The following is a 215880-nucleotide window of genomic DNA, read 5'->3' on the forward strand; positions in this document are numbered from 1 at the left end:
ATTGGGGAAGGAGAGAACACATATGGAGTTAAATAGTGTACAGTGTCTCTATGTATATTGAGTTAGTGTACAGTGTCTGTGTACATGGAGTTAGTGTACAGTATCTCTGTGTATACGAAGTTGAATCATGCACAGTATATGATTTTAAAAGTTTATTTACTATTATCACAAGTAAGCTTACATTAACAATGCAATGAAGTTACTAGGAAAATCCCCGAGCGTGTTTGGGTACACTGAAGAAGAACGTGGCATGGCTAATGCACCTAACCAGCACATTTTTTGGACTGTGAGAGGAAACTGGAATACCCAGAGGGAACCCATGCAGACATGGGCAGAACGTGCAGACTCCGCACAGACAGAGACCCAAGCCTGTAATTTAACCTAAGACCCTGGCACTGTAAGGCAGCAGTGCCAACCACTGTGCCACCGTGCCACCCAGTGAATAATGCACAGTGTATCTGTGTATATGGAGTTGAATAATGCACAGTGTTTCTGTGTATATGGAGTTGAATAGTTCACATTCTCGCGATGAACTATATATGCAGCTGAATAATGTGCAGTGTTTCTATGAATGTATTATGTAGTTGAATGGTGCACAGTTCTCTGTCTGCTTGTGGTCTGTCAGAGAGCTTGGCAAGGAATAAGGGCAGCAATAGTCTATTTGAAGTTAGGTCTGTTTAATTCTTTCATAAACCAACTGGTCCATTGTTTTTCTTCCTTTTTATTTAAGAAAAACAAATCCAGAAATGTTGAGGTCACCAGCTTGGAGATATTTCTGTGATCCGTCCTCATTGTTGGGTTGCAACCCTGGAAACCCCCTACCCAACAGCATTGTGTGATCACCCTCAGTATACAAGCGGCAGCCATTCACAGAGTAAAAGAACCGCCATTGTTTCCAGGGCAACGGGAGATCTGCGATAAGTGTTGGTCTTGCCAGTGATGGCCAAACTTGAAGAATAAAGTGACAAAATCATCAACCGAAATGCACTATTTTTAATGCAACAATCCTGACGTGGATAGACTGTATTGCTTAGCCATTGAAATGAGCCATCATCTGGGTGAGGGACTTTGGCAAGGAGTTTTTAAATTTGTTACTTATCACTCCAGCCGGTGTCAAATGTCAAATAACTCTGTGTCTTAAATCTCTTATTTGCTGTCAAGGCTTCATTTTTTTTAAGAAATTGGTATCAAAATCATTCTCCCAGTTATAGATTGTCTTCTGCTACAGTTAGCAATCCAACTCAGATTACACAGAATGACTTCCCAAGATTTCCATTAAACTCCAAGACAAAATGTCTTCCCTTTTTAACGTGAGGAGAATTCAGCATCCGTCCTCTCTCTAGGTTCCACACTACATGAAATTTACAAAGTCAGTCAAATCTTGGGTAACATCTCCCTGAAATCACCAAGAGAATTAGGCCCAGAGATTCTCTGGGGGTCTGGAGATCAGTACTGAGTGAGACCCGTGGTGCCCCCGACACTCAAACTCAGAACGAATGGAGCAAAGTTCGTGGAGGTTAGTTTAGAGAAGAGTAAAATTGTGCCCCTGCTCACATCGCAGAGGCCTTCAGGCACGGATTTCGGGGGGTGTGCACGAGAGAAAAGGAGAGGTTCAGGATTGGCAGGGAGGGGACAAGGGGCCTGAGAAAAGAGAATGGGGATCAGGGAGCCAGGAGTATGGAAGACTGAAAATTGGGAGAGAAGTGTGGGATTGTGGTGAAGCATTGCTGATTGAGAGGGCTGTTAAAGTATTGAGATGACGGGAGCATCACTGACTCCTCCTGGTTCATGATTTAAAGAATTTACTACCCTGCTTTGTTGCCGACTGATAGGTTTAGATTCTCTGAATGCAGCCACAATGATTAAACAGCTTTGGTGGATCGCAGGCAGGTGTTGGGCTTCTTATTTGCACTTTGTAAAGCGTCTGATGCCCGTTCAGGAAGACACCAAGAATGTTTATGGTTTGACCTTACCCGATGTGTGGGGCAGCAAGCTGGAAACGATGTGTTCTCCGTTTTGGGACCTTGGTTATCCATGCAGAGCTTGAAAGGCCCGCTCTGCATGATGGAATTTTTTTTTACCCGAGTAGGTGTATCTTAAATACGTACACCCCCTTGTCAGGCTTTCGTGCTCTGTATGTCCTTTCACGTGCTTACGTGCCTGGGAAGGAGCATTTGAGCTTTAAGGAGAGATTGGACGGGCTTGGATTGTTTTCTTTAGAGCAGAGCAGGCTGAGGGGGGCATGATTGAGGACTATAAGATGATGGGGGGTATGGACAGAGTGAGCAGGGAGCAACTGTTCCTCTTGGTTGAGGGGGCCAGTCATGAGGGGGCAGAGTTTTAGGGTAAGGGGCAGGAGATTCAGAGGAAATTTGAGAAGAGATTTTTCATTCAGAAGGAGGTGGGATTGTGGAATGCACTGCCTGGGAAGGTAGTGGAGGCTGGAAACTTTACAACGATTAAGAAATATTTGGTTGGATGACCATTTGAAACATCATAACATTCGAAGATATGGGACGAGTACAGGAAAATGGGATTAGCACATCTTTAGTGATAGCTATTGGCAGTGTAGACTCAATGAGCCAAACTACACTATATGACTCTATGCGCGGGATCTTCCAGCCACACTCACCCCAAGGCCAGGAAATCCTGCCCAAGATCAACAGTCCTTTGCATGGTCTGTACCCCACCTGCCACAATTCCGGTGGTGGGTGGGACAGGAAAATTCTGCCCTATAACTCTAAGACTCTATTACAACGAGATACATCAGAAGAGCGACATTGGCTGGTTATTGCAGTTGCCGAGTTAATGCAATTCTTTTTTCAAATCCTCATTTTCTTCCTTCTGTGTGAGTGCAGAAATGCTGTGTGACCACCTCCAACCCCAAACCCAGTGCTTTCAACACTGCTTTCACACAGTTTTACAATCCAGCTATTTTTGAGTTGTCAGCCTTCTGAAGACTATGTCAGCTGTTGACCAATTTCCTACTGATTTCCTGAGTTGGCATGTATGAATATTCAAGTACTGTGGGACATAAAATAGTAATTAAAAATTCGTACTACCTGCTCCTTAAATACACCAATCTCATTGACGCCAATTGTGAGGTGCAGACATTTTGCAAAAAGCTTCCCCTGTCACAGAACATCTGTTCCACCTGTTACCTGATGAAATGGATGACTAAAGTAAAAAGCACAGCAATTTTTAAATAACTCGCACAGTTTGCACAGTAGAGAATGGAACTTGTCATTTGAACGACTTACCTTCTCAGAGGCCCTTCCCTTTTAATTATACATGAAGTTAAAAGTAGTCATTGAAGGAATTAAGGTATTCTATTAAATAATGCAAATGCTTCATATAAATTTTGTCATACTTTTTAAATCTGCTGAGCTGAGGTAAATCTTACAGTGGTTTCTGTGGAAATGCAAGTCCCGATTTAATGTTGAGGATGATTAGAAGCTTTTGGCATTCACGGTGGTTGTGGAATAGCGCAGGCAGCATGCCTGTGCGCGATTAAACATGATAGTCCAGAGAATGCTGTTTGAGCTTCCCTGCTTCTCCACATGTTTCATTACATGGGTAGCTTGCCAAAAGACTTGGCATTGAAACACACCAAGGCTGAGAGGTTGTGGTACTTACCCAACTCATTATCTACTAATTATGCCAGGAAAAGTGAAGGCTCACCATGCAAGTGTAAGTGCATATTTAACTTAACTAATATTCTGTGGACCCAGGTTCGAATCCCACCACAGCAGATGGTGGAATTTGAATTCAGTAGAAAGTATCAGGAATTAAGTCTAATGATGATCCATAAAACCATTGACGGAAAAACCCATCTGGGTCACTAATGTCCTTTAGGGGAGGAAATCTGCCGTCCTTACCTGGTCTGGCCTATATGTGACTCCAGCAATGATTCTCAATTGTCCTCGGGCAACTAGGGATGGGCAATAAGTGCTGGCCTGCCAGCGACACCCATGTCCCACAAATGAATTAAAAAAAACTGCAAGATAAGTCTTAATTATTGATGAATGTCCTCTCCAGCCCTGAAACTTCAATTTTACAAATGTGGAGGCTCATTCCTTAATAATTTCATTGCGTTCATTTTTTCTCCCACTTAATCCTTTCTTTCCTTCCCTATTTTTATTTTGCTTTCTTCCTGGTTTAGACTCTGCATGTCTCAGTGAGGATCCCACAATTAGTTGAAGGGTCGTACTCCCTGTGTGAATGAAGATTTCAGCAGCAGGTGAGTTGAGCCGATGACAGGGTTTGATGATATGACAATAGTGGAGGTAGACAGCCTTAGTGATGACTGGTTTAAATATACATATCTCAGGGATGAAACATGACATCAAAGTTTTGTCAGTGTTTCACTAACATGGATCAACTCTGAATCAAATGGTTGTATGTTCAAACTCCAGACATCTGTCCACATAATCTAGGCTGGCATTCCTGTACCATGGATAAAAGCAAATTGCTGAAGATGCTGGAATCTGAAACCAAAAGAGAAAATGCTGGAAAATCTCAGCAGGTCTGGCGGCGTCTGTAAGGAGAGAAAAGAGCTGACGTTCCGAGGCCAGATGACCCTTTGTCAAAACTAAAAGGCGTAGAAAGTACGAGATATTTACACTGTAGGGGGAGGGGATGAAAGATGAGCCATAGCCACAGAAACTAGGGGAATGGCTGTTCTCTATCTTTTATTTCTTTACTGTCTTTCTTTATTTTTCTTCCCCCCCCCCACTCTTTGCCCCTATTTTATCCCCCTTTTATCTTTTCCCTTCCTTGGCTTCCCTTTTTCACCTTTTTCTCAATTTTACCACCCTCCCACACACCTCTCCCCCCACATCATCATCTGTCACACTCTCCGATTTCAGTTTCTCTGCCATTTGGCCAATCACACCCTTTATTCTCTCAATGGGCTACCATTAGCAGCTTTTAGTCTTTCCCCTTGTTTTTGTGCCTATGGCTCATCTTTCATTCCCTCACCTCACAGTATAACTATTTCCCACTTTCTATGCCTCTTAGCTTTGAAAATGGGTCACTTGAAAAATCAGCTCTTTTCTCTCCTTACAGATGCTTCCAAACCTGCTGAGATTTTCCAGCATTTTCTCTTTTGATGCTTGTACCATCGTTGCGATGAAAGATTAAACCAAGGCCTACCTGCCCTCGCAGGATGAATATAAAATATCTTATAGCACAATGTTGAAGGAGAGCAGGGAAGTTATTCCCATTGTCTTGGCTAATATTTGTCCCTCACTAAACGTCACTGAACAAAGAGGCAGTGGGGAGGTAGTGACAGAGTGGTACTGTCACAAGAATAGTAGTCCAGAGAGCCAGCGCAAGATTGGGGGACCCGGGTTTAAATCCTGCCAGGGCAGACGGTCCACTAACGTACTTTAGGGAAGGAAGGAAATCTGTTGACCTTACCCAGCCTGGCCAACATGTGACTCCAGATCCACAGCAATGTTGTTGACTCTCAGCTGCCCTCTGAAATGGAGGGCAGTTAAGAAAGGGCTGGTCCAACCAGTGGACACTCTCATCCCGTAAATGAATAAAAACAAAGATGATCTGGTGGATTTCTTGTTGCTGTTTGTAGAAGTTTGCTGTGTGGGTTTTGACTGCCATGTCTTAGAATCATTGAATCAAAAAATGCTACTATGCAGAAGGAGGCCATTCAGCCCACTGAGTTTACATCGCCCACATCCCACCCAGGCCCTATCCCCATAACCCCATGCATTTACCTTAATGAGTCCCCCAACACTAAAGGGCAATTTAGCATGGCCAATCCATAAGACTGTCAGACATAGGAGCAGAATTAAGCCACTCAGCCCATCGAGTCTGCTCTGTCATTCAATCATGGCTGATATTTTTCTCATCCCCATTCACCTGCCTTTTCCCCATAACCCCCGATCCCCTTATTAATCAAGAACCTATCTCTGTCTTAAAGACACTCAATGGCTTGGTCTCCACAGCCTTCTGTGGCAAAGAGTTCCACAGATTCACCACTCTCTGGCTGAAGAAATTCTTCCTCATCTCTGTTTCCACCTAACCAACACATCTTTGGACTTGCAACATTGCAACAGACAATCCTCCCAAGGGGCTTCACTGACTGTGAAGCTTTCCTACATTCTGAGCTCTGGAAAGTTTTTTTTTATGTAAGCGATTAAAAGAGAAACAAGTTAGTTAGGCAATTTTTTAATGTGATGTTTGGGTCCTTAATTACGGGGGTTCGTTTTTTTAAAACATTTTGCTAAAATCCATATTGCAATGAATCTCCTGGTTTAAGGGAGTGTCACTAAGGTGTAACATTGCACTTTTTTTTAGGGGTAAAGACAAGATTACAAATCTTGGTTGCAGCACAACTTGTTCAAAGCTGAATGTTGGTGTGCGCTAGTGAGTGAGGTACATTTCTTGAACTGTGAGCTGAAACAGGAAGCAGGGACACCGCACTGGCGAAGTTCAGTCATTCCTTCTGTTAATGCTAGTCAGGAGTTGTGGCTCACTCACACCACCTCCGTCACTCACTGTCACAGATGATCCATCCTCTATTTAACCTTGCTAGTTAATAAAGATTGCAGGAATGTGTATTATTTATCATGGACTTAGGCAACAAGCAGGTGGTGTTTATCTTTTTTTGGTGGCGTGAGATAGATCCGAGTTCTAAATTAACAGCAGTGAGCCAAATGCCTGATGAACAAATGCCTTTGAGTGAATTCTTGCTGTTATACAATGAGTTACCTGATGACTACTGTTCTAGATGGCAGTTCGGAGGCACCAGTGCAGAGTATGTCTAACCATACCTCTAAAATAGCTTCTCTACCCCAGAAAAGAGACTCTGTAAATGAGCAGCCACCCTCTTTTGAACTGAAAGATGACCTCCATTATAACAGCAGCTCTTATCCACCTTATACATGTGCAGGTGGCAAATTCGAAGCATCCTAATATAGGATTTGGAATTGTGTGCTCAAAATTCAGGCAAAGGCTGGTTTCTGGGGCATCATTCATCAGTAATTCTCCTGTCTATATACTTTAAAGTTGTAATTTGAGATCATGCAGCAAAGAATAAGTTAAAGCATTAATTTAAATGATCCACAATATAACTTGTTCTATCATTATTAGCAATTCATCTTAACTAAACAAATGGTGTACATATAATAGGTGAACATCTGTTCATTATCTGACGCATATCTGTGCATCTGTGCATTTAGGGCGTAGTGGTTAGCACTGCTACCTCACAGCGCCAGGGACCCGGGTTCAATTCCAGCCTTGGGTCACTGTCTGTATGAAGTTTGCACAGTAAGAAGTCTCACAACAGCGGATTAAAGTCCAACAGGTATATCTAGAATCATGAACTTTCGAAGTGTCGTCCCTTCATCAGGTGAGTGATGAAGTGGTGAAGGGTCAATGCTCCAAAAGTTCGTGCTACAAATAAACCTGTTAGATTTAACTCGGTGTTGTGAGTCTACTTACTGTGCCTACCCCAGTCCAACGCCAGCAACTCCACATCATGTATGGAGTTTGCACATTCTCCCCATGTCTACGTGGGTTTCCTTCGGGTGCTCCGGTTTCCTCCCACCGTCCGAAGGTTGATTGGCCATGCTAAATTAACCCTAGTGTCGGAGAATTAGCAGGATAAATATGAGGGGTTATGGAAATAAGGCCTCCTTCTGCACTGTAGAGATTCTATGATAACTTATAGCTGTCATCTACATGTCTGCCCTACATGTGACTCCAGAGTCCAACAATGCGGTTGACTCTCAACTGCCCTCTGAAATGGCTTAACAAGCCACCCAGTTTCAAGGGCAATTAGGGATGGGCAATAAATGCTGGGCAGCCAGCAACGCCCATGCCCCATGAATGAATAAACCAAAAAAAAGACCTAATATCATTTTCTATTATCCCAAGCTCTAACATCAATTAGTGATTGTAATATCCATTGCACTTTTTAAGTGAAACTCAGCTGAACAGTATCTTTGCCATGACAATGGAATAAGATCATAACAATATTAGGAGCAGGAGTAGCTATAGGGCCTTGTCCCCTGTGCCATACGCGACCATTCTTGATGTTCTGCTCAATTCCACTTCCCTCACTATCCCCTTATCCCTTAATTCCCTTTATAGCCAAAAATGCATCAATTTTTGTCATGAACATGTTCAAAATGAGCACCCACAGATCACTGGGAGGCCCAAAGATCCATAGTCCATTGAGTGGAGAAATTTCTCCGAATGTCAGCCCGAAATTGACGATCCTTTATTCTGAGACTGTGATCCACTGCTCTGGATTCTCCAACCACAGGAAACCTTCTTGCAGCATATACACTTGGGGTAGAATTTGGGGTAGAATACAGCTTGGTATGGCTCCTGGTCTGCCCAAGACTGCAAGAAACTGCAAAAGGTCGTGAACGTAGCCCAATCCATCATGCAAACCAGCCTCCCATCCATTGATTCTGTCTACACTTACTGCTGCCTTGGCAAAGCAACCAGCATAATTAAGGACCCCACTCACCCTGGACATTCTCTCTTTCACCTTCTTCCGTCAGGAAAAAGATACAAAAGCCTGAGGTCACATACCAACCGACTCAAGAACAGCTTCTTCCCTGCTGCTGTCAGACTTTTGAATGGACTGAAATAAGTTCAAAAATAGTTGTTGCTTTGTGACTAGCTTAAAATTGCACAGGTAGTATAATGTACCGATCAGTTGGGGAGATAATCCACTCAAGTACTTTGATGATTGTTGATGGGTGCATAGCTTATCCGTGGCTGGACCCACCGACCGAGATATCGCTCAAGTGCGCAATGGCATGATGTCATCATGCACTCTTTAACAGGGCACCTAAAATTCTGCTCTTAAAGAATTTTATATCTTTCAAGGAGGTCACCTCTCATTCTTCCAAACTCAATGAAATATAAACAAAGTCTACTCCTAACAAGACTTCATCCCAAAAATCAGTCTGGTGAATCTTCATTTGAGCGAAATGTGTGCAGCACATTACTGTGTGTCATTATTGTCTGTACATCAAAAAGCTTTTGCTGCAAAGCAGATTCTTGAAGACATTTGAGAGACAGTAAATATTTAAGCATGCTGTGAAAGTAAAAATGGCCCACTATCGCAGAAAGGTATCTGCAAAATGTTTCAAATTGTGGGTATTTGAATTAATGTATCATGGAACCAAAGATATAAAAGTTTCAAATCCTCCATCATCGTACCATCTTAGGTTAATTATGCATAACAATTACGCTTAGCTGGAGCCGGAGTGCTGTGTGGGAAGTGATGGATGATGTCCTGAACAATATTTTGTATGATTTACTTCTTAACATGGATACCTGTACACTACAGTTTCCCAACTCTCCGTTTATTACCCTGTGTAGATCAGATAAAGCGTCACGAAATTGTAACTACTGCCATTTGTTCTTGTAATCTTAAAAAGATAAGGTTGTTAACTTCACAGTGAGGCATCGTACAAGGGATTTGGTGCCCATGTACACAAACCACTAAAAGCTAATGCCTGGGGATAAAAAGTAATCAAACAGACAAATGGAATACTGGCCTTTATCCCGAGGGAACCGGAATACAAAAGCAAGGAGGTGATGTTTCGACACAAAGCCTTGGTCAGACCCCATGTGGAGCACTGAGTTCAGTTTGAGGAATCACACAGCAGGAAAAATAGATTGACCTTAGACGAGTAGAGTTATGAGGCAGGTTGCATAGGCTAGATGTGTATTCCCCTGAGCAAAGAAGATTTAGGGTTAAACTAATTGAAGTGTTGAAGACGATCAAAGGGGTTGATAGGGTAGATGGAGATAAACTATTTCCTCTGGTTGGAGAGTCCAGAGTATTGGGGTATAACCTTAAAATTAGAGCTAGGCTGATAGGAGGTGATGGCGTGAAGCACCTCCTGATATGAAAGGCCCTTTATATAGAGAAATACAGATTTCTCCATCCGAAAATCTTTTGAGACTAAGGCAACTGATCAAACATTTCAAAACTGACATTGATAGAGTGTTGTTGAGTAAGGACACAAGTTAATGGAGTCAAGATGAACATTAACCATGGTCTAACTGAATGACAGAACATTTTAAATCATAAAATCATAGAATCATGACAGAATCTCTGGCAGAAGGAGGCCATTGAGCCTGCAATCCCATCAACAACAATCCCATGCAAACCCTCTCCCCATAACCCCATGTATTTACCCTGCTAATCCCCCTGACATTGAGGGGCAATTTAGCATGGCTAGTGTACCAAACTCATACATCTTTGGACTGTGGGGAGAAACTGGAGCACTCAGAGAAAAGTCAGGGAGAATGTGCAAACTCCACACAGACAGTCATCCAAGTCCCCTGGCGCTGTGCCACCATGCTGCCCAGGTTAGGAGGGCTGAATGGCCTCCTACTATCCCTCTGAGGCGGTACAGTGCAGATTCACCTGAATAACATAAAGGCTACAAGAGTTAAATGATGAAAATAGGTTGAAGTAAACATAACTCGCAATCCCTGAGTTTAGGTGTTTGAAGAGTGATCTTATTAAGATCGTTAACAGTGATAAAGATAAAAAGAGAGAAATGATTTCTCCTGGGGAGAGAAATGCAGAAAAGCCCCACATAATCTTAACCTTTAACACTAGACCATTTAACATGAAATCAGGAATAACTTTTCCACGCAAAGGGTAGCAGAAATCTAACATTCTTTTTCCCAAAAGCTTATAAATATTAGGGAATCGATGGAAATTTTCAAGGCTGAGATTGATAAGTTTTTACGATGTGAAGAAATCAGGAATGAATGAAAGCATATGGGATTGAGGTATTACTCAGCCAGGTTCGAATTCTACAGTCAAACAGACCAAAGGGCTGAATGGCCTCTTCTCATTCCTATAAAACACTTCACCATGTTTGTTTATCATTGAATCCCTACCGTGCAGAAGGAGGCCATTCAGCCCATCAAGTCTACACTGACCACAATCCACCCAGGTCCTATTCCCAAACTCTAATTATGAAATAAACTTTCAACTTAAGAACATAAGAACATAAGAAGTAAGAGCAGGAGTAGGCCATCTAGCCCTTCGAGCCTGCCCCACCATTCAATAAGATCATGGCTGATCTGAAGTGGCTCAGTTCCACTTTCCCGCCTTCTCCCCATAACCCTTAATTCCCTTGTCTGTCAAAAACCTATCTACCCGTGTCTTAAATATATTTAGCGAGGTAGCCTCTGCCACTTCAACGGGCAGAGAATTCCAGAGATTCACCACCCTTTGAGTGAAGAAGTTCCACCTCAACTCTGTTCTAAACTGTCCCCCTCCCTTATCAAGTTAAGAGCAGAAGCCTTGATTTGCATGTCCTAGGGATACAATAAGGGCAGATTTTCCTCTGTGTCCGTACTCTCAGACACATCAAAGGACAGAAAGACATTCCATCAACTCTCAGCTCCCATAAGGCAGGCCCAAGGCTTACAGGGCTTCCCAATTTCAATGGAGCTGTCCCTGAACCTGGGGAAGATGCTGGCTTCAATGTTATGATTTTGGTGAATTGTTATCGAGCGTTCTCAGGCCCCTAACTCACCTTCCTCTCCCTCTGAAACCACGGAACACCCAAATGGAGAGGCGCTTCTGGTGATAAGGCGTTCCGACCCTTTGCAGACCAGCAGCAGGCAGAAGGCCTTCAATGTTGGTGAGGCCATGAGTGTGACACCAGGCCTCTGCTTTGGCCCCTGCTCCTACTGTCCAATCCAGGGTGAGCTCCTTGCACTAAGAATGGGCTTGTTCTGTGTAATTAGCCAGAAATGTTGAAAGTTCCCCTTTTGATCTGGACCTGTACCTTCAGCAAAAATGAATTATTTCTTCCATGCACCTTACCCTATTTGTTAACCATGCTTCATTGAAATCCACTATTACTTTTTGAAACATATTTGTTTACATACAAATGTATGCATTGCGAGCAGAAGTAGGCCATTTGGCCCCTCGAGCCTGCTTTGTCATTCAATAATATCATGGCTGGTCTGATTGTACTCCCCTGCCTACCCCGAGTTTCCTTTTACCCCCTTAATAAGAATCCATTTATCACTGCCTTAAAAACATTCAAAGACTCTGTTTCTGTCTTTTGAGGAAGGGACTTCGAAAGACTCACTACACTGAGAGAAATAAGATCTCCCCACATATTGCAGACTAACAGATAAATAAACAGTGGTTATTAGGATGTATTTTCCATATTTCAATCCCTTTTCACTCCCTCCTTTTCTGAGCAAAATGTGCATTTTGTCAATTCGAGCCCACGTTTTGTACTTATTCCTCTATTTGTTCTTGTTAGTGCTTTTCATTTAATAAAACAGCTGTTTGCTTGTGTGGTCAATCAGCCCCAATTCAATACCAACCATTCTAATTTATTTTTAAGCTGCATTGTTCAGTGTGGAGTTGTGCCATACAGAAGATCCTTGGTTTGATTCTCAATCCATGCCAATCTCAACTTTGGCAGCTGACTCTAAACCCATTGGTGCGGCACAGTGGCACAGTGGTTAGCAACAGCTGCCTCACAGCACCAGCGACCCAAGTTTCAATTCCCTGCTTGGGTCACTGTCTGTGTGAAATTTGCACATTCAACCCCCTGTCTGTGTGGGTTTCCTCAGGCTGCTCCAGTTTCCACCCACAGTCCAAAAGACGTGCTGGTTAGATGGATTGACCATGCTAACTTCTCCCTCAGTGTACCTCGAACAGGCGGCAGAGTGTGGCGATGAGAGGGTTTTCACGGTAACTTCATTGCAGTATTAATGTAAGCCTACTTGCCACACTAATAAATAAACTTGAACTACATTCCCCATCTACAACATGTATCCTTGTGAGCACTGGGTGAGAGACAGAGCCACATTACAACAGGAAACAGGGATCGCTGTGTAGCAAGCAGCAGTAAGAATCCTGATTGTTTTTAACCTCTCACACCCAGGGGTGTTAAGGTCGCAGCACAGGCTGAATCCTTGGAACTTTTCAACCAAGAAACACTTCTGCATGGATACAATAAACTTTCCAACAAAAAGTGATAGATCTTATCTGTAATTCCAATCAAGATATCATTGTGTAAAATCAATGATTTTTCTTCCATCATAAGGTTGGAGCGTGGATGTTCGCTGATGACTGCACGATATTAAATATCATTCGCGACTCCCGAGACACTGAAGTAGTCCATGTCCAAATACAATAAGACCTGGTCAATGTCCAGGCTTAGGCTGGCAAGTGGCAATTAACATTCACTCCACACAAGCATCAGACAATGGCCATCTTCAACAGCGAGGGTCCAACCTTGACACTCAATGGCATTACCATTGCTAAATCCCCCACTATTAAAATCCTGGACATTACCATTGACAACAACGTGAACTGGACTAGTCAAAGAAAGACTAATCAGAGTAGATCAAAGTTTATGAAGCCTGCAGTGAGTAACTCCTGACTCCCCAATGCCTGTCCACCATCTACAAGGCACGAGTCAAGAGTGTGATGGAATAGTCTCCATTTGACTGGATGAGTGCACCTCCAGCACTGAAGAAGCTCAACACCACCCAGGACAAAGCATTCCACTTGATTGCCACCCCATTCACAAACATTCACTCCCTGAAACACTGACGCACAGTAGCAGCAGTATGTACCATCTGCACGATGCAGTGCAGGAACTCACCAGGATTCCTTAGGCAGCACCTTCCAAAGCCACAACCACCTCCAACTAGAAGAACAACAGCAGCAGATACCTGGGAACACCACTACCTAGAGGTTCTGCTCCAAGTCACTCGCCATCTTGATTCGGAAATGTATTGTTGTTCCTTTACTGTTGTTGGGTCAAAATCCTGGAAATCGCTCCTTAACAGCGCTGTAGGTGTATCTACACCACATGGACTGCAGCAACTCAAGAAGGCAGCTCACCAACACCTTCTCAAAGACAAGTAGGGATGGGCAATGGATGTTGGTCTAACCAGTACTGCCCACATCCCACAAAATGAGTTTTAAAAGAAAATGTGCTTATTGTTAGAATGTCAATTTGAAAGTGATATTCTGATTTAGCAAGTGTCTCTAAGATGGGCACCATTTTGGAAACATGTTGGCCAAACCAATGCTCTCTCTGTCTACATGCGTCACTGACCTTACCCATTGCTCATTCATTTGAAAAGTATTGAACATACAGTGCATGTTCGCACAATGCTTAGCCAATTGAATCCTCCCTTGTAAATACAGTCGATTTCTGCCATTGAGTAACCGGTTATCCTGAATTTTCACTAATAATGATTATAAATCCTAGTTATCCGTTGTAGTTATTTATCTAAAAGAGTCACTCGTCCAGAACCCAGAGCAACAGAGAAAAGAATAAACTTTCACAAATTTGTTGTTCAGTGAATTTTTTTTCTAAAATGGAAATTACCTTAAGTTGTTATTTTCTTTTGGTGCATCTTGCTAAATAATAGAAGTTACCCATTAAAAGTGATGGAACTAAACATAGGAATGTTGGGATATTGAATGGCACAGTGGCACAGTGGTTTGCACTACTGCCTCACAATGCCAGGGACCCAGGTTCAATTCCAACCTTGGATCACTGTCTATGTGAAATTTGCACATTCTCCTCGTGTCTCTGTGGGTTTCCCCTGGGTGCTGTAGTTTCCTCCCAAAGCCCAAAGGTTAGGTTGATTGGCCATGCTAAATTGATCTTAGTATCAGGGGATTAGCAGGGTAAATATGTGGGGCTGTGGCAGTAGGGCCTGGGTGGAGTTGTGTTTGATGTAGACTCGATAGGCCTAATGACCTCCTTCTGCATTGTAGGGATTCTATAATTCTATTCTGTAAGAAATTGGAAATGACTGCTGGTCCATCAAGGCTACTCCATATAATAATGCAAGGGTAGACATATCTTTCTTCCAATAAGAGTGACTGCCTTTGATATCAATGCCAAATTTGACCAAATGTGGCATCAATCCGTAAGACCATAAGACCTAGGAGCAGAAATAAGCCATTCAGCCCATTGGGTCTATTCCACCATTCAATGAGATCATGACTGATCTGATGTGATATTCGTCAACTCCAATTTCTATTCTGATTAGATTTGATTTAATTTGATTGATTATTGTCACATGTATTAACATACAGTGAAAAGTATTGTTTCTTGCGCGCTATACAGACAAAACATACCATCCATAGAGAAGGAAATGAGAGAGTGCAGAACGTACTGTTACTGTCATAGCTAGGATGTCGAGAAAGATCAACTTAATGCAAGGTGAGTCCATTCAAAAATCTGACAGCAGCAGAGAAGAAGCTGTTCTTGAGTTGGTTGGTACTTGATCTCAGACTTTTGTTCCTTTTTCCCGACGGAAGATGGTGGAAGAGAGAATGTCCGGAATGCGTGGGGTCCTTAATTATGCTGGCTGCTTTGCTTCTTATCCCCATAAGGAGCTGTAGCAAAACTAGAACCAATGAGAATTGGGGAAAATACTTTGTTAGAGTCATACTTAGCCCAGAAGAAGGTGGTTGTGGCCATTGGAGCTCTGTCATCACAGCTTCAGGACATCACTGCAGGAGTTTCTCAGGGCAGTGTTCTAGGCCCAACAAGCTGCAACTGTTTCTTCAATTACTTTGCTTCATCAGAAGATCAGAATAGGGATGTTCTCTGATGATTACTCAATGTTCACTATCATTGGTGATGCCTCAGATACTGAAGCAGTTCATGTTCAAATGCAACAAGATCTGGACAATATCCAGGTTTGAGTTGGCAAGTGGCACGTAACACTCGTGCCCCACAAATGCCAGGTAATGACCATCTCCAATAAAAGAAAATCTAATCAACACCCCTTGACATTCAATGGCATCACCATCACTGAACATTCTGGTGGTTACTGAGCTGAAACTGAACTGGACCCAGCTATATAAATACTGTGACTGCAAGAGCAGGTCAATGGCTTAGAATCCTGCAGTGAGTAACTCATTTCTTGACTCCACAAAGCCTGCCCACAATCTACGAGGCATAAGACAGGAGTGTGATGGAATACTCTCCACTTGCCTGGATGAGTGCGGCTCCAACAACACTCAAGAAATTTGACATTGTCCAGAACAAAGCAGTCCTACTGATTACTATCCCTTTCACAAACATTCAATTCCTCCCCCACTGATGCACTGCAGCAACCATGTGTGCCATCTACAAGATGTCCTGCAGGAACTCACCAAGGTTCCATCGATAGCACCTTCCAAACCCACGATCTCCACCATCTAAGAGGACAAGGGCAGCAGACACATGGGAACACCACCACCTAACTTGGAGACACATCAGCCATTCTTTCACTATCACTGGGTCAAAATCCCAGAACTCCCTCCCTGATACTTATACCACATAAACTGCAGTGGTTTCAAGAAGGCAGTTCACCACCACCTTCTCAAAGGCAATTAGCGATGGGCAATAAATGCTAGCCAAGCCAGCAACACCCACATCCCATGAATGAATTTTTAAAAACTGCTGCCCACTGTCTCCCCCGCCCTGCGTTCCCCCCCTCCCCCACCCCCAATCTTCCTCGCCCCTCCTCAACCTCATAATCTTCTGTGAGAGGCAGAAAACATAGAAAATCTGCAGGAAAGAAGTTCCTCTCTGAACTGCTCAGGTAATTGAAACCCATTCCAGAAGTCGTACAGACCAAGAGTTACCTCTCGGGATTTTACAGCCTCACTTGAGTGAGACTGGAAATTCCTGCCTGTGGTCAATGGACATTCTTGGGCAGGCAAGGTGGTAGAATTCTGGCATTGAGGTCTATATGATGTGGTAATGTAAATGGTGGCCAGAACTTTGCAGGATATTCTTCAAGTATCACATAGCACTAAAACAGGTGGTTGTGATTCACACCCCTATTGCTACAAAGTGACTGTGCTGTGAAATGGAACGGAGTGGGCTGGCAACCCTGAAGAGGGAAACATTTCTCCAATAAAAATGCAGCATATAATGTAAAAGTATAATAACAGGAGTGATTCCAATTAAACACTGCAGAATGATTTTGGATTATCATCTGCTATTCAGCTAATAGGAATACTCTCTTAAGTGCTATGGACTGTGACAATGATCTAGCATCAATGTAATGCTACATGAGCTATTAAGAAGAGTGACCTTTCAATTAGTTTCATTTTTTTTGGTACTAATGTTAGTTTTTCCAGTGAGAGCATTAGTGAAAGGAATGCAACAACCTTCAGTGTCAAGTAACGGTCTGACTTTGCCTCGGACTGTTCTGTATTTCAAAAGTGAACTTTTCTTTTGACCCCATTTTGGTCCTTGTGCATCTCCCTATGCTCAGAAATTAAATTGGATTGTCACTCGCTGCTCAGGAAATGACCAACACTGGCTGTGGAGAAAAATTGGGTAGGTTATGGTTGATTTATTTTAAGCAGAGGAGAGAAGATTTAATTGTGGTGTATGCAATTATGAGGCTTCTGGATACAGTGTAATGGAAAAGTCTATTTCCTTAGCCAAAAGGTCAATGCCAGAACTAATAAATTTCAAGTGATCAATGTAAGGCTAAGAAGGGAATTGGAGAGAATCTTTTTTAACCCAGAAGGTGGTGCCAGCCTGGAACTTACTGCCTGACAGGGAGTAAAAGAGGCAGAAACCCTTATCACATGTGATAAAGCATTTGGATATACACTTGGAAGTGCTGTAACCTACAGGACCATAGCCAAGAGCTGGGCAGTGGAGTTGGACTGAAATCTGCAATAAAAAGCAAAAATACTGGGCCAGTATTTATTGCCCATCCCGAACTGCCCTCTATTTCAGAGGGAAGTTGAGAGTCAGCCATATTGCTGTGGATCTGGAGTTATATGTAGTCAGACCAGGTCTGGCAGCATCTGCAGAGAGAGGAACAGAGTTAACATTCCTAATGCAACGTGAGTCTTCCTTGGAACCTTCTATCCTGAAGGCTCATGGTGGACTCAAAAACATGTTAATTGTGTTTCTCTCCCTGCAGACATTATCAGTTCTGTTGAGATTTTCCAGCACTTTCTGTTTTTATTTCAGATTTAGGGGAGGTGGTGACACTGCAGTCATTGGACTAGTAACCCGGGGATCCAGGTTAATACTCTGGGGACTTGGGTTCAAATCCCACCACAGCGGATGGTGAAATTTGAATCTGATTGTTAAAATCTGGAATCTATGTCTATTGATGATGATGAAACCATTGCTGTTGTTGCAAAAAAACCCCATCTGGTTCACTAATATCCTTTAGGGAAAGAAACCTGCCATCTTTACCTACATGTTGACTCCAGGGCCACAGCAATGTGGTTGACTCTTAAATGCCATTTGAAATGACCTAGCTCAGTTTAGTTAGGAATGGGCAATGAATGCTGGCCCAACCAGTGATGCCCCCATCCCATGATCAAATAATTTAAAAAATTGCAGCCTCTTTAAAATTCATTTATGAGACATAAGCACCATTGGCTGGGCCAGTATTTATTGCCCATCCCTAACTGCCCTCTATTTCGGAGGGAAGTTAAGAGTCAGCCACATTGCTGTGGATCTGGAGTCAAATGTAGTCAGACCAGTAAGAACCGCAGATTTCCTCCCCTAAAGGACATTAGTGAAGCAGATGAGTTTTTACAATAATTGGCATCAGTAAATGTTGAATTCCAGATTTTATTTTACTGAATTCAAATATCACCATCTGCCATGGTGGGATTTGAACCCAGGTCCGCAAATCTTATGGCAGCGTCCATGAATTACCAACCCAGCGACGATGTCACTACGCTGCCACCTCCCCATTTCTCTCCCAACCTGAACACGATGGCCCAAAAGGTCCCCCTCTGTGCTGTGAATCTTTTACTGTAATCAATATTTCTTCAAAGATTGCGTGCAAAACTCGAGGAAGAATGCACACAGAAGACAAATGTTCCAGGAGACCAGGTTCCTCAGAGCACGAGTTCGACTCAGAATCTTTGGCTTGAACTGTCCTGGGAATAGGGACTGGAAATTCTGCCAACTCTGAGAAGGGGGTGGGGGATGGGGGGCACTCTCTTCCACACTCAAGGAGCCGTGTTAGTTCTGTGTATTAAGCAGCGCAAGAATGGATTACTCTCCAGCTAAATATTTATATGACAGGCAATTGAAGCAAGTCATTAAGTGCAAAAGTCATTAAGTACAAAAGTATTTTCTTGGTAGGATTCTATGAATACGTTAGTTATGTCGGCTCAGGTTTCTACACAGGGGGACATTGCTAAAATAATGGAACTTTATTTTTCCCCCGTCAGATTGACATTAATTTTGTTTTTATCCATTTTATTTTAGCCAAGGAACGGGGTGGGGGGGGGCGGGAAGGCGGGACACAAACATAAACTTTCATGGTGAGAGGGTTAGTGCTATTGAAACTGTCAGTGCTTTGAGCAATAATGGATCTGTTCAGGGCAATGTGGGAACAGCAAAGGCTACCTTATCTCAGTTTGGTAGCAGAGGTGCCTGGTGTGAAAACAGCTAACAATTTGTTGCCTTGTTTCATCTTTTTTATATATATATATGTGATCACAGATCATGAAAGAAACAGTTTATAAAGTGTGTGTGGGGGGAGAGAAGAGAGAGAGAAAGATGCAATTGCTTCAAACTTCAAATGTAGAGAGGTCAATCCATCACTGTGTGTGGGGGGGGGGAGGCGGGGGGAGGGGGGAGCTCTTTTTAAAATAAAGCTCTTCACTCTTAACACTCCCACTGAATTCACTTGCAAATCCCTCAGTCTGCAAGACACAAGGATTCCCAGTGCCCCTTCGCCTGTGCAGAGAGCAGAGAGGCACCAGCCGTGAAAGCACACAAGTCTCGTCACTCCCTCCCCTGCCTCGGGCGGATATTATTATTAATAAGCAGAGGACCCGAATGGTCACCAATCAGCGGACTGACAGTCAGAAAAATTCTCCCTCTCTGTCTGTCTGTCTCTCTCCCCCCCCCCAGTACTCCCCCCCCCACACCCCTCCCCCCACCCAACCCCCCCTCACCATCACCTCCCTCTCTCTCTCTCACTCTCTCTTGCTGCGGGTTCTTGCCTCCGAGAGCTTGAAGTAGATGGAAGAAGCAAGTCTTGGGATCTCAGTACCGGGAAAGGAGCGGCGGCGGTGAGTGACCCAGACACTCAGCTATTCCCCATCACCACACTGTTGCCGGAGCCCAGAGGCTTGAACATCTCCCCGGAAAGTCCCTGCCAGAGAAAAGGTAAGGAAGGACCGACCACCGTCCGTCCCGCCGGGGCTTGAGGTTTTCCAGCGGCGGGCACTTTGTTGGGAGAGAGGCAGTGAGTAATCATTTCATTCTCCTTCTCACTCTCTCCCCTTCTCTTCCCTCAACGCATGAAAAACAGCCTTTGTGATTGTCAGCGCTGTAATACAATGTGTAATTTATATAAGCAGAGTGCAGCGCTGAGATGTGGGGGGGCGGGGGGCGAGGAATGTTGTGGGAGAGAATTGAGTGGGGCAGTGTTCACTTTTTTGGTACCTGAACATTTGGAGATGTGTGCGTTCCAGCTAACTTTAATAGTTTGCTTTAATTGCATTGCACCTTTGTCGGGAGCTGAGGCAGATTGGAAGAATCCTAAACAGGCAAGACTGAGCGAGTTTCTGTGTAGGAGAGGGAGAGAGAGGGAGCTTGCCAGCGCCAGAGAGCGTCTGCCCCACTGCCTTCCCTCTGCAAAACTGCAGTGACAAATCATCCCGGCTCTCGGGCGAAGCTGATAGACTTGGGGCTAGTGAGGAGGAAGGTTCCTCTCCAGTCTAATACTGGGGTTGTGCATTGGTGTGTGTGTGTGTGTGTGTGTGTGTGCGGCCAAGGTCAAGCAGGCATCCTGAGAAGCAACATGCGGCAGAGACAGGCACTCACACACTCACACACATAACCTGAGCATCCCTGACAGCGGAGTTTAAAACAGGGGCGATATGAAAATACTGTCAGATAGAAAGGCCTCTCCAATCATTGCATTTAATTCTACTTCTGCGTTTAGCGTTGGGTGCCAGATTATTGATCTTGCTGCAAATGTTGGTCAGATATATACATATATTTTTATATGTGTGTGTGTGTATAATGGATTATAAACCGATTGTAGAGGGAGAGAGACACCGGTTGTGGACATTTCTGGCAGGCAACTACAACGAAGCACAAAGTCTATCTTCTGTCACTATTAATGTTGTCTCTTTAAATGGGGAGTGCTTGGCAATGACACCCAGCTTACCTCGCTGCTGTGGGCAAGCTCAGATCATATTCTGGCTCTCTCTCGCCCTTTGCGATTTAGCAGCAATTCAGGTACTCTGATGTCGCAGAAACACCAGCTCCAAAATCAAAATCAGTGTCAACACAACCATTCCACCCCCCCCCCCAACCCCTCAAACCTCCCCCCACCCCCAACCCCACCCCCACCCCCATTCCGGGAGGGATTGTCTCTGGAGAATGTTTTAAGTTAGCTGTGGATTTAACCCCTTCGAGTCCTGGCCGCTCTTGGATGGCTCCAGGGTGTGTGTGTGTGTGTGTGTGTAACTGGCATCTCCACTAAATCTGAACATGGTCCAGTGCAGAATCAGGCCGATCGGCCCTTCGCATCTATGCTGTCCCAGCAGAGAAAAAAAAATATCAGCTCACATTTGGATGGGAGGAAGAGTTTAAAGTGACTTTTATTTGTGAAACAAAAGCGTCTCTTTGACAAAAAGAAAGTTGCCTCTCAAGGCGGGTGTGTGTGTGCAATGCTGAGGTGTGTTCGCGTCTCTGTTAAAGAGGGTGAAAGCGTGAGTGCTTTCTCAGGAAGCGGGGGGGGGGGGAGTGTTCTGCTTGGTGTGAGATGTCACCTCCTCTTAAATAAAACACCGCGCCCAAAAAAAAACTCACAGAATTCACTGTCTCTGCAAACTCCAGCCTGAGCTATTTCCACTCAGTTAGTCCCATCCCCTGGTCGGCTGTGTTCGCAGTCTCTGGCCGGGGTGTTACAGAGCGACAACGCTGTCGTTTCACATCGTATTTTCGGGGCGGAATGAAATGGGGCAGTTGAGTGCTTGGGGCAGGCGAGAGGTGGGACCGTGCTGAATGTGTCCCCAACATTATCCCGGGCACTCTGAACACCAGCACGGGGAAATGAGAGCGCGGCTGTGTAGAAGAGAGCTTTTAACCCATTGGGCCGGAGGTGTTTATTCTGCAAACCAAGGTAAAAAAAAATCACTTACAGTATTAGCATTTCAGCTCACGTCCATGAGGTCTCAGCCACGTTTAACTTTGCTCCCCATGTGTTGCACTGAGTGTTGGACTGAACATATTTACAATTCCCCGAGTAAGATTAACAAAATTAGCCTCTCCTAGTTAGTGTCTGGATTTAAAGAGAGTGTGACTCGCCGTTACCTTAGCCACAGTTCACGGTGTCAAAAATGAACTATTTTAACCCGTGCCTGTCCTGTCGCATTTTTCTAAAATGCGCAGGCAGTAATTTCCGAGCTAAACAAAAGCTTTTGATATCACGAGCTTTGACAAAGGGTCATCTGGACTCGAAACGTCAGCTCTTTTCTCTCCTTACAGATGCTGCCAGACCTGCTGAGATTTTCCAGCGTTTTCTCTTTTAATTTCCGAACTATTAAAACGGGTCCCTCTTTGACTCTGTGCCAGTAAAAAGAAAGCAGAAGCTTAATTACTGCTCAGCGGAGATTGGTAGATTCAATAAATCAAGATTGATGGGGATAGCAATAATGGAATGCATATTATCTAAACAAGTCGCTCCTTCTCCCTTCCCCACAAGAGACTGGTTAGTGATTGAATGAGTTAGGTGAGAAAGTTGGAGGGGCTGAACCGCGGGTGCCTGGAGCTGGGCAGTCTTAGGAATCCAAAGCATAGTGATGCGTCTAAATGTAAAAACGTGATGCTACAAGCTTCTCATGGTGTGCTCGCTGCATAATCAATTTAAAGATCCCAGGATCAGATATTTTAAGTAAATGTATGTCAGCCGTTTGGAGCAGGGGACTTTGGGGGATTATTTTGGGACAGCCGGGGTTGTTGTGTTCGGTTCTCACTGTGTCTTTACCCTTTCTACTATTTGGGAATTTCTTGCAAAATATTCTCTCACCTGTTGCCTCAAGTATTCCCTTGAAGCCTCCTCTCGGATCTCAGTAACTCCAGGGCCTTAGCACTAATGCTAACACGCACAGATCTGTTTCCATATCTACCTTTTACCGTACCATATGCTGCAGTTATTTATATAACTCAGATGAAGGTCCCACATCAGCGGCTTTCAAATTAAACAGTTTATCAAAAGCGTGCAATTATTGATGCGCGTGTGGAATATGTGACTCAATGTGACATGGCGGCGGTGATAGATGTCTTCTTAAAACATTTGGTCGGATTTAACTCCTGTTAAAGGTTGTGTCTCAGCTAACATTGCATTCGGTGCATTGCCCACCCAACTTCCGTGTAACATCGTCAGTGGTCGGGACTTCAGAGAGCAACAACTGTACGACATCAGCTCCTGTAATCTCACTGCTTTCCAATGCAGCAGCCGACCGGTGTAAGATTCCCAGTTCACAGGCTCGCTATTGGAGCAACACTAAAGAGATTACTCAGTCTGTCACGGGTATAGCATTACCTGGTCAGAATTGCCCCGTGGGATTCACTGTGCGCTATTGAGACACAGCATTGAATTTGACACTGGCACCCATGAATTGAGAAGAGGCCAATGTATGTATTAAACTTATAACACTTGTTACATTTAATCCAAACATGTCCTCCTTGGAGGTAACCATGAGAAACATCATTGTAGCAATAATACATATAGTATACATATATATCGGGTTCAATAATGTACTGACAAAGAATGCATGCATATCACATGACTTGCTCGTATCAAGAAGGCATGGACCTATGTGGGATCACTTGATGTAGATTTGCTGCAGAAATTGTTCACCAATGACCATTGTCAATTTCTTTACAAACATTAGTTGAAAATATCTAACTCTGGGTCAAACCCCATTGGCCTTAAAAAGAAACCTTATGGTTACCAAAGTTTATGGAGACATATCTTTTAGCGTTCATCCCATGAACAGGATTTTGTCTCCTTGACGGTTCCAGTTCAAAAATACATTCTCAATGTTCAGACCAATAGCAGAACTCGATTCGGAATTGCAGCATCACAGTTCCCGAGCCGTATGATGCTTCACAATGCTCACCTTGTGGCGGACCGATTACAAGACCCGAAATTGGCATAAATCAAAGAATCCTGACTCATTCTTGTTGACCTTAACAAGAACGATTCAGTCAGAGGATTTTGGAACTGTTGCTTGTTGAGGGCAAACCAGTGCTGGGTTGCTGAGGATGTGTGGACAGGTGAGAGACCTTCCTTTGTCTTATCAGAATTTCCAGCTTGTAAGTTTAGGCAAACGTGGAAGTTAAGAGGACATCGATTTAAACATTTGTAATCAGAATCTAACCATGACTGCAGTGGCTAAAAGATCATCCTAACTACACCCGGGGTTAATTGGAAAGGGAAGGTTGCTAGGAGAGAAGGAATGTGTAAGGAGATGTAGAAAGACAAAAAAAAACAGACAATACTGGGAACACACAAATGGTTAGATAACATCAATGGAGAGAACTACTTATAATTTTAAGTTAACTCTTGTGAATTTATCTACCTGTTTTGTAACTGCTATCTGACCTCTTCAGTGTCTAGCTTTGTTTTTCTGTTTTAATGTCACATATCCAACGTCTGCGGTGTTTTGTGTTTTCCTGTTTTCTGGAAAATTACGTGATAATTGTTTCCAGAGGGCAGCTGAGAGGCTCGCAAAGCTAGGAACACACATGATGTATCGTCACACAGACTTAAACAGGCGGAACACGATTATTACTTGTTCTTTCAATGTACAAGCCGAACACACGGTTTCATTTGTCAAGAAGTTACTGAGCGTTATGAAGTGTAAAAGCCGCCGAGGAACTGAGATGTTATAATTCTGAATGGAGCTGTGCTATTAGTTTGAACACTGTGAAAGTGTTCCTGTAATCCGAAGACAGGTTGTTTCTCGTGATAATTAAGTTCAGAATTGTTGTAGTGTTCCCTGCAAGGAGGCAACGTCGTAAGCTAGCTGGAGAGGGCACGCTTGAGCGGATCAGGCAGCCTAGTTCAGATTTACGGTACCCCTAGTTATATTGTTTTCCTGGCCCGGAACTGTTCTTTGTCTTGTTCAGTTCCAGCCATCTCTAAAACAACGGGGATATAAATTTAACCAGCTCGGGTGACTGAAACTAATTTTGGGATAAAAACACAAAATGCTGGAAAGACTCAGCAGGTCTGGCAGCATCTGTGGAGAGAGAAACAGAGTTAACGTTTCATAAAATCCCTACAGTGCAGAAGGGGGCCATTTGGCCCATCGGGCCTGCACCAGTAGCAACCCCAGCCAGACCCTATCATAGCATCTACTGTGCAGAAGGAGGCCATTTGGCCCATCGAGCCTGCACTAACAACAGTCCCACCCAGGCCCTATCCCCGTCACCCCACATATTTACCCTGCTAATACTCTGACACTAAGGGGCAACTTAGCACGGCCAATCAACCTAACCCCCTCATTTTTGGTGGGAACCGGAGCACCCTGAGGAGAATTTCAAACTCCACACAGAGTGTGACCCAAGACCGGGCCATTGGCTGTGAGGCAACAGTGCTAACCACTGTGCCACCCCTAATCCCTGTATCCCATGTAATTACCCTGCTAGTGTCGAATCCCTTCAGTTTGGGGTGTATTGGGAGCCCACCCTGCTCGAATTCCGAAACACTCCCAATTCCTCAGGTGGTCAGTGTAGTGGCGGCTGTTTCTCATAAATTGCAGAGCTCCCCAAAGCCTCAGGTCTTCAGGTTTGGACAAGACTCTGGTTTGTCTCCCCTGTCTCTGTTGGCCAGCAGTGAAGGGAATAAACAGCTCGCACAAGAGCGCTGTGCTCCCCTTCCAGCAGCCAATCCACTAGTTCTGGCTAGTGTGTGGATTATTGCTACACAGCACGGTTATACCTTCCGCCAGCAAAACCAGCTCAATGCTGCAAACGGCTGGAAGCTTCTTGCAATGTTAATCCCAGAGAGAGGGCAACGGAGCCCAGATTTCAGAGTGAGCTGTCACAGAAGCTGATTGGAGATTCCTTAAGGGCTAAAAAAAAGCAAGTGAACAAACCCTTTGGATGTTGTGGCCTGGGGAAATAGAGCCAGATCACTCTAGCAGGATGGAGTGTCCCTGGATCCCCTGCCCCCAGGAAGGATATCTATGCATTATTTCTTGTCTGTCTTATTCTTTATTTCTTGTCTCTTTTGAATTTGAATTCCAGCTGCACCTTCTCCCAGTCAGTCAGGATTGGTAAACTATGGACATTTTTTAGAAAGTGCTATTAAAATTGTTAATAAGCCAACTGAAGATGCAATTTAAGTATCCGGAAAGATTAGCCATTGTTTTCTCAGCGGGAGCAACATATTTTATATAGTCTGTCCCTCTCCCCCTCCCCCCTCCCCCAGCTCCAGTCACCATGGGTGTGAACTCAGTTGAACTGGGATGCCTGCCCTTGAGTGCTAGGCAGTGGCGGTGGACCGGAGTCAGACTGGGTGGGGGCTCCAGTTACTCCTTTTCCCGAGGGTGTTAATGTGCGGACAATGTCTCTCTCCATCAGGGCCGGGGGTGGTGGAGCCAAACAGGATAGTCCGATGGCACAGAGTCTGATGGGCAGAACGGCGTCCTGGGCTGTAAGGCTCTGTCAGCAGGTGATCTCCCCCCAATAGAGATGGATAAAAAGGGCCCGCGGTCAAACTCTCCCGCCAGGGTAAGAACCCAAACCCCAGTTAACATCAATACGAAATGCCTCTCTAGGTAGCCAGTTCGTTACTGTTTCCTCTCGGGAATGCGATTGTCGGTGTCTCTGGAGCCTGAGCATCTTATAGACCGAGACATAGGAACAGAATTAGGCCATTCGGCCTGTCGAGTCTGCTCCACCATTCAATCGTGGCTGATATTTTTCTCATCCCCGTTCTCCTGCCTTATCCCCACAACCCCTCATCCCCGAACTAATCAGGAACCTATTGAAACTGTTTGAGAGCTTAGAGCAACACATTTATTTTCATTTTAACCTTCCGTCTCCTTTCTGTTCAGGGTTCTATTGGCCATCTCTGCTGCCTCCCTCATTGCTGCATTTTATTGTGTGTGTGTAAACTTGTGTCTCTTCCCCAACACCAATTGTTCCCCTGGCTATCTCCCATCACCCTGGAAAGTTTCACCCTGAACAGAACCCCCCCAGTTCAGCCCAGGAAAGTGCCTGGCGATTGCGGATCCGCTATAGCGCAGCGGACTCACCGCTCAGACACAGCATGCCAGACTGGCCTTACTCAGCCTGAAAGAAAGTTTCTCTCCAAGTCTGCACGATGCCACTTGGGAAGCATTCCTTTCGGGATTGTGATATTGGAGGACACATACAGACTTGTGCTGGATCCTGGCTTCGCTTTATTCCCACCTACATGAGGACGCATTCATTCTCAGACTTTGTCAAGGCGGGTGGTCACTGAGGTGTGGGGGGGGGTCGGTGGGGGGTAGCAGTTTATCCTGGTGTTTTATTTAAGCAGTTTATTTAGCGGATCAGAATTCTTCCCCAGCATTTCACACACATTCTCTTCTTCAATCCAGATAAAATCATTCATTTTTTGCAGCCAGAGTGTGTGCAGCATAGGGCTGTGTTAGACAAATAAACCTCAGATCAATCACTGGCCTATTTAAAGCTCTTGTGCAGTCTGGCTTGCTGCTTCCCGGGCCATTCAATGTGGAGAGTGGCAGGTTAGACGCTGCCTTTATTCTGGGTAACGTGACATGAATTCTTTCACCCTGGACAAAAGGGAAATATTTGCGGCAGTGTCATTACGTGTTTTTGGTGGCGGGGAGTCTCCGACTGAGGGAACACTGACTGGGATCTAATTCCCCAGAGGACATTTCTCTCTGACTCCTTTCTCCATCTCCTCGCCCCCTCTCCCTCTCTTTTCTTTCCACCCCCCCCTCTCTTTTTCTCTCCCCCTCTCTCCTTTTCTCTCTCCCCTTTCTCCCCCTCTCTCCTTTCCTCTCTCCCCCCGACCTCCCATATTCTCCCCCCCTTTTCCCTCTCTCCTTAGCTCTCCCCCCTCTCCTTACCGCTCCCCCTCTCTCCGTCTCTCATTCATAATCTCTCTCCTCTCTCCTTATGTGTCTCCCCTTCCTTCTCTGTCTCTCTCCCCCCTTTCCTATTTCCCCTTTTCCTTCTTCCCCTCGCCTTATCTACCTCCCCCTCCCCGTATCTATCTCCCTCTCTCCTTATCTCTCTTCCCCTCTCCTTATCTATCTCCCTTCCCTCTCCCTCCTCTCGCCTTCACTGTGTGAGAAGTTCAGAGTATTCTTCTTTACAATGAGGTTACTGAGACATCTGTTACCACAACACAAATCTCAACCTAGCAACGGAAACATATTTTGAGGAATAATCCATGACTTTATTTTTCTCCCCCTCCCCTGATATTGCAGGGTGAATGAAATTGGCAAGTCAGCGCAGGGGCAATATTGAGAAAAATCGTCTCACCAAAGGAGATCTTTCTGGCGTCGAGACTTAAAAGCAAAGCGAGTGGTGCAGGTTTTGAACCCAGTCTGTCTCCTGTAGACCCTTGGTTGTGTTGGGAGACAGGGGGTGCTGTTAACCCGGTGTAAACTTCTCACTCACACTTCCCTCGGAAAGCCCAAAGCTCGGGGGGAGAAAGGCACAAGTGCAGGAATATATTTGTCAGTTATTAGCAACTTGGCAGTCGGGCAATCGACATTTCACACAGATTTTCTCCCTGAGTTGGATCACGGTTTCTGCTTTCTCTGCACTTTTGACAGAACAGTTTGTATTTGGGGCAAATTGCGATTGGGCAGGAGGTGTGTGTGTGTGTAACACAGATTGCAGTGTTCAGCTCCCTTTTTATATAGATGTCTGGCTCCCTCATGTGGTTGGACTACTTTGTTCCTCTGTCTACTCCGATTGATGAGACTCCGGAGCATCCATACTCAGATAATTGTCAGAAACTTTTATGATTCTGCACCTGCACCCATCATCTATATGGCACATACCAAACCAGGAAAACAAGTTGTTTTAAATTGACTTTTTCTTGATCACTTGGTCGAAATATAGAAGCGAGCAGATAACCAGGTGACAACAACACATAGCTGATCAAAATTGAGAGATCAAATCAGGAGTACACTGTACACAGGAATGCGGGGTTGAGATTAAGCCATGATTTTATTGAATGGTAGAGCAGGCTCAAGGGGCCGAGTGGCCTACTCCTAATTGAATAGAATAATAGAATCCCTACCCTTGCAGAAGCAGGCCATTCGGCCCATCGAGTCGGCACCGACTCTCCAGAAGAGCTTCTTACCCAGACCCCACCCTTGTAAACCCATATATTTACCCCGCTAATCCCCACTAATCTACACAATTTGTAGGGGCAATTTAGCCAGGCCAATCCACCTCACCTGCACATCTGTGGACTGTGGGAGGAAACCACGGCATCTGGAGGAAATCCACGCAGACACAGGGAAAATGTGCAAACTCCACGCAGACACACAGTATGTTAGGTTATTTTTCCAAATGGAAGTGACCACTTGTGTTAAATGGCCAGCACCAATAACAAAGGCTTGTTTCTGATCTAAAACAGCCCTCAGGGATCAGGTGGTTACACCATTGCAAATGTACGTGATCTGAGAAGGTCACTTGCATGACGTGAAGAGTGTTCCATTTCCTGGAGATTGAAATAAAGGTAGGCAAATGACCAGCATAAGTTTGGATTAGTTACATGGGCAGGAACTGCCTTGATCTTTCCTGTATTTTGGCTGCAAATCTACACAAAGGTGCATTGTCATTTCACAGGATGTACATAAACCCTTCACTCCCCCTTAACTCACGGGAGGATGCTGATGGAGTTGTAACGCCATAGGATTAGTAATGCCCAGGAAATATGGATTCAATCCTTCCTTTAGGGGAGAAAACCTGCCCTCCTTATCCAGTCTGGGCAATACGTGACTCCAGACTCACAGCAATGCGATTGGCTCTGAAATGGCAGAAACAAGCCAATCAGCTCAAATGTAATTAGGGATGGGCAACAAACATTGGCCTTGCCAGCGACAGCCACATCCCGTGAAATAAAAACAAAACAAACTTGTGACCAATGATTGCAGGTCTGTTTGTGTGTTTGCCAACATTGATTTTTTCGTGACTGGCTGTGATACTCTTCCTATGATCACCACCCTCCCCACCCCACACATACACACACACACACACAGACATATACGCATAGCTTTGCTAACCACTCCACAAGGTGCAAAGAGAACCTTGAGCCAATTCGAAGATCCAGTTTCTGCTAATAGCAAGTCTGGCATGTTTCCATCTCTTTGCATTGTGGCAGTGTTTTTGTTGGCAATAGTGATCTTTCTCTTCAGATGCAGTCTGTTATGTGTCTATAGATGCAACCCAAACAAGGTTGTCAGTCAGACAGTTTCTTTCTGCAGTCAGCAATGTTGTCCATAGCAAACACTGTTGGTGTCAGGTTGATTTTTCTCCCTCAACATGAATTACATTAGAATTTGTGAGAAATCATGAAAGTAGGGTAATTCTTGAGATTGACTAATAATGAGTGACACTTGACTGTCTCCAATTGGTGTTACCTGGGCAATGGATTGAGGATTTTTATTAATTTACTGATTTCTGGCTGTCAGTAGTAAGTATTGCCTAAGGAACAATAAAATTGTTGAATTTGCAATCTATTATGCATGTTTCTGTTTTTAGCAATCTCCTTTTTACAGTTAATTCATTGCTGATTCCAGTAAGTTTGTCTCTTCTGGAGAAACTACGTGTCTGGGCACTGGAATGTGAAATGATACCCCTTCTTGTAATTTTTCTGTTTCTCCAAATGTTTTTTTTCACTGTTGCCATTTTTTTTTGTTTCCCATTAATTGAATAACCGCAGCTGTATCATTGATGCCTCACCTAATCAATAATGAACACCTAGAAACATTAGTGGGTTGACGGCTGCTATGTATCCGTGCTGTAGTGAGTGGACAAGTGTCATAGCTACAAGAATTTTGGGTGAGATACCAGGCATTTTAAGATACGGATAGCCTGAGTTAGAAATGGATCTACATTGAAATTTCTCCACATTTGATTTTCATATCTCCTTGAACAGTATATTCTACTCAACTGCAAGGGCTGGTACATCAAATTGCATTACAAACCCTCTTTACTCAGAGAGTAGTAAGGGCATGGAATGCCCTGCCTGCAACAGTAGTGGATTCGCCAATATTAAGGGCATTTAAATGGTCATTGGATAAACATATGGATAATATTGGAATAGTGTAGGTTGGATGTGCTTTAGATTGGTTTCACAGGTCGGTGCGACATCGAGGGCCAAAGGACCTGTACTGCGCTGTAATGTTCTATGATCTATGGATTGTCAGCTCCAGTTTGGAACTCAATCTTCCTGCATGGCACCGGTGGCACAGTGGTTAGCACTGCCACCCCACAGCGCCAGGGACCTGAGTTTGATTCCTGGCTTGGGCCACTGTGCAAAGTCTATATGTTCTCCCTGAGTCGGGCTGGCTTTCCTCCGGGTGCTCCGCTTTCCTCCCACAGTCCGAAAGATGTGCTGGTTGGGTGCATTGGCCGTGCTAAATTCCCCCTCAGTGTACTCGAACAGGTGCCAGAGAATGGCAACTAGGGAATTTTCACAATAATGTCATTGCAGTGTTATTGTAAGCCTACTTGTAACTAATAAATAATAAACTTTATATTATTTCCAATTATTTTGATTGTAAGTCCCCTTCACAGTTTTGAAAGTAGCAGAGCAGATAGGTTGGATAGTGAAAACAAGCATTTTCTTTTGTCCACGATCCTATCATATAGACTGAATGGTTCAGCACTAATGTTGATCTTAATGTTCTCAACAACAGCTTCTTACCTCCTGCTGTCAGAATTTTGAATGGACCTACTTTGCATTAAGTTGATCTTTCTCCACACCCTAGCTATGACTGTCACACCTCATTCTGCACTCTTTCATTTCCTTCCCTATGTACGGTATGCTTTGTCTGTATAGAACGCAAGAAACAATGCTTTTCACTGTATGGTAATACATGTGACAATAATAAATTAAATCAAATAATGTATATGATGTAATGCAACATCTACTCATTACCAGTTCAGTCCAGGCAACATTCGCAAAGTGAAAAGACTTGAAGGTGGAATGAATGAGGTTGGGATTACTTACTGGTAACCCTCAATATCAGGGGTGCAGTGTTTCCTGTTCCTACTGGAGCTCATGCCCTGCCTTTTCACATTCAACTATTCCAGAATCTGAACAAAACAGAATCAAACAAAATACACGATTGTTTTGTATGACCTTTTATTATCGATTTCATGAAAGCAACTTGCTATGAAAAATGCAAGTGCCTCTTTCTATCCCTTTGGCTCCACATCAGGGAATAAAACGACCTGATCAACTCACTGTTGCATACTGGTTGTCCAGTGCATTTTGCAGTGGAAAATATATAGATGATACATTGTGATTTGTAAAGCACATGAACCATGGCCTATGGAATCTAGTTCTCTTTCTTTAACCAAGTGGGTAAAATAACTCATTATTTTGTAAAGTACTTTGGGAAAGGATTGACAGGCTTTGCTCCATTTTCCTATGGATAAGAAGGATGAGGGGTTAACTGACAGAGATCTTTAAAATTATGGAAGTTGTTTAGCGGGTCACCACAGGAAAATATTTCCACTCAGATGGAAGAGGAAAACTAGAGGTTGTCAATATAAGAAAATTCTTTACCCAAGTGTACTTCAAAGGAAGCAAGATGAGGCGAATAGCATCAATTTATTTAAGAGGAGTCTGGATAAACACATAAGGGAGAAAGGAGTAGAGAGTTACACGGATAAAATTCAATGAAGAATGACAGGAGGAGGTTCAAATGGAACATAAATGCCTACCACGATGCACATTTTTGTGTAATTCTATTTAAATCTTCTTTGAAGCAACTCAATATAAGTTGCTACATTATTTACTGTTTAAAGGTGGTGGCGTCACGGGTTACAAACTCCAAGTAATACCAGCTTTTACCCCTAGACCTGTGACGGGATTGCTGCTGACATTTTCATAACATCTTTGTCAATCAGAAAGAGAACGCACCGTGTTCAGGGTCAAACGAGGCAAACAAATCACATGTTGCCCACCTGGGTAGAGGCTGTAAGAGATTAGAGCAGCTCAGCTGAAAGAGAAGTCATTTCGAGTAAGGTTTATTGGCAACTGAGCTGAACGAATAGGTGCCATGATGAAGAATGCAGCAGCAGCTGACCTTAGCTTACTGCATGTGGAGCTGGTCAGAGCAGACAGATGCAACACATGTCAAGCTCTATCTCCCACACCTGATATCACAGCTCATGTTGCAAATGTAGATACTCCTGCGCAAGTTATGTTTTAATTATTCTATCACTAGTCTGGAGCTGAAGAAGACAATGGCTTCCCCATGCTGGTGTACCAGGTATATGAAGCAGAGAATCAAAGAGAAAAGGAACCTCTCGACCCAACATTAAGTCCAGCCCACCTTCTTCTCGAATTTGGATCGAATCTCATACAAGTCACACATTACTGCAGACAAAAATACTTCAAAAGTTTGTGATACACTTCTGGACTCTTTCAACAAGTTCAGTTGATAGAACAGCTGGAAACAGCCAGTGGAGGTTAGTTCGAAAGAATGAGGACAGAAACAAGCATCTTGTATAAATAAACCAGGCTTTCTGCCCCAGCCGATTCCTTTTCAATTAAGATGGTAAGGCTTTTGTTTAAATAATTAATGTTACTAGGAGTCAGGTATATAATAGCCAATTAAAAGCCTATTATTGACACATTTGTAAAGGGGCAACTATCCAAACAATAATTCCCCAGACTTATCAGAATGTTGCTTTTATCTCCTACTATCATCCTCTTCCTTGGCTGCAGTTGAATTATTTACAGAGAGAAACATTTATAATAAACATGAAATACCAAGAAGCCTTAGTTAGTGGTAGGTGTTGGCAATTCACTGGACTCAGCAAAGTGAGCAGCGAGGACGAATATTGATCACGCGTCAAGTTGGTATGTTCAGTTGAAGCAGTCGTTTCTTGTGACTAGTTTGCTTTGATCTGGTGATGCTAATGAATTTTGACCTTGGTGCCACCAAGAGACTGGAGAAAAGAGAAAACAGGGAGTTCACCTGGTGAAAAGCTAACTCCAATAATAATGGGTAAAGCACAAACATATCCTCCAGAGTGCCAACAACTTTTTACAGGTGCCTCACTAATCTCGAGGGCAAGGTTTAACTCAAAGTATCTTTTTTCTTGGGGATGTTCTTTAACTTTCTTCTCAGGTACTGTGAATGTATCTAAGACATAATACCAGGAGAATAGCAGACTTCTTCCTTTAGATGTAGCCAGATTATAAACCTCAAACATGCTTTTCTGCTATTGCGGTTCAAACTTCATTTTGTTCTTTTCTGATAAAGGAAGTGCACGAGAATCCATAGAATCCTACAGTGCAGAAAGAGGCCATTCGGCCCATCAAGTCTGCACCGAACACAATCCCACCCAGGTTCTACCCCCATATCCCTGCATCTTTTATCCACTACTCCCTCTAACCTACTCATCTCTGGACACTAAGGGACAATTTCTTAGCATGACCAATCAACCTAACCCACACATCTTTGGACTGTGAGAGGAAACTGGAGCATCTGGAGGAAACCCACACAGACACAAGGAGAATGTGCAAACTCCACACAGACAGTGACTTGAGCTGGGAATTGAACCCAGGACCCTGGAGTTGTGAAGTAGCAGCGCTGACCACTGTGATACCATGCCTCACAAATCCAATTTGTGTCCTTTATCCAATTATTTAAATTTCAGTTCCATTTCAGTTTGGACACTGCTAGACTGTGAGGCTTCATGAACAGAAAGTGAACCAGTTAAAAGTGACATTTCCAAAGGTTTTCTGTAGCCTCCTTGGCTAAGTTTCACATTCTTGCCTATCTTTCCCTACAAGTCTAAGCTGCTTCCATCTTACTCTGCCTCAGATTCCCCGGGTCCCTGAGCTCAGGTGGTAGCCCTTGTGCCTCTGGGTGAATTAATTGTCGTTTAAAACCCACCCCAGAGACCTGAATATCTAGGCTTATATTCCAGCAATGAAGGAATGCTGCAGTGTTGGACGTGCTGTCTCTTTGATGTGTTGTTAAACTGATGCCCTGTCAATCCTCTCAGGGTGGGTGTAAACGATCCCTTGTCACTAGTTTGAAGAAGAACAGAAGAGTTATAGTCAATGTTCCGGTTAATATTTATTCCTCAACTAACATTCATTAAAAACAGATAATATTTGCATTATCACAGTACACGTTATGAGACAACTGCATTTCCTGCATTGTAACAGTGACTACACTTCAAAGACAATAGTTTGAACAATCTTTTCTTGCAAGTTAACCTTTGGAGTTCAGCTATCACTCTGGAAATTTTACGCCATCCAAGATGGCACCGGAGTGAGGCAACTTCTTGCCAGCTGTGCCCAGCATTCATTCTAATTCTATCTTTTACTCTTGTTCTACGCTTCTAAAACTTCATTCTAACTCTTTTAAACTCTCTAACAATGCTTTAATTCAATTTCTTCATTAAGTTGATCTTTGCCCTAGCTATGACTGCAACACTACATTCTGCACTCTCCTTTCCTTCTCTAGGAATGGTATGTTTTGTCTGTGTATCATGCAAGAAATAATACTTTTCACTGTATGTTAATACATGTGACAATAATAAATCAAGTCAAATCAAATCAAAAGGTTGGGCTCAAATCCAAAATGTGGTGGCTGGAACTGCTCCATATTACTCCTACAACCTACTGACCCAAAGGTAGTAGTGATATCAACTGAGCCCAGATGTGATCTTACCAAGGGTTTCAATAGGTCAAACATGGCTTCTGTCTCCATGTATCCTAGTCCTCTGGCCATAAACACCAGCATTTCATTACCTTTTTCAATTATCTTCTGTATCTGTCCATGTCTTTTTAATGATCAATCCACCAGGACCCACGAATCCCTTTGGAGCTCCACTTCTTCCAGCTTCTCACTGTTTAGAAAGTATGTTATCTTACCTGGGGTGGGGTGGGGGGGGGAATGGTCCTGTGGTGCAGTGGTAGCACCCCAAGCTCTTGTTCAGAAACTCCAAGTTCAAGTCCCGCTCCAGGAATGAGGGCCATGAAAGGTGTGTGCATATTGTGATCAAGCAAGTTGATTATCAGCCTGTAAATGCTTTCAATATTCCTGATAGCAGGTGGTAAGGGCAGTGGAGTTTCCTGATGGGCCATACAGCTGAAGGCACCAGCAAACCACTGCAGTTCTTTGCCAAGCATCATTATGGACCTGTTCAATGGAAGCCCTTGCTTGCCAATGCTGTCTAAAGGCAGCATACCAACAGAAGGATTACATTATCCCTTTAGATTCACATCTGCCCACATTAGAATCCATTTTTGCCCATTCATTTGGTCTATCAATATCTCTTTGTAATTCGACACTGCTCACAATGCCATCTATCTTAGTGTTGTGATCAAATTTAAATGTGTGTTTTTCCATCCCATCATCTCTGTATTATTTCATTGAAGGAACTTACCAATATTCATGTCCATTAATTTGAATATCTTCTTCTGCTGGTTTTGATATTGGCTCAGAATCTACAGATATTCACAATGTCTGTTTAGCACTCTCTCCAGGGAGACAAAAGGATATTGAGAATGTGTAAAGATAATTACCAGTTATTCCTATTAATATTCCCAATTCCAAGAAATGTTTTAGAAAGTATGTCGCATACTGTCCTTTTCCAGAGATTGACTAAAATGGCCATGTAATGAATTTCTTCCCAAGTTTTTACAGTGACTATAATTTCCACTTAATGAATTATAGTTTCAATATAGATAGGCAATACATGACAGAATGTAATGAAACATGTCTTTTATTTCCATTACTGAGTTATGGCCTGTCTCACTAGTGGAAATTAAAATCATATTTCATTGCCAGTCATACTTGTGTAATGCTATATGATGATGTTGTATTCATTTAAGGGTTTTTTTGTTTATTTTTAATGAATATAGCAAATGTTTTAGATATGTTTACACGATTTCCCTTTCAGTTTCCACCTCACTATCTTGTACAGAAAGATTGCTGCCTAGATATTTGATGGTGCCATGCACGTGACATTAGCACAAACTGGGTGCCGGAAATGGCGTGCAAGCGTAGATTCCACTTTCAGAGTGGGCTGCCAACTGCCATTAAATGTATTCCCAGGGGCTTCATCACACTCCAGCCATTGGTCGGCCCACACACTGCTATCCTACATCAATTGGAAAGCAAAAAGACTCATTACCCAATTGGATGAAGCCTGACTGTCAGTCAGTCAGTTTCCCCAACCCCTCCATTTCCTAATTTGACCCTTCCTCCTTGTCCTTCACTTTCCCCTCTCCCAAACGATCCTTCATCCACCACTTGTTTCCCCTTCGCCTGATCCCCTCTCCTGCTCTCTAATCACTTTCAACCCTCTTGATCTCCCCACCATCACTTTCACAACCCCAGCCCCACCTCCACCTTGTCATGTTTTTATAATGATATAAAGGCACCAATCACTCATACAAGATTGCACACATGCATTGTGGGTTTGTTTGTTGAAACTCGAGACATGAGAACATTTATAAATGGACAGTAAGCTTGAATATACCAGCAGCAGAGCCGTGTGAGGCTTCAAAGCAAAAGTGAAACTGAAACATGACCACATGACACATTTCCTTTCTGGTGATGTCATGCTGCAATCCCTCAAAAGCAAATTACAGCAAACCTATGAGCACACCATTGGCCCAAAATTAAAATCCTCTTTATCCGATAACCCCAAGAAATAGCCAGTGTCAGATGCACCTCACACTTATCCCTCTGGGAGCTGTGATCATTCCTGCATGCAGGCCACACAATCCAATTGGCGTGGGCTCATTTCTACGTATCAACTTCCTGAAATCATCTCCTGAAACTGTTAAACAGCAATCACAGTATCTTCCAGAGCACTACTCCAAATGGAATATCCCCCTTCCCTGCTTCTGGGAAAGACTGCTCTCACTGTCAGCTAAACTGCTATTACTGATGTGTCCAGAAATACATACGAACAGGAGGAGGCTAGTTAGACCCTTGTGTCTATTTCACCATTCACTGAGATAATGTCAGATTTGCCCCCCAACTCCTGAAATCTGCTTATCCCTTAATTGGGCTAATGGAAATCAAACCACCGCAGCTTTAAATACCAATCTCCCCTTGCAGAAGACAGTTCCAAACTTCTCCCGTCCTTTTCAAGAAAAAGTGTTTCCTAATTTTACCTGTTAAAAGGTCTGGCTCTAATTAATTGGCTATATTCCCTGAAGCCCTTGGCCTCCCAACCAGTGACATTGGCTCCTTGCAATCCAGCCCGTTGCAGCGTTCCGGAGGACTTGGGTGAAATCATTCCTTGATCTTCTGTGTTCCATCATTGATCAAACCTCATATCATTTGGCCCTTTTTGCTTTAAAATTGCGAACCAAATGAACTGCTTCCTCCAGTGGCATTATTTCAGAGTTGGTACTGGTTGACCCTAACCTGGGGATTAATCATTCCAGGACCTGGAGTTTTACCCTCACTGCTGCAGGATGCATTGAAGAGTGATTATAAATTTCAGCTCCACAATATGATCTTGGCCAGTGGAGCATGTTTCTGTATTTGTTTAAGTAGGAGCGGGGCTGCTGTGATCGACACGTTGGAGAGTCCCAGTCCAGTTGTGCAATGTTCTCAGTGAAATCAGATTAGCAACTCAAACTAAATATCATCAGCATGAGCTGCATTTTATATATCTAATGTTTAAATTAAAGAACGCAGTCCCATTTTGAAGCATTCTGTTTACTTTCTTTCTCTCTCTCTCTCTGTAGAAATCCCCAGAAACTAAAGAATAAACCGGCTTGAAGATTGGTAGAAGACCTTGTAGTTTACAAATGGAGCAAAAAGGTTAGTCAGAGAGACACTGACGGATAATTGGAGCACAGCCGACAAAATACCCAGTTCGACGCTGCAGTTCTCCTCCGAGTAAGAATGGCAATATGGAATGGGTGTGTGCTGCTGTTACTGTGGGTCTGCCTGCCGCAGCCCAGGCTGATGTCCCCACTGTCTGCCAGGACTGTTGAAGAGCAACAGGCCGGGGTGCCAATGAAGCCTGCGGGTGGCAAGCTGTCTGTGTTACACCGCTCCAAACGGGGCTGGATGTGGAATCAGTTCTTTCTGCTGGAGGAATACACAGGGGCAGAACCACAGTATGTGGGGAAGGTAAGAGCCAAGAGATATTCCTCTTATCACTAGTTGCAAACGAATGCTTCACTGTGTTCCTGTGGACGTGCATGGTCTGTTATTTTAATGTGGATATAAATACCTCTTACTTTGCACTGGTTGGATCCACTCTAAAATCCTAAAAAAAACCCCTTTTGCGAACGGCTGTGGTGTTGTCACTGGACTAGTAATCAAGAGACCCGAGGTAATGCTCTGGGGTCCTGGGTTTAGAAACCATCACGGGAGATTGGAATTCAATAAAAAATTGGAATTAAAAGTCTAGAGAGACCACGAAACCATTGTTGATTGTCATAAAAACCCATCTGGTTCACTAATGTCCTTTAGGGAAGGAAATTTGTCATTCTTATCTGGTCTAAATGTGACTCCAGAGCCACAACAATGTGGTTGACTCTGGGGATGGGCAATAAATGTTGGCCGAACAGCGATGCCCACACCCCATGAGCAGATAAAAAAAATCGCCACCAGTAATTCCTTCCATCTTCAAAGTAACAACTCCAATGCAGCAAAATGCAGTATAGATGTACAGTCCAGAACCTTATCCATCAAATTTGGTGACGATCCAATGACCCTTTAAATCTGCGACAGAAAATGACTTGATGAATAATGCGGTGCCAAGGAACACACATCTCCAACATAATCGAGGTCACCAGCCTTCCCTCCCCCCTTTTAACACCTTCAGCAGAATTTCGATTTATATTTTAATCAGTAGTTGCCGACTTTGATCATCTCCAGTCACTGCAGCAATTTGCAAACACAAATCTTGCATCACACTGTGAATTGTTTTAACCCAATGAAAATTACAGTCGGTTGGTTAGCACTGCCACTTATTCTGCAATCCAGCTGCTTTGCCCTGATTTCCCCGACATTGAATAGTCTCACGGATGTGCAAGTTCCTCCTGCACTGTTCCAAAGTGACTGTTCTGCAAGTTCTCTCCAAATAATAGGTGGAATTGCTGGAAGTTTCCCCCCAAAACATTTGTTTAAAAAGTCCTGGAATTCAACACGTAAGATAATTGTTCGGCTTGTTCCCACATTCTGCTTTCTGCAAATTTGAAACCATCCAAAACTTTGCTACTGGTCTCTTAACCTGCTTCAAATAGCAATCACCCCTCTGCTCAAATACCTCCATTGATTCCAAGGCAGCATAGGTGGCACAGTGATTAGCACTGCTGCTGCCCCCTGTTCCACTGTTTAAGAAGGGCAGAAGAGACAATCTGCGAAATTACAGGCCTGTGAGCCTTACATCAGGGGTGGTGAAATTATTGGAGAAGATTCTTAGGGACAGGACGTACTCACATCTGGAAGAGAATAGGCTTATTAGCGATAGGCAGCATGGCTTTGTGAAAGGGAGGTCACGTCTCACGAATTTGATTGAGTTCCTTGAGGAAGTGGCAAGAAAAATTGACCAGGGCAGGGCAGTGGATGTTGTATACATGGACTTTAGTAAAGCTTTTGATAAGATTCCTCATGGCAGGCTGATACAGAAGGTGAAGTCATATGAGATCCTAGGTGAGCTGGTAAAATGGATACAAAACTGGCTTGGGTATAGAAAGCAGAGAGTAGCAGTGGAAGGGTACTTCTTTAACTGGAGGTCTGTGACAAGCGGTGTTCCACAAGGATTAGTGCTCTGGCCTCTGTTGTTCATAAGATATATAAATGATTTAGAGGAAAATGTAGGTGGTCTGATCAGTAAATTTGCAGATGATACAAAAATTGTGAGAGTAGTGGATAGTGAGGGAGATTGTCAGAAGATACAATAGGATATAAATCAGCTGGAGACCTGGACTGAAAGATGGCAGATGGAATTTAACCCAGATGAAAGTGAGGTGATGCAATTTGGAAGGTCTACTGCAGCAGGAAAGTATACATTAAATGGTAGAGCGCTTAGAAATATTAGCACACAGGGGGAGCTAGGCATGCAGATCCATAGTTCCCAGAAGGTGGCAACTCAGGTGGACAAGGTGGTCAAGAAGGCGTACGGTATGCTGACCTTCATTGGTCAGGATGTTGAGTATAAGAATTGGAAAATCATGTTGCAGCTGTATAAAACTTTGATTATGCTGCATTTGGAGTATTGTGTACAATTCTGGTCGCCACACTACTAGACGGATGTTGATGCATTGGAAAGGGGTTTACCAGGATGTTGCCCTAGTTTGGGGGATAATGGACTATGAAGGAAGGTTGAACAAAATTGGGTTTATTTTCATTGGAGCATCAGAGGATGAGGGGGGAGCCTGATGGAGGTTTATAAGATTGTGACAGGCTGGGATAGAGTGGATGGTGTGTCCTTTCCCCAAGGTCCAAGGGTCAATTACCCAAGGGCATAGGTTGAAAATGAGATGGGGAAAGTTTAAAAGAGATGTAAGAGGCAAGTTTTTCACACAGAGGTTTGTGAATGCCTGGAACGTGCTGCTGGAGGAGGCGATGGAAACAGATTATATAACAACATTCAAGAGGTATCTGGATAGATATATGAATAGCAAGGAATAGAGGGGTATGGACTATGCAGAGGCAAGAAAATATTAGATTAGAGAGGCATCTGCTTCAGCACAGACTTGGTGGGCCAAAGAGCCTGTTCCTGTGATGTTTTTGGGTCTTAGTTCTCACGGCGCCAGGGCCTCGGGTTCAATTCCAGCCTTGGGTCACTGTCTGGGTGGAGTTTGCACGTTCTTCCAATGCCTGTGTGGGTTTCCTCCAGGTGCTCCGGTTTCCCCCCTCAGTCCAAAGATGTGCGGGTTAGGTGGATTGGCTGGGCTAAATTACCCCCGCCATTGCCATCATTCTCCCCTGCCCCCATCTGCCCAGCTCCTGCCATCATCAACCACCACCACCCACCCGCCCCCAGCCCGGCCCTCCCACTACTGCTTTTCACCTGTTTCAAGCAGACATTTGATCAGCGGTATTAATCCAGATGGATAACCAGTTTCCTAGTTGGGAAATCCAGCAATATTTTTGCAAAGCAAGAAACAGCATCAACAAACAAAATTTAGTTCATGTCATTAATCAAGTCTTTATTAATTTTGATTTAAGCCAGGTATTTAAATACCTTTTTCCTGTAGACAGATAATAAATCAGTAAGGGAATCAAGGCTTATGGGGATAAGACGGGGAAGTGGAGTTGAGGATTATCGTATCAGGTCAGTCACGATCTCATTGAATGGTGGAGCAGACTCGATGGGCTGAATGGCCTACTTCTGCTCCTACATGTTACGTTACTTGTTACACAATTAAGTCTCAGACATTAAGCTGTTCGTGACCTGAAACAGTCCAGACACATGGAGGAGAGGTGGGGTGGGGGGGTTGTGTGGGCGTGTGTTGGGTTGTGGCTGGGTGGAGGGGGGTGGTGGTGTTGGGGAGGGTTTAAATGGCGCTGGTCATCGTGACTGTGGCCAAAAGCCAACATCGCTCTCAACTTTCATTTCTATTTGAAGCTAAGTAGAAGTGTGTAATATTTCACAGTTTACAATATCAATCAGAACTCTTCCCATGAGATGGGAATGTGTAGAAAATATCAGAACCAGATTGCGTCTTAGTCTGAGTTCTCGGTGTCACTTTGGGAGTTCAAATCAAGTCCAGCGTTATTCCCGATTTAGAAGACCCACATTTCAAGGGCTGACTGAATTCATTGGTTTCGACTTGCGTCTCCTCGGCTTTGTTACTGAGCATTCTGCTTCCAGAACGCCCCCAAACTCCAGCACGGCGAGCAAAGACTGGTATCACAGAATTCAGGATGGGAAGGCGCAAGCCAAGTCTGAATAGATCTTACGAGGGAAATAAATAGAATGTTGTGCAGTTACCTTCTTGATCCAATATTTATGTCGCACATTTAATGATCAGACAAATGAATAGCGCCCTAAATAATTTAGAAATTCTATTTGATGCTCTGAATGTGAAGGATGGTTTAATAGCCCCCTGGCAGCCATGTGGAAAAAGCTTTTATGTTTCTGTAAAGGTATGTGGGTGCCACTCTGGGAATGGCTAAAATGTCAAAGTATTCAAAATTAGTAGGGTTGTTATGCATTTAGTGGTGATTCAAGGGTAACTTGGGATATTGATTAAAAGCAGTTTCTGCATTTCTCTATAAATGCAGATGCTATTAAGCGCAGCATTGAAATCAATGCAAGGAATTACAACATCCATATCTCACCATTACAGACGAAGCAACTTGAAATTGCAGCACAGGCTCTGGTGAAATTACACTGCTTTGTAAATGTGCTGTTGTTTGGAGCCCAGTATTTTTCAAATGTTTTATCTTTCCCAGTGAATTGCGAAAGCATTAGATTTTAAGTAGGATCATTGAATACAGCACGGAAACAGGCCCTTCAGCCCAACCAGTCCATGCTGACCATGGTGCTCTCCCAGCTAGTCCCAATTGCCCACGTTTTCCCCAGACCCCTCTAACCCTTTCCCACCATGTACTTATCCAAAAGATTTTTAAACCTTGCCGTTAAACCTGCCTCAGCCACTTTCTCTGGCAGCTCATTCCATATACGCCCCAGCCTCTACATGAAGAAGTTGCCCCTCAGGTCCCTTTTAGATCTTTCCCCTCTCACCTTAAACCTACGCCCTCTAGTTTTCAATTACCCTAGACTGGGAAAAAGACTTGGTACGTTCGTCCTATCTATACCTCTCACGATTCTACACATTTGAATAAGGTCATCCCTCAATCTTCTACATTCCAAGGAATAAAGTCCTAGCCTGGCCAACTGCTCCCAATAACTCAGACCCACTAGTCCTGGTAACATCCTGGTAAATCTTCTTTGTACTCTTTCCGGGGGATCTTATTGAAACTTACAGGATACTGCGAGGCCTGGATAGAGTGGCTGTGGGAAGGATGTTTCCACTAGTAGGAAAAACTAGAACCAGAGGGCACAAAATCAAGCTCAAGGGATGATCCTTTAAAACAGCGATGAGGAGGAACTGCTTCAGTCAGAGAGTAGTGAATCTGTGGAACTCTTTGCTGCAGAAGGCTGTGGAGGCCAGGTCATTGAGTGTCTTTAAGATAGAGATAGATAGGTTCTTGATTAATAAGAGGATCAGGAGTTATAGAGAAAAGGCAGGACAATGAGAATGAGAAAAATATCAGCCATAATTGAATGACAGAGCAGACTTGATGGGCCAAGTGGCCTAATTCTGCTCTTATGTCTCATGGTCTTAATGTATTTCTATAACAAGGTGACCAAAGCTGTACACAGTGTGGTGTAGTTCATGGTATCTGTGCTGAGTTTGAGATGAACACAAGCAGCAAGTGTGTAGACAAGGTGCACAATGCACTGGGGTTCAAATGTGGCACACTGCAGAGAGATGAGGGCTATAGGAGGATTACACACTCATCTGGTCTCACGGTGAAAATGCCACTGTCTCTACATTGGAGAGGAGAGAAAATAAGGGTCAAATAATGGAAATGGAAGCTATCCTGGAATTCCCTCAGAACGCATTTGGGGATCGAGGAGCAATTGCACAAAGCTAACTGTTGAAAAATTCAAAGTTAAGGTGAAATCTATAACAGAAGGGTAAACAAGAGGAATTTGCAACAATGGTACATATGGCAACATCCCGGTAGAAGTTGCAAGTTTGTGAACATGGAAGGCCAGCAGGAGTGGTGGGATGATTGAGTCTGGAGTGTTTCATTAGTGGAGCGACTGAAGGAGTGGAAATTCTAGATGATGTGGTGGTACAGTGGTTCGCACAGCTGCCTCACGGTGCCAGGGACCTGGGTTCAATTCTGCCCTCGGGTCACTGTCTGAGTAGAACTTGTGTTCGGTAAGAAGTCTCACAATGCCAGGCTAAGGTCCAACCGGTTCATTCGGTGTCACGAGCTTTTAGAATACTGCTCCTTCATTAGCTGAGAAGCAGAAGCACTCTGAAAGCTTGTGACACCAGATAAACATGTTGGACTTTAATCTAGTGTTGTGAGACTTCTTGCTGCACCCAACTCAGTCCAACACCAGCATCTCCACATCATGAGTGGAGTTTGCGCATTCTCCCCATCTCCAGGTGGGTTTCCTCTTTCTGCCTCCCACTTTGGGGCCTTAGGAAACTCCGTACCATTTAAAAAAATTCTCTTCCACTCACTCCAAACGTGACTTGCTGACATTAGACGACTTGCCAATTTCAAAAATCGGGATATGTTGTGAGGCACCACTGGATCTTGTTATAACTGTTTTTTATCCAAGACCACCAAAACAAACTTGACTCCAAAACGAACCACATTTTGCTTGTCTGCCTGTTGTCAAAGGAACGCATTTTGGCATTTCCACTCAGAAAGGTTCTGCATGACAAAAAAAATAGTGAAATTCTCATGGAAAGGCTTGGGTGGGATTTACCATTTACCCCTTCCCAACCTCCCCCCACCCCCTGTCATCAGCCCACCCCACCCTCCTACCATTTCCCACCATTCACTCCAGTTTCCCCACACCCCCCACCATTACCCCATCCTTCCCCAGTGGGTTTTCCAGCAACAGCGATGGTGGAGGTGTCTTGCCCATTGGTAACCATTGGGATCTTCCAGTCTTGCTGACGTCTATGGCGTTTTGTGTGGTTCCCCCACTCCTGTCGATGGGGAACCCACCGCTGACAGGTGTCGCCTTTAGCGGGACTGGAAAATCCCACCGGCGGGAAGGGCCAGAAAATCCCGTCTTTAGATTATCTGGTGTGAGGTTGTGGTCACAAAGGTTGTGACGGTCACGAATGTATTTGCCCACAACATAGAGCTTCAGATTTCAAAATGGCCACTAAGCATTTTAATTCAGGTCTTATCTTGCTTTTGGATTATGTTCAATCTGAAAATTAAAATTAACCCCAGATCAGAGCATTGGTTTTTGCCTATGGCGATGTTTTGACATTTCTTTATAACAGAGGAAAGCCAGTTATAGCGTTGTGCTGATATTTCACCAGTGAGGCCTTGGGATCTGCAACGTGCTGTCAGAGGATTTGACTGGATTCTGTTCTTAGAGCTACCTTTCTTCCCCAGCCCCCAAACATTATACAGAGCAGAAACCTACCACTAACATTTAAAGAGGTTTGTTATTTGTAACCACGCCAGCACCTGTTCAACCTCAGCAGCACTGCTGGGCTGAGAGCCAATTCTTTAGTGGTCAGTGAAAAGACAAGAGTCTGCATTTATATAGCACCTTTCGCAACCTCGGTATGTCCCAAAGCACTGCGTCAGCTTGAGAAACCAGATGGAGCTGAATTTTAATATCCCTTCTGAAAGGGATACACCCCTAACAGCACAGTTTATCCTCAGCACAGCAAGAAGTCTCACAATATCAGGCTAAAGTCCAACAGGTTTATTTGGAATCACGAGTTTTCAGAGCAGTGTTCCAAAGCTCATGATTCCAAATGAATCTGTTGGACTTTAAACTGGCGGTTCTTACTGTGCCCACCACAGTCCAACGCCAGCATCTCCACATCATATCCTCAGCGCCGCACTGGAATTAGCTGCCGAAATTTTTGCCGTTTGGTCTCTGGGGTGGGATTTGAATGCACAACCTTCTAACTTGAGAGATGAAAATGCTACCTGCTGAGCCACAACCAAGCAGGGACTGAGGATGCAATTTAGCAACTGTCACAAGCTTCACGCAGAGAACCTGATGTCGCGAGTGCTCCCTGTGCCTTGCATCACCTGCAGTCTTATTATATGGCAGACGGAATGAAGCTCACAGCCTAGTGACTCCATACTCTCACCGTGCTATTCTATATCTTTCCATAACTCCAAATACATTTACCAGTGCTTTCCATGGTCCCGCGCAGACCCCTGGCTTTTAATTTTGTGGAGATTCCTGCCTGGCGTTGAAATCTTGAAGTGTTGATCCCCTGTGGTGAATGTTAAGTAGGTCTGGATTCACAGTCAGCGGAGTCCTGTGGCATTTCTGCATCTGTGCAGAACGGCGGATATTGCGGGTGTTTGGGAGAGTTGCCCGTGATTGCTGCAGAGAACTGTGTTAACATTTAAAAAGAACACAACCTGCTCACAGTGTGGAGTGTCACCTTCCCTCCAGTCGTGAACTTTTCTTGATGATGCAGGGGCGAGGGAGACAAATGGAGAGGCTGCATTGGGGTTGAGCAGTGCTGATGTTTTTTACTTACTATTGTGTACCCTCATTAATGGAAACATTTGCAATAATGTGCTGCTGGTGAATATCATTGTTTTAAACAGTGTAACCTAACATGCATACTCTTCTGGATTATTGCTCATCACATTAGGAATGGGAACTGGAGTTGCCTATTTGGCCATTCAATTTTATTTGATCATTCACTTATATAATTGTTGATATTCTATCTCAGTCCCACTTTTCTGCACTCTCCCCATGCCTATTAAATTTTATTGGAGGTGTAAAATCTATCAATGCATGGAATAACTATGAAGATCTACAACCTTCGGGAGGAGAATTCCAAATACTCCCATCCCCTTGAGCACAGAAATTTCACCCAAATGGCTGACCCCTTGTTCTGACACTGTAACCACCATCCCCCCACGCCCTCCAATATTCCCAACTCCAGACTCCCCAGACACCTTCCCCGCATCCACCCTGTCACGCCACTGAATGTGGCTGTCAATTCTGAAAAAATGGACTGGAAAATGCGAATGCAATAATTGCTGAGACGCCTCAAAGTAAAAGCGGTCATCGTGTGAGTGATTTTACCCTTTATTCCCCAGTAATAAATCTCCCCAGTCAAACTCAGCTGCATCACAATGCATTAGCACAGCTCAAAAGAAAACTGCTGACACTGTTCTGTCGACACTGATTGAGCTCAGACATGATGAGACCTCAGTTTTCATTTGGAGTGAGTTGCAATGACCTGCTTAGAAAGAAACCCTTTTCCAGCAATACTTTTCCGACTGGAGGAAACTTTGAAAGATATTTTGTTTTAAAATTGTAAAACTCCAGTGGGGTAATTCTGACTTGGGTCAGTGGCGTGGAAATGGATGGTTGTGAATAGGCCGTCTGTTTCACCTATCCAATAAGTATCGAAATGAGCAGAGATACAGACTGAACCGCTGACTCACTAACACTTGTTCTAAACCACTGCACAAAATCAGAATTGCCTTCCTCAGTAAGAGAAAAATTAATAGCTCAATTTGCCCAAGGTTTGGGACAGTGAGTGCCATCCTGGAGGAGGCGATGGCCCAGTGGTATTATCGCTAAACTATTAATCCAGAAACTCAGCTAATGTTCTGGGGACCTGGGTTCAAACCCTGCCACAGCAGATGACGGAATTTCAATTCAATAAAAAAAATCTGGAATTAAAAATCCATTGATGGAAACATAGAAGATTGGAGGAGACCATTTGGCCCTTCAAGCCCCTCTGCTATTCATTACAATCACGGCTGATCATCCAACTCCATGTGTGAGTCCTGCTTTCCTCCCATAACCTTTGATCCCATTCACCCCAAGTGTTGAATCCAGCTGCCTCTTGAGTACATTCAATGTTTAGGCTTCAACGAGCTCCTGTGATATTGAATTCCACAGGATCACCGTTCTTTGGGTGAAGAAATGTCTCCTTACCTCCGTCCTAAATGGTCTACCCCAAATCCTCAAACTGTAACCCTTGGTTCTGGACTCCTCCACTATCAGGATATCCTCCCTGCACTTATCCCCATGTCCAGTCCTTTTATAATATTATACGTCTCTATGAGATTCTCCCTCATTCGTCTGAACTCCAGCAAAAACAATCCTAATCTAGTCAATCTCGCCTCAGATATCAGTCCCGCCATCCTGGATGAACCTGGATGGCCGTGAAACCTTTGTCGATTGTCGGAAAAACCCTTCAGGTTCACTAATGTCCTTTAGGGAAGGAAATCTGCCATCCTCACCCATTCTGGCCTACATGTGACTCCAGAGCCACAGCAATGCAGTTGGCTCTTAGCTGCCCTCAGGCAACTAGGGATGGGCAATAAATGCTGGCCAGCCAGCGACGCCCATATTGTACAAATGAATAAAAACAAAATTTAAAAATCCTCTCCTCTGTTCTCAACAATGTTTTGTGGAGAGGAAAGGCATCATTAGCAGCATTCCTGACACTTCTTCAGTCAGTGGTTTTTTTGGTGATCGCTGACTTCATACTTTCCCCAGTCCTGTGCAACTTGACACAATGATATAACTGCCATTGTGGTTACAAGTGACAAAACAGAAACACAAAGTAACATCCATCCCTGATGGTAGACAGAGCAAGATGTTTGGGATCATTGAAAAAAAAAGCAAAAACTAACTTGCATTGATATAGTGCTTTGCAGAATCACTGGAGTTCAAAGCACCTTATAGTCAATGAAGCATGTCTTGAAATGTAGTCACTGTTGTAATATAGTCACCGAGTAATAAAATGCAACAGCCAATTTGCACATAGCAAGTTCCCACAAACAGCAATGTGACAAAGACGAGATAATCTGTTTTTGAATGTTAACTGAGGGATTAAAATTGGCCTGGGAAGCAGGAAAATCTCCTCTGTTATTCAGAATAGTGTAGTGAGATTGCTTACATTCATCCAAGCAGGTAGATGGGGTTCAGTTTAACATGTCATAGCACCTCTAATAGCTCAACACTCCCACTGGACAGCAATGGAATGGCAACCTTAATTTCTGTGCTGAAGATTTACTTACTTGTGTCGCAAGTAGGCTTATATTAACACTGCAATGAAGTTACTGTGAAATTCCCTGAGTTGCCACACTCCGCTGCCTGTCCGGGTACACTGAGGAGGAGTTTAGCATGGCAAATGCACCCTAACCAGCACATATTTGCCCTGTGGGAGGAAGCCGGAGCACCCGGAGGAAACCCACACAGGTACAGAAAGAACATGCACACTTTGCATGAACAGTGACCCAAGTCAGGAATCGAGCCCAAGTCCCTGGTGCTGTGAGGCAGCAGTGTTAACCACACTGCCACCGTGCCAATTTGGAGTGAGGCTTGACCCCATAACCACTGAAAATGTTTCTGTTTGTTAATGCCTACCATGTAAACCAAGGCAGGTCCAAGATTTTATTTCTGAGCAATGCTGAGATAGCTGATCTTCACTGGGACAGTAGAGAACATGTTAATGTTAATGAGTACAAGTTAAAATTGCCTTTAGACTCACTGGGCTATGAAGAGGAGAGGTTAGTCAGCGTTGTTTCCTTTGCTTGCTATTTAGTGATTTCCCTTTGCAACAAGTTGGATGCTTGTAGACACTGGGTGAAAATGGAAATGGGCTTGGTGCCTACACAGTCTTATCAGATTCACCTTGTAATGCTTGACAAATGGCCCCATGGGAGGCAGCAAATGTCCCTTGAATTATTGTCATCATCATCCACTGTTTTAGGAAATAGGATGAGAAAATTTGATTGGAAAAATAGCGTCCATGAAAGTGATGGCTCCAGAAGGTATGGCAAACCATATTCTGACCTGAGCCAATGCCAGCGCATCCATTTCAAACCTAAAGATTTTCTGCCTAACTTTTGGCAGGAATGTCTAACCCTTCCTGCCAAAACAGTGCATGCTTCGGTCGGACTGGGAGATGTGAAACCAATGGCAACCACCATCTCTCACCGGAAACCCACTGCAGAGGGACTGCAAGATCCTGCCCAGGTTTCCAATATCTGTGCAAACATAAACAAAAATCCAATCTTATAAATGAAACAACGCAAAAGTGATGATTAAGTTAGCCCCCAGTGTCTTGATTTTGAAACTGAAGAGATGTTTCATATACGACGGTGACCTCTAAGTGTAGCTCAACATGTGGGTCAGTAACTTGCTGTAGGGACTGAGATGATCATCATAGACAATGGACCCTTCTGTACAGAGTAAAGGCTAGAAAAATGTGTACAAAGAAAGGAGATGCAATAATGGGACTAAAATCAAGGAAAAACAAATTTTCTCTGTTTAAAAGCAGTTAAGGGTTGAAAGTATCACAGGCCATACATTACTTCATATTTAACTGTCTGCAGCCATCAAATCATATCAAACGCAGGTTCTGACCATCTTTACGTAAGCAGTAACTCAAGTTACAATGGGACACTTAGCAAAAGCTATAACAAAGAACTGGGCAGAAATATAACAAACTGTAGCCAGAATATCTGCAGTCTCTTAATCAGTCTTAGAATCATTGAAGAATTATATAATTCCTACAGTGCAGAAGGAGGCCATTCAGCCCATCAAGGCTGCACTGACAACAATCCCACCCTTTGTTTAAAAGTCCTATCCCCTTAATCCTACATATTTACCCTGCAAGTCTCCCTGACACTAAGGGACAATTTAGCATGGCCAATCAACTTAACTATACACCAGAAAATACAAAAGGTTCCAGAGGGACAATTTTTTCAAACAGAGGGTGGTGAGTGTCTGGAACAAGCTGCCAGAGGTAGTAGTAGAGGCGGGTACAATTTTGTCTTAAAAAGCGTTTAGACAGTTATACCGGTACGATGGGTTTAAAGGGATATGGGCCAGATGTGGGCAATTGGAACTAGCTTAGGGATTTTTAAAAAAGGACAGCATGGACAAGTTAGGGCCAAAGGGCCTGTTTCCATGCTGTAAACATCTATGACTCGATGACTCTATCTTTTACAATGGGAAGAAACCCATGCAGAACACGCAAACTCCACACAGAGACCTGAATCTACCCGGGTCCCTGGCACTGTGGGGCAACAGTGCTAACCACTGTGCCACCCGTGCCGCTCCTAAATAAACTTGAATAAACTCATGTAGTGTTTACTTAATAGCAATTAGTCTGAAAATCCTTTGTGTGAACCTTCAGCTGGGGAACAACAGATTGTGCATTACATTGTATAGCATCCCTGCTCTTATATGAATCATGGGGAGTTAGTTAAAAATGAAGTATATCATGTATATTTCTCACCTGTCACATTTCAGGTGGTGCATTTGTTACTTCCGCCCTTTCAGAGAGCAGAATCGGAAGAATTCCCAAGAGAACACAAAATGCTGGAGACAGTGGGATGTGGTCTCACTGTCACTGCCTGTGTGATATTCCAGAGCTAAAACTACCTAATTCGCATGACGTTGATTTTCAGAAAGTCAAAAAAGTTGATAGGGTTTGATAGATGCAGGTGATCTATAACACCAGGAAATCAAGAGGCAGTGAAGAGGAAAATCTATCGCAAAGTATTGTCCACTTTTGAATTGGCTTCTTGTTCTGACTCACCTGGTGTTTAACAGCGGCGTATTAGCAGCTGGTCAGAAGCTTCCTCAGAGCTGCACCCACTCCCCCACCCTAATACTGATGGGCATATAGTAGGAATTTCGATTTGCCCCATACTTTCAGCAAAATTACAGTAGCAAAACGTGCGCCGTTCTGAGGAGGGGTTCCGGATGTTGTGTTTGACATGGTGTCCATTTTTGCCCTTGCTACAATATTGCCTCCTCTAACTTATTGCAAACAGAAATCTGCCAGTTTATTCAGTTTGGTAAATGGCATTGTGTAACATCGGTGGGGAATTGCAAACAAGAATGATAAAGTCAGGGGTGGGGGGTGGCGGGGGGGCTTTCAAGGATATTGACTGCTTGGACCTTCTTTGAGAGAAACTGAGGGCATTAACTGCCTCCACCACTGTGCTTTTCCTCTCTAACCACATTTATTATCAAATAATGTTAAGCTTATTCTATCTGCTGTCATATTTAGTCATATTAACTGTGATGCTGCATCAGCAGCCAAGGCCTAATGCACTTTGGTGACAAAGGATTTCATGCAGGAGAAGGTCGACAGAGCAATGCTTTTAGTCAAACTATCTTTTGATTTCTTTTGTTGATAAAGTGTTGCAAAGAACGAGAAAGGTCTAATTTTGTTTGCCTCTATTTCTAAGTGAATTTTAATGACATTAGATCTATAGGCTCAATGCTTGGAGCGAGTAAATTGCTGGTAATATCTTAAACCGTGTACATTTTACCATCCCAGTTCTGCTCCTTGCAGAATTAGCATACTTCAGTCACGGTACGAGCGAGTTATATGCAAGTCTTGGGCTGAACAATTGCTCCCTTTTTTTTTGCCTGGATGTCTTGCATGTAATGTTTGACTATAAATACTGTGACCTTTTCAGATGCTGAATATTAATAGACACATTAATATGTGTCAAATATTCTTGACAACATGAGCTCTGAGTTGAACCGTCACAAGTGATTGATTGTTACAAAATTTATGAAGACCTTTTTATAGTGGAAAATGGCGAGAAATTGGGAAATGCACAGATTCTCTTAAATCCGCCAGATTTTCCCTTGAAGACCCCAACAATGGAACTGAATGTGACCCCCCCCGCCCCACCGAGTCTGCACTTGCCAGCAGTCAGACTGATGGTGTACTCCTCCAGGAGGTACCTTTAAAGCTTGCTGTCCTAGTGAGGGTGGCTGGCGGGTTCCCAATGCGGCAAGCCCCGTCCGAGGCCCCGCAGCCCTGGCTTCCCAGCCCCATCAGGAGAGGTTGGTGCTGCTCAGGCAGACTGGAGGACTCAACATCGTGCCCCCACCCCACGCTGACCAATACAGAAAATAAAGGCTTCTACCTGAAGTCAGTAGGGAACACCAGAATGGAGACGCCAAACACAGGGTCAGACGTCATGGCAATTGTGGCCTTTGATTATACAGCCCTAACATTGGTGATGGAGTTTCAGGACATAATCATAGAACCCTACAGTGCAGAAAGAGGCCCTTTGGCCCATCGAGTCTGCACCAAACACAATCCCGCCCAGGCCCTATCCCTACATATTATACCCACTAATCCCTCTAACCTACGCATCCCTAGACACTAAGGGGCAATTTCTTAGCATGGCCAATCAACGTAACCCACACATCTTTGGACTGTGGGAGGAAACCGGAGCACCCGGAGGAAACCCACACAGACACGAGGAGAATGTGCAAACTCCACACAGACAGTGACCCGAGCCGGGAATCGAACCCAGGACCCTGGAGCTGTGAAGCAGCAGTGCTAACCACTGTGCTACCGTGCCACCCCGTACCGTAATGTGGGCAGTCTCCACACGCAGTGGCAGGGTGGTGCGTTGAAGTGGGACAGTTCCACTGGTGAGAACGTTCTGACAGCACGCCCCTAATTGGGGCCTCAGACACCCTATTTGGCTGCCAGTTCCATGGACGAGAGAAGCCATTCCTCTTCTTTACCCATTCCTGGAAAATCTCCCCGGCAGCGCAAATGTGTCAAGGAGCTGGGATAATCTAGTCCCATGTTTCAGGTTTTATGATATTCAAACACTCATTGGAACTGTGATATTCCCAAATCAGTGCTTTCTTTTGCCACCGTTGCCCTGATTATAAGATGCCTTAATAATTAAGATTCAAATTATAATGGCATAAACATTCCATACTTACTGCATCATAAGAATATAACAGTAAATTTTGATCAGACCAAAAAGCTCTTCAAATTTAGAGGAAAAGAAGTATGTTTGTCACCTGTTTCACATTACTTGCCATCTGTAGAATTACAGCACTTTACCATATAAAGACCACCCTAAACCTGAAAACTTCTGGGAGGCACTGTAGCGCAGTGGTCAGCACTGGGGACTGGCTTGGGTCACTGTCTGTGTGGAGTCTGCATGTCCTCCCCATGTTTGTGTGGGTTTCCTCCTGCAGTTCAAAGATGTGCAAGTTAAGTGGATTGGCCATGCTAAATTGCCCCTTAGTGTCCCAGGATGCATCGGTTAGAGGAATTAGTGGGGTGAATACATGGGGTTACAGGGGACAGGGCCTGGGTAGGATTGTTATTGGTACAGACTCAATGGGCCGAATGGCTTCCTTCTGCACTGTAGGGATTCTATCATTCTATGAAATATTGCAGCACTATGGTAAAATGTTAGGGGATTAATTGGATAGCTCTTTCAAAGAACTGACACAGACATATTGGGCTGAATGGCCTCCTTCAGCGCTGTCATGTCCTATGAAATTAATTCCTTTCACAATTTACTCCATTATCCACGCAAAGCTGTTTGCATTCCTGGGAGAAATCTTACCTTGTCACCTTGCTACAAGCTGCTGCTGAAGCTGGAATATTCCATGATAAGGATCAACTCCATTAGCCAATTCAACTCTTTAAATGTCAAACATGCTTACGCTTCATTGGCCACTGATGATAGTCAATCATAGAATGTCTTCTAATATCACGTCAACGTGAATGTAATCTATCGTACGATCCTTCTTAATGTCATCTACCCCTTCCAGTACAAATTAAATCAATCCAGGATTGAACCAAACCCGAAGTGTGTCTTGATGAAATCAATGACAATTAAGTTTTTCCTTTTCTGATTTTTTTCTGCCAAACATCCTCCTTGTTTTAACCTCCTAAGAGTTTTGAATGTTTGTTGAGAGATATTTTCACCGACACAAGGTGGCTGTCACAAGTGACGATGACTCATGTGTGAACCTTGCCAGGATGCATTGTCAGAGTGCTTGGTAATCATGGTTACCTGAGTTCAGTCTGATTCTACCTGGCTATCTGCCCTGTTGTCTGCAAACATTTCTGGGCATTTAGGATTGAAATGAGGAGAAATGTTTTCACTCACAGGGCTGTATCATTGAGTATATTAAAACAAATGTTGATAATTGTTTTGGGCACTAAGTTTAAAAAAAAAGTTTGTTTATTAAATTTGATTTATTATTGTCACATGTATTAGTGAAAAGTATTGTTTCTTGCGCAGCATACCATTCATAGAGAAAGAAACAAGACAGTGCAGAATGTAGTACTACAGTCATAGCTAGGGTGCAGAGGAAGTGTCACAAGTAGGCTTACATTAACACGGCAATGAAGTCACTGCGAAATTCCCCTAGTCGCCACACTGTGTTCACTGAGGGAGAATTTAGCATGGTCAATGCACCAAACCAGCGCATCTTTCAGACTGTGGAAGGAAACCAGAGCAAACACGGGGAGAACTTGCAAACACTGCACAGAGAGTGAACAAAGCCAGGAATCTCACCCAGATCTCTGGTGCTGTGAGGCAGCAGTGCAAACCATTGTGCCACCCTGCTGCCCGAGGGAATAGATGTTGGTAGTGCAGGAATGTGGAGTTGAAGATCAACCATGTCTATGTTGAGTTTCCTCCGGGTGCTCCGGTTTCCTCCCACACTCCAACGATGTGCAGATTGGATGGATTGGCCATGCTAAATTGCCCATCAGCATCCAAAGATACGTACGTTAGGGGAATTAGCAGAATAAATGTGTGGGGGTAAGGGAATGGGACAGGGAGTAGGCCTGATTAAGATGCTCTTTTGGAGAGAAAGTGCAGACTCAATGGGCCAAATGGCCTCCTTCTGTGCTGTAAGGATTTTATGATCTCATTGAATGGGGGAACAGGTTTGAAGGGCTAAGTGACCTACTTCTGCTCCGATTTTTTTAAATTCTTACGTGTTTCTGGACAGGTATCAAGAGCAAAAGCATCGAACATACCCAGCACCCCTCCCCTCATCCAAACACATTTCAAGCAAATAGCACACCCTAACTGTTAACACAGCTAACTTAACACCAACCTGATATCAAACAACAGCAACAGCTCGTATTTATATAGCACCTTTCACATAACAAAATATCCCAAGATGCTTCACAGGAACATTATAAAACAAAATACGACACTTAGAGCCATATATGGAAAGAGATACTTAGAGACCATTGAGAACAGATCTGTTGGCCGGGTCTACAGGGTCAGCAGTGGAATGGATGGAGTTGGACAGGGAGAGGATAGACAAGGTTAGCCCCCCACAGCCAGCACACTGGGTGGGAATCGATGGCAGAATGGGACAGGGCAATCGGCACACAGGAATCTTCACCAATGATTCACTTATCTGCTTGGAGGAGTTTGGCAAACCATCAACGGAGGACTTTATTCACACTCCTGACCTATCAGCATTGAAGATTAACTCAGATAGTGATGCCCATGAGTGAATTCATAGACTCTTATAGTGCAGAAGGAGGCCATTCGGCCCATCAGATCCGCACTTACCACAATCCCACCCAGGCCCAATCCCCATCACTCCATGCATTTATCCTAGCTAGTCCCCCTTACACTAAGGGGCAATTTAGCGTGACCAGTCCACCTAACCCACACATCTTGGACTGTGGGAGGAAACCGAAGCACTTGGAGGAAACCCACGCAGACACGGAGAGAATGCGCAAACTCCCCACACAGACAGTGACCCAAGCTGGGAAACAAATCTGGGTCCCTGGCACAGTGAGGCAGCAGTGCCAACCATTATTGCCATTGTGCCATCCCAGTTAGCGAATCACTGAAGGTGCGAATCAGATATCTACAATTAGGAAGTCAAACCAGGTTCCCCCTTGCTTTGGGTTTTGGAGTTTTGTTTTCATTTACAAATACCATGTACGTTGGTGTTCCAGGTACATTGGCATTCCATTGTACATGTTTACACCTGAAATAGGTGCCACGTAATACGCAAAATTTCCATCAGGCTCCCCACCATCAACACTTTGGGGATCAACACCAGTTTAGCTGGATTCCGCTATGTCAGTATCTGAGCCTCAGTGGCAGGGGAGAGACCCGGGTACCTGGCAATAACCGGCTCATCTCCATCTATGAGGCAGATGATGAGTGGGACTCTCATCACACACTCGGATGATTGTAGTTGCAATATTATTCAAAAGGGTTGACAGAAAAGTCTGCTTGAATGATACCTCTGACACATGAATCAATATCCACCTGCTCTGTCACCAGTAAACTACAACTGGCCAAGGTTACTTCGACAATCCCTCGCTGCCCAACAACATCGAGCACAGACAAGGACACAAACTGTAATGAAACCCACTGTCATCCCATTATTCTTCAGCTATTTGTTAACTTTGTTTAAAACAGTCTATTTGACCTGGGGTTAGTTTCCCTTGCTGATTGCCTGTTCTTCATTTCCACTAATCTTTAAGAAAATAAATCTTCAAATCCCTAAGTCTTTCTGGAGGTTTTTTTTAAACTTGGTGTTCATATCCTCCAGAGCTGTGAGAACAGTTTAAAAGAAACAATCTGCTTGCTTCTGAATTATCTATAAATGTCAACTACCTAGATCATACTCAGTTTTCTGCAGTTAAAAGCACATATTATCTCTTAATCCACTTAAGAAAACACGAAAGCCTTATCAACCCTTAAATCTCTTATTTAAAAAAAAGTGTTCAATTCTTAAAAAAACTCTCCTCCTTTTCTGAATTTTGTCCCCAAATCCTTTTCCTATTCTCTGAGCCCTGGTGACACAGCGGTTAGCACTGCTGCCTCACAGCACCAGAGACCTGGGTTCAATTCCATGCCTTGGGTGACCGTCGGTGTGGACTTTGCACATTCTCCCCGTGTCTGCATGGGTTTCCTCTGGGAGCTCTGGTTTCCTCCCACAGTCCAAAGACGTGCATTGACCAAGCTAAATTGCCCCTTAGTATCCCAAGATGTGTCAGTTAGATAGATTAGCCATGTTAAGTACATGGGATGGGGGGGAGAAGATGGCGCAGGCTTGATGGGCCAAATGGCCTCCTTCTGCACTTTTGGGATTCTAAGGCTCATCAGTTTTAATATCTCTTTTCGAGGTGAAAATGCACTCATTATTCTGAATGCGGCTTTCTGTACAAGTTCCAGCGGGTCTAAGTAATGCATCTGAAGCTAAGATAAAAGGCATCCTATTGCTCGATTAGACTGGCTACTTCTAACGAATGATCAATAATTGCATCTACAACCATCTCCTTTTCCACCTTTACTAATGGACATACAATTGTGTGCACATATTTTGTCTACCCTGTATCAATATGCATTAGCTCACATCGATTCACATTAGATTCCATCTGCCATTCCTTGGTCAATCCAATTAATTTCTCCAGATTCCTTTGAGTGCTATCAATCTCCATGTTGTCACAACGACAGGGTTTCCACTCAGAGATTGAAAATGAGGTGCGAGTAACAGATGTTGCTGCTTGTCTGGAGAGATTGTGTTTTTTTCCTTGTCTTTATATTTAAAGAGACACCGGGCCCGGTTTTACCATTTTCACTCTAAGCGCTGAATCTGGGCGTAATGCAGATCCAACTGAGAAATCTGCTTTCAGGCGCTTCAAATGCACTCAGCCTGAAAAACACATCACGGCTCCCGTTCGCACAGGGCCAAAACGATCGGAGCTCTGAACTGCGCAGTTAGAAAAGAATTTGGAAAAGTGCGCCCGTGTCAGATCGCTCGCAGGCTGCAGGAAGCGGAGAAAGCGGCCCAGGACAGAAAAGCAGGAGCGATGGCCCCCACAGATATCACTGCCCCCCTTATCCACCCCCCCCAACTACCCACACACATCACTGTCCCCCTTATCCACCCCCCCACTACCCACACACATCACTGTCCCCCTTATCCACCCCCTCACTACCCACACACACATCACTGTCCCCCTTATCCACCCCCCCCACTACCCACACACATCACTGTCCCCCTTATCCACCCCCCCCACTACCCACACACATCACTGTCCCCCTTATCCACCCCCCCCACTACCCACACACATCACTGTCCCCCTTATCCACCCCCCCCACTACCCACACACATCACTGTCCCCCTTATCCACCCCCCCACTACCCACACACATCACTGTCCCCCTTATCCACCCCCCCCAACTACCCACACACATCACTGTCCCCCTTATCCACCCCCCCCACTACCCACACACATCACTGTCCCCTTTATCCACCCCCCCACTGCCCACACACATCACTGTCCCCCTTATCCACCCCCCCCACTGCCCACACACATCACTGTCCCCCTTATCCACCCCCCCCAACTACCCACACACATCACTGTCCCCTTTATCCACCCCCCCACTGCCCACACACATCACTGTCCCCCTTATCCACCCCCCCACTGCCCACACACATCACTGTCCCCCTTATCCCCCCCCCACTACCCACACACATCACTGTCCCCCTTATCCACCCCCCCACTACCCACACACATCACTGTCCCCCTTATCCACCCCCCCCACTACCCACACACATCACTGTCCCCCTTATCCACCCCCCCCACTACCCACACACATCACTGTCCCCCTTATCCATCCCCCCCCCACTACCCACACACATCACTGTCCCCCTTATCCACCCCCCCCACTACCCACACACATCACTGTCCCCCTTATCCACCCCCCCCCACTACCCACACACATCACTGTCCCCCTTATCCACCCCCCCACTACCCACACACATCACTGTCCCCCTTATCCACCCCCCCCACTACCCACACACATCACTGTCCCCCTTACCCAACCCCCACTACCCACACACATCACTGTCCCCCTTATCCACCCCCCCCACTACCCACACACATCACTGTCCCCCTTATCCACCCCCCCCACTACCCACACACATCACTGTCCCCCTTATCCACCCCCCCCACTACCCACACACATCACTGTCCCCCTTATCCACCCCCCCCACTACCCACACACATCACTGTCCCCCTTACCCAACCCCCACTACCCACACACATCACTGTCCCCCTTATCCACCCCCCCAACTACCCACACACATCACTGTCCCCCTTATCCACCCCCCCCAACTACCCACACACATCACTGTCACCCTTATCCACCCCCCCCACTACCCACACACATCACTGTCCCCCTTATCCACCACCCCCACTACCCACACACATCACTGTCCCCCTTATCCACCCCCCCCACTACCCACACACATCACTGTCCCCCTTATCCACCCCCCCACTACCCACACAGATCACTGTCCCCCTTATCCACCCCCCCCACTACCCACACACATCACTGTCCCCCTTATCCACCCCCCCAACTACCCACACACATCACTGTCCCCCTTATCCACCCCCCCAATACCCACACACATCACTGTCCCCCTTATCCACCCCCCCACTACCCACACACATCACTGTCCCCCTTATCCACCCCCCCACTACCCACACACATCACTGTCCCCCTTATCCACCCCCCCACTACCCACACACATCACTGTCCCCCTTATCCACCCCCCCCCCCCCACTACCCACACACCCCCCCATTACTCACACACATCATTGTCCCCCTTATCCACCACCCCCTCACTACCCAGGCCAATTGCACTCCTGCACCCCTCCCCCCCAACTGATCACCCGCAGAGTGGCCACAGGTCCCCCTGCCCCCCACCCCATCCCCGCCAGAGATCCATCTGACCCCTCCCCAGAGATCCAAGTGCCCCCGTGCCCACCAGCGATCAATCTGCCCCCCCCCCCCACCCTGTGAGCGATCGGGCCTCCCCATACACCCCCCCCCCCTCAATCCCCACCAGAGATACATCTTACCCACCTCCCTCCTACACCCCCTCCTCACACAATGATCTGGCCTCACTCCCAGTCCACCCCCAGAGAATGGTCTGGCCTCAATCACCGCACCCCCCCCCCATCTCACCTCAGAGGAACATCTGACCCTCCTCCTCCTCCCTCCCCACCAGACAACAATTAGCCCTCCACCCCCCAACAAGACAAAGATCGGTCCTCCCCCCACCCCGCACCCCCCCCCCCACCACCAGACAACGATCAGCCGTCTCCCCTACTCCCCCGCCAGAGATACATGTGACCCACCTCCTCTTCCTCCTCCTCCCACCAACCCCCCCCCCTCCATGCTCCCCAACCAGACAACAATCTGGCTTCACGTCCCTCCCTCACCTCAACCAGAGAATGGTCTGAACCCCCTCCCAACCCCCCACTGATCTGAGTCAGAGAATCGTTGGAAGTGCTTAACTTGCTCTTCAGAAGCTGGAACGCCCAATTCAGATTTTTATTCAGCCGGTTCACTTTGGCGTGGTTCTGGATTGGCGATTGTGGTGGTAAAGGGGGAAATGCTGATGAAGTTGGGCGGGCAGTCCATTAATTCAATTTAAATGCGTGCGAATACATTTAATTCGCCACTGCGCCCTTTCTAGGCGCAGATCAAGTCACCTCCATTCCCAGGTTTCGGTGAAGTGGCAACCTGCGCGGACGCGGGCACAGATCTGTGTAGAGGTTGCACATTCTCCCCCATCTGTGTGGGTTTCCTCCAGACGCTTTGGTTTCCTCCCGCCGTCCAAAGATGTGTGGGTTAGGTGGATTGGCCATGCTAAATTGCCCCTAAGTGACAGGGAGATTAGCAGGGTAAATCCATGGGGGTTACAAGGATGGGGCCTGGGTGGGATTGTTGTTGGTGCAGACTCAATGGGCCAAATGGCCTCTTTCTCCATTGTAGAGATTCTATAATTCTATGATCAGCGATGAATAAAACTGAGAAGGAAACAATCTCAACACTGCTGTAATTATAGGCCAGGTGACTCCCTCCATCCCCCACCCCGCCTAATGAGATGCCAGTGTGTCACTGGTAATATCAGTATGAACAAGGAACAATCATTGGCCAACATGAGAATGATTAATATTTGTATTATTACAATCTTCTTGTAAAAGACTATAGCTAATGTCCCATCCTAATCAGCAAAAAACATTCAAATCTTGATAAATTAACTCTCGGGGGTTGTTATTCCTAAGGTTACTCGGAATTAATGATTCCTGAAACAAAGCCAGATTTCCGAACTAAAATACTTTGCACCAATGGTGGCGTAGTGGCATTGTTACTGGCTTAGTAATCCAGAGGACATCAGCCCAAGAAGCTGGGGACTCTGTGTTCAAATCCCACCATGGCAGATGTGAAATTTGAATTCAATTAAAAGATCTCAGATTGGAAGTCCATAAAACTCATCCGTCTTAGGGAAGGAAATCTGTAGGCTGTGTCTGATTTGGCCTACGCCCGACTGCAGAAATAGAGGGCAGGTAGGGAAAAGCCCAGGCAGTCATGTTTATGTCCTGTAAAATGACATATTTAAAACAAAAAACAGCTATTTATTTTGTAGAACCAAAAGAGAAAATACTGGAAAATCTCAGCAGGTCTGGCAACATCTGTAAGGAGAGAAAAGAGCTGATGTTTCGAGTCCAGATGACCCTTTGCCAAAGCTAAAAGACGTAGAAAGTGGGAGGTATTTATACTGCAGGGGGAGGGAATGGAAGATGAGTCATAGCCACAGAAATCAGGGAAAAAGGCTGCTAATGGCAGTCCACAGAGAGAATACAGATTGTGAACGGCCAAATGGCAGAGAAGCTGTAAGCTGTGACAGATGGAGATGTTGGGATTCGGGCAAAGCTATTTATTTTCATTCCCCGTTTCCTTGCACATGATTCCATTTGTTTCTACCTAGAAGAGCATTTCACAAGGACTTGATGGTGCTCTAATACTCTCACTACTAGAGAGTACTTTTGCAGAAGGAGGCCATTCGGCCCACTGAGCCTGCACTAACAATAATCCCACCCAGGCTCTATTCCCGTACCCCACGTATTTACCCTGCTAATTCCCCTGACACTAAGGCTGGGATTTTCCTGCCTTGGAGTGAGTGTGGCCAGAAAGGTCCTGACCGAGATCAGTGGACCTTTGCATGGACTGTGTCCCACCCACTACAATGCCTATGGCAGGTGGGGTAGGAAAATTTGGCCCTAAGACTCAATTCAGTACTGCCAATCAACCTAACCAGGACATCTTTTTGACTGTGGGAAGAAACCGGAGCACTCGGAGAAAACCCATGCAGACATGGGAAGAATGTACAAACTCCACCCTAAGCCGGAATTGAACTCAGGTCCCTGGCGCTGTGAGGCAGCAGTGCTAACTACTGCGCCACTGTGCCACCCTGTTCTTATGCTCCTCTGTGTTCTGCCTAGTTATCGCGCCAATTTCTCCACATGTGCATATCCACTTCTCTATCAAAAGGCTACCTTTTAACTGATCACCATTTATCTTGGGTGGGAGGAGGATGATCAGAACAAAAAACAAAGAACAAAGAAAATTACAGCACAGGAACAGGCCCTTTGGCCCTCCAAGCCTGCACCGACCATGCTGCCTGACTGAACTAAAACCTCCTACCCTTCCGGGGACCATATCCCTCTATTCCCATCCTATTCATGTACTTGTCAAGATGCCCTTTAAAAGTCACTACCCTATCCGCTTCCACTACCTCCCCTGGCAACAAGTTCCAGGCACCCATCACTCTCTGTGTAAAAAATCTGCCATCTCCTTTAAACCTTGCCCATCACACCTTAAACCTGTGCCCCCTAGTAATTGACTCTTCCACCCTGGAAAAAAGCTTCTGACTATCCACTCTGTCCATGCCTCTCATAATCTTGTAGACTTTTATCTGGTCTCCTCTCAACCTCTGTCGTTCCAGTGAGAACAAATCAAGTTTCTCTAACCTCTCCTCATAGCTAACGCCCTCCACATCAGGCAACGTCCTGGTAAATCTTTTCTGTACCCTCTCCTAAGCCTCCACATCCTTCTGGTAGTGTGGCGACCAGAATTGAACACTATATTCCAAGTGCGGCCAAACTAAGGTTCTATAGAAGAGCCAAGTATACTTCAGATTAAAAAGAAGGTGAAAAAGACCCTGCATTTTTATATCACAAACAGAAAATTCTGGATAAACAGGTCTGGCAGCATCTATGGAGAGAAACAGAGTTAACTTTTTGGATGTAAATGACCCCACGACAGAAGTTCAGATTTCCAGCGTCTGCAGTATTTTGCTTTTACTCACATTTTTACAACAGCTTTCACAATTATTTTTCCAAAGTCTCCAATTAAGTGCTGAATTCTGGGCAGCCATGAACATTCTTGTCTATGGTGCATGGTGCACTATATCCCTGGCATGAATCATTTGAGAGTATACTCATTTTCTTATTGTCAATTATCCCAGCCAACTGAAGCAATTACCCAACCCAAGCCCTGCCCAACTGAAAGTTGTCTGACAGTTGACCATGGACAGCGATAGACAGCAAACTGTGAGGCTGCTTCCACATGCCCAACCCGTCAATTTAATGTAACCAGTGAAAATAGGGAGCATTTCCAAATTGGCCGCGCTGGGCTTCTCCGGATATTTTGTCTTTTTGGTTGTTTGTGCGGAAAACAAAGTTTGTGCCTTGAAAGTTCTTGGGATGGAAACATTTATACACTCGACCAGGGACATTCAGAACAAGATCTGCATGAGCACAAAATGCACAATGCTTTTTTTTGATACACTACATTAAGTAACTGCAGGTGGCATGTACAAGAGTACACTGTCTAATAATGTGTTGACACCATGCGTGTTTTTGCATTATTACCCAGTGATTTCAGGTATGGAGAAAATGGAATTGGAAATATCTCACAGTTATTATTCAGCAGCCAAACTGTTGTCAAAATTGGTCAGAAATATGCAGCTGAGTTTGGTTTTGTCAGTTGATGACCGAAGTGCGGCAATTATAGTGCACTTTTAGAATTGGATTTTGTCGAGGTTTGCAGCTATTTGAGTTCTGAGAGTATAGTATTACCTGGAGATTCACGCCACTGTGACTTCTGTTGACTAGTTCCTTAAGAAAGACTCAGCCCAATTATGGAACACATTTGAAGGAGTAAGTTGTGACATTTTCCAGCACTGAAGTTGTAATTGGAAAAAAAAAATGTGTGAAATTAAATCAGACAAAGGTTTAATTTGAAAATCACGGTGGCTGAAGAGAATAATATTTGAAACCCTTATTTGGAGTCAGGTCCATCAATCGTGGTCGCTGTAAATGCGTTCATAAGAGGAGTTTCAATTCCTTTGATAATGCGCTATTTAATGCATCTGCAGAAAATATTGCCGTGTGCTGTTTTACAACAGGAAGGATTGACTGACACAGAATTACCAGTGTCCATCCAGCTCACCTTTTAACATTCTGACAGTCCCATGATGCTCCAATAACAGAGTTCTTGACTAATCATGGCGGATAACCTCCCTCAATAACTCTACAACAGGCCCAGTCCTGAGGTAAGGAACACTCCCAGTGGTGATGATCTCTGAAAACAGTAGGTCCAGGATCACCTACTCCTCAGCCCAAGCGTCACGGTGGCAGAGTGGTTAGTACCAACTCCAGGGACCCGGGTTCAATTTCAGATGACTGTCTAGGTAAGAACATAAGAAATAGGAGCAGGAGTAGGCCACCTAATGAACTCTCCCTGTGTCTGCATTGGTTTCTTCCGGCTGCTCCGGTTTCCTCCCACACTCCAATGATGTACAACTTGAGGCGGATTGGCCATGCCAAATTGCCCCTTAGTGTCCCAAGGTGTGTAGGTTAGAGGGATTAGCCATGATAAATGTTTGGGGTTGCGGGAATAGGGCGGGGGAAAGGGCCTGTGTAAGATGCTCTGTCAGAGAGTCAGTGCAGACTCAATGGGCCGAATGGCGTCTTTTGCACTGTAGGATCGCAAAGATTGTACCGCAAGTCATGCCTCACAAAATACCCACGTCGAAACAATCCGTAACGCAACTAGCCAATGACATAACTTACAAAGTCATGTGAAGTGAATGTGGTACGTTAACCGAGAGATGTGTTCCATTTCACTGAAAGGTGATTGAATTTCATTTGACAGAATGATGAAGAAAATAGCTGGTATCTCTCTTTCAGAGTTTCAGTTCGCCTCTGCAACAATAAAAAAAAATGCATCAACATTAAGCAGCTTTTGATGTTGGTTTGGAGGAACCCTGTGCGTGCCTGTCTTTTACCAGACCAATTTGTACTATTTCCTGACTTCACCAGTGATAGACCAGAGACCACAGTCGACACCCCTTGATAAATTGGCTCAGAGAAAACTCATTAAACAATCGGGCTCGCTCACACAGGAGCAGCAATTGCCGTAACTTTCCTTGGCAGTGACATTCAGACGACTAACTACCGAACTATACCATCTGCCTAATTAGCATTTTTCAAAGTCGCCTTTTTATTCTAGACATCTGGAATATGTATATATTTAATCATGCTGCACAACACTGCTTTGCCTCGACACCTTAGAACGATTAGTAGCATAATATTGTGGAATATCAATCCTTCCTGTTCAGCTCTTCCTATTATTGTAGTATTACAGAACTATTTGCCACCATTGATGACATACATTTCTTTTTTGAAAAAGCAGCATACATCTTGTAGTACTTCAGAAATTAAAGGCCCCCTTCCCCTAAATAACAATTGTCATTTCCAAAAGCACAAATTTAAGGGTCACCTAAACTCAGCTGTAAGATGAGTAGAAGATTGGTGCGGTAAGACGGAGAGAGGAGAGAGTGAAGCCAGCATCGAGTCACAGATGCAAAAAAGGCCCTTCGGCCCATCAAATCTGCACTGATAGTAACTACCATTAAAACACTATTCCCGTTTTTCCAGCACTTGTCCCATATCCTTGAATGTTTGGATATTTCAAATGTCCATTCAAGTATTTTTGGAAGGTTTTAAGGTTTCCGGCTTCCACTACCTTCCAAGGCAGTGCATTCCAGATTCCCATCACCCCCTGAGTGAAGAAGTCCATCCTGAATCTCCTGTTCTTTACCTTAAAAGTTATGCCCCCTCAAAATTGGCCCCTCAACCCAGGGGAACAGCTGCCCCCTGCTCACTCTGTCCATACCCCTCATAATCTTATACCCACCCCCAATCATGTCCTACCACCCTCTGAGTGAGAACGTTGTTTCCTTCTCCAATACCCTCTGAATCTCCTTCCCCTTACCCAAAAGCTACGCCCCGCCACCCACCCCTCCCCAATCCTTGTGATTGGTTCCAGGAAAAATTCTATCCATTTCTTTTGCGTTTGTGACTGTGAATAAAAGAGAGCAATGCAATCAAAGTCGAAACATCCATCAGCCCAAAATCCAGAACAAAGGCGCATTGTGGAATGAGAACCCGCGTTAAATGATCCATGCATCATCCACAGCTCTGCATTCACGCTAGTGAGTGAGATTCAGTGTAGGAATCCTACATTGTACAGAACTGTCATTAATTTGATTGTGTTTTTGGCAAACTTCTTAAGCGATCATCGCTGAGGATCTAATTGGAGAAAGTAGCTGTAAGGAGGGAATCAATCAGGCAGGATTGGAAAGAACTGAATCAGGATCAATGGAGAGACAGTCAGTATTTCAAAGCATTTCAGTCATTTATTTACTTCATTTGCAGTTGGTTGGAGTGACTACTTTTTTCTAAGGCAATAATGTAGCAAGTATCTGAGGGAGGTGATGCCTAGTGGTGTTATCGCTGGACTATTAATCCAGAAACTCAGCTAATGTTCTGGAGACCCGGGTTCAAATCCCACCACGGCAGATGGTGGAATTTGAATTCAATAAAGAAAATCTGGAATTACGGATCTACTGATGATCACGAAGCCATTGTAGATTGTCGTAAAAACCCATCTGGTTCACTAACGTCCGTTAAGGAAGGAAATCTGCCATCCTTACCTGGCCTACATGTGACTCCAGAGCCACAGCAATTCGGTTGATTCTCAACTGTCCTCGGGCAATTAGGGATGGGCAATAAATGCTGGCCTAGCCAGCGATGCTCATGTCTCACGAATGATTACAGAAAAAGTCTGTACAGCACCTGCAAATTCTGAATCTTGTGAATCCAGCTCAGAAATTTCAGTTCTGCTTACACTTCTGGGGCTGACATCCCACTCCCATCCACGGTGGTACAATGAGAACAGAAGACACTGATCTTTGACATGCACTTACACGAATCTTAAGGCTGAGCTTAAAGCATGGAGGACTTTCACTGCTTCATTTTATAAGCCTCATTGATGTATTCACTTGACGACTGGCTGGAATCTATGTCCTTGTCCTGAGAATCCCAGTGCTTTACCTTCTGGTGAGTAGCCTGTACTATGAGCCTTCAAAAGCTAGGACAAAGCACATTGCAACATGTGCACAAGCAAAGCAATCTAATACAGCCTGTCCAAAACTTGTAGAGAGGTTGGTCTTTGTTTCTGGACCAATTTCAATTTATTTGCATTGCTCTATATCTTGGAAATGCATAGAGGTTTTGATCATTGTCATAGAGTGACACATTTAGGGATGAAGTAATGGGGGTCGAGTTTTCAGGCGTCCAGATTATCAACAAACAGGCCCTGGTTCCTCCATGCAAATGCTATAGTTAAGAAAGCCCACCAATGCCGCTATCTTCTCAGAAGACTAAAAAAATTTGGCATGTCAGCTACAACTCTCACCAACTTCTACAGATACATAGCTTGGTAAGGCTTCTACCCTGTCCAAAACAGCAAGAAACTACAAAGGGTTGCGAATGAAGCCCAGCCCATCACTCAAACCAGCCTCCCATCCAATAATGCTGTAATATACTTCCCACTGCCATGGAAAAGCAGCCAGCATAAATAAGGACCCCACGCACCCTGGACACGGTCTCTTCCACCTTCTTCCGTCGGGAAAATGATACAAAAGTCTGAGGTCACGTACCAACTGACTCAAAAACAGCTTCTTCCCTCTTGCCATCAGCCTTTTGAATGGACCCACCTTGCATTAAGTTGATCTTTTGCTACACCCTAACTATGTAACAGTATATTCTGCATTCACTCCTTTCTTTCCCTATGAATGGGAGGCTTTGTCTGTACAGCGCACAAGAAAAATGTTTTTCATTGTCTACTATATGTGACAATAATAAATCAAATCAAACAGCCATAAAGTGTAGAAAGGGCCTTTTGGCCCATCTGGTAGAAGTTGGCATTCACCCTTCAAATAGTCTGAATCATATTTACCCTCCCTGTTCCTACATTTCATTATCCTCCTTTCAATATATCCACTCAGAGCTTGAACATTAACATGGTTTCTATCTAATCCGTTAACTCTGGAAGCGAATTCCACAACCTTATAATTCACCTGATTCAAGTTAGGAAGAGGTTTCTTCCTATCTTCTGCTCTCAATCACTTATGTTTAATCTTTTATACATGGGCCCTTATTTAAACCCCTTGAGTCTTACCTTATTCAGTTCTTTATTTAATCCCAAATAGTTCCATGGACCAAGAGCTAGAGAATGGGGTTAGGATAGATAGATGCTCAATGGTTGGCACAATTAAGGTGGGCCAAAAGGCCTCTTTTTATGCTATTAGACACTAACTCTATTGCCTCCACAACTGCATTGTTCGAATAATGAAAAGATCAACTTTTGAAACCTTTCTTTGAATTTGCATTTCATTATAGCAGGCAACATGTTAACATGTCTGCTTTGTACCCTGCTTAATGCATCAATATCCTTTCTATAACATGATGCACGAGACATTGTCTAACTGAGCTTTTATGAAGATTTTACACTGGCTATTCATTGCTTCTTTTATATTCGATCTCTGTGATAAACCTAGAGTCCATTCACTTTTCTTTTACATCATTATCAGCCTTTAATGTCTTGTGAATCTAAAGCTGTGAATCTATTTCTGCTCCTACAACAATAGACCTACTTCCATTCAGAATAAAATTAGTTAATTTTTTTCAACTTCCATCACCTCACTTCATTGAATTTCATTGGCATTTTTTTTCAAATTTCCCAACCTCATCAATATCACAGTGTTGTTTAAGTTGGTCACTGAAAGAATTTGGCCTGAAATTACTTTTTAAATCATTCATAGGTGTTACAGCACAGAGGTTAATCCCCATTAACCCGCTTTATAACCTGTTAAAGTGTTTAGGAAGGTGTTAACTGTTCTACCTTAATACTTAGAGGCTCATTAACATAGAGACCTGGCGACCGAGAGAATAATTAACAAGTTATTTTATTTTTAACCAAACAGGTTCAGTTGATTGGCCATGTTAAATTTCCCCTTGATGTTGGGGGAATTAGCAGGGTAAATGCACAGTGTTACAGGGATAGGGCCTGGGTGGGATTGTTGCTGGTGGAGACTCGATGGGCTGAAGGGGTGTTCCTTCTGCACTATGGGAATTCTATGATTGCTGTATGCAGTAAAAAGAAATGGCCCCAGAAATGAACTTTTTGGGACACCGCTTCCAAGCACCCTGACAAAGCACTCTTCCTCCACAAGTTGTCCTTTCGAACCAATTTAATCCCATTTTCTAATCCCCCTAACTCTATGTCCTTTCACCTCCCTCTTAATCTCCAATCTGGTGCCATGTCTAAGTATTTCTTAAACTTCACGTCCACACTTTCCCCTTACCTGTTATTTCCTCCAGGAACGTGGCAGGATTTATTTGAGCACAATTGTCCCTTTTGAAATTCATTTTGCCTCCCTAGAACTACAAGAACTTTAACTCAACCAGTAACATTTTAATTACAGGAAAGTTCGACTGAAATGCTGTTCAAGTAAATGCAAGGAGTATTTATTACCAAAACAGTAATAACAGAATTTTAGTCACTCTCAAAGAAAATGTACAACCAGGTCTGATAGCGCTCAGAAGTTTTAGAGTCCTTCGGTGGTTGTCCACTGTCTGTAAGCACTGTCTGATTTGATACTTTTCACTGGTTGGTGGGTGATTTTATCTTATGACCTCTCTGAAGCTGGCAGAGTTAAGAACCAAATGCTCCAGTTGATCTAACTGTCCTGCTTCTGATGGAACTCCAGGCTTAACCCCCAGTGGAACTGAACTGAAGACAGTTGAGTTCCTCTTTTATATTCCTGATGACCAGTGCATTCTCTGCGTCAGGATTGGTTTGTCGCTGACAACAGCAGCAAATTCAAATCTGATAAGGTCCTTTTAGCTGAGTGTCTCCTTTAAACTCATAGGCTAACAAAATGCAAAAACCTGCAGAGTCAGTTACCAAGGTGACCCTGAGGCTTGGTGCTCGAAACAAATGTTGCAGCTTAGAGCCTGTGTGTACTCTGCATTTTAAACATCTCACATTTATCAAAACCAACTTTTAAAGGCACTGACAAGTGCCTTTAAAGGCACAACCAGCTTTTAACGGTTTGTTTCCCCTCGGGTATTTTACATTCTTCACAGACATTCTGCACATGTTTATAAACTCAACTTCAAAATAGTGGGACATGGGCGTCACTGGCTGGCCAGCATTTGTTGCCCATCGCTAGTTACCTGAGGACAATTGAGAGTCAACCACATTGCTGTGGCTCTGGAGTCACATGTAGGCCAGAACAGAGTATGGACAGCAGATTTCCTCCTCTATAGGACACCAGTGAACCACTAATCAGGTGAGGTAGTCCCCCTATCCCACCGAAGGTGACCCCCACTGCAAATTCTGCAGCAGAGGGTGCAAACCCCATTGGGAGCGGTGGAACAGGAAGATCCCACCACCGGCAAATGGCGGCTGCCTCAGTTGGTGCAAGGCACAGTGCTGAGAGCTTGGCAGGGGCGGTGGTGGGAGGGAGGAGTTCCCGCTCATTAACCCTGTTTCTATCTCCACAGATACTGTCAGAAATTGCTGAATATTTCCAGCACTTTATGCTCTTATTAACCATACTTTACACTTCATTCTGAGTCGCATATTCGCCTGCTGCTCCCTCTTAGTCCTTTTCTAATCATTGGGCCAGCATGGTGACAGATTGGTTAGCACTGCTGCCTCACACCGCCAAGGACACAGGTTCATTCCTAGCCTCTGATTACTGTCTGTGTGGAACCATAGAAAACCATAGAAAATTACAGCTCAGAAACTGGCCTTTTGGCCCTTCTTGTCTGTGCTGAGCCATTTTTTGCCTAGTCCCACTGACCTGCACTTGAACCATATCCCTCCACACCCCTCTCACCCATGAACCCGTCCAAGTTTTTCTTAAATGTTAGAAGTGACCCCGCATTTACCATTTTATCCGGCAGCTCACTCCACACTCCCACCACTCTCTGCGTGAAGAAGTCCCCCCTAATATTCCCTTTAAACTTTTCTCCTTTCACCCTTAACCCGTACCCTCTGGTTTTTTTCTCCCCTAGCCTCAGTGGAAAAAGCCTGCTTGCGTTCACTGGAGTTTGTACCTTCTTCCCATGTCTGCGTGGGTTTTCTCCAGGTGCTCCGGTTTCCTCCCACACTCCAAAGATGTACAGGTTCAGTTGATTGGCCATGTTAAATTTCCCCTTGATGTTGGGGGAATTAGCAGGGTAAATGCGCAGTGTTACAGGGATAGGGCCTGGGTGGGATTGTTGCTGGTGGAGACTCGATGGGCTGAAGGGGTGTTCCTTCTGCACTATGGGAATTCTATGATTGCTGTATGCAGTAAAAAGAAATGGCCCCAGAAATGAACTTTTTGGGATACCGCTTCCAAGCACCCTGACAAAGCACTCTTCCTCCACAAGTTGTCCTTTCGAACCAATTTAATCCCATTTTCTAATCCCCCTAACTCTATGTCCTTTCACCTCCCTCTTAATCTCCAATCTGGTGCCATGTCTAAGTATTTCTTAAACTTCACGTCCACACTTTCCCCTTATCTGTTATCTCTTCCAGGAATGTGGCAGGATTTATTTGAGCACAATTGTCCCTTTTGAAATTCATTTTGCCTCCCTAGAACTATTTCCTTCTGCTTTTTGTATTTCCTTTGACTTGACTTCACAGTGACAGCAGCAGCACACACACATGAAGGATATCTCGCCCGTCCCCTGGACATTAGCAGATTCCTTTCTTCAGGTTTGGAGGTTTGAAAATAGTTCTCCATTGGCTCATTAAATTCTGAATGAGAACAGCAGGATCTGTTAGTGTCAACAGTTTGAGATATATAATGGGAAAATGGATTTAAATTCTACATGGGACTCCCATGGTACATACCTAAGCAGCTCGTGAGATCCCTGTGTGTTTCTATTTCAACACTCATTAACTTTGAATGAGTGAACAACATTGTCAGTTGAATGCTAACAAAGCCAATATCAATCTTTTCAGTTCCCCCATCTCTAACCTCGACTTCATTGATCCCCATTCTACCATTTCAAGTGGAGTTTGAAAGCAGAGAACCTGAAAATGTCCCCATCTACAAAAAGCCTTGTTTCCTCAAGTTACATGTGTGAACTCCCTGAAAATTGTTCACCTCTTGTCTCTTATCGCTCTCTTCCTGTGCTGCCAACGTCTATGCTTTCAACGCTTGACGGCATCAACTTTTCACAACCTCCGACTCAACAAAACTCTGGCAAATACACCTCCATTGAACTTCAGTATCTCACCATCCCATTTTGCCCCAACTTCACAAGATCTGCATTTCAAATCTTCCGATGGCCTCACCTGACAGAACTTGTCTCTATGATCTCCCCCTATTTGATAGTCACATATGTACCCTTTGAATTACAGAATCCCTAGAGTGCAGAAGGAGGCCATTCAGTCCATCGAGTCTGCACCAACAACAATCCCACCGCAGGCCCTATCCCATAAACACACACATTTACCCCGCTAATCCCTCTAACCTACACATCTTGGGATATGTTGGACAATTTAGCATGGCCAATCAACCTAAAACGCACATCTTTGGACAATAGGAGGAAACCGGAGCACCCGGAGGAAACCCACTCAGACATGGGGAGAATGTGCAAACTCCACACAGACAGTGACCCAAGCCGGGAATCGACCAGGTCCCTGGAGCTGTGAAGCAGCAATGCTAACCACTGTGCCACCTGGCTACCCCAAAGTTTATTTATAAGTGTAACAAGTAGGCTTATATTAACACTGCAATGAAGTTACTGTGAAAATCCCCTTGTCGCCACACTCCAGCACCTGTTGATGTATGCTGAGATAATTTAGCATGGCCATTGCATCCAACCAGCACGTTTTTCAGACTGTGGGAGAAAACCAGAGCAGCCTGAGGAAACCCACTCAGACATGGGGAGAATGTGCAAACTCCACACAGACAGTGACCCAAGCCGGGAATTGAACCCGGATCTCTGGCACCTTGAGGCAGCAGCGATAATAACTGTGCCACCGTGTAGTTTTTGCCCCTTTAACTATTCTTACCTCCTTCTCTTTCTCGACTCTTAAACCTGACAAAGAGTCATCCCGACGCAAAACATTGGCTCTATTCTCTCTCCACAGATGCTGCCAGACCTGCTGAGATTTTCAGCATTTTTCTATTTTTGTTTCAGATTCCAGCACCCACAGTTTTTTTTTTGTTTACCTCTTTCTGGACTATCTAGCTCTATGGCAACCTTGTCTTCTGGAAGCTTCTAACCAGCTCCCTGTTCAATGCCACCCATCTGCTTTCAAACAATTCCTTTAAAACCCTGCAGTTTTCCACCATACCTTCTCCACTTCTCTCCAGTTACCAATGCTTATATCCACTGTAACCCTTTCCTTCCGAACGTAATGTGTTCCAAAATAATTTCGGCATGTGATGAGTACATCACTGATGCAGGTTATTGTTAAAATAGCGTATGCAAGAATTTGATTGGAATGTTTCAACCTATTTGTTAAAAATAGAGTGGAACTTTAATCCCCTGGTATTAATTTAGCTTCTATCAGACTCAAAGCCAACTTTTAACCATGTCCCTTGATGATGATGTCATCACCATTCTCCACTTAAATAAAAATAGTAAAATAATTAACTGATATAATTGGGAACGAGAACGAAAGCATGTCAGTGACTCCTATCTTTCTGTAACAAATTATTTATGAAAGCACTTTATGTAAACATGGGAGCTGATTACAGCAAGGATGTGAGACACAATCGCTGTTATAAAAATAACAATTTGCATTTACATCACAAATTTAACGTAGCAAACGTTCTTGAAATAAAGGCAGGGAAGCATGGATGTCTGGTACTGAATCGTAAAAATAGAAAGCCTACAATGCAGAAGGAGGCCATTCGGTCCATCGAGTCTGCACTGACAACAATCCTACCTCAGCCCAATCTCCATAACCCCACATTTTTACCCCACTAATGCAGTAGGTACCATCCCTATCTCCGAGCAAAAAGTTCTAGGTTCAAGTCCTGTCCCGTACTCGATGACTAAGGAAGGTGTGCCTACAATATGGCCAAACGGGGTGAGTATCAATCTGCAAATCCTTCCTGTAATCCTACCGTGGGTGGTAAAAGTGGGGAGAGTCTCCTGTTCAACCATGCTTGATGGAGAGTGGTGCCCTTCAATACTCACCTCTTCCAGGAAGAATGAGTTGCGGAAAGAGATGTTTAAGCTGAGTTCAAGTTTATTTATTATTATCACAAGTGGGCTTACATTAACACTGCAATGAAGTTACTGTGAAAATCTCCCAGTTACCACATTTCAGAATCTGTTCAGCTACACTGAGGGAGAATTTAGCATGGTCAATGCACCTAACTAGCGCATCTTTCAGACTGTGGGAGGGAACCCGAGCACCCGGAGGAAACCCATGCAGACACAGGGAGAAGGTGCAGACTGTGTCACAGACAGGTCAGTAACCCAAGTCAGGAATTGAACCCGGATCCGTGGCACTGTGAGGCAGCAGTGCTAACCAATGTGTCACCGTGCTGCCCTAGATGTGAGAAGGCTTCTAACTCCAAGAAGTGCACATGGAACCAGGGAGGGCTGGCTGAAAGCTTGATCAAGCTTAGAATGATTTGGAAATTGAGGAAGGTGGAGAGTTCACTGTTGCCCACTCCCAGGCTGTCATCTAGCGTGGGGAGTACAGCAGTCCACCTACACAGAGACAGTTAACAGGCAGTGAGAAGTGCTCATGGGGGAACCTGTTGTCTGTCTTTGTAAAAAGGTGAGCCCATGTGTTGGATAGTCCTATCGAGGGGTGGCTTTTCGTCCAGGATAGGTACAAGATAGACCCTGTAGACATGATTGCTTTGGGATGAAAGATCATCGCTAGAGATGCCTTTGCTTTGCTGGAACAGGGAGTAGTGGATGTATGTGGGCAAACTCACCCAGCTGGAGTAGGATTAATATAGTGAAATGTGTCAGGTGAGGAACACAAGGGGAGATAATACAGAGTGGTTACAATAACGGGGATTCAGTAAATCTTGCAAACTTCACTTTGGTCCTTTGTGCAGAATGTTGGAAACTGTTTATTGAGGCAAAACAGTGTGGTGCTTTGTGAAGTGTTCTGTTTCCGAGCTTTAGAAGATAGTCTTCCTGAGTTTCTTTTTAATTTTTGCTTTCTCTGGATTTTAAAAAAAAACACTCTTTCACTGGATGTTGGCCTCACTGGCAAGGGCAACATTTCTTGCCCATCCCTAATTTCCCTGGAGCTGAATGACTTGTGAGCCATGTCAGAGTCAACCGCCATTGGTGTGGGACTGGAGTCACATGTAAACCAGGCGGAGAGAGCCAAATGGGTTTTTACAACAATCCATGATAGTTTCAGGGTGACTAAGTCTAACTTTTAGTTGGAGATTTATTAATTGAAAGTAAATTCCACCAGCTTCCATGGTGAGAGTTGAACAAATGAGTCCAGAATATTAGTCTGTGCCACTGGAGGACGAGTCCAAGACATCACCACTATGCCACTCCCAACCCTGCTAAACATTGCTTTTCTCTCTCTATCTTTCTGCCTTTGTCCCTCCCTCCCTCTCTCTTTAGTACTCTTTCTCTCTCTCTCTCTCGCTCTCAGCTCCCCCATTCACTGTTGCCCTTGCCCAGGCTGATTTTTTTGCTGTAATCCATGTGGTGTTATCACCAGGATTTCACTAACGTGTTAGTGTGGGTGTATGAGATGCGGCAGTGTAGGTGTTTTTTCTCCCCCCCCAGCTAACAGATCCACAAGGTGTAATGCTGTGTGCATAAAGTTTCCACACTATTTTGATTTGAAGTGTAAAGATATCAACGTAAAAGTGTAAGTGTATTGCACATGGGAAGAATGAATGAGGCAAATACAGTGAACAATGTCGAAATAACTACAGATGAAGCCAAAGCCGATCCAGATATCAGCCCTGGCACGGCGAACAGCAGTTTATTTTGTCTCAGGAGTTTGTGGCTTCAAAGATCTACCTCACAGCATGAGGATTTCATATCAGTTGCAGCAATAACAATAAAACAGAAAACAGCCCTCCAGACTTCACCCCATGCCCTCTCCATGCCAACACATGCCATGCCAACCTGTATAAAAGCAAATTACTGTGGATGCTGGAATCTGAAACAAAAGAGAAAATGCTGGAAAATCTCAGCAGGTCTGGCAATATCTGTAAGGAGAGAAAAGAGCTGATGTTTTGAGTCCGGATGACCCTTCGTCAAAGCTTTGACAAAGGACCCTATTTTATCATTTTGGGCGGACTTGAAACTGGAAGTGTTCCAGATCAGACTTTTAGACCCGTTCTCAGGCACCCCCATACACACTCAGCCTGAAAATACTTCAGCAATTCCAAATCACACTGCACAAGCCTATGGACGGGGCTCAATGTGCCCAAAATCCTGCAGCTCCAATCGATGCCTCCAACTGCTCATGCGCCAAAAAATGAAGAATAGAATCCCCTGCCACATCGTTCCGGGCCGGATAATGCCTGTCCCTGGCCTCCACAAATATTGCCCCACCCCCACAAAATTACTGATCCCCTTATCCCGATCAATCGTAGGCCCCTCCCTCCCTTGCCCCCAACGATCACAGGCAGAGTGGCAGTGGACCCCCCTCCCTTCTCTCTCACTGATCTCAAGAAAAGAGCCATCTTATTCCCAACTCTTCATTCCCATTCTCAGCTGTCTTCTTTTTTTCTGCTCTTCACAATATCTCAGTTGTTACCTTTCCATTAGTGGGTCCTTTCTAGCACATTCCTTCCTGATGACGGACAATCCATGTTCTTGAGCAGATCAGTCGCATCCATCATTGGGAGAATCTGTAAACACTTTGAAAAAACATCTAGGGCCATGTTTAAGAGACTTATTTGGGTTTGCACAACACTGAATTATTGTCACATTATTTTAAGTCAGTTTATTGTATTTTCTGAAAACCCACCCTCACTCTGACTGATGTTAGACGTACAACCTTGACACAGTTTGGATGTACGGAGAACAATAAATGCAACATTTGATGTGACAAAGTTATCTCTGGTTGGGAGGTTTATTTTAACTGAAATATAGATATATACAACAATTTATCCTTTGAGATCATTTCTGAGTGTTATTTATATTACCACACTAGTGCTTTCAAAATAATGAATACTGAGTTAAAACAGAAAGTGCTGAAAATTCTCCAGCTCTAGTGAAAGTCCAGCCACTTGAACCATCACATAAATAGAAAATGCTGGAAAATCTCAGCATGACTGTATCTGTGAAGAGAGGATAGTGCTGACGCTTCAAGTCTGGATATCCAGTCTCGAAACATTGGCCCTATTCTCTCTCCACAGATGCTGTCAGACCTGCCGAGATTTTCCAGCATTTTCTGTTTTTGTTTCAGATTCCAGCATCCGGAGCAATTTGCTTTTAACTCGAATCCTCAACTCCGTTTTCCTCTCCCGATGACCTGAGTGTCTCCAGCATTTTCTGTCTTTAGTTTTAAAGATATTTGTTCTCGATTTGAAAGCTGATGAATGGTGTGTGTGCTGGTAGTCTATGTCCTGCGACAGGAAGGTGAGTTAGCACAATAAGGGATGACTTTTCTGATTTCCCTCTCCCCACCCCCTCCAACCATTCTCCATCTCTTCACGGAATTACGTGACCATTTTACAACATCACCGTCTGCATTTGTTCGCTGCCTCTCTGGTGACAGCACATTAATTCACCAACAAACCAGGTTTCCTGGATGAATAGTTACTCTTTTGTCCTGACTTTAAATCGAATGTGTCACTTTAACCCAAGCACATTATAGGATTCATGCGATGCTTTGCCACTATTCATATATTTTGGGTCTGTTTACCTCCTTCAGTATAATTCTGCTTGTGGTTGCTTTCCACCTTACCATTCCATGTAAACTCACCTCCCTGCTTTTCTCGGTAGCTGTGATGTGGAGTTGTCCAACAGGTTTATTTGGTAGCATGAGCTTTCGGAGCGTTGCCCCTTCAGCAGTTCATAATACGAAATAAACCTGTTGGTCTTTAACCTGGTGTTGTGAGACTACTTACTGTGCTTTTTTTGGGGCAGCATTGTGGCACAGTGGTTAACACTGCTGCCTCACAGTGCCAGGGATCCAGATTCAATTCCTGGCTTGGGTCACTGTCTGTGTGAGTTTGCATGTTCTCCCTGTGTCTGCGTGGGTTTTCTCTGGGTCCTCCAGTTTCCTCCCACAGTCCGAAAGACATGCTGGTTAGGTGCATTGACCTGAACAGGCACCAGAGTGTGGTGACTAGGGCATTTTCACAGTAACTTCATTGCAGTGTTAATGTCAGCCTACTTCTAACACTAATAAGTAAAATTGACTTTTTGCTTTTCAAACCTCTACCTTCATATTGCACTCAGTACTTTCCAAGATGATTTATTTTTACTCCATGGCTGTGATTTTTTTTTAAACTCTTTTCCTCTTACGCACCATGACTCATTCAGTACTTGATGTATTTGTGCAATTTATTTAGTGCTGCTGTTATGAAATGCATCTCAATTATTCTAGATTAATAACCAATGGAAAAAAGAATCAAGACAAATGTGTCCCTCTGGTACAGTCTGAGAAATGGTGTTACTGAGGCATCTGCATTGCAACTTCGTGTGAAATGGGTTCTGCCAATAACTCACGCAGTGCTCAGCCGCAGTCAGCTTGCTCCTGGCTTCTCCTGTACCGTATATAACTTCAGTTTTGCTCTGCGCATTTGGTGCAATTAGTTTAATGTGCCTGTGTGCATAGTACATCCATCATCTTCCAAACCCACAATCCATCTAGAAGGACAAGGGTAGTAGATACATGGGAACATCACCACCTGCAAGTTCCCCTCCAAGCCACTCAACATCCTGACTTGGAAATATATTGCCGTTGCTTCACAGGCACTGAGTCAAAATCCTAGAATTCCCTTCCTAACGTCATTGTGGGTCAACTCACATCATGTGGGCTGCAGTGATTCAAGAAGGCAGCTCAAGGGCGACTAGGTGTCCAGATCACCAGCAACCTATCCTGGTCCCTCCACGCCAATGCTACAGTTAACAAAAGCCCACTAACGCCTCTACTTTCTCAGAAGGCTAAGGAAATTTGGCATGTCAGCTACAACTCTCACCAACTTTTACAGATGCACCATAGAAAGCACCCTTGCTGGTTGTATCACAGCTTGGTATGGCTCCTGCTCTGTCCATGTACACAATAAACTACAAAGGGTTGTGAATGTAGCCCAGTCCATCATGCAATCCAGCCCCCACTGATTCCATCTACACTTCTTGCTGCCTCAGAAAAGCAGCCAGCATAATCAAGGACCCAGACATACTCTCTTCCACCTTCTTCCATCAGGAAAAAGACAAAAGTCTGAGGTCTCATACCAACCAACTCAAGAATAGTTTGTTTCCTGCTGTCATTGGGTAGACCGACCTTATATTATGCACCGTCCTTTTCTTCTCCTCTGTGTACTCTATGAACAGTATGCTTTGCCTGTATGGCGCACAAGGAACAATACCTTTCACTGTATCCCATACATGTGACAATAAGAAATAAAATCAAATGATAAACAGTAAATGCTGGCCAGCCTGTGATGCCCATGTCCCACAATTGAGTATAAAAAAACATTGTTGATTCCAAGTGAAAATTAAGACAACCAGCATTGCTACAAGCTAATTTTCAATTTGTTCACAATATGGAAATGATGGCTGAGCAAGCAAAGACAGCTTTTAATAAACAGCATCTGACACACTCTTTTCTTTTACAAACTTCAGATCCACTGAAGTCTGATGGATGGTGAGGCCAGACAGAAACAATCCAAGTTAATTCCGCTCTTTAGATGAAACGAGCTCCAGTAGTGTTTTAAAAGCCTGATCCATCAAGAAATATGACATTTTGAAGAAGTGGAATTGTCAGATAAATACTCAATTCTTTATTAGATTTAATGAAGTTAAATGGATGTACTGAGTCAGATTATTCCTTTTAAGGAGTGGTGTTCTCAGTAACACTGGGCTTTGAATATTAACTGATGGAATGGAGAAGAGATAGAAACTCATTAAGTCTTAGGCAGCATCTGAAACTTCTGGTCTCAAATGGCTTAAGTGCTTATAATGATGCAGAAATGAGTTGAAAAATGGACCTGTTTTCACTTTTTTCTGATGTTATCTCTAATACGTATCTAATTTCACTTTTTTTTCCCCCCATAAATTACACAGTTACTTCCTGAATGTAATGGACAGTGATAACTTCCCTGAAAATATTCCAAATGGCCCCAGTGTGTTTCATTCACAAAGAGAGCCTCGTAGTTACTTTGCTCTTGGTTTGTCTGCTATTGTCTTTAATCTGTTCACACCAGGGAGGAACGTGTACACGTCACATTCACACCATGACCCCTAAAGGGCTCGGGGTCACTAACATGAGTGTGTCTAGATGGAATATCTTTATGAGGTCGAACACAGGGGTTTGGTGTGGCCGTTTAGGAGTGAGGTCAAAGATGATTTGAGCGTAGCTCCGAAATGGGAAAATATCATGAATTGGAAAGGAAGAGAGTTCCCTCATCTGTGGAAGAATAAGTTGATGGGGTTAGATAAAGAGAAATGGGAAGAGGTTCTTTATCTAATCCCCTCAGTTTATTCTTCATCAACAGCATGGACCTATGTTTGCATTAATTCATTCATGGGACATGGGTGTTGCTGGATGGCCAGCATTTACTGCCCATCTCCAGTTGCCCTTGCTCAGAGGGCAGTTGAGAGCCAACCACATTGCTGTGGGTCTGGAGTCACATATAGGCTAGACCAGGTAAGGATGGCAGATTTCCTCCCCCAAAGAACATTAATTAACCAGATGGGTTTTTCTGACAATCAACAATGGTTTCATGGTCATCAGTAGATTCTTAATTTCAGATATTTTTTATTGAGTTCAAATTCCACCATCTGCCGTGGTGGGATTTGAACGCAGGTCTCCAGAACATTAGCTGAATTTCTGGATCAATAGTTTCACGATAATACCACTCAGCCATCACCTGTCCTATTGCACTGAATGACCTGTTACTGTGCTATATACTTTCTAATCCTTTGTAAAAGAGTTTTGGTGAATGATATAAAATACTGGAAATGGACAATAGCTCAGGCAGAATCTGTAATAAGTCTGCAGAGACAGAAGTTCCTTCATCAAAATCCCTTTATTTACAAAGCAGTAAATAATCTAACAGCAGTACGCAGAGTGCTGGTAGTTAGCAGTCTACCTCTGGGGGTGTCAGAGGAACTGATATGCCCAGTTAAGTAAAACTTCAGTTTAGTAAACTACCTGATTGATCCAACAATTGGATCCTCAACCAGGGAGTTCATACTCCAATGGGCCAACCTCAATGGTCTGATTGAAGTCATTACAGAATCTGTGGAGAAAATTGATTCAGGTTGAGGTAACCTTTCTTCAGAACTGAATGGTGTATGGTTTTTGGCACCTGCTGAGTTCTTCCCTGCCTAGCTGGCAGGATAAATACATTTTGAACGTACGAGACTGGTAACCCTCCTAATCTCTCTCCCTTCCCTTTCCCAGCTTCACTCTGATGTCGATAAGGGCGACGGCACTCTGAAGTACATTTTGTCGGGTGATGGGGCTGGCACGGTGTTCACTATCGACGAGAACACTGGGGACATTCACGCCTTAAAGAAAATGGACCGGGAGGAAAAATCTTTTTATACGTTGCGTGCCCAAGCCATTGAGAGGAGGACTGGCAGGCCGGTGGAACCAGAATCCGAGTTTATTATCAAGATCCATGATATTAACGACAATGAGCCAAAGTTTTCGAAGGAAACATATATGGCCACGGTTCCAGAAATGTCCGCCGTCGGTGAGTGGAACAAATAAAATGAAACCACAAAGTATTGAAAAAACAATCCCAATCAAAACAGAATTTTGCTGCTTGTGATGTTTTAAGCTTTTCCCAGCTTTTCTAATAGTGAAGTCATTTTTTTTTCCTCAATGTAAGAGTTTTCAATGCTAACAATGTTCGAATGATATCCATTATTATCACCAACCATTCCCAGGTCTGGTATAATATGGCCTGCAGTAAAATGCCCTGCAGTTGGCCTTAATACATTAATCTCATCTCAAAATAACATTCTTTCCTTATTAGTGTCACAAGTCAGCTTACATTAATAGCCCAATGAAGTTGCTGTGAAAATCCTCTAGTCGCCACACTCCGGCGCCTGTTCGGGTACACTGAGGAAGAATTTAGCACGGCCAGTGTACCTAATCTACATGTCTTGTGGACTATGGAAGGAAACTAGGGCATAAAATTAAATCTCACAGGATCCAAGATGAGGTATCAAAATGGATCCAAAATTGGCTTCTTGACAGAAGCCAGAGGGTGGTTGTAGAGAGTTGTTTTTCAAACTGAAGGCCTGTGACCAGCTGTGTGCCTCAGGGATCAGTGCTGGGTCCACTGTTATTTGTCATTTATATTAACAATTTGGATGAGAATATAGGGGGCATGGTGAGTAAGTTTGCAGATGACATCAAGATTGATGGCATTGTGGACAGGGAGGAAGGTTATCTCCAGTTGCAGCGGAATCTTGATCAATTGGACCAGTGGGCTGACAAATGGCAGATGGAGTTTAATTTAGACAAATATGAGGTAATGCTTTTTGTAGATTGAACCAAGGCAGGACTTACTCAGTTAATGGTCGGGCACTGGGGAGAGTTATAGAACAAAGAGATCTGGGGTGCATGTTCATAACTCCTTGAAAGTGAAGTCACAGGTGGACAGAGTGGTGAAGAAGGCATTCGGCATGGTTTCATCGGTCAGAACATTGAATACAAGATTGGGACGTCTTGTTGAAGTTGTACAAGACATTGGTAAGGCCACACTTGGAATACTGTGTACAGTTCTGGTCACCCTATTACAGTAAAGATATTATTAAGCTAGGAGGAGTGCAAAAAAGATTTACTAGGATGCTACCATGACTTGATGGATTGAAATATAAGGAGAGGCTGAACAGACTGGGACTTTTTTCTCTGGAGCATAGGAGGCTGAAGGATGACCTTATCGAAGTCTATAAAATAACGAGGGGCATAGACAAGGTAGATAGTCAATATCTTTTCCCAATGGTAGGGGAGTCTAAAACTAGAGGCCATAGGATTAAGGTGAGAGGGAAGAGATACAAAAGTGTCCAGAGGGGTAATTTTTTCACACAGAGGGTGGTGAGTGTCTGGAACAAGCTGCCAGAGGTAGTAGTAGAGGTGGGTACAATTTTACCTTTTAGAAAGCATTTAGATAGTTACATGGGTAGGATGGGTATAGAGAGATATGGGCCAAATGTGGGCAATTGGGACTAGTTTAAGGGTTTAAAAAAGTGGCAGCATGGACAAGTTGGGCCGAAGGGCCTGTTTCCATGCTGTAAACCTCTACGGCTCTATGACACCCAGAGGAAACCCATGCAGACACAAGGGGAATGTGCAAACTCCTCATAGACAGTGATCCAAATTGGGAATCAAACCTGGGTCCCTGGTGTTGTGAGGCCACAGCACTAACCACTGTGCTATCATGCCACCCCACCACTGGCTTATTAAGATGTTCTGATCCATACTAGTTTCGTTCCATCAGTAGCAATTTGTAATCAATACTTAACCACTGCCACTGTATTAAAGGTTTTCAAATGCATTTCACATTAAAAAATTAGAATCCTGACAGTGCAGAAGGAGGCCATTCAGCTCACTGAGCCTGCACTGACAACAATCCCACCCAGGCCCTATTCCCATAACCCCAAATATTTACCCTGTTAACCGTCTGACACTAAGGGGAAATTTAACATGGCAATGAACCTAACTCGTACCTCTTTGGAGTGTGAGAGGAAACTGGAACGTCTAGAGGAAACCAAAACAGACATGGGGGGGAGCGTGCAAATTCCACACAGGTACTCATCTAAGGCTAGAATTGAACCCAGGTCCCTGGCGCCATGAGGCAGCAGTGCTAACCACTGTGCCAGCGTGCCACCTGCTTACATTCACACAGCACCTTCATAACCTCAACCTGAGCTTTCCAACCAGTGAAGTACTTTAATGTAGGAAGTATGAGAGCCAATTTGTGAACAGCAAGCCCCCCCAGTGCGCAACAACTGGACAATGACCAGATAATCTGTGTAATGGTGTTGATTGAGTGTTAAATACTGGCCAGGACAAAGAGAATAACTTCCCTGTTCCTCTTTAAAATAGGGTCAAGTGATCTTTAACAATGAACTAAGAGCGGATTGTGAAAAAAAATCAATCAGCTGCCTAGAAAAGGCTTTACATTTGGCAATCTTTGCTGCTATTTTTGCTGATAGACCCAAAAAAAAATCAGGATTTAATAACTTGGCGCTCACATCATATGAGTGAGCTCTGAGGAAATGTAATTGATATTACATTGAGCTGAATGGGTTTATATTCAGTGATGTTTGGAAGAATGAGATGTGATCTCATTGAAATGAATGACATTCTTGGAGGACTTGACAAAGTAGTTACTGAGAAGATGTTTCCCTGTGGCTGGAGAATTTGCAACTAAGGGGCACTGCCTCGGAATAAGGGATCAGCCATTTAGAACTGAGATAAGGAGGAATTTCTCCACTTAGAAGGTTATGGGCCTTCATAATTTTCTATCCCAGGTGCTATGGCAGCTGTTGTTGAGGATATTCAAGACTGAGAAGGATAGACATTAAGAAAATCGAGGGATATGGGTATAAGGCAACAAAGTAGTGTTGAGGTAGAGGATTGACCATGGGATAGGAGAATTCTCGAGGGGCTGAATGGTCTACTCCTCCTATTTCCTACATTCTGATGGTTTTCTTATAACTCAGGAATCTTTACATTTAGCAAGAAAAGATGCAACTTGCATTTGGGAATAGGGCCTGGGTGGGATTGTGATCAGTGCAGACTCAATGGGCCAAATGACCTCCTTCTGCACTGCAGGATTCCATAATTCTATGATCCTATGTAAAAAGCAATGCCTAAGAGCTCTTCACCCAGCATGTGAAGGACAGAGGAAGAGGAAAGGCAGGTAAATAATTGAAGTGGTTTTGTGGGAGAATTCCAGTTAACAGGAGTATGTGAATTGAAGGGGCAGTGTCCAGTACTGCAATGGAGAGAACAAACTGTAAACTAGCATCAGAAAAGAAGAGGTGCTAAAGTTGTGAAATGAAGCCATTATGGAATACAGGCCTGTGATTTAATTGCCACTTACACAGGGGCTTTGTGGCAATGCTAGTAATCTAGAGGCCTAGGCTATTGCTCTGAGCCATTGGTTCAAATCCCACCATAGCAGCTGGTGAAATTTAAATTTAATTAATAAATATGGAATATGAAGCTGGCCCAGTAATGATAACCATGAAACTATCATTGATTGTCACAAAAACCCATCTGATTCACTGATGTCCTTTGGGAAAGGAAACCTACCGTCCTTAGTGTGGCCTCGATGTGACTCCAGACCCACAGCAATGTGGATGGCACTTAACTGTCCTCAGAAAGGGCAATTAGGGATGGGAAATCAATTCTATGAAAGAATAAGGAGGGAGCCACAGAACCCCCATGCAGATGGGGAGGTAAACAGAGGCATTGAAACTAGGTGGAAAGACAACTAACCTTAGTCAGCTTTGGACAGTTTGGACAGTCTGATGACTTTTACCAGTATGATCTTTGTGCCATAGCCAATGCCAAAGCCAGAATGCAAAGATTTAGACGTGGGAGATGTGATAAAAGAGTTGAGTTCGGACTGAGGAGGCAAATTGGAAATAGAGCCAGACTGGGGGAGAATGGAAAAGTTGAGTAAGGATTTTGAAGGAGTCAGAAAAATACCAAAAGATACAGGAAAATTGAGAAGGTTGGTGAGAGTAAGTGATGGATTTCATGAAGAAGATAATTCTGAAGAGTATAAATTGGATGGTGCGTAACTTCCTATGTGTCTGCTGCTCTTGTCCTTCTATGTAGTAGAGGTTGCGGATTTGGAACATGTTGTCAAAGAAGACTTGGCAAGTTGTTGCAGCGACTTCTGCATTGTTACTTTATGATGTTACTGGAAAGTTTCCAATACATTTCCACTATTAATATTTCAATGATTATGATTAATTTGTACAGCGTTCCTCAGCCAAGAGGTTGGGGATGGTTGGCAGTCCACCCAGAGTGACTCATCCTCCAGTTTCCCTTCTTGGTGCCTGCGTAGGCTGCTGAACTGCCCTCAGCACCTACCTCTTGGTGACAGATTAGCGAGTGCTTCCTTTTAGGAAACCAACCCCCGGTCTGCCTTCTGATCTATCATCGGATCTATCAGCACGGAAGGAAGTCCATTCACCTCATGGTGTCTCTGCCAGATCCAAAGTTAACTTTACTAAATCAAGGCAGAAATTGCTGGAAATTCTCAGCAGGTCAGACAGCTTCTGTGGAGAGAGAAGCAAGGTCAGTGATTTGGGTTGATGACCTTTTGTCACGAGTTAACTCAATATCAGTCAAGCTACTAACTTTGAATCATTTAATCTCAGGGGGAAAAAAAAGTGAGGCCAGTGGAAAGCAGAGTGGATAAATATATATTACCATCTATAATCCAATGATGCTATCAGATTCAAAGATAAAATATTGGAAATGGTCACAGGGAAAGGCCATTCAGACCCTCAGGCCTGCTTTACCATTCAATTAGATCATAACTAATCTTCTTTCTTGGTGGTATTTGCCCGCACTGTTCCCAAACCCCTCAATATCTAGAAATCTATTGATTCATGTCTTGAATAGACTCAAGGCCTTACTGCTCTCTGGGCCAGAGAAATACAAAGATTCACTACGCTCTGAGTGAAGAAATCCCTCCTCATCTCAGTCCCAAATGGCACTGCCTCTTATTCTGACACTGTGTCTCTTGGTTCGAGATCCCCCAGTCAGAGAAAACATCCTTCCTGCATCTACCCTGTCCAGCCCTGTAAGAAATGTGTATGATTTTATGAGATTGCTTCCCATTCTTCTAAACTGTAGAGAATACTGACCCAGTCTCCTCATTCTGTCCTCATTGGATAATCCCAGCATCCCAGGCATCAGTCGGGTGAATCTTGCTTGTGCTCCCTCTATGGCAAATATATCCTTCCTTAAGTAGAGACTAAAACTGTACAAAATACTTCAGCGTTGGTCTCACAAGACTGCGGCATATTCAGCAAGTCGGAGATCCACTTGCAATGAAGTTCAATATACTCTCTGACTCCCTAATTGCTTGCTGCACCTGAATCTTAGCATTCAGTGACTCGTGAACAAGGATGCCCTTTGCACTTCAATGCTTAGCCTCTCTCGGCATTTAAGAAATTCTCTGCGCTTCTACTTTCCCTGTCAAAGTGGATAACTCACATTTTTTCCACGTTGTATTCCTTCTGCCAGGTTCTTGTGCACTCACTTGGATGTCTAAATCCCCTTGAAGCCTCAATGCATCCATCTCACAACTCACATTCTCACCTCAGTCTGTATCATTAACAAACTTGGATATATTACATTTTGGCTCCTACATCCAAGTCGTTGCGAGAGATTATGAATAGCTGGGTCCAGGCAAGTGCAATGCAAATTGGAGGTACAGCATCTCATCTTCCGGCTTGGCACTTTACAGCCTTCCAACATCAAATTCAACAATTTCAGATGATTTGCTCTACCTCACCCCGACCCCTTTGCTTTCATTCTATTTTATTTAAATTTTTTACTGTTCCCTACCTTTTATTTCTTTAGCGTCTTTCTTCATTTTTCTCCCCCTGACTCTGTCCCCCTGCTCGATCCCCTTTTCTCCTGCTTTGCTCCTCCTTTTCTAAATCTTACCTCTGTCCCATCCACCCACCACCACGCTCCCTCTCCCCCCCCCATCACCACCACCCCCCCCATCCCCACCAACCCTGCCCCTAAACATCTTCATTTTAGCTTCTCTGCTGTTTGGTCATTCATATCCTTTATTCTCTGGAATTATGTGCAAGGAAACAGGAAATGAAAATAAATACCTTCCCCCCCCCTCCTCCGACATCTCCATTTGTCACAGCTGACAGCTTCTCTGCCGTTTGGTCATTCACCCTTTATTCTCTCTGAGGACAGCAATTAGCAGTCTTTTCCCCTGGTTTCTGTGACTCATCTTTCATTCCTTCCTCCTGCAATATAAATATCTCCCACTCTCTATGCATTTTAACTTTGACAAAGGGTTGTCTGGACTTGAAACGTTAGCTCTTTTCCCTCCTTACACCTGCTACCAGACCTGCTGCGATTTTCCACCATTTTCTCTTTTGGCCCCAAACCATTGATCCTTGTGGTACCCCCATTCGTCACATCCTGAGAGTAGCCCATTTATTCCTACTCTCTGTTTCCTGTTTGTTAACCAACTCCTAATCCATGCCAGTATTTCACCCCCAATCCCACGCACTCTAATTTTGTTTACTAACCTCAAGTGTGGGAGACCTCATCAAAAGCCTTCTGAAATACAACACACTCACTGGTTTCTCCCTCACCTATTCTGCTGGTTACATCCTCGAAAACATGATATCCCTTTCATAAACCCACTCAGATCCTGCCAAATCTTATTTTCTTATTGTCCAGGTATCAAATCCTTCATAATAGATTCTCACATTTTCCCGACAACTGATGTCAGGCTGCCAGCTCTGTAGTTCCCTGTTTTGTCTCTCACACCTTTCTGGAACAATGGGTTACATTAATTACCTTCCAACTGCAGGAACCTTTCCAGAATTAATAGAATTTTGGAATTTGCCCAATAATGCATCCACTATCTCTACAGCCACTGTTTTCAACACTCTGGGATGTAGATCCAGGGGTTCTATCAACTTTCAGACCCATTAATTTCTTCAGTACTACGTTTTTTTTTACTACCGCATTTTCTCTCAGTTCCTCGTGCCAGCTGCCTTGGTTCTCTAGGTTTTCTGGGAGTAATGAAGAAACGTATTATCTTCTATGAAGACAGACACAAACGGTGACACCTTCCAGCCCCACTGCAGGGCGTCTTACAGCAACACAGGCGGCTCTGCATTAGGATCTTTCAGTCTTGTCAATGTCAATAGTGTCTGGCACAGTTCACCTTTCCTGTCATGGGAGGGGGTTGGGGGGTAGGTTCACCTTTGGCGGAAGATCTCCCCAACAGGAAGGGCCGGGAAATCCAAAAGACATGTCGGTTAGGTGCATTTGGCCATGATCATTTCTCGCTCAGTGTACCCGAACACCGTCCAGAGTGTGGCGACTAACTTCATTGCAGTGTTAATGTAAGCCTATTTATGACACCAATAAATAAATAAGGCAATCAAACAATGAATGGAGTGGGGGAAGCAATGGCCTAGTGGTTTTATCGCTAGACTGTTAATCCAGAAACTCAGCTTACGTTTTGGGGACCCGGGTTCGAATCCTGCCACGGCAGGTGGTGGAATTTGAATTCAATAAAAAAAATCTGGAATTAAGAATCTACTGATGACCGTGAAACCATTGTCAATTATCAGAAAAATTCATCTGGTTCACTAGGGAAGGAAATTTGCCATCCTTGTCCAGTCTGGCCTACGTGTGACTCCAAACCCACAGCAATGTGGTTGACTTCAGACAACTAGGGATAGGCAATAAATGCTAGCCATCCAGCAACACCCGAATCCCACAAATGAATGAAAATAAATAAATCAATCCTCCCCAAAGTATTTGTTTAGTTTTGGGGTAGTAAAGTAGTTAGCACTGCTGCTTCACAAGTTTGATTCCTGGCTTGGGGTCACTGTCTGCACATTCTCCCCGTGCCTGCGTGGGTTTCCTCCGGTTTCCTCCCACCATCCAAAGATATGCGAGTTAGATTGATTGGCCATGTTAAATCGCCCCTTGAGTCAGGGGGCTTAGCAGTGTGAAAGTGGGGGGGGTTGCGGGAATGGGCCCTGGGTGGGACTGTGGTTGGTACAGACTCAATGGGCCGAATGGCCTCCTTCTATCCTGCAGGGATTCTATTCTCTGATTCACCATAATAAATGTGCCAGGTGTGAGGGAGTTGCTGCCAGTGTAAGTAGACTTTGAGCCTCTTTGTTTTTCCCTTTGCTTGTTGTTGATTTGAAGTCCATTGTCTGAGAACATTAGTGCCAGAATTTGGCTTCCATTTGCTGTTGATGTGTCTGTTCATCAGCTTCAGCTTTGAGCCAGCTTGTGCTGGAGAACATTTGTCACCCGCTGCTTAGACAGAACAGCAAAACTGTCCCACTTACACAAAAATAAACCTTCAGCGTGACAATGGTGAGTGTCAATCCGCTCTGTAAACACACACAAGATCTCATTTATTAACATCACATTGGACAAATCAACTAAAATAAGCAAAAATAGACACAACACCAAGCATGATCAGGTGTTATAAATCATGTGTTCTTTCTTACCTGTCAAAGAGGATCATGGCTAATTTGTTTGGATTATCAATGGGGCTTCAGTGGTGGAATAGTCCTGAAGAGATGTAGTGCCCCTCTAATAAATTGTACTTTTGCAGTGTATAAGAGATGGAAGTTTCTTTACCGATTATTATCGAGTGTCAGTGAGCTGCTCTCTGAGGCAGGCAGGCCGTTTGGCAGGACAGACTTTGCAAAAATGTTCAATCTTTCCCCCAGTGGGTGCTGACACAAACCCCACTTGTCAGCGAGCACAGCTCTGGAGAGTGGGCCATGGGAATGGGAGCACCCAAGTCTCACCAGAGAAACAGAGTTCGCGTTCTGAGTCCGATATAACTTCTTTGAAAGAGAAAATTCTGAAGAACAGTGGATTTGAGGTGTCAATTCTTCACAGATGACCAATGTAAAGGGTCTTCACAATGAGAAAAAGAAGCCAATTGTTTGGCTTTGAATTTACAAGTGACAGGCAAGCTGTCTGTTAGCTTTCAAATCTTCATTTTACACGGCACATACAGGACAGAAACAGGCCCTTCAGCCCCACTATGTCTATCCTGTTATTTATGTTCCATTTATGTCTCTTGCCATCAAAACTCATCAAAATCTACTATCGTATCTCTCTATTTCCTTCTCCTTCAAATGCCTAGTTTAGTTTTCCCTTAAATATAACTCTACCATTTAGGGCAGCACAATGACACAGTGGTTAGCACTGCTGCCTCTCAGCGTCAGGGACCTGGGTTCGATTCTCAAATTGGGTCACTGTCTACGTGAAGTTTGCACACCCCCATTATGTAATTGTCAAATATTTATGCATATTTATTTAACAATCAAAGAGGAATTCACTCACTGAAGGGTTAGTTACCTTTAAGATCATAGCAGATTGGCAAAGTGGTTAGCACTGCTGCCAGGGACCCAGGTTCGATTCCCGGTTCGGGCCACTGTCTATGTGGAGTCTGCACGTTCTCCCTGTGTCTGCGTGGGTTAACTGTGCATGCTCCGCTTTCCTCCAAGTCCAAAGATGTGCAGGTTAGGTTGATTGACCATGTTAAATTGCCCCTTAGTGTTGGGGGTCTAGCTAGGATGAGAGCATGGGGATAGGGCCTGGGTGGGACTGTGATCGATGCAGACTCAATAGGCCGAATGGCCTCCTTCTGCACTGTAGGATTCTATGATTCCTTTGCTCCCACCAGTATCTGGGGCAGCTTATTTCTCACCACTTCCTGGATTAAAAGCGTTTTCCTAATGTAAAACTTAAGCACTTTAATGCAGCATAATGTTTGCCACATGGGGTTAGATCTTCCAGCACTTTATACTGGCTGCATGTTGAGGTCCCACCATCGGCACATCTTAGCCGCAGGCTTCCCTGTGGCACGGGGTGGATTCAACGGGAAATCCCATTGAGAAACACAGGCAGAGCATCCCGCTGATAAAGTTCATTGGGGGAAGGAAATTAAAAAGCATGTTCTTGGTTTTTTACGTCGAATGATTTGGAAGATAAAGGACAGCCCGAGATAGCCCACAAGATTGCATTTCAGTTGCCATGGGAAATTAATTGTGTGTGTTTTGGATCTTGTTTCATATCTCATATTTCCAGACCATGTCTTCTTGCTCAGTTTGGGAAGAGTGAAAGTGTCGGTAACAATATCAAAATTTTGGGGGTTCATTGAAAACTTGAAAAAAATGGGAAAGCGACTTATTATCTCAATGGGAGGAGACCTTGGGGTGTTCCGGTGCAGAGGGATCTGGGTGTACTCGTTCATGAGTCACAGAAGACTAGCATGCAGCTCCAGCAGATGGTAAAGAAAGCAAATGGAATGTTGGCACTTATAGATAAAGGAATAGAATATAAAGGTAAAGAAATATTGTCGCAACTATACAAGGCATTGGTGAGGCTGCACCTGGAGTATTGTGCACAGTTTTGCTCCTTTTGTTTGAAGAAAGATGTAGTGGCATTGGAGACAGTTCAGAGGAGGTTCACCAGATTGGAGTGGATGCTTCCTCTTGTGGGGCATTCTAGGATGAGACGTCATAGTCTTAGGATTAGGGGTAGCGAATTTAAAACAGAGTTGTGGAGAAACTACTTCCCCAAAATAGTTGTGGATCTGTGGAATTCGCTATTCCAAAGTGCAGTGAATGCTGGGACGGTGAGTTAATTTAAGGAGGAGTTAGACAGATTTTTAATTGATAATGGGTTGACAGGTTATGGGGAGAAGGTAGGAAAGTGGGCATGAGGAGCATTTCAGCCATGATTGAATGGCAAAGCAGACTCAATGGGCCGAATGGCCTAATTCTGCTCCTATATGTTATGAACTTATGAACTGCATCAGCCAGATAAATACTGTGGCTACCAAAGGTCAGAGGTTGGGAATTCAACTAACTCACTTCCCAAAATATGAACACCTCTACAAGACACAAGTCAGGAGGTGATGGAATACTATCTACTTGTCAGAATGAGTGCAGCTCTAATAATGCTCAATAGGCTCAATGTCATCCAGCACAAAGCAGACTGGTTTGATTGGAACCTCATTCATTAGCTTAAATATTCAGTCCCAGAACCACCAATGCACAGTGGCGTCATATATCATCTTCAAGATGTACTACGACCATTTGACAAGGCACCTTCTATGGATTGGCCATGCTAAATTGCCTCTTAGTTTCGGGGGATCAGCAAAGTAAATACATGTGTTTTTAGAGATAGGTGGGATTGTTGTTGGTGCAGGTTTGATGGGCCAAATGGCCCTGCACTGTAGGGATCCTATGATTCAACAGCACCCTCCAAACCCGCTAATTCTACCATCTAGAAGGACAAGGGCAGCATCATACGTGGAAACACCACCTCCTGCAAGTTTCTTTTCAAGTTAATCACCATCCTGACTTGGAAATTGTTACTTTACTGTCGCTGGGTCAAAATCCTGGAACTTCTGTCCTAAGAGCAATGTGGGTGTACCTACACCACATGGACTGCAGCGATTCAAGAAAATGGCACTAACACCTCATCAGTAAATGCTGGTCTATGGCAATGGGCACAATTTGTCAATGAATAAAAACTTTTCCCCTCCTGTAAAGATATTAATGAAACTGTTCAAACACACCGTAGAGAACATTATTAAATAATACACAGGTATTATTATCTTTTAATAAGCTAAAAGTGTTTTGTCGGATTAAAAATTCTAAATTAAAAAAAATAAAAATTTTACTTGTTGAGAAAAGAATTTCACTTTTTTTCGGGAAAGCGAATTGATTAATTTGCTTCATGTATTTTTCATTCTTTTGTGAAAGAATCATCATATTGGGGCAGCACGGTAGCACAACGGTTAGAACTACTGCCCTATGTGCCAGGTTCAATTCCAGCCTCGGGTCACTCTCCGTACGGAGTACGCACACTCTCTCCACGTCTATAAGGGTTTCCTTTGGGTGCTCCAGTTTCTGCCTGCAGTCCAGAGATGTGCGGGTGAGGTTGATTGGCCGTGCTAAATTAACCCTAATATCAGGGGGATTAACTAGGGTAAATATGTGGGGTTACAGGAATAGTGCCTGGGTGGGATTGTGACCCATGCAGACTCGATGGGCCGAATGGTCTCCTGCACAAGCTTTCGGAGCACTGCTCCTTCGTCAGGTGAGTGGGAGTTCTGTCCACATACAGGGCATATCAAGGTGACAACACAGAGTCGCTGAGCAGAAACTGATAGCCAAGTTCCTCACGCCTGAGGATGGCTTCAACCGGGATCTTGGGTTCATGTCACACTATCTGTTTCCCCCATGGCTTGCCTGGGCTTGCAAAATCTCACTAAATATCCTGTCTGGAGACAATACACATCTCTTTAACCTGTGCTTAACCCTCTCTCCACTCACATTGTCTGCACCTTTAAAACTTGATTACCTGTAAAGACTCACATTCTAACCATTATTCTGTAAATTGAGTTTGTGCCTTTATATGCCCTGTTTGTGAACAGAACTCCCACTCACCTGATGAAGGGGCAGCGCTCCGAAAGCTTATGGCTCGCGCTACCAAATAAACCTGTTGGACATTAATCTGGTGTTGTGAGACTTCTTACTAAATCTAATATGGCCATCCAGTTATTGCTTGTGTGGCTTCCAGGAAGCGGCTTTGTCTTCTGTCTCCAAAAAGGATTAATGTACTAATTAAGCCAGGTAGACCCCCCCTCCACTCCCCCCTCAGCAAATGTGACAAACACTCATCTGTGGGCCTTTCAGACTGAAAATGAGACCATTTAGAGAAAAACATAGAGCTGTTGATGCGCATTGCAGGCAGATCAAAAGGCAAATTGGATACGCAAAGGCTCTTGTTTGAGATGCAGGGAGAGGTGGAGAGGGATGTGAATCATGCAAAACGTGGGGACCAGAGTGGTTCAGAGTGAAATTGAATTGAGGGTGAGAGCACTGGAGCATGCAGTGGATGCTTGGGTAAAGAGGCCCTTGACACGGACTGCTAACAGAGCAGGTTACAGATTTAAAAGGCCTGATGTGCTTTCTGCCATCATTATAGATAAGCTTATGCTATTTGGTTATGTGTCCCTCGTTGTTTGATTTTTTTTTGTGTTATTGCATCCAGTTAGTTCATGCGCAGCCTGAGTGCAGAAATAACACCAGGTCTGATTTCATGTCCCAATGGGGAGTGTGGCAATCTAAATTAGCTGGGATGGAACATTCAGGTTATGAAGAGAGGCTGCGTAGGCTTGGGTTGTATTCGTTGCAGCAGAGAAAACTGAGGGGGTGATCGAGGTGCGCAAGATTATGAGGGACACGGACAGGGTGGATAGGGAGCAGCTGTTCCTCTTAATTGAAGGGACAGTCACGAGGAGACACATGTTGAAAGTGCGGGGCAGGAGGTCTAGGGGGGTGTGAGGAAAAAGGTTGTTACTCAGACGGTGGTGACAGTCTGGAATGCACTGCCTGGGAGCCTCACATCCTTTAATAAGTACCTGGATGAGTACCTTGCATGACATAACATTCAAAGCTATGGGCCAAGTGCTGATAAATGGGATTAGGTGGGAGGTTAAGTGTTTCTCCGTGCAGACCCGATGGGCCGAAGGGCCTCTTCTGCAATACATGATTCAAATCTCCTGTTACCCACTTGTGCGATTGCCGAAAACCAACATCACTTCCCACACGTGTGAGAATTCTAAGATTGTGACATGACTAATCCGTCACTTAGCCAATCCCAGTCTATGCACATCCATCTCAGAGTCAGAAAGTACTACACGACAAGATGGAGGGTGAGGGGAATCCTCAGAAACAATAATTTCAATATAAGCAGCAACTTTCTGCTGGCCCAAGCTGAGCCCAGAGGGATGTAAGGTGCTGAATGAGAAGATTTAAGATGAAGATGTTCCTGAAGCTTGCGTTGGACTTCACTGGACCATTGCAGCAGATCAAAGATGGAAATATCCATGCGAGGAGTTCAAATAGCAACTAAATGGTTAGGGTCAGGTTAGAATCCTAACACTGCAGAAGGAGGCCATTTGGCCCATCAAACCCTCACTGACAACACACCCACAGAGGCCTTATCCCTGTAACCCCACATATTTACCCTGTTAACCCCCCTGACGCTAAGGGGTAATTTAACACGGCCAATCTGCCTAACCCACGTACCTCTGGACTGTAGGAGGAAACCGGAGCACCTGAAGGAAACCCACGCAGACACGGGAGGAACGTGCAAACTCTGCACAGACAGCGACCCAAAGCCAGAATTGAACCTGGGTCCCTGGAACTGTGAGGTAGCAATTTATTCCACAAAGCGGTCACTCAGTCTGCGTTTGCTCTCTCCTATTTGGGGCGGCATGGTGGCACAATGGTTAGCACTGTGGCCTCACAGCTCCAGCGACCTGCATTCAATTCCCGGCTTGGGTCACTGTCTTTGTGGAGTTTGTACATTCTCCCTGTGTTTGCATGGGTTTCCTCCGGGGGCTCCGGTTTCCTCCCACAGTTGGAAAGATGTGCGGGTTAAGTGGATTGGCCTTGCTCAATCCCCCCTTAGTCCAGGGATGCATCGGTTAGAGGGATTAGCAGGGTAAGTATGTGGGGTTACGGGGATAGGGTCTAGATGGGATTGTTGTTGGTGCAGACTCGATGAGCCCAATGTTCTCCTTCTGCATTGTAAGATTTCTATGACTGCAATGTGAACACAGTAGACTGAATTATGTACAAGTAAATCTCTGATTCACTCGGAAGGGGTGTTTGGGGCTTTGGACAGTTGAGAGTAGAGAAGTTGAAAGGCCATGATGCACCTCCTACAATTGCACAGGAAGGTGCTGTGGATCGGGGGACGAGGCACTGGGGATGATAGAAGAATGAAGACAGCAACCAATCCCTGAAGAATGCTGACAGAAGAGCGAAAGGAAATATGTTTAGTGGCAGCGTCATGCTGGAAATGGGAGGCATGCAACGACTGATACTTTGAACAAGGAGGCTGATGGGGATGGAAAGTGAGGACAAGGAAAACCCGATTGTTCTCACAGTGCTGAGGACTGTCACAGTACATAAGAACATAAACATAAGAACATAAGAAATAGGAGCAGGAGTAGGCCATCTAGCCCTTCGAGCCTGCCCCGCCATTCAATAAGATCATGGCTGATCTGTCGTGGCTCAGTTCCACTTTCCCGCCCTCTCCCCATAACCCTTAATCCCCTCTCTTATCAAAAACCCATCAACCCGCTTCTTAAAAATATTTAGCGAGGCAGCCTCCACCACTTCAACGGGCAGAGAATTCCAGAGATTCACCACCCTTTGAGTGAAGAAGTTCCTCCTCAACTCCGTTCTAAACCGCCCCCCCTTTATCTTGAGGCTGTGCCCCCTAGTCCTACTGTCTTTTTTGAGCGGGAAGAGTCTCTCCACCTCTATCCTATCCATCCCATTCATCATCTTATACGTCTCAATGAGATCTCCCCTCATTCTTCTAAACTCTAACGAGTACAAGCCTAGTTTATTCAGCCTCTCCTCATAGCTCAACCCCCTCAACTCCGGTATCAGCCTAGTAAACCTCCTCTGCACTCCCTCCAGGGCCAAAATATCCTTGCGCAGGTGCGGCGCCCAAAACTGCACACAGTACTCCAGCTGCGGCCTCACCAATGCCCTATACAGCTGCAGCAAGACCTCCCTACTTTTATATTCAATCCCCCTCGCTATGAAGGCCAGCATCCCATTCGCCTTCCTGACCACCTGCTGCACCTGCAAGCTGGGTTTTTGCGACTCATGCACAAGGACCCCGAGGTCCCTCTGCACCGTCGCCTGCTGCAGTTTTTCGCCACGTAAGTAATAGTCCTTCCTACCATTCTTCCTACCAAAGTGGACCACCTCACACTTGCCAACATTAAATTCCATTTGCCATTTCCTGGCCCATTCGCCCAGCCTATCTAGATCCTTCTGCAGACTCTCCACACCCTCCGCACAATTTGCCTTTCCCCCAATCTTGGTGTCATCAGCAAATTTCGACACCCTGCACTCGGTTCCCAAGTACTCCAAGTGCATTGAATTTTCCCAAGCTTTTGATTAAGTTTCCTTTAGTTATACAGGGAGCTGTCCCACCATCCACCTCCCTTACCCAGTACAGTAGAATACAGTGATAAAATTTTTAACATACAGGTTGTCCAAACCTAGATATCAGGCAGGTAAAAAGATGCACTAAAATATTATGGATGCAGCAATCAAAAACAAAAACAGAAAGCACTGGAACAACTCAGCAGGCCTGGGGAGAGAGAAAATGGAGTTAATGTTTCGAGTCCAATATGACTCTTCTTCAGAGCTGAGAGAACTCGAGACCTGAACTTTATTCTCTGACAGATCTGCCGAGTTTTCCCAGAATTTTCCATTGTGTGAGAAAGATGCACAAGTTTTCTCGAAGATATAGGGTGGGATTCTCCAGCCCCATGCACCCCAAGGCTGGAACTTCCTGCCTGAACTCAACAGATCTTTAAATTAACTCTCTGTCTCATCCACTATGATTTCAATGACTAGTGTGATAGGAGAATTTCATCCATCCACTGTTGGAGCGACTTAGCGAATAACTAGTGTAAATGCACAACTATGTCAACAGTATCCAGCTATGTAAAGGTGATGGGGCTGATACAATACATTAGCCAACAGTTCAAGAGACATCCTTCCTCTTGCTGGCTTTCTCAAAATGTACCTTCAATGGATTATAATTACTGTCATTAACACAGCTCCACATTGCATACATGCACATACGGTAGTTAGCACTGCTGCCTCATAACTCCAGGGCTCATAAGACATAGGAGCAGAATTAGACCACTCGGCCCATCAAGTCTGCTCCTCCATTCAATCATGGCTATTTCTTTCTCATTCCCATTCTCTTGCCTTTTCCCCATACCCCAATCCTCTTGTCAATCAAGAACCTATCTATCTCGGTCTTAAAGACACTCAGTGACCCGGCCTCCACAGCCTTCTGCAGCAAAGAGTTCCACAGATTCACCACTCTCTGGCTGAAGAAATTTCTCCTCATCTCTGTTTTAAAGGGTCGTTCCTTTAGCCTGACATTGTACCCTCTGGTTCTAGTTTTTCCTACCAGTGGAAACATCCTCTTCGCATCCACTCTATCCAGGCCTCGCAGTATCCTGTCAGTTTCAATTAAATCCCCCCTCATCCTTCTGAACTCCAATGAGTACAGACCTAGAATCCCCAACTGTTCATCATACGACAAGCTCTTCATTCCAGGGATCGTTCTTGTGAACCTATTCTGGACTCTTTCTAAGGCCAGCACATGCTTGTTAAGATATGGGGTCCAAAACTGCTCACAATACTCTAAATGGGGTCTGACCAGAGCCTGATACAGCATCAGAAGTGCATCCCTGCTCTTGTATTCTAGCCCTCTTGACGTGAATGCTAACATTGCATTTGCCTTCCTAATTGCCAACTGAACCTGTACGTGAACCTTAAGTGAATTTTGAACAATGACTGCTAAGTCCCTTTGTGTTTCTGATTTAGAAAATGTTTCCATTTAGAAAATAGTCTATGCCTTCATCCCTCCTTCCAAATTGCATAACCTCACACTTTTCCACATTGTATTCCATCTGTCACTTCTTTGCCCACTTTCCTAACCTGTCCAAGTCTTTCTGTAGCTCCCCCCGCCCGCTACCTTAAGACCACCTGTCCCTCTACATATCTTTGTATCATCTGCAAACTTAGCAACAGTGCCTCCAGTTCCTTCCTCCAAATCGTTAATGTACATTGTGAAAAGTTGTGTCCAGCACTGACCCCTGAGGCACACCATTAATCACCAGCTGCCATCCTGAGAGAGACCTTTTATCCCCACTCTCTGCCTTCTGCCAGTCAACCAATCCCCGGGTTTGATTCCTGGCTTGGGTCACTGTCTGTGTGGAGTCTGCACATTCTCCCCGTACCTGCATGGGTTTCCTTCAGGTGCTCCAGTTTCCTCTTACAGTCCGAGAGATGTGCTGGTTAGGTGAATTGGCCATGCTACATTCTCCCTCAGTATACTCAACAGGCGCTGGAATGTGGCGACTAGGGGATTTTCACAGTAACTTCATTGTTAATGCAAACCTACTTGTGACGCTAATAAACAAACTTTAAATTTTAAACGTAATTGGAGATCTGGGTTCATGTAAAATGAACACTGGCATCTCCAACTTACAAAAAGGCTGTTAACACAAAGGGACATAGGAGTTGAATTTCCATGTGACAGTTCTGCAGAAGAGCTGCGAACACCTTGGCAAAAAAAACACTGGCACATTTTCTGAGGTTTTGGCTGTTCTTTCAGACAAGTTACTGTAATAAGAACATAAGAACATAAGAAATAGGAGCAGGAGTAGGCCATTCGGCCCCTTCGAGCCTGCCCCGCCGTTCAATAAGATCATGGTTGATCTGAAGTGGATCAGTTCCACTTTCCCGCTTTCTCCCCATAACCCTTAATCCCCTTGTCTATCAGAAACATTGAATTAGTTGGAGGGCCCCTGCAGAAATTCACCCTCGATGGACACGATCTTACCAGCCGCTCGCACCACGCCGTCGCTGCAGCGAGGATGGAAAATTTGACACTCAACCAAATCTCCATTCACCAAAGTAGGACCACAAAATCCTGCTGGCGTGAATGGCCAGAAAAATTCTGCGCACTGTATTCATTGGCCTGTTTTTGCTGTATCAGTAAACAAAAAACAATCTGCATTTATTGTATCGGAGCCGATAAAGAGAGATGAAATTTACAAGGATCTTGGCAGGACGGAGGAATTTTGGCTTGAAGGAAAGATTGGATAGACCGGGGTGATTTCCATGGGAAAAGAGAAGGCTGAAGGGGGATTGAGGTGAGCAAAAAGGGGCCATTCCCCTTAATTGAAGGGTAGCTAATGTCTCTCCAACATTTAAAAAGGGAGGTGGGAAAAAAAAGGGAATTATAGACCAGTAATCTTAACATCGGTGGTGGGAAAAATTCTCAAATCCATTATCAAGGACTTTATAGCAGAGCATTTAAAAAGCAGTGGCAGAGTCAGATAGAGTCAGCATTGATTTATGAAGGAGAAATCATGCTTGACAAATCTGTTGGAATTCTTTGAAGATGTAACTAGTAGAGCCAGTTGATGTTGTATATTTGGAGTTTCAGAAAGCGTTTGACAAAGTCCTGCGCAAGTGATTATCGCACAAGATTAAAGCACATGGGATTGGGGGAAGTGTACTGAGATGGATAGAAAACTGGCTGGCAGAGAGGAAACAAAGAGTAGGAATTACTGGGTGGTTTTCAAATTGGCAGGCAGTGAGGTACCACAGGGATTGGTGCTGGGACCCCAGCTATTCACAATATATATTAATGATTTGGATGGGGGAGCAAAATGGAACATCTCAAAGTTTGCAGGTGATAGCAAGTTGGGTGGGAGGGTGAACTGTGACAAGGTCACAGAGAGCCTTCAGAATGATCTGGATATGTTGTGTGAGTGGACAAATCAATGGCAGATGCAGTATAATTTGGATAAGTGTGAGTTTATTCACTTTGAAAACAAAAACAAAAAGGCAGATTACTGCCTGAATGGCTGTAAATTGGGAGAGAGGAGTGTGCAGCGGGACCTGGGTGTCCTTGTGCACCAATCATTGAAGATAAGCATGCAGGTGCAGTAGGCAGTAAAGAAGGCAAATGGTATGTTGGTCTTCATTCGAGAGGTTTCAAGTACAGGAGCAGAGATGTGTTGTTGCAACTATACAGGGCCTTGGTGAGGCCACACCTAGAGTAATATGTGGTCTCTTTTTCTGAGGAAGAATGTTCTTGCTCTCAAGGGAGTGCAGCGAAGGTTTACCAGGCTGATTCCGGGCTTGGCGGGACTGATATATGAGAAGAGATTGACTAGGTTAGGAGTTCAGATGAATGAGGGGGGAATCTCATGGAGATTTACAAAATTCTATCAGGACTGGACAGGATAGATGCAGGGAAAATGTTCCCGATGTTGGGGGGGCCCATAACCAGGGGTCACAGTCTGAGGGTTCAGGATAGATCATTTAGGACAGAGGTGAGGAGACATTTCTTCACTCAGAGTGGTTAGTCTGTGGAATTCATTATCTCAGGAAGTAGTTGATAGTAAAACATTGAATGTATTCAAGAGGCTGCTGAATATAGCACTTGGGGGCAAATGGGATCAAAGGTTCTGGGGAGAAAGCAGGATCAGGCTATTGAGTTGGATGATCAGCCATGGTCGCAATGAACGGCAGAGCAGGCTCAAAGGGCAAAACGGCCTCCTCCTGCTCCTATCTTCTATGTTTCTATGTAAGCTAATTGGTAGGATTAGTTGAGGAGAATTTTGTTCACACAGAGGACCATGGGTTTCTGGAACTCCTGACCAGAAAGGCAAGTGGAGGCAGCAACCCTTGGCACATTTAAACAAAACATTTCATTTGTTTGAAATGCCATAACCCACAGGCCAATGAACAAAGAGCTGGATCACTTTTCCTCGCCTGGCACAGACACAGTGGGCAAATGGCCTCTTTCTGTACCATAAATATTGCTGGGTTAGCATAGTTTTTTTTAAATCAAGAAATATAAATATTGCTGAAAAAAGAGATATGCTTCTGAAGATTAGTACCTTGCACTCATCAGGACAGACACAAGAATGCCAAATTTCAAAGGAAGAAACAATCTATGCTGCATGAGAAAAGGATATTGATTGGTTGATAAGTTGACTGTAACTGGTTGAACCACTGTCATGGCAAATGCACCAGGGAACTATTGTTGCCAAGTGCATTCTCCATGGCAATGCCTCAACCTATCAGAATGGACTTTCCATTCAATCAGTATCCTTTTTCACGTAATATAAATTCTTGTTCCCTTTGAAATTTGGCATTCTTGCATCTGCCCTGATGATTGTGAGATGAAAGTCTTTGACCAGATATATCTCTTTTCCAATACTCAAGTTCTGTATTATCAAGTGGTTAAATATAAATATCTGGATCTGTTTGTATGTCCTTTGAATCTAAATTTCAATGTGCATTTGACTTCCTGCCTGTCTCAAAGTGGACGTCCAATTTCATTGGAGGTGTAGTGAAGGCTATATGTGTGGGTAATCAAATGGTGCAAGGAAACACTCTCAAACATGAAGAGTCACTTCTGATTTGGGCTATCAATTTTCTAAGCTTGAGTCCATGAGCATGAATAATTATCTTGGGTTAGAAAATCTCATGAATTCTTCATCACAAACGTTGGAAGACAAAATATCAAAAGCAGAAATGCTCATTTCAAAAAAAAACCTTCTCTTTCCAGCTTAGTTCAAAAGTAGCACTAACCTGGTGTGACCCTTGCTTCTTGAACTAAGTAGGGCTCATTTAAGATATTCTCTAGTACATTAGGGAGAAGCTTGTAGTCATCAACAAAAACAGCCACTTGGAAGTTTGAGAAGAGTTTTTGATTTTTGATTTGATTTGATTTATTATTGTCATATGTATTAACACACAGTGAAAAGTGTTGTTTCTTGCACGCTATACAGACAAAGCATACCATTCATAAAGAAGGAAAGGAGATAGTGCAGAATGTAGTGTTACAGTCATAGCTAAGGTATAGAGAAAGATCAACTTAATGCAAGGTTGGTCCATTCAAAACTCTGACAGCAGCAGGGAAGAAGCTGCTCTTGAGTTGGTTGGCACATTATCTCAGACTTTTGTATCTTTTTCCCAACAGAAGAAGGTGGAAGAGAGAATGTCCGGGGTGCGTGGGGTTCTTAATTATGCTGGCTGCTTTGCCGAGGCAGCTGGAAGTGTAGACAGAGTCAATGGATGGGAGGCTGGTTTGCACGATGGATTGGGCTACATTCACAATCTTTTGTAGTTCCTTGCAGTCTGGGGCAGAGCAGAAGCCATACTGAGTGGTGATATAATCAGAAAGAATGATTTCTACGGTGCATCTGTAAAAGTTGGTGAGAGTCATGGCTGATAATGCTAAATTTCCTTAGTCTTGTGAGTTTGCATTGGCATGTGCAATTTTTTTCAGAAGATGTTCACTGCACTTTTTGGCTTGCTTGGATGTGTTACAGGTACGTCAGTTATTCAAGTCATTGCGACAGACGCTGATGACCCTACCTATGGATACAGTGCCCAGGTGGCTTACAGTATCTTACAAGGACAACCTTACTTCTCAGTGGAGCCAAAAACAGGTTAGACAATTCTTCTTCTTCAAACTGAGGTTTCTTGAATTATCTCCGAAGTGTTTTTTAGCTCAGATTAAAAATTATTAGAAACAGTACATGGAGCACAGAAACAGGCAATTCCAGTGCAACGGGTCCATGCCAGTGTTTATGTTCCACACAAGCGATTGCCCACCCTTCTTCAGGTGGTCAGGAAGGCGAATGGGATGCTGGCCTTCATAGCGAGGGGGATTGAATATAAAAGTAGGGAGGTCTTGCTGCAGCTGTATAGGGCATTGGTGAGGCCGCAGCTGGAGTACTGTGTGCAGTTTTGGGCGCCGCACCTGCGCAAGGATATTTTGGCCCTGGAGGGAGTGCAGAGGAGGTTTACTAGGCTGATACCGGAGTTGAGGGGATTGAGCTATGAGGAGAGGCTGAATAAACTAGGCTTGTACTCGTTAGAGTTTAGAAGAATGAGGGGAGATCTCATTGAGACGTATAAGATGATGAATGGGATGGATAGGATAGAGGTGGAGAGACTCTTCCCGCTCAAAAAAGACAGTAGGACTAGGGGGCACAGCCTCAAGATAAAGGGGAGGCGGTTTGGAACGGAGTTGAGGAGGAACTTCTTCACTCAAAGGGTGGTGAATCTCTGGAATTCTCTGCCCGTTGAAGTGGTGGAGGCTGCCTCGCTAAATATTTTTAAGAAGCGGGTTGATGGGTTCTTGATAAGAGAGGGGATTAAGGGTTATGGGGAGAGGGCGGGAAAGTGGAACTGAGCCACAACAGATCAGCCATGATCTTATTGAATGGCGGGGCAGGCTCGAAGGGCTAGATGGCCTACTCCTGCTCCTATTTCTTATGTTCTTATGTTCTTATGTTCATTTAATCCCACCAAGATATCTTTCTATCACTCATGTGTTTATCCAGCTCCTCCTTTATAGTGTCTATGTGATTTGCCTCCCATAGAGAGCAAGGAAAAATACAGCACAGGAACAGGCCCTTCAGCCCTCCAAGCCTGTGCCAGTCATAATGCCCTAACTAAACTAAGACAAAAACCTACTGCCTTTACTTGATCCGTATCCCTCTATTCCCTCCCTATTCAAGTACCCATCCAAATGCCTCTTAAATGTTGCTAATGTGCATGTTTCCATCACCTCCACTGACAGCGCGTTCCAGCACCCACCACTTTCTCTGCATGAAAAATCACCCCTGCACATCTCCCTTAAACTTTCCCCCTCTCACCTTGAACCTGTGTCCCCTTGTAATTGACACTTCCACTCTGGAAAAAAGCCTCTGACTATCCACCCTGTCTATGCCTCTGATAATTTTATAGACCTCTATCAGGTCTCCCTGTCGCAACAAGTTCCATGATCTAAACACTTCCTGGTTACAGAAGTCTCTCTTGAATTCCCTAATAGATTTATTATTTTCTGCCTTTTGTTTCTGGACTCTGGTTCTGGTTTTGGTCCTTCTACAATTGTAAGGATGGTGGTACATTTACAACATTGATCTTTGTGATCCCTCATCTCCTCAATAAGCAATCCTTGTTTTTTTTTAATTCATTCATGAACATGGACGTTGCTGGCTGGCCAGCATTTATTACTCATCCCTAGTTGCCCTTGAAGGGCAATTGAGAGTCAACCTCATTGCTGTGGCATCACAAATAGGCCAGGTAGGGGCAGCAGATTTCCTTCCCTAAAGGACATTAGTGAACCAGATGGATTTTCCCAAGGATCAATAATGGTTTCATGGTCATCAGTAGATTCTTAATTCCAGATGTTTTTTATTGAATTTAACTTTCACAGTGGCGGGATTCGAACATGGGTCCCTAGGACACGAGTTGAGTTTCTGGATTAACAGTCTAGCGATAATACCACAAGGCCATTGTCTTCCATTGTCTGGAATTATCTTAGGGAGAAGCTGGACAAGAATATAAAGGGAAAGGGAATAAAGCGTTACACGGATGGATATACTTGAAGAAAGATGGGAGGAGGCTCCAATGGATCTTAAACCTCAGCAAGGACTGGTTGGACTGTTCCTGCACTGCAATCCTATATAATCTTGCTTAGGCCTATCAATGCATCTCAGATGGAAGTAATATAATATGCATGGAAATATGCTATAGCTTTGCAACTGTTTCGAATTTGGTTACTGTATGCCTTAGTATGAATTCATACCTGCGTGCAGCATTCCCGTATTCCCAATAGAACAGAGAGTCTGATAGCTAAGAACGGAACAAGCTGAGGAGATGATGGAGAAGTTGATATTTGAAAACAGGGCAGGTTATTTGGGTGATGGAGCAACCTGTCAATATTTCAGATAGATATATGAGCCATGTAAATGGCATATGGCTTCTGTACAAATGGGCCTTGCCTTCTCCACGGATATATCACCTCCCAATGTCACCTTTTCCACTGTGTGGCCTGTATATTTGTAATGTCAGAACTCACAAGGGATTGATGATCTACTTTGGACCAGCATCACCTTTCAATTATTCAGGATGTTACATGCCTGACGATATAACTGTGCAAAGCTCTGCAATATGAGAACTGGAATACCGCTCTTTACTGGCCTAATCTCTCAGTAATTCAGCTGCTTCGGATATTCCAACGCTAATGGGATTTTATGCACGAAATACATTGGATTAGTCTGAACTCAACAGAGAAATGGTACATTTACAGAGCTTTAATATGATTGCTCAGGGGTCACTTGGGCCACAACAAGATGAGCTGTTTTACAGTCTCCGACATTGCTCTCTTCATCAAGTGCCGGTCACAAAGAGATTAGCAATGTTTTACACTTGATTCTGAAGGTAGTGTGTCTCCACATAAGCACTGGTGACTTTGTAAGCTGTTGTTCATAACTGAGGTAAAAACAAATCCAAAAAACCCTAGAAATCAAACATGAAATGCGAAAGGGATGAAGAGAAAACTGGGGCGGCACAGTGGCACAGTGATTAGCACGGCTGCCTCAAAGCGCCAGGGATCCGAGTTCGATTCCCGGTTCGGGTCACTGTCTGTGTGGAGTTTGCACATTCTCCCGATCTCTGAGTGGGTTTCCTCTGGGTGCTCCAGTTTTCTCCCACAGTCCAAAGATGCACCTGTTTGGTGGATTGGCTGTGCTAAATTGTCCCTTAATGCCAGGGGGAACTAGCTAAGGTAAATATATGGGGTTATGGGGGTAGGGCCTGGATGGGATTGTGGTCAGTGTAGACTTGATGGGCCGAATGGCCTCCTTCTGCACTGTAGGGATTCCATGAAGATCGTCAATTCAGTCAACATAATCTGAGCTTACACAATGGAGGTTACATTCCATTTGCATTAACATTCCTAATTTGCGCACATGGTCTTTTAGACCCCAATGTGTAAAGATCAAACAAAGAACAAAGAACAGTACAGCACAGGAAACAGGTCCTTCGGCCCTCCAAGCCTGCACCGCTCATTGGTCCAACTAAACCATTCTTCTGTATCCCTCCATTCCCAGTCTGCTCATGTGACTATCCAGATAAGTCTTAAACAATCCCAGCGTGTCCGTCTCCACCACCCTGCTTGGCAGCGCATTCCAGGCCCCCACCACCCTCTGTGTAAAAAAAATCCCTCTGATACCTGAGTTAAACCTCGCCCCCCTCACCTTGAACCTGTGACCCCTCGTGTTTGTCACCTCTGACCTGGGAAAAAGCTTCCCACTGTTCACCCTATCCATACCCCTCATAATTTTATACACCTCTATTAGGTCTCCCCTTATTCTCCATCTTTCCAGGGAGAACAACCTCAGTTTACCCAATCTCTCCTCATAGCTAAAACCCACCATTCCAGGCAACATCCTGGAAAACCTTCTCTGCACTCTCTCCAAATCCGCCACGTCCTTCTGGTATTGCGGCGAGCAGAACTGGATGCATACTCCAAATGTAGCCTAACCAACTGTAACATCAGACGCCAATTTTTATACTCTATACCCTGTCCTGTAAAGGCAAGCATGCCATATGCCTTCTTTATCACTTTCTCCATCTGTGCTGCCACTTGCAAGGATCTGTGGACTTGCACACCCAGGTCCCTCTGTGCGTCTATACTTTTGATGGTTCTGCCATTTATTGTATAGCTCTCCCCCTACATTAGTCCTACCAAAATGCATCACTTTGCATTTATCTGGATTAAATTCCATCTGCCATTTCTCCACCCAATTTTCAAGCCTATCTATATCCTAGATAGGATACAGGTAACCTTGATTAAAATTCAATCTGACCTATTTACGCTCAAAAAACTCAAAATATTCTCAAAGAAACTGTTTCTCTGTAGAATGTTTCCTTGGTGGACATATAATTTAAACTTCAGAAGGTGCATTCATGGGTAGACTTGGTTCGAAGAAATGCAGTAGAAACTTAATCTAATATTAGTTCTATTCACTGTTTAATTACAGAAACGGCCTGAACCACTTCACTTTCTCCACCTTCTTATTTTAAGTTCCACAATATAGCACATAGCATGTACAATCGCAACCCAACTTGCATTCCTATCGCACCTTTTACTGAGTAAAACATTCTAAGCTGCTCCAAATGGGTCTTACCAAGTAAAGTTTGACACTGAACCACTTGAGGTGATATTAGGACAGAATACCAAATGTTGCATCAAAGGGTTCGGGCTAAGGAAGCATCTTAATAGAGGAGCCTGAGCTGGAAAGGTTCGGGGAGGGAATTCCAGAGCTTGGTGGCTAAAGGCCTGGCCAACAAAGGCAAAATAATTAAAATTGGAGGTAGAATTGGAGTCCAGAGATCTTGGAGGGTTGTAGGGCTGGAAGAGGTTATAGAGATAGGGGAGACACTATTTCTTTCCCCTAATGATGTCCAGTCATCCAAATAAGTTAATAATCTAATTTTTAAAAAAGGGTTTTTAACTCCATTCTTAAAATCCCAAAGCTGATGCACGGAGTGGAAAGGGCAAGCCCTTAATCCATCTCATCTGCTTGCTTCAAAAACCAAATTCAAACTGAACCCAATTCATTGTCCCCATTACAGAGACACAAAATATCTGAGCTGACAAGAGAAGGCATTGAGGTCGATCTGATGTTTGATCTGAGGCTTGATCTTAGCCGGAAGGCTGGGACTAATTCTCTTTTCCCCGTACTGCTGCTTACAAGCCTCGGACCCCCAGCGTCCCCATCTCCCTAACCCTCCTCCACCAACCCCCTCCCCATCCACTGTACAGCACTGTCACACCTGGATGAGTGAGGAGAAGGCATCGCTGGTAGTGAGACTATGCAGATGCCCCGGATATCACGGATCCTAGCTGCCAAATCTTTCAGCTAATGTAGATTGCATGAAAGGATAAGTACTGAGGGAGTAATGCGATCAAAAAATTGAGAGCAAAATACAAATGACAGCTTATTTTAGTCAAATTGCAATGTTGGACATGCTGATACAAGCAGCAATCTGGAAAGTAGGTCATAGTGGCTACATTTAAAAAAATGATCAAAAATGTTCCAAGAAATTATAATTTTCATTTTTTTGCCTGAAATTTGCATACCTAAAATTGTAATCAGAGAATTTGTTTCTGTAATTAACAGCCTATGTTCACTTTGGAAAGAATGCAACTAGGAGGGAAAATTGTTATTGTTCCAAATTAAAACCTTCTTCCTACGTGCATATTCCAGCTGCAATCATAGAATCCCTACAGTGCAGAAAGAGACCATTCAGCCCATCGAATCTGCACTGACCTCAATCCCACCCAACCTCCATTCCCATAACCCCACATATTTCCCCTGTCAATTCCCCCTGACACTAGCATGGCCAATCAACCTAACTCAGACATCTTTGGACTCTGGGAGGAAACCGGAGCACCCGGAGGAAACCCACGCAGACACGGGGAGAATGTGCAAACTCCACACAGACAATGAACCAAGGCCGGAATTGAACCCGGGTCCCTGGTCCTGTGAAGCAGCAGTGCTCACCACTGTGCCACCATGTGAAGGCGGAGAACATTCAGTTAACAATGCCAGGTTGATAAGTTGGCATCATAATTGGACTGACTGCATTTGCTGCACTATGTATAAGGTACACGGTGGCACAGTGGCTAGCACTGCTGCCTCACAGTCTCAGGGACCCGGGTTCGATTCCGCCCTTGCAATGTTACCACGCTTGCCAGACACATATGGCAGACTCTTAAATCGTTCTTGAAAAGCAAAATTGCTGTCTTAAATAAGATATGTAGGCATCATCGAGGGCTGTGCATGATGAGGGCTGAGGGAATTGTGCTGAAATTGAGGGCCAAAATTCCTCGGTAGTCGTGCTGGTCTCCTGTTGTGGTCTCCAGGGGTTTCTGAGTTGTGTTTGTAAAGAATGGAGTCTATACTTGTTTCTTACAAGACAGAAGCTATTGAAGTGGAGAAGGTGTGAGGAGTTCATTCCACAGAGTACACTGGACTGAGTTAACATGTGCCATACCCTCAATCCCCTCTCCCTTCCCTCCCCAAGACCTGTTACACCCCCAATGCTCCTTGACCAGTGCAACAACAACTTACATTTTCATAGCACTACATTTTACACTACTGAAACATCCCAGGGTTCATCACGGGAACATTAATGAAAACCTGACACCGACCTATCAGAGAGATATGAAGACAGGTGAATATGAGCTCGGGCACATAGGTCAGATTTAAGAAGGTTCCCAAAGGAGGAGGAGGTAGGGGTGTGAAGAGGTTTGGGGAGGGAGATCAGAGCTTAGGGTCTGGGCAGATGAAGGCACAGTCTGACAAAGGATAAAGAAAAATTACAGCATAGGAACAGGCCCTTCAGCCCTCCGAGCCTGCACCAACCATGCTGCCCGACTCAACTAAAGCCCCCCATCCTTCTGGGGACCATATCTCTCTATTTCTGCCCTATTCATGTATTTGTCCAGACATCCCTTCAAAGCCCCTATCATATCTTCTTCCACTACCTCCCCTGGCAATGAGTTCTGGGCACCCACCAACCTCTGTGTAAAAGATCTGCATCTCCTTTAAAACTTTGCCCATCACACCTTAAACCTATGTCCCCTAGTAATTGATTCTTCCACCCTGGAGAAAAGCTTTTGACTATCCACTCTGCCCATGCCCCAACAATGAAAGCTATTATAACTGTGTATGCTTCAGAGACAAAAATGAGAAGGCCGAGATTTGCAGGGCAGTAGGAGATCACAGAGCTGGGAGGTCAAGGAGATTATAAAATGATTTCAAAAACCATACGGAGCTAGTGGTTAGCACTTCTCCCTCTCAATCCAGGGACCCGGGTTCAATTCCGGCATTGGGGCACTGTCTATGTAGAGTTTGCACATTCTCCCCATGCCTGCGTGGGTTTCCTCCGGGTGCTCCAGTTTCTTGGCACATTACAGCGATGTGCAGGTTTGGTGGATTGGCCATGCTAAATTGTCCCTTAATGTCCCAAGATGTGTAGGTTAGCAGGGTAAATATGTAGGATTACAGGGATAGGGCTTGTGTGGGATGTTCTGTTGGAGAGTTGGTGCAGACTCAATGGGCCAAATGGCCTCCATCTGTACTGTAGGATTCTAAGATCTGTTGGCTTTATTGATATTCATGCTTCAATGTATTAGTAAATTGAATATTTTTAAATCTGTAAAATCTTTTAAAACATGCCAAGAGTGTTTATTTATTAGTGTCACAAATAGGCTTACCATTGTGCCACTGCAATGAAGTCACTGTGAAAATCCCCTAGCTGCCGCACTCTGGCACCTGTTCGGGTATGCTGAGGGAGAATTTAGCATGGCCAATGCACTTAACCAGCATGTCTTTCAGAGTGTGGGAGGAAATCGGAGCACCTGGGGGAAACCCATGCAGACATGGGGAGAATGTGCAGACTCCACTCAGACAATAACCCAAGCCGGGAATCGAACCCGGTCCCCTGGTGCTGTGAGGCAGCAATGCTAACCACTGTGCCACAATGCCACCCGTGTCTGTGTGCGTGAGAAAACAGGGTCCATTTGAAGAGTGGAAACTTGAGTTACATTTGACATACTCCCCGCTTAAAATTCCCCGATCCCTTAAGCTGCTTTGGGCAGCTTTGCTCGGACTGCACTGAAAAGAAAATGAGTGCAGACAAGTGGGCTGATGGGTTGGATTGCGGTGCGTTGGCATGCACATAATGTTCCTCAAGCTCCAATGATTGACACATCTTTGGAAAGTTGTCCTAGTCAGATGATCATAGCAGGAACAGGATTACCACACATACCACAGTTACACTGACAAGGCTGGAACGTGACTCATTTACACTTGTTAGCTGTGACATATTCTCATTCACAGGAACCCATTCTCTGCAAGCTAAAGGAACTTGTTCAGACCCTACATCTTTTTCTGAATTACCCAGGAGCTTGGGCAACCCCTGTTACATTTCCCATGGCAACACCTCGGCTAATCAGGGTCGATTTGCCAAACAATCAGTACCCTTTTCTCCTGTAGTACAAATTCTTGTGATTGTCTGAAAATTGATATTCTTCTGTTGTCCTGATGATACAAGATGAAAAGATTCCAGAACATGTCTCTCTTTACAGGAATGCCAACACTCTGAAACGTAACCACATTGTTAGTTCTCTGGTAAATTTGAGGATCTCCTAGCTAAGCAGTCCATTCTTCCACTGAGACAATCACGGGGAAAAGTGTTTGTTCGGATGCTGTAGGACGTCCAAGAAATTCCTTGGCTGCAGTGTTTTCTTAGCGAGTGGAATGTTGGCATTTAAAGTTAAATGTTAAAGTTTATTTACTAGTCACAGGTAAGACTACATTAACGCTACAATGAAGTTACTATGAAATTCCCCTCGTCACCACAATCTAGCACCTGTTCAGGTCAATGCACCTACATAAGAACATAAGAAATAGGAGCAGGAGTAGGCCATCTACCTGCTCGAGCCTGCCCTGCCATTCAATAAGATCATGGCTGATCTGATAGTGGTTTAGTTCCACTTACCCTCCTGCTCCCCATAACCCTTAATTCCCTTAATGATCAGAAATCTATCTACCTGTGACTTAAACACATTGAACGAGGTAGCCTCCACTGCTTCAATGAGCAGAGAACTCCAAACGTTCATTACCCTCTGGGAGAAGAAGTTCCTCCTCAACTCCGTTGTAAATTGACTCCCCCTTATTTTGAGGCTGTGCCCTCTAGTTCTTGTTTCCTTTCTAAGTGGAAATAATCTCTCTGCCTCTACCCTATCTAGCCCCTTCATTACCTTATATGTCTCTATAAGATCTTCCCTCAGCCTTCTAAACTCCAACGAGTACAGGCCCAATCTACTCAATCTGTCCTCATATGCTAACCCCCTCATCTCCGGTATCAACCTAGTGAACCCCCTCTGTACTCCCTCCAAGGCCAATATATCCTTTCGCAAATAAGGTGACCAAAATTGCACACAGTACTCCAGTTGCAGCCTCATCAGTACCTTGTACAATTGCAGCAAGACCTCCTTGCTTTTATATTCTACCCCCCTCGCGATAAAGGCCAACATTCCATTTGCCTTCTTGATCACCTGCTGCATCTACAAACTGAGTTTTTGCGATTCATGCACAAGGACCCCCAGGTCCCTCTGCACCGTAGCATGTTGTAATTTTTCACCATTTAAATAACAGTCCATTTTACTATTATTCCTTCCAAAGTGGGTAACCTCACACTTGCCAATGCTTATTGCCCATCCTTTGAGAAGGTAGTGGTGAGCTGCCTTCTTGAATCGCTGCAGTCCGAGGGCAGTGGGTTGACCTACTGTGTCGTTTGGGAAGGAATTCCAGGATTTTGACCCAGCGACTGCGAAGGAACAGCAATCTATTTCCAAGTCAGGATGGTGAGTGGCTTGGAGGGGAATTTGCAGGTGGTGGTGTTCCCAAGTATCTGCTGCCCTCGTCCTTCTAGATGCAAGTGGTCATGAGTTTGGAAGGTGCAGCCTAAGAATCTTTGGTGAATTGCTGCAGTGCATCTTGTAGATAGTACACACTGCTGCTACTGAAGGGATAGGAAATGCAAGAACCCTCACCGCATTTAAAAATACTTGGATCTGCATTTCAAGTATTGTAACGTACAGGGCTACAGACGTAGATCTGGAAAATGGAATTAGGTTGGATAACTCTTGTTTGGCCAGTGTGGACACAGTGGCCGGAATTTTACTGCCTCACCCATCCTGGAATTAGGGTGAGCGAGGCTCGCAGAATGGAATTCCCCCTTGGCCTCGGGTGGGATCTTACAAGCCTTGCCCGGGTGAGGTGGTAAAATTCAGACCAGTGGGTGGAATGTTTCCATTTTTGCGCAGACTGCGGCCTAAGGCAGGACGACAGGCCGCAGCACTCACTGCAATACGGAAATGAAGGCCTAGTTCACATCATCACACTGGAGGGTTAGGACAGAAACTGGCAGCATAGGAGTCCTAATTTAAGGAAAAAACAGATTCCCACACGCACACCCAAACTCCCCACCCTCTTGCACACAGGCAGCCTTGCCTCTTTCTACTTGAACACATGCAACAACCATTCCCCACCCCTACCCCATTCTGTGAGGACACGGGGAAGCCTCACCCCCCCCAGTGGAGATCCCCAGAGGGGCCCCCCCAGCACTAATAAATAGTTTGGTATAATTTTTTTATGTGATTTCAGTTATTTAAAATCAGGTCATTCATAAAGTGGTGGACACGACACTAAAAAAAATGTTCAGTTATTTTGTGCTAAACCCATTTTGAGTTTTATTAATCATGTTGCACCAAGTTATCTCTCTCAGCTACATCAAGGAATGTTTTGTTCAGACCCTGAATGAATGGGGGATTACAGGCAAAACAATTCTACTTTTTTCTGTGGCGCACACTGCATGCATTCTTCACGATTTAAGATGCGGGTTGATAGGTTTTTGGTAAGCGAGGGGATTAAGGGTTATGGGGAGAGGGCGGGAATGTGGAACTGAGGCACGACAGATCAGCCATGATCTTATTGAATGACGGGGCAGGCTCGAAGGGCTAGATGGCCTACTCCTGCTCCTATTTCTTATGTTCTTATGTTCTTATTTTCTATCTGAGTGTCAGTCCATTGACTGATACAGTATCATAGTCAAACCTCTCCTGCCCTTCCTGGGTAACCACATTTGGTTTTACCAGCATCAACTTTGGCTGGTCATCAGCAATACGAAATGTACTCCTCACACCTAGCCCAGTAACGGTGAGTTCAAGCAATTTAGGGGGAGGAGGTGGCACAGTGATATTGTCACTGGACTCGAAATCCAGAGACCCAGGGCAATGCTCTGGGGACCCGGTTCAAATCCCACCATGGCAGATGGCAACATTTGAATTTAATAAAGATTTGGAACGATGACCGTGAAACTACTGTCGGAAAAACCCATCTGGTTCATTAATGCCCTTTAGGGAAGGAAATCTGCCTTCCTTACCCAGTCTGGCCTACAAGTGACTCCAGAGCCACAGCAATGTGGTTGACTCTTAAATGCCTGCAGGGATAGACAATGAATGCTGGCCCAACCAGTGATGCCCACATCCCATGAATGAATAAAAAAAAACTCAACTCAAACATCCACCATCAGTTTGGATGAGATAAACATATGCAACAGAATGAGAAATTGTGCTCTATACAATGCACAGTTTCACACGAATCAGCAAAGTTACCAATTGTACCTTCTGGGAACTAGTTTTTTGCTGGTTAAGCTAACGTGTTATTGACTTGTAGCACGCCATGGGTGAGTAATTATTAGAGAGCTGTTTGTAATTTCCAGGACAAAATAAGAAGCTGACTCAGTGCTCGGTGATTGAACAAGAGCAAAATCTCTCAAGAATATGAAAAATGTTCTTGTCTGCTGCTTTATTAATACCCTGCAACCCCGATTGATTTGTTTCTGTGTGCTATTTCTAGGTATTATTCGGACAGCTTTACTCAACATGGACAGAGAAGCAAAGGAGCAGTATCAAGTGATCATTCAGGCTAAGGACATGGGTGGGCAGATGGGAGGATTATCTGGCACAACATCTGTAAACATCACCCTCACCGATGTCAACGACAATCCTCCCAGATTTCCTCAAAGTGAGTCATACTTAATGCTTTATTGCAAAATTTGAAACGATAGTTTGTAAGTGTGTGGCATTGATGAGTAAAGGCATAATCTTATTCGATCGGCATTGCCTTTTAGTCCCAATGAGCCTGGTGTCCACACAGTCATGACGGTTGCTGCTCTGATAATATTCCTTTCCAACGTGGAAATACTTTCTTTTGTGAGATTTACATAAATCGGATTAAAAGCAAAGAGCACTCAAAATATTAAATCCATCGTTTATTAATTACCCACACAAATCATATCCAACATTCATGTCCAAGAGTGTTGTACATTTGGCATGCCTATTGACCTCTCATTTTAGATTATTGAAAGAATTTGCAAGTATTGACACTTCATATATAATCTCGAAAGTATTCTGTTGTTGGGGTGATTTATTTAAGGTTCACGATAATATATTTGTTTTTCAGTTTTAGAATTCTTGGGGCTGGGGAATAAGATCAACTGTAAGAAATGGCTGTCTGGGGTCCGAGAAATTTATTGAAAACTACAGAAATAGCTCTCTGGTTAAAAAGGTTAAAGGTCTCAGCAAATGGTTTCTGGTAATGTGGATATGGTATTTTCATCAGGACATATCTTACCAAGGGCATTGTGGAGGAACAGACCTTCTGAAAGTACAGCTAAGTCTCATACAAAGAGATAATATAATATAAGGGGTAATGATTCCAGGGATGGTGGGACTGATGTATGAGGAGAGATTGATTCGGTGAGGATTGTTTTCGCTGGAGTTGAGACGAATGAGGGGGAATCTCATAGAGACTCATTAAATCCTAACAGGACTAGACAGGGTAGATGCAGAGAGGATGTCCCCCATAGTGGGGAAGTCCAGAACCAGGGGTCACAGTCTGAGGACTCGGGGTAGACCATTTAGGACGGAGATGAGGAGACATTTCTTCACCCAAAGAGTGGTGAGCCTGTGGAATTCATTACCACAGGAAGTAGTTGATGCCAAAACATTGAATGTATTCAAGAGGCAGCTGGATATAGCACTTGGGATGAATGGGATCAAAGGTTATGAGGAGAAAGCAGGATTAGGCTGTTGAGTTGGATGATCAGCCATGATCGTGATGAATAGCAGAGCAGTTTCGAAGGGCTGAGTGGTCTCCTCCTGCTCCTATCTTCTATGTGTCTGTATTACATATATAAATTGATGTGTACATCATCAGTGAAGTAAGATCACATGACAAAGAGGAAGGATGTGATTGCACTAGAGGGGCTACAGAAGAGGTTCACCAGCACATTGCCTGGGATGGAACATTTGAGATATAAGGAGAGACTTGATAGGCTTGGATTGTTCTCTCTGGAGCAGAGAAGGCTGAGAGGGACATGATTGAGATGATTAAGATTATGAGGTGTATGGACAGAGTGAGTAGGGAGCAGCTGTTCCCCTTGGTTGAGGGGCCAATCTTGAGAGGACATTGTTTTAAGGTTAGGGACATGAGGTCCAGAGGGGGTTTTTTCACTGAGGGTGGTGGGAATCTGGAACGCATTGCCTGGGAAGATAGTGGAGGCCGGAAACCTTACAATCATTAAAAAATATTTGGATGAGCGCTTGAAATATTATAATATTCAAGGATATGGAACAAGTGCAGGGAAATGGGATCCGTGTGCCTTTAATGATAGTTATTGTTGGTGCAGACTCGATGGTCCAAAGGGTCTTTGCTGCAGTGTATGACTCTATGACTATGATTCCAAGAGAGATAATTCTATGTATAGCCTTGGGCCAAGCCTGCATTATTAATACAACGTTCAATAAAAGGTTTACCTTGCCTCCAGCAGAACCTGTGAATCTAAACTATAAACAACCTCATCGAAGATCCACAACAATGATAAAAAAATAAATAGATAGAAGGAGTCATTTTTCCACATTGGAAAGAAACTGTTAGCTTGCTGTAAAACCCACACTGCTTCATTAATATAGTTGGTCTAGTGCCAACTAGACACAGTCTCATTGGTGTTTAATATTTAAATTTCAGTGGTTTAGCAAGTCACACAGTTGCATCAACCATCTATAGAGGAAGATCCACCATCATCTCATCAGGGTGATCTTCACATCACGAGATGATTTTTTAAAAAACTGGTAACATTTAAAAAAGACACAATGGGCAGAATTTTACCGGCACATCTGCCCAAGATTCGTACAATCCCACCCGAGGCCAACAGAGAATACCGTTCTCTGAGCCTCACCCTCCTCCAGAATCAGAGCAGGCGTGCCAGTAAAATCCCGGCCAATGACTAGCAATAAAGAATTGCGGACGAGTGAATTAGATAATGCATTCTATTGATTAGTGAAATTATTCCTTTATACCAAATCCAACTTGTGTTTGCAAACCTGATGTGTACCAGACTCATTCAGCTTCTTGCAATGCTTATGGTGCAGAGGAAAAGATAAACCTTCGCTCCTGGACAGATATTAGGCTTTCTCAACGCCTGGTTAAATTTCTCATTGGGCTATTGTTTGTGTTAATGAAACTGAAGAGATTATGAGATGCTCAACTAAGTGGATCAGTTTTTGTGAGGCACCTGTCATTGCTACACATCCTGTTCCAATGTCAGCTTGACAAAGAACAAAGAACAGTACAGCACAGGAATAGGCCCTTTAGCTGTCCAAGCTTGCACTGATCATGTTATCCTATCTAGAGCAACCATCTGTATCCCTCTGTTCCCCATCTGTTCATCTGCCTATCCAGGTAAGTCTTAAATGTCGCTCACGTATCTGCCTCAACCACCTCACATGGCAGTGCGTTACAGGCCTCCACCAGCCTCTGTAAAAACTTCCTCTGCGCACCTCTACTGAATCTTTCCTCCCTTACCTTGTGCCCCCCCTGTGATTATCATCTCTGCCCTGGGAAAAAGCTTCCAACTGTTCACCTTATCCACGCCCCTCATAATTTTATAAACTTTGATCAGATTGCCCCCTCAGCTCTCTTTCCAGGGAGAACAATCCCAGTTTATTCAATCTCTCCTCATAGTTAATATCCTTCATACCAGGCAGGTAACATCCTGGTAAACCTTTTCCATACCCTCTCCAAAGCCACCACGCCCTTCTGGAGAATTGGACACGGTGTTACATTTGATTGAATGTAAGTTTCAAAGTAAACCATCCATTCATTGAGAAACCCTGGCTCACATAGCTCTGGTTGAGTTTTACTGGAATGTCGTCCAAAGTAATGTCTAGCCATCTGACCATAGCTGAGAGAATTTCTTATTCTTGCAGGTATATACCAAATGAGTGTCAAGGAGTCTTCCCAAGAAGGTTCTGCTGTGGGCAGAATTAAAGCTTACGATGCCGATATTGGAGAAAATGCAGAAATAACTTATCGTATCATTGACGGAGATGGGATGAATATGTTTGACATCATCACAGATGAGGCTACACAAGAAGGTGTTGTCCTCGTGAAAAAGGTGCAGACGTAGTCAATAGCTTACTTTCTTCTAGAACCTTTCCATTTTGTTTCATGCAATCAGATTAACCAATGCTTTGTTCTTCTACCTCAGATGTTGGACTATGAGAGCAAGAAAAGCTATATCTTAAAGGTAGAAGCACTGAACAGTCACCTTGACTCTCGATTCCTTAACCAGGGTCCGTTCAAGGACACAGCCACCGTGAGGATTATAGTGGAGGATGTGGATGAGCCCCCAGTGTTCAGTCGACCCTTTTACATGTTAGACGTTTATGAAGACATTGATGTGGGGACTATCATAGATACCATATCAGCACAAGATCCTGACGCATCTCACAGTTTGGTTAGGTAAGCTTTACCCTTTTGTCACAGTAGGGGCTGTCCACATTATAAAACGTTGCATTTGTATAACTGCTCCATTTACATCTCCGCCTCCAACTAACTGCTGCTCTGTAAAGTTTGCACATGGAAACTCAAGCATCATAGCTGCTATATTCAGAATGTGGCACTCACACAAGTAAGCCTCTTGAATCCAAGTATTGCTCCACATCCGTGTGCACTTCACAACTAATTCTGAAAGACAGCAAAGCATCATTAGCTCTGCGTAATAGCTAAAAGAAAGTCTTATATTTAGGTAGGCTTTTCATGAGTTCCATATGCCTCGGAGTGCTTTACAGCCAATGAAGCACCATTACTATTATAATGTAGGAAACACAAGGGGAGCTGATGGCCTAGTGGTATTTTCTCTAGATTATTAATCCACAAACTCAGCTAATATTCTGGAGACCGAGTTCGAATCCCGCTACGATAGATGTGGAATTTGAATTCAATAAAAAAATCTGTAATTAAGAATCTACCGATGAAACTATTGTCAATTGTCGGAAAAACCCATCTGGTTCACTAATGTCCTTTAGGAAAGGAAATCTGTCATCCTTACCCAGTCTGGCCTACACGTGACTCCAGAGCCACAGCAATGTGATTGGCTCTCATCGGTCCTCGGGCAACTGTGTGCCTGCCAGCGACGCCCGTGTCCCAGAAATGAATGTATAAAACCCAGCAAGCTCCCAAAAAACAGCAATGTGATACTGACACAAATAATCTGCTCCTCGGATGTGGATGAATACTGACCCGGACATAATGGTGTCACCGGGTCACAGCCACCTGAGCAGGCAGGTGGATCCTCAACTCAACAACACATCTGTAAAATGGCGATTGATTTTATTTTCACCCTATTCAGTTATCAAATCTTCTTGGCTCTAACGTCCATGGTTTTTAACATATCATCACTTTTCCATATTATCTCATTGTGCATTGTACCATTTTCTTAAGAAATAAAATATGAAGCAGCAACCAAGGATTAAAGGGTGGACATTTCCCTGCATGAAACAGAGAGGTTTACAGCATTGAAACAGGCCCTTCAACCCAACTTATCCACGTCGCCTTTTTTTTAAACCCCTAATTTAGTCCCAATTGTCCTCCTTTAGCCCTTATCCCCCTATACCCATTTTACCCATGTAACTGTCTAAATGCTTTTTAAAAGACAAAATTGTACCTTGCTACTACCCCTGGCAGCTTGTCCCAGACCCTGTGTGAAAAAATTGCCCCTCTGGACCCTTTTGTATCTCTCTCCTCTTACCTTGAACCTACACCCTCTAGTTTTAGACTCCCCTATCTTTGGGAAAAAATATTGAGCATCTATGCCCCTCATTATTCTATGGACCTCTGTAAGATCACCCCTCAGCCTCCTCCGCTCCAGAGGAAAAAATCCCAGTCTATCCAGCCTCTCCTTATAACTCAAGCCATCAAGTCCCAGTAGCATCCTAATAAATCTTTTCTGCACTCTTTCTAGTTTAATAATATCCTCTCTATGCTAGAATGACCAGAACTGTACACAGAATTTTAAATGAGCCTCTTACCAATTAATATTCACGGAACATAAAGGGATTCCTTACGCCAGGGACAGAAAACCAAATCATACTTTCAAAGACGACTTTGTACACAAAGTATTTTTAAATTGAAGATATAAGTAAGGAGTTGTGTTTGTCTAATTCTTACAAGGAAGTCTATCTTTTTTTTCCATGATCTTTATTTAATCATAGATTAAGTATACATGAAATGTTTTATTACTTACATTCCTGAGTGCTTGGTATGAAATCGTGACACACTTTTTGTCTTCTTCGGGGAAAATGGTCCACTCTGCAATCATAGCCTGATTTTTAGAATTCCAGAATGTTAATGTGTACCCTGTGTCAACACATTAGGTGGAATTTTCCCAGTGGTGTGTTTCGTGGAGGCAGCCTCCCATTGGCTGGCGGTGGGATTTTCCAGTCCCGTCATTGTCAATCGGGTTTCTTGTTGTTTTCACCCTCCGTCGCTGGGGAACCCATTGGAGTGGGGTTGCCATTGGCAGGGCTGGAAGATGCTGCCCATGGGAATGGCCAGAAATCCTTGGCCATTGCACAGCAAATTTTGGATAGAAAATGCCACTGGGCTGAATGGTCTCTGTGCTTTGATTTCCAATATGTCTGTCCCCATATGCATGTCTGTAAATTTAGCACAGAATTCCGGCAAATATTAAAAGACTAAAATTGAAAAAAAAGCCTTCTGAGAATGAGACAAGAGCATTGTGTGATTGAATGAGGGAGGAGCTACCAAAAATAAACATAAAGAGATGCAAGTAAACACATTACGGTGAAAGGAATGGAAGGATATGTTGATGGGGTTCAAAGGGTTTTTTGATCCCTTTTTTCATTCATTTATGGGACATGGGCATCGCTGGCCAGCCAGCATTTATTGCCCATCCCTAGTTGCCCTATGGCAATTGAAAGTCAACCACATCGCTGTAGCTCTGGAGGCCAGACCCTATAATGTTGGCAGATTTCCTTCCCTGATGGACATTGGTGAACCAGGTGGGATTTTCCTACCATGGTTTCATAGTCATCAGTAGTTCTTAATTCTAGATATTTTTTATTGAATTTAAATTTCACCGTCTGCCATGGTAGGATTTGAGTCCAAGTCCTCAGAAAATTTGCTGAGTTTCTGGATAAATAGTCTAGTGATAATACCACTAGACCATAGCCTCCCATCTATCTGTGATGTAAATACTATGATATATAACATCACCAGCTCACATGGAGCACTGAGACGAGGCACAATATTGAATGCAACCATTAGAGTTTTTTGCATTTGAATTAGTGTGTTGTTGAAGGCATTCTCCCCCAGTTGGTTCGTGATTCAGAGTGACACCGGGGCAAAGGTTCAATTCCTGAACCAGCTGAGGTTATCCATCCTTCTCAACCTTGCCCCTCACCTGACATGTGGTGACCCTCAGGTTAAATCATCACCAGTCAACTCTTTCTCTCTCTTTCAAAAAGGGGAGAGCAATCTATGGTCCTGTGGGATTTTGACGACTTTCATTCATTTCGTTTCTCCTCGTACTAATTTTTTATTCACTCATGACATGTGAGCCTCATTGGCTAGGCTAACACTTGTTGCCCATCCTAATTACCCTTGCGAAGATGGTGGTGGGCTGCCTTCTTGAACCACTGCACTCCCTTGTGGTGTAGGTATGCCCACAGCGCTGTTCAGCAATAAATTCCAGGATTTTGACCCGCTGACAGTGAAGGAATGGCCAATGTTTTTCCAGGTTAGGATGGTGAGCGAGTTGGAGGGAACCTACCAGGTGATAATGACTTTTTCATGGATCTACAGCAAAAACACAGTTTTCACAAGAGCAACAAGCTGCTATAAAACAAAAGTTGAGCTTGTATGTGTAAAGTGATTAAGAAAGCAAGACCAGAATTAACTATCACCTTTAAATTATGGTGTCAGCCTCTACGCTCTCCCCATTTTTGATTTGATTTGATTTATTATTGTCACATGTACTAAAATACAGTGAAAAGTATTGTTTCTTGCGCACTATACAGACAAAACATACCGTTCATTGAGAAGGAAATGGAGAGAGTTCAGTATGTAGTGTTACAGTCATAACTAGGGTATAGAAAAAGATCAATTTAATGCGAGGTAAGTCTACTCAATAGTCTGACGGCAGAAGGGAAGAAGCTGTTCTTGAGTCGGTTGGTACATGACCTCAGACTTTTGTATCTTTTCCCTGATGTCCGTGATATGTGGGGTCCTTAATTATGCTGGCTGCTTTGCCGAGGCAGTGGGAAGTGCGGACAGAGTCAATGAATGGGAGGCTGGTTGCGTGATGTATTGGGCTACATTCACAACCTTTTGTAGTTCCTTGTGGACTTGGGCAGAAGTCATACCAAGCTGTGATACGATCAGAAAGAATGCTTTCTATGGTGCGTCTGTAAAAGTTGGTGAGAGTAGCAGCTGATGTGCCGAATTTCGTTGATCTTCTGTGGAACCATGTCTGTGTGGGCTGCTTCCTCTGGGTGTTTTGGTTTCCTCCCACAGTCAGAAAGGCGTGCCGGTTAGCTGCATTGGCCGTAATACGACTAGACCATAGCCTCCCATCTATCTATGATGTAAATACTATGATATATAACATCACCAGTTCACATGGAGCACTGAGATGAGGCACAATATTGAATGCAACCATTAGAGTTTTTTGCATTTGAATTAGTGTGTTGGTGAAGGCATTCTCCCTCAGCTGGTTTGTGATTCAGAGTGACACCGGGGCAAAGGTTCAATTCCTGTACCAGCTGAGGTTATCCATCCTTCTCAACCTTGCCCCTCACCTGAGGTGTGGTGACCCTCAGGTTAAATCACCACCAGTCAACTCTTTCTCTCTCTTTCAAAAAGGAGAGAGCAATCTATGGTCCTGAACAGGTGCCGGAGTGTGGTGACTAGGGGATTTTCACAGTAATGTTAATGTAAGCCTACTTGTGACACTAACAAATTTTTAAAAATTCTCCTTACTTGAAAGCTACCGTATTTTAGGAATGTTACAGGCTAACACACATTGTCAGATTTATTTACCGGTAGAATAATTTGCATTAGCAACATTTCAGTGAAGTATCGTACTTAAAACAAATGGAGACAGAACCAGTCCTTGAGGAGTTGAAATGAATGTTATTAGAACATAATCCTTCCACAACTTTTAATAAGCAGTAAAACTCATGGATTAGCTAGTTTTTTTTTGTTGGCTCTTTAAGAAGTTGTAGAGAAATTGCAAGCATTTGCAAATTGGGGAATTTAGACCTCTGGACTAAAGTAAAGCTGAATAACTTGAGTTGTAATTTGGTGCCATGGGAATCATTTCCGTTTACATCCAAGCATTTTAAGTCAGCTCTCACACCTTGTGTGGGCTTTGCTGCCTCACTAATAAAATCCTTCTGAAAGGATGGTGCTGTAATAGCTCAGCAATCAGAATAATTTATCTTCTGTGTTCCATAGTCTGCTGATCCACTTGCATTAGCACCTCAAAGCACACTGCCAGCCATCAAACAAATCCTGACTTAATTTTTGAACAGGACGGCTTCTAACAAGAAAGGCTCAGCCAGGATAGATAGATGGCCCCACGGCCACAGCCCAATCTGTGAATTAATCATGGCTGACATTTTCCAGCCCCGCCGGCCACCAGGATCTTGCAGCCCTGCCCGTCGAATGCCAATGCACTTTTGACTGGCCTTCCAGATCAACGATTTTCACAAGTGCAGGTGACAGAAGTCATTCATGTACACGGTTTTAAGCACAGACCAGAAGTTAATCCATAGAATCCTCCCAGTGCAGAAGAAGGCCATTCAGCCCATCGAGTATGCACCAACCTTCCAAAAGTGCTCTCTAGCTCGGCCCGTTCCCCCATCCCTAGCCCCATGACCCTGCATACTCACCTGAGGAAGAAGCAGTGCTCCAAAAGCTTGTGATTCCAAATGAACCTGTTGGACTTTAACCTGGTGTTGTGAGACCTCTTACTGTGCCCACCCCAGTCCAATGCCGCCATCTCTACATCATGCCTGCATCTTGATCATGGCCAATCCACCTAACTTGCACAACTTTTGGACACTAAGGGGCAATTTAGCATAGCCATGGTGAACAAGGCACACCAAATATAGTCTAAACATTACAGTGTAAATCCAGCGTGAAATATCTGGAGTAACCCCTCCTTCAATCTGATGAGTCCTCTCTTGTTTAACCAACTTTGTGTCCACTTCCATTATCTGGTGTCCAGGTGCTTTTAAGCCTGACTTTTTGATCAAACTGACTGACAAAAGTGGTGCTGTTGTTGTCTGGTGTACTGACCTTTGCATCACAAAGTCTGAGTGCCGACTCTCAGACACTTTCTCTCCCCCCCCCGCCAACCCCTGGATCCTGGCCTCACGATTGTGGTTGACAGGGCGCTCAGCTGTGTCCAATCCATCTCCTGCACCCCTGACTTCACCCCCTCCCCTCCCTCCCAGAACTATGTGGTTCATCCTAGTCCTCACTTTTCACCACACCACCCTCTGCATTCAAAGTATCATCCTCCACCATTTCCGCCAACTCCAGCACAATGCCACGACTCAACACATCTTCCCCTCACTTCCCCATATCAGCATTCCGCAGGGACCACTCCCTCAGTGACGCTTTGGCCCACTCCCCCATCATCCCAAACACTTCATCCCCTTCCCTCAGCACTTTCCCATGCAATCACGGAAGGTACAATATCTGCCCCTTTACCTCCTCCCACCCCTCCCCACCTCCTCACTGTCCAAGGTCTCAACATTGAGTTTGTCAGCTTTAGACTGTGATCTTTTCTCCTCGATCATAACCCTTTTTCTGTTTGTCTCAATACAAATCCCCCGCTTCCCCACTGTGCCATCTGTCACTCGTTCATAAGTTTTGCTTTCACAGAGCACTGACTTTTATTCTCCTATTGACACCTTCTATCTTGCCTTTATGCCACCATCAACACCTTCTTTAGTCCTTAACACTACCATTAACACCCTCTTTGTCTTGTATCCATGATATCTTTGTCAGCTGAAAGGAGGCCATGATATCTTGTCCATCCTTCCTTAGCTCCTATCCATCCTGACCTTCTATTCTGCTTCACATCCTCCAACTCTCTCCCGCTATATAACTGATTAATTTCTATCCCTCTTTAGCTCTGAAGAAGAGTCACACAGACTCAAAATGTTAACTCTGTTTCTGTCTCCACAGATGCCACCAGACCTGCTGAATTTATCCACTATTTTCTGCTTTTATTTCAGATTTCCAGTATCTGCGATATTTTTCTTTTGTAACAATTCATCAAAATCACTCTCTGTCACACTGGCGATTTTCAATGAAGGGTAAATCAATGGCCCAAAAAATAGGTCAACATCACTTTCAAAGACTCTTAAATAGAGTTTGGCTACATTTGACTGAAATCTATGGCTCAGTGATTGCCTCCTTTTCTTTTCTTTTAGTAAGAATTCTTTAGTGAAGAATTCTTCATATTCCAATCTATAATTATCTTGCAATTATGTCTTTGTCCACTCACATGATGAAGAAGCAGTGCTCCAAAAGCTCGTGATTCCAAATAAATCTGTTGGACTTTAACCTGGTGTTGTGAGACCTCTTACTGTCCAATACCAGCATCTCCATCTCGTGGCGTTCTCTTTTGTAACCCTATTTACATGTTTTGTCCTTGCTGTCCATGAACCTTGTTAAGTCATGAAGCATTTGCCAGCTGAGAGTTTGTAGCAGCACTCTCAAAATCCTTCTGGGAACCAGGCAACCAGGAAGACATGAAGAGTCATGAGGCAGGAAGTGTTAGACATCTTGCAGCTAGTTGGCCAATGAGGATCAATCTCTTATAGATATATTCACAAAGTGTGACATTACAGATGAATAGCTCCCAACTCTACACTCGTGTTAATAAGTGTCCCTTCTACACTTTTGAGTCAACTTAATTAACAAATTAAGTACAGCATCACAGTAACAGAAAACAAAAACTGCAATGAAAATGCAAGTTAAATTAAGATGCTTGGTGTTGATAATGCCCTGCAGCACTTACCAATTGAAGAAGGCCTCATTCCTCAAGATCGGTGCTTCCCAGTTCCTCGAGGATTATCCTGAGCCCCAGGATTGTTAGTCCAGTGGTACTACAACGATATCGCCATCATGTCCCTTGATAGGTGCACATTATCCAATGAATACTCCCCACCTGTAGACCTGACCATAATTTGTACAATTAACAATGAGATCTCTCTTGATCTTGGAAAAAAAGTGTTCGGAATCCTCCATCATGGCCCTTTTTTGCTTGTCTCAATACAAATCTCCCCCTCCTTCACTGTGCCAACTGTCACTTGTTTGTAAGTTTTGCTTTCACAGAGCACTGACCTTTATTCTCCTATTGACACCTTCTATCTTGCCTTTACGCCACCATCAACACCTTCTTTAGTCCTTAACACTACCATTAACACCCTCTTTATCTTGTATCCATGATATCTTTGTCCATCCTTCCATAGCTCCGATCCATCCTGACCTTCTATTCTGCTCCACATCCTCCAACTCTCTCCCGCTATATAACTGATTAATTTCTATCCCTCTTTAGCTCTGAAGAAGAGTCATACAGACTCAAAATGTTAACTCTGTTTCTGTCTCCACAGATGCCACCAGACCTACTGAATTTATCTCGTATTTTCTGCTTTTATTTCAGATTTCCAGCACCTGGGTTATTTTTCTTTTGTAACAATTCATCAAAATCACTCTCTGTCACACTGGCGATTTTCAATCAATGGCCCAAAAAATAGGTCAACATCACTTTCAAAGATTCTTAAATAGAGTTTGGCTACATTTGACTGAAATCTATGGATCAGTGATTGCCTCCTTTTCTTTTAGTATGAATTCTTTACTATATTATTGACAACACTTTGCCTCTTACCAAAGCCTCTCCCACCAGTCTATAGTTCCCATCAGCTACCTCACCCAAACTGCCCCAATGGTGGCATGGCCCGTATCAACAAATCACACCTCACGCCCCATTTGACATCTTTTCCTTGCCTTCTTTCCAGAAGAAAGTTCTAGAACTTTCTGGGGTTCTAGAAGACAGAACAGATAGAGAAAAAATGTTCCTCTCGGTAGTAGGGGAAAGATCCAAAGGACATCAATTCAAGATGACTGGTAAAAGAACCAAAGGAAAATGTCTTTTGATGTAGTGAATTTTTGGGATCTGGAAAGCGCTGCCTGAGTATGTGGTGGAGGCAGATTCACACTGTGTCTTTCAAAAAGGAATTGGAGAAGTACCTGAAGAGGAAAACTCCGCAGGATCATAGGGGAAGGGTCAGGGCGTGGGACTCAGGACCGTTCACGTAGATGGACAGGTTTAGGGAGAGCAGGTAGACAGTAAATCTGGAGAAAGGAGGCTACGTAGAGTTGAGTTGGAATCTTGAGAATACAGAGGAGAAGAGAGAGAATGGCTCAGGGAGAAACTGGGTGAGGCTTCGTGGGGGGAGGTGAGCGTAGGGTTCTAAAGAAGAGGCAACAGGGGTGAAAGAAGGCAAAGATGTCAAATGGGGTGTGAGGTGTGAATTGATGATAAGGGCCATGCCACCATTGGGGCAGTTTGGGTGAGGTAGCTGGTGGAAGCTATAGACTGGTGGGAGAGACTTTGGTAAGAGGCAAAGTGTTGTCAATAATCAACTAAGGCTCGGTCTAACTCAGCATAAACACCAAATAGAAAACTAATGTATTATTAATGTAACTAACACACTCACACACATGTTCAGTAACATATTGAAGCGTAATCCTAGATACAGTGTACACACAGACATAGTTTCAAGGTATTGCTCTTGCATTTCTAACATGAAGTTCCTCTTGTCGGTTTTGTAGACCTGCGGTGGCAACAGACGCCAACGGCACCCCCGCAGGACTTTGCGTTATTCACACCATCTGTTGCAAGCACCAACACAGCGAGATCAAACTGCCATGAGTTAGACAGTGAGCTTGAGGAATCAGCAGAGAAAACAATGAGGTTTCAATAGATCAAACATACCAGGGAGAAGACCATCAGTGTGATCAGGGAAAGAGTGCCTGTCTGTCATGCCAGTACAACCTTTGGCATTGTCCCAGTGCAATTACTGGCAGGTGGGGCTAGAAATAGACAGGAGAAGACGGCAGATTTATTGGAAGCAGTTTAAGGGCAAAGGGTTGCAGATTGAACACTTTCACTATCTGGGACAAACACTGGGGCAAAACAGTAAAACCACAGGCAATAATATGATAAATTGGTTTCCGTTTTACCTGATCGTTGATCAGGGAGTTTCTGGCTGCTAATGAATATGGTATCAGCATTCACAGGACAGGCATTGATAGTTGGCTTAATGGGGTGGACTTGAAATCACTCGTGCTTCGCCATTAGTGCTCCTGCTGATTATCTCGTGAATCAGCGTGTGCTACAATAGTCTTCTTGGCTGCATTGATGTTCCTGGAGCTATCCACTTGGGCCACTGTCTTCACTTTGCCATGGTCACTGCTAAAAGAGCTATCCTCCTTCTCATTATGCATCTCTGCACTGGAAGGCTGTAGAGCTTGTGACAGACAATAATGATCTTGGAGACCATGATGGAGCCACACTACAAAGCGGCCCTCATCCATCAAGCTATCTGGAGCATTTGTTTCAATATGTGAGTGGTGTGCTGTATAATGACCATGGGTGGTGCTTTGCTGCATCCCCACTCTGGATCTGTCTCTGGCTGGTGCAAGGATGTCATTAACTAGAGCCTTATATAGAAGATCACCCTGGCAGGCTGAATTCAACTCATCAGTACCAGGACGAAACCCCTTTCAACTTACGTAGACTATGTCTCCAGAGGCTCTATGGCCACAGAAAGTTCATGAGTGACTCCCAAAGATTTTTATGAGATATGATGAGATTGGATTGTTAGTATTCCATGTGAGAATAATTGAAAATAACAGTCCTGCAAGATAACGCATCAGTAACTTGTTTGACAGCAAACTGGCTGATGATCCCTATCCCAGTCTGTCAACTAGTCTGTAAATTCAAGCCTTCCTTTCACTTTTGCCTGATAGTTGCCCTTACAGCAGATCTCCATGTTTCCAGGCGGTTACCATTGTTAATTGTTAGGTATTTTTTAAGTTTATTTATTAGTGTCACAAGTTGGCTTACATCAACATTGCAATGAAGTTACTGTGAAAACTCCTCAGTCGCCATACTCCGGCATCTGTTTGGATACACTGAGGGAGAATTTAGCACGGCCAATGCATCTAACCAGTACATTTTTCAGACTGTGGGAGGAAACCGGAGCACCTGGAGGAAACCCACTCACACGCAGGGAGAACGTGCACACCGACAGTCACCCAAGCTGGGAATCGAACCTGGGTCTCCAATGCTGTGAGCCAGCAATGTACGGTGTTCACAGTGTAGCAAATGCAATCAGTCCGATTATGATGCCAAATTATCTCCCTGGTAATGTTCACCGAATGTTCTCTACCTTTACACAGTGGCACAATGGTTGCATCCGGGGAGGGAGAAACATAGTATGCTTTATTATCAGGTTTCTCTCTTTTTTTTGTAACTAGTGGTTCTGTTCCTTCAAAAACATCTTTGTTCTCTTGGCAGAATGTTGGTGGTCTTTAATATTTAGTTTCAATGGCTTAATTTATGAAAATAGTTTGCATAAACATGAAGTTGTTCCCCTTTTGAGTTTAAGCCATTGAGAGGGTGATCCAATTGGAATATTAAAATTCTGGAAAGATGTAAGGTCATTAAGAATGGCTATGGAAAAGATTCACTGAATGATTCCAGGGATTTCAATTCCGTGGATGGATTGAAGAAGCTGGGATTGTTCTTCTTGGAGGAGGGAAGGTTGAGAAGAGATTTGATATCGTGGTCTGGTTGGAGGAAGTGAGGAGAAACTGTTTATCCGGGAGGAAGAGTTGAGAATGAGGGAACATTAAGTCAAGGTGACTGGCTTAAGAAGCAACGGTGACAAAACATTTTTCACAGTGAGTGGTTAGGATTTGCAATTTATTCTCTTGAGAGTGTGGGGGAGACAGACTCAATCATGGTTTTCAAAAGGTGAATTAGATAATTATCTGAAGGGAAAATATTTACAGAGCTATGGAGAAGAGGCAGGTGAGTGAGAATGAGTGAGCTGCTGTGGCAGAGAACTGGCACAGATGCAATGGGCCGAGTGGCCCACTTCTGCGCTCTAATGATTCTATCACACTATTCTGTCATTCTGTGATCTAATCAAGCTCTTTGAAATAGACAGAGAACAATTAATTCCACCGCTGACAGAACAAGGAGATATAATATTAAACTTACAGTGAGACCAGTGAAAGATAACATTAGAACATAAAATTTAAGACTTGGAGGAGGGGTTAGACCATTCAGCCCATCAAACCTGCTCCATTATTCAGTACAGTCAAGGCTGGTCCTTTCCTTCAACTCCACTTTCCCACATACTCCCAAAATATTTTGATTCCAAGAAACTAAAAATTTGTCTATCTCAATAATGGAACATCCATAGTCCCCTGGAATAGGGGATTCCAAAGATTTACAACCCTTTGAGTGAGAAATTTCTCAACATCTCAGCCCTAGATGATTACCCCTATATCCTGGCACTGTGTCCCACATGTTCTAGATTCTCCAGCCAGAGGAAACATCCTCTCAGTGCCATCTCTTATCATCTTGTCTGTTTCAATGTCACTTCTCATTCTTCTAAAGTCCAAAGAATATAAACCCAATTTATCCAGCCACTCACTATAGGACAACTCTCTTATCCCAGGGACCAATCCAGTGAACTATCACTGTAATGTCTCCAATGCAAGTCTATTATTTCTTCAAAAGAAGACCAAATCTGTATGTGGAATGATCTCAGGAAAACCCTGCACAATGGGAGCAAGAACTTGTTATTCTTGTAGTCCAGTCCCCTTACAATAAAGGCCAACATGCCATCTGCCTTCTTAATTGCTGCTGTACTGCACTCCAACTTTTTGTGTTCTTGCATACCCAGCTCTCTCTGGACATCAACATTCACAAGTTTCAATCATAGAACCACAGAACCAGAGAACCCCTACAGTACAGAAGGAGGCCATTCAGCCCATCAAGTCTGTACCAGTCACAATCCCACCTATTCACACATTTACCCAGCTAATCCCCCTGACACTAAGCGTCAATTTAGTATGGCCAATCAACTTAACCCGCAGATCTTTGGGAGGAAACTGGAGCACCTGGAGGAAATCCAAGCAGACACGGGGAGGACATGCAAACTCCACACAGACAGCGACCCAAGCCGGGAATCGAACCAGATCCCTGGCACTGTGAGGCAGCAGTGCTAACCACTGTGCTACCGTGCCTTTGAAAATATATTCCATTTTTCTATTCTTCCCACCAAGGTAAATAACCTCACATTTTCTCACATTATATCCACCTGCCGTTGTGTTGCCTACTCAAAAAAACAAGTGCTTTGCTACATGAATGATGATAAGCATCTGGAACTTAAATCTCCCCTCCATCCCCAAACTGTGGTGGATTTTCAACTCTTGAGGTCAGTTCAGTCTTGTTAGGCCAGTTATCCAGTGTGCAAATCAGTCATGATCCAATTGAATGGCAGCACAATGACAGAGGGCAGCACAGTGGCACAGTGGTTTGCACTGCTCCCTCACAGTGCCAGGGACCCGGATTCGATTGTCTGTGTTGAGTTGGCATATTTTCCCCATTTCCGTGTAGTTTTCCTCCGAGTGCTCCAGGTTCCTCCTGTCCAAAGATGCGCAGGTTAGGTGGATTGGCCATGCCAAATTGCCCCCTAGTATCCCAAGATTTGTAAGTTAGATGGATTAGTCATGGTAAATGGTGGGGTTATGAGGATAGGGCGGGGAAGAGAGCCTGGGTAAGAGAGTTGGTGCAGTAGAAAGGCCTCCTTCTGCATTGTAAGAATTCTATGATCCTATGAACAAGCTCAAGGGGCTGAATGTCTTATTTTCTCCTCCAGTGTTGGGTAAAACGCTTGCTCAAAACATGGAAACAGAAGAACTAAATGTTAGTGTTCGTATTTAGATGTACAAAGTGCTTACACTTTATGCAAGATCTGTACTTGTTGATGGGAATTGTGCATCAGGAAGTAGCAAAGTACGTGTTTGGGGCAGTTGTTCAGTATCATCACGAAGGGGAGCGTTCTCTTGCTGCCACGGCAGAATCCTGGAATTCGGATTGTCGGAACATCACAAGACCAGACAGGATGGCCAATGTTTCAGACACTGCGAAAACCGCATCACTGACATTAGCTTTCCAACTGAGACAGTACTTCACCAGAGGCACTGGCACTTATTCATATATCAGTCGTGACAGTGACACTACAATATAAATTCTATATGACTTGGATAAGACACACTAATTGCTCAACATCAGGCATTATGACCGTTGGCTTTGAATATCTTTTTGTCCAGAAACAAAATTTTTTTTTATTCATTCATGGGACTTGCTGACCAGCATTTATTGATGTGGAGATGCCGGTGTTGGACTGGGGTAAACACAGTAAGAAGTCTCACAACACCAGGTTAAAGTCCAACCGATTTATTTGATAGTAAACCCACAAGTTTTCGGAAAAGCTGTTCCTTTGTCAGGTGAAGGAATAGCGTTTCCAAAAGCTTGTGGGTGTTACTATCAAATAAACTGGTTGGACTTTAACCTGGTGTTGTGAGCCTTCTTACAGTATTTATTTCCCAGTCACCCTTGAGAAGTTGATGATAAGCTGCCTTCTGGACAACTGAGTAGCTCGCTAGGCCATTTCAGAGGGCAGTTGGAAGTGAACCACATTGCTCTGGCTCTGGAGTCACGTGTAGGCCAGACCAGGTAAAGATGGCAGATTTCCTTCCCTAAAGGGCATTAGTGAACCAGATAAGTTTTTCGGAAATTGACATTGGTTCCATGGTCATCAGTAGATTCTTAATTCCTGATTTTTTTATTGAATTCAAATTCCACCAGCTGCCATGGCGGGATTCGAACCCGGGTCCCCAGAACATTAGGTGAATTTCTGGACTGATATAAAGGCAAAACACTGCGGATGCCGGAATCTGAAAGAAAAACAGAAAATGCCGGAGAGTCTTAGCAATACCCCCAGAAACCTTGGCTCGATTCTCTCTCCACAGATGCTGTCGGTCCAGCATCTTCTACTTTGATTTCTGGATCAATAGTCCAGTAATAATACTATCGGGCCATTGCCTTCCATTGGGATGTTGTAAGAGAGATGGCAGCCCATTTATTTAAGTTAAATAACCAACAGAGCAATTTCACACAGCGAAAAAAAAAATAAATGAAAGCATTTATGCAGTAATATTGGGAAAACCCAACTTCCAAGGCATAAAGATTCAAGAACAACCAATATTGAACAGCTGAGTAACTTTGCCACTGCTCTGCGCCAATAAGTTTTCTGTAAGATTAAACAACTGCACACCGTAACAATTAACTTTACATCCCGCTGTTTGTTTTTCCCTTGCTGCTGATATGAAGTTTTATTTGAACGCTGACTACTGATGGCACCAGTGGGGACTCCTGCCTGAACACAGTTGTTGAGCTTGATAGTGCAAGACAGCTGAATTGGCAGATACAGACTGAAGATGAAGCATTGGTGTCCTTGTGATTATATCTTTATTGATGTTAATTCAATCTCAGTGCGCACTCAGCAAACACCCTGATCTAATTTCCCAGCACCGACATTAATTTAAATGAACACCGGCAACAAAAGAAATTAGCCAAAATTAAACAGAAGAAATTGGTGCTAACGTTAATGATAATTCTATTTAATTTTTCAGAAGTTAGCTGACATCGTTCTCTCTGCAGGGACTGGCATTTCATTTTTCTATTCTTTTATCAATAGCTTTGGTTAGGAAACTGTTAAACTGTGTAAGGACGTGTATCAAACTGACATTCAGTCACAGCAAGGCACAACCATCAGCGATAGGCTTAAACAATTTCTTAAAGTTTATTTTTCAGTGTTACAAGTAGGTTTACATTAACACTGCAATGAAGTTACTGTGAAAATCCCCGAGTCGTCACACTCGGGCTGCGCTGGTCTAAAAGCTGGAAATTCCCACCCAACTATCAATGGGGCTTCACATTGTCCACAACCCGCCAACTAAACTTCCAGTGGCGAGTGGGAGAACTCCAGCCCACTAGTCGCCACACTCCGGTGCCTGTTCGGGTACACTGAAGGAGAATTTACCAAGGCCAATGCACCTAACAAGCACGTCTTTTGGACTATGGGAGGAAACCCATGCAGATATGAGGAGAACATGCAGACTCCACACAGCCAGTGGCCCAGTCTGGGAATCGAACCCCGGTCCCTGACACTGTGAGGCGCAGTGATTAGCATTGTTGCCTCACAGCGCCAGGGGTCTGGGTTCGATTCCCGACTTGGGTCACAATCTGTATGGAGTTTACACATTCTCCCCATGTTTGTGTGGGCTTCCTCCGCATGCTCCAGATTTCTCCCATAGTCTGAAAGGCGTGCTGGTTTGGTCCATTGACCCAAACAGACACCGGAGTGTGGCGACTAGGGGAATTTCACATTAACTTCATTGCATTGTTAATGTAAGCCTTACTTTGACTAATAAATAGACGTTACTTTTCTTTACTAACCACAGTGCCACCGTACAGTCCCTGCCTTGAGATGCCTCAACCATAAGGTCTGGAATTCCCTCTCTAAAACACCCCATTTCCACCTCTCCTGCCCTTAAGACACTCCTTAAAATCCATCCTTTTGTCCGAACCTTTAATGTGATGTCCTAAATTGACATGGTTTTGGTCCTGTGAGTGCTCTGGGGATATTTTGCTCCATTACAGATGCAATATGAATTGCTATTGTTATTATTTGGATAAGTGATGAATGCTGAGGATGGTATTAAGAATGGAAATGGGGTGAGGAGCGAGTGATCTGTTTGTAAGATAAAGGGTGCGAATTTCTGAAAGAAAGAACTAAGTGCCCAACAGGTGGGAAAACAGGAGTTATATCCGCCCGTTATTTTGGGCGAGCTTAGTAAAATGGCACTCTGTACATCACTGAGGCCATGAGGGGATTTATACCAGCGGGGGGGGTGGGGCCTAATCCTGTCAGAGAGGCCGGCATCATTCTGCTGTGGGGGCCAGTGCGCGTGCGCGAATTTCCCAGCGAACTGGGAGGTCGGCTAAAGAATCACAGAATTCCTACAGTACAGAAGGACGCCATTCAGCCCATCAAGTCTGTACCGACCACAATCCTGCCCTGGCCCTACTCCCGCAACCTCACACATTCACCCTCCCAATCCCCCTGACACTAAGATTAACCTTTACATGAAAAATCAACCTAACGGGCACATCTTTGGACTGTGGGAAGAAACCGGAGCGCCCAGAGGAAACCCATGCAGACACAGGGAGAAAGTGCAAACTCCACACAGACGATCACCCGAGGCCGGAATTGAACCCAGATTCCTGGTGCGGCGAAGCAGCAGTGCTGACCGCTGTGTGACCATGCCGTGACATGCTCCTCCTCATCACCAGCCGTCCGAATGGTGACCCCCAACACTCCCCCCCCAACCCCACTCCCAGCACTCTGATCGCCAGCCTCCTAATGGCCAGATCCAGTCGCCAAGTTCCTGCTCCATCACTAGCTCCGTCTCCCTCACCCCCCCCCAATGCAAAGGTCCCCCCCCACCCCCATTCCCCTGAGAGCACTAACCAATCGTGCTTCACTTTCAGTTCATCACATGTGTGTACAGTTCTGGTCACCCTATTATAGAAACAATTCTATTAAACTAGAAAGAGTGCAGAAAAGATTTACTAGGAATCTACTGGGACTTGATGGATTGAGTTATCAGGAGAGGCTGCAAAGTTCTGGAACTTTTCTCGCTGGACCATTAGAGGCTGAGGGGTGATCTTATAGGGGTCTATAAAATAATCAGGGGCACTGATCAGCTAGATGGTTAATATCTTTTCCCAAAGTTAGGGGAGTCTAAAACTAGAGTGCATAGGTTTAAGATTGAGAGGGGAGAGATACAAAAGCTCCAGAGGGGCAGTTTTTTCACACAGAGGGTGTCTGGAACAAGCTGCCAGAGATAGTAGTAGAGGCGGGTACAATTTAGTCTTCTAAAAAGTGTTTAGACAGTTCATGAGTAAGTTGGGTATAGAGGGATATGGGCCAAATGCAGGCAACTGGGATTAGCTTAGGGGTTTGAAAAAAAGGCAGCATGGACAAGTTGGGCCGAAGGGCCTGTTTCCGTGCTGTAAACCTCTGTGACTCTACGACGCAATCATGGTTAGTTGCAGTGTTCCCGCTGAGCTGCATGGGTACGCGGGCCGGGCAGATCTTGTCTGCATTTGCAGCTACGCAAAATAATTTAAAGGGACCACACAGTGAAAAAAAGGGCAAGCATAACAACTAAGTTTTAAAGGGAGCGCGGATAATCTGTTCAAACTATGACTGTTTTGCACACACTTCAATGATCGTCAAACTTATTTTAAAACACTGCCACACCTCTGATACAAAAGAGCTGCGTTGGCATTCAGCATGGAGTGGGAGTGTGGCTGTACCTTTAAGTGATATCTAACAGGCTTTTGAGTATTTTGTTATACCTTCTGTTTAGTGCAATCTGGTTGAGTGTTTGTGTTTACTGCCATGCCTTGTGATGACTATATTGTCACATTCTATTGTCAGACTCAGACAGTCCACAACTCCTATTGACTGACACAGACTTCTTCATCTGTTCTAATGCAAAATCATTTCATTTTGCGAGGCTTTTGCATTGGACACAGTATAGAATTAATGAGAGCCATGTGTCAGCTGCATTTGTGAAGTACAATTGGATCCCTAAATGTGGGTTTTTATTCTTTCTCTGGAGCTCTGGGCTCCCATAGATGTTCAGTGTCTGTATTTAGAGCTTGAGCAATGCGCAACTGGAGCCAGTGCGACGCATCGTCTCCTAGAATGAGCTCGTGGCTGAGACACAAAGTCCATGAAAGCAGTCATAAAGGTTCCAGTGACAGGCTTTCAGAGTCCTTGCTAGATCTCTCGCTCGCCGGTGTTCCTGATCGCTCCCAGTCCCTCTTCCATAAGACCGTAAGAAATAGGAGCAGGAGTAGGCCATCTAGCCCCTCGAGCCTGCCCTGCCATTCAATAAGATCATGGCTGATCTGAAGTGGATCAGTTCCACTTCCCTGCCTGCTCACCATAACCCTTAATCCCCTTAATGATCAGAAATCTATCTACCTGTGACTTAAACACATTGAACGAGGTAGCCTCCACTGCTTCAATGGGCAGAGAATCCCAAAGGTTCATTACCCACTGGGAGAAGAAGTTCCTCCTCAACTCCGTTCTAAATTGACTCCCCCTTATTTTGAGGCTGTGCCCTCTAGTTCTTGTTTCCTTTCTAAGTGGAAAGAATCTCTTTGCCTCTACCCTGTCTAGCCCCTTCATTATCTTATATGTCTCTGTAAGATCTCCCCTCAGCCTTCTAAACTCCAACGAGTACAGACCCAATCTACTCAATCTCTCCTCATAAGCCAACCCCCTCATCTCCGGAATCAATCCATCTTCCCATGCATGTGTGGGTGTTAGGAGGAAAATCAATAAGGCTGGAAAATGAGTTTTTAAAGTTTAAGGTCTTTAAAGTTTAGAATTTATTATTGTCACAAGTAGGCTTGCATTAACACTGCAATGACGTTACCGTGAAAATCCCCTGGCCACCACACTCCGGCACCTGCTCGGGTACACTGAGGGAGAATTTAGCATAGCCAATCCACCTAACCTGCATATCTTTTGGAGGAAACAGGAGCATCCTGAGGAAACCCAGGCAGACACAGGGAGAACATACACACCCTACACAGACAGTGACCCAAGCTGGGAATCAAACCCGGCTCCCTGGTGTTGTGAGGCAGCAGTACTAACCACTGAGTGTGAGACGTTTCTGAACTGGTTTTGGAATACCTGAAAATAGATTTTTTTTCTCTTCAATGTCTTTCTTCCCGTTGTTCTTGAAACCACTCTGGATCTTTGCAACTTGATATGAACAATTATCATGCGGGTCAGAATCCTGGAAGTTCCTAACAGCACGGGGTGTAATTCTACCAAATGCCCCACAGCGGCTCAACACCAACCTCTCCAGGACAGTTAGGGATGTATCATAGCCACTCTGACCTAGCTAGAGTGATGAAACTTATTCCAGGAGGGAAGATGAGTTCCCTGCAGGTCTCAGGTTGACATAACAATGCTGCGTGCCATGGTGGCATCCAGGCAGATTCAGTCCTGCTCTTGAGAAGATCATACAACGTGTGGGAGCTGTAGCCAAAGCCTTTTATCTTGTCCATTGTAAAATGTCTCTCTTTTCAGCAGTTCTCCATCTTGGTATCTCCAAGAAAACATGTGTTACTGGCTGATTCAGAACTCAAGTGTTTAATCAACCACCAGGATTTCAGAAGCCTCTGACAGGGCGCTAATTAAGAGGGTGAGGTGGGAGATTGAAAGCTGGGCCCTGGGAGAGGTTTGGTGATGTGGTGGGCTGGCACACTTGACTTGAAGGGAGCAGAGTTCAAGTTCAACCTAAAAACAAATAACTCTTTCTCGTTCTGAAGTTAGAAGCACCCCCCTGTGAAATAATTCCAAACAGCCAGAACTCAGTGTAGCTTCCTTCACAATAAATACCTAAACTCTTGACACGGACTGAGAGGTGCCGACGAGACTCACCAGGATGCAGCCTGGGATGGAACATTTAAGTTATAAAGAGAGGTTGGATAGGCTTGGGTTGTTTTCATTGGAGCAGAGAAGACTGAGGAGGCAACCTAGTTGAAGTGTTCAAGATTATGAGGGGCGTGGACGGAATGGAGAGACAGCAGCTGTTCCCCCTTAGGTGAAGTGTCAGTCACAAGAGGACACAAGTTAAAAGTGAGGGGTGGGAGGTTTTGGGGGGGGGATTTGAGGAAAAACCTTTTTACTCAGAGCGTGATGATAGTCTAGAATGCACTGCCTGGGAGGGTGCTGGAGGAAGGATGCCTCACATCCTTTTAACAGTACCTGGATGAGTACTTGGCAAGCCACAACATTCAAAGTTATAGGCCGAGTGCTGGCAAGTGGGATGAGGTGGGCAGGTCAGGACATTTTATGCGTCGGTGCAGACTCGATGGGCCGAAGGGCCTTTTCTGCACTGTAGTATTCTGTGATTCTATGATTCAGACTCATTGGGCTGAATGGCCTCTTTCTGTGCTGTACCGTTCTGTGATTCTATGCAGTGTGACATTTCTACTTTCGATAAGTTTAACAAAATTTGAAGACAAAATCGAGAGCAAAAGAAATCCAGCTCATCTGGTCATTGTCATATTGCTATTTCCAGCTTTAGAACAGTGACTACACGTCAGAGAAGTACTTCAATGGCTGTAAAACTCTTTGGGACATCCTTTGGTCACAAAAGGCGCTATCTAAATGCAAGTCTTTCTTTTATCTGCCAGAATGAATAGCGAGGAACACATTCCCCAGAGAAGTGTCCAGTATGGAAAGTAGATATATTTGCCTTGCTATAGTTGGATTATTCTGTTCTAAGGCTGGAAGTTCAGGACCTTTACACAATAGCCTATCCTGGGAGGACCTGGTATTCACAGCCAAAGATTGGACTTTTCCATTCCTATTATTAGCAGAAAAAAACAATTAAAAATGTAATTAAAATGTTCTCTGTATGAAGTCAGTTGATTTAAGTTCTTAATGCCATCTATAATCTCAGCTTCAAGGATTCCTTGATGCATTAAAGGAGATATGGCAACCCAAGACACACATCTAGTGGGTCAGTCAACATGAATTATCTGAATGGCTCCAGTTGATAGCACTCTTCCCGTTAACACAGAACATCATAGGTTCAAATCCCTCCCCTGGAGGATAATCTAGCCTGGCCCTCCAGTGTGGGACTGAGGGGGTGCTGCATTGTCTGGGATGCTGTCTTCTGGACGTGACACTAAGCTGAGGTCCCATTTCTCTCCTCAAAGGGCAAAAGATCCAGTGGCGCACTTACAAAGATGAGCGAGAGCTTTATTCCTCATATACCAGCCAATATTTATCCCTTAATCAACACCTCAAAAAGCAGATAACCTCGTCATTAACACACTGCTATTTGTAAAACAGCTGCTGACATACAAGGAACAAAGAAAAGTACAGCACAGGAACAGGCTCTTTGGCCCTCCAAGCCTGTACCGATTATGATGCCCGCCTAAGCTAAAACTGCATGTACTTACAGAGTCCGTGTCCTTCCAGTCCCATCCTATTCATGTATTTGTCTAGTTGCCCCTTAAATGCCGCTATCATACCCACTCCCACCCCCTCCCCGGGCAGCACGTTCCAGATATTCACCACCCTCTGTAAAAAGCTTGTCTCACACATCTCCTCTAAACTTTTCCCCATGCACCTTAAACCGATGTCCCTGAACATTTGACTTTCCTATCCTAGGAAAGAGCTTCTGACTATCCACTCTGTCCGTGCCCCTCATCATCTTGCAGGCCTCTATCAGGTGGCAACCTCTGTCGTTCCAGTGAGAACAAACTGAGTTTATCCAACCTCTCCTCATCGCTACTATCCTCCAGACCAGACAACATCTTGGCAAACCTCTTCTGCACCCTCTCGAAAGCACCCACTTCATTCTGATAGTGTGGCAGCCAGAATTGTGCACAATATTCCAAATAAGGCCTAACTAAGGTTCTGTACAGATGCAGCACCACCTGCCAATTTTTATACTCAATGCCCCAACCATGATGAAGGCAAGCTGCACGCCTTCCTGGATACTTTATCCACCTGCGTTACCACTTTCAGTGATCGGTGGACATGTACGCCCAATTCCTACAATATCTACACATCAAAGGTACTTCAATGTCTGTGACACCTTTTGAGATGTCCATTTGTGACAATAACAATGTGTCCAATGTCAATTGCAAGCTTCTTTTTATTTTAAATTTACGTAGGCAAGAGTAAGATTAGACACTTGACTTGGGTTACCCGGAGCATTCTTTCAGATGTTCTGCTCGACAGAGAGCAGATTGTGTTGTGATATTGCCCTCCTGCCAGTGCAGACAATGGCATGTACCTTTAAGAAGCTGCATTGGTGACACTGCCGTGTGCAAGGCTGGAGGTTACAGCCCCCGTGTTAGACGTTCACTGTTGCCTGTGATCCCTCATGAAGAGGCTCACTACTGTCTGTGACTCTATCAGCAAGACTCCATCTATACCTCACGAATCAGGCATGAAGTCAAGTAAAATACAAGCAAATTACTGCAGGCGTTAGAATCTGAAAAAGAAAATGCAGGAAAATCTCAGCAGGTCTGATAGCGTGTGTGGAGAGAGAACAGAGCATGTAGACAAAGGGGAGACTGACAAAGGTGTAGAATCATAGAATCCTACAGTGTAGAAGGAGGCCATTCAGCCCATCGAGTCTGCACCAACAACAATCCCACCCAGGCCCTATCCCTGAAAGCCCACATACCTACCCTGCTAGTCCCCCTAACAAACACATCCCGGGACACTAAGGGGCAACTTAGCATTGCCCATCACCCTAACCCGCACCTTTGGAGTGTCATAGACAAAAAGACAAAGGCAATGTAAATGATCTTGGCTAAGAAGGGTGATGATCGCGGCCCAACGAGAGATCAAAATGTGTTGGCAGAGCAAAGGCAAGCAGTGTGCCAAAGAACAAATAGAATGGTCAAATAATCAGTCTCTGTGACTGTTTGGACCCAGGCTCGATCACAGCCTGTGCAGTGCTGCATATCGCTGCTGCTTGTAATAAATTTAATCTCATTGCGTTGAACCAGAATCTTCATCACTCTCAATATCTTGCTCGACGTAGAGACTAGGGGTCGACATGGAGACGCTCGGCACATACAATGACAACAGACCGTAATAGACCGCGGCAAATTCAGCTCATATAAAAGAGCAACAAAAAAAAAACGTCATAAATATCTTAGGGGCAGGAAAGATGATAGGGTTCATAATCCTAAGTGAGGAATTCCAAGGGAACAAGTTGTAGTTGTTGTTTGAGCTGATTCCTCCCCCAGATGCGGGATGAAAGATTTATATTTGTTTTGTGAGTGTTGCATCTTGGCTTGGTCTGGCTAATTAAACCATTGCGGATAACAAGTCAGCGGCTGGTGTCTGACTGCCACCTGCTGGCGAGATTGGAGCAGGCAATCCTCAAACCAAGGTGAATGTGAAACCTTCGCAGTTTTACCATCCACCAGCCCCTCCGTGACAGTGCACCCCTCCCTCCCTCCCTCTCTCCACCAACCCCCCAACTAAAAACTCTATGTCGGCAGATGCTGTTCTCAACGAACTGCTGTTCTACACCAGTTAGCGTTCGACGAAGAAATGGAAAATTGCTTTCATTTGCAACCTGCTGGAAGAAATCCATGTGAAAAGAAAGGCAGACTTTACACTTAACAGAGCGCCTTACAGGAACATAGCACATCCCAAAGCACTCTACAACCAGGGAAATGTTTTTGAAATCAAAGCGTTAAGGATCGGAAATGCACAGCAGCATCGGTGGAGAGAGAAACAGAGTGAATTTTCCAGCCCTCTTCAGAACTGAAGCAGGGTAGAAATATGATGGGTTTTATGTTGTTGAAATAGGGAGGGGAGCGGAGGGGAGGGTAGCACGGTGGTGAGCACTGCTGCCTCACAGTGCCAGAGACCCAGGTCTGATTCCGGCCTCGGGTCACTGTCTGTGTGTGGAGTTTGCACATTCTCCCCGTGTCTGCATGGGTTTCCTCCGGGTGTTCCGGTTTCCTCCCACAGTCCAAAGATATGCGGCATAGGTTCATTGGCCATGCTAAATTGACCCTAGTGTCAAGGGGACTAGCAAGGATAAAAGCATTGGGTTACAGGAATAGGTCCTGGGTGGGATTGTGGTCAGTACAGATTTGATGGGTCGAATGGCCTCTTTCTGTACTGTAGGGATTCTAAGAACAATAGGGTAAGGTTGGGATGGGGTAGAGGACAAGGGATTAAAGTTTATTGTACTCGTGTCACAAGTAGGCTTACATTAACACTGCAATGAAGTTACTGTGAAATCCCCCAGTCGCCACACTCCAGCCCCTGTTCAGATAGACTGAGGGAATTTAGGGAAAGACTAAATGACAAAAATGTCATGGAACAAAAGGCAAAGGGAGTGGGAATGGGTGTAATGAAGAAACAATGGAATTTGCTGGCACGCCCACCCGGGGCTCAGAGAACTGCGTTCTCCATCGACCTCGGGCGAAACCGTATGAACTTGCCGGTAAAATTCTGCCCAAAGTATTTGTCCTGAGTGAGTGTTAATGGTAGAACAGCGAGTGACTCTGTCTGAAAACAGGAACACGAGAAACAAGATTCAGACTGACACATGGCAAAAAAACAGAATCAGACACAGTTCACAGCCTGAAACTGTCCAGCTCATTGCTGGATCCAGAAGTGTCTAATTGTGTTGAGCTTCACTGGAACTCTGCAGGAGGCTGAGGGCAGAGACGTGACCATGAGAGCAAAGTGCTGAGTTAAAATCGCAAGCAACTGGAAGCTCAGGCCCTCCTCTCCATCCTATCCCTGTAACCCTGTGAATTTACCATGGCTAATCCACATAACCTGCCCATGTTTGGACACTGAGTGGCAATTTAGCACAGCCAATCCATTTAACCTCATATTTGGACTGTGGGAGGAAACCAGAGAACGCAGACGAAACCCAGACATGCACAGGGAAAAGCCTTTGAATGCAGGGGCTGGTGGGTTGGAAAGCGAGGACAAAAGGGGAGCGCTCTCACTGTTATGGGAGGCAGGAGAAGGGGGTAAGAACAGGAGGGTTTAACAGAGTCGAGGGCCTTGGCAACCCGAGTGTGAGGAATCCTCGGCTGAAGAGAAGAGAAGGTGTGTCAGAGAAGCATTGATGCAGCAGCAGAAATGATATGGAACTGGAGGGATCGAGAGAAATGAATGGAGTCCTTACAGGAAGTGGGTTGTGAGGAAGAAATGTTTTTGATTGGTAGCCATTGTTATAATAGGGGAAACTCAGCAGCCAATTGGTGCACAGCAAACTCACACAAAAAAAACAATTAAATAAATGACCAGCTGACCAATCACAATCTTTTAATGATTTGTCCCTGAAAGGGGAACACAGCAGAGTATGGGTCACCTGACCTATGAGACCAATCAGAGGGGGGAATCAGCCCAGGGGAGGGAATTTCTTGAGGCAGAGGTGTTCCAGAACTAGCAGCAGACACATTGCTGCTCCTGTAGTTCCTTGTAAGTAAATGCTTTGCTGTACACTAATGAAATCGTTGAAAGTGCATCATTACAGTGATAATAACTGAGGGTTAAGTGTTGGCTCGGACACCAGTGAGAGCCTGTGTGCTCCTCAATAATATCATGCCATCCACCAGACAGGGCCTCACTTCACCTGAGAGACAGCACAGTGCTGAAAATATTCGTCTGGATTTTATGCTCGATTCTGATCTGAACCCACAACCTTCTAATCCAGGGTGAGAACATTACCCAGTGAGCCACCTCTGGCACTGATGCTAAAGCAAGGAGTGCAAGCCTGCAGAGTGAACACAGCAACGCCCTTGGTTATAAAACTGCCCCTACCTCGCTCCTACCTCATCTAATCTAACGCTGAAACCCTCATACTTACCTTATTACCCCGAGGGTGCAATCCTACCGGCCGTTCACACCACCCTCCCACCCCTCGAGGCTGGAGAATTTGGCACCCAGTCAAATCTCTGTTCACTGCAGTGGGATGGGAAAATCCCGATAGACTGGACGGCTGTAATATTCCGGCCCTGGACTCTGCTTCTCCACATCAATCCCTCGTCATTCACCACCCGCTGTGTTCACTGACCTGCTGACTCCTGGCTAAGCAGTGCCTCCATTTTAAAATTCACACGCTTATTTCCAAATCCCAACAAAGCCTCACCCGACACTCTCTATCTTTGTAATCCTCTCCAATCCCACAAGGATCTCTGTTCTTATTAAATTCCGACCTCTTCAGCCTCTTCGATTTTAATCAGGCCACCACTGGTAACCGCATCATCGGCTGCTGTTTTTCAATGCTCCGTCTTTCTCTCTCTCCATCATTCCAGCTCTCTCTCCGACTGTAAGATGCTCCTTAAAACCTGCTTCTTTGTTTGATCATCTGTCCTTCTGTTGCTTTCTGGGACTCAGGGCAGGATTTTTGGCCACCGCAACTGTCCCCCCCCCCCCCCCCCCCAACCCCCTTGTCCGCCACCCCACAGCATGCTTTCTGCCAGTGGGGGTTGACCACCAGTGGAATCTCCCAGTCCTGCTGATGTCCGCAGCCAGGGAAGACCGCCACGGAGGGATTTGGGAGGGGAAGGGGACAGTGCGCCATATGGGGGGGGGGCAAGGGGGTAGAAAGGGCTGGAAAATTCAGCCCCCAGTTTCTAGTTTTGCTTTATGGTGCTGCTATTAAATCCCTGCAGTTGTTTCATTACAATAAACGTGAAAAATAAATTGATGTAATCTTTTTACATGAATGTGAGGATTGGGTTAAATCCTTACCTGTGGCAACATTACAAAACTATTGCTAATTAAATTCATAGAGTTATAGAGCAATACAGCACAGAAAAAGGCCCTTTGGCCCAACTGGCCCATGCTGACCATAGTAACCTTCCAGCTAGCCCCAATTGCCTGTGATGGGCCCATATCCCTCTAATCCTCTCCAATCCATGTACTTAACCAAATGCTTTTTAAATGTTGCTATTGTATCTGCCTCAACCATTTTCTCTGGCAGCTCATTCCATACACGCACCATCCTCTGCGTGAAGAAGTTGCCCCTCGGGTCCCTTTTAAATCTTTCCCCTCTCACCTTAAACCTGTGCCCTCTAGTTTTCGATTCCCCTTCCCTGACTACTTGTGTTCATCCTATTTATGCCCCTCATGATTGTATACACCTTAATAGGGTCACCCCTCGTTCTCCTCCGTTCCAAGGAATAAAGTCCTAACCTGGCCAACCTCTCCCTACAACTCGGGTCCACTCATCCTCGTAAACCTTCTTTGCACTCTTTCCAGTTTATCAGTGTCTTTCCTATAACAGGGTGACTAAAACTGTGCACAATACTCCAAGTGCGGCCTCACCAACGACTTATACAACTGTAACATAATGCCCTAACTCCTGTACTCAATGCCCAGTTCTTCTGGACTTCTGCTGAGTATCAGAAAAATGCATTAAATTGCCCAAAATGCCATTACATTAGTGTCTAACCCTGAAATACATGGAAACCTGTAATGGGAGGCAGCAAAAACTTTAAATCGTAGGGTACTGAAATATTAAAAGTTACATTGTAATAGGAGATCGTGTGCTGCTATTTATTGAATTTAATTCCCTTGAATGCCATTTTATCAGAATGTCTCACACACTTATATTAAATTTCTCCTGTGTGCAGTCAGTGCACCGCAGAGTTTATATCACCAATGCACTAAAAATTGCACCCAAGTTACAGGGTCATTCTAAACATTAGCCACAATATAATTTAGAAAATTTTTTTTAGAATTCCTCATTGTTTATCAAGTGGGCTGATGGTTAATGATGACCCCTGCAAATATGTTGCACTTTTGGTCTTGCCCTGATTCAAACATTCGGATAAGTATTTGAGTGGGAAAGACTCGGGATGTTTTGGTAGCAGGCAGTGTGTGCTTGAAACACAAGAGGTGGTTTTTGGCTTATTTTCAAACATTCTAACAATAATAGAGCTCATTTTTATCCCCCAAATTTTAAGTTGGCTAATTAAAGAACCCACACACAGTCTCTGAAAAATACGTGGGGTTCATTTCTGTAATTGCAACACAAAAAAAGGTCATGTTAAATTTGTATGTGAATTGTTTACACCGTACTGTGCTCAGGATGTTAATCTACTGGATATTGGATCAAATGATACCGACTCACTGGGCACTGTGCAAAAAAGATTTACTAGGATAATACCATTGCCAAGAAGTTACAGTTGTCAAAATGGCTTGAATAGGTTGGAACTCCTTGCTACAGGAGGTATTGAGGTACAATGGGTAGCATCCCTGCCTCTCTGCAGGTTCAGGTTCCACTCCAGGGCTTTACGGCCAAGGAACATGCATTCATGGTGTGGCTAAACTTGAGTATTAACTTGTAAGTCCTTCCAACATGCACTAGTGGCAGGCAATAAGAGTGGGACTGATTCCTGGTTAGTTATCCGATGGGAAATACATTACTGGAGACTCCACCATCACTATCCATAGAGTCATAGAATCTCAATAGTGCAGAAAGAGGCCATTCGGCCCATCAGGTCCACACCAACTCTCTCACAGAGCATCTTACCCAGCCTACCCCCAGCCTATCCCTGTAACCCCAGGAATTTACCCCACTAATCCTCCTAACCTACACATCTTGGGACACGTTAGGGGCAATTTTCCAAGGGCAATCCACCTAACCAGAACATCTTTCAAACTGTGGGAGGAAACCCACGCAGACACGGGGAGAACGTGCAAACTCTACACAGATAGTCACCCAAAGCCGGGAATCGAACCCGGGTCTCTGGTGCTGTGAGGCAGCAGTGCCAACCCATTGCGCCACTCAGACTACAACATGCACATTGCTACAGAAACTCAAACTGGGATTCTTTGATCTCATTCTCCTTATCACCGATGCTAGTGTGAATGGAGAATTCTATGCTCAGCTAAAACTCCATTCACTGCAGCGGGACTGGATAATCCCACCGCAGATGAGGTCAGGGAATTCTGGCCTTGAACTCCCTGGGTGAACTGTAACATAAAGCCCTATTGGACTTTAACCTGGTGTTGTGAGACTTCTTACTGAACTATAACATACCACCAACTCTGCCTTAGAAAAGCGGGTGAGGTAACCTGATAGAGTTCTCTACAACTGTACAATTAATATAGATAATATGGGTGGGATTATACTGCCTCACTTGTCCTGAAACCGTAAAATCCCTCCGGGGTTAACAGACCTTCCCATGGTCCATCCCTTGCCCGCTCCGATTCCCGTCGCAGATGGGACTGTAAAATTCCGGCCTGTATTTCCACTTTTAGAAAAGTCCAGAATTAGACGTCATTAATTTAGGAAAGTCACTAATGAATCAGATAAATAAATCAGTGGAAACAATTTTACCGAGAGAATGTGGAACTTGTCATATAATTAATTCATGGGTCATGGACCTCATTGGCTGGTCAGCATTTATTGTCCATCCCTAGTTGTCCTTGGTCAGAGGGCAGTTGAGAGTCAACCACATTTACTGTGGTTCTGGAGCCACATGTAGGCCAGGCTGGGTAAGGATGGCAGATTTCCTTCCCTAAAGGGCATTAGTGAACCAGAAGGGTTTTTCCTGACAATAGTTTCATGGTCATCAGTAGATTCTAAATTCTAGATATTTTTCATTGAATCAGTTTCCACCATCTGCGATGGTGGGATTCGAAACCAGGTCCCCAGAACATCAGCTGAGTTTCCGGATTAATAGACTAGCGATAATACCACTAGGCCATCGCTTCCCCTTCAGGAGAGATAAATAATATAGATAAACTTATGGGAAAGTTAGCTAGGTACATGGAGGGAAAAAGCAGTATCAGGAAATGCTGATAGGATTAAATGTAGAGGGGAGAGAGGAGACTGAAATGGAGCATAGTACTGGCATTGACCAGATGGGCTGAATGGTCTGTTTCTGTGCTGTAAGTTCTGGGCACAATCATAGTGTTTAGTAATTTATCCAGTGAAGGATAGTAATTTATATTTCTATTGTGCCAAAGGGTACTATTCTAGCGAGCGATACTGGAGCAAGTTCACCACTATCAATAATAATGAGGCCTAAAAATAGGATTGGAAAACTTTACCTCTCAGTAACCTCTAAAACAAGTTGTCAACTTCATCCAAAATGAATTGTAGTCTGGATAATGCATTAGAAGCTACACTATTGAAATTTCCAAGCAGAACATGGGCATAGATTGGGACACAAAAGATCTGCCTGGTATTCCGATCAGTAAATGACGTGACAAAAATGTTAGAAGTTTATTTTTATTGAGGTTTTTTTTGTTGTGGAGTTTGAAGGTACAGATACGCACTCTTGCTAGCTCCATAATACATGCTGCAGGAACATGCCGATCTCACCTCACCCCCACCTCAGCATCAAGTCCACGGAGAAAACTTCTCCTCGGGCAATATCGAGTTGGGACATGGGCAGTCATTTCATGAGGTTAGAGTGAGTCAGACTGCTTCAGGATCTCTGATTGACATCTGCAGCATCTGGCCCCCACTAAAGGACAGAATGTTCACCATTTTTTTGCCTGGTGGCCAATCGCATTCCAAAGAGAAGGGCAGTAGTTTACTGTTCAGTATCGCTCCATCTGTCACCATGGAGTGACCCCAGCCTCCAGTTAGAAACCTGACTTCCTTCCTAAGATGCAGGATCAGTAGTTCATTCGGCCCCTCAAGTCTGCTTCAGAGAAACACATGGAAACGTTGAACATAGAAGCAGGAATAGGCCTTTCAAGCCTTTCTTCAGTATTCAATAAGATCATGACTTAACCCCTGCCTCAATTCCACTTGTGCACCTGATCTCCATATCCCTCGGTATACTTGGTGCCCAAAAGTCCATCCATTTCTACCTTGAAAATACTCAATGACCAAACATCTCTGGAATGGAGACTTCCAAAGATTCAAAGCCTCTTCACAGGCACAGTTTAAAAATAGAGGGCCTCCCGTTTACTAGAGAGATGAGAAGAAATGAATTCTCTCCAGAGGGTGGTGAGTTTTTGGAGCTCTCTTTCTCAGAGAGCTGTGGAGCCAGGGTCATTTAGAAGGCAGAGGTGGATAGATTCTTGACCAATGAGGGAGTCAAAGGGTATCGGGGTAGAGGGAGGGGGAATGTGGAGTGAAGGTCACAATGGGTTCAGCCTCGATCTTATTGAATGGTGGAGCAGGCCCAGTGGGCCCAATGGCCTAATCCTGCTCCTAATTCGTATGTTTGTTCTGAGTGAAGAAACTCCTTCTCATCTCAGTCCTAAATGGCTGACCTTATCCTGAACTATGTCCCCCTAATTCAGCCAGGAGAAGTGTGTGGCATGGTAGTGTAATGGTTAGCACTGCTACTTCACAGCATCAGGGACCTGGGTCCGATTCCCAGCTTGGGTCGCTGGAGTTTGCAGGTTCTCCCTGTGTCTGCGTGGGTTTCCTCCAGATGGTCCAGTTTTCTCCCACATTCTGAAAGCTGTGCTGATTAGGTGCATTGACCCAAACAGGCGCCGGACTGTTTAGGGGATTAGGGGAATTTCACAGTAACTTCACTGCTGTGTTAATGTAAGACTTATTTGTGACTAATAAATAAACTCAAAAACTTAGAAAAATGAAGGGTTTATATATTTCATTGAGGTCCCCCAAGTATAGTGTATAGGGATGGTTTACTGCAATTATACAGGGGGCCTTGGTGTGACGCCACAGCTGGAGTATTGTGTGCAGTTTTGGTGTCCTTATCTAAGGAAGGGTGTCCTCCCTCTAATAGAGGGAGTACAGGCTGATTCCTGGGATGGCAGGTCTGTCATTTGAGGAGACACTAAGTCATATCGGAGTTTAGAAGCATGAGAGGGGATCTCATAGAAACTTATAAAATCCTAACAGGATTAGACAGGATACATTCAGAAAGAACGTTTGCATTGGTGGGGAGTCCAGATCTAGGGGTCATGGTTTGAGGATAGGGGGTAAACCTTTTAGAACTGAATTTCTTCACCCAGAGGGTGGTGAATGTGTGGAATTCACTCCCACAGAAAGCAATTGTGTGATTTCAAGAAGGGATTAGATATAGCCCTTGGGACTAAAGGGATCAAGGGATATGGGGAAATGGGGATCAGGATATTGAATTTGATGATCAGCCATGGTCAAAATGAATAGCAGAGGAGGCTCGAAGGGCCAAATGGCCAGCTCCTGCTCCTATTTTCTCTGTAGCTCCGTTTAATATAGGCTCAGTCTCTCTAGGACAGCTCTCTGCTCACAGGAATGAACTGTCCTTGAGGTCAAAGCTGTCTAGACCCATCCGGCTCTAGCCCCCAACCCCTGGGCCCTAGAAGAAATGAGGCCCAGTTTGAAACTTGAGTGGTCAGCTACGCCCCTTTCTCTGCAGGAGGAGCGGGGGATGTGGGAGGGGAGGGGGGGAAAGGCAAAAAAAAAATCCATCCCTCGAGATTGACTTCCTATTAAAAGTCAGTACATTTCAGTGCCTCTGTGCGACTACTTAGGTGAGTCTGGGAGGAAAAGCAATTACAGCGCGACACTATCGCTCCAGGCAACCATAAGATAATAACACAAGTATGAATCATGACGGACTTGTACCTGTACAACACTGATAACACAGCAGCGAGACAGCACCTTCATTACAACGCAGCTCTCAGGAGCCAAGTGTCATAATGAGGTGTGAACTCCACAGCATATCCAGATCACAGTCAAACAGGAGTCCAAATCTAACTGGTTAATAATAGAAAATTGCTCTGCGGCTGAAAGGATTATGATTACGGGCGGGCGGTATTTTTTTTTAATACATTTACTGACACCAGGGAAAGGCACAAAAAACCGGCCCTTATCTGGGAGATCGTTTGCAGCAACAGTCATCGGGTTGCTTAGCAGTCGTGGACCAACTGTGTGGAGGGATTTCCCCACAGACTGACAGAAGTGGAGTTACTGATGATTGTGTTATTAATACCCTGCCACTGCTCAGAATTCCTGAGTCTGTCTACATGCCGAGGTGTTAAATTCAGACGGTCTCCCAGGTAGACTGTGTCATTCTCCCCGTGCACTAGCCCTGACTGCCGCTTGCTAAAACAAATCCAAAGCACCAATTAGCCTAGTAGTCAGAAATAAAAGCAGAAAGTAGCTGGGAATGTTCAGGAGGCCAGGCAGAACCTGGAGGGAAAGAAACAAGAGTCAATGTTTCAGGTCAGTGACCTTTCGTCAGAGCTTGACAAGAGTGGAGGTGTAATGAGTTTCAGTACGGAGGAAGCAGGCGGGGAGAAGAAAAGGGAAGATCGGGGAGGATCATTTTCTTCTTGTGTCTGCGTGGGTTTCCTCCAGGTGCTCCTGTTTCCTCCTACAGTCTGAAAGACGTACTGGTTAGATGTATTGACCCGAACAGGTGTGGGAGACTAGGGGATTTTCACAGTAACTGCATTGTAGTATTAATGTAAGCCTTACATGTGACTAATGAATAACAAAAGGCTCTCCAAGCATCAGGCTTTCTGGGTGTAGAATCATATCTGTAATACATTCAAACTGATCACACATTCCACTTTGAAGAATCCAGTGCAATCACATGGTGATTCTAGTGTTAAATTGTTCACAGGAGCAGTGACACTTTCCCTGTAGTACATCTGTGATACTTTCAGGTGAAATTTAAATTGGATTTTTAATGTTTATCTGATGACGGACCCATGAATCTGCCAAAAGGGGTTTGTTGAGAATTCAGCAAACCAGGTTGCTGCTATGGGTGTTGCTGTTTTCTGTCTCTCAGCTGCTCCCCACTCCTTGCCTCGCACCTCGACTCCTTGACATGCTCCTGAGCCTCCTGTCACATGCTTTTATCCTCCACTTCTTCCCCACTATCTACCAACGTGGCCTACCCTGTCATGTCTTATCTTCAATCCTCAGACCCTCTTGGGCCAGTCAACCTGCTCCATTCTTAAAAATCAAAAACTTCCGACTGTTTTTACCTGTGACACGATTAAGCTTCCTCGTTTTTGTCTTTGGGTTACACCACTTCAAGACCACAATTTCAACGCAGAACGGAATTCTCCGTTGGCCTCAGGCTGGATTTTACCAGCCTGGCCCAAGTGAGGTCATAAAATTCCAGCCCAAATATCTGAAAAAGATCATTTCTTTCTCCAAGAGCTCTGTTGCATTGATGGAGCTGTGTTCTGTATATTTTAGAGACCTTGCGATGCAGTGGGCAGCAAACCTGCCTCTGAGCCGGAAGATCTGGGTTCAATTCCCACTTGGCCGTGGAAAGTGCGTGTGCAGCACAGCCAAGCAGGCTGAGTATCAACCTGCAAATCTCTCCAACACACACGCCAATGGCAGACGGTGAGGGAGGGAGAGATTCCTGGTCAGCTGTGTGATGAGGAGAACATTGGAACGCCTTCAGACTAGCATGCACGTCAAAGTGATTGTTGCCACAGCAACTTGGACTTTCTGAGTGGACTGTAAGGCACCATCACCTCTCAGCACATGGATTACCGCTCCTTACACAAATTGCTGTGATACGGAGTGGAAGTGTCAGCTGGAGGGAGAAGGAGGTGGAGGGAGGTCAGTAGGTGATGGGATACTGGGGCAGATTGGGGTTTTACTAGAGTGAGAGAGAACGGGAAGGGTCAATAAACAAAGAGGGACAAAAGTATTCGGCGGACAGGAGGTATGGGTTTTGTAGTCAGCTTGGGAGTGTATCGGACTTTAGCCGGAGATGGGGAGATGAGAGACACAGAGATTTTGATATGGTCAAAACAGATTGAATGTGGAACACATGAGGGGGAGAGAGTGTTGAGAGTGGAATAGTGCAAGGAAGCAAAGAGGGAAGGGGGAAATGGGGAGTGGAATGATGAGGGGTCAGAATGATTGGGAATGGGTATCCACTGTAAAGTGAACAGGGTAGTGATGAGCTTGTCCTTGGAAGGAGAGGGATTGTAACAAAGTGAGTTAAAGGTAAAAAGTAAAGTTTATTTATTAGTCACAAGTAGGCTTACGTTAACACTGCAATGAAGTTACAGTGAAAATCCCTTAGTTGCTACATCCTGGCAGCTGTTCAGGGAGAATTTAGTACGTCCAATTCACCTAACCAGCATACCTTTTGGACCGTGAGAGGAAACCAGAGCATCCGGAGGAAACCCATGCAGACATGGGGAGCATGTGCAAACTCCATACAGACAGTTACCCAAGCTGGGAATCAAACCTGGGTCCCTTGCGCTGTGAGGCAGCAGTGCTAACCATTGTTCCACCAAGAATTGAGTAAGGATGATAGGAGTGAGGCAGATCTATTGACTAGACTTACCGATATTCACAGGACCCAAAAATCCACCAGTTTTTTTTTTAACCAGCTTGATTTTTTTGATGTTCTCCTTGCTATCTTTCCATCTTCGTCCCTTCACTAACACTCACTCAACCCTTATCTTCATCTCCACGTGGTCCGCTGCCCCTAGCGCAGTTCCCATTCCAAAGTGACTGACGTTTCTGTGTCACCGTGAGCTGTTTTCAGAATTCGCAACTTGGTCTTCAAATTCCCACCATGACACTAGTGATGCCGTCAAAGAATATTATAAAATAAGGAGAGGGGAGGGTTAACAATGGATCCTTATTGAACTCCAATGTCAGGAAGAGAAACCATCAGTGGTAATGCTTTTGCTGTGATCAGAGGAAAATTTGTCTATTTATTAGTCACAAGTAGGCTTACATTAACACTGCAATGAAGTTACTGTGAAGGTACTCCTAGTCACCACACTTTGGACTTGTTTGGGTACACTGAGGGAGAATTTAGCACGTCATTCATTCTGTGAGAGGAAACCAAAGCATCCAGAGGAAACCCACGCAGACACGGGGAGAACATGCAAGACACCACACGGACAGTGACCAAGCCAGGTATCGAACCGGGTCCCTGGCACTGCTAACCACAGTTCCGCCATGTCACTCCATCGTGTTGGAGGGGGAAGGGGCATGGCGTGGATGAGCCGTCTTAAAGGCCACAGAGGAATGAAGAATGAAAGGTGGACCATGCATCATGCTCAGAGCCGCAGAGAATGTCAGCCGTGAACTCCTGTTGTAGAGGTTAAATCTAGGATTGAGTCAAAATGTAAAGCTGTGAGAAAACTGGGCGCAGATTTAGAAGTGGCAAAGGGAAGAGGAGCTTGGAGAGGGGATGACAGCCAGCAAAAGATGAGTGATTAAGAGTTTAATAATTGATGGTTCTGAAAGAAAAGGGAAAGAGTGTCTTAAGGAGAAGGAGCCACTTACAAGTGGACCAGGTAAAAAGCACATAGAGATCAAAGCAAAATACTGTGGGTGCTGGAGATCTGAAACGAATGCAGAAAGTGCTGGAAAAGCTCAGCAGGTCTGGCAGCAACTGTGGAGCGAGAAACAGAGTTAACGTTTCGAGTCCAAAGTGACTTCTTCAGCACTGGGAGAGTTAGTCGGAATGATTTTACATGGAGAGTGGGGAGAGAATGGAGAAATGCAAGAATTCCAGGCCAGTTCCAATTACAGAACTCAAATGCATTTCCCTTTTGTGCTCACAGAACAACATGAGGATGAAGTAGATTATGTATTGTGTGTTCTTTAAATACATGTGCCGAACCAGGCTCATTTTTAACTTGCCCCAAAGATCCATTTTTAATGTACTTCATCTCAACAAACCGTGTATCATTCCGACTCACAACACAGCTGGGACTTAATCCCGACCTCCTGAAGATGCTCAAATGTAAGGAAATGCCTGAGAATTGGGTAAAACATGACTCACTTTCCCGGTTTTTCCTTGCCTCCCTTTGGGAATGATCCTTCCTGCATTTAGCACTTTATCACTGGCAGATGGTTTAGATGAGAACTCACAGCATGAGGAACTTGCTACTTCCCACTCATTGCCACCATACACTGGAGAACAACTCTTTGTAAATTTATGTTTCAACACATTTTATTTGATGTTCAAACACATGTTAATTTATTTCTTTTGATGGTTTACTCTTTTCCCGTCCTTGACTGAACACACTGATTTCTTGACGGGGTATAACTCCATGGGACTAGTGACCCACCCAAGGATTTTTTTTACTTCATTAATGGGATGGGAGCCCAAGAGGCAAGGCAGCATTTACCACCCAAACCCAATTGCCTTTGAGAAAATGGTGCTGAACCATTTCCTTGACAACAAAGTGAATACTGCTAAAAAGAGAGACGTGTTGCTGAAACTTTTCATCTTGCACTCATCAGGACAAATGCAAGAATGCCCAATTTCAAACAACAGTTTGTACTGAGGGAGAAAAGTGTACTGATCGGTTGGCAAGATGGTTCTGATTGGCTGAGACGTTGCCATGGAGAAAGCAATGGGGAACTATGGACCCCCCAAGCTCCCGGGTAATCCCGGTAAAAAAGGCACAAGGCTTGAACAGATTGATTTCGTTTGCACAGAACAGGTCCCTGTGTATAAATGTATGTCATCTAAATGAGTCATTTATGAGTGCAATTAATTATCTTAAACTGGTTGTTAGTGTAGCTATTAGCACACTCAGGATGGCCCAGCAAGCACTGCCTGATCACATGATCATAACTAATAGCAGACATTTTTCTCAACTAACTGATTTGCTAGGTCATTTCAGGGGCTAAGGGTCAACTACATTGCTGTGTGCCTGGAGTCACATATAGGCCAGACTGGATAGAGGTGGTGGATGGGAAGGCCGTGGCCCAGTGATATTATCATTAGTCTATTAATCCAGAAACTCAGCTAATATTCTGGGGACCCGGGTTTGAATCCCACCACGGCAGATGGTGGAATTTGAATTAAGAATCTATTGATGACCATTGTCAATTGTCGGAAAAGACCATCTGGTTCACTAATGTTCTTTAGGGAAGGAAATCTAGCATCCTTACCTGGTCTGGTCTACATGTGACTCCAGAGCCACAGCAATGTGGTTGACTCTTCAACTTGTCTTGGGCAACTAGGGATGAATGCTGGCCTACCTGTGATGCCCATGAAAAGAAAGATCTTTTTTCTCTTAAGGGCACTCGTGAACCAGATGATTCTTTTTTGTAGCAACCTGGTAGCTCCTACTATACTCAAAAGCTTACTACCATACAGGACAAAACAGCTGTATAATTGGTGGCCCATCCACCCTCTTAAGCATTCACTCCCTCCACCATCAATGTACAGTGGCAGCAGTGCGTACCATTTAGGAGCTGTCCTGCAGCAACTCACCAAAGGGGTCTTCAACTGCAACTTCCAAACTCTCAAGCTCTGCCATTTCGGGGGACAAGGTGGCAAATACACGGAACGCTATCAGCTCCCGTCAAAGACACTCACCATCCTCACTTAGAACTATATCGCCATTCTTTCACTATCATTGGGTCAAAATCCTGGACTCCCCCTTCCCAACAGCACTGTGGGAATACTTACACAGTAAGAAGTCTCACAACACCAGGTTAGAGTCCAACCAGTTTATTTGAAAAAACTGGTTTATTTAAAAAAAACTGGTTGGATTCTAACCTGGTGTTGTGAGACTTCTTGCTGTGTTTACCCCAGTCCAACGCCGGCATCTCTACATCAGGAATACTTACACCACATGGGTTCCAGCAGTTCAAGAAGGTGACTCACCCCACTTACTTAAGGGCAGTTAAAATGGATAATAAATGCAGGCTGGGGTGAGTGATGTTCACATCCTGAGAATGAGCAAACAAAAGACCAACTTTAACTACCTGTGGACTCAGATTTTTTATGAGTTAGCAGTGGAGCTCTTTAATGCATTTTCAATCTTCTTTTCAAATACACCCTTGTATTGGAGAACAAAATGTTAAAACGTAAATGCATCTCCACGATTACTTACGTGACAAGTCCTCAATCTTGACTGAATCACCGCAAAAGCACTTATCCATGTTAGAAACATTCTCATGGGAGCGAGAGAGGAAAAATGGACAGATATATTTTCACCGATCATTGCCAGACAAATCCTAGAGACCATTGTAGTAAATTTTATATTTCTGATCTACAAAGAAATTACATTAGTTTCAATGGGTAATGAGTTTTATTTACTGTGCTTTATGATATTTACTCCATGCCTCCAGCCTGACCTCAAAGGTGGGATTTTCCAGTTTCGGGGCGTGCTCGGAAAATCCCACCTTAGAAGTCAGACCCGAGGCCAACAGCAGACCTTTCCATGGTCCACCTCTTGCCCACTATGATTCCCGTGGCCAGCGGAACCAGAAAATTCACCCCTTGGTTTCTATAACTTTTCCCTGAGTCCATACCCAGGCTTAACTGATCAAGCACAGTAAGCAGCAATTGTAAACAGATTCATCTGTGGGACATGGACATTGCTGGCTGGGCCAGCATTTGTTGCCCATCCCTAGTTGCCTCAGGGCAGTTGAGAGTCAACTACATTGCTGTGGCTCCGGAGTCACATGTAGGCCAGGTAAGGACGGCAGATTTCCTTCTCTAAAGGAACCAGATGGGTTTTTCTGACAATAGACAATGGTTGATGATCATTAGTAGGCTCTTACTTCCAGATACTTTTTATTGAATTCAAATTCCAACCATCTTCTGTGGCGAGATTCGAACCCGGGACCCCAGAACATTAGCTGAGTTTCTGGATTAACGATCTAGCTATAATACCACGAGGCCATCACCTCCCCAAGTAAATAAACATAATCAAACATAGAACAACTGAACACTAGATGGTTACAGAGCAGCACTTACAGAGGCTTAATGTCAGAGAATGCTGCCGACACAAGGAAAAGTATTAGCAATAGTTGGAAAATTACCCTAAATAGGCACAAAAAAAAATTAATGATACTGCATCTAACTCTTGGTTGGAATAGGTGGGAGGATATTGAGTCAGGAAACTGATCGCTGGGTCAGAGCCCTGCATTAAAAGTGTTTGAGTTTGCAATAGGAATCAACAAACAAAGGGTCAAAATCTCCATCTTTTGGAAATGGGTGTTATCTAAATTGTTTTTCTGATTTGAACTTTCCAGTTACTCTATCGATCGACATACTGATTTGGACAGATACTTCAACATAAATTCTGCCAATGGATCAATTGTAACATTAAAACCACTAGACCGGGAAGAAATGCCTTGGCACAATATCACAGTCATAGCAACCGAGGCAGGTAAGCTTCTACACGGCTGCTGTTTTGTTTCTGTTTTTCCTGTGATTCACCAAAGTTTGTTTAGATTCTAATTGGGCAAACAGTAGGCTGTTTCTAATTTTCAAACAGAGTAATATTGGGTCCCTTGGCAAGAATCTTGTCTTTCTCAAGCATCTGCCTCCCTGTGAGGAGGACTCCTCCCAGCTTCTGTCCAAGTCTGGGCAAAATATCTGCCAAACATACGGGGCCAAACCCCACTGGGGGAGGGAACAGTCATGTAAATGTAATATAAATGCAAGTGATGGTGGAAGATTGGAACTAGGAGGGCCCACTATGGCAGACACAGGAAGGACATAATGAATGGCAGGAGCCTGTGAAGCACCAATGTCTGATGGACTTTGGTGTGCATGTACACCGCTCTCTTAAAGTAGCAGGACAGTGGATAAAGTGGTTAAGAAGGCATATTGTATACTTGCCTTTATTGGCTGAGGCAGAGAGTTTAAGAGTTGGGAGGTTATGCTGGAACTATGTAAAATGTTGGTTAGGCCACAGCAAGAGTATTGTGTGTAGTTCCAGAATCCACATTAAAGGAGGGATGTGACAGCACTGGAAAGGGTGCAGAGGAGATTCACCAGGATGTTGCCCGGGCTGGAGCGTTTTAGTTATGAAAAGAGATTGGGTGGACTGGGGTTATTTTCCTTGGAGCAGAGGAGACTGAGAGGTGGCATGATTGAGATGTATAAGATTAAGAAGGGCACAGATAGAGTAGACAGGAAGAAACTCCTCTCCATAGTGGAGGGATCGATGACCAGGGGCCATAGACTTAAGGTAAGGGGCAGGAGGTTGAGAGGGGATGTGAGGAAAAGCTTTTTCAACCAGGGGATGGCGGAAGTCTGGAATTCACTGTCTGAAGGGGTGGTGGAGGCAGAGACCCTCATAATAATTAAGAAATATTTACATGTGCTCTTGGGATGCCAGGACACACAAGGCTACGGACCAAGTGCTGGAAAATAGGATTAGAATAGTTGGATGGTTTGTCTTTGACTGATACAGATTCAATGGGCCAAGGGGATTTTGCTGTGCTGTAGATCTCTGTGACTCTACATTAATCCTAAATCTTATACCACACAAGTCTATCGATCTGTAGAAAGGATATTATTAAACTAGAAAGTGTGCAGAAAAGATTTACTAGGATGCTACTGGGACTTGATGGATTGAGTTAGAAGGAGAGGTTGAACAGACTGGGACATTTGTCCTCTGGAGCATAGGAGGCTGAGGGGTGATCTTATAGAGGTCTATAAAATAATGAGGGGCACAGACCAACTGGATAGTCAATATCTTTTCCCAAAGGTGGGGGAGTCTAAAACTAGAGGGCATAGGTTTAAGGTGAGAGGGGAGAGATAGAAAAGTGTCCAGAGGGGCAATTTTTTCCACACAGAGGGTGGTGAGTGTCTGGAACAAACTGCCAGAGATAGCAGTAGAGGCAGGTACAATTTTATCTTTTAAAAAGCATTTAGATAGTTACATGGGTACGATGGGTATTGAGGGATATGAGCCAAATGCAGGCAGTTGGGATTCGTTCAGGAGTTTTTAAAAAAAAGGGTGCTGTGGACAAGTTGGGCCAAAGGGCCTGTTTTCATGCTGTAAACCTCTATGATTTTATGACTCTGCAGTAACCCTAAAACTCTGATGATAATGTGACTCTTTCAGTAAAAAGAAGGAACATTTATAAAGAGTAGTGGTGCATGCATAGTAATTTAAAAGATCTGTACTTTTTAAGCCAGTGGCATGCTGATGAATTATTTGTCAGTAAAGTTCTCTCGTGAAATTTCCATGCCACTGCCTGCTGGATGCATTTTAAATAGGATTTAAATCAAACCTGAGAGAGGTATCTGAAATTTCTCATCGTGTTGGTTTGAGTTGAGAGAGCCTCCCAACCAAAACAGCTTCATCTCTGCTTCCAGATTTGACTTATTTCTGGAGAGATAACTGTGAGGTACGTAACTGCTACTTCTGCTGACAATGTGAACAGTTTGTGGCAATGAATTAAAAACGTTGCTTAAGAAGCCTAACCCTATTCCATTTAAGTATACTGGCTTTAAACAGGCATGATAGAATACTGGCACTAAACCATTCAGTGAAGTGACAGCACTCCGTCGAGAATGACGGAAAAAGACATTAGCCAAGGGGTAAAGGACTGACAAGGTGAATGGGACGATTCTTCTAGGTATGAAATATCATACATCTCGACACATAATCATGTCAACTTTTCCCCTCTGAATTCTCACATTCCCATTTATAATGGAATCTCTAGACACATTTGTCATGCTGAAATTATATCCTCCCACGTGTGGTGGTGCTGTAGCTCCTCAGTGCTTGGATTTTGGGACCAAACGCAAATAAATTCCTGATGGCACAAAGCACGGTGGGAATGTGAGTTGTGAGGTGGATGCAGAGAGGCTTTGAGGAGATTTAGACAGACAGATAGGTGGACTGAGTGATTGAATAAGAACCTGGCAGAAGGAATATAATGTGAACAAGTGTGAAGTTATCCACTTTGGAAAAACAGAAATACGGAGTATTTCTTAAATGTTGCGCAAGGCAAAGCATTGATGTCCAAAAGGACCTGGGTGTCCTTGTTCACGAATGTTTGGCTTTCAGAAATGAAAGCTAACATTCAGGTGCAGGAAGCAATTGGGGAGTCAGATAGTATGTTGGGCTCTATTGCAAGTGGATCTGAGCCTTGCTGAAATTGTAAAGAGTCTTAGTGAGACCACAGCTGGAGTATTTTGTACAGTTTTAATCTCCTTATCTGAGGAAGGATATACTTGCCATTGAAGATGTGTAAGCAAGGTTCACCCAATTGATTCTTGGGACAGTGGGATTATTCTATGAGGACAGAATGAGGAGTCTGGATCAGTATCCTCTACAGCTTAGAAGAATGAGAGGCGACCTCATAGAAATGTAGAAATTTCTCACAAAGCTTGACAGGATAGATGCAGGAAGTGTGTTTCTAGGGGCTGGGAGAGTCTGTAACCAATGTTCACAGCCGCAGAATAAGAGGCTACGACTGAGATGGGGGGAGAAATGTCTTCATCCATAGGGTGGTGAATTTTTGGAAACCTCTATCCCAGAGGACAGTTTAGGCCTTGAGTATATTCAAGACAGAAATCAATAGATTTCTAGATATTCAAGAAATTAAAGGATGGGGGACATTGCAACAAAACAGTGTTGTGCCATGATGAGCCATGACCTAGTTGAATGGCAGAGCAGGGCGGAGGGTCAAATGGCCTACTGCTGCTCCTATTTCCTTTGTTCCTATGTTTCAGCTTAGCAGTCTAACCAGCCTAACCATCATTTCCCAAATTGCTGCAGGTTATGCAATTCAGCTTTGAATAATGTCGTGAACTCAAAGTGCTGTACAAAACTAAGAATGGAATACATGACTTTAAACTGGGGACTGTATTACATCTGGATTCCCTTGGTCCAATTATCCCCTTCATTCTAACCTTGCTTGAACTTCACTCTGCATTTCATCTTGCCTCTTTGGCAGTAGTAACCTTACCTTACGCAATAGTGTGAAACAGATGACTCAGAAAATCACAACTTTTGTTTCCATCAAAGTAAATGGGAGTAATGATGGTTTGGAAAATAGTCAAGGCTGGACCATTCTTGGTATTTGGATATCTGTGTAAATCAAGAGCTTTTGAGGGCAAATATTAAAAATGCTCAGTGCCGGTATGGAGTTTCGGAATTGAGGAACCTGCAGTCAGCTCGCCCATTATTCTCCGCTCTTTAACACAAACTCTCCTTATGGTGGGATCTTTGTCAGTTGCCTTCCAGGTTTGGTTTATATCTGAGGAGAGCGTTTCAAAATGTGTGGAATGCGCGATCTCTGCGTGTGGTAGAGGCAGATTCAATTGCAACTTACAAAAAGTATTTGGATAATTGTCTGAAATAAAAAATTGTAGGGCTACAGGGGAAAGGTGGGGAGAGTGAGAATAGCTGGGTTGCTTTTGCAGAGAGCTGGCATGGACGCAAGGGGCTGAATGGCCTCCTTCTGCGCTGTAACCATTCTGTGATTCAGTGTGATCGCAATTGCTACTGGCAACATAAATAATATGAGGCGAAGAATTGAGTTTTGTGTAACTTGCTACATTGAATTAATTTGACGATATTCGCGCTCTTCCATGAGTTTCATTGAGTTTCAGGGTGATCTTTGCCTCTGACTTTCCCACTCCACAGCGATCTTTGATTCCCTACCTTGCTCCCTTCACAGCTCAGAGACACAGGCAAGCAAGGAAGGTGCTAATACTTAAAACTCTCACCTCCAGCTGAAGCAGCAGCAGAAACAGCTGATCTTCCAGTTGGGTTTTAGGTGCTGGCTCTCTCACCAGGAACACATATGACTAACATCTAACTTTCCATTCCAACATCAAGCCACACCTCCTCCACAACCACAGATAAACTCCTGATTTGAATTGCAGCTTTTGAGCAGACAGCATCTGATTTCATATTGCATGTGAAAAAAATTAATAGCAATAAATTTAACAGCGTAGTTATAAATTCAGTCTTATTACCAAAAGATCCACAGTTGTGGTCGATTTCCATTTCAAAAAACAAAATCAACCTAATTCAACAAATGGTGCAATCTCTGCTTTGAAAATGTGGAGCAGGAAATGTGTTGCTTTGGATTTAAGTTTTAATGAACCATTTGTCTTGTGCATCCCAACTTTTTATGTTTGTGAAGCCCAGGGATTCCTGGGATCGGGAAGAATGGAAAGCCTGGTTTGATCCTGGGCAGAGCAGGACATTCGGGCCAGCATTTGGTTCCAGTGGTTTTTGGAGCTAAGAAGGACTGGATTTGGGTTTGCCTGGTCCATTCGGTTTTGTAACGAACGGAGTACAAAACGTTTTGTTTTTAAAATGCCGTCATTGAAATTTTTTCCCCAGATTTTAGAAGCCAGTGATAGCACAGATAGAAACCGTTCCTGTTAGTGGGGGAATCTAAGAAAAGGGAGCATAATCCTAAAATCCGAGCAGGGCGTTACAGGAGAAAAGTTGGGAAACATTTATTCATGCGATTGGGTTGGCAGAATTCTCTCCCAGCAAAAGCTTCAAGGTCGATTAAAGATGTTGGCTGGAATTCTCCTGGCCTTTCACACCGGCGGGATTCATCACGAGCGGTGCACCCTGCCCATGGATTTCCTGCCGGCATGGCATCAATGGAAAATCGGAGAATCCCGCCACTAGCAAACAAGATGCCGTCTCCGACTGGCAGGAAGCACTCGACTGAGAGGTCAGAGAACAGCACGCATTAAACCTGCGATCAATAGATTTTGGGTAGATGGGGTTTATTAAGGAACCAATTCAGGTGAGTAGAGCTAGAATAAGCATCAGCCAGAATCTCAGTGAATGGTGGAATAGATCAGAGGGGCTGAATGGTCTCCTCCTGTTCCGATGTTCAATTGGAAGAACTGGGAATGATACATTTTCTGGGATTCGTCCTCCGAATCAGACTTAGACCTATTATACTTGGATTAAGCCTGCTTAGAGTCTTCATTGATTACACTGTCAGCTACTTTGACTTCCATCTATTTTTGCTTATTTGCAGTTTTGGAAAACTCAAGGCAAACAAGTCGAGTACCAGTTCTAATCAGAGTTTTAGACGTCAATGATAATGCTCCAGAATTCCCCGTGGTTTATGAGACATTTGTCTGTGAAAACGCGAAGGCTGGCCAGGTAAGTTTCAATAAATGTTGAAGATTGACATTAAGACGCCGAAAGCTTGATCTCCCCATCGTTCCCACACGGCTGCCTTGCTGCTCTCTTCGCTCCCACGTAACCGTGAAGGCTTTTCAATCTTCCTGTCCATGCTCTGTATTTTATGTTTCTCCCAATCCATCTGCACGTTATTTCAGCCCAATGCCATGGCGGAATCCCAACCACTTTGGTGACAATATGATAAATTCCCCGAAGCAAATTGAATTGTTTTTCAGCTGAAACTAGAAGAAACAGTTAAAAAATTGAACGGGAAGGAACATAATTAAAAAGTCCAGTGCTGTTGTGATGTCTGAATTTTAATTGGCTTGTGCATACATTGCCATTAACTTAGTGCTCAGGATGTGACCCATTATAATAGATACATTCCTTCCGCTGTGGTCAGTGACTGGAATTTTAGCTACATGTCTTAACCTTCACAATGGCAACAATTATTTGTACAGTGTAGTTCAAACTGGATTTGATCTGATTTATTATTGTCACATATATTAACATACAGTGAAAAATATTGTTTCTTGCCTGCCAAACAGACAAAGCATCCCATTTATACAGAAGGAAAGGAGAGAGTGCAGAATGTAGTTTACAGTCATATCTAGAGTGTAGAGAAAGATCAACTTAATGTGAGGTAGGTCCGTTCAAAATTCTGATGGCAGCAGGGAAGAGTTGGTTGGTACGTGACCTCAGACTTTTGTATCTTTTTCCCAATGGAAGAAGGTGGATGTTTTATGTATCATAGAATCATAGGATCCATGTAGTACAGAAGAGATCATTCGGCTCATCGAGCCTGCCCCGCCATTCAATAAGATCATGGCGGGGAAGTGGAACTGATCCACTTCAGATCAGCTATGATCTTATTGAATGGCGGGGCAGGCTCGAAGGGCTAGATGGCCTACTCCTGCTCCTATTTCTTATGTTCTTAAGTACCCCGCTAATTCCCCTGACACTAGGTCAATTTAGTATGGCCATTTAACTTAACCTACATATCTTTGGACTATGGGAAGAAACTGGAGTAACCGGCAGAAACCGATACAGACACAGGGAGAAAGTACAGATTCCACACAAACAGTCACCCAAGGCTGGAATCGAACCTGGATCCTTGGTGCAGTGCTAACCGATGAGCCATCGTGTCGCCCATATCCAAGAGAAGTTACTTCAGCTGCACCCATCTAATAATTTCCAAATTAACTAGTCTGGGATCTTCATAAAAAAGAATTGTTAATTCATTTGAAAACTCATTCTCAGGATGAGTAGTGCTGATCTGGTTGGTTTTATTGCTTCTACCAAATTGTCCTTGGGGAAAGTGAGAGTGAGGCACCCTCATTTGAAACACTGCAGCCCATTGCTGTTCAGGTGAGAGTTTCAAAATATTGAAGGAAGAGTGAAGTATTTCCAAGTCAGGATGTTGTACTTCTTGGAGGGGTACTTGAAGTTGATGGTGCTCTCTTAGCCTTGTCCTTCTGGGAGATGCAAGTCACAGGTTTGGGAGGATGCTTGGCGACTCATTGCAGTCCGTCTCCTCGACGGTGCACTCTGGAGTGGCTATGTAGCACTAATGGAGGAAGAGAGTGTTTAAGCTGGTGGATGAAGTTCTGATCAAGTGGGTTGTTTTGTCCTGGATGGTTTTGAACTTCTTCAGTGTTGTTCTAGGTGCTCAGGCATGTGGGCCGTATTCCATCTCTTGTCAACAGTGGAGATGATTTAGGGAGTCAAGAGATGAGCCACTTAGTTTCCTACCCATGTCGCTTCTGCTTGTTGTGTTTCTGTTCAACTATGACTGATGGTGGGGAAGCTGATAAGAGCAACAGCCATTGAGTGTTTGAGGTAGCTTGCCTCTCTTGTTTGAGATGGTTATTGGTTCGCTATTATATGTCATGAATCTTAGTTTTCAACTCAAAGCTGAGTGTAGTCCATGTTTTGTGGGCATGACCTGCCTCATTATCTGAAGAATGGTGACCATTGTGCAATCATCAGTGAACACTGAGTACAACTTCTGATATAAGGAACGTCATTGGGCAGCATGGTGGCATAGGGTTAGCACTGTTGCCTCACAGTGCCAGGGACCCAGGTTCAAATCCAGCCTTGGGTTACTGTCTGTGTGGGGTTTGCACATTCTCCCCATGTCTGCGTGGGTTTTCTCCAGGTGCTCTGGTTTCCTCCCACAGTCTAAAGATGTGCAGGTTAGGTTGATTGGCCAGACTAAATTGCTCCTTAGTGTCAGGGGGGCTCACAGGGTAGGTAAGTGAGGTTATGGGTGGGACTGCATGCAGACTTGATGGGCCAAGTGGCTGTAGGACTTCTATGATTCTTGAAGCAGCTGAAGATAGTTGATTCTAGGGCACTTCTTTTGAGGAACTGCTGGAGTGAAGTCTTTATGGGACTGGGATGCATTGAGATATATGAAGAGGTAGGGTGATGAATGAACATGGCTTGATGCAGAGTAAGATACATACAGCAGTCTAATGGATAAGCCAAAGTTCACAAACAGTGCAGGATATTAGATTAATGTGAAGATTATTGAAATAAGTTGAATAATCGACACCACTGATGTACAGCGACCAATGAATTAATTTTTATTGTGTGAGATTCCAGGATATTGAAAGGACTTGGATTCATCCAACACTTTATTGCACCTTAAATATATCCCAAAATGCTTCCCTATAGGTAATCATGGCAATACGTTTGCACAGAGCAAGTTCTAACCAATGTGTGATGTTAGAGTGACTGTGAGATGGTGGGTTACTATTACACGAGACCCTGGACGAAGAATCCAAAAGCAAATGTTCAAATCCCGCCATGGCAGCTGGGAAATTTTAATTCAATTAATTAAATAAATCTGGAACTATAAACCCAGGCCGAGATTTCCCTCCCATCGCACCGTGGGAGTTTACTGCAGTAGTTGCAGTGAGCCATTGGCCCTAGCAGGGTCTTTCAGTCCCACCAAAGTTAATGGGTTTTTGCATGTTTCACCCAACCCACTGCCGGCCGGTGGGTCAACTCCAGCAGGACCAGAAGATCCAACTGGCCGAAAGGGCTGGAAAATCCCTCCCCGAGTCAAAGTGACCAAGAAACTGCCGGGTTGTCATAAATACTCATCTGCTCAACTGCCAGGTACCTGGGTTTGATTCCCAGCTTGGGTCACTGTCTGTGTAGAGTTTGCACATTCTCCCCGTGTCTGCATGGGTTTCCTCCGGGTGCTCCGGTCTCCTCCCACAGTCGAAAGATGTGCAGGTTAGGTGAACGGGCTGTGCTAAACTGACCCTTAATGTCAGGGATGTTAGCAGGATAAATGGATGGGGTTATTTGATTTGATTTGATTTGATTTATTATTGTCACATGTATTGGGATACAGTGAAAAGTATTGTTTCCTGCGCACTATACAGACAAAGTATACAGTTCATAGAGAAGGAAAGGAGAGGGTGCAGAATGTAGTGTTACAGTCATAGCTTGGGAGTAGAGAAAGATCAATGTGATGCATGGTGAGGATAGGGCCCGGGTGGGATTGTTGGTGGTGTAGGCTTGATGGGCCAAATGGTCTCCTTCTGCATAGGATTGTATGATGATTCTGTTCTAAGTCAAGCTCTACTTTTTTCACGACATTGTGTGATTTTTTTTTTTGTGAATGTTGCTGGCATCTCAGACTCTGTGGTTTCATCCATTGTGTGTGAATAGTGCAATTCAGCAGCTCTGCCCCCTGTTACTTTAGCCGGCACCCAGCTCTCTTGGAAGAATGGACAGCAATCAATTTCTCTGAATGTTATATCGAATCTTATAACCACGTATCTTATTTATCGAATCAATAGAAATCAGAAATATGAGACAAAGTGGGATGGATGATTTTGTATCGCTCCAGTTATTTTCATAAAAGCACTTGAGTCTGCTTAATTATTTAAAAGAAACTTGTTCACATGTTTTTTTTTCCCTGATTTTCCCTGTTCTTTTCTCTTTCCATTCCCGTGAAGGTATTGCCTCATGATTTATCATCATAATGAATACTGCCAACCCTCCAGTCCTTTAGCAATGTGACCAATTCATATACTCTACCACTCGAACAATGAGTTTTCAATCCATTTGAAGAGTAGGACATGATAATCAATCCTAATAAATACATTCGGTGCATCAAACAGTGCTTTATGGACAATGATTGACAAGATATTTGAGCCTAAAATGTACTGGTAATTACATTAGCAGTTGAGTAATGTGTGTCCACCAATATCAATTTTGACCCATTTAAGATAACACAGAAAATGATCACTATTAGTCTCACGGTGGCACAATGGTTAGCAATGCTGCCTCAAAGCGCCAGGGACCCTGAATCAATTCCAGGCTCAGGTGACGCTCTGTGTGGAGTTTGCACATTCTCCCTGTGTCTGTGTGGGTTTCCTTCGGGTGCTCTGGTTTCCTCCCACACTCCAAAAATGTGCAAGTTAGGTCGATTAGTCATATTAAAATTGCCCCTTAGTGTCCCAAGATGTGTATGTTAGGGGGAATTAGCCATGATAAATGTATGCGGTTACAAGGATAGGGCAGGGGACACGTTTTGGATAAGATACTCAGTCAGTGAGTTGGTGCAGACTCGATGGCCTCCATCTGCACTGTAGGGATTCTGTGATTCTATGATAGTTATCACCCCTCATTAACCTACATTAGTTCCTGTCCTAGCAACTTTTAACGTTCTTCTTCATCTTTTCAAATCCTTCCATTTCTTTGCCCCTCCTTAACCTCCTTCAACCCTACAAGCCCTTTACAATCTCCCTACTTCTCCCATTCAAGCTTCCCTAATTTTAATTGCTACATTATTTGTTGTGTCTTCAGCTGCCTCGACCCTAAGCTGCCAAATTACCTTCCAAACCCCCTTGCACCTGTTTCTCCTCCTCAAAAATGTCCCTGGAAACCTGCCTCTTTGACTAACTCCCTACCGTTTCCTTACATGGAAAGTGCTGTAAAAATCCAAGTTATATGTTTAGTGGGAAGCAGTATTTAAAAACTGTGGTGCAAATTTGACTTGTATGCTTTGTAACTACTCATCCTTGGAACAGTTTTGTATTTAAAGAGCAAGATGTGGATGATAGCGTGGAACTGATTTTGGTATTGATTTGACGTACAGCTGATACAAACAGTTGGTGCTATGGATCAGGACTCGCCGCCAAGTGGATCCAGATTCTTCTTCAGTTTGGCTCCAGAGGCCGCCAACAATCCCAATTTCACAGTTCGGGATAACGAAGGTAGGGATTTAACCCACAGCCAGCATGGGAAGGTCATGACCTAATGGCCATATCACTAGACTTTCAATCCAGACATTCAGCTCATGTCCTGGGGACCCGGGTTCGAATCCCACCACGGCAGATGGTGAAATTTGAATTCAATACAAACCTGGAATCAAGAATCTACTGATGACCATGAAACTATGGTCGATTGTCAGAAAATCCATCTGGTTCACTAATGTCCCTTTAAGGAAGGAAGTCTGCCGTCCTTACCTGGTCTGGCCTACATGTGACTCCAGCAATGTGGTCGGCTTTGAGATGGGAATAAATGCCCAGCTACTTCCCATTAACAAATTTAAAATAAAACACAGTGAAGTGTTACAGAGAGAGAAGATGCTGTAAATTTTCAGTAAGCCAGGCAGCATCAGTGAACCTACACCTACCTGAATTGCTGACAGCTTTCAGCGTTGGCTACTTATATTTCACAATTGAGGTTGCTTCATAATTAGTTAAAGGTGGAAGTTTTGCGCCGGAATTCTACCACGCCTCTCCTGCCACAGAGTCAGAGCGGGTGAGGGGTGGGGACATGTCTGTTGACCTTGGGGGAGCATTGTGGGTCTCGATCGAGCGAGGCCGTGAGATCCCACCCTTGGTCTCTGTGCTGTTTCTCTGTTAGGATTTGCCATGTCTCAGCTTGGGTAGTAAGGGTCAGCAGAGAGGGCGGTAAAATCTCAACCTGTGACACAAATGTTTGAAACTGCCATTGCACATCAATCTCGGAACAACCTAATTTTCATACCCAATGATTCCAGTGCTATTATTAAACGGATTGTTTAGCAAAGTCCACCACTGCCAAATGACTGATTGTTGTAACCTTATTTGGCACGTTGTGGAAAAATTAATCTTTTGTTCCTGAATAATCCGTAGTCCAAAGACTGCACACCCTAGTGGACATCATAAAGATATCAAACTCCATGATATTTGAGCGTCTACCCCAGCAAGATTAATCTGGGACTTCAGGGATTCACATGGTTACAACTTGGAGCAGCACAATAAGGCTTGTTTGTAATTAAGTTTGAACTTTTAAACCAGAACTCCTGCTGGTACACTTCATAGAAATATTGAAAAGTGGAACAGGAGGAGGCCATTTGGCCCTTCGAGCCTGCTCCACCATTCATTATAATCATGGCAAATGGTCCAACTCAATAGCCTAATCCCACCTTCCCCCCAATAGAATCATATCAAACGTCTTCATTAGCCTGCACAGAATATCTATGTTCACAGCTGGTAACACAGCTATTGTAGGTACTCAATTCCAATAAGCTTAAGTTCACACACGAATTAGAGTTTGCAGTTGCTCACCAAGGCAGATTTTCAAAGTATTTCACAGGCGATTTGTATCTCATCTGTTTTCCGCCCTCCTATCAAACTCTCCAAGTCAATGAATGATCTCAATAAATTTCCAGGACCAAACTTATGAGACTTTACTCCTTGATTATGATAGCTGTCTACTCACCTGTATACAAAAACAGCTAAAGACAGAAATCCCTTTGAGCTGTTTCCAGTACGCTGCAATAACTTTCTTAGGAATTGTGGAAGGAATGCCTCTTTGGAGCAGTTCTGACAGAATTCCCGGCTAAGTTAATGTCCCAAGAACTTAATGGTTAAAAACCTGTGTCTTCGAGAGAAGAGGAGGTGTTAATACCCCAGTCACCAGCAATCTCTGGGATAACAAAGAAGCCTCACTTGTAGCATGAATTTGACTAACCCACTTAAAATTTTGAGCTTTGTGCATACGTGTCCTTTCTGCAAAAGTGAAATAAAATTGTTAACAACTGTAAATTATTCTCACCAAGATTGACTTTGAAACCAGTGTTAAGATTTTACAAACGTCCATTGAAAAGCTGTGCGAACTCATTCATTTCATCATCTTCAGCAGTGAGGTTATGTCCATTGTGTATCAGCACCAGGGAGTGACGGTCTTGTCATTTCAGACTGGTAAATTAGTCAATTATTTGACAATAAAGTTAACAATGGCACGCAACAAATAAGTCGAGGCAAACAAGTAGATACGAGGAGATTACGGCGCACCAATATGACTGTTAACTGATGTCATTAAAAATTATTGCAAAGTTTTAAATCACAGAAGCAATAAATTTTAGAATCCCTACAGTGCAGAAGGAGGCCACTCGGCCCTGGAGCCAGTACCGACGACAATCCCACCCAGACCGTAACCCCGTGTATTTACTCTGTTAATCCCCCCGACACCAAGGGCCAACTTAGCATGGTCAATCCACCTAACCCGCACATCTTTGGAGTCCTGCAGATTCGATAACTTGTTTTAGCTCCCTGTTACTTTAATAAATGAGGATATTGTCTGGCATTACAGTACCTTTTTACCACACACAGTAATCTGCATTTTATTTTTACTCAGTATACCAGTGAGTTATACATGAAATATCCTTGCCTTTTAAGGATGATGTCAGTGAGTTTAAATTACAACCCTGTGTCATAAATAAAGTAGCTTCATCAATCTTATAGCTGGTAAGAAGATATAACAAGTTTATTCCTTGGAGTGAAATATTGCATTATTTATTATCCTGGATACGTATTATAAAACGCATAATTCATATGGAAATGAAGCCAAGTTTATTCTTGGATCTGACATAATTAATTTTAGCCTTTTAAAAATCTTCCAATTGTGTTCTTTATTAATTCCCAAGACCAGCCTAATGCCAGCTTTCACATTAAAAGTAACAGCTGGTCCGATGTGAACCCTCACCACTGTGTCTCTCAGTTCAGCTTTTCTGAAAATATACGCTTAATTCTGGTGGCATATGCAAACGGCAAGCTGCAAACCGTGCGCCAAGGTGGGGTTTGGGGAAATAAACTGGGAGAATCAGGCAGGTTTCAGTAATATTCTGCGGAGGGATGAAATGGCATGGATCCATCCTCTTTCTCTGCATAGTGTTTACTAGAAACCAAAATCCTGAATGCAGAATGGAGCTAATAGCGGCAACACAATCTCAGGGTATTACACACTCATGTATCATTCAGGGCATGTCGTTTCTCTCATGCACTGTTCAGTTACTGTAGGAGGTGATTTCTTCCTATTTTCTGATAATCTTTGTAACCCAGACCATCGTACTGAAGAGGGGAGATTGTGGCCTGGAAATTTTACACCGGTTTTCCCATTCCCCCAGCGCCGGAGACCCAAGAGAAACAATCATTGATGCAGTTTCTCCATTGGTTCTGTCGATAAATCTCATTAATTACAGTGAGATGTCAGGGGAATGTCCATCACACCTCAACAGCAGATTCTCTAAGTCCACAGCACAGAATATATAAACTCACTCTCCAAATAACTATCCCACTGTGACCATCTCACTGTACAGAAATATACACCACTCCATTGAACCTTGCAGAAACATCCACACACAAACTGACAATCTCATTATAGAGGTACATTTAATACCACACTTACACCAGCAGAAAAAGACATATCTGACCATCTCATTATAAAGATACTGTAAAGTGACACTTCCACAGACTTAATTAGTGAACACAAAAGATACCTATTAATACGAATTGTACAGCAGCCAGATGGGCTACGCAGCTCCCAAAATGTCTCTGCCTCAGAACTTTTCTCATTGTGGGATGATTCCACATTCAAGAGTTCTGATTGGTCACCCAGACGATGTAACCCTTAATCTGCTATGTTGCCCTTAAAGGGACAATGATCACAGGTACAATATCACCCCACCTACCCCTGCAGAAGCAAACACAACCTGACCATCACATCACAGAGGTACATATAATACCCCACCTATCCCTGCAGAAATACCCCTGAATCCCCCTGCGTATTCAAGAGGCAACTGGATATAACACCTGGGGTGAATGGGATCAAAGGCTATGGGGAGAAAGCAGAATGAGGCTATTGAGTTGGACAATCAGCCATGATCATAATGAATGGTGGAGTAGGCTCAAAGGGCCAAATGGCCTCCTCCTGCTCCTGTCTTCTATGTTTCTATGAAACTTACACTTTCTGACATTCTCACCATCGAAATACGTACAATACACCACCTATCCCCGTGGAAACATACACTATCTGACTATCTCACTCCACAGGAACACAATTTAACTGGACCTTTATGCCTGCCCTGAGAAGTATGACTTCTGCATGATATTACTCATTCCCCAGATTACTTACTCTTAGATATTCTGGCCGGAATTATCTGGGACGGGCGAGCATTGCAGAACGGAAATCTCCATTGGCATCGGGTGGGATTTTACGATCTCAGACTCACCCCTTTCTGTCTTTCTGGAAGGGAGGGCGATCCTGTGCTATTACAGTTTTGTAACGGTCGATCCTGTTCATTTTAACAGGACATTCATCCTGTCAAAACAAAGAATCCTTGAACGTTTTGGGCTCCGTGATTTTGTAAAGCAGGGATCCTGACCTTAGACCACTTATTGCCGGGGTTTGAAAGGGATTGCATGGAGAGTGGCAGAGGAGAAGCCATTAGGGCATAAAGAACAGACAACAATCAAACAATAAAGGAGAAAAAGCCAGTTAGTCTTGTAACTTCTCCGCTCTGCACTTTTGTGAAAGGATTGTTGGAGGGCCACATAATGATTTGTCTCTTTCATGTTGGCTATTATTTGCAGATAATACAGCAGGAATCCTGACCAGGAGAGGTGGATTTAGTCGTCAAGAGATGAACACTTACCTTCTGCCTGTTCTCATTTCTGACAAGGAGTATCCGATACAGAGCAGCACTAATACCTTGCTGATTAGAGTGTGCGCCTGTGACAGTGATGGCACAATGCAATCTTGCAATACTGAAGCTATCATCCTTCCACCCGGCCTCAGCACTGGTGCCCTCATTGCTATTCTGCTGTGTATCATTATTCTGCTCGGTAAGTCAGTCTTCAAATTTTTATCAGTCGCCCCCGCATTTCAGTCAATTGTCCATTTCTGCCTCTCGTCTCATGCAAACTGCAGTCACTTTTGTCAGAAATACAGGGTGACACCTCTCGATGCCTGAAACGGTAACTTCAGGTGACAAGCCCATCCATTCTGCACCGACTTTCTGACAGAGTCTCTTACTCAGTCCTCTCACTTGCTCTATTCCAGTAACCCTAACATTTCCCGTGGCTAATCCACTCAATCTTATAGTCTAATCCACACATCTTTGGAAGCCCTCTCCCCATAACCCCATGTATTTACCCAGCTAGTTCCCCCTGACACTAAGGGACAATCTACCAAGGCCAATCCACCTATCCCGCACATCTTTGGACCATGGGAGGAAATCAGGACACTTGGAAGAAATCCGCACAGATAGGGGGAGAATGTGCAAACGCCACATGGACAGTGATCCGAGGTCGGAATTGAACCCGGGTCTCTGGAGCTGTGAGGCAGCAGTGCTAACCAAACTGCCTGGGAACATTCTGTTATTTTAAAGTTGCCTCGATCCAAGTTGATACATGGTTCACACCAGTGCTCCTGGTGTGTTACAAAAACCTTTGCTCTTGAACTAATGACCATTTGAAGAATGGCCTGTGGCGTACTAGCCTGCTGCCCACGCAAGGATTGCAGAGTCTCCCCAAAGCCAGGACTTCCTTCTGCCTTGACTTGAAACTTCCTCTTCAGTCCTGTCCTTTCCTTATTGTGTCGTGTGCTGGTGCTTAGGGCAGGCGGTGGAGCCTAATAAGTTGTGATGTAGCTGGCAGGTGATCTCATGTTGTGTGGGCCTCATCCTGATGAGAACATAAAGAAGCAGAAAGGGAGCAGGATTTTCAGTGCGTTCCCCAGGCGGTCTCTTCCAAGTGAGTTAAGATTGTAACATTTTTAAGTGAGTCATGCCCCTGTTCACAAATACATTCCTCCCCAGAAGAATTGAAAAAGCCCTTGGTACTCCGCAGAGATTAATAACATTAAAACAGATTACTCAGCCCAAACTCTCTGCTGAGTTTATTCTTCGCAAAAACAGTCATTCTAATCCCATAAAAGTAAGTTTTGACTTGGTCTTTGCTGAAGCAGAGGACGGGATTTTCTTGTCCCACCCAGTCCGGGATTCATCACAAGCGGAGTGGGAAATTTGATGGAATCAGCAAAACGTTCACAGAATCCCTACAGTGCAGAAGGAGACCATTCGGCCCATCGAATCTGCACCAATCACAATCTCGCCCAATATAAAAGCAAATTACTGCGGATGCTGGAATCTGAAACTTAAAGAGAAAACGCTAGAAAATCTCAGCAGGTTTGGCAGCATCTGTAAGGGGAGAAAAGAGCTGACGTTTCAAATCCAGATGATCAGTGCTTTGACAAAGGCTCATCTGGACTCGAAACATCAGCTCTTTTCTCTCCTTACGGATGCTGTCAGACCTGGTGAGATTTTCCAGCATTTTGCCTTTTGGGTTCTAATCCCACGCCTTGTTCCTGTCGTTTCCCCCCTTTCCTGTGACCACTTTTCAAACCTTTTTGTAAAAGTTGGAGTGTCGACACTTCTCCCTAGTGTCACGGCCAATGTTTAGCTCACTACCAACTGCGTAGAATGGACAATCTGACCAGCTCTATCATTGTTTTTATGGGATCTTACTGTGCACAACCAGGTGGCTGCGTTTCCCACAGCAATTTAAGTATCTCATTTGCTGCAAAGTTCTTTCCCCCAGTGATGTGAAAGTTGTAGAAATGAATTCTGTCATTCTTTCTACTTTAGTTACCAACTCTGCTGATGTATTCCACAGTCTCTCATCCCTCCGAGAAAGAAAACGTTTCTCCTTTTCTCTACGTTAGATATTACGTACAGGTTCAGCAACAGTCACATGTGCAGAGATTTACAGCCATACTATTGTGTGGCTCCTGAATTGTGTAGACAGATCTGAGTTGAAGGCAACAACTCTGACACACATGCAGGAACTGTCTTCAACTGAGATGCAATGATCTGAAGATCCCAGATGCTAAGGCAGAGTTGGAGACAATCTGACAAAGTGAGGGTGATTGTCCCTTTAAGGGAAGCACAGCAGAAGAGGGTCACCTGGCTTGAGGGACCAATTGGGATTGGGTAATCACCCCAGGGGGTGGAGTCCCACCTTAGATTGAAGATATGTAGAAGACACGTAGGGACTGAGGCACCTTAGCCTGCCAGCCCCTGCACAGCTTTTCCTTATTAATAAATATACTAATTGGGCGGGATTTTCCAGCTCCAATCTCCCCAAATCTGGAAAATCCCACCTGAAGTCAACAGACCTTTGCATGGTCTGCCCCCACCCGCTACAGTTCCTGTGGTGGGTGGGATGGGAAAATTTCCTCTATTGTTTCCCTGACTGTGCTGCATGAACACTGTTAGAGAGGGAGAGCGATTGATGGAGCAAGGTTTTCAAAGGGTAGTCATATTACTGAGGATTAGGGTGCAGGTCATAGTGAAGGAAGGAATGCTGACTGCACACAGCAAGGATTGACAGGCTAGAGTTGGAGCATGTAGAGAGAAATCAGCCTTGTCATCTCGTGGGAGCACTGAGGAAACTTTCGTTAAATATATTAAAGTCACGGGTAGATAGGTTTCTGATAGACAAGGGAATTAAGGGTTATGGGGAGAGGGCGGGAAAGTGGAACTGATCCACTTCAGATCAGCCATGATCTTATTGAATGGCGGGGCAGGCTCGAAGGGTGAGATGGCCTACTCCTGCTCCTATTTCTTATGTTCTAAACTGGGCAGGAAAATCAAATAAATTACAACAGCATCAACAAAGACATGCAAATGCTCAAGGTGGGAGGGTAAAGAATAAAAATTCTATTAGGAATGTAGGAATAGTTAGAGTAATGACCTCAATCAGGCCATTGAAGTTGCCCCTGATGAAGGAATCAATTGATGAGCCAATCAGGGAATTTTTTCCTTGTATTTAACTGGGAATGCCAGTTCCTCTGGCATTCCCGAAGGTAGACTGCTGACTGTGAGCTCTCTGTGCACTGCTGTTGGAATTGTGAATAAAGGGATTTTGGTGAAGGCACTTCTAACTGTAATAAGTCTTCAGAAGCAGGAGGATGGATAGATAGCATCATTTCCAATCCAAACTAACAGCCATGGATGTTTTAGTACCTTCTAGGTTTTTGGGTAAAGGCTGGGAAGGATTATCAGTGAGCCGCCATTGTACCAACAAACCCATTGGGAACAGGAGGAGGCCATTCAGCCCCTCAAGCCTGCTGTAAAATCTCATGTCTTACATTGGTGGTTGCCCCCCACCCGCTGCCAGTGGCATCATGAGAATTCCAATGTTCAATGCTGGGAACTCAATTATAATAAATTTGAATATAATTACACCTCTGTGCTTGATTGCTGCCCCTGCTCAGGCCTTGCCCCCAGCGTGACATTGTTGGAACCGCCCCTCCAATTTTTAATGCACTAAGTTCCTAGCAAAGCATCGGAGAAAGCCAGTGTTGATGCCAGCGGCTTCACCACCACTTTTCCTGCCCTCTGCCACACTCCACAATATAGAGTAAAATTCTACCTCTGGGCCAGATCCTCCAGTCCCGCTGCGGTGAACGGAGATTTGGCCGAGCGCCCAATTCTTCATTCTCGCTGGCAGTGGCAACGGGGCGTGAATGGCCAGAGAAATCCGGCCAATGTCCTTCAGTGCTGCCACTTTTACTGCAAAAGGCTGTGGTAATGTTAACATTCATGTCGTCAGTGTTTTGCCCAAAGGGAAGTCCTTGACTCATTGTCTCCTGATGTTTTACCCTGAACTATTTTCTTGGCAGTTTCTGTCAGTGGTGATTTTTGTTGTGTATGTTGGGAACATGTCCCTTTAAGAGAACAGATCAGGTAACCTGGGACTCAAGCTCCACTCTGGTTGGCCAGCCCTGTGCTGACTGTGCTTGGGTTAACTGTTCCGGTTAGTTTACTACCACTGACCTTGTGGTTTATTATTAGTCGCAATATCAGGTCTCAAACTGGCTGACGAATTCATTGATCCCCGACTGCGATGTAGATTAATCAAATCGAACACGTCCAAACTCACCCTCAGGAATGCGATCTGCAGATCCAACAGGTAAGATTCCCTGGCCTCTCCTCAGCGTGTTTTGCGGCAGCAGAATCCACACCTTCCGCAGGTGTTGGGATTTTCCGATCCCGTTGATATGGATGGGAATTTCCCATTGAAGTCACCCTGGGCCACCAGGAAACCTGTGGCCAGGGGTACCAATGCCGCACCCCCCCCGCCCCCTCCCCAACCTGCTACGATTCCCGTGGCAGGCGGGATGACGAAATTCCACCCCAGAAGGTTTTTGAGAGGGCTCTCCTAATCTCGTCAGCATAATCTCGGTGGCTCCCTTGGAGAAAAGATGACCAGAAAGGGTCATTTTTGATGCTTTATTATGTCCGCCATCCTTGTGCCAGGGTTACACAGGCAGGGCAAGCATGAGTTCCGTGGAAGTTCGCTCAGAACTGTGGGCTTGACACACATGTCTTCAGTTTGTGCAATTGATGATTGACTCAGTGCCTGGCTCAGCTGTCCACTGGATACATTTGCTGGACTGGTTGGGATCTTCACCGATTACTCTTCATTTGGAACTGGTGCTGTACTTGCTTCGCACTCGCAGCTGATCTGATCGCTTGTTGTAATGCATGGCCCCTCACAACATTGGAGGCACGTTTTCAAAGGTCTTAGGCAGACACTGAAGCTGCGAGATGAGATATGTGGGCTTAAAAGTCCAGCTGTTAAAATGAAAATTTTAATTAAACCGGGCGAGATGGGGCACTGTAGATGCTGCTGTCTCGTTGAATTTGCTGATATGCAAATCCAGAGATAATTACATTAGGATTCTTTTCCCCAAGGTGAGGTGCAATCATTTCACAAAGTGAGTGAATTAAAATAGCTCCAACGATGACCGTTCTCTTTGGAGAATGAATATAAATTTGACTGAAAAGGACAGGATTTCTGATTTATAGTGACGTACAGAGAATAGCGGCTGTAGTCAGAACAAGTACCACAGACAACCCCAGTTGGACGCTAAGCACTGTGAAAATACTTATCCTCACACATGTTGAGAATGTTATCCCCTGTACACAATCCTACCATTAGAATCCCTACAGTGCGGAAGGAGGCCATTTGGCCCATCAAGCCTGCGCCGACCACAATCCCAACCAGGCTCTATTCCCATAACCTCACATATTTACCCTGCTAATCCCCCTGACATTAGGGTCATTTTGGCATGGCTAACCCACCTAACCCGCACATCTTTGAAGTGTGGGAGGAAACCGGAGGAAACCCACACAGACACGGGGAGAACATGCAAACTCCACACAGACAGTGACCCGAGAGCAGAATTGAACCCGGGTCTCTGGCGCTGTGAGGCAACAGTGCTAACCACTGTGCCACCCATGCCAGTCTTGTAATACCATTGTATTTCTCTCAAGAATTATTCTTTTAAAGGGCAACGATATGAAAACACCTTGAATGAAGAGTAATTTTTGCTTTATTATTTCTTAAACAGTTTGCCAAATCTTTAACCTGGCGTGAAAAATAATCATGATTTACAGCCAGCATTTTGAAATTAAAAACATCAAAAACAAAAGCAACAGAAGACCTGAGAGCTCGCTCTGCCCATCAATTTGGATAATCTTTGGCATCAACTTCTTTTTCCTGCCCATTTCCCAGGTCCCGTAAGAGATCAAAAATCTGTCCATCCCAACCTTAAAAATGAAGCATCCACACCTCACTGGCCTCCTTCTGTGTCTTAGGGATTCTATGATAAAGAAATCTAAAGACTCACAACCCTTGGGGGTCAAGAGATTTCTCTTCACTTTAATCCGAAACAATCGGACCGCGACTCCGTGTTTTAGATTCCCTGACCAAAGGGAAGAAGCTCTGTCTTCTGCCTTGTCCATACCCTTCAGAATGTTAACACTGGAGAGATGTGCAGCTCAAAAGAGGCAGGATGGAGTGAGTGAACAAAAGGGAGGGACAGAAGTAGCAAACTAACAAAGGAGAGACAGAAGCAGGAAAAGACTAACTGACAAGGTGAAAAGAAAAAGAGAAGATATTCAGTAGGAAGACAGAAAAGAAGAAGTCAAGAGTGAGGGTGAGCAATAAATTCTCACAGTTTTATTGATATTAACTTGGTGAGTTATACAGAGTTCAGAATACAATGATGGACCTTTTATCATAGAAAATTGCCTTGAACAGCAAGGATGTCACTTTTATTTGGCGAGAGGCTATTCTACTATGGGAGGCACGGCAGCATAATGGTTAGCACTGCAGCCTCACAGCTCCAGGCATGGGTTCTGGCCTCAGGTGACTGTCTGTGTGAAGTTTGTACATTCTCCCCGTGTCTGCTTGGATTTCCTCCGGATGCTCTGTTTTCCTCCCACAGTCCAAAGATGTGCAGGTTAGGTGGATTGGCCATGCCGAATTGTCCATCAGTGTTCCAAGATTGTAGATTAGGGAGATTAGTGGAATAAATGTGTGGTGCTGGGGGAATGGGGCCTGGGTGGAATGTTCTGTTGGAGAGGCAGTGCAGACTTGATGGGCTGAATGGCCTCCTTCTGAGCTGTGGGGTTCTATGATTCTAACTTTAATTGGTGCTATAAAGTGACAATATTGAACTGCCACACTTTAGATGCCCTGTGCAGTGTCACCTTTGGTTGACTTCAATTGAGCGAAGCCCCTTTAACACCAAGACTTCAATTGAATCCTGGTGTTGCTAATGTAGATTGCTACCTGCCAACCAACATAAAACAATGTGTGGAGTTTGAGTCCGCCTTTGGGCAGCTAAATTGGGTTCTGCCAGTGAGAATAGAGCCCACATTTCGAGTCTGGACGACCCTTTGTCAGAGTTGAGGACAAGGAAAATAGGACTCAAAACATTGACTCTATTCTCTCTCCACAGCACTTTTGACCTGCTGCTGGCATTGGGATCTTAACATCTGGGTTCTCCCCACAGATCCTGTCAGACCTGCTGAGATTTTCAACATTTTCTGTTTTTATTTCAGATTCCAACATCCGCAGTATTTTGCTTTTGTCTTAACGAATGGACATGCCTTTGAAATACTAATAGTATCAAGCCTTCGCTCTTACCAGCATCTATACTCAATACAAGTTGATAACCCTAATCACAGTAAAAAGTCTGACAACCCCAGGTTTTAGTCCAACCGATTTATTTGATAGTAAACGCACAAGCTTTCGGGTTAGTCCCTTCGTCAGGTGAATGGAGAGTTCTGGCCTCAGACAGAGCATATAAAGCACAGACAGTTTAGAGATTACTGATTAGAATGCGAATCTTTACACCTAACCTGCTGTTCAAGTCTTGAAGTGGCCGACAATGTGAGTGGAAGGAGCACTGATCACAGGTTAAAGAGATGTGTATTGTCTCCAGACAGTACAGTGAGTAAACCCAGGCAAGTCATGCGGGTTACAGATAGTGCGACATGAACCCAAGATCTGTCTGAGGCCAGAACTCTCCATTCACCTGACGAAGGGACTAACCCGAAAGCTTGTGAGTTTACTATCAAATAAATCGGTTGGACTAAAACCTGGTGTTGTCAGACTTTTTACTGTGTTTACCCCAGTCCAACGCCGGCACATCCACATCACAACCCTAATCAGTTCGGAGATTGTTCAGATTCCACAAATCCATGTCTCATTTCCATTTGTTTCACCCAATTTGCGAAACTGCCCATTTCGCGAAACAAAAGCAGAAAATGCTGGAAAATCTCAGTAGGTCTGACAGCATCTGTGGAGAGGGAATAGAGCCAATGTTTCGAGTCTGGGTCACCTTTCATCAGAGCTGAAGACAAAGAAAATAGGACTCAAAATGCTGGCTCTATTCCCTCTCAGTAAGAAGTCTGACAACACCAGGACCAGGTCAGACTTCTCACTGTGTTTACCCCAGTCCAACGCCGGCATCTGTTCTCTCTCCACAGATGCTGTCAGACCTGCCGAGATTTTCCAGCTTTTTCTGTTTTCAGATTCTAACATCGCTTTGCCCATTTCATGAACTGGGCAGCAGTATGTAAGAGTTTTAAAACCTTAGTGGTGGAATTCTTGCTCGAGCCTGCTGCAGTGTTCAAGCATAACATCACGCACAAGTTTGCTCGGTTACAGCATGAACACTATAAAGGCACGACTAGAGAAAGGTGTAAAATTTAATATAAGTTTCAAAAGGACCAGTTTACAAATGCCGATTTGACTTCAAAGGAGGTGTCGTATCCTGTGCTGGAAGTGAAAATTACATGGTGTTGTCTTCACAGCTCACATGATAAGTGCCACTTAACAGTTCCTTGGTGACAAGTTCATCCCTCCTTTGTTATATCCAGATGAAAATGTGATGGCATTCACACCTCTTGTAGAACCAGTGTAAAAGCAAAGCAGTCTGTGCTAACTAGCCTCACTCCACGCACACACTGTAGATGGTGATGAGTGTATAGCGGGCCGTGCTGTTTTGTGGTCTGCTTAAGTTGAACAGAGGGTTATTGCTGTCCTCAAGTGTGGGAAAACTGAACTGACATTCATGCGAGGCAAAAGTCACATCCTGGAGACTTTCGTGCTTACATCACTCTAGATGACGTGGACAAGACATGAGTACATGGCTACCAAAGGAACAGCCTTGGACGTTATACAACGAGCCCACTTTGAAACAAATGCTGGAAAATCTCAGCGGGTCTGACAGCATCTGTGGAGAATGGAGCCAACGTTTTGAGTCAGGTTGCCCATTCATCAGAGCTGGCCATGATGATAGATAGAAAAACTACCGCACAATACAGGCCCTTCAGCCCACAAAGTTGTGCCGAGCATGTCCCTACCTTAGAGATTACTAGGCTTACCTATAACACTCTATCTTACTACTGGGAGCCACATGAGGCGTGAACAGTCATAGGAACCTTGCAAATTAGCCAACATGTGATTCTCCCAGCTCACTGCATTAAAAAATTAGCATAGTGGGATGGGAGAATCGTGGCCATGGTTATATGGGGGAACAGTAATGAAGGTATGAAGCTAATGGACTGGACACACGACAACAATTGTACCCACTGGAGCTTTGGTGTCCGTTTTGTTCAGTGGGCGATGAACAGCAGTTACTATGAGGCTATCAAGATGAGCACTGACTGGCATTGCCAAACAGAATACTGTGGCATTAAGTCACCACTAATCATGAGGTGCTTCATGAGATGCTCACCACATGCGTAAAAACAAATGTTCTCATTTCTTGCTGGTGGGGGAACTTAATTCCAATGAGGAATACATACCATGGTAATTCCTGCAAAAGGGCTTTCCAACATTGTTTATTGAGGAACTTGACTACTCCCTCCTCCCTCCACCCCTTTGAAGTCCCAAGAACTTTGTTCCTAAAGTTCGTACTGACATCAAAAACACTGTTATTGGGCCTCATGAGAAATGAAGTCTCTTCCCCCAATCCCTGCCAGGTTTCCCACTGCTATCGAGACCGGATTCTTCCCCCACTTACTGAATATGACCAAAAATTCCCGGGGCAGAATTCTCCAGCCATTCCCACCAGCGGGATTTTCCGCTCCTGCCGGGGTCAAGGGACTTTTGAATGGCTCGCCACATTTAATGGCGCCCCCCTCCCCTACCAAGGTGGAGCCTGAAAAAACTGCCCCGGGTTTTTAAATTGTGCTGAAGTGAAGCGAGTGTACTGAGGTCAATGAAACAGCGGTAAAATAACTCAAGCTTGGGGGATGAGTTCTCGAGAAGCCATCACAGCTCCAGGAATGTATTTTTGAAATAATCCAGGCATTGAAAGATGTGGGTCTAATTATTTAGAGTTAATATTGCTTTCCTGGTTGAAACTCTGCATTCCCCCGAGAAACCTTCTCCATCACATGTCAGAAATTTCAAACAACAGCTGAATAAAGTTTTGAGCATTCATTCCTGGTGGGAAATGCTCTCCAATGGGAGCACATCATTGAAACAAAAACATTCGGATATTTTCTACTTTCTTCTCATAATTTGGATTTTCTCCGGCCTTTATGTAGTGCTTTCTCATCACAGAATCTCTACAGTGCACAAGGAGGACATTTGGCCCATTGTGCCTGCACCGACAACAATCCCACCCAGGCCCTCCAGAATTGCACGTATCTACCCTGCCAATCATCCTGACACTAAGGGGCAATTTTAGCATGGCTCATCCATGTAACCTGCACATCTTTGGATTGTGGGAGGAAACTTGGCGCACCCACGGTGGCACAGTGGTCAGCACTGCTGCCTCACAGCTCCAAAGACCTGTGTTCGATTCCCGTCTTGGATCACTGTCTGTGCGGAGTCTGCACACTCTCCCCGTGTCTGCATGGGTTTCCTCCGGTTTCCTCCCACAGTCCAAAGATGTGTGGGTTAGGTTGATTGGCCATGCAAAATTGCCCCTTAGTGTCTTGGGATGTGTAGGTTAGAAGGATTAGTGGGGTAAATGTGTGGGGTAGTGGGGTGGGATTGTTGTCCGTGCAGACTCGATGGGCCAAATGACCTCCTCCTGCACTGTAGGGTTTCTAAGGTTCTATCCGTTTCTCAGAAGCGGAGGATTTACTCTAGGATTAAAACATTGCACTCTCCACTTCCGGGGTACAACAACTAAATTATATTCTTTTTCTTCTCAGTTATTGTAGTACTCTTTGCTGCCATGAGGAAACAAAGAAAGAAGGAACCTCTCATCATTTCCAAAGAGGATATCCGGGACAACATTGTCAGCTACAATGACGAAGGCGGTGGTGAGGAGGATACGCAGGCCTTTGACATTAGCACACTGAGGAACCCAGAAGTAATAGAAGATACCCAGCTACGCAGGGACATAAAACCAGAGAACTTCCTTCTACCTCGACCAGCCCCACCCGTACCAGATAATACTGACGTCAGAGATTTCATTAACCAGAGGTTAAAGGAGAACGATACAGATCCTGGAGCTCCACCTTACGATTCTCTAGCAACATATGCCTATGAGGGAAATGGTTCCATAGCTGAGTCTCTCAGCTCCTTAGAATCAATTACTACAGAGACAGACCAGGATTACGATTACTTGAGTGACTGGGGACCTCGGTTCAAAAAACTATCAGACATGTATGGAGGAGAAGACAGTGACAGGGACTCTTAGCCAGGAAAACAAACCCTTCAAATTCAGCTATCGAAACAAAAGTGTTGCTGTGTAAACACAAGGGCCATTTTATGAAACCTATCCTACTAAACAAACATTTATTGTGAACTGTTGGACTTTATTCCATATATTCATGGTCTCAGAATGGTTCCAGTGTGAAAAGTGTGTCATTTACCCTTCATTTAATGAGAATCCTCAAAATCTGACTCCATGTCAATGGGAATTTATACAGTAATTATATACCTATCCTTAGCCACTGATGTACTAGTGGAGACACACGTTATGTTGCTCATTCTGTTTCTCATATAGAAATATTTCACAGGTAATCCTGTCTCCACAGAGGAATAGAAAATGTGTTAAAATAGGGATGTGCATAGGGCAAGTTCTTGAAAATGGCCTGAGGCAAATGTTGATGGTTTGGAAGATCTAAGTTGGAACCAATTTTTGGATCACAGATGCAATGGTTCTTTCCTTCCAGGTCAAAAACTCATTTTGTGCTACTCTCCTCAACTTACACTGACGCAAGACAGGATCCCGCTCGCTCTGGAAGAGAAACACTGTCCGTCTGCAGGACTGGTTGTACATGGAACAAATTACACCCATCGAGCTGCTCGTGAAATACATTACAATGTGCATCAAAACCGACACGAGGCTTCTAAAGACGCAAAAGAGAGTCACACACGCGCCATTGAACTACAAGACTTGGTCTAGTCAGAAGCTTGCTGGATCCATCCCAGGTTTAACAGTCTTAGACTCTGAAGTCTGCTGGCCAACACATCCCTTTGGTAAAATTAGTGAATTAGATGTTTGAGCTGAACATGTGGTTGAGTCAACTGTTTCTTTCACAATGTACTGTACTGTAACTTAGATTCAATATACACAGATGTATACATATTGTATGCAGGGCTGTATTATGTAGTGTCGATGTGAATCACTACAGGTGCATCTTAAAACAGAGTTAATCTGCTTGGTGTTGTTGACAGTTTGATGCTGCAGCTGTTTCTAAGCTGTACATGTTACCGTGACAATACATCGTTCCCTTTTACTTTCTTGCCTGAAACATTGCAAAGCTTAAAATCACTTCAGACCTTTCAATTCCTGAGAAAGGGCCAGTAACTTAAGTTGCAGATGAATGCAGTTATCCGTTGGGTTGGGGGCAGCAGTGGTACATGATACACCACACGCACCGCCAAGCCGATTCTTATAAGGATTTGGCTCTTCCGTTTAGGATAATGCCTCACTCACCACCACGAATGGTCAGCGTGCAATACACCCAAGTCTGATCATCCCACACAAATGTAGCTCAACTTCCCTACAATACATTGGGAATGGGGAGTCTCGTGGAGAAAGATGTGCTATCAGGGCTCAGTCTACATAATTATTTAAAGATCAGAAACACTGGCCCTGATTTTGGGCAGATGAGGCTCACAGGACAGCAATCTCCATTGGCCTTGGGTGCGATCTTATGAACCTTGGGCAGGTGTGCCAGTAAAATACCGGCTACTATCTCATATCCAATTTGTACTCTCTGTGCTGCAGATAGTTTTATATCTCCAAGGTGGTATTAATGTAAATCACATGGCAGTGCATTGTTCATTATTTAGTCTGCAGAAGAGGACCTTTTGTTGAAATTAAGATCGGTCACAGTGCCATGTTGAAGGGTTAACTCCAAAGGGGTAAGTTTACAAATTTTAGTTTTCACCTATAAATAACCTGATGGGATTCCCAACTGCCTGAAATGCAAATTCATGAAATTATCTCTTGTAATTAGTCTGACTTCCGAGGGAAGGGTTATCTAGCAACCAGACCTATATCCCCACTTAGACTTGTACCTAACACCTCAATGTTACCTCTCCGTGAAACGACTAGAAGGTTGCCTTGTTTTAATTAAGGGTCAGTAAGCTCTTCCATTCTTGCTTTTGATTTCCTACACATCATTGAGGGGCATGTTACTGAGACTCCCCAGCCCAAAATTGATTCTGTTGGGCTAACCTGGAGGTATAAGTGATGATCTGATAGACCTAAACAACAGAGAAAAAAGATCTTCACTCATTGCTTTTCATTTCAATAATAATGGGAGCGCAGGATGCTAAATTTTTGCAATGGTTCCTGAATATAACCCTTGAACTTAATGGCAGTGTGAATCATGATAAAGAATTCTTCAAAAACCATCTTAGTTTAGAGGTACCATTCCTTATTGTCCCCATTTGAATCACTTTTGCAGCAAACAAAATTTAATTGTACATTTACCCTTAATGTTGCACACCTCTGTGAAAAAAATCTAATAATTAAGCCTACATTAAGCTTACAAACCTGTGATCTAGGACTTCTCCTCTGCAATATCACTGCCAGCTTCTTTGACTCAATCTAATGGGAAGAATTGAGGACTGGGTAAAATGAAAGGCGAAAAAAGACGATTTGATTTTTAAATTTGGAGCTTTTTACAGTTTCCTGTCCTTATTCAAGGTGTTTAGCATCAAGAAATCCTCCTCTCGGAGCAAGCAGGGATTTGGATCATGGCGAATTCTGCAGCATGGTGGCACAGTGGTTAGCACTGCTGCTTCATAGCACCAGGGACCCGGGTTCAATTCCTGGTTTGGGTCACTGTCTGTGTGGAGTTTGCATGTTTTGCAGTTTCATCCCACAGTCCAAAGATGTGCAGGTTAGGTGAATTAGCCATGGTAAATCTGCAGGATGATGGGAAGAGGGCAGGAGTGTGGGCCTCGGTATGATGCTCATTTGGAGAGTTGGTGCAACTTGTTGGGCCAAATGGTCTCTTTCTACACTGTATGGTTCTAACTCTGCCAGTGAACCACTCTACTGAGCAAACGTTTTTGGATTTCCGCAGATTGGGCCCTGAGGGATAGTAAAGAGAATCGGTTAAATCCTGAGGTAACAGAGGTTCACTGAAGCTGGATAAATGTTCAAAAGCAAGGGTGTGAGTCTTAGAGGCATCACTATATGACAAATGGCAACCAAAACTTCTGGGAAGACCTAGTATCATGGGCAATGTAACTTATTGTGGATCTAATTCCTGGCATCTGGAATCCCACATCATTAAAATGGACCCATGGCTTATTTGGTTACCACAGACAGTGGTACTGGTTAGCAATTAATAACCGGAGTACTAAATCTGATACTCTTCAAGAGCTTTATTGTTCATTCAGCAAGACAAAGGGTAAGCGATGGTGGAATGTGCCAATAAACAACAGCAATTTTTATATTCCACATTCTGCCAAAGCACACGCACCATTTCCTCAAATGGGAAATGGCGCGCATTTCTTCAATAAAAAGACTAGCTCCCCTGCACCTTTTGGCAACGGTACAAAGATCAGGCACACAGCACTCTGAGGCTCTCCTGTGAATAACACAAAACATCCTGAAGCTAAGAGGGGGTACAGAGCTGAAGAATAAAGCTAAGGCTTTGTAAATATCTCATGTTCACATGAGAAACTTAACAAAATAAGAGACAGTTACAAAACCTCACCGACATTCCAGAACAGGCACTATCTGTATTTTTTTTTGCCAAATTATTCCACGGTTGTCCGAATTTGATTACTCTTCTTGCACATGTTGGGAAAGCCGACAACTTAGTTGAAGAAAGAAATGTATTTTGTATCCATCGGCTGTTGAATCATGTATAGAGTAACACTTCTGTAAGCTGTGCGTTACTTTAAAATCCATAACTGTACTGATTGTCCAGTTAGGGTAGCCTAGACAATCTTAACACTGATTAATGTTTGCTTAGTGAAATTAGGAGAGACTTGCTTGAGTTATTTGGGCATTGAATGTTTGAAATTTGTTCAATGGAAATCACAGTTTAATCCAGTAAAAAAAAGAGTAAACACTATATAAAGCAGTAATTTAAATCCTTTTCTCGCACATAAACAAATATTCAATTTCTTTATTTGTCACTTAGCAGAAGGCTGCATCTTTTTGGATGGCTGGTTCATGAAGGATTGCACTGATATAAAAGTCCATGTGACAGATGAATGTGGGTGAAAATAGGACATTCTTATAGACTACATCTAGATTCTTACGTTAATTGCTTTCGCTTGTGTTTGCCAGTGCTCCATCTTGCTTGGTAACCGAGACAGAAAACATATCGGGAACCTCTAACAGCTCCAGGGAAGGTCCTGGCTGGAATTTGTCAGTCTTGCTTGACGCGGCGGCCAGCGAGAACGGAGGACGTGGCGCTCATCCAAATCTCCGTTCGCTGCAGCGGGACTGGAGAATCCCAGCCGCAGGCGAGGTCGGAGAATCTCAGCCCCTACATTCCGTCTGTGACCTCTGCTAAGTTAGCCGCTCTGAGTTGGGGCAGTCATGTGAATGACCCAATTGGCTGGGGGTGGGGCAGTTGAGCGGGGGGGGGGGGGGTCAGAAATCAGCTACCATTGCACTTGCCTGAAGTGAAATCAGTTTGGATATGCAGCGAAAGTGGCATTAGATGGCATTCGAATAGCACCGGGTGGTAATTTCTGGGCTGCGCTTGTTTCCCCCCCCCCCCCGCAAGACTGGAAAATCCCTCCCGAGGTCAGCAGACCTTTGCATGGTCCACTGCGATTCCAGTGGCGGGGGGGATGGGGTAAGTTCCGGTGCCCGTGTGGTTTAGAAGCTTGATAGGAGGCTAAAATAATGAAGGACCATTCAGGTGAAATGGGCTACTGGCAACAGTGTGACCTAGACGAGAGATATCCAGAGAGGAGGGAGGACACACAGGGGAATCAGATCATATGGACTCCATACATGGGACATCTACATCTCCTGTATGGCTATCTTGTACGAAAACCCAGACTCATATTAAAAATTTAGGCCAAATGAGTTCCCAATTTTTACGATTAACCCAGTCGGATGTCTTCGAAAATAATGACCTGCGATTTAAAATAACTTTGTGGCTGTTAACATTTATGTTTGTGTGAAATTATTTTAACGTGGCTGGGCCAATTAGTAAAGCTGAAAATACCTAATGCCAATGAACGACCTTTGCTTACATTTCTGATCAATACTTGCTTTTCTTCATTTCAAGATTTGCGGAGAATAGTCATTGTTCGCATCATCTGTATGTCCAGCAACTGGAGAGAAATCGGAGTCTTTTTTTTGCTAAGTAACATTTTGTACCAAAATTATTTATATGATACTATTCAATAAAATGTTTTTATGTATGGATTCAGTTTCAGTTCTTTTTAGTATTTTGATGTTTTTATTTCTCAAAAAAAATCCATTCTCTCTTTTACTGAAACAAAATTAGCAAGTCTCCTATTCCAATGTCCAAGGCAGGTCAGATACAGGATACATGCTTAGGAGGCAACAGGACTGGTACTATTCAGCCCCCTCTTGCACTGGATCGATGGTGGGTGAAGGGGTCTGTAACGCTGGGCTACCCATTCCTGCTTACCCCCATCTGGTTTTTTGGTAGCACAAACCACTAGCTTTCAGAGCGCTGCTCCTTCATCAGGTGAGTGGGAGTTCCACTCCGAAAGCTAGTGGCTTGCGCTACCAAATAAACCTGATGGACTTTAACCTGATGTTGTGAGACTTCCTACTGTGTTTACCCCAGTCCAACGCCGGCATCTCCACATCATGCCCATCTGGTTTTCTCAGTGCCAGCTGAGGGGTCAGGTGGGTTGCTCATCCCTGGTCAATTGGGGATGTTATGTGGCCAAACCATTGTCACAGGAGGGTCTCCTGCCACTGGGTGGCATGGTAGCACAGTGGTTCGCACTACTGCCTCACAGCTCCAGGGACCGGGGTTTGATTCCCGACTGGGGTCACTGTCTGTGTGGCGTTTGCACATTCTCCCGTATCTGCGTAGGTTTTCTCCAGGTGCTCCGGTTTCCTCCCACACTCCAAAGATATGCAGGTTAGGTGCTTTGGCCATGCTATGTTGACCCTTAGTGTCCCAGGATGCATAGGTTAGAGGGGTTAATGGGATAAATATGTGAGGTTACGGGGTTGAGGCCTAGGTGGGATTGTTTTCGATGTAGACTTGATGGGCTGGATGGCCTCCTTCTGCACTGTAGGGTTTCTATGGTCTCTATGATCATACCCATGATGAGGGAGACCGCTGTGAAGTATCCAGACAGCCAGGTGAACTGATGGCCGGGCAAAAGGACTGAATTCGGGTATCTCCTTTGTTGAACATAAGAACCAGGAGCAGGAGTAGGCCATCCAGCCTCTTGAGCCTGCTCCACCATTCAATAAGATCATGGCTGATATTATTGTGGACTCAGCTCCACTTACCTGTCTGCTCACCATAACCCTTAATTCCTTTACTGTTCACAAATTTATCTATCTTTGCCTAAAAAACATTCAGTGAGGGAGCCTCAACTGCTTCACTGGGCAGGGAGTTCCACAGATTCACAACCTTTTGTGTGAAGAAGTTCCTCCTCAACTCAGTCCTAAATCTGCTTCCCCTTATTTTGAGGCTATGCCCCCCAGTTCTGGTTTCATCCACCAGTGGAATCAACCTCCCTGTTTCTATCTTATCTATTCCCTTCATAATCTTATATGTTTCTTTAAGATCTCCCCTCATTCTTCTGAATTCCGATGAGTATAGCCCCAGTCTACTCAATCTCTCCTCATAAACCAACCCTCTCAACTCCAAAATCAACCCAGTGAATATCCTCTGCACCGCTTCCAGTGCCATTAGAGGCTCTATCACCCCTCTCCCTCCCCCCGCACAGTCCCCCACAAGGTCTTCCCACCCCACTCACCCCCCTCTGCCAGCATTTCCCTTCCACCCCATAGCCCTGTTCAACCCTTCCACCCCACTCCGTTTCCTAGGGCCTGCCAAGCTAGTCCTATCAAGACCCCACACACCAGACTTGCCTCACAGTGGGCTCCATTAGAGCTCGCTTATCTCCAGGGACGCGTTGCACAGGCCACTCTTCCCATCTCCACTGCTGGGTGAGATAGCAGCGGCCCTTTGATTGGCTGGCAGCTCCTCGAGGCAGGAGTTCCTAATGGCTGTGAGGCAGGCTGACTGTTTCACCCCCAGTTTTAGAGGAGAGGAATGTGGGGGGTATTAGGAGCAGGCAAACAATTTAACACTTAGCAACTGATGGAGTCATGTGCAACTTGAATTTATTATTGGTTGCTAGGAAACTTAAGCAAATCAGAGAAGTAACAGGTAAAGGCAAAATACCACAGATGCTGGAATCTGAAACAGAAAATGCAGAAATTCCCATTCACTTAGCAGAAGGTTGTATCTGTTTAGATTTCTGGTTCATGAAGGATTTACTGATATAAAAGTCCATGTGACAGATCAATGAGAATGAAAATAGAACATTTTTATCGGCTGCATTTTTGGATAGTATGCTGGCACGATGGTTCGCACTGCGGCCTCACAGTGCCAACGACCCGGGTTCAATTCTTGGGTTGCTGTCTGTCTGGAGTCTGCACGTTCGCCCCGTGTGTGCGTGGGTTTCCACTGGGTGCTCTGGTTTCCTCCCACAGTCCAAAAGATGTGCCAGTTACGTTGATTAGCCATGCTAAATTGCCCCCTAGTGTCAGGGGTTTATTAGAGTAAATAAGTAGGATTATGGGGATAGGGCATGGGTGGGATTATGGTCAGTGCAGACTCAATGGGCCGAATGGCCTCCTTCTGCACTGTTGAGATTCTATGAAAATCTCAACAGGTCTGACAGCAAGAGTGGGGACAGAATACAGCAACGCTTTGAGTCTGAATGACCCTTTGTCAGAGCTGATGACAAAGAGTTATCCAGACACGAAAGGTTGGCTCTATTCTCTTTCCACAGGCGCTGCCAGACCTGCTGAGATTTTCCAGCGTTGTGGTCAGAAAGTGACGGATTTCAGTAGCATAATTGAGATGTGAGGTGGACTGCATAAATTCTATCGTCAAAGCGATAAAGTGGAATAGTTGAACAATGAGGGGCTGGCAGCTCGATTAAAATTACCCAGTGCACTATTTTAACCTGTTATCCAGGGGTGTTCAGGTAAACAGAACACCAACTTCACTAAAATGCTGCAGACGCAGAATTCTTCAGGGACACTTGCGCAGAGTGCAGTGATTCCGAGGTTATAGTGTAAAGCCACGACTCGCTCCCCCACCAGAGACTCTCTCTCAGACAGGGTTCTGATCTGTGGAATCCTTTCTCTAAACAATGCCAGCTCTCCGCCTTTCAGATGCTGCTGAGAATCTACCCCACCTATCCTAATATCGTCTCATGTGGTCCGGTGTCATGTTTTGTCTGATAACAGTAATAAGTCTTCAGAGGTGGTAGTTACCCACTTCTGGTGGTAGTTATTGTCAGTGCAGACTCGATGGGCTGAAGGGCCTTTTCCGCGCTGCGTACGATTCTATGACTCTGTATAAATGCCAGTTGTCGTTGTTGATGAGATTGCCTCTGCGTGCAAAGCACAATGGAAATGAAAACACTTTTTGTACAAATGGATTACAGCTTCATTGCTCTGCTACACACAGGGGAAATCTCCCACTGTTGGGCTAAAATGGAGGGAATATTACTCTGTATAGACTCTGCACTTCTGAGTGATTATGTGTAGGTAATAATTCCAAAATCATAGAATCTTAGAATTGCTACAGTGTACAAGCAGACCATTTGGTCCATCGAGTCTGTACCAACTCATCCATATTGAACATTGTTATCCCCACGCTAATATCATTTTGATAAGCATAAAATTCATAGAATCAGGAAGTTAGTGGCACAGAAAGAGGTCACTTGGCCCAATGTGTCTGTACCAGTTGAAAAGCAAGTCGCATAGCCTAATCCCGCTTTGCAGCATTTAGCCCGTAGCCCTGCACGCCAGGGCACATGAGGTGCAAATCCAGACACCTTTTAACCGAGCTGAAGGTTTCTGCCCTTTCTGACAGCGGGTTCTGGATGCCCGCAAGACTCTGCATCAAAAATAATTCCTCAGCTCTCCCCTTCAATCACCTTAAGCTATGTCCCCGAGTCTCTGCTGAGGTGAGCAGGTCCTTTTCCCATCCGCCCCATCCAGGGCCCTCACTATTTTATACATCTCAGTCAAATCTCCCCTCAGATTCCGCTGTCCCAAGAAGAACAACCCCAGCCTTTCGAATCTTTCTTCACAGCTGCAGTTTTCCAGTCCTGGCAACTACCTCGTAAATCTCCTTTGTACCTTCTCTAATGCAATTATATCCTTTAGATTCTGAGTTAACCAGAGCTGGACACAGTACTCAAGTTGCGGCCTAACTAATGATTTATACAGTTCTAACATGATCACCCTGCTCGAATCATAGGATCCCTATAGTACAGAAAGAGGCCATTCGGCCCATCAAGCCTGCACTGACAACGATCCCTCCCAAGCCATATCCCCATAATCCCATGTATTTACCTTAATCCCCCGGCACTAAGGAGCTATTTTCCATGGCCAATCAACCTACATTATAGTGTGGGAGGAAACAGGAGCACCTGGAGGAAACCCATGCAGACACGGGGAGAACGTGTAAACTCCACACAGTCACTCAAGGCCAGAATTGAACCCGGATCCCTGCTCTGTGAGGCAGCAGTGCTAACCACTGTGCCACCTTGGCTAATAGATGAAAGGATTCCATATATCTTCTCAAGCAGCATATCGACCCTCCCCGCTTCATAATAAATAAAAGAAATTTTCCCTTCAAACAACACTTGATATTTTATCAACCTATATCCATAAATTCAAGAGTCTGTTCGTAATTTTGTTTTTACAGTTGGCAAAATTTTATCTCATTTCTGAGGCTTTTTGTTCGAACAAAATGACCCAATGACCATCCCCCCAACCCACCCTTCATTCAAACGCTCAAATGACACTGACCCTCTCGAGCTTCCAAGGTGTCAAACGACAATCAACACATCACCTTTGTTTGGGAAAAAGGGAATTTGAATTTATGGAAGCCACGTAATTGCCTGCTCTAAATTCAGCAAAAGCTGTTTCCAAAAGCCATCAAACACCAGCCGTAATTCACCCGGGCAGACAAAGTCATAAACAGCAAAGAACAAAGAAAATTACAGCACAGGAACAGGCCCTTCAAGCCTGCACTGATCATAGTACCTGACTGAACTAAAACCCCCTACCCTCCCGGGGACCCTCTACTCCGATTCTATTCATGCATTTGTCAAGATGCCCCTTAAAATACCAATACCATGAAAGTGGGAGATCTCTTCCCAAACTGTTCCATCTTTGGGTTCACATCCTGGAAACTGGAGTACAGGAAACCTCACAGCCCATAGAGAATCCCTCACCTTGCCAGACTTCCAATGCAACTTTAAAGCATAACCTCCATCTAAGAAACTACAGACCTACCATGGAAGAAACTGAGATAATTTTAAGCTGCAACTGGACCGTTGTTCCCTTCATCTGTATCTAATTTTTATATTTGCATTTGAGTTTCTGTGTTTTAAAAGTGAAGACTAAAGTTTATTTGTTAGTAACAAGTAGGCTTACATTAACACTGCAATGAAGTTACTGTGAAAAGCCCCCAGTCACCACCTTCCAGTGCCTTTGCGGGTACACTGAGGGAGAATTTAGCATTCTGTGAGAGGAAAATGGAACACCTGGAGGAAACCCACGCAGACATGGGGAGAATGTGCACACTCTGCACGCACAGTGACCCAAGCCGTGAATTGAGCTCCAGTCCCTGGTGCGATGAGGCAGCAGTGCTAACCACTGTCCCACTGTGTGTGTGTGTGCGTGCAGGTAAGATGAGCGAGTGAGGCATTGCATTTTAAATCCTGGGTCAATTGTGCGATGATTAAAAAAAAGATATATTTTAAAACTCACAAAAGTTTGCTGCTGGAATGTATTTAATTGGGATTCTCACCCTGAGAGTGAGAAAGCATACCCTCTTACACAAAGACTCTGATCATGGATAGCAAAATAAATTATGTGCATGGCACAAAACTGAATCTTGAAGTGCATCACTAGGCCACATGTTAGGGAGTATTCATTTTATCCTGTATTATGAACTGGAAATATATTACTAGGCTGAGTGATCTCAAGCTGCTGAATTTTTCCAGTTCACTGTTTTTGAACAGAACTATTCCACTGACAAACTCCCTCACATAATTTATGTATCAGAGGATGGTTAAAAGGCTGTACCATTGCTGTTTTCCCTCTGTCTTTCTGCAGCGTTCCAAAATCCGTGACATCAGAGTTTAGTATCTTTATGATTTTTGAAATTTGATAATCTTTCAGTAGGAATCTAAATTCACCGTTTCCATTGTCGGCAAGGTTATACTTGTGCTCCATTGCCATAACGGTGAGTTATTTTCTTATCCCATCTTCCCTGAATGCTTTCTTAATATAAATATTTAGCTTCATTTCCACCCTAAGACAAACACCTCCATTAACAAGGGGAAATAATTAATCGGTTGTTAGTGTAGAACTTGAGTCTTGCCGAAAAAAGAAAAAGGAACATATTGTTAAAACTTTTTGTCTTGCACTCATCAGGATAAACACAAGAATGCCAAATTTCAAAGGGAACAACAGGTCACACTGCAGGAGTAGATGGTGCTGATTGGCCAATAAATGCACTCTGATTGGCAGAAATGTTGCTACGTCTATCCTGATGAGTGCACGATGAAATGCTTTGACAGAATGTCCCTTTTTACAACATTACTATTAAATAATTACTCCACAGTCCCTGTGCCCTTATCTCGTCACTGGATTGTGGTAGGGAGCAGGAAGCCTGACTGATTTATCCTTTCCTTAATTTCAGTTTATGTTGGCCAGTATTATAGCATCCCAGCTATAGAGGGCGCAATGGCCTAGTGGTATTATCGCTAGACTATTAATCCAGAAACTTAGTTAATGTTCTAGGGACCCAGGTTCAAATCCCACCATGGGAGATGATGGAATTTGAATTTGATTTGAAAATTTATCTGAAATTAAGAATCTACTGATGACTATGAAACCATTGTCAATTGTTGGAAAAATCCCATCTGGTTCACGAATGTCCTCTAGGGAAGGAAATCTGCCATCCTTACCTGGTCTGGCCTACATGTGATTCCAGAGTCACAGCAATCAGACTCTCCATTGCCCTCCAAGAGTAACTAAGGATGGGCAATAAATGTTGGCCAGCCAGCGATGCCCATGACCTACTGTTGCTGTGGTGATGATCAGCTCAGATCTTCCTTTCTCAATGTATTAGTATTACACTCCATGCTGCCTTTACCCAGAAGGCCATGGGGGTGGGCGGTGGTGGCGACATTTTTACTTGCTTTCCCATGGTGGAAACAATGACAAAAAATCCTAGGAAATCGGGGATGTAAACTTTTGGAAAAGCAAAATTGCAATTTTAATCTGAAATGTCGCCCATGGTCCCTTACAAATATCATGAAACTGTGCACTGGAGTCAAGGGAATGGTGAGCAAACTACACCACATTCACCCAGGTTACATAAGACAGTTAAACTTTGCAGAAATTAAAACTGTCCCCAGAGCAATAATGAACCAGGGGAAAAAAAAGGAGAAAATCCCATGGTTCAGATTTTGACTACCCCAAATAATATCTGATAAATGAGGGGTGCCTTCTGCATCCCATATTCTGGAGGCAAAAACCAAAATGTTTGACCTTTTGGGAGAAAAATTCTAGTTCGTTGGGGTCTAGTTAGTGGCTCAGACATCCATTATACATCCTGCCCTTTTTTCTCTCCCATTTGCTACTATCTGATGAGTGGTGTACCCCTCACCTTGTTCCGATCACCAACAACTTGTCCTGCTCCCCCCCATGCCGACACGCTAGTTAAGAAAGCCCACCAACACTTTCTCAGACGACTAAGGAAATTTGGCATGTCAGCTACGATTCTCACCAATATTTATAGATGCACCATAGAAAGCATTCTTTCTGGTTGTATCACAGCTTGGTATGTCTCCTGCTCTGCCCAAGACCGCTCAAAACAATAATGGGCTGTGAGTGAAACCCAGTCCATCACTCAAACCAGCTTCCCATCCACCGATTCCACCTACTCTTCCCACTTGCTCAGAAAAACAGCCAGCATTATTAAAAACCCCACGCACTCAGGCCATATTCGCTTCCACCTTCTTCCGTTGGAAAAAAGATACAAAAGTCTGAGGATAAGTATCAAGTGACTCAAGAATAGTTCTTCCCTGCTGCCATCAGACTTTTGAATGGACCTACCTCGCATTAAGTTAATCTTTCTCTACACCCTAGCTATGACTGTAACATTACATTTTGCGCTCTCTCCTTTCTTTCTCTAGGAACGGTATGCCTTGTTTGTATACTGAACAAGAAACAATACTTTTCGCTGTATGTTAATACATGTAAATCAAATCAAATCAAATTATCTCCTGCCACCTCTCCCAAGGCTGAATTTTACTCAGCTTTTTCCTGGCACAATATGGAGCTGTATTACGGCAGAATGCAAGGAGTTTCAATCCCAAGTGTGGGAGACAAGCTGAAAAATCAAATCACAAGGCAGTCCATTGTACTTGCCTGAAACAGGAATAAGAGAGATTAAGAGGGAGACCCTTGTCAGGAGAAACAGCAACAAGCATCAGAAAAGAATTATGAACAATCTACAGCATGTTATAGGAGAGAAAGCAGCACTGACAAGAGAAACGCCATGGGAATAGAGTGCAGGTGAACAATCTGGAGCACATCCTGATACAAGGTACCAGAGACAGATGCAGTGATTGCAAACAGTAAGGAACATCAGATTTCCTTTGATCAGTGTTTAATTCCTGCCATGGCCAATAAACATTTGCTCCTCCAGCATTGGACACAACAAGACCAGTACTTCTTCAGACCTTTGTGAAAAAAGAACTCCACAGATAAAGGAAATTGTATTCACGAGCATTCTGTCTCTGAGGGTAACGACATGACTGTGATGACTTCAGCCAGGCTAATGAGGTGGGCTCGCGAGAGAATGAACTACCTGATGAGTCCTAGTTGATGGTTAAATCAGGGAGCTTCATGCTCCCTATTTAAAGCAGGTGTGTCAGACTCCCAGCCTGCATTCAGCAGAGAGCAACCGCAGAGCTGGCTGAGTACAGATGTATGATGTAAATAAAGTAATTTGGTGACGGGTCTTTTGCCTCTGTGGAGTTATTACAATTACCACCTTGAATTAGCAATCCATGTAAGACGATTTTATTGAACTATACAAGGACAAAGCAGTCCCCTTGACTGACATTCTCCCCCCACCATAAATATCCACTGCCTCCATCACTGCCACACAGTGGCAGCAGTGTGTGCCATCTACAAGAGACACTACAGGAACTCACCAAGGCTGCTTCAGCACCTTCCAATTAGCTATGGCCTCTGCCACCTAGAAGGACAAGGGCAGCAGATGCATAGGAACACCATCGCCTATAAGTTTCCAAGTCACACGCCACTCTGGCACGGGACTATACCGCCATTCCTTCACTGTCACTGGGTCGCAATTCTGGAACTCTCTCTCTAAGCAATGCAGGTGTACCTACACAGCACGGTCTGCAGCAGTTCAAGAATGTGACTCTCTAGCAACTTCTCAAACACAAATAGGGCTGGACAATAAATAATAGAAACCATAGAATCCCTCCTGTGCAGAAGGGGGCCATTCAGCCCATTGAGCTTTCACCAACAACAATCCCCACCCTTTCCCCGTAACCCCACACATTTATCCTGCTAATCCCCCTAACACTAAGGGGCCAATCAACCTAATCCGCACACCTTTGGAGTGTAGGAGGAAACTGGAGCACTCAGAGGGAACCCACGCAGACATGAGGAGAACATGCAGACTCCGCACAGACAGTGACTCGAGACCAGAATTGAACTCGGATCGCTGGCGCTGTGAGGCAGCAGTGCTAACTATTGGCCTAGCCTGTGATACACACCATCCTAAAAAATAATGTTTTAAAAAAACCCTAAAATTGCATGACCCTGTTGTGATATGAATCTTCAGAAGGTCCTGTCCAATTTGCCACAATCAAGAGCCGTGCGCATTTTGTGTTCTATATTGTGACACGGGGTAAAGTGGTCCTGGAGGAGAAAAGATTCACAAGAATGGTGCCGGAGAATAATCGAGAAAGAATGAACAGGCCTGGGCTCTTTCTGTAGAAAAGCGAAGACTGAGGGGTGACTGGAGATCATGAAACTATTTGATACGGTACACAAAAAGATGCCGTCACTCACATGACAAGCATGGTCACCGACATAATATAATTATTGATAAATCCAATAGTTAATTCCAAAGAAGCCGCTTTACTTTGAGAATGTTGAACATGGAGTGATTGAGTCGCATAACACAGATACATTTACAAGGAAGGTGGCTAAGCACATGAGGGAGGAACTGGTGCCAGTGCTGACAGGATGAGATAATGTAGGATTGAAATAGCCCATGTGAAGCATAAACACCAGCTGGGTGGAATGGCCTGTTTGTCTGCTGCAAACTTGAACATTTTAGCATTATTTGGTCATCACATTTTTCTGCTGCCATGGATCTGCCCGGTAACCACAGTAAGAAGTCTCACAACACCAGGTTAAAGTCCAACAGGTTTATCTGGTAGCACAAGCCACTAGCTTTCAGAACGCTGCTCCTTCATCAGGTGAGAGAAGAGACCTGATGAAGGGGCAGCGCTCTGAAAGCTAGTGGCTTGTGCTACCAAATAAACCTGTTGGACTTTAACCTGGTTTGTGAGATGTCTTACTGTGCTTACCCCAGTCCGACACCAGCATCTCCACATCATGTCTGCCTAGTAACAGCAGGAAAAGGAATTTAACAAGGATTGATAGGGTATGATCAGCCCAGTAACAGTAGCCAGTACTCAAAGATGAAAATGAAATGTGACCTTGTCACTTACAAGATTAGCAAACACAATCAGGTCTAAATAGCTATCATCAGGAAACAGCTTACCTAGATGACTATTTAGACCTGATTGTAGAGGTTTATAGCAGCTAATTTCAAGAGTAATGGAATGCAAAAGATGCAGACAGTCCGAATACACAGAGGAGCTAATCAAAGAGGAACCAGGGTATAATTGCAGTAGGCGGGTCAGTTTAACATCTCACAGTCGAGAGGCCATTTTAACATGTAAGAAGACTTAGAGACAGGGTAGAAACCTTGTAAAAGCAATTTACATAACTTTGTAGGATCAAGAAAAGATACGTCTCAGACTTATATTACCTTGTATTGCATGGTAACTATAAACCAAATTTGATTGACAGATGTTTAAAATTTGGATGTTGTTTGGGAATGGGAAATCTCAAGAAGTTCAGGCATCATAGATATATATTTTGGAACAAGGGCTAATTTCTATATAAATGTTGTGTGTGTGTGTGAGTGCGTGTGTGTTCGAATTGTAGAGTGTTACAGTCTGAATCATGCTTATTTGCCTTTTCTTCAGTTTAATAAATAGTCTTTAGTAATTGTTATATGATGACTGGGCTGGTTATTCTCAGTGGCGGTGACTCCTTGCAAACAAAACTAGAGACGGCAGCACTGTGGCACAGTGTTAGCATTGCTGCCTCACAGGGCCAGGAACCCAGGTTCAATTCAACTCAGGTCACTGTCTGTGTGGAGTTTGCACATTCTCCCCGTGCCTGCATGGGTTTCCTCCGGGTGCTCTGGTTTCCTCCCACAATCCAAAGATGTCCGGGTTAGCTGGATTGGCCATCCTAAATTAACCCTGGAGTCAGGGGGATTAGCAGGGTAAATGTGTGGAGTTACGGGAATAGCGCCAGGGTGGGATTGTGGCCTGTGCAAACTTGATGGGCCGAATGGCCTCCTTCTGCACTGTAGGGATTCTATGATCACCACAAAGTGGTGTTTCAAGTTGACATGCCCTCATAGATAATGGCTCCCATCTCATTGTGACACTGATTAGGAAAATAACAAGTGTTAAGGATTGGAATTCTCTGAATTCCATTACGCCCTGAGAGAAAAAATAGTTCATCAGGGAGTCAAAAAATACAAATGCATGATTCTCGAGCTGTTAAATCTGAACCCTTAATTAACCCACAAACCATATCCAGAGACCCTAATGCTGCTACATGGGTTTAGATGACTTCCACGTTAACATTTGGTGCATGTGCACTGACTGAATAATACAATATTTAAATTCAATACCTGCTTACTGGAGGTATAATTGCTTTTTTTCCTCTGTTGGTGTGTATAATACATTGCGTTTTGTGAATTTTGTGTTCAGATGTTCCTCTACAATGATTTTTCCCCAAGCATTTTTTAAAATCGCCTCCGAATGCACTGACAGGAATCAGTTACATAAAACACTGCAAGGCACCAGCCTTGTCCTTTGGGATTAGAAAATGGAGGCTTTGCAATTGAATTTTAGAAACAGGCTTTGACATAACAAGCTGGCCTTCTAGTCACTGGTTTCCTTCGAGCCATTTTCTTGCTGCAATGTGACCAAACTCTTTAATTAGTGAGCTGTGCCGAAACAGGCTGAAAATGGCCACTTACAAAAAATAATGGGGAGGTATACATAATATTAAAAACAATCAGCTTAATCAAAAGCTTACCTTAATCGCTTAACCCTGCTGTTTGAACTTTGAAAACATAAACCGGTACGAAGGAGTGGAGCTGGCTTTGCATGGCAGCATGAACTTGGCAAGGGCAGGTCACAATCCATAACGCGGGCCCTAAATTCATCTCCCGCTGACTTCAGAACATATAAATTAGGAGTGGGTGTAGGCCATTCGGCCCCTCGACCCTGCTCTGAAAATGCCGTACAAAAGCCAAGAGTGAAGTCTCCAAGGCATTGGCCCAGTAGAGACATGGAGTCATGTGATTAGCTGATCAAAGGTTCAAGGGCCTGTAAGGTTTCATGTTGAAGGATGGATTCAATTTCTACAGAAAAAGTAAAGTTTATTTATTTGGCTTTGATTTATTATTGTCACATGTCTTAACATACAGTGAAAAGTATTGTTTCTCGCACGCTATACTCATAGAACCCTACTTGGTTTGACTGAAAAATACCCTCATAGAACCCTACTGTGCAACAGAGGCCCTTCGGCCCATCGAGTCTGCACTGAACACAAGGCCCTACCCCCTTATCCCTACATATTATACCCACTAATCCCTCTAACCTATGCATCCCTGAACACTCAGGGGCAATTTCTTAGCACGGCCAATCAACCTAACCTGCATATCTTTGGACTGTGGGAGGAAACTGGAGCACCCAGAGGAAACCCACACAGACACGAGGAGAATCTGCAAACTCCACACAGACAATGTGGAGACATACAGACAAAGTATACCATTCATAGAGAAGGAAATGAGAGAGTGCAGAATGTAGTGTTACAGTCATGGCTAGGGTGGAGAAAACTTAATGCAAGGTAAGTCCATTCAAGAGTCTGACGGCAGCAGGGAAGAAGCTGTTCTTGAGTTGGTTGGTACATGACTTCAGACTTTTGTATTTTTTTCCCGATGGAAGAAGGTGGAAGAGAGAATATCCTGGATGCGTGGGGTCCTTAATTTTGCCGGCTGCTTTGCTGATACAGCGGGAAGTGTAGACAGAGTCAATGGATGGGAGGCTGATTTGCATAATGGATTGGGCTACATTCACAACCTTTTATGGATCCTTGTGGTCTTGGGCAGAGCAGGAGCCCATACCAAACTGTGATACAATCAGAAAGAATGCTTTCTATGGCGCATTTGTATAAGTTGGTGAGAGTTGTAGCTGACATGCCAAATGTCCATAGTCTTCTGAGAATGTAGAAGTGTTGGTGGGCTTTAACTATTTATTAGTCACAAGTAGGCTTACATTAACACTGTAATGTAGCTAGAGTGTAAATCCCCAATCATCACACTCCAGCATCTGTTTGGGTACACAGAGGGAGAATTTAGCATGGCCAATCTACCTAACCAGCATGTCTTTCAGAATGTGGGAGGAAACCAGAGCACCCGGAGGAAACCCATGCAGACACAGAGAGAATGTGCAAACTCTGCATAGATAGTGACCCAAATGGGGAATCGAACCCAGGTCCCTGGCGCTGTGAGGCAGCAATGCTAACCGCTGTGCCACCATGCTGCCCGGTATCAAATGCCAGGATCTTTTCCGAGACCCAACCGTGCACTGGATTATTGTTGGATTGGCCATTTAATGGTTGGGAGAGGTGCCCAGTGTCCAGTGAGGGAGGGATCTCAATGCCAGAGGTCCAAAACAAGGCCCTCGAGCACCGAGACACTGGCAGCCTGCCAATCCGGGGAGGACGAGGAGGGGACCTTCTCAGCACTTACAAAATCTGTGAAATCAACAGTGGTCCCAGCTGCCATTCTAGACAAGAGGGAAAACAACCCCACCTCTCCCCTGCCCTCTCCACAGATACTCCTCTCACTGCAGCCATGGCCACTTCCTTGGTAGGGAGGATTATAATTTTATTCAGGAGTGTTGGGCCCAGGTCTGCCGGTGAGAGGCCAACTTCTTCCATTGGCTGTGATTGAGTTACTGCGGGACGCCCTGTCTGCTGACTGGACACATTCACTTGGTGCAGGAGAGAGTCTTTAATAGGTCTCTGAATGGCATCCAGTGACTTCCTGCTGCTTCAGCCAGGTGGACGGCTCACTGGCTTCCATCAACATGATCCAAAGATGGGACAATGCGACAACCTGCCACACTGGCCAGCAGTGAGATAATCTGGCCTGTTCACCTCTAGCAGTGTTCCAAAAGTTTTGCTTTGGATTTTTTTTATTCTTTAAAGGAACATGGGTGTCACTGGCTGGGTCAGCATTTGTTACCCATCCCCAATTGCCCTTGAACTGAGCTCTGCTATTCTACATCGAGGTTAGTGACACATTGCTATGGCTCTGGAGTCACATGTAGGCCAGATGATGGCAGATTTCCACCCTGAAAGGATGTTAGTGAACCAGAGGGGTCGTTATGGGAATTGATGATATCATGGTCACCATCACAGATGGCCTGGTGGCACAGTGGTTAGCCCTGCTGCCTCACAGCACCAGGGACCCGGGTTCGATTCCTGGCTTGGGTCACTGTCTGCGCCGAGTTTGCACGCTGTCCCCATTTCTTCCAGGTGCTCTGGTTTCCTCTCACACTCCAAAGACATACAGGTTAGGTGGATTGGCCATGCCAACTTGTCCTTTAGTGTCCCAAGATGTTGTGCAGGTTAGGTAGATTGGTCATGTTAAATTGCCCCTTAGGGTCCAAGATGTGTAAGTTAGGTGGATTGGCCATGTTACATTGCCCCTTAGTGTCCAAGATGTGTAAGTTAGGTGGATTGGCCATGTTAAATTGTCTCCTGGTGTCCAAGATGTGTAGGTTAGGTGGATTGGCCATGTTAAATGCACAGGATTATGATGATGGGGGTGATGGGTGAGGGATGTGTGGGCCTGGGTAAGATACTCCGTTGGACAGTCAGAGCAGATAGGAAAAGTGGCCTCCTTCTGCCCTGTAGGGCTTCTATCGCCTCCTGACATTCCCGTGATGCCACTATCTCAATATTTCAGACAGTTAAGACTTTCTGATCACAGTACTTGTACGTTCAGTTAAAAAAAACTGACAAAAAAAAGTCACTGCAATAATAATTTCCAAACAGAAGTAACTTAACAGCAGTGATAAAACAATCCATGAATTTTTACCAACTCCCAAGAACAACAGTTGGCATTACCACGAATGGAATGCAGAACGTTGTCTTTGGGTGTGTCTCCTCCGCAGAGGTCAAGGAGACAGTCAAAGTAACTGCCATGTTGCAGGAATCACTGCATCGCAGCATCGCAGGAAGCAGTGTGCCGAAAACCTGAGAGGCCTCAAAAATAAGCCTCACGTACTCAGTCACTTCTAGCTCTGAACCAAAGATACAGTTATTTCACAATGAGGCATTTGATAGAGAGGACACGCTCACAAAACTGTGCGGTGACAAATCAGGACCAGCAAAGATCGGCACCGCACACAATATCTTCTGCGTTAACTGAGAAGTGACGTGCGGCAAACAGAGAAGGAGTCAGAAAGCACTTTGATAAGGTTTAATTAAGGGACTGCAGTACAATAAGGCAGGGCTCACTCCGACAAATATTTAAAGAGATTGCAACAAACTCACAACATGGCATCTCAGTGAGGTTGCTTTTTGGCAGCAGGTGGTATCACATTGCACGCCAATGCTATTTATATTTGTATTATTTTTATTTATATTTGTTATGAATAATCGTGTGGGCTTTGATGGCTGTGAATAGCAACACAGTCACAGCAGTGAAAGGTCATTCATCAAAAGCACAGCAGGGGCAATTAGATTCTCAGATCATCTAGCAATGAGATGAAAATCAAGGATTAAGGACTAAACGACATTTTGGAAGCATATTTTCTTGTTTCACAAAGCCCAAGAAAGGAATAATTTAGATGCAACAGCTAAACAATGGCTCGATATTTTCCTTCCCATTCGAGAGCCATCATCCTTAAGCAGAGATCTCACAAAGCTTTCCACTTAATGGCGGCGCGGTGGCACAGTAGTTAACACTGCTGCCTCACGGCGCCAGGAACCTGGGTTCAATTCCCGGCTTGGGTCACTGTCTTTGTGGACTTTGCATGTTCTCCCCGTGTCTGCATGGGTTTCCTCCGGGTGCTCCGGTTTCCTCCCACACTCCAAAGATGGGTGGGTTAGGTGGGTTGGCCATGCCAAATTGCCCCTTAGTGTCAGGGGTCTAGCAGGGTAAATGTGTGGAGTTGCAGGGATAGGGGACGGGTGGGCTGAATGGCCTCCTTTTGTACTATAGGGAATCTACGAAAGGGCTGGTTTGTGTCCTGAGCTACACTTCAGCTTAAAACCGATGAAACATTTGAGAAAAAGAAACCAGCAGAAAAATATAGATTACATACCTGGCACGGTATTCGTGAGTCCTGTACGCAATTTTTAAAAATCAACTGGGCACTGGGAAAGCCATCTGGACCAGGCTGACCATAATTCTGCCTTGTTGTATGAAAGATACTCCAATCTTCTCCACACCTGACATAATGGGGTTGCACAGTGGTTAGCACTGCTGCCTCACAGCACCAGGGACCCGGGTTCGATTCTGTCCTAGCATCACTGTCAGTGTGGAGCCTGCACATTCTCCCCGTTGTCCATGTGCGTTTCTTCCCACAGTCCAAAGATGTGCAGGTTAGGTGGACTGGCCATGTTAAATTGCCTCATAGTGTAAATTAGATGGATTAGTCATGGGAAATGGTGGGATTATGGGAATAGGGTGGGGGGAGGGCCTGGGCAAGATAGTCTTGTCAGAGAATCAGTGCCTCTTAGTGTCCCAATATGTCTAGATTGTGGGGTTTATTGGCCTTCTTGAATTGCTGCAGTCCATGTTCTGTGGGTGGACTTTAACCTGGTGTTGAGAGACTTCTCACTGTGCTCACCCCAGTCCAACACCGGCATCTCCACATCATTTCTGACATGTGACATGCTTCCAAGAGTCAGAGAGAGAGAGAGAGAAAAGAGTGACTTTATTTACCTGCAAGCATAGAAGTGTTTTGTTGATGTTCTTCAGCTCTTGCCTTCACGGTACACACTGGCACAGTAGAGCTAGATCAGACTAGCACAAAGAGGCCAGAGTTACAGCTAGGTTTTAATCTCTTTTCATGTGTATTCTGAAAGGGGTAAAGAGCAAACATGTCTTTCACACAGAACTGCTTTCTTTCAACTCACCATGTCCACAGTCTGGGGTACAAGTTACAAGAAGTGGTTTCTGCTGAAATGGTAATCAGCCTCTATTATCTCCATAGGAGATTACAATTCCATTTTTGAATGGGATATCTTCCTTTGAAGTCTGAAAAATGTTGGGACATTTCATTCTCTTTGGACTAATTGGTCAAGTGACATGCACATGGATTTTTCCAGCAAGTGATTACATTACAGTTTTTGCTTGCGTGACCTCTTCTTAAAAAACACACATTTGACTTAAAAATTAACGTGTCCGTTAAGTAATTCAGCGTAACAATCTGTTGTCATGAGAAGCATCATTAAAGTACCATCTCACTGTGCAACGATTGGCTGCCACATTCCCCCATTAAGGTCACTAAACTGCAAAAGTTCTTCAATGGTTAAAATTCTGGGCATTCTGATTTAGTGAAAGGCACTATATAAATGCAGTGTTGGCTCTTTGAAAGATCTATTGGTCCCATATCCCTCTCTTCCCTCTTGGGGTCCTTGTGCATGAGTCGCAAAAACCCAGCTTGCAGGTGCAGCAGGTGGTCAGGAAGGCGAATGGGATGCTGGCCTTCATAGCGAGGGGGATTGAATATAAAAGTAGGGAGGTCTTGCTGCAGCTGTATAGGGCATTGGTGAGGCCGCAGCTGGAGTACTGTGTGCAGTTTTGGGCGCCGCACCTGCGCAAGGATATTTTGGCCCTGGAGGGAGTGCAGAGGAGGTTTACTAGGCTGATACCGGAGTTGAGGGGATTGAGCTATGAGGAGAGGCTGAATAAACTAGGCTTGTACTCGTTAGAGTTTAGAAGAATGAGGGGAGATCTCATTGAGACGTATAAGATGATGAATGGGATGGATAGGATAGAGGTGGAGAGACTCTTCCCGCTCAAAAAAGACAGTAGGACTAGGGGGCACAGCCTCAAGATAAAGGGGGGGCGGTTTAGAACGGAGTTGAGGAGGAACTTCTTCACTCAAAGGGTGGTGAATCTCTGGAATTCTCTGCCCGTTGAAGTGGTGGAGGCTGCCTCGCTAAATATTTTTAAGAAGCGGGTTGATGGGTTCTTGATAAGAGAGGGGATTAAGGGTTATGGGGAGAGGGCGGGAAAGTGGAACTGAGCCACGACAGATCAGCCATGATCTTATTGAATGGCGGGGCAGGCTCGAAGGGCTAGATGGCCTACTCCTGCTCCTATTTCTTATGTTCTTATGTTCCCCCAAAGCCCCGCCACTTATTTGCTGCAGACTGTTGTTTATTTTTCTTCCTTCGTCACTTTCTCTAACTCTGGTTCTGTCTAAGTATGAACAGACCAAAGGAAATGATTGGCTCACATGTGCGATAAACATCATGGCTAGAATTTAGCACAAACATGGGATCACTCCCAAGAGGGTGGCCTCGTGGTATTATCGCTTGACTATTAATCCAGAAACTCAGCTAATGTTCTGGGGACCTGGGTTCAAATCCTGCCACTAGATGATAGAATTTGAGTTCAAAAAAATCATCTGGAGTTAAGAATCTCCTGATGGAGGCCCTGCCCCAACCTAATTTTTTTTCTCTTTATCCATTCATGGGACGGGGGCGTCACTGCTTGGCCAACATTTATTGCCCATCCCTAGTTGCCCTTGTTCAAAAGGCAGTTGAGAGTCAACCACATTGCTGTGGCTCTGGAGATTTCCTTCCCTAAAGGACGTGAGTGAACCAGATGGGTCTTTCCGATAATCGACAATGGTTTCATGGTCATCTTAATTCCAGATTTTTTTTTATTGAATTCACATGCCACCAGCTGCCATGGTGGGATTCGAACCCGGGTCCCCAGAACATTAGCTGAGTTTCTGTATTAATAATCTAGCCATAATACCACTAGGTCATCACCTCTTCTTTGAGGTGATCCTGCCTCTGTCTGGCTGGATCACCCCGAGCCCATTTTCCAGCCAGGACAAAATACTCACTGCCATCCAGCAGCAAGTCCCTGCACCAAGAGTTGCCCAAAGCTCGAACAGCTGAGACTTCTCTAATCCCAGCAGTGCCACTGGGAGTACTGGTCACTGCTGGGACTACAAACCAGTTCCCGAACAAGTGTGTCACCAGAACAGAGACATCGAGGTAAGTGGGTTTCGCTGGAGCCAGTGTGGACTACACATCGCTCGCCCAGTTTTCATTGTAGTTTTTATGAACCAGCAGACGGACGGGGCGGCCTCCTTTATTTTTATTCTTCCAAAGGATGTGGACCTTACTGGCAAGGCCAGAATTGACTGCTCATCCCTACTTGCCCTTGAGAAGATGGTGGTAAACTGGTGCACCTTAAACTGCTGTAACCCATCTTGTCCAGGTACACCATGGTGCTGTTGGGAGAGTTACAGGAATTTTGGCCCAGAGACATTGAAGGAATGGCCATGTAGTTCCAAGTCAGAATGGCGTACAACTTGGAAGGGAATTTGCGAGTGGTAGTTTTCCCATGCACTGGCTGCCCTTGTCCTTCGAGCTGGTAGTGGTTGTAGGATTGGAAAGTGTCATGTCAAGCGTCATGTTAACAAGTTGCCGCAGTGCATTTTGTATTTGGTACATACTGTGGTCACTGTGTGGGCGGGATGCCGATCAAATGGGCTGCTTTGTCCTGGGTGGTGTGGAGCTTTTAACTATTGTTGGAGCCGCGCTCATCCAGACAAGTGGAGAGTATTCCATCACACCCCTGACGTGAGGCTTATTGATGGTGGACAGGCTTTGGGGAGTCAGGAGGTGAGTTACTTAGAATCATAGAATTGCCTACAGTGCAGAATGAGGCCATTTGGCCCATCAAGCCTGTACTGATAACCCAGGTCCTATCCCTGTAACCCCATGTATTTACCCTGCCAATCCCCCTGCACCTCAGGGGGAGTTTAGCGTGGCCAATCAACCAAACTGTGCGTTTTTGGAGTGTGGGAGGAAACTCCACACAATGAACCAAGCTGGGAACCGAACCCGGGTCCCTGACGCTGGTGAGGCAGTATTGCTAACCATTGTGCCATCCTACCTGCCACAGAATTCCAGCCTCTGACCTGTCCTCGTAGCCACAGTATTCATAGGAAATCGTTTGGCCAAAGGGAGATGGAGAAACTACAATGGCGGCCAATGACAATTGAAGACTTTAGTTTAAATCCCAAACAAGCAGAAGGATGGCACAACCTGGCAGAAGAGCTCAGTTTCCTCAGGAACACTGCTTGTGGACAATTATCACCCTTTGTCATTAATAACAGGAGACTTTTTCTCACATTTGGGTTCACTGCACGTTGAGCAGAACCAGTTGGTCTTTCCATTGGTGACAGGCAATATCTTCAGTGAGGAAGAGTGCGGATTCTGTCGGGGAAAAGCTACGTGTCTTTCAGCAGTCATGTTCGCACTGGAAGACAATCCACCTTAATCCTGGATCATTCAGGCAGGCTGAGAGAAAGATTGTGTGCACCCAGTCACACGGTTAAAACTGTAAGTTTCAGCGAACACCTCCTAACTCTTCGTATCAGACACTCTGAGCTCTCACAGTATGGCAGTAAAGTACTGTGCAGATGGTATAGTGACAAGCCAGACAGATTTGCCAGCACCTTCCTATGTAACTGCTGTTAGATGGTGCGAATCTCCTGTGCATATTAGATTTATGATCTACCCTTATTTTAAGAGCACTGCTTTAATCTGCTTCTACGGGCAGCATTGGGAAGATTGTGCTGAGTATGACAGATGGACTGGGTGTATCGGCTGGTCATTACCATTTCAGAGAAGCCTGAGTTTTAATCTTACACGATCTGGAGAGGGATGTGACATCCCCCAGTCACCCTGCGACTACGAAATCAGCTTAGTCACACTCAAGGTTCATTTTTCAGAGACAGTCAAGTCAAGTAGGTTCAATAAAGGCTGGTTATCCACAAATGCCCCGATGGTGAAGACAAGAATCTGCTCTCCTGGTTCCAAGTCAGATTGTTGAATGATAGAATCGTAAATGTGCCCATACATTGAGGGGAGCCAATGGCCTAGTGGTATTATCGCTAGCCTATTAATCTGGAAACT

General features: G+C 44.3%; 1 protein-coding gene across 2 annotated transcripts; it reads left to right on the forward strand.

Moving 5' to 3' along the window:
• Window positions 1-19975: 19975 nt before the first annotated feature.
• Window positions 19976-194394, forward strand: LOC145351827 (cadherin-6-like). Of its 2 annotated transcripts, none has more exons than XM_080201519.1 (12): window positions 19976-20171; window positions 38974-39364; window positions 83575-83869; window positions 105893-106012; window positions 117857-118024; window positions 121270-121457; window positions 121551-121804; window positions 162071-162207; window positions 167801-167928; window positions 173072-173189; window positions 177837-178088; window positions 188777-194394. In XM_080201519.1, the coding sequence occupies exons 2-12, from the start codon at window positions 39134-39136 to the stop codon at window positions 189265-189267; spliced, it is 2382 nt and encodes a 793-aa protein (XP_080057645.1). In that variant the 5' UTR covers window positions 19976-20171; window positions 38974-39133; the 3' UTR covers window positions 189268-194394. The 2 variants fall into 2 exon arrangements, with proteins under 2 accessions (XP_080057645.1, XP_080057635.1); XM_080201509.1 differs by lacking the exon at window positions 19976-20171 and adding an exon at window positions 21847-22140.
• The last annotated feature ends 21486 nt before the right edge of the window (window positions 194395-215880 follow it).

The sequence above is a fragment of the Carcharhinus amblyrhynchos genome, chromosome 2 (genome assembly GCF_965287045.1).
Source record: "Carcharhinus amblyrhynchos chromosome 2, sCarAmb.v2.hapA, whole genome shotgun sequence".
Classification (NCBI taxonomy): Eukaryota; Metazoa; Chordata; class Chondrichthyes; order Carcharhiniformes; family Carcharhinidae; genus Carcharhinus; species Carcharhinus amblyrhynchos.

Bases quoted from the DNA above. Each gene is read 5' to 3' on its own strand.
- LOC145351827 (XM_080201519.1), top strand. From the start codon at position 39,134: ATGGCAATATGGAATGGGTGTGTGCTGCTGTTACTGTGGGTCTGCCTG. The intron at 106,013-117,856 runs GTTAGACAATTC...TGCTATTTCTAG, and splicing joins CTCAGTGGAGCCAAAAACAG to GTATTATTCGGACAGCTTTA. The intron at 178,089-188,776 runs GTAAGTCAGTCT...TTTTCTTCTCAG, and splicing joins GTGTATCATTATTCTGCTCG to TTATTGTAGTACTCTTTGCT.